Source organism: Camelus ferus, chromosome 13 (assembly GCF_009834535.1).
Source record: "Camelus ferus isolate YT-003-E chromosome 13, BCGSAC_Cfer_1.0, whole genome shotgun sequence".
NCBI lineage: Eukaryota > Metazoa > Chordata > Mammalia > Artiodactyla > Camelidae > Camelus > Camelus ferus.
Window position 1 is genome coordinate 17,750,115 of NC_045708.1, and position 232,230 is coordinate 17,982,344.

General features: G+C 48.3%; 6 protein-coding genes, 1 long non-coding RNA gene and 1 other non-coding gene across 19 annotated transcripts; 5 read left to right on the plus strand and 3 right to left on the minus strand.

The window, feature by feature from the left end:
• The first annotated feature begins 4,967 nt into the window (after nucleotides 1–4,967).
• MAN1C1 (mannosidase alpha class 1C member 1) lies at nucleotides 4,968–127,462 on the plus strand. Of its 2 annotated transcripts, XM_014563337.2 has the most exons (12): nucleotides 4,970–6,583; nucleotides 49,517–49,613; nucleotides 94,408–94,523; nucleotides 96,922–97,002; nucleotides 101,501–101,595; nucleotides 107,944–108,070; nucleotides 110,935–111,028; nucleotides 115,838–115,953; nucleotides 121,506–121,725; nucleotides 124,310–124,482; nucleotides 125,630–125,745; nucleotides 126,724–127,462. In XM_014563337.2, exons 1-12 carry the CDS (start codon nucleotides 6,044–6,046, stop codon nucleotides 126,842–126,844), a joined length of 1,896 nt encoding a protein of 631 aa, XP_014418823.2. In that variant the 5' UTR covers nucleotides 4,970–6,043; the 3' UTR covers nucleotides 126,845–127,462. The 2 variants fall into 2 exon arrangements, with proteins under 2 accessions (XP_032351413.1, XP_014418823.2); XM_032495522.1 differs by lacking the exon at nucleotides 125,630–125,745 and having other exon boundaries at nucleotides 4,968–6,583.
• A 12,301-nt stretch (nucleotides 127,463–139,763) lies between these two features.
• On the plus strand, nucleotides 139,764–156,232 carry SELENON (selenoprotein N). Of its 3 annotated transcripts, XM_032495524.1 has the most exons (13): nucleotides 139,987–140,169; nucleotides 140,843–140,960; nucleotides 144,221–144,354; nucleotides 147,003–147,215; nucleotides 147,412–147,536; nucleotides 148,080–148,217; nucleotides 148,527–148,646; nucleotides 149,856–149,937; nucleotides 150,379–150,567; nucleotides 150,952–151,057; nucleotides 152,127–152,239; nucleotides 152,333–152,434; nucleotides 153,769–156,232. In XM_032495524.1, exons 1-13 carry the CDS (start codon nucleotides 139,987–139,989, stop codon nucleotides 153,937–153,939), a joined length of 1,794 nt encoding a protein of 597 aa, XP_032351415.1. In that variant the 3' UTR covers nucleotides 153,940–156,232. The 3 variants fall into 3 exon arrangements, with proteins under 3 accessions (XP_032351414.1, XP_032351415.1, XP_032351416.1); XM_032495523.1 differs by lacking the exon at nucleotides 148,527–148,646 and having other exon boundaries at nucleotides 139,764–140,210; XM_032495525.1 differs by lacking the exon at nucleotides 148,527–148,646.
• Nucleotides 156,233–157,825: 1,593 nt separating this feature from the next.
• On the plus strand, nucleotides 157,826–169,599 carry MTFR1L (mitochondrial fission regulator 1 like). 3 transcript variants are annotated; one of them, XM_032495532.1, is made up of 7 exons: nucleotides 157,826–157,975; nucleotides 160,666–160,809; nucleotides 161,236–161,340; nucleotides 164,005–164,114; nucleotides 164,346–164,557; nucleotides 165,859–166,144; nucleotides 168,172–169,590. In XM_032495532.1, the coding sequence occupies exons 2-7, from the start codon at nucleotides 160,786–160,788 to the stop codon at nucleotides 168,275–168,277; spliced, it is 843 nt and encodes a 280-aa protein (XP_032351423.1). In that variant the 5' UTR covers nucleotides 157,826–157,975; nucleotides 160,666–160,785; the 3' UTR covers nucleotides 168,278–169,590. The 3 variants fall into 3 exon arrangements, with proteins under 3 accessions (XP_032351423.1, XP_014418818.1, XP_032351422.1); XM_014563332.2 differs by having other exon boundaries at nucleotides 157,827–157,975; nucleotides 165,823–166,144; nucleotides 168,172–169,599; XM_032495531.1 differs by lacking the exon at nucleotides 157,826–157,975 and adding an exon at nucleotides 158,614–159,400 and having other exon boundaries at nucleotides 165,823–166,144.
• On the minus strand, nucleotides 169,585–193,889 carry AUNIP (aurora kinase A and ninein interacting protein). 3 transcript variants are annotated; one of them, XM_032495528.1, is made up of 4 exons: nucleotides 193,814–193,889; nucleotides 181,674–181,756; nucleotides 172,024–172,165; nucleotides 169,585–171,169 (listed from the first exon to the last, which is right to left on the minus strand). In XM_032495528.1, exons 2-4 carry the CDS (start codon nucleotides 181,749–181,751, stop codon nucleotides 170,322–170,324), a joined length of 1,068 nt encoding a protein of 355 aa, XP_032351419.1. In that variant the 5' UTR covers nucleotides 181,752–181,756; nucleotides 193,814–193,889; the 3' UTR covers nucleotides 169,585–170,321. The 3 variants fall into 3 exon arrangements, with proteins under 3 accessions (XP_032351419.1, XP_032351421.1, XP_032351420.1); XM_032495530.1 differs by lacking the exons at nucleotides 181,674–181,756; nucleotides 193,814–193,889 and adding an exon at nucleotides 181,307–181,602; XM_032495529.1 differs by lacking the exons at nucleotides 181,674–181,756; nucleotides 193,814–193,889 and adding an exon at nucleotides 181,221–181,347.
• On the plus strand, nucleotides 170,778–172,276 carry LOC116668307. Its single transcript, XR_004325436.1, has 2 exons — nucleotides 170,778–170,878; nucleotides 172,010–172,276. It is a non-coding gene; the product is annotated as an uncharacterized LOC116668307 (long non-coding RNA).
• On the minus strand, nucleotides 183,072–210,352 carry PAQR7 (progestin and adipoQ receptor family member 7). Of its 4 annotated transcripts, XM_032495526.1 has the most exons (3): nucleotides 210,147–210,352; nucleotides 193,814–194,257; nucleotides 183,072–185,164 (listed from the first exon to the last, which is right to left on the minus strand). In XM_032495526.1, the coding sequence occupies exons 1-3, from the start codon at nucleotides 210,168–210,170 to the stop codon at nucleotides 184,091–184,093; spliced, it is 1,542 nt and encodes a 513-aa protein (XP_032351417.1). In that variant the 5' UTR covers nucleotides 210,171–210,352; the 3' UTR covers nucleotides 183,072–184,090. The 4 variants fall into 4 exon arrangements, 3 of the variants coding, with proteins under 3 accessions (XP_032351417.1, XP_014418817.1, XP_032351418.1); XM_014563331.2 differs by lacking the exons at nucleotides 193,814–194,257; nucleotides 210,147–210,352 and adding an exon at nucleotides 190,671–190,798; XM_032495527.1 differs by lacking the exons at nucleotides 193,814–194,257; nucleotides 210,147–210,352 and adding an exon at nucleotides 185,444–185,529.
• Nucleotides 210,353–215,321: 4,969 nt separating this feature from the next.
• On the plus strand, nucleotides 215,322–215,393 carry TRNAS-AGA. Its single transcript has one exon. It is a non-coding gene; the product is annotated as a tRNA-Ser (tRNA).
• Nucleotides 215,394–217,026: 1,633 nt separating this feature from the next.
• On the minus strand, nucleotides 217,027–222,613 carry STMN1 (stathmin 1). Of its 2 annotated transcripts, none has more exons than XM_032495547.1 (5): nucleotides 222,529–222,613; nucleotides 220,799–220,871; nucleotides 220,126–220,298; nucleotides 217,978–218,169; nucleotides 217,027–217,549 (listed from the first exon to the last, which is right to left on the minus strand). In XM_032495547.1, exons 2-5 carry the CDS (start codon nucleotides 220,809–220,811, stop codon nucleotides 217,478–217,480), a joined length of 450 nt encoding a protein of 149 aa, XP_032351438.1. In that variant the 5' UTR covers nucleotides 220,812–220,871; nucleotides 222,529–222,613; the 3' UTR covers nucleotides 217,027–217,477. The 2 variants fall into 2 exon arrangements, with proteins under 2 accessions (XP_032351438.1, XP_006189563.1); XM_006189501.2 differs by lacking the exon at nucleotides 222,529–222,613 and adding an exon at nucleotides 221,537–221,622.
• Nucleotides 222,614–232,230: the final 9,617 nt, after the last annotated feature.

Below are 232,230 nucleotides of genomic sequence, written 5' to 3' on the forward strand. Positions count from 1 at the left end.
ACCAGCGAATGTGTGGCAAAGCCAGGATTCAAACCCAGGCCTCTCTGACTTCAAAGTTTTGGCTTTAAGTTAGGGTTTCTCATCCTTGGCTTTGCTGACATTAGGGGCTGGACAGTTCTTTGTTGTGGGGCAGGGGCTATCCTGTGCACTGGAAGATGTTTGATAGCATTCTTGACTTCTATCCACTAGATGCCAATAGCACTCCTCCCTCAATTGTGACAACCAGAATTATCTCTAGATATTGTCAAGTGTTCCGTGGGTGAAAAATTGCTCAATCAAGGACTCTTGCTTCTGGCTGGCTGACTGGGCCACTTCAGGACTGGGGACTGAGGTAAGAAGAGTTGAAGGGAAACTTTCATGATCTTCTTATAAGAATCTGAGGTCAGGTGTTCCAGCTCTGTGACTCTGAAATTGGCCACGCTCTGCACAATGGGGTATAGACTGGACCCTGCAGCCTGCTGGAGAGAGCCCAGGACTGCTGCAGGAACTTTTATCTCTGGACTAACCTGGTGTGCTCTCACCTAGTAGGCCCCCAGTCATCAGTGTCTCTCTTGCCAGGGTAGAATTTGTCTGGAGGCCGTTAAGGAAGCTGCATGATGATTATCTCTTGGCTTAACTTGGTTTTATCTCTAGTCTTTGATTCTAAATCAGACTAATGACCATTCAGCTTCCAACTGCTCAGAATCTTCTGGATGAGCAGCCAGGAAGCACCTTACAGCCTAATTCAATTCTCCCATCTCAACAAATGCCCCTGACCCCAGGCAAGTTAGAGACCTGGGAATCATCGCAGACAATTATCAATGTCCAATCTCAAGCCCTCACCAAGTCCTCTCAATTTTGGAGTCTAATTTTATGATTTGGATCTAGTGGTCCTGTCCATCTCCCACTTTCCCTAATCCAAGCCACCAGAGACTACTGAAATAGCCTCTGAAAGGCACCCACTTCATTCCTGCCTTCTATTCTGTTTTCCACACTAGCTAGAGTAGCCTTTTTAAAATGTTAATCTGAATCCACCCACCCACCTACCCTTACACACACATTCCCACTCCTGCTCTAAATCATTCAGTGATGCTTCCTATATTTCCCAATCACTCTCTCTACTCCAGAAGCACCATCTTCCCTCTACCCCAGGGCTTTTGCATATGCTGTCCCTTCAGCCTGGATGTTCTCACTATCCCTCCCTCTTTGCTTAGGTAACTCCACTCATCTTTAGGGAAAGTCTTTCCTGGCCATTTCTCACTCAACCTGAGTCTGATCCACTATTACATGTTCTTAGGGCATGTTCTTATCTCTCCTTCCTTTTATCTCAGTTTTCAGGCTTATTTGGGGGTTGCAATATTTGTTTAAACTCCTCTTCCCCATAAGACTGTAAGCTCCACAATGGGAACAATGTGTCTATTTTTGTTCATCATTATATCGCTAAAGCCTAGTATAGTGCCTGGGACATAACAGGTGCGCTATACATATTTATTGAAGGGCTGAATGAACTCATAGAATCCTCCCAACAAACCTACGAAAATTTCGCCTGAGGCCAGTGCTCTTCCCTGTTCTGAGTTCCTACAGCACCTACACTGCTGGCATTATCTGATGGGGAGCAATAGACTCTGAAAGACATAAAGGGCTCTGGAGCCTGACCAACTGGTTCAAATCCCCTCTCTGCCACTTCCCAGCTGTGTGACAGTGAGTAAGTTCCCTAATATCTCTGTGCTTTAGTTTCCTCTCATGTGAAATGCCAGTAATAAGAGTACCTGCCTCATGCGATGGTTGTAAGGATCAAATTAAGTGAGCTTCTATAAAATACTACTATAAGGGCTTGCCCCATTAATCATAATCACTATTAATATTATTAACAGAAAGAGCATAGATTCTGGGATTAGATGAGTCTGGTTTTCTTTCATATTTGCAAATTATTCCCTGTGTGACTTTGGACAAGTCATATCACATCCCTGAGCCTGTGTTTCCCCATCTGTTAAGTTGGTACGGCAAAGCCTGCTTCAGAGAGGGCCATTGTGAGGGTCAGATAGGGTGACAGCAAAGCACTCGGCACAGTGCCCAGTGTGTGGTGGTTTCCTTCGTGATGTGCTGAATTGAAATGGTCCCTGCTGCCTCTTAGACAAGAAGCTCCCTTCACATCTGCCTTATTTAGGGCTGTTATCCCAAGCTCCTCTGTACCTGGCACATAGTAGGTGTTCAATAAGTAGTTCTTTACTGAATGAATGAATCAGTCATGATAAGGACCATGTTTTGCTCATTCCTGTGTCCAACTCAAGACTAGTGTAATATCTAGCATCTAATTTCAGTGATCCCAGTCCCTGAACTAAGCTGAGAAAGTTCTGAATTAAGCTGAGAAAGTTCTGAATTAAGTGGAGAAAGATACTTGTTAACTTATCCTAAATCTCTCTAACCTTAGTATTCTTAACTGTAAAATGAGTCTATTAATAACACCTACCTTATCAGAGTGTTCTGAAAAGCAAATGAAGCAATATTTATTCAGCACAGAGAAAATGTTGGTTTATTATTATTCCCTTCCCTGAGCCTCACTTTCCTCATCTGTGAAATGGGCATCTACTCACTCATTTATTCATTCATTACTCAAAAAACACAGCACCCATGTGCAAGCCATTGTAGTTAAGACCTAGGGCAGATAGAGAAATGAACAAGCCATGGTCCCTGCTGTGAGGAACTAAGTCTGCTGTGGGACAGCATATGGATAGAAAAATCCAGTGAGAGAAGAGCCACAGTGTCTGTGAGGTCTATGGAGGGGAGGGGTGTGGGAGTAGGACCCTCCAGAGTTTCAGTGAGCTTGTTAGGGAGATTGTAAAAGGCTATGGTATCACCAACTTGGTTTAATCACCAACATGACATCAGTTTGAAATGCAGCTGTCCCTCTGGGCTCTGCTGTTCATAGCCTGAGTCTGTGGAATCCTGGTGCAACCTCAATTTCTCCCCTGGCTCACCAGCATGCCAGACACTGGTCTAGGTATGACTATCAGGATCCAGTTCAGACACATATAGCCTTCTGAGACTCAGCCTTGCCCTCCTCCCTTTCTCCTGAGTCCTACCTTCTCAGGGGACTTAACAGTGATTCCCCCACACTCTCAGTGTGAAACAATGTGGGGTGCCTCCTATGAATGCTAGGTTCCTGCCTGTTTCTCCAAATACAAGCCTACCCCTTCCCAAAGGGGGGACTGGTAGGGAGATGCTTGGGCCATGGAGATAGGAAGAGGCCAGGTCAGGTCTCTGGGTTCCTGCCTCCAAGTGGATCATGTGCTTGTCTCTGATGTTCGCAGCTGGTTCCAGGGAACTGACTCCTGCCAATCAAACTCATGAGAGACAAACATCTCAATTAGAATTTTACATTTCAGCTGGGTGTACTTGTGGGGTTAGGAGGGACTGTTCATCTCCAGTGACCAAAAATATTTGCACGGAACAATATATTATTTTCAATTGAAAGAAATTTACAGGCCAAGGGTATTTAAATATCAAGGGGGGGGGGGGAGTCTACTGTCAGTGGCCTGGCCAGAGGTAGAAGAATATCTGAATCTCAGTGGCCCATCAGTAACAGACCTCAGGGAAGAAGCAAGATTTACGAGGTGAAAGCCAGCCTGGGCTGCTTCCTCTGTCGGAAAGGCCTCCCTGCAGTATTTTCTCTCATCAACACTGCATTTCATTTTAAATTGCAGCTGAAAGCAGATATTTTCCCTCTTGCCTATTACACCTCTTAATTTGTCTCTCCCTCTGCTGTTATTTGTCTCTATAAAGTGTTTTGCATGAAAGACCCACACAGCACAATGTTTCTTTGCCTTGGGTTAGGTTTAACAGGAGAAGACACAGAGAGACTTGAGTCCAAGGAGGAGGGTGTGAGGACCTTGGGGTGAAGACACACCTGTGTCTGGGACTATATGCCTGGCAGTGTGTACGTGTGCATGTTTTGGGACTTACCTGTTGTGTGTCTGTGGGCATGTGTGTACAGTCAATATTTGTACTAATACATATATATATGTCTCCATAGATTTGATGTAATCACTTGGCGTCCATCCCTAAACTAAATGTATGCGTGCAGGTACGTACCCACATTCAATCTCTGAGTGCATCAGTATCTACTGCATAGGAGCACACGTGCACATAAACACATGCAGGCATCTGAGTACGCATGTCACATTATGTGTGTGGTCTTCTATGCACATGATCAGGGTTCTTTCTCCTTCCTTGTCCTGGCACTGCTGCGGTTAGCATCTCTCCCTGCCCCATCCAGGGGCCCCGTCCTGTTTGGGGGTTGTGGGAAAAGGAAGGCAGAGCTGTGGTCTGCGGTGGAGGCGCGGGCGGTGTCCAGTGGAAACACTGCCTTAGCCTGGCCCAACCACGGCCACAGCTCCCTGGCTTGGCTCCAGCCAGCCCTTCCTCACAGACTGCCACAACAGCACTACCGCGGCTCCCGCGTAAGCTCTAGGGACCGCTGGGCAGGCCCCCAACTCCCTGCCAATCCTGGGCTGGCACTGAGTGGTGAATGAGGTTACCCAACGACCACCAAAGCCCTCCAGACTGGTTGGGTCTCCTGCGCCCTCCGGGGTACTAACAACCGGAGCCGCAAGGGAGAGGGCAAGAGGGAGTGTCTCGGTCGCTCCCAGTCGAGCGAATGCTGGGCACCAACCAATGGACGACTGCGGCCCAACGGGGATCCCTCCAAGGCAGCCAATGACCTGGCTCTGCTCTCCACCCCCGCCCTCGCCAACCCCGCGCAGCTGGACCATTGGTGCTGGTGGGATGGAGGGGAGTGTGCGCGGCGCTGGCCCTTTGAGGGAGGGGGCGTGGCTTGGAGTCCTGTCTCCTCACCCCACCCGCGCTTAGGCCCCGCGCTCTCTGCTCCAGTCGCGAGACCATTGGCCTGCTGAGGCGCCGCGGCGGAGGTGGACCGCGGGGCGCGCGCAGGGGGCGTGGCCCGAGGGCGTGGCCCGGCGGGAGGCGGGGCCGCGGGCGCTGTCTCAGTGAAAGCCCGAGCTGCTGCTGCGGCGGCGGCGGTGGGGGCGTCCGGCCGGTGTGCGCGCTTGTGGGGCGCAGGCTCGGCAACGGCGGCAACGTCTCAGCCTGCGGCGGCAGCGGCCCGTCTGGAGCGGCCGCTGCGAGGACGCCAGCTGCAGCGGGGGAGGCGCAGCAGGGACTGCGTGCTCTGCTAAGCCGGCGGGGACCGGGAACAGGTGATCCCAGCAGAAACCCGGAGCCCTACTGAGTTGGCGGGGCGGGAGCCCGCACTCCCCAGCGCAGCTGCAGCCGCCCCACCGCGGCTGGTCGCGGTCGGCGCCCGGCTCCGGACCGGGTCTCGGGTATCCCTCCTCTGTCAGGGGCCCGGGAAGCCCCCTACCCCCGCAGGTTGAGAAGTACCTGCCCCCGCTCCCCGACGCCTGCTCCGTGGCTGAGCAAAGTTGTGGACGTGTGCCGATAGCCGAGCCCTGGCGCTGTCGCGACCTGGCCCGGCCGGCGCGCTCTCGGAGCGGCGCTGACACGCCGGCCCTACCGCCGCCTTGCCCCCCGAGCCGGCCCTCTCTGGAAACTGCTTCTGAGGCTGAAACTTTGGAAAGAGGGGCTGAGGGCGGTTCAACGCGGGGACAAGGCCTGTGGGCGTCCCTCCGCGTTGACAGCCTGGGCGCCGCGGACGGCATGTGACGGCCTCCGCGGCGGCCGCAGCGCGGGAAGGCGCGGGCCCCGCGGGCTCCGGCCGCTGCGACGAGGGGCTGCGCGGCCGCCTCAGGGAAGGCTGCGGCCCGCGGCCGACCCTTGCGGGCCCGGGCCCAGAGCTGTGCCGCCTCGCTCGCCCGGGCCCCGCCGAGGCCACTGCGACCCCGCCTCAGCGCGGGCGGACTCTCTCTAAACTCCCTGAACTCCAGGAGCGGTCCCCCAAGCGCGAGACTCTCAGGGACCCCGACCCTGGGCGACGCCCCTCAACGACCTCCCCTCGCAGGGTCGCCTGCTGACAAGTGCCTGGACTCCGAGGGCCTCAGGGGCCTGGCTGGAGCTGACTGTCCCGGACCTGTCTTGCCCGGCCACGATGCTCATGAGGAAAGTGCCCGGCTTCGTTCCGGCCTCCCCGTGGGGGCTGCGGCTCCCGCACAAGTTTCTCTTCCTTCTCTTCCTCTCCGGCCTCGTCACCCTGTGCTTCGGGGCCCTGTTCCTGCTGCCCAACTCTTCTCGCCTCAAGCGCCTCTTCCTGGCCCCGCGGACTCAGCAGCCCGGCCTGGAGGTAGTGGCCCAAGTCGCCGGCCACCCCCTGACCCGCGAGCAGGAGTCGCCGCCCAACCCGGCCCCCGCGGCTCCAGCCCCGGGCGAGGACGACCCCAGCAGTCAAGCCAGTCCTCACCGCAGGAAAGGGTGGCCGCGGCGCACCCGTCCCACCGGGTCACGGGAGGAGGCCACGGTGGCCCGGGGCAGCGGCGTCGTGGTCCTCAGACCCCAGGAGGAGAGCATCCGATCTAGCTTTGACTTCAACGCGTTCCGGAGCCGCCTTCGCCACCCAGTCCTGGGGACTAGGGGGGATGAGAGTATGGAGCCCCAGAGCCTAGTTCGGACCCAGCGGGAGAAAATCAAGGAGGTAAGGATCCTCCTCCCTCCAGAAAAAAAAGATTCTTTTGTGTTTCCATCCATTTGCCGTGGTCCCAGTTACTCCAGGGCTCCCTAATTTACTCTCTGCGCTGCCAGGCACACTCTCCTCTCTCCTCCCTCCTCCCGAACTTCCCACCTTCACTCCTTCCTTCACAGTTTTCCACTGCTGGGTTCAGTTTATCATCCACCCCTGATGGATGGTAGCTGAATGGCTGGACTAACTTAACCCCATCCCCAGACTCTAGTCTTTCTGTCCAGCCATCAGCCCAGGTGGCCCCTGCTCCCTCCCTTTGTGGAGTAGCTAATAAGATTTTTGTGGAGTTGCTAGTAAGGTTCATTAATGGACATCTTTTCTGTTTGAAGAGACCAAGGGCCACATTCTTTCTCACTGTGTGTCCTTAAGTCATGACTTCTCCCAAACCCCTGTAGGATCTGGTAACTGGAAATCCAGTATTTGGAGGGTATTTGGTGTCCTGGAAGTATTTTGTAATCTAGCCAGCAACCTACAAACCAGAGGATGTTGTGCATTCTTGCTAACTATTTCTATCGAGCTTTGGAACAATTGTACATAATTGCATGTGATGCAAGGAGCAGTGATCAATAAGGCAGTGGTAATGTTACAGAAGCTCTGAGGTTATTGGCTTAATGAAGCAGGTCTTGGACTTGTCCCCTGTAGGGGTTGTACCAGATGGGGGTTAGAAGGATCACTTGGAGTCTGAATCTTAGTCTTAGTTTAAGAAGTCAAAAGCAAATGCAGCCTCCCCATGGCTTGAAGACTGTTGCCAAGCCACCACTTGATAACTAAATGTTCTACTAGACTATTGTTGGAGCTGCCTGCGTGAGGTTTTTGCCCAGCACTGCAGAGGGGGCTGCAGTGACACCCTGGGCCACGAGGGGGCTGCGGGCAAGCAGTGGACCAGGGTCTTCTCCTTAGAGATGAAAGGATGCTCCCCCGTCCTCGTGGATCCAGAAGGAAAGGACTGCTTCTATCTGGACTTCTTGGTTTGCTGCAGAGCAGACAGCAGGTCTGCCCTGATTTCCAGGGGGAGCAGACAGTAAGGGTCAGGACCTGCCCTGCCAGGACCTACTCAGAGCCAGTGGAGCTTAGCTGTCCCCCTCTTCTTGTCCAATCTGTCCCCGCTCAACTCCCACCTCTCCCTCACTTATGATTGCTGTTGTTGCTCAGTCTTCTATGCTAAGCCCTGTGGAGACTATCTTAACTAGTAATCACTGGACATTTGGTGATATCAAGATAGGAAATCACAAAGATCAGTCCTTGTTTCATGTGTGCATACTCTGTTTTCAAATTCTTGTTGAAATCCCAAAGGTTAATTGATGCCTGGAACTTGCAGCAGCTAAGGAAGGGACATCATTCCTCACAGTTGGTTAAGGAGCTGTTGTTGAATACTCACCTGAACCACCCAAGCCCCTTTCCCAAAGCTGCCTCTGATCATGTTACCCTTTCAGACCTCCTTGGAGGGCAGTAACCTCTCAATGGAATTACATATAAACTGCATGCATGTGGTTTTTCATGGAGTGTAGAGCTGCCGTCAGATTTTCAAAAGGACCCCCCACAAAGGATTAATAATTAACTACGGTCCTTTTCAGAGGAAGTACTTTCTGCATTAGCATCTAGGTATGTGACCCATTTCTGACAGTCTGTGGTTGGGAGCCATGGTAGGAAGGACAGGCAGGCTAGTGGGGAGCCTGGTTCTGCTCCTTTATACAAAGAGAACCTCCCTTGCTGGCAGAGGCTCTGGGCAGTGACTTGCTGCAGTGGCTGTGGGATGGTGGGAGGTGTGGAGACTCTGCTTTGCAGGTGGGGGTAAAATAACACAATGGGTGGAAGTCTGTATTGGTTGCCAGATGTCTGGATCTTTCTGTCTGGCATCTTCGTACACCCCTGTTAGTAGCTGGAGGCCTGCTTGTCTACACCTACAGCTGGTGTTCAGCAAGCCCTCTCACTATTTTGAAGACCTTAAGCTCTGGCAGAATGGAGGGGATTGGACTCTATACACTGTTATATTTTGTAGCCTATTGTCTCTTCAGGCTTCTTGAGTTTGGACCCCCCACAACTCACCACCCCTGTCCCACATCTCCGCCTTCCAAACAACCTGAAAAAATGTGGGACTGAGTTCTGAGTTTTTGGTTTAGCTGTTAACATGGAGTTAACTTCCCTGGTGTCCCACCTGATGAGGAATGCGTATGACCATTTCTGGAGGATGTCTTGATTTCTTTCTCATTTGAATTTCTCTCTGTGCCGTGCCCAGGGATAGACAATTTTAGAAAGGTGCCTGCTTTCATAAAAGGGACTGTTACTTTCCTCTCTGGCTTGTTTATTTCCAGACATGGATTGATTAGACCCCAGGAGCAGAGGGGGAGCTAGCGTCAGATAAAAAGGGCTCTGTTCTTTTAAGATGAGTTTTTTTAAAGTGAAAGTAATCATCAAGAAAGATTCAGAGAGGGTGAAAATGAGCTCGAATGAAGACTGGACACTCAGGCTGTAGATCAATGAAGGTTATTTATGAACATTCCAGTTTGAGAGATAGACCTGGGCACAAGGTCTGTGCTGATAAGATGGGTTGAAGCTGCATATTCTGGATGTACATACATCAGGAAACAGTCTGTCACTAGAAGCAACAATTTCTCATCACTTTGCCATTTGGGAACCTTGGACAAGGCAGTGTGGTGGCAAGGGGAGGCCCAGAGAACATGGGTTCGAGTCTCAGCTCAATGATCAACTGTCTGACTTTGGATGAGCCACCTCCTCTCCTTCCTGGGCCTTATTTTCCCTGCTGTCAAATGGAATGAGGGAGGGGAGAATGGGCTGGTCACACAAACTTGCTTCCAGACATGTCCCCTAAGTAGACTGCCAGTCTGGTTGAGGACTCTTTAGCAGCTGGGTTTTTCCCAGCTCTGTTTTCAACATGTCTTAGTTCCATGAAGTCAGGGACAATGTTGTGTTGTAGTTGATGATGGTGATGGTGTTCAGGACTGCATCCCTAGCACCTAGTCAGGAGTGGATATTCATATAGGTGAATAAGTTAATTATTCCTATCACCCATATTGAACTTTAGAGATGAGGTTGAACAGTGACACATCCTCATCTTGGGATCATGAAGAGTAAAGGGGTTGATGAGAATGTGAAATGGCTGGCTAGTTGCCTTCTCTCTCAGAGATGATAATATAGGAAATCATTGTTATAATTATTACAGGGAATCTTGGCCATAGGTGGGTTTCTATTCAAGTTCAACAGACTTTTCTCACATGTGACAGGAGTTGGGAGTGACTAGCTTATCAGGTTTACATCCCAATGAAAGATTTCAAACTATTTTGAGTCCTACTAATGATGATTGGTTGCTGATCTGGAGAACCTCAGACGTCCCTTCCATGAAGGGGGCTTTGGTTAAAGGAATTAGGCAGTCTAGGGCAGCGAGAACATAACACTGGAGTGGGGCTGTCCCTGGCCCATGTGAAGAATGTGGGTTGAATTTCACTCTCATCTCCATCCCCTCTGCCCAGTGCTCTTATGCACTGCTGTATATGACAGTTCCCTTGAGAGTCCAACCTGGGTTCAAGCCCTAGCCATGCCATTATCCCTGACCTCAAGGGACAATTCCTGTTTATCACTGGGCCTCAGTTTTCACTGTAAAATGAAGAGACTGGCATTTAGGAGACTCCTCTCTCCCTTGCCCCCAGCTGTTTACTGTTCTGTTTATGGATCTGCCTGAGCACCTAGAATAGGGTCTGACACTTAGTTGGAACTCAGCTACTTGAATGAGCAGCTACAGTAAAGATCTATAAGCTAACAGTTAAGGTTACTGATGGCAGAGGCTGTATCTTCTTCCTGAGGGTACTGGAATTCTATGAGTCACAGAGTAGGGGCCACAGCAAGGTTTGGGAGCTTAGCTTTATGACCCAAGAAGCCTTTTAGAAGTTGCAGTGATTTTCCAAGTGCAGGTCTAACTTGAAGGGGATGGGGAGGTGGCAGCCATGAGTAAAGTCTTTCATGTCTGGATAGCAGGCATCTGAAGGATGCCCGAGTCACCCTGGAGTCCTTAAGACTTGGCAGGGAGTGCCTCAGCTCTTGCCTTCCATGTCCGCTGTGTTAAGCCTACAGGATATTGCTGGTTATGATATGTGACCATGTCTGAATAAGTCATCTTGGCAAGTGATCTTTGCTCCCCATTAATGGGCTGGTTCGTTAGTCATATGTGGTTTCTCTGTATATCTGATTTATCACCACTAGTCCCAGGGACAGGTAGGAAAATTAAAAGGCTTTGTGTTCTTTGTAGCATGTGAATCTGAGCCGGTGAGATGCTCAGGATAATTAATATTAGGAACACTCAGATTTAAATAGCTTTCCTTCCAAGAGCCCTGTTTAGGTTTAAAATCCACTGAGGATTTTTTCCCCCTTGTCCTTCAGTTTCTTTCTTGTCCTGCCCTATGATATATTTAATATAGACAGGAAGACTTGCCTATAATAACCAGACAGGTCCCTGGGGAGACACTTACATCATAAGCCCAGCCACACACCTTATCCTTCTTCCTTAGAACTGAGCACTTCAAGCAGAACAAAGCTTAGAACTTGTCCGCATCAGGTGTATGACTTAACACCCACAGGTTGGATGGATCTCTTCTTTGATTTTGAGCAGCACCATTATTTTAGGGACTTGGTACAGGCATTCCAGGAGCAGTTGCTCCTCAGGCCTCACATCCTTAACTCTGTCTTTTGTGCTAGGTTTAGAAACAAAGAGTACAATGATTTCTAAAAGTCAGCTGCTTATTTCACACTGTATTTAGCGGAAGGGTAAGAATATAGATTCTCCTGCAGTTTTCAGAGTGACTGATTTACATCCAAGCTCAAGAAATGCCTTTTCTCTAGCTTTCCCCAAAGACTGATCCATTACTCCACCAAAAATAAATATTGTGATATATATCAGACATACTTTGCTCAAAGGGACTTACATCTTTTTTCTTATTGAAAAAGATAAATCAGGCTTGCAGATTGGAAAGCCCCATGCAGGGAAGCTGTTTGGTAATCTAGGTGGGCACCCAGCCTGTGGGTACTGTCTCTGGCATGGGGAAGATGCCTGCCTCTGCATCCTAAGTTGAGTCTGCACTAAGGGAGGTGGTGGGAGCTTCAGGAAATTCTTTCCCTGCCTTGCTTTCATTCGCCAGGTCAAGAAAGTCTTCACAAGGGAATGATGGACAGGATTCAGGAGAGTAGTTACTGCAGGTGAATTCCCAGGCATTTATTACATTAACTTTCAAAGAGGGGCCATGCTTGAAGCAGAGTTGAGTGTCATGAACCAAGGATTATTATTATTCCAGTTCTTGCAACTGCAGTCCCAAAAGACCAGTCTCATTCAAACAAGTTCTGATTCTTAATTTCCCACTACTCCAGGGCCAAGGCCTTAGGCACAAGTGTTTGCATAATTTGGGGAAAACAACAGACTTTTTTAAGCTCTGTATTCTCATGACAGATGATGGTAAGAAACAAGTGGAGATTCCTCAAGGATTTCTGAGGATTCAAGGACCTAGGTCCCCCTCCTCTTCCCTCCTTCATCCCCACTCGGCCATGTGGGCTAGTTAATAGCTGAGGCAGTATAACTTTGGTTCTCTTAAATGCAGGGTGTGGTGCAGCCGAGATGGCTGTGTATAAGTCAGACCTGCTTTTTGGTGTCTCCATTCCCAAAGAGAAAAGAAGCCACGGAGACCGTAGCTGCAGGCTGTGGCCTCAGTGTGGTGGCCCAGTTGTAGGTGTTTCCTCCCCTGAGAAGACAGTTTTCTAAGATTTGGGTTGAAAGCACCCCAAACTTGGCAGGCAGGTGGTCCGAACAGCTCTTACTCACAAGGGGGTCTGAGTATGTCTCTTAACTCTGAATTTTCATTAGTTAAATGCTAAGACCAGGGCAGTTGTCCATCTGTTTTGATGTAGTACCATTAGTGGTAACTTTTACAGAAGAAACTTGCACATACAGATTACTGTCCTCCCATATTTCTTCAATATTTTTTCTACACCAATCCATCTTTTCTTTTAGAACTCTAGTTATATATAAGTTAAATTGCTTGATATTTTCCTAGAGGTCATTGAGTTTCTGTTCATTTTCTTTTCAGTCTCTCTTTCTCTCTGTGCTTTGGTGTGGATAATTTATATTAACCTATCTTCAAGTTCACTGAACTTTTCTATAATGCATAATTTGTTGTTGAGACCATCCAGTGAATTTTTTATTTTCAAGTATATTTTTTACTTCTAGAATTTCCATGTAGATCTTTTTCGTTGTTTTTTGTTTCTCCAACATTTCCCATCTGTTCACTTATTGTTTTCATGTTTTCCTTGAATCCTATGGATACTTACAGCTTTGCAAAAAGTTTTGTTTGCTGTTTCCAACATCTTTATCATCATTGGCTCTGTCCCTGTTGACTTTTATCTCCTGATTAGGGTCACATTTTCCTACATCTTTATGTATCTACTAGTTTTTTAAATTTTATGCCCAAAATTATGAATGCTACCTTTTTGAGATTCTAGATTCATCTGCTTTTAAGCAGTTTTTCTCCCTTCTTTCTGTTAGGCTGTCAGTTGTCACTTCTTTCAGCTGTCAAGATACCTGCCTCTGGCTGCTTTATTCTCTACTTTCGCTATTTTCTAACTTGCAGTTGGCTAGGGAACCATTCAGTCTAGCCTTGCTAGCATTATATGTAAAGTACAAATAAGTAGACCTTGAGTAGATCTCTAAAGACTTCTGAATCAAATGCACAAACATTAATGTACATATTTTAGTGTAGTTTAGATATTTAAAGATTCTTATTTATTTTTGGTAGTTGATATTGGATCCATGATATATAGTTTTGTTAGAAAACTATATCCTCAATAGTTCTCAAAGGGTTTCTAATTTCTGATTGAAGTCATCTTAAATTATTTGTACATTTTCTGCTCATCTGCTTTTAGGTGTTAGAAAAAATATTTGTTGGTATCTGTGATGTTCCAGCAGCCTCCATTAGTGTGACTTTCCTCTCAGGATTTTTGAACCTGTCATTTATTTTCTCTGGTCTCTCTACCTTAAGTCTAATGATGATTTTAAAAACTTTTTGTAAGTCCCCACATTAAAAAAAAAAAAACTATATAGGCCAAATTGCTGATTACTGGTCAGAAGTAAGCTAAATATACATGGCTGAAGGATTTCCAAGGAATATTCTATGGGATCTAATCTTTTATCTCCCCTTATTCAGGGAAGTTCAATACGAAGTAAATGTAGTATCTTATGGCAAAGACTACCTTTAATTTCATTTATCTCATTTGGGGTGGTTGGGAGTGTTGAATAAAAGTTACAAGTCTCTTATTTAAGATCCTCTCCCCCATTTTCACTCCTAGAATGAGGTTTTCAGGGGTTAAACCTAAACTTTGCCAAGTAAATACTGATCTCCTGGAAAGACATTTTGGCACCGTTTTTGTTTTTCTGTACTTGTGTTCTTGACCTAAATCCTCCTCCTTTCCACCTCTCCTAGAGCCATTCTCCATGTCTGTCACATACCTTACAGCTCTGGAGTAGTCTTGGTTTTTAATTTTAAGAATCAGTGGGAAAAGAAGACTTGAGTTTCTTGCTTTCAAAACTGTACCTTTTAGAAAACAACTTATAAATATAATCAATTTTGCTACTTTAGAGTATAAGGAAACCCTTTATAGAGAAAGAGAAAGGTTCATGCTGGTACAGGAAAATAGCAACTCGGTCTAGAGATTTTTCTAGCAGTTTCAGATACAGGCCTTTTTGGGTCTACAATTATGAAAGGGCAGAGACGTCACGGTGCTGTAGTCTCAGAGGTGGTCTTGTGTAACAGCCTCCCTATAATCACAATAGGAGCTCTGTGTCTGATTATTGATCCTTGAGTAACTAAGAGTGGTACCAGAGTGGTGTCAATCCAGATGGAGCTGAGGGAGACAAACAACATTAGACATTTGCTGTGATTAGGCACCAGATTAGATTAAAGCACGCTAGGTCTCTGTGCTCTGAGTAAAGTGCTCTTAATCTTGGTGCCAGTGGGAGCAGAATTCTAGTTTGTTAGCCCTGGAATTTGAAGTTTTCTTACAGGAGTTTCTGACTGGCCTCTCTATCATCCATTGTCTTTTAAATCTCTAGGGAGAATTTCCAGGGGGTCTGTTTTGGAGGGGAGTGGGAGCTGGCGGGGCTGATGCCCACCCCCTCGTGGACAGATCAGATCAAAGATTCTTTGTGTGTGTGGTATTTTTAATAGAGCCCTTGCATCCCATTAAGAGTTTAGCTGATCCCCACAGCAGCCTTGTGGCATACAGGGCATGAACAGTAATCCCATTTTATAGCTGAGAGAATGAACACCCTGCAAAAGCAGTGCCCAATTCTAGGCCCCACCAGTTTAAATTGTGATGCACTGACTCAGACCTCCTCTCCTGATTCTTTGGTTGAAATTCTTTCTGTTACATTATCTGAAGGCTCAAGGGTGATAATTTAGAGGAAGAGTTTTTGCTTTGGGATGAAATAAAGTAGAAATTGTCATGGTCTTGGTAGACATTCAAGAGAACTGGTCTCATGAATCTTTAAAACAGGGAATCTAACCTTGATTGCAGCCTGGAGTCTCCTGGGGGATTTTAGTAAATACTGATGCCCGAGTTCTTACCCCAGAGGTTCTGATTTAATTGGTCTGGAGTACAGCCTGAGCATTGGGATTTTTAAGCACTTCCCAGATGGTTCTAATGTGCAGCTATGTTTTAGAACTCACCTATGGTAGGTTTGTCTTCACCTAGGCTATATCTTCTTTCTGGCTGTATTTCCCTTTTACCTGCTTATTTAAGAGGTGGGGAATTTTCTATATTTATTAAGACCAGGATCAGGTAAGGAAAAAAAATGACATGGAAAAAAGACTCGATTAAAATGGAGTTTTCCAGCATTAAGAACATATACTGTTAACATCAAGAGAAGAGAAGCCATAAATTTATTAAAATTTTATTGGAAACACTGTCTGTTGAGCCTCAGTTATATGCTGAAGGCTATATGAGCTAAAGGTAAAGGTGAATCTCTGGCTTTAAGAAATTTTGCAGTGTAGTATTTTCATGTGTCTAAGTCACTTCCCACTACATACAGACACGTAGAGGGAGGGAAACATTGGTTAGCTGCATAAATATTTGCCTATCCCCACATAAATCTACTTTTGGGAAGCAGACAGAACATAAACATCTAGAATGAAAATATTTGCTTGTCCAGAAGTAAATTTCCCCAAAGGCCATCACCCTCCCTCCTATAGTTGCCTCTACCCCTTTCCATTTGGCAGAGCAGCCTTTCACTTTGCTGCTTGGGCCTTAAAATTGAGTAACAAATGCTCAGGAAAAAAAATAGATATTGAAGAAAAGAAATTGCTGAACCCATCACAGGTGTTCAGACTCACAGCCGCAGTCTCTGCAATTTCATAGTATCACTGCCTTGCCAGGAGCTGCATGTGACTTAACCTGAGAATTGCTGTCCTGGGTTGATCAGATCAAATCTGTCCAGGCCACCTCTGCATGGAAACTGCAGGAGGTGAGAATATGCTACCGATGAGTGTGAGCATCCTTCCCACGGCTTAGTGACGGTCCCCTCGAGAGCTCTGTTTCCATGTAAGAAAAACCTTTGAATTCTCAACCTGTGCCAAGTTGCAATCTTTCTTCAATCTGTCCCAACTATTTCTAGCAAATTCTTTGGCTGACGTGGCATATAGAACAAGTCCTATTAATGCCAAACTTATTTCATTCCAGCTTCAAGGGGTGGACATTTAGCGTAGGAGCATTAATGGAGAGCCAGACTTCAGAGAAGAAATTTCCTTCTGTTGTTAAATCTTCTATTAAACTGTGCTTACTCAGAGGCCTCTGGCTGCAGGAAGCAGTGACGAGGATGGAACTTGGCAGATGGCTGTAGCTGTGGCTTCCTGGAGGCCTGTACGGGGAGATGATTGTTTGTATATTGGTTTTCATTTATGTATTGGTCTTATTTTCATCTTCCCGAGGTGCCCAGATGCTATGGTGATAGATTGGTTGGAAACGACTCATTTGTCAGGGTTCCATGGGGGGTGTAGGTTTCCTTCTCTTGTGCAGTGGAGCCTAAAATGTTTAATTAGATGCTGAGGCATTTCTGCATAGGTCCTTCTCTGCCAGTCCCCCCGGGTGGATGCCATTCCTTAGTTTGGAGGGCCAGGTGCTTTTTTGGGTCCTCATTTTCTCTTGACACAATCCTCAGTCCTTCCTCCTTTTCGCTGCTGTTTTCTCTCCCTGTCATTTTTGTTCTAGAAACCGCTTTTGTGTGACTGCCGGAATCTGCAGAGCTGATTCGTTTTGGAAATCTAGCTGTCAGACAGGTCCAAACCAGACTTTATGAAATAATGTCATTGAACTGATATGCAGTGAGAGGAATATTAATTACCTGCTGCTTATCTGTTTTGTTCTAGTTTAACTTTTCTAGAGAACTTACCTTATTCTCACCACCTGCCAGGCAATGCCCTAGATGCTGAGGATGCAAAGGTGAGACTTCCGCCCGTGGGTACCACATCTAGGCAAGGCACGATAGACTTGTGTGTACACAACTGTAACACCATGGAGGTGCCCACATCGGAGGGTGAACAAGGGACCAGGAGTCCATCAACTTGATTTGAGTTCAGGGGGTAGGTCGGTGTTTCAGGCAAATGTGGGGGATATCAGGCATAGTGGGCTTGTAGGATAGCAAGAGGGTCCGTGTGCTGGAATTGGGCAGGTGATGTAGGTGTGGATGTGGGAGGTTTGGAATGACCAAGGTTTCTACCTGGGGTAGATGGGTACACCAGGAATTGGGGACAGAGAGAAATCCTGAAAGGGGGAAATGAATTGAATTCTAGACATAATAAAAATTATATGCTTGTGAAATCTAGGTGGTTGGAACTATGGGTTTCAGGCTGATTTAGGTGATGGCACAGGAGATGTGGATTTAGAAGGATGGCGTGCCAGGGGGTTGAAGACTTGAGCATACAACCGTTCATGGAAAACCTGGGCTGAAAGGCACAGAGGTCACAGCCTTTAGGAGTGTAAGTGTTTTAAAGAAGGAACAGAAATTTGAGGAGAAGGTAGATGCAGGTGGATGAGGGACCAAGAGAGCCATGTCCAGCCTCCTTTTTCCTTTTGCTGACTGGTCCTGCCAGACCTGGCTGCCCATTGAGCCCTGTGCACAGCTCTCCAGCTCACGAAGGCTTGCAGCCCAGTGTCCTCTCCTGAGGGGCTGCCCTTAGTCCCTCTTTTCCTCAATCACCTCCCAACTTCAGATTACTATCTTCACCAGCCACAGACCCACTGACTTTCCTTAGAGTCTGTTTTACCCCTTGTTTTCTGATGGTATAGGAGGACCTCTGCTAAAAAGAGCCAAGTGCTCTGAGCTGTCTGCTTTTTGTTTTCCAAATGAGAGCCCAAGAGCCAACCTGAGGGCAGTGTGTCTCTTCTCCCAGCCAGATGCTGAGTGAGCTCAGCCTTTTAGCATAACACAGGGAACGATTCCTCCACCTCCTTTCTGGAAATAGGATGTGTGCATCCTCTGGCCTGACCACTCACCAAAGATTCACAAGCCTTCTCCTTCCTCCGTGAAAGAGGAGGCCACGTGTCAGGGGAGGAGGCACAATTTAATCTTCGTTGCTGTTGTGGAGTGTTGAAGATGCACTTTGTCTTTTTCCTGTGACCGCAGGTGGTGGCCAGATAGATACCACCATGTTCTTCTCAGCTTGTGGCCAGCATCCTCTGCTTCAATGGGAGTGTTCTTTCAAAACCAAGCCTCTGACCACTGAAGGGAGGGTCATTTGGCAAAGTCCCTGCTGAAATTGCCATCTAAGGAATGTTTAAGTGACATGAGAGGTGCAGAAAGCTAACATGAGTTCCGGTTCCTTTGTCCATGCCTGTCCTCATAGGATTTATTTATGTTGGCAGAGGACCTCTTAGCAGCCCCACCAGCTAAGTTGAAGGTGTCCAATTTCCTGACTCTGTGCACACTTGCAGTACTACCCCCTGCTGGGCCCGGAGCTTCTACCCCAAGCCAGCACCCCACCCACCTCCAGTCCTGGGGCTCCAAGACCCCCAAAGTCTCCCATTAGCTGCTGGGGGGCACCAAGGAACTGCACAGACCACTCTGGGAGGTGGTGACTTTTTTTTAATTGCTGGTAAAATATACATTGGTTGTATCATTTTAACCATTTTAAAGTGTACAATTCAAAGTGTGCATTAAGTACATGCACAACATTATGTGATCATCACCACAGTCTCATTCCAGAACTTTTTTGTCTCCCCAAATGGAAACCCTGGGCCCGGTAAGAAGCCACTCCCTACCCCTACCTCTAACCTCAGCCCCTGGCAATCACTGATCTGCTTTTTGTCTCTATGCATTTTTTCCGTTCTGGATATTTTACATAAATGGAATCATACAATATGTGGCCTTTATGATGTTGTAGCACGTGTCAGTTTCATTTCTTATGTCTGAATAATATTCCATTGTACAGATGTACCACATTTTGTTTATCCATTCACCTGTTGATGGACATTTGGAGTATTTCTACTTTTTGGCTATTATAAATAAGCTGCTATGAACATTTGTGTACTCATTTTTGGGTGGACATATGTTTTCAGTTTTGGGGGTACCTATTTAGGAATGGAATTGCTGGGTCATATGGTAATTCTATGTTTAACTTATTGAGGAATCACCAAATAGTTTTCCACGGCAGCTACACCATCTTATATTTTCATCAGCAGTATGAAGGGAGGTAGTGACTTTTGGAGCCAAGTATGCCAGCCCCTCTGGCATAAACCAAAGGAGTTACCTGGGGTAAGCCTCTGCAGGGTGGTTGGACCAGTGGCATCCGGAGTAAGCAGGGAGGGGAGGACGCAGGGCCTGGGGAACTTGGATGGAGTTCACAAGTGCAGCTGGGCAGTACAGAGCCCAGCCCTCAGGGGTGGTTGAGCCTCTCCAGTTTGGTGGGCATGTGTGATGGGAAGTGTACAGGCCAGTGACTTGGGCAGGGGAGGAGGCACACAGTGAGCTTGGGAGGGCTGATCCAGGTGGTTGTGAATTGTTAGACCCTGAGCCTGGGATGGTGGCAGAGTGTGGCCTCACCCCAGGGAAGAGAAATCCAAGCCCAGCCCACAGATTAGGCTAATGGGGGGTGGGCAGGAGAGGAGTGTGGTGATAGGGGGTTGGGGGCATCTCACTGGGCTTTAGTGTGCACGTGCCATCTCTTACCTGAAGCAGTGCCCTCCTCCTGAGGCAGAGGCATCTGGGTTAAGTTCTGAATCAAGCATGTGGGGTGAATCATAGGTAGTCAAAACTGTTCTTGAAAACCTCTCGCTGCCAGGATCCAGGCCCTTGGAAACTCAAAATCCAAAATTTATCTTCTTTTGTTTGCTTTCCAGTGGTGGCTTTTCTGTCCTTAAAGCAGTGGAGGCCAAGTTCTAGTTTGGGAAGGATTAATAGGGAGAATAAAGACATTGGGGGAGGTGACAGGTAGGTAGAATTGAATATGTGGGGCCTTCTGGCTGCCGTATCTACTGGCTTAGGACCTAGGGTAGATGTGGTGCCAGGGAGGACAAGAAAGGGAGACATCAGAGCCTCTGGGGCTGGCCAGGTGCTGCAGGGCTATACCCTCACCTATGCTGTACCAGCTCCTGTAGAAATGTGGAGTCAGGCCACCAGAGACCCACAGCAGCCCCAGTGTGCACAGAGTTGGGGTGGCCCCTTTGCCATTCCCACGCTCTGGGAGCCCAGCTTGCATGTGGGCCAAGCTAGTGCCACCCTGTAAGCAGTGTCATAGTTCAGAAGCATTGCAATTTAATAGTGATGCTTCTACATTCTTGCCTCCTTGAAGCATCTGGTAATCAGGAAGCATATTCCCAGTTTACAGATTGAGGCTTAGAAAAAGAATGGCTTTCGAATTGCCATGATTAGGAAGAGACAGAACTAGGACACACACCTGGGACTTCTGGCTCCAGATTCAGCATTCTTTTTATTTTGTTCTACTTCTTGGGGAAGCTATCTGATATTGGTGCTAATCTTTTCCTACATTCTTCTTTGTTAGAACAGTTGATGGTTTTGGGGTCACGAGGTGCTAAGGACCTGGGGAAGGCTCAGGTCATGTCTGATTCTTATGCAGGTGGCTTTCTCATTCCCCAGGCTCTGGTGGAATGTGAGATGGATCTGTTTTGCCTGGATGCCAAGGCCATCCTGGCCCCCAAATATGCCCCACTCTGTCTATACCCCTTTCTGGGCAGCAGCCTCCCAAAGAGACGCCCTTGTCAGAAGTCGGCTGAGATTTTTGGGTGAAGCCTCGATTCTGACGAGGCAGCGTTAGCATCTCCAGCTGCAGCCTCAGCTTTCAGCAAATGGTAAACTCTACTTGAGGGCAGCATTCAATTATGAAAATCTATTTCTCTCGCTACATTCAAAAAGTCTCCTAATGTGCCTTTGTGCACTCACAAATTTAGTGACACATCACTAAATGTGTATGTGGTTGCCATGGAAATGCCTCTCTTCTAACATGGCATTCCAAGAGCAAAGAGAAGGGAAGTTTTCTTTGTAAAGAGAAGCAGAGCAAAACTTGGCTAATTGTCATCACACAAATCCCCAAACTGTCATTCTTCCCTGACTACCTGTCTCCTACTTCCTGTCAACGACATAATGGTGGAAGCCAAATCAGCCTGCTGCATTTCCTTAGGAATTTCACAAACATTGTTCTTAACGTTTATGCCAGACACGTACCAGGAAAGACCCCAAGACTCTTGCTTTGAGTTTTCACCTAGCTCAGAAATGGTACCTTCCCGGACCATCTAATACTCGCTACTCATAAGCACTTGAGTCTCAGAAGAACTCTTGGCACCAGTTTCTTTGCAGAACGTGCAGGCTGAGCAAGTCTTCTGAAGATGCTTTGTGTTTTCCACCAGAGACTCTGAGCTTCAGTTTTTGTCGTTGTGACAAAAGCACCATATGAAGACATAAAACGCATGCAAATACTAAGGCATCTTTTGAATGTCAGAAATCCCAAGTATTTTCCTGGTAGTGGTGTGAATCCACAGAGTGTGGGGAGAGATGGAGAAGGACCTGAGACCGCAGTCTGGCTGATGCCTTCCTGTCTCTCTGGCTCATCCTGGTTCAGTTTTCACCTCTGTCCTTTTGACTTTCCTGACCAAGCCTCTCTATGGGCAAAGAAGTCCTTGTATTTCTGGACTTTACTGATGTCTGAGGGGATCCTTGATTCATACTGCCTTGACCCTTTGATTGCACCTGCTTTCCCAGTCTTGGGGCTGGATAGCTGTTCTTAATGTTTCTGAAGTTCAAACTGATGGATCTTTTTGATATTATACTTTACCAGTGGTGAGCTCTGGTGGTGAGATGGGAACCTTAGCCTCTTGCCCTGAATACCTGCCTGAGAACTTGTCACTCCATTCTCAGGTGCTCTGCACTCCTCTATGGGCCTCTTTGCCCTGTGAGGCTCTGCTGTCATTTCACAGGTTAGAGGTGGTTTCGGGGCTTCAGAGGCCATCTGTCTGTACACGTGTTTCTGTTCCTGCTGGGATCCAGTACACATGTGGCTTCTGGGCTGGAGGGTCCCAGAATGCTGAACTCCCTGCCTCCAAGGGACCTCGTGGTTCCTAGGGTTCTGAGAGCCTGCCTGCTGCTCTATTCCAGCTGTCCTGCCTCTGATGGAAGGATCTGGCTCCTGTCCACTGTCACAGGGTGAACCCAGAGATTGGGCATATTCTGGCCTCATTGCTTTTAATGTTGAAAACCCTAGGGTATTCCATCTCACCCATAGCTGTACTGGCTCCCAAGAAGACCTTTAGCCACTGGCCATGCCGTTGCCAAAGTGGTGAGACTAAACCAGCTTTTGACTCAAAAAGCAGAGGGTATAAATGCTCTCAGCCCCCATGCGCAACAATCTGCATCCCCAATGCAGTCGGGGTCCTGCAGGTCTCCACTTACCCTGGGCATGAGGCAGATCTTTTCTGCCACAAGATAGATTGTCCTTCTTGCTTTTATAAATCAGGTCCTCAGCATTGTTTCTTACCCAACATTTATTTCTCCTGCCCTCAAAGGGTGGATAGAAAGGCATCTGGTTCATTGTTGGGCTGTGACCTTGATGAGCACGTGTAATTTTGACCAAGAGCTAAAGGATCTAGTGAGAAACTCTGTAGGAGTTTGGAGCCTTTTGTTGCCAAATCAGTGCCGATGCTTACATCGCTGAGGTCTCTAAGAGACCTGTCCGGCTCTGTGGCAAACCCTGCTCTAGGCTACTTCCATGTAGTTGCTTCTGTTTGGGGGCTGTGTTGGGAAGAGACCAGATCAGACATTGCACTTGACTCGGTGGCCTCTCTGTGGCCTAACCAAATCTCCCATCTAGCAAGGGACAGGGGCTTCCAACAATAGAACACTCTCTTTGGGACAATATAGAACTCGTCTCTGATGTATCACGTCCTGAATTCTCTTCCTGCCATTTTAGACTCTGGTATCAATCTACCACACTTGGATGTATAAATGACTGTTAGGAGAGCTGGTTACCCTTTTTTGCTCTTGGCTTGTGCAAGTAAATATCAATTTAGTCCTTATAGAAGAAAAATTAAGGAAGCTTGATTGTCTCCCTAATCCACAAACCCTGTAATTCTCACCTGGAGAACCTGGCTCTCCTATTTCAAAGCAGTTTTATGGCAAAGGCTAAAAGAAGGCTTCATTGCTTTTATCTGAGCTTATTTTTAAACTTATTTTTTCACTTGTCCATTTAGTAAATAGGAACCCCTCAAAGGGGAGATGGAGGGGATTGACTTGGGAGAAAGGGAGTTAATAACCCAGAAAGAGTTGGGGAGGGAAGCTTGGTTCTGGAGAGATTCCCACCTGCTGGACACACAGAATGGGGTCCCCTGACTAATGAGCAAACATCCTAGAAATCAGCGGATGCCAAGAATCAGGGGCCAGCCACTGCTGAGTTCTAGACTGCCAGTTGGAAACCCTCTCCAGTTCTCTCTGCTGTCTCACCCTTGGAGGGGAGGTGCAGACCCACCCTTGCCGAGACTCTTGATGCAACTGGACCCAGCTGGCCAGAAAGACAAACTGCCCATCTTGAGAGGCAAGAGAGTTCTTGGTTTTTCTGGGCTTGGACCCTAAGCTTGCCTGGCTCTTCAGCTGTACTCTAAGCCTCATTCTGGGGCCAGGAGGGTTGCTCCTGACTGCTGGTTACCCTACAGGTAGTTTGGGTGGGACAGTTTCCTGTCCTCACTGCCCTTGTTGGTTGTGATGGGCTCTCTGCAGGTGGGAGGGACAGCCCACGCCCAGCCCTGTGGCCAAGACTCCATTTTTTTGAGGAAGATGCTCTCTGCAGGGAGAGATGAACATGTGAGCCTCTGACTTTTCATCACTGAGCAGGTGGAACAGAATTTACATGCTTATCCTTTAACCACAGATGGATCCTTTTGGACTGTTAGAAGGCATTCTAATCCCCACCTTGGCTGGGGCCTGAGGTCAGCTGTCAGAAATAAGGACGGATATTCCCCATGGGGAAAATATGTGCTTTAGGGGGCTATAGGAGGCTTATCTCACGTATCCTCCCACTCCTGGGTTGTGGGATTTAGAAAAGCGATTAAGTCCTGTTCCATCTGAGGCATCTTAGCAACAGGCCCCTATCAGGGCTATGGTGGGTACTGTAGGGGAGGGAGGCCTTGCTGCCTGCAGCAATTGCTGAGTGCTTTGGGGACCCAGAGGTCCTGTCTTGCTTCCCAGTAATGGCCACCCAAAGCCAAGTGCGTTATCTTCCCAGTGTGCTCCTTCATAGCAGCTCCTGACTCCCAGTAGTCTGCCTGGCTGACCCCAAGGCCTCCAGCCACTTCCTGAGGACCCTGGTGGACACTCTGCTCCTGGCTCCTCCTGTGTCAGGGCTGGGAGGCCGTGTGGTTCCCGGCAGAGGCCTCCCGAGCAGAGGTTCAGGCAGCTCCAGGGACTGCTGCCGCCTTCCAGGTGGCTGTTGGGAAACAAAGGGCTTCTCTGAGTGACACTGGGACTCTTGCAAGTACTCCTTGCTGCCAAAGAAGTCTGCTCAGTGCGGCGGAATCGCGTTCTCCTAGGAAGTGAGACTCTGCTAATGTGTTCTCAAGTTCTGTTCCAGCTGGCATCAGCCGTTCCCTCTCTGCAGGCTGGAAGGCCCCCAGCACCCGCTCAGGCACGGGGCTGAGCTGCTGGCAGCACTTGGCACGGGACTGTTTAACAGAGACCAAAGCCTGCTGCTGACCTCAAGTCAGGCCATCTTTTCCTTTGGCTCGATGGGTCTTGTGAGCTGGGACCAGAGCCTCTTAAGGCACTGTCCTGAGGTTGCATTGGCTTGAGCAGAGCTTGGGTGCCCTCCCACCAACTTGCAGGATGAACAGGGGGCCTCAAGCAAAGTACTTAACTGCTGCCTCAGTTTCCTTTTATGCACAGTGGGACCATCCTCAGGGTTGGAGTCTGCAGCCAGTGCTTAGCAGAGTACCTGGCACATATTAGATGTTTAATGAGTATTAGCTTCTATTGTCATGTCACTGCTGGGACTCCTGAAAACGTCCCAGCACTGCTGGTCATGGCCCAGCTCTCCAAGGGCTTTTAGGAAACCATCCTTCTGTGTTGTAATGTGACTGCTATGTGCCATTCATTCAGATGCCTTCTAATTAGATGTCCTGTCGCCCTGCCCTGGATGAGGTCCTGGGCCTTCTCAGGTAGGGAGCTCCACAGACACCCTGATTTTCCCGAACTCTCTTGGATCCAGCAGGTGCAATGTCCTGAGCTGAGAGACCTTGTCAGAGTGGGTATTGGTCTTAAGCTGCTTTCCCCAGAACTAGGCTGCTGTGGCTGGACTCAGCTTCCCTCTAGTCTGGCTCCTGTGGGAAATTTGCTAAGTGGCCCAGCTCTTTTCTAGGGAATAGCAGTGAGGCATATTTGGGAGAACAGTATGGGGGACTGCTCTCTCTCTCTCTCTGAAACTTGCAATCCATCTATTCCACTGGTTCTCAACTTGGTTCTCTAATTTTTCCCCTGACTGCCTCTGAATGTTTGGCAATGTCGAGATATTTTGAGATGTCACAACTGAGGATGCTAGTGGGTAGAGGCCAGGGATGCTGCTAAACATTGACATTGTACAGGAAAGCTTCCCACAACAAAGAATTATCCTGCTCAAAATGTCAGTAGCACCAAGGTTGAGAAACCTTGATCTATTTCTGGCCGGACAGAGAGAAGTTTGGGGAACTCTAAGGATTGTGGAGCAGCATTGTCCAGATAGATCAGCCCGAGTCCTTCATTCCTTCCCCTCCCCCAGCCCAGGAACCTAGAAACACTTTTCTCTTACTGATGTGCTTTGCAGCTGTGGACAAATTAACCCCTCTGAGCCTTAGTTTTTTATTCCTGTCCATAGGGATGCTGGGGGTTGCCTTTCCAGATGAGAATCTGTCAAAAACTTCAAGTCTGATGTAGACATTGTTGTCTTAGGGGACCCCAGGCTGCTATACTGATTCATGAAGCACCTGCTTCCTTCCAGAGGGCAAGGCTTTGTAGAAGGAAAGCAGTTCTCATTGTTATTTTGGGGGGACTGTTGAGCTGGATCCAGGCTCTGAGTTAAGTGCCATCCCATGGAGTGGGTTGGTGCTCACCCCTGAACCCTCCCAGGTGTCAGACTGTGCCGTTGCCAAAGCAGATTTTCTCTCCTCCAGATAATTGTCCTTTCTTTATGCTTAGTGAGCTTTTGCCTTAATCTGTGTGTGGCCGCATTGGGAAGCCTGACTTCACCATGGATGCCGAACGTAATCTGCTCACGTTTAGGCTGTAAATTTTCTGTGGTTCCAAAGTGCTGTGGAGTTCACTGGAGCACATGCTGTCCTCTGATAATTGAAGTGGCTTAAAACAAAGCAAGGCCTTATTGGTTTGAAATAAACCATCTTGTGAGGTAGGCTATTTTAAAACAAAAGCAAAACTTGGGGCACATCTCTGGTTGAGGTCTGCAACCTATTTCATCCCCAAAGGTCATGGATTAAGGAATTAATTTACTACATGATCTTGGGCAAGTCTTTTAACTTCTCCAGATTCAAGTTTCATCTGTAAAATATGGGCCCAAACTAGATATCCAAGTCCCCTTCCAACCACAGCTTCTTGCTCAGCTCCTAGATTTCATGGAGCTTAGGGAGGGAACGCGTGGTTGATGACCGCTCTTCCACGGCTAAAATCGCCCCTGCTGAAAGGTGAGGACCAGTTGGAGAAACGACCCTCTCTCCTCGCCTCGTAATTATGATTCTCAGATGCTCTCAAAATACCAGATGACTGGCTTAGTTACTTGGAACTGGCTGACACGCGTGGTTTAAATCTCTTTTCTTGGCTTCAAGAGAGTGAGCCAAGTTTGAAAAATACAAATGGAAAACTTCCCTGGCTCTTTCCCACTGCCCTTGGGGACAGAAGATGATCGATGTGTCGGGGAGCAGAGTGTAGATGGTTAGAAGGCAGCCTCTTCCTCCCACATCCCTCTTTAGTTCCTAGCTTCTCTCCTCGGCTCTATTGTCGGCATTGGATCGGGGCTACTGACTTCACCGTCTATTGCTTGAAATCTCTTCCTTTTTAAAACCCTCTGGAAAATGCCAATTTTCCCTAGGGGACCTGTGCCAGGGTTTAATAGGACAACATAAAGAACGTAAAGAAATTTACTCTTAACCTTGAAACCTCAATTCTCCTGTTGCAGCTTAACTTAAAAAATTCTTATCCTTGAGCCTGACAGTGTGAAATAGCTCCCCTGGGGGTAGAAGAGCAAGCCCAGGGCCTGGACCGGGGTTCCCCAGGAGCTGCTTCCTCATCTGGGGACGGGAGGGGGTGTGTGTGCCTCCAGTGGACTGTCTGTAAAGATGATATGGTTGGGATTATCACGTCCTTTTAAAAGACATCATTTCATAATAAGCTACAGGCACATCTGACAGCTTCTCCAGGGCAAGCGATTTGTTGATTTTAGTAGTACTTTGCTGAAGTGTTGGCGGAAAGTTTCCTCAGTTTTATAGGGTCAGCTTCATATTTGGAGTAAATAAGCCCGTGTGTAAAATTCCTTCTGAGTCTCTACCTCGTGCAGGTATTTCCAGGTGTGTTTCTCTGCTGTATGTCAAGCAGTGCCTATGTTTGCTTCATTGTAGTGGTTCATTTGAAGGTGCTGTTAGAAGTAGACAACGGAAGAAGACACTCGTTTGTTCATGCCTGTGCTATTTAGGTTCATTGATCGGGGGTAGTCAGAGGAGAGAGAGAAGGATTGATAGACAGACCAACGTGGATCATAACCAGGCAGAGGAAAGGTCTTGTGTGTGGGATCCAGTCAGAAAATGGATCCCAGGGCCTTCGACCTTCAAAACAAGTGCCTGCATGGCCACCATTGCCCTGTGGACAGTCCTGTGTCCTGACACCCTTGTCTAGGAGTGAAGGAACTTTCTGACAGAGAAAGCCTCCCTCAACATGTGCCTTTTTCCAGAGGATGGGGAGGAGGGGCGAGGGTTATGAGGACGGGGGCTGCTTCAAGTGTAAGAACAAGGCCATGAAGCAAGGCCCTGAGGCTTAAAATGGTGGCACCTTCCTTTTCCAGTCGGAGAGGCTCACCTTCTAGTGAATCATCCATGTACACAGCAATTTATGGTCTTCATTATTCTTTAGCAAGAAATAATTTCCTGCTCATCTGTCACTTGAAGACTAAGGGCCTTCCACTCCCTGTGCTGGGAATATAGTAGCTTTTTGTACATCCGTTCTATTTATGTCCCATGTGGGAGCTTTGGGGGCTGCCCTTTGACAAACACACACAAAAAAGATATTGATACAGAAAGAGCCATAGAAAAAGGAAAAGGCAGGACCGGGGAGCTCGGTGACCTCAGGTTAGACCCTGTTACCCACAGGGACTTGGCCTCAGTAAGTCATTAGTGGCTACCACTATCCTCCCTTCATGTCACCCTTACTAGAATAAAAACACCCATGTAGCATGCACAGTGAGTCACCCCCCCCCCCCAGAGTGTGGTCAGTAGAAATGAACTCTAGGCTGTGGCCTGCCTCTGGATGAAAGGAAGGACATAGATGACCACACACAGAGCCTGGCCCACCACCCAGACACCTGCCCACTTGGACAGCTCACCCACTTAAGGAGCACTTACAGCCAGGCCCCTGTTGTGTTCCTCACTGTTCTCCATCTCTCCTTCCCTTCCCCCCAGGCCTTGGACGGTCTAAACAAGACCACATCCCCTGCTCCCTAAGAACACCTGGTCTCACTCTGGGTGGCCTAGCAGATGTCAGTCATTCAAAGCCAAAACTCAATAACCACTACCAGGGAGTGGGCCTTTCCCATACATTATTAATCTTCACGATGGTTCTAGCTGACAGAGATGGCTCGCTTTGTGTTACAGTTGAGGAAGCTGAAGCTCAGAGATGTTAAGCAACGTGCCCAGAGTCACACAGCTAGAAGGTGGCAGAGCCAGAGTGGGAGCCTTGGTCACCCCATTCTGCCTTTGAGCACAAGATACACCAACTAGACTCTAAGAGCTGGCACGAGTAGGGCGGGGCTGGAGGCTTCCTGGGAACTAAGGGCAGTGATCCAGGGATTAGAATGTGTCTAGTAAGGAGACAGCCTACTGTTCCTCCAAACCTGCTTCCAGATATTCTTTCCCTTCTCTGAGGTTTCTCCCATCTGCTTTGCCCGTTATATAGCCTTTCTTCATTCTCTCTTTTGGTCTTTAAAATAGTCCTCACAAGCGGCCTTCTTTCCAAATGAGGAAACTGAGGCTCACGGAGAGGGTCTTGTCCAAGATGGTGTAGCAGACAGTAGAGTTAGCAGGACCTTTGGGTCCTGAGTCATGTTCTCTCCATTTTTTGTACCCCCACCCAACCCCTACCCCAGTCCCCCCAGCTCCACCCCTGCCATGCTGCTGTTTCCTGTATCTCCTAAATCTTACCTTGACTGTTGTTTGGGAGGGACCCTGGGCTGGGTCCTGGAGTAACCAAGACTCACTCAGCCTATCTCTTGTTTCCACCCCCAGGCCCTCTGAGGCCCTTCCCAAAGCACCTCTCAGCCTCACTCGTTTCCCTGGGTCTCCTCAATCTATTGAACAGAATCTGCACGTGCTGTGAAGATGCTGAGAGAGGTGGTCCTCTTCCTGGTGTTAACCTCCATTTTTCAGTCCTGGCCAGCAGCAGCATCCACAGTGCTGGTACTACCTGCCTCTGCCCAGCCTGCCTACCTCATTCCTGAGGCCTTGGCTTGGGGAGAAGCATAGGAAAGATCGCAAGAGCCGTCACAGGCTGAGGGTATTCATTCTCAGCACCTGACTGAGGACCAAGCTGTGCAGTCCCCTGATTGCCGGGATGTTCCAGGCATCACCACAGCTGCACCCGGCTGGGACTCACACATGATACAGGGAGCCTCACAATCTGCAGGGCTTGGGGGTTTGTCTTATTGCTGAGATGGCACCACGGGCAGCCTGCAAGGTCAGGGCCGTTTTGTTCTAGCTCACTGTCTCCTGGGCTGTTTTCCCACTCCCTGTGCCCCATGGAGTCTGTACAGCTTACAGAGGCTCTATCTCTGGAGCTCCCCAGCTCTGTCCTCACACCCCCGCCTCCAACCTAGAATTACCTCTCACTTGGCTGATTCACGGAAGCTTCTGATTTGGCCCTCAGGCTATAATTTTCCACAAGATGTGCATCATGACCTAAAAAGCACAGTGCTGGCTACGTCTTTCTCCAGCCCTCCCAGAGGCAGCACCAGCCCCTCTAGAGAACACCCTGGCATACCCTTCCTCCAGGGAACTGAGCAGGCCCAGGGTGGAGCTGGGGCATGGCTTTTAAAAACCCTAAATCCCAAAATGTAATTCGTAACAAATCCTTTTCTTTAATGACAAAAGTTATGTGTTGTACACACATTGATACAGCCGCTTTCTAGCTTTTCTGATTGCATGGTTCTGGGTGAGTCCATTGACTCTGCATCTCCTGTGATCCCAAAGCAGGGCTTGGTCTGCCTGTGGGATGTGCCGAGTGACGTACATACTCGAGCTGGGTCGTGAGAGCCGTTGTTAAATTTTCAGAAATTCTGCGAGCTGATTATTAAAACAGCCGTCATTTTTAAATTAATTATATAAATTTACAATTAAATAAATCATACTAAAAGCAAACGTAGCTGATACTCAAATCTCATTACTTCCTAATTCACTGACTACACTTTATTATTTATCTGTGCTCCTGAGGTTACATACATCTATTGTATCCATATGTAATCGTGTACTACTGTACATCTCTACCCAGTGAGGCATTGGTAGCTTGAAATAGACTGGTGGGAATATTTACACCACAGAAGTTGGCCAACACTATAAATCAGGATTTTATTTATTGTTTTGATGATTATCTGGACTTAGGAAAGTGGTGGAAAAAATGTTACTGGTGCAGAGTAAACTTAAAATGTTATCATTGTAAAAAGCACAAAAAATTGAAAATAAGATTCTTCCAGTTTTCAAAAACTACCATCCAATTCAGCAAAGAATCTGCTCACATCATTGGCAAACAAATGAAATTCTTGTGTGTTTTTGTTATGTCATCTATGTCTTCTTGAAGTAAATGAAAATATCGACCAGGGCTCATGTGGGAACCACACATCTGTCAGCACATTGGAGGGTACAGCTTTGGGCAGGTCCCATGTCGTCTACCAGCTCCATGACTTTGACTGGCATGCCCGAGTCCCCTTTCATTTACCGACTCATTTATTTAACAAATACATATTGAGTGTGTACTATGTGCCAGGCACCAGAGACACAGAAGTGAACAGAGACAATACACAGAATAAACACGTCAACTCCATTTTCAAAGCCTTCCTTCCTTCAAGGCACAAGTTCTCCCTGTGTGTCTTCATCTCCCCGACCGAGGGTGAGCTCTGCCTCCATCATGATCTCATCTTTCAACTCTGCGCCGATGAGGACACAAGCCTCAGTTCGAGGACAGAGTCTGAGCAGAGTCATGTGTGAATGGCTTGGAACCTGAGAGAGGGCCCACGATGGAATATAGAAGCGGCTTTGTGGGACAAAGCCAGTAAGAGGAAAGCAAAATCAGTTTCTTTAGAGTTTGTGAAAATGGGATGCATCCTCCCAATCTAAAGAATTGTTAGCTGTTCTCTGTGCTGTGGGGCTGAAAGAGATCTAAAACGAGACCTCTGCACCTGAAAGGGCTTAAAAATATTTAATATAAGAAATATCACAGGATAGCCTGCTGATTCACTCATCTGTTTGTTCAGCAAATACAAGCGCCTACCCAGCCAGGTGCTTGCAAGCTCTGTGAGCTGCCATGCCAGATGATCTGCAGTCTCTCCCGTTGAGGGATTTTCAAACTAGTGGGGCAGTTTATAATCCAGATTGCTGGTCAGTGAGGGCAGGGGGTCAGAATGCCCCGGAAGCCTTCCCCCTCTCTCTGGAATCAGGCCCCCTCGGGCAGCCATTCTCCTCTTTCCCTGTCCTCCCCCTACTTAGCATCGGTCTCAGTGTGTAGTAGTTGTACGTCTGAGTGTGTGTTTGATGGATGTCTGCCCGTCTTAGAAGAAGGTCATCTCCAGGAGGGCAGACAGGGACCCATGTCTGTCTTGTTCACAGGGCCCAGCATCAGCAGGTAATCAGGAAAAACTTGTTGAATAAGTGAATGAAGGATGAAAGAAGCTTGGAGGAGGGAGATTGATGTCGGTGAGAGGCCCAGAGGGCATCTGGAGGGAGCGGCTTGAGCCTGAAGAATGGAGCCTTCATTCTTTCACTTCCAGCAGGTGAAGCCAAACTCTAGCATTTGTCAAGGTCCTACCCAAGCCTCACCTCCATTTCATAGCTTTTCTTACACCTTCTCTCTGGAGAGAGATCTGTGACAGAACACAGCAATTTGCATTATAGCTCTTAGGCAATTCTTAACCTTTCTTAAGTCACATACCTCTATGCTAATCTGATAAAAATTATAAACCTTCCTCCCCAGAATAATGCTCATGGTATGCATATGTGCACAGACACAAACATGCAATTTTTCTGTTCAGTTTCAAGGGTTTCACAGGCTTCCACTCCATCCATAAACCCCAAATCAAGAACCCTGCTTTAAAAAATGTGATTCCCCACAACAGGCACAAACTGTCCCTCTGTAGTCCCAATATCTAGCACGGTTCTCGGCATATAGGCAGTACCTAATATGGAATATTGGGCGGATGAATAGAAGGATTGAATGGGTAGATGGGTACGTTAAAAAGTGTCCTGATTTGCCATGACCTGTGTAGAGCTGAGCTCAAAATTCCACTGACGTCATCAGGGGAGAGGGTCAGCTTGAGTAGAAAATAGGAGTGTGGTTCTGCCCACACCTGAGAGTCCCATCAACTACATAAGACCATTTTCCAAATAAAAACTTAGAACATAGTATCTAACACATTGCCTGATAATGCAGTGGAATATTTGAAATTGGACTTACCTCAGAAAATCAGGGATTGTGTGATTTTAAGGGAACATAACTTAGTCCTGAGGCTGATTGGGTTGTTCTGGAGTTTCTTTAAACTCCCAGAAGGGGATGATCAAGGTCTAGGCTCCCCACAGAGACTAGGTTAGTCTTCCAAGTTTGGGTAGAGGGGCCCAGCAGGGCAGCCCATCTGTCCTTCACATTCTTCTCTATGGTCACCTGTGTAGCTAATTCCTAGTGTGACACCACGAAATTCTGTCCATCATCTGCTCATTACCACCCCCACTGCACCACCAAAAAAAGGGTGGTGTGTGTGAATTCCTACCTTTTAAGATGTTCAACTCTGGAATCTTAAAATTTTTTTTTTTGCTTCTATTTAAGTCCTTCTTTTTCACATTAGGGCATTTGACAATGTTGGTTTTTAGACACCAGAGTAGTTCAAAACCATGGGGGAAAAACCCTACAGTACTAGCTTTTGCTTGGAAAACAGTTGTCAAGGAAATAGATTTTGCAAACATTTCCTCCCAGGAGAGCTCTCCCTTTCCATGTATCCCCACGCTGAACATTATTCTCCTGGGCAATGGCGGTAGGCAAAGGTACAACTGGCAGGTAATTTGTCTGGCCAACATCTAATAATGAATTAAAGCCCTTGCTGGCACGTTCTCAGGTCAGCAGTTGACAGTGGACGAAGTTCAAGTTCAGTTTATAGTGCATCTTAAATGTTCTTGGACTTACAGGAATGACGGAAGATTTCTTGGCCCTGGCTATAGACCAGGGAATAGGATTCTGTAAATTCTATTAGCAGACAATGGAAGCTCCTGATAGATGGAGCTGAAATTGCAAAACGTTGTTCGATTAAAAGAAAAGGTGAAGGCTCATGGGGCAGAGGCTGTGACTCAAAGCACTCACACGAGGAGATACTTATCTCATGATGAGAGTGCTGGCGGCCCAGGCACCAGCCAGTGGTACTTGGAGAATCCATCACTGTTAGCCATGCCAATGTATACATGAACTGCTCAGTTGTGAGCAGACCTCACAAGCGAGGCTGGTGGATTTAATTATCACTTGTGAGAACTTAGTCAAGAAAGTGCTGGCCCCATTAGAGTTATGGCCAGCAACACTGGCAGGTGGTTAATTACAGACTTCTCCAGTCCGTGGATGTGCAGGTCTATGTGTAGACAGGAGGAAAGCTGCCGACAGAGGCAGAGAGATGATGTGTCTCCATTATTCCCATTTGTGTTGGGATCTATTGTGCTTGCAGCAATCTTTAATCATAAAAGCTATTACTATGGGATGATTATCAATGTTATTCATTTTTGTCATGTTGCCTGGTAATGTCTCTTTGTGCCCAAGACATGCATGTTTCTGTAGTTACAGGCTAAAGAAGTGAAACCTTCCTCACTCTTAGCCATTTTATCATCACAATAGTCTAAAAAGCTATTTTGAGAGATAGTCGAGCCCAGCCTGTGGGGTGAAAAATGGACCCAGTGTGACGAGAGCCTGAGTCTTTGAAAAGACTTCATTTTAACCAGAGTAGTTCACAATGCAACGTTACCCAGTAGCAAGACAGAAAAACGCTCCTAAATGGTTAACTGCATTCTCCTCTCCTCTTTTGGGTAACGTTCTGTCCCATTACAGACCAATCTCTACTGCAGGACCCACTTTGCACGTCCATACAGACTGCACAAGAACCCAGAAGTTGTGAATTTTTAGGTTTTTGATGATTTCCAACCTAAGAAGTGATCACTGATGGAGAAAATGGTGCATTAGATCATGCAGGTAAAGTCTGTTTGTACCTCTGTGAAGTCAGGTTATCTCCATCACCCTGCTGGTTTTGAAAATGCCCCATTAGTGGGAGAAATAGTGGCAGAGTTATCACTTAAAGTACTCAAAATCATTCTCTTTAAAGGTCACACTGGCAGAATTTTCAGATAACACTTGGCATTGCAATTTTTTTTTCAAGTGGGAAAGCAGCTGCTCTGGGCATGGGGAGAGGTCATCTATTGGGTTTCAGATCTCTAGTTAAGGCTATAACCCCACCAAAGTGGTTATCGCTTAAAGATAATTACATTCCACATTGTTCGTGCTAAACTCTTGAGATGGACTGATTGACATATTTAAATCTCATCTCCCAGGCATTTGCTAATTATCATAGCCTAGCTGGAAAAAAAAAACCTAATCAAATCGCTGTTTAGAGATGCTTTGCATTTTAAAATTGTGCTGGATTTATCCTAGGAAGAGAGGAAATGTACCTCTGATTCTCCACTAGTTTTTTCCCTGACCTCAAGAGGGTTTAAACTTTTAATGGTTTAAATAGCCATAGCTAATCACTCAGGAAATTCGGTGCATTTGCAGTTTCTTTTCTGCATCCTTTCCATCCCTGACCCCCTTTTCATCACCATCGAATGAAGCTTTCCCACTTAGTGACTTCACATCTATAAGGGGGGCCATTGAATTCCAGCTAATGAGGCTCATCCCTTTTATTCATTTTAAATCGTACCAGCCGGGCCTGGAGTCAGATCTGAGAGTGAATGGTTATCACATCTTTCTCCGGTCCATAAATGGAAAAAAAACAGAAAAATAAAGACAAAAAGAGCAGCTTCTTGGGTCAGCAGTTTGAATAGAAGCCATCCTCCTTAGGAAAGGCACCCAAGACTGGGTGTTATTTTAATAACAGCAGCTAGAGTAAACCCTCACCTTGGTCCCCCCGCCTGCCAGCTGAACTCAGATCTTTTTATGCAATGTTTTTTTCAGCCACCATGCTCAAAATTGGGAAAACATGACGGTTTTCTCCTTTATTCAGAATATACGGCTGTTGGTGACAGAAATCTCACCAAGCCCTTTCTTTTGTAGGGAAAGTCTGAAAGGGCTTGTCTTTGAGATTTATGAAAGAGCCCCCTGGGAGCCACCATCACCCAGAGTTGTATCTCAAAAGCAAATACAGGGAAGAAGAATTTTATGAAGGTTTTATCGAATCACCCGTCACTGGCTGTCAGTCCATTTGTCTCCCTTCTGTGAAAGGGTCTGTTTTGCCAGCTCCGCAGGAGCTGCCCCCTTCCTGCAGCAGGTTTACAGGCCCCAGCAGGAAGCCCAGATCTGTAGGCAGCCGAGAAAGAGAAAATTCTGCTTTTATTAGAAGCCAGAGCAGCAGAGCTGGGGCAGGTGCCTCAGGTTACTTGGGAGTAGGGTGTGTGGATTTGAGGGAGGTGGGAGGAGAAGGCTCAAAGTCAAGCCAGCTGAAGGCCTGCATGAGCTTTGATTCTGATCATTCCAACAATTCAAAAACCTGTGAAACTTGAGGATCTGAGTTTTCTCTCTCTTTCCTAGTGTGTCCCATTAGTTCATCAAGATTAGAGCCGGTTGGTTTTCATAGTTAATTATTCTTTGGTATTCTGTTCCAGGGTTTTGAAATCAAATTTCTTGATGTTTTACTCTCTCCTGTGTGATTAGGTTATCTTTTATAGTCCTTTCAAGAACACAGCACTTGAGCTCAGCACTGTCAAGGAAGATGTCCTAAAGGTCCCATGAAATTTAGTCTTGTAGGAGTGAGAAAACACCACCAACCCCTTATTATGAATCCAGAAGTGCCACCGCACATCAGCCATCATCGCAGACCTAGAAAAATGAAAAGAAATGAGCTGTCTGATTAATGCAAATCCAAGGAATGCTTATGGGGTGGCAGCTCCTTGGCTTTGTAGGATGAATGAGCTCCAGGACCTGAGTCATTTTATACGGTGTTTGTAAGGCTGAGCAGGTCTGTTTACTGCTTTGAAATTCTCTCTCCTGGTGTGAACGGGTAACCTTATCAGTAGGTTTTGCAAGCCTTTCTTGCCAAAAAACAAAATATGTACTTTGGAACCTCAGCTGATGGGGGCCTAGGAGGAATAAAGAGAAAAGTCAAATGCATTTCTTGGGCTACACGTGGGAAACAGAAGGAGATTTTTTTTTTTCTTCACATACTAATTAAGATCTCAGTTCAATTATCATCTTGGAGGCCTTCCTTGGCCACCTCTACCCACTCAGCCATCTTCTTCCCCCTTACCTTCCTTGGTTTTTCTTCATAGTGCTTATCACTATTTGAAATTACCCTGCATATTTGTTTCTTTATCATCCATCTCCCCACACTAGGGTACAGGAGCAGTGAGGGCAGGAACCTTGCCTTCTTGTCTACTACTGCATGTACCAGGACAGGGGGTACCTAGTAGATACTCAATTCATATTTTTTAAATGGATGTCAGGTGACGGGAGGTTGAGAAAAGAACAAAGAGAGGCAAAGGTTGGAATCAGACCTAGGTTTGAACCCAAACCCTCTACTTATTGGCTGTGTGTCCTTGGAATAATTACTGAACCTTTCTGAGCCTGTTTTCTCAGCTATAAAATGGGCATAACACCTGCTTCCTGGAGCAGCAGTGGAGGATTAAATGAGGTAAAGTGTAAGATAATATCTGGCACAGGAGCTGGTACATGGAGGTGCTCAAGAAATACTGGCTCATTCTCTAAGCCTTGTGGCCAAGAGCATAGACTGCCTGGGTTCAAATCCTGGCTCTGCCCCTTACCTGCTGTGACATTTGGGTATGTGCCTCAGCTTCTTCATATGAGAATTAGAGTAGTGATACACTAATCTTATAAAATTATTGTGAAAATGAAAGAGTTAATATATATGTAAAGTACTGATGACCCATGGAAAACACTGGATAAGCATAATAAAACAGTATTGTTATTTTTAAACAAATTAGATAATCGAGGCACAGAAAGGTTAAGTATCTTGTCTAAGGACACACAACTGGGGAGAGCTGGTATCCAAAGCCAGGCTCTTAACTACTAAGCCTTACTTCCTCCTCGAGAGGGCTTCCCAGAGCTGAGGTAAATACTATATGTTCTGTAAACGTATGCATTTTCCTGTAAAATGGGGGTGATGATGGCACCGTGCCCCACTTACAGGTGACCACAGGCTCTAGTCAGGAAGGAAAAGCACTTTGGAAATGATAGAGCTACCTGCATATAGGTGGGTGGTTTTTACTCTAAATTTCTTCAAAATGGCCTTGTTGAACCATTTTCCCTTGAAATTTCACTCAGATGCACTGAGATCTTCCCTACTGTTATTCATCTTTGTCCCAAACTCCCCGTCTCCCTGCCCCTACTCCGATGTCCTGTCTATGATAGAATAGATGAGTAGGGAAGATCCTTTGCAATCAGGGAACCAATCTCAGTGCAGTGCAGAGCTCAGATTTACTTGTGACCTACTCCATCAGCAGACTCTGCACCAAGATAAAAAAGGTATCCAATGGAAAAGTATCTCACCCATTCTTGCTATCCTTTATGGCTTCATAGTTGGAGCTGTTCCCTTGTTGAGTCTTTGTATATCCTTGTTGAGGCAAAATAACCAGGCAGTAGGTGTTTCTGTTCCACACATCCTCCTTTCCCATGGTCCTCACAACACGAGCAGCCCAGGGGAGCCCCTGCTGTGTTGTCATCATCCTTAGATATTTATTCAGCATACATTTATGGAGGACCTCTGTGTGCTGGGCACTCTTCTAGGTGCTGGGGAGCACTAGTGAGCAAATGGAGCCTGCGTTCTGGTGGGCAGGGGGAAGAGATATTAATCAACCAATCACACAATGAATGTAAAGTTCTGATTTTAATAGTCTTCTATAATAGGAGGATTCAACATGATCCTGACTGGGTGGTCAGGCTTCACTGGGACATGGCAACTAAGCTGCGATCTGAAAGATGCATGGAGTTTATCAAGCAAAAAGTGGAGGGAGGAGTGACCCAAGGAGCGAGATTATCATGTGCAAAGGCCCTGTGGCAGGAGGAGGCACAGTTCTTTGAGGAACTGAGAAAGAAAGCTCGTATGGCTGGGCAGAGACTGGTAAGATAATCTGAAGCTGGAGGCATAAGTATGTGGGACTCTACAGGGCTTGATGGGCCTTATTGAGTTTGATCTTTATACCTGATGGAAGTGTTTGTGTGTGTTGAGGGTAGGGCAGAGATATGAATAAATTTGCACTTTGGATAATCCCCCTGGCTACATATGGAGAACAGTGTACGAGGCCAGAGAGGACTCCTCTAGGCCAGTCAGGAGGCTACTGCAAGAGTCCCATGGAGAGATGGGAGGGGTGTGGGTTAGAGTGGTGGTGCAGAGAGAAGTGGATGGAGAGACATTTAGTAGGTAAATTAACAGGGTAGCAATCATTCTGTGGCTGCTTTTTATTGGGCACACATTATGTACCAGCTGCTGTGCTAAGTACCCTACGTGTGTTATCTTACTTACTCTCAGGGTTATTATAAGGATTAAATACTCATATCCGTTTACAGATGAGGAAACTGAGACTCAGAGAGGTTAAGTCACTCACTCAAGGCCACACAGCCAGCAGGTGGCAGAGCCCTGTAGCAGCATCTCAAACTTTACTGTATATTTGGATCATCTGGGGATTTTGTTAAAATACTGGCTATGATTTGGCAGGTCTGGGGTGGGGCCCAGGATGCTACATTCTTAACATGCTCCCTGCATGCATATGCCAATGGCTGGTCCCTGGACCACACTTTGAATAGCAAGGGTCTGTCTGCCTCCAGGACCCGCAGCTACAGTGCCTTAGAAGAGCTACAGATGGAGTGAGATTTCTGAGACTGCTCAAACCTGGGTCCTGTGGGCAGGGTGTGGGATTGCTGTCTGGACCTCAGATAGGTAGGAAGTCATATCACATTTTCGCTTCCTACATTTGCCCTTCAATAGCTCAAGCAAACCCAGAAGTGAGAGGGTTGGAGACAGCATGTCTCCATCTACTCCCAACCCACCCTCCAACCCCTCAACGCAACCAAATCCCATCCTGCATCCAGCTTTTGAACTATAGACCAGGGATTATATGTTCACAGATGTCTCATCAGCAATTGCCAATCAGATCATTTTGTGGGGCACCAAAAGATGGGGTGGATTGAGAAATCTAACATGGATGGTTTCTAGGTAATGAGCTGTCAGCTGTTTATCTGGGCTGTGCTGAACGTGAAGGGAAAAGAAATCAACCCAACATTCTAATCTCTTAATCTGTGTGGTTATTAGATCCAGGTATCATTAGAGACCAAGCCCTTTCCCGTTTAGCCCCTGCAGATGGGACAGGTGTCGCCACTGGGAGATGCCACTAAGGCTGCAAGTCACAGTGTGAGTGCTTGTCTTTAATGACTGGGAAAATCCATTTCCCTTCTTGGCAGTTTTGAGATGTTGCAAATGTGGTTCTGGGTCATTGCCAGACCTGATCCTGTCTGTGTGCATATTTTATTTAAAAAGGCAGGGAGAATGTCTCCCTGTTTCAGTGATCGCTCCTTCCTCCCCAGTTGCTGCCCAAGAACTTTCCAAGGCAAACTTTCTATTCAGTTTCCCACTCTTGAGGCAGTGTGCTGGCATTCCCATTTCCTTCTCTCCCCAAATGTCTCCTTTCTCTCTTGGTTCCATCGCTCTGGGGCTCCTTAGCCTGGGGTGGGCATCTGTGCCTGGGTGATGCAGTGGATTTTAGTTGCTTTTCTGCAGGAGAGGATTCTAGCTCTAGGAGAGCTCTGAGACAGGTAGAAGGAACATCTTAAACAAAATAATAATGTTTGCCTCAAACTGGTAAATATTTTTCATTTTAAGATTTCATGTCACTGTAATTTGTTCAGGTGGACAAGAACAGCTTTTGTTTGCGAAAGAACTAAAGAGGTGTCTTAGGATTCATCTCCGATTGCTTTGCCTGTCTCTCTTTCACTGGGGCTTTGTTTCCTGCCTCTGCAGAACTCGGCGAAGGGAAGGCTTTGTGGTCTATTATTAGGTGTTCTTTGAATCTATAAATCATAGACTGCTGGAAGGGAGGGGCTTCCAGAGACCATCCAGAACTCCTTCTGTCTCTAGCATGGACATGCATGCATACACATGCACACACACACACACACACAAACACATACAAATAATCATGGCTTGGTGTGTATTTCTAGAACCCAGTGAGGGCAGAGGTATAATTTCTTTTGGTGTTTATTTCTCATAGCTCTTGATTCTTAACAGCCACATTCTTGAGTCTGTCCCAGATTTCTCTTGCCATATCTCAGGCTGCCCCTACCCCCATCTGCGGCTTCACTGTCCTGGCCCATGTTTTTGGAAGCACTACCATCCCTGTGCTAACTTTTGCATCCAGACGATGGCAAATCATTTCCCCTGTCTGGTCTCACACAGTTCTTGTAAAAAGTGGCTTTGGAAATAGATAATGTCTCTGGTGCTAAATCATGTTTGACTCTGAGATTCTGGCTCTCTGCTTCTATTTATGTTGTTTCTCTTGCTGGTTGGCCTCCTCTCTGACTCCCAGCTGTGAAGGCCTCCTCTATCAAAACCCGCTCCTTCCTTCCAACCCACGGCCAACCACCCACATGCTCCCTTTTGACTTACGCGTAGCACCATATCATTTGGTCCTTATGTTTTTCATTTTAACAATCTCCAATTTTCACCTTACAAACTTTCTAGATATTCATTACAGAAAATCCAGAAAATATAGGTCAATAATAAGAGAAAAATAACCACTAAGCTTCTCACTATCCAACATAACCATTGTCAGCATTTTTGTGTTTTTCCTTCCAGTCTTTTTTTTTCCTTTTAAAATACTCATACATAGTCCAATATCTTCATAGTATACAATTTGGTATCATGCTTTTCCAATTAATATTATATAATGAGCATTTTTGTATCTCATATAGTGATATTTAGTTTATATTACTGAACATTTGGAAACACAATTTTTAATATCTGTTTCATACTTTACATCTCATACTTTAGCATGATTATTTCTAAAGGGGAACAACATCTATGAGAGAAAGTGTGCAAAGAGTTGTACAAATGTGAGCAGTGATCGTTCATGATGTTAGTTTTATCTTCTCAAGTGAACTACTTTATGTGTTGTCATAAATTGTTATATACTTTACTAGTCACCAAGTTTTGCACAGTGGTGGGCAAAACAAAGTGTCTGTGGGTTTGGACAGATGTACAATGACATGTGTCCACCATCACAGCATCATACAGAGTAGTCTATCTTAGTGACCCTAAAAATGCTCCTTGCTGCACCTCATTCATTGCTCCTTCCCCTCTAACCTCTGACAGCCAATGATCTTTTAGTCTCTGTAGTTTTGCCTTTCCCAGAACACCGTACAGTTGGAATCAGACAGTTGCAGAACCTTCCCAGATTGGCTTCTTTCACTTCGTAACATGAATTTAATCTTTTAAAGGAAACATACCCATTAATAACATTTACTTTATTCCTAGAAATTTCTTAGAGGCACTGGCCTCAGGAACTTACTTGAAATATAGAAAAAGAGTGTGCACAAAGATGTTCATTATGGCATTATTTACAGCAGCCCTCAAATAGAAATCACTGACATGTTCAATTATACGGGAGGCAGATTAAGTGAATGATGCTGAACCTACTTGCCAGGCTATGATATAGCTATCTAAAATGATGTTTACAAAGCCTTTGTAATAAAATGGAAAATGTTTATATCATCATCACTGGGAGAAGCAAAGATAAATGAAAAAAATGGGAAGAGAGACACCAAAGTGGGAATGGTAGTTATTATATATGAATGATGGGTGATTGTTTTCTTTCTCTCTGCTTTTCTGCAGTGAGATTCTATACCTTGGATACATTAAAAGAAAGAAAGAAAGATAGGTAAATCGATCCATCCATCCATGCATCGAACAACCTTACTTTTTAAAACTATTGGAAAGGATGTGGGCAGAAGAGGGAAGTAGGGGTACAGAACTGAGCTCAAGTAAAAGGAGTGACCCAGAGGTGTGAGAAAAGGGCTTAGGCTTAAGTCTGGATTGAGCTGGGACTTCTGGAAAATGTTTAGAACCACAAAAGGTGCCTTTTATTTTATTTCTGGAGCAGGAAGAACAGAGTAAGGATGGGCACTTCATTTGAACATGGTAATATAAATATAAAAAGAGAAACCCAAATTGCTAGTTCCTCATTTGCTCCATCCTCTGACCAGAGTGGGTGGGACAGGCTTGGTGAGGGGATGAAAGCCCAGGAGGGCTTTTGAGGCACTGAGGGGTAAGAGGAGCCACACGGGGACTGGCAACAAGTACATTCTGTCATAACTTATAAAAGTGGAGGAAAGCAGAATTCTTTCATGTATAAATCTGGGTGAAAAGACATCAACCTCCAGCAAAGTTCCTTAATACTTTTTTTTTTCTAAAGAATTTCAGGCTTGTATAAAAGTTGCAAAAAATACTACAAAGATTCAAATTTACTCTTCACCCAGATTCCTCAAATGTTAGCGTTTTACCCTGTTTACTTTGTGCATTCTCTCTCTTTCTCTCTCTCTCTCCGCCCCCCAACCCCACACATTGGTTTCTGAACCATTTGAGAGTAAAGTTGTAAACATAATGCCCCTTACTCCTAAACATTTCATTGTGTATTTCCAAAAGGTTGGTTCTACTTTTCTGCATAACCACAGTAAAACCAGAAAATTAAGGTTGATACAGTACTATATGATCCCTATACCTCACTCACATCTTGTCAGTTATGTTGACAATTATCTTTTATAGTAGTAGTAATAATAATGAGTAATTGTTGTTGTTATTTCTGCTCCAGGAGCACGTCCGGATCCTGTATTGCATTTAGTTCGTGTCTCTGTAGTCTCCTTCATTCTGTAGCAGTTCCTCAGTCTTTCCTTTTCTTTAACAACCTTAATGTTTTTGAAGAGTAAAGTAGCTTGTTCTTCAATTTGGGTTTGTCTGATCTTTCCTCATGATTTGGTTCAGGTTTGCATTTTTGGCAGGAATACTACTGAAATGATGGTGTGTCCTTCTCAGTGTGTTATTTCAAAAGGCATAGGGTATCCATTTGTCCCCATTAATAGTTTTAAAAAATATAAATTAATAATAGCTTCATTGAGTTATAATTCACATATGATAAAATTCACCTTTTTAAAGTATAAAATCTAGTGGTCTTTTGTATAGACCCAGAGTTGTACAGTTATCATCACAATCAATTTTAGAACATTTGCATCACCCTCAAAAGGCCCCATACCCATTAGCATTCTCCATGTCCTTTTCCCCAGACCCTGGTGATCACTAATCTACTTTCTGCCAGCATGAATTTGCCTATTCTGGACATTTCATACAAATAGCATCACATGCTATGTAGCCTCTTGTATCTGGCTTCTTTCACTAAGCACAGCGTTTTCAAAGTTCATCCAGGTTGTAGTGTGTATCAGCACTGCATTCTTTTTTATAGCTGAATGATACTCCATTGTACATATTTACCACTTTTTGTTGATTCCTTCATTAGTCAATGGACATTTGGGTGGTTTCCACCTTTTGGCTATTGCAAATAGTGCTGCTTTGCACATTCATGTGCAACTTTTTGTGTAGACATATGTTTTTAACTTTCTTGGGTATGTGCTGGGGTGCCACCACTAGGTTCAGTGATTCACTGGGAGGGCTCACAGGGCTCAGCACATAGTCCTGCTCCTGGCTATGATTTACCACAGTGACAGGACACAAAATAAAATCACTAAAGGGGGAAAGTGCATACAGAGAAGCCCAGAGGAAACCAGGTGCAGCTTCTAAGAGTCCTCTCCCAATGGAGTCACACAGGACACACTAAATTCCTCCAGCACTGAGTTGTGATGACACATGTGAGACATTGTCCACCAGGGAAGCTCATTAGAGACTCAGTGCCCAAGGTTTTATTGGGGGCTGGTCATGTGAGTACCCTCTGGTTAACATGAACCAAAATTCCAGACTGCCAGAAGGAAAGCAGGTGTTCAGCATATGCCACATTGTTTGTACAAACAGTCTCAGTACAGTTAACGACCCTTACCAGCCAGAGAATGGTGAGAACACTCACTAAATCCAAGTTCCCAGACGCCAGCCAAGGGCCAAACTTGCAAGCAGAGCCCTTCTAAGCATAGAAGTCTCAGGCCTGCTATGTTAACTCTTTTCAGCACAGGTGTACACCTACGAGTGGAATTGCTGGGTCACATGGCAACTCCATATTTAACTTTTTATGCCAAACTGTTTTCCAAAGCAAATGCACCATCTTTATTTCCACCAGCAATTGATGACGCTTCCAATTTCTCCACATCTTGGCCAACACTTGTTATTGTCCATCTTTTTTATTACAGCCATCCTAGTGGGACTGATTGGTTTCTAAGTTAATAATTTGCAAGCATTTAGAACCGAAAATGATGATCCATAGGAGCCAAAATCGGTTCTCTAAGAACAAATCATGCCAGTCTAACCCCTGATTTTTCTTTAAAAAAGAAAAGAAAAGAAAAAAGAAAAAAGCAGTCTATTTCCTCTGTACTAGCTTTATTGGGGCAGAGTGTTCTTGTATTTCAGTCCTATCCTTTACAATATCTTTATATACAAAAATGGAGACTCGGGGCTTGGACTGATTGGCAGATTCCTCACTTGCTAACAGATGACACTCAGAGCAGTGCTGGATCCAGCAGAGGGGTTCCTGCTGCTATATCTCCAGCTCTGTTCCCAGCCCAGCTATTTAATGTTTCTGTCCAAAACTTGGGAGGGAGACACAGATGGCGGTCCCATCAAAGCAGGCAGAATACCCAAAACAGGCAGACACACACACATTGAATGATAAGATCTGGTTCCAGAAAGATCCTGACAGCATGAAATGGTATCCATGTCCAAGGAGAAGGAATTATTAGGGACAAATGGCAAGTCCACACCCACAGAATCTGGTTCAGATGTAACTGAACCGCTTTGGTTCCACTTTGCATTTTGGTTTCTTCTAGTTACCAAAAGTACAGCCAACCATAATAAATGGGTGAAAACCATGATGATGTGCACCTGCAGTTTCGAGGAACTCAGAGCTCTGCCACTGGGGGAACATTGAAGGCTCTGGGCTGTTCAGCCAGCCAACAGGCAGCCGAAGGTGACTTGAGAGTGGGCTCCCCTGCGTGAAGATCTCTGGTGGAAGCACATGAGCTGTCTTCCCCACAGCCCGTAGGGAAAAGCAGATTTGGGTTGAGTAAGGCAGAACTTTGTGGAACACCACAATTGAATGGGCTGTCATCACTGAGGGTATTCAAAGAGAGGTTACTTAGTCTTTTATTAAGGAACTTGCGTGGGGCAGGAGGTGACCTGGGTGACCTCTGAGGTCTTAGAACTGCCTAAGCATGAAGCCAGGGACTCTGCGTCTCTAAAGCCAAATCCAGGGGTTGCCCAAGACATGTAGAGTGAGATTAGCCTTTCTGTTTGTCGGCCTCTTTTTGTGTCTCTCATAGTCCTACCTGTCCATCAGGACACTTGGTGCCCATGAAATGTCCCTTGAGACACTCGTTTACCTTTGTCTGAGCACCTACGTTGCTCAGAAGCCCCCCTCCCCCCACCCATTGCCTATTTTACCTGTGACATATATGGCTCCCATGAGTCTCCCAGGGTTGTGCTAAGCTCCAGAGCCAATTTTCTTATTTGTTCTTACATTCATTCAGCAGATATTTAATGAGCACCTATTATTTGCCAGTCCGTGGTTGAGTTGCAGGGCATGCAGCAGTGAATGGGGGTGGGGGCACTAACCAAATAGATGCATAATAAAAGCATAACTGCAGGCTGATGTGGGACTTGACATCAGGAATGCAGGATCGGAGTAGGGGCCTGACTTAGGCTTAGCTGGGGAGGAGGCCTCCCTGCAAAAGTGCCTTTTCAGCTGGGATCTGAAGGCAGATAAGCAGCTGGCAGGGAAGTGGAGGGTGTGGGCCGAAGGAGCACTCCCACCATGGCTGTAGCCCAAACTGCGGCTGAGCGCTGGACAGGACACCCAGTACATTAGGATTAGGAAGAGAAGTAAGGACTGCCTGGCTGGGGCCTTTCCGCATCACCCCTGTTCATCCAGCACCTGGGCTTGTGACCAAGGTGGAGACATAAGAACTAGCGTTTGAGGGCCTGTGTATCTTTGTGCTCGTGTGTGTGTGTGTTTTGAAAGTAGCTCTGGTTGCCTTCTGAATCCTTTCCCAAGTGACACAGGGATTATTTGTGCCTGCATTTCCCTCCATTGATGTGGATGACGGTGAGAATGGGCTGTGTTCCAAATACCCCCACGCCCCTGCCGTGACAGTTCCTTTGAGAACATGTAGATACCTATGATTCTCTTAATTACTCCTGTACACCCACTTCTCTCCCCTCTCTCTCTCTCTCAAGCAGGAGGGACTAGAGGGTAGGGTGCAGTCCTCCCCCTCCAGACCTCTGCTTCTGCTTTCCTGCTGCCATTTGTGTTTTAACAGCCTCCTGCTGCTCTTCTACCCAGCCACCTCCCTCACATTGACTTAATCAAGGGGGCCCCCAGATAAGAGAGACCCAGGGAAGAGGCCAGTCTCCCTTAAGTGCTCACACCCGGCAATTAGTTTCTGTTATTGCCAATTCAAGATAAGTAGAAAATAACAGAGGAATGGAACCAGGACTCGAAGCCTGTGCCAAGTGCTTGGCATGCATTACCATGACATTTGCACGTGTGTCTCATGGGAAGCCACACATCAAGCCTAGCGTGGAGGAGGGGTCTGCTAGCCTGGGAGTTGAAAGGGCTGTATTCCAGCCCTGCTGGCTGTGCCACTCTGACCACTGTCCATCTCTGAGCCTCAGTTTCATCATCTGTGAAATGGAGAGATGGTACTAGATTATTCTGCCATTTCATGGAGAGCCCAGGCCGTAGACCTGTAGGTCTGCCCTCCTGGTCTGTGCATTTGGGCTGCAGTGGTGAACATGGCAGTAGTTACTGTCCAGATGTGCCTGGAAGAGATGGCTTCTCGGCCTTGGCACCAGGAGTGGCAGGGCATGGAGAACGCAGATGGCAGTGTCCAGAAAGATGGAGCTGAGGCAGGAAGGTGGGCTGGGAGATGGAAGGAGAAAAGCAAAGGGATTCCAGACAGTGTCTGGAAGTGAGATGACAGAAAGAAACACTTCTGATAGATGAGTGTTTCTCAGATGTGGCCCATGGACCACGTGGGAACCCGTTAGAAAGGCAAATTCTCAGGCCCCAGCCCACACCTGCTGAATCAGAAACTCAAAGGGCCCAACGGTGTTTTAAAAAGCTCTCCAGATGATTCTGATGCATGCCAAAGTCTGAGAACTAATAAGATGGATGAAAGGAGGGGTGAACAGATGAGGCTCAGAGAACTAGACTTTAAAGGCCGAGGAGGGAAGAAGACTAGCGTTTGTCAATCACTGCTGTGTCAGGTCGGAAACTTGGCATTTCCAGCTACTTTCTCTCATTTAAACTTTTTAGGGCTGTGGCAAAGCAAGCCTTGTTATTCCCATCTCAAAGAGGAAGCATCTCAGAGATATTTAGTCACTTGCTAAAGTCAAAGAGACAGTGGTGGAGGTAGGATTAGAACCCAGGCCTCTCTGGCACCGAAGCCCGAGTTCTTTCCACTACCGCAGGCTGCCTCCCACTTCCCTGTCCCTCAGCTGCGCCTCCACTGCCTGGGCTGGCTCCTGCCTCTGCCCCAGGGTCACCCCACAGCCTTGCTCTGCTGTCCTCCTTTTGCACCCTGCCATCAAAGGCAAAAGAGAAACCCTGGCAGGGCGAGGAAACAGGACTAAGGACGGATTATTACCGCATTCCTCCAGCCTTCAGTGCTCAGTGCAGCAGGGGACCAAGGTGCTTGCATGATGCTCCTAAGGGGCTGACATAGTTGCCTTAATGTAATAAGAACTCATGCATGCACTCATGACAGAGCCCCCAAATACTCTTTGCTAAGCCCTATGCTGGGAGCTTTGGGGAAACTGAGGCAAGGAAAGTGTAGTTTCTGGCTTCAAGGAGCTTATGGTCCAGAGCCAGGGAAACAAAAACTGACAGTGACCAACTGGGGTGCTAGGAGGCCTGGGAAAGCCAGGGTAGGTCAAGCCAAGTGTTGGAGGAGTTCAGAGAGACTCATGCAGTGACTTTGTGGGACAGACCTAAGGCTTTGGAGCCAGAGGGCATGTGTTCAATTCCCAACATTCTCACTGACTCACTGGGTAACCCTGAGCAAGTTACCTTATGTCTTGACTTGTCTCCTTATCTATAAAATTGAGTTAACAATCCCTAGCTCAGGGGGATTATTCTATCAGATTCTAACAGGCCTCACTCGGTGAAGTCCATTTCCTTCCCTTCAGAGGGTCCCTGGAGGTCCAGTCACTGGAAGGCTTCCTGAAAGAGGTGGCTTTTCACTTTGGCACTGACCGATGGCTGGAATATATTTAGTGCTTTTTGTGTCTTCTCTAAGGAATCTATGGGTAGGCACTGGATGTGTGGGCTTGTCTGAGGAGAATGGCCTTCCAGGCAGCTGTAATTATGAGTGAAATTATGGTGAGAGGAAGCCATCTTTCTTAATGTGGAAGATTGTTTTCTAAACGTGGTCTCAAGTCCTGTCGCAAAGAGCGTTGCTGGGAGTCACCGTGCTCAGGTTTGCTGTTTCCCATTATCTCGCAGATGATGCAGTTTGCCTGGCAGAGCTACAAGCGTTACGCGATGGGGAAGAACGAGCTCCGGCCCCTCACAAAAGACGGCTACGAGGGCAGCATGTTCGGTGAGTGGATGTCGGGGAGACCTCTGCCCTGGGGGCCGAGCAGGGGATTTTAGTTTTGGCTTTTCACCTCCTGAGCTGTCTCCCTATTTCTCCAGACCTGGGGGTCCCAAGCTTGAGTTCCTGTGGGGCTGTGTAGGCTTCTGAGCCTTCTAGATTTGGGGGGAACCCACACACTTCCCCCTTACTTTATGCGCTTGTCTGTATGCACCTTTTGTTCATTTTCAGAGCAAAAAATCTTGGAAATGTGAGGGGGGATGGTAAGTGATGGACACTTGTTTCCACAGAGGTTTATAGTTTTGAAGGACACAGAGGATTGGGCTTAAATCCACTCTTCCAAGTGCCTGTAAAGTGATCTTAGCTGTTTCCCTAGAGAAACCAAACACATTTTTAACGAGGTGGGCACACACAGTGCATTTAGGGTCTTGGGAGGGTATCTCCCGCTGACTGGCTTGTAGACAGACATTCGCACATTAGGGAGCAACACGGGTGCTGCTGCGTTTTGGCAGCTCAAGTTTTATCTGCAGCCTCGCTTGCTGACATCTCTGCCCTTTGCAGCTGTGAGATCCTCCTAAGCCAGAGCCTCCAAAGCCCCTCTTAGCTGGAGAGGCTGCAAAGTACCTTATTGTGGGCACAGCTTCAGATTTCAAATGTAACTCCTGAACAAATGGCTAGCTCCCCTCTCTGCAGGCCTTTCCTATGAAAAGATGCTGGAGGCACCTGGCTTCCTTCTTCTCTGAGAGACAGGGGGGTCTGGAGATGGAAATACATCACCTATATTCCCCACCACTTAGAGACACAGACTCCTGACAGTAAGAACCCAAGAACTAAGTCAGATGAAAATTCCTTGCAAAATTTCGAAAGCAGGTTTACAAGGGACGTCCCCCTACACATATGGCCCTGTAAGAATATTTGTGTTATGGGAAAAGGGACACAGGACCTACCTTCCTCCCTCTAACCAGGCAGCATCATAACCTTTCTGGCTGTTCAGACAGTTCACTCTTCTTGAGTGGGGGGTTGTGATTTGAGGTAGCTGCTGCTGCTGCTTTTTCTTTTCCTGGCTATCATAGGCACGTAGAGGAAAAGAGGAAGTATCAAAAAGTGTAAAGCAGACAAAAAAATAACTCGTTTTAGCACGTAGATGCAGCCTCTGTTGACATCTTGGCTCATTTCCTTTTAATCTTCTGTATGCTTTCCCCTCCCTCCTTTATATACAATATTATATTGTTTCTTTTTTAAATTAATTGTTATAAGTGTTTCCCTAGCTCACGTAAATTTTTTCATGAAGAATATTTTTAATGGTTGCAATTATTGCATGGATATGTCATAATTCATTTAGCCATGCCACTAATGTTGGACAAAGGTCATTTGTAAATTTTTGCTATTAAAAATAATGCAGCAGTTATCATCTTTGTTCATAAAGTGTTGTCTTAGGATAGGTTCCGAGAGAGGGAACAGAAGGCAGGAAGATAGATACTCCTTTAGCTTCAAATATGAAATGGGTGGATTCCAATTTCGGAGGCTCACTGCCTTACCTGCCTAGAACATAGACCTTCTCCAACACCCACATCAGCCCTGGGGAGAGATGGCTGGTGTGGCTCTCATCAGAGTTGTTGGAGCTTTGGCTACTAGTGTCAATGAGGGACATAATCAAGGAAGCTTCTCTCCTTCTCTCTATACAGTTTGCAAATATTCAGGGAATTGTTGGAGGTTGGGGGGAGGCTGTTGATTTCTGAAACTGCCCAGCGTAGGCATAGCTGTTGGTTGGACCATCCGAGGGCCATTCATGGGGCGCACTAATGGGAGGAACTGGGCTGAACCAAGTCCCATTTTGTGAAATTCCTCAGGGGCTCTGATTTAAATCTCAACCTTTTGGTCTTATTCCCATCACTAAGCCTGACAGAGAGTGGGCAGCTTGGAATGATGGTAAGAAACCTGGACCTTGAGCCATAAGACCTGGGCCCAAGTCCTCATTCTGCCCTGAACTACATGTGTGGCCAAGTTCAAGTTGCTTGACCTCTCTGGGCCCCTGTTGCTTCTTTTTTCACACTCAGGCTGCTATGAGAGCATGCAGAACAAGTATATATGCGTGATTTAGGATTTCCATTGTAATAAATGTGGTTGGCAGTTGCCCAGGTGAGCCCATGGAGGATTCTGAGGTGCCTTGGGTTGTCTGTCTCCCAAAAGCAGCCTTGGCAAGGCCCTGGATGCCTCATCACCCCGTGCCTACATCAGTCCTGGCAGTGAGGCCTTCCTTCTGCAGCCAGCAAATGAGCCACAGTGGGCGGCTGGCTCCTGGGAAAAGAGAGTGTGTAGGGACTCAGGCACTGGGCAGGGAAAAGCTGCTCTTGATTTTCTCACTCTTTCACTCAACGGATGCTTGTCTAGTGCGATGCTCAGTGCTGACTGCTGGGGATACAGGGATAAGTGGCACAGCAAAACCACCAGCTCTACCGAAACATACACTGTCAACCCTTCCTCGGGGCCTCTCTGGGGTCTGTCTAGGTGCTGTCAGAGAGAGGGACAAGTGGAAGGGGTCATAATCAGTGATGTGAACAGTGCTTCACTGACTGTGGTTCTGGTCCCCTGGAGCCCAACAAGTTCAAATTCAGACTTCACTGCTTCCTGATTGAGTGACCTTGGGCAAGGCATTTCTCTCTGAGCCTGAGTTTTCTATAAAGTGGAACTAATGAAAACATCAGTCCCCCAGCCCAGGGCCTGTCTGACACACAGAACCTTCTCATAGATGGTGGCTATGCTTATTGTTGCCGCAAACGGGTCTGATGATACAGAGGCTTATGGGAACATCCCCAGAGGAGGGTTTAAGGACATTCTAGGAGACTGGAGGAGGTTCTAGTTTGGGGTGGAACCATGAGGGGCTTGGAATCCAGACTGTTCTTGAAGATAGGAGATGAACTGGCCTGAATTGAGCTGCTTGTCACACCATCCTTTTGCTGCACTCACGTGGGCTGTTGGGCGGCATCACTCCTGGGCTCTGGCAGCTGCTGTCATCAATGACCTCACTGTAAGCTGGGCCCTGCAGGGCATGGTCAGGTGGCAGCTGTCCCTACCCTGTCCCACATGGCTGAGTCAATGTACGAGGGACCCTGCGCTGCTTCCTGCATCCTGGTGCATATCAGTTTGACATGGGCTCTTGCAGCCTCCTCCCTGGGCCTGCGGGGCCAAGAGGGCTGTGTATGGGGAAGAGAAACGAGTTCATGCTGGTTCCGGGCTTTGCAGGATATACAGGAGCTGCAGCAAAGATGTTGGATGCAAATCCTGGTCTCCCTGTTTAGCATTTCACCAAATTGAATTTCCCCTCCCAGCCACTTGTGTGCCCCTCCCTGAATCTGTCCTCACTTTGAAAGTAAGACCTCTAGGTGAGGCACCTCTCAAGCCAGTTTTGGTGTCCTGAGAAATTTGGTGTTAAAGTGGCTTCCTGTTTACCACAATCTGACTCAGCAGGTCCTGTCCAGAAATGCCCCCAAGACCCTAGCAGCTGTGAGCAGAGAGGACACAGCCTGTTCACTGGCACAAGGCTGGCCCTCAATGGCGATGCTCTTATCATATTCAGTCACAGAGGCAAGTCTGCCACTTGCAGAGGACATTTGAGGAGGGGAGGGCAGAGGAACCAGCCATAGAACGGCAGCCAGCAATACCGTAAAGCACAGGGGTTCAGTGCACAGAGGCCCAGCTTCCTTCCCCGTACAAGGTGCTGCTGCTAGGGCCTGAGAGACACTGAGTAAGCCAGCTGAAAAGCATGGAGTCTGAGGCAGGATGGCTTGGATTTGCATGCTCCTCTGCCACTTCCTAGCTGTGTGACCTTAGGCAAGTTTCTTACCCTTTCTGGGCCTGTTTCCCAGCTATGAAGTGGGGACAACCATGGTACCTACTCACAGGACTGTTCTGAGAACAAAATGAGGTAATCCATGAGAAGTGCTTATATTCATGCCCAGCACACAGGAAGAATTCTTCAAGTTCAGCTGCTATGAGGATGACATCAGGCCCTTGGGACAGTGTGTGCTTCTCCCATTTTGACTGGGGTGTGACCAAGTCTCCTGGATCCAGGGACCCACATGAGGGCTCCAGGGTTCACTCAGCCCTGATCCCTCCTGCCCTGCTCTCCTCAGCCCTCAAGCACCTGTGGCAGACATCATGGGTGGGCAGCCCACTGCTAGGCAGTGCACCTCTCGCCCTTTCATTTAAGCAGCTTACAGTGGAATTGTAAGCAAGGAAGAGTCAGGGGAAGGTTAGGGTTCAAGACTGTGGAATAAATTGGCCCCCTGCCAGCAGGAGGGTTTCCAGGAGAGCAGTGAGACAGATCTCGCACTGAGTGCCAGCTGCCGGCCTTGAAGCATTTAATGAGCATTAATCCTTCCAAGAAGTCAGAGCAATTGTAAGAACTTCATTCTCCCTTGGCAGTGGGGGAGATCAGTAGGTAACGGGCACAAAGTCTTGGGAGACTGCCACCAGAGAGGCCCTTTGATGGCAAATCTAACTCCCTCATCTTAGAGTTGGGGAAACCAAGATCAGAGAGGGGAAGGGACTCGCCCGAGGTGACACTGTTGTTAATTGTAGGTCTAGGACTTGAACTCTGATATCCTGAGTCCCAGCCCAGGGCTCTTTGCACCACCCACTCTGAGATTAGCCAAACTGTGCAAGGCCAGATTGTCAAAACACAGGCCTACAGACAGATCACCACCAGGAACTAGACATTCTCAGAACTGTAACAAGAGCGAATTGCCTTTCAGGATGTGTATGCTTCGAGAGCCAAGAGCCCACCTGCTTCCTGTGCATGCATCCCACTGGGCACTGTTGCTGCCAGACACTGTAGCTACATTCTGTGTGTCCTCCTCACAGCCCAGTGAAGGTGTAAATTACCCACTTATCCCCATTTTGTGGGTAAGGAAACTGAGACTTTGAGTTCCAGGACTTGCTTAGTCACACAGTTATCAAGCAGAGACTTGATCGCAGGTCTGTTGGACTCTAAAACCCAATCTATAAACCAGCATGCTGCCCTGTGCCCCAGTGACCACATTGATGGCTGCAGAGAAGGGAATGGGGACAGAGGGATGGTCTCAGGGTTGGCGGTGTTGCATCTTCTATTCCACTGCCCTCAAAGCCTAGAAATACATGTACCACAGACCAGGGTCTACAGCCACCCATCGATAGACAGAATTATTTATTGGACATCAGCTGAGTATTCAGGGCCTGATGAAAAGATTCAGATTTACCACTTTTCTCCCACCATAAGAAAATATTTATCCCTGCCCCATAATCTGCAAATATTTAATTACAAAACATGCCATTGACTGTTAGCGTGACGAGCTGAGTGGAGCATGGATGTGAGAACCAAACCAGTATGAGTTTGAATCCCAGCTCTGTCACTTACTAGTCATGTGACCTTGGGTGAGTTTCTTAACCTCTCTGTACCTCAGATTCTCCATCTGTACAATGACGATAATACCTACTTCACCCAACAGTTGTGAGGACTAGATAAAGCTGATGTGTGTAAAACACCCAGCAGAGTACCTGCCCATGTGCTTAAACATACTTGACCATATGCACTCATTAACTGTAAACTGCTGCCATTATTACTACATTGTTATAAAAATAGTTGTGAGAATAATTATATTCCAAGGGGAAAACCAGTGCCTGGCACATAGTAGGCGCTCAGTAAATATTGTTGAATGAATGAATTGCCCCCTGTGGTCTGCCTGCCCCCTCCCTTAACACCCTTTATCCTGGTCCTGCTGTGCTCAATTCCTCTCATTCTCTGCAGTTGCCTTGATCTCCTCCGTCACAAAGTGCATTAGGAATCAACAAACTGACCCTGAAAGAGCAGCAGTCCTGCTTAGTCAGTGGATCTGATCTCGGGCATTTTCTTGGTGGAGGATGGAGGTGCTTGCATGGGCAGAAGCTGGCCCAGGGTGACCGTAAGAGCCCCAACTTGGATTCTGCCTCTGCCTGGTGAATCCCTGCTAGAACTGCCCAACCAGATCCCCATTTCAAGGGATTGATTTATGGCCTTGGGTGAGTTAAGAGGAAAAATGAACACAGCATGATTTTCAGATCACAGGCTGGGAAAGTTCGGCCTTGGCAGAGAGAAAAATCATCTTTGCCTTGTAAACAGAGCAAATATGATGTTGAAGAGGGAATAAATCTAGGCCCCAAGATGTAATTTTTACAATTTCGTTTTGGCGTGTGACTTAGCAGTGCCTTCCACAAAATGTTCAGTCTCCTACACATACCTCCTACACACACACACACACACACACACACACACACACACACACACACACACACCAGTCTTACATGAGAGCTACTCTGCAGTGTGGCTGCCTGGGGAAACCACCTGCTTCCCAGTTTTCCACTATCTCCACACTGTTTCCATGATCTCTGAATTTGTTTCTGGGTGGCAGCAGTTTTGACTTTGGAAATGTGCTCAGGTTCAAATCCCTGGCATTTACCAGCTAAATTAAATTGGGCAAGTCACAGAGTTCTCTGAACCTTAGTTTACTCACATGAAAGTGGGGAGGGCAGGGTTAGGCAGCCCCAGTACAGTGCCTGGCACCTAGTAAGTCCTGGTAAGTTTTTTCTTCCCCGAGTGTAGATACACCCTTCCTAGTCCCTTTCCTGTCTCCTCTTTTATTGGATAACAGAGCACTTGGACTTATCTGGCTGAAAATACCATATCTGCTTTTATAAGTTTTGTTTTCTGGAGTTTTTTTTTTTTTTTCCCCTGGAAAACAAAAACAAAAGCAAAACACCCAGTATCCATAGTTCTTGGGAAATCGATGTTAGACCGTTTGCTCCCTGACTCTGGCAGGCCATGGTGCACATTCCAGGCTTTGAGTTTGTTTTGAGAAAGAGCTGTCATCAGCCTGAGAAGTGGTGATGTTGCAATTCCTTGAGCAGAATGGGTCAGGCTTAAGGGCAGCAAGCAAACCTTCCCGGCAGTCACATGTTTCGGGAGCCCGGGGTTGTTCCTTCCGGAGGCCAGAGGCTGTCAAAGCACAGAGGAAATGGATTAGAAGCACCAGTCACTGGTGAATGGCCTTTAGCACAAGGAGGGAAATAGTATGAAAATATTAATGCCACATGTGTGAAGGATAGGCAGGACTGGCAGTTGCTGGTCAGATGCTGCAGCCCCGTGGTGACCTTCTCATGGCCTTGAGTGACACATCCACCATGATCCTTCTGACGACCAGAATGTCCCTCAGGTCACACTGGGTGATTATCACAGCAGAGCGCTCACCTCTAAATGAGCCTGCTGGATTTTCACGCTCTCACGCTGCTGACCATTCAGTGCGTGCTGCTCTGCACCCTCCTCCCACAAAGATTTTTTTTCCCAAGTAGTTCCTAATTAAGATGCATCTTGGCTGTTTTCTTTTTCTTTTTGTTTAAAAGGCTTCCCACCAACACAGAGCATAATTTATTTCTCTAGAAAATATAACAGCAGGTTGTTGTAAAAAGAAAACTCGAGGTTTGGAGCCTTGGGTCCCCATCCCAGCCCTGGCGCCAGAAGCCATGTGAGCCGGCCACCTCCTCTGGGCCTCTTCTGGGCTTCAGTACAAAGAGGTTTGCACCCTGGGCCCTCGCTGTCGTCTCTGTAATTCTTGGTTAGTTACTGGGCTGATTTCTTCTTTCACCTCTGAGAGGCTATTGGACTATACCAGTTCTCTTAAAATCTGAAATTTTAGTAGCAAGTCTTGCTCCTGTTGGGGAAGAGTGATTCAGGATGTCTATTCCCAGAGCACGTTGCTGGGGATGCATAGGATGATTCATATTGAAACTGACATTCCCTCCTGGGGGTGACGTGTTCCTACCCAGTTCCTAAAGGCCTTTCCTTCCTTGGAAACAAGGCAGAGCCCACAGCAGACAGCCAGCCTTCTTTTCTTCACGCCACATTGATGGCAAGCACTTGCCAAATTTCCCAGAAAACTCAGTGACAAATAGGTATGTGAATTCGCAGAATCTGAGACTGTCCGTGCCAGCTGGGTTCTTTGATACCATCTGGTCCATTGTCTAAGGATGGGGAAAGAGGCACGAGAGGAACAGGGACTTGGGGAGGTCTGATAGCCAGGGCATGAACCCTGCTCCTTTAACTTGAGCCTCTATCTTTTTTTTCCTTTTTAATTACTTTTTAAAAGTTAAGATGTAACTTATAACTTATGTACAATACAATGCACAAATTTGAAGTGCCCAGTCCAGTGAATTTTACATGTGGATACACCCCTGTAACCACACCACAGATCAAGATAGAGAGCATTTCTGTTATCTCCAGAGGTTCCCTCCGACCCTTCCTGGTCAGTAGTCCCTAAGGGCCACGACTATTCTGACTTCTGTCACCTCAGAGTCTCTTTGTCTGCTTTAAATTTTCCTATCATACTGTATGTATTTTTAGGGTTTACTTTTTCCACTAATAATTATATCATGAAGGGTTCATTCTTTTTCAAGTTTACCCATTCTACTGTTGCTGGACGTTTTTGCTTCCCATATTTGGTAATTATAAGTAAATCTGCTACAAATACTTTTTATTTGTTTAAAATTTAGTAACTTTGATTATATTTGCAATCATCACCACAATCAATTTTAAAACATTTTCATCATCCCCCAAAGAAACCCTATACTCATCAGCTGTCACTCCTCATTTCTCCCCAATGCTCCCTCCCCTACCAGCCCTAGGCCTCCACTGATCTACTTTGCATCTCTTTATAGATTTGTCTGTTCTGAACATTTCATATAAAAGGAATCATACAATACTGACCTTTTGTGACTGACTTCTTTCATTGAGCATAATGTTTCAAGGTTCATCCACAATGTAGCAGGTGTCAGTAATTCATTCCTTTGTATTGCCAAATAATATTCCATTGCAAGGGCATACCATATTTTATTTATCCATTCAACCATCGATGGACATTTGGATTGTGTCTTTTTTAGCTATTATGAATGATGCTGCTATGAACATTCATGTAGAAATTTTTGTGTGGATGTAGGTTCTCATTTCTCTTGGGTGTATGCCTAGGAGTGGAACTGCTGGATTGTATGGTAGCTCTACGTACAACCTTTTGAGGAACTACAAGACTGTTTTCCACAGTGGCTGCACCATTTACATTCCCATGAAGAGTGTTTGAGGTTAATGAACACCTTGGTACGTGCTTTTGGTGGAAACAAGCAGTCATCTGTGTTGAGATCTACCCAGGATTTGAATTGCTGGGTTCTTCTGTATGTTGAGCTTTAGTTAAATGCTACCAGTTTTCCGAAATGGATAAACCAGTAGTACCACCAGCTGTGTATGAGAGTTCTAGTTCCATTATCCTCATGAATGCTTACTGTTGCCAGCATGCTTAATATTAGCCTCCTGCTGAATGCTACCTCCTTCCTAATCAAGCCCCCACCCTCACCCCCTGTTCAAAGCCTCAGCTTCCCGGGCCTGTGCTCCCAAAGGCAGAGCTGCCCTGCACTACCTGCTCAGCCCTAGTCTGGAGAGGGTCCCTGCCTTAACTTATGGGTGAATCAGGGCTCTCAGGCCAGCTGTCTTGAGTGCTCCCTGGAGCAGAAGGAACAGTCAGCAGAGCCCCCCTTCACTACCCACTCCCCAGTGCCATGGGATGGGCTACTTCCCATGCCCACCTGGCTGTGATGCACGGACTGAGATGGCATGAACTAAAGTTTCTGTATTTCAGTTACTGGGCCAGAAAAGGGAGAAAATAGAGAAAATGTTGATCTGGGAGTCAGAAGATGTGAGTTGTCCAAATCCTGGCTCCACCACTAAGTCCTGAAGCATGAATGAAGAAGCACAAGAGAGGGTTCAGGGGCACAGAAACACACTTGCAAAGGCCTACAGGGAGACTGAGCAAGACCATGGCCTCTTGGGGTCTAAAAGGTGTTCAGTGTGGCTGAAGAGGGTGAAGGCATGATAAGAGACCATCTGTGACCAACTGGCACTTTAATAGGGTCCCATTAATGCTCCCTAGTATTTTCTCCCCACCCCAAGCCCCAGGAGCATGGAAACCTGGCTTCTAATAGCTTCTCAGCCACCAGTCTGCTCTGTGACCCAAACAAGTCCTGTCCCCTCTCTGGGCTCATTTCTCCACTATACAGTGGGGGCGTCTGGCATATGGTCTGTCATGTTACTTCTAGGCCCTAAAATAGTAGGTGATGGGGCCCCTTCTGGGTGTGTTTCACCCTGGCTGATGAAATCCTGGTGCAGCCCAGCGGGCAGCGGGCTCAGCACCAGAAGCAGAGGTGCTGCACTGTCAGGGTGGCCACTTCCCTGAAAGGTAGAAGCCAGGACTTCACTTCCCCCACCAGGGCCTCCGAGGCCGGCAGATCAGTCCCCTGCTCCAGAGACGGCTGCTCTCCCGAGCATAAACAGTTGGCATGAGAACCACGCGGGGATCAATAGGAATTGTTGAAAAATTCTGAAGAGAGCCTGGAAGAAGACAAAGAGACCCGGAAATGTGTTGTCAGCACAATTTGGGGCTAATACTCAAGTTTGGTTTTCTTTTCATCAAGTCTGAAAGGCAGTTGGAAATCCACTGCTCTTGTTTTGTTTTCTTTTTTAATGACTGGATAAAGCACAATTGCATTTTCTCCCCCAATAACTTTGAATTCTGGGAATAAACCATGTGGCGATAATTGCTGTTGTCTAATCCCACCAATGGCCAAGCAAATGATTAGGACAAGGAGGAAGGGAGCCGCCGTGCCAGGGGCCTTCTGCCTGCTTCTTACTTCCAGCAGGCAGGGCTCGGCTCCCCAAATAACCCTGTTCCCGAAATAGCAGTCACCCAGAAATGCATCTGGATGTTGTTTTGCAACAAGTAACTGATAGCACGTGGGGACACAGAGAGTTTTCATTCAATTCTGCAACTTTGCATTGAGAACCTACTATGTGCCAGGCTATGAGCTGGGTATGAAGCAGGGAAGAGGGTGCCAAAAGATCAAGACATGATGAGCTCACTGGAGAGGAGACAAGTGACATCTGCCTGTGAGGCCAGACAGAACATGTGCCTGAGCAGCACGGCCATGAGAGAGAATGTCAGGATGTAGGGAGAGCAGTTGAGCATGTTCCTGAGACGATTTTGAAAGTTTTCATCAAGTTCCCCACATTTCATCCCCACATTCACAAGGATGGTGGCACTTGAGACGAGTCATATGGGAGGGGGCAGATCCTACCCCAGAGTTGCTTAGCGGGTAGGTTTTGACAAACATCCATGAAGTCTCTGTTACAGTTAGGGGAACAGCACAGGCCAAGCTTAGGAGGTCCTGCTGGGAAGAATGTTGGTGCTCAGACAGATCGGGGTGGGTAGGTGGCGGGGAGGATGGGGCTGCAGACTTGAAGGGAAGAGAACTAGTCTGAGCACCCAGCACCAGCCAGGCATTCCCTGCACAGGCCCGACCTTCTCTGCTACACACAGTGCCTCGGGATCACGAAAGTATTTTAATTTTAATTTCTTCTAAAATCAGGAAAAAAATATGAATATAACAAATTAAAATAATGAACCCAACTTCTTTATACCAATGCAGTTGTGAAAGATTGTTTTTAGCCTTTTTTATGGAGGTAGGGCCCGTGAAAGTCATCGTGCAGCCCTGTTCCTGCATCCTTGTCTTCCTCGCCTGCAACTGCTCAGACTTGATGGCAAGGATTCCCTTCCTTCTCACCTTTGTCATGAAAGCTGGCAGTAAACCTACTGACAACTCGAGGATTTTTGTCTCTGTTAGTGCTGGTAGGGCCTTGCTGCAGGTGCCCACCTGCCAGCACAGGCACCTTCTCATGAGTTTTATTTCCTCCTTTCAGTGTCTCTTTGAGGTACCATCTGGGTGACAAGGAAACTGAGACTGAGAGGAGTAAGGAGCCCACGCCTGCAAAGAGGCTGAACAGCAATTACAAACTAGGCTTGTCTGCCTCCAAAGCCCCAACATCCTGTTTCCTCTGTCTCAGGGACTGAGAAGCCCCCATAGGCCAGGACTCCTGTGTAACCTGCCTGGTGCAGTACCAGCGTGGCATCAGGCCCAGACGGTGCTTTGGGATGTCCAGAGGTAATAGTGAATGGCAAAGAAGGGTCTGTGTGTGTTTACTGATTAAAAGGAGGTTGTGACATTCTCTTGACACGGCTCAGCCTTGGTCAGTTATGTCCCTCTTCCCTGTATTAGGCTATAGATGTGAAGCCAAAGTATTACTTATCTTCCCCAAACCAAGGAGGACAAAATCCCAAACAGCCCAGGCTATTGCATGACACTCACTGCCATCTGAGAGCATGTCACAGGGGCTGCCCTGGGGAAAGCCACCTTGCCCAAATCCAATAGTGGGATCCTTCTTTCTACTTGGGATATGGCTCAGGTTGGGAGCCTAGGCTTTGGCACCAGGCTGCCTGGTCACCATTTTCACCATTTTCTGGCTTTGTGACCTTGGGTGATTGAATTAACCTCTCTGTGCCATGGTTTTCTCGTCTGGCACTCTGACCTGGCCCCTTACCCCTTCGACATAACTCTATTTCCTTCTCTGATCATAGGAACCAGACAGGAAAGGAGGAAACCTTGGCCCTTTTCTCTCTCCCAAGGCTGAGGGGCAAGATAGCCTCTCTCTCTCCATCCATCCCCTTCATCTTCCTTCCTGCCTCCAGTCCCCGATGTTCCCTTTGTGAGGTAAATCAGACTTGTGTTTTTCTCTTTGAAGCATACACTCTACAAGATAACCTGCTTCCTGAGGGCTGGCACAGCTTCTGAATTATCCTGCCATCCAGTGCTGGCCCCGGCAGCAGTCCAGATCTGGAAATGGGCAGGTGAATTAACCAATTGCTCCTGTCCTGAGATCCAATCCCAGGGCAGAGGGGCTGTGCAGCACCCAGCGTGGGGACCAGAGGCAAGCAGGCTGCTGGGACAAGCTTGTGAAAGAAGCTCAGTAGTTTTTTACAAATTACCCATTTAACCACTTCAATTTGGCATATGACTTGAGGTGCTGGGTAGGCATCTTATCGACTGCAACACAGCTGACAAAGTTATGACACGAAGAATGTTTAGACTTTGCAGTTTCCCCGACCTCCAGCTGATACTGTGAAAATGTCTCCTCCTTCCGGAGAGCTGATTTGTGCCCCACGTTTTCCCATCTCAGCAGGAAGGGTCTCTTTGCAAGGTAAAGTAGAAATTCGTTGTCATTCTGATACTCTGATTTCGTGTTCCCAACAAGGAAGGCACATTCGTGTCTGATTTGTTGCTGACTTTCAAGGTTGGTGTCCTGCGGGATGGAGTGATAGAGAAGGATGTATAAAGGTGGCTGGAGATACTCTCATTTTTAAATTACTCTCCTCAGACACTAAACCTTGAAACATGGGATTTTCTCTCTGAAGGCTGCCATTCTTCATGCCTCTTCTCAGTTGGGGAGTGATGAAGTTTGAACAAATCCCTTTATCTGTGTTGAAATTTTCTGAGTGTGAAAATCCTTTTCTACCCTTAAGACTACTCCACCTCTTTCTTCATTAAAAAAAAAAAATCAATGTAGTATATGCCCATTGTAGAGAAATTAGAAATTCCAAATAAGAACCAGAAAGAAAAGCTCCTAAACTCCCACCACCCAGAGGTGACCTGTGGTGTGTGTATCTCTCCAGGTATGTCCCCATGATAATGAATAGATATAAATATGTATTTTTACATAAACGGAATCGTATCATAAATACTGTCTTATGATCAGCTCTTTCATTTAACAGAATTTTGTGATCAACTTTTCAAGCTGTTAAACACTAAACAACTGTATTGTCATATTTAATGGCTTCATGGTAGTCTGTTATATGAACAGATTATATGTGTGTATGTGTATACATGTATACACACATATATATAAAATGTGTATACTTACACAGATTATATGTATATGCAAATAACATTTTATATTTTATTCTTTCCTATTACTGGACATTTAGGTTATTTCTGATTTTTTGCCATTCTAAGATGAATTTTCTAATTCAATTCACTAATCTTTGCATACTTGTCTTAATGTTTTCTTAGGATAAGTTTTAGAATAGGGCTAGCTAACATGTTCAAGCATTTACCACATGCTGCTCTACTGAGTGCTTAAAATACATTATTTATTGAATCCTACAAATGATTCTATACAGAAATATCTGAATTTTACAGATGAAGACACTAAGACCCAGAGAGGTTATGTGCCTTGACCAGTGTTGCACAGCTGGCAAACTGCAGAGCCAGGATTAGAATCAAAGCTCTTTGACCCTAGAAGCTTTGGTAGAAAAGGTTAAGTCTATAAAGCCTTCCACTGAGTGGCTTAAGGGTGCCTGTGCCCTACTTCGTCTCCTGCAGCTCTTTGCTCTGTGACTGCCCTGCCTGACGCCTGGCCTCTTGGAGTACCGTCACACCCACAACCGCATAACAAGAACAGGAAAGGAAGACTTGGTGGTGTTTGTGCTGTGCCACTATGACCTAGACGTGGTTCCCAGTCCCTTCTCGGGAACTATCCAGAGTGAGGAACATGGGGTGGCTGGAGACCCACATTAGGGGAGCTGGGAGGTCTCTTCACAACTCAGCAGGGTCGGCTGGCCTCCAGGCCTGGGCTGAGGCACGGCTGGGCTGAGCGAGCGCTGTGCTTAGAGAATCTATGCTCTTCCTAGAGCAGGTTCCTTACAGGAACTGGGCTCTGGCTGGGAGAATCCTTGCTGATCACTCAGAGAGTCAGGCGTGCACACTGGCTGTGGAGATTTGCTTGGTGAGAATGCTGCTGGACTGGGCAAATCCAAGGCTGGAGCCTAGAAGGTAAGGCATGTTTTGCAGGGATTCACCAGTGAGCACTAGGAGGACAGGCTTGTGGCCCTGGGGTGAGACCTGGGCTCTATTCTCATAATCACCACTGGGCCTGACTCACTGTCAGAGGCTCTGCCCTTTGGGAATAACCAGATGCCTCAGACCTTGAAGCACTGTTGTGGAGCTGGAGCTCGGGGTGGAGCTGGTCCTAGTACATAAACAGAATAAAGCAAAGCATCTCTAAGGAGCAGAGGCTCAAGTATTCTTACCTTGGCCACCTTGCAGGGAACGTGTGTCTTAGGCAAGCACAAGAAACTAATGGGGAGGGCTTGCCCTCCGCTTGGCCTAGTTGTCTCTTCCTGATTTATCCATAGATTGAGCTTGATGATCTGACTCATATTCATTCAACTAATCACGTGAGTTATTTCTGCAATTTAGGTCTTCGAATAAGTACATTTGGTTGCTGAATATGTGATCAGCCACAGATTCCTCATTCTTTAAAATCCAGAGAATGGAAGTGCCAACCTAGAAAGCCATCACATACAGCAGAGATTTCCAAAGCACTAAAATCAGGCTGTTCAAAAGCTCTGGCCTCTGGACCTCCCATCATGCGGCCACTTGGCCTATCAGTGCTCCATGCAGAGCCCAGGTAGGGGGTCTTTTTATCCATGAAACCTGGGAGGATGACAATCAATAGATAATCTGCTCACATCCTTTTTACTTAACCAGCGATTTGGTTTGCCTCTGCAGTAACTTGATCTGGGGGAGAAAATGCATTTGAGGGCTTCAAAAGGATTGTAGGCCAGCTGGGAAAAGCTACTGCAGGCTTTGAGGTTGGGAGGGTCGGTGTCTGTTCTCCCTGCCAGAACTTTGCTGTAACCTTGAATTACTTCACCACTTCATCCTTATCGTTGTCATCGCAATCATCACCACCAGCCAGGCCCCTGGTACAAGGAAGCAGTCCCCAGACAAGACTTATCATTCATTCACTCGTTTGTTTATCCAACAAACCATTGTTGAACTCCTACAGAGTTTCAAGTATTAGATTAGACACTGGAGATTTCAGAGAGAAACCAGCCCCAGGCCCTGGCCTGATATTGTGCATATCTCACTGGGGAGACAGCTGCAAATGGTTAAGATGCAGATGTCAGGAAACCAGTGCTGGGAGCAAAAAGGAAGAGGCCTCCAGCCCCTGCCTCGGTGCAAGTGCTCAGCTTCCGCTTCCTATCTGCAGGTGACTGGGATGGGCCACGTCAGAGGTCTCGAACTGACTATTGAGGAGAAGCTGTTTTTGTTCCTTTCTCTGTGAAGCATTCAGATGTTGCAAACTGGGGTGGGTCAGAGCTTGGTTGATGGAAAAAGTGTCCCAGGAGTTGGTGACAGCTATGCTGCAGGTCTCAGTTAGATTCTTCCTGTTTCCCAGGGCCAGTAACACTAATTTGCAGCCCCAGAGTACAGAGAAGGTGAAGGTCTCCAGCTGAAATAAGTATTTTGAGGCAGAAACCAAAGAGCATGGCCTGAGATAACAAGACACACTGGAGCCATAATTCCAGAACAGACTTTCATCCTTCCAGACTGACAATCTCATTTTATTTGACCTCAAAACTTATGTTTTTCTGAAATAAACCTACTAGAATAGCATAAGTGACTCATTTCTTTCAAGGTGATTCCTTTCAAAGGCTGGCTCACATTCTCTGACACCATCCAGCCTCAAGCAGCTCTAGCCTCCCACCTAAGAGCTGCTTTTAGGAGTCAGTGATGACACACAAAACACCTAACTTAGTGCCAGGAGTGCTATAGTACTAACTCCTCTCTCCCCATCTCTCTGCTCCCCACCCCACCCTGTTTACAAGTTATACAGTAGAAAGAGCACTGGATTGAGTCAGACAGGAAGCTTGTGTGATCCTAGGCCAGAAATTCACCTCTCAGACCTCAGTTTCCTCATCTGTAAAATGCGGAGACCATTTCCTAACTCTGGCCGGCCTCAACCCAGGGTCAGGGTTAGAAGGATTAAACAAGAAAAATCATATGACAGTATATTTTTTAAATATTTTTTTTATTGGCGGGGAGGTCATTAGGTCTATTTATTTGTAATCAGCTTGTTTTTTTTTTTAATGAGGGACCAGGAATTGAACGCAGGACCTCGTGCATGCTAAGCATGCACTCTACTATTTGAGCTATACCCTCCCCCAACATAACAGTGTTTTTTAAATATAAAATGTTGGACAACTACATATATGATCTTAGAACCTGAGGTGGTGGGGAGTTCAATCCCCAGACAGTACCAGACAGCCACTGTCTTAGAAAGCATGTGAAAAAGTCTCTTACTCATTCAGCATCACTTGGGGCTTGGGCACTGGCATTTTCTGAGCCCAGGAACATAGGAACCCACAGATCTGCCCAGATGAAACATTGCCAATGTTCACTGCCGTGCAGAAGTCCAGGACCTACTGGTCTGAGTAACCCCAGGGCACTAAGCAAGGGAGAACTGGTGGAGGAGGAAGATCATATTGCCCCACAAAATAGCACCTGTCTTGGTCAGCTGTAATAAAAATGTTCTTTAAGTGGATGGCTTAAAGAACAAACATTTATTTTTCACAGTTCTGGAGGCTGGAAAGTCCAAGATCAAGGTGGCAGCAGATTTTTTGTCTACTTGAGGGTTGGCTTCCTGGTTCATAAATGACCATCTTCTCACTGTGTCTTCACATGGCAAAGGGGTCAAGAAAGCTCTCTGGGGTCCCTTTCACAAGGGTACCAATCCCATTCGTGATGGCTTCACCCTCATGACCTAATCACCTCCCAAAAGCGTCACTCCTAATACCATCCCATTGGGAGTTGGGATTACAACATACAAAATTTGGTGAGACACAAACATCCAGTCCATTGCAGCACCCTTGAACAGGAAAAATCCTTAGGCTTCCACATTCCAAGGAGGGTACAGATTGAGAAATGAAAGGCAGGTATGGATGGCAGTCCCTCCTGCTTTGGTTATTTCTAAGATGAGGAGGCTTGAATTGTAAGTGACACTTCCTGCTCTCAAAGAGAAAGGACACTCAGAGACCTGATGCAGCCTCGTAGAGGAGGTAACCAAAGACCAAGCAGGCTGGTTGAGTTTAGAAAAGTCCAATAGGACCACTTACTTATATTGCAGTTATAGCAGTAGCAGCTCCAGGGTCGCCATGTTGGCACATAGTAGGTGCTCGATGAAGTGTGTAGAAGCAACGAAGTGAGTCCTGTGGAAAGGAACAGCACTGGATCAAACTGGCACTGTAGAGGTTCATAGATAGTGCTTGTCCATTCTGCCCACCCAGCTCTAAAGCCCATGCTCTTAACTGCAGCTCTGTAAGGCCTCTTTAATTGAGTTAATCAGACATGGGTTGCTGCCCTGCCTTCTTGGTTACAGTAAATGTCCTTTCAAGTACGAGAGCCTGGGATCTGGTGGAGGGGTAGAGGGTGAGACAGTGTACAAGAGTTCCAGTTGCTCCACATCCTCGCCAGTGCTTAATATTGTCAGTCTTTTAAAATTTAAGCCCTTCCTAGGGCAGGCAAGGGGAGACACTATTTTCTTTGACCTTCTTGAAATTAATTTATTCATTCTGTGCTTTTGTTCAGTGCCCACTCTTGGTTAAGCACGAGAGAGAACAGAGACGAATAATCATGACACATCCTCGGGCTTGCGTCAGACTGATGGGGTATGAGTCTCTCTGCTTCCCAGCTTTACTAACCTGGGGCACATTCATCTCACTGAGCCTTGATTTTCTCATCTGTAAGAGGGGGTTGGTACCGCAAAGAAATGTGGAGATTCACTGCAATGATGTATATGCAAAAGGCCTAGCCTGCACAGGCACCCAGTGAATGTTAGCTGTGACTGTCATTATCTATTCATTTTGCCTGCTGGCTAACATACAGTAGCAGGCACCAAAGGTTTAAGAAAAAAATTGTGAGAGGAGACTTTAACAATAATAATAGCTAATACTTATTGAAAATTGACTGTGTACCAATCACTGTTCTAAGTGCCTTTTATAAATTACTACTAATATTAAAAATCCTACCTAAAAACTTCTGTAACTTTTTACAAATTGGGAAAAGGTCACTGTGGCTTGATTTTCATGGCAGAACACATGTTAATAATGTGTGGGATGGTTTCCTAGGAACATGATTCTAGAACCTCCGAGGTAGCAAGCTGGAAATTAATGACATGTACTTTGTCTCTTTATGGCTACTCAGTGACCTTCGTGTACCTACTCTTGCCCTTTGTTCAGAACCTGAGGGCTGATGACTTAGAAATATTAAAAACAAAAAAGGGTTCTTGAAGAAAGATCAGTGTTTGGTTTAGTTGAAAGGGCTCTGAATGAGTAGTTCCCATATGTGGATACTTGTCACTGGCAGATGTGGTTTCGGGAAAGTTCTCTCCTCTCTCTGGGTACCCACTTGTTTGGAATACTGTAACTCCATGTATCAGTTAGCTATTGCTGCATAACAAACCATCCTGAAACTTAGTGACTTGAAACCATTTGTTATTCTTATGAATCTGTGGGTCTTGGCTGGGCTAACTCATGCATCTGTAGTCAGCTGGTAAGTCACCTGGGGGCCGTTTGTCTAGGGTGGCCTTGGCTGGATGACCTAACCTTGCTACCAGTGGACTCAGACTTCTTCTCATGGCAGAGACAAGGGTCCAAAAGAATAGGTGGAAGCATGCATATCCTCTTAAGACCCAGGCTCAGAAGGCACACCATCACCTCCTTCCCATTCTGTTGGTCCAGCAAGCTGAAAAGCCAACCTAGACACAAGGGGTAGGGAGATGGACTCCATCTCTTAATGGAAGCAGCTGCTAAATCACATTGCCAAAGGCATGGATACAGGGAAGGGTGGAGAATCGGGAATGTTTTTGCAATCCACCACATTCAGATTCCTCCCTGCCCTGCCATCTCTAAAATTAAATAACTCATTGATCAGAGTGAGAGAAGGAAGTTGAATTCCCATCATCTCAGGCCAAGGCTAGATAGGCTTTTCCTGGATTTGGGATAAATTGACTAGGTATCCGGTCAATATTGGTGCTGAGCTCAGCTCCAAATGGACAGAACTAAAGGGCATGCTTTTTTTATTCAGTCACTCACTCTGCATTTATTGAGCACCACTGTGTGCCAGGTCCCGAGCTAATCCCAGAGGAGGTAGACTAGCCCCGCCTCTCAAGGCACCCTTAGTTCTTTAGGATAACAGACACATAAAGTATTATAATGCAGCACACAGGTGTTTTGGGGTCATGGAAAAGGCACCCATGGGGCTTGTTTTAACACAGCACCAGAGACCTCCCTACAGTTTGGGCTTCATTCAGCCCAGTGCTAAGGCACATCCACGGGCCTCCTTTTAGACCACATATGGATCTGGAAGCCTTAGAGTCTGACAGTTCCATTTAAACTCCATGGCTCCAGAGTTAGACAGCCCCATCCAAACCCCTCTGGCACTGGGCAGCCGAGAAATGGAAAATAGAACAAGGTGTCCAGAACCAGCATGTGAATGTGATTAGTCTCCTCCTGTGCTGTAGGACTGTCTCTGTCAGCTATTTGCAGCCACAAACCAAAGCTATGGGTTATCCATGAACCTGCAAGCAACTGGGGTTTTGGAGGGAGTTATATAAACCTTCGCATTTCTTGCAGCCCCTCCTCAAACAGATACCCAGCTGGCATTTTTCCTTAAATATCACTCATTTTAAAAGGAGGGGAAATGTCGGTGGCACTGAAATAGATCACACTTTAAAATGCAGAATAGCAGAGAGACTACTCAAATTATTCTGTTAATAGAGTTCTTCAGAGTGAGGAAGTGACGAGGGAACATAATCGCTTCTTTTGTCATTTGAGCAAAATCTAAGGACTTCAGTCCATTTGTCTGCACATGTGTCTCTTCGGTACAAACTGCAGCAAGCAATCCATTCCCAGGGTAAGTGGTCTTTAATTAAAGTCAGTCATGGTGGATGTGGGGAGGTGAAGGTTGTTTGAAGCCCGAACTAATATAAATTCTCCTCCCCTTCAAAAATTAAAAAAAGAATATATTTTTAAATTACATTTTTTTTCCTTGATTTGATAATTAGGGGAAAGCTTTGTCTATAAGTGAGAATATTCTGGCTCTTATTCACAAATAAAAATTTTGGTAGTGAGGCCTCTGAAAAGCAATAGAAGAATTTCCATAGCAATCCCTGGTGAACACATCCTCAGGCATTGATTTTTGAAGCTGAAGTGCATTATGCGTCTTGCATAAGCTTTTGAAAGCTTAGATAAATGAGGTGGTTCAGAAAGCAGATAAAAAAATGGAAGGAAATTATACTGATCCAGAAGAAGATAAATGTCCACTAATTCCCAGATTAGCATTTTAGACTCCTGTGTTTTTCTAGGAGAATTTTTGCAATGCTGATAATGTGAGATTGGTTTACAATGTCTCATACCAGGTAGAATCAACAAGGCCTTGCTTGAGTTCTCAGAGGTAGCCTCACTTGAAAGGAAGCGAAGTTAATGCAACAACCTAGTAATGCCCTGGTCCCTGTATTAGATGGCAGCACTGCTCCCAAAATGACATATTTTAAGGGTGACATTGACCCTTAAGGTCCATTGTGTTATTGTGCACTCTGTAGGTTGCACAAAGACCCATTTGGTTTAAGCCCCAAAGGAATTTACTAGATCACTTATTGAAATCACTAGGATTAGACTTCAGGCACAGCTGGATCCAGGCATCAAATGAAGTCACCAAGCTGAAGTGCATTATGTGTGAAGTGCATTCCTCCTTCTCCATCTCTTTGCTCTACTTTCTCTCAGTTAACTTCATTCTCAGATTGGCTGTTCCTTGATTATAGCAATTTGGTTACAGCTACATTATCTTCCATCCACTCAATTTGTGTGTGGTATAAAAGAGCTAATGCTACTTTCTTGATTATTCCGCTGAAGTCCTAAGATTAGCTCTGACAAGCTTTAATTGGGCCTGTGGCTCCGTCTGTCCCTAACATATCCTTATGTCCAGAGGGATGAAAGGTATGGATGGGCTTAGGTCTAGATCCCTCATCCCCATTGCTGAGGGTCTAGACAGTCCCACCCCAAGAAGGACATAGACTAGGAGTGAGGGAGGAGAGGAAGTACCCAGAAAGCAATTTGGGGACCTGTTAGCTGAAAGGATGGACAGATGTGAAACCTCAGATCTCTGCTACATCAGCCTTTCATTCTTTCCTTCAGCAAATCCTCTGGAGCCTTCTGGAGTGAGGGATGAGGGTTACGGGGGTGAACAGGAGGGCTCAGGCCCTGCCCTCAGAGAACAAACACATAGTCTGCCTTGTGTGTGTTAGTCTTTGGAGGTGCCATAACAAAACACCATAGGCTGGGTGGCTTAAACAACAGGAATTTATTTTTCACAGTTCTGGAGGCTGGGAAGTCCTAGATCAAGGTGCTGGCAAGGTGGGTTTCATTCTGAGTCCTCTTCTCTTGGTTTGTAGACAGCTTCCATCTTGCCATATGCTCACATCTCATATTACTTCTTTGTGTACTTGTGGGGGCAGGGGGGCAGGCAGGGGAGGGGAGGAGAATACACAAGCTCTCTTCTTACAAGGATACTAATCCCATCAGAGGCCCCACCCTCACAAACTCATCTATCCCTAATTACTTCCTAAAGGCCTCATCTCCAAATAACCATTACACTGGGGGTTAGGTTTTTGACATATGAGTTTCGGGGACACATAAGCATTCAGTCCCTAACATCATGATGGGGCTTGAGCCATGCTGTGGTTTTCCAGCCAACTTGATGTTTTTCCTGAGCCCCTGCTGCGTGCCAAGCCCTGGAAACAGAAAAATGAGGAACAGCTGGGCTCCGCCCTCAAGCAGTACAGTCAAACCATGATGGTGGTGTCCAAGAGTCTATGGCACTGGAGACATGTTCACTTCACCTCTCTTTGCCTTTCCTCATTTTATTCCTTGGGATTGGATTCTAATGGAACTAACAGAAAACTCAAAATAGCAGTAGCTTAAACAAAAGAGAAGTTTATTTGTCTGTCATTTACAAATCCAGGTGGTCAGTCTAGGAATGTGATAACTCCACTTTATTAGGGACTCAGACTCCACCATTCATCCTCAGTAGTGGCTTCTACCTTGTGGTCCAAGATGGCTGCTCTGGCTCCAGTCATCATGTCCACATTTCAGCCAGCAGGAAGGAAAAAAAGGGGGAAGAGAAGGAACACCCCTTCCCTTTAAACATACTCTTTGGAAGATGCACACTCCTCTTCTACTTATATCCCCTTGGCTGGAATTTGTGCACATGCCTACACCTAGCTGCAAGGGAGGCTGGGAGATGTAGTCTTTATTCTCACGGCCATGTGCTCAGATAAAATTGTAGCTTCTGTTTCTACAGACATCAAGGGAGAATGGATATTAGAGAGCAACTAGCAGTCTCGGTCATACTTACTTGACATACTGCTTGACAGGTCCCTGCCCTTTCTTGGATATGTCTCTCAAAGTCATTTTAAAAACCAAGCTTACACACTGCCTGCCTCATGAAATCTACTTAGTTTTAACCCCAATTGAATCAATTGCTCTGTCTTCTTTTTTTTTCCACTTTCAAATCAACTATACTGATGTATAATTTCATACAATAAAATGCACCCATTTTTAAGTATACAGTGCAATGCATTTTTGACAGATGCTTTTAACCACCACCAAAATCAACATATAGAACATTTTTACCTCTGAAAGTTTCCTCATGCCCCTTTGCAGTTTGTCCTTTCTCAGCTTCTGGCCCAGGCAATCACTGATCTGCTTCCTGTCACCCTAGATTAGTTTGAACCTTCTAGAGTCTCTTATAAATAGAATCATACAGTATTTACTCTTGTGTCAGGTTCTTTCACTTAACATGATGTTTTTAAAGTTCATCCACATTGTTGTATGTATCAGTAGTTTGCTCCTTTTAATTCCATTGTATGACTATTCCACAGTTGTTTTTTCCATTCACCAGCTGATGGATATTTGGGTTGTTTCCAGTTTGGAGCTGTTACAAATAATGTTGCTTTGCATATCATATACAAGTTTTTGTGTGGATGTATGTTTTCATCTCTCTTGTTTATATACCCAGGAGTGGCATTGTTGGGACACATGTTAAGTATATGGTTAACTATGTAAGAAACTGCCTTTGAACTGTCTTGTTCAAAGTGGATGGGCCATTTTCCATCCCCCCTAGCTGTGTCTGAGAGTTCCAGTTGCTTCACATACTCACCAACACTTGGTATAATCCATCTTTTAAAAAAAAAATGTTAGCTACTCTAGTGGATATGTATTGATATCTCATTGTAGCTTTACTCACACACACACACACACACACACACTCCTCTCTCTGGTTCTACTCTGGGAAGCTTCCTCCAGTTTATCATCTAACTCTTCTGTAGAATTTTTCATTTCTTCTGTCAGACTGTGTATTAATTTCCAAGAGTTCTGTTTCATTTTGTGAATCTTTCTTTTTGAGCATCCCATTCTTACCTCACGGTTGCCACATTTTCTTTCGTCTCTCTGAGGATATTATTCTTTTGTAGCTCCTTCTTCCTCCAGAGCCTGTGTCCCCTAAATATACTTTCCCTGTTTGTGTGTATGTATGTCTATCTCACTTGTGAGTTTCCCCCCAAATGTTTGGGGATCCTTGGCTGTATGTTTGTTAAATGGCGGGAGGCAAAGCAGAAAAGATGATTGTGGCTCTGGTGTGGTGAGTGGACTCTGTTAGCTGATGCCTCACTGTAGGGTGGTGCGACAGGGAACTCTCGATATAGGATTTTGCTTTCTAGGGCTGGTCAGATTCTGCATAGAAGATGTTTCCGTTCTCCTATCTGAGAGTGGACTCCTGGCTTCCTGCTTGCTGAGAGCCAGGTGAGCAGAAGGGCAGGGGGCAAAGCAGGACAGTCCAAAAATGTCCCCATAATCCCCATGCTCTCTGGATGGTTCTCCGCCTCTGCTGGGTCTCCCATAGTCCAGAGGCCCTCTGTCTTAACCTCTCCCAAGATTCAACCCTAGTTTTCTGCTTGATGACAGGGAGACATTGTCTTGGCTGGGTAGATGTAGGAGATCTTGGGGGTCTTACTGCCTAAATTTAAGCTAACTTGCAATGAATCCTTCCAGAGATGCCTGGTGTTGCACCGGTTCCAGACCCTATGAAGTTCTCTGGTGTAGACCCAAGTGCACATGCTTTCAGCATCATGGCTTAAGATTCTGCTTTCCTGGCTTTGCTAAGTCAGTGCTACACGTCTCTCTTCTTAACAGAGGCCAAGACTTTGTTGCTGTTGCCTTCTGTGTTTGTTTTGTCCTTGTGAATTGATGCCTTTTAAAAAAAAATCTCATACTGTTGTTTAGTGGAGTTTCTGGGAGGTTAGGAATAAAGGCTAATACATTCACCTAACACACTGTCCTTAAACCATAATCTCTAGCTCTTCCAATTGCTTGGTTCCCCAAGCCTTAACATTGTCATCTATAAAATAAGGCAAATTATCCCTGTTCTGACAACTGCTCAGGAGCCTTTTTGAGGATCAGATGAGTTTTTGTGTAAATGTTTACTGTTCAAATCAGGGTTATGAGTGATACCTGATGGTAGAAGTTACCTTCTAGAGGCCAGGACTGGAGAATAGGTCAACCCAGGCTGAGGGAAACCTTATTAGCTATCTATCACCGCAATGATGTTGCATAACACACATACAAACCTCACTGGCATGTAACACTTAAGTTTTTATTTAGCCTGGGAGTCTAGGGTTTAGCAGCTCCAGGCTGGGTCAGCTAAGTGACTCTGCTGATCTTGAATGAGGGAGGCTGACTGCGGGCTGACCTAGGAGACCCTTGGCTGCGACAGCTGGTCAACTCAGCTCTGTTCCACATGTCTCTCACTGTTAGCAGTCTAGTCCCAGGATGTTCTCATGGTGATGGCAAAGGGGCAAGAAGGCAAGTGGAAACATGTGTTTCTTCAAGCCTCTGCTTAATTAGATTTGCTATCATAGCCTAAGTTAGCCACGTAGCTATGCCTAGAGTAAGAGGACAGGGCAGGAAACCCTCCTCAGTGGGGCAGAAGGCATGGACACAGGGAGGGGTGAGGAGCTAGGGCCGTCAATGCAACCTCAGTGCCATGCGTGTCCAGGTATGGCTCTGAAACAGAGCACCCCGCATTGAGCTTTCTTCTACTAAACCCAGAATACTTTGCCTAAACCAGAAAGCTAGGGTCCTGCCATCCTGATTTGTATTCAGTTGAAAGAGACATTTCTTCACTTACTACTCAGAAGAAATGCTCTCCACCTCTAAAACGATCAGAAATGATCTCTCCGATAGAGAAATGCACTCCCCAGGCTTGGGCTGGGCTGTAGATCACAGGCAACCGATTTAATCTGCTTAATTATATGATTCAATCAGAAGTTAGCTTAATTATTTTCTTGCTTCTCACCTCTTTTGAATCCATTCTGGAAACTGATTATGTCTTTAACACCAGCCCAGAGATAAGCATTTCAATTGGGAAATGTAATTAGCCAAGGAAAATGAATGTGGGCTCTGCCTTTTGTCAGAGCACCATTAAAACCCAACTCTGGTCAATACCAGTGTGCTGTGAAGACAAAGGGCACAATTTGCTTCTCTCGTGACTGGAGAGGAAGGCCCGGCAGGAAGTGAGGAATTTGGCATCTTGGGATCTTAGAGAAAGAGGCTCATTCATTCATTCATCCATGAGGCATTTCCAAGACAGTTCTAGGCTGATGCCAGAGATGCAAAGGTAAATTGGCCATGTCCCTTGACCCCGAAGAGTCCTCCTCCTAAAGGAAAAGACTCATGTGCGACTGTGAGACACAAAGTGCTGGAAATACAGAGGAACAAGCCGCAGACTCTCCCTCTTGACCTTCACAGAGCAGGTGACATCCAGCTGGGCCTTGAAGGATGAGCCGGAGCTCCTTGGGCAGAGAAGAGCAGAATCACATTCTAGGTGGAGAGCACAGCACGTGCAAGGGTGTGGTGGTGTGAGAGCATCGGAGCCGTTGTAGAGGCAGGTTAGAGCGAGGCTGCCCAGGGCCTCCTAGGCCATCCTTCCGCCTCCCAGAGCACAGGTGAGCAGTGTGTCCTTGGACCATCCCACCTTACCTTCCAGTACCCCTCTCTCCCTCCTGATCCTCCTTCTCCACCCCACTTTGCCTCTTAGAAAGAGTTCTAGGAGGACTCTCCTAAAGTGTTTAACAGAAGTTTAAGATCTATGACTTTTGAGGGAGACTGAAAGCTGGAGGCTGGATTCATGGCCATTAGGAACAACAGACGTGTCCTCTGGAGCTGAAGAAGAGGTGGGTGGGGAAGGGAGGACATTCTGGGCAGAAGGTACAGCCTAGGCAAAGGTTTGGCGGGACAATGTGCTGAATTGAGTGTGGCTATAGCATGAAAGGAAGGGTGGGTAATGAACTGCCCAGGTGGGCAGGGGCTACATCGCAAAGGGCCTTTTGAAGAGTAGTTGGAGACCAACTCCTAGGCCTTGGCGTCTATGATGTGGGGACTGCAGACATGGGGGCATCGCTAACACTGCTTGGGCTGTAGCTGCTGCTTCAGCCCCACTCTCACAAGCCTTCACTATTTCAAAAACTGTACATACTCAGAGCAGTGGTCACTGGTTTGCTTGGGTCTCTGCCTGAAACTGAAGGCTGTCTGGAATGCAGTGAGATGGAGTGGTTACCTGACCAGGTGGCTCCTGCACCTGGGAGAGGGAGAGAGGACCCCCTGCTGTCAGGGCCAAGGAAAGAGGAGCCACCACAGCTTTGCCCACCTGGCTCCTATTCACCTTAACCCTCAGCCATCCTTACAAAGAAGAATCCAGCTAAGTGAGACCATGAACTAACAGAAGTTGCAGGCCCCACCTCACTCTGATATCCACACCCAGCTGTCTACCAGGTCCCACCCCATCTGATCCATGCACACTCAAGTTTTTAATGAAGTGATGACCAGCATGTGTGCAATTTTATATGCTGCTCTTTTGCTTGATAGGATCTGGTAACCTCTTTCCCTGCTCAGGTGGCACCTTTCTTGCCAGTGAGGCAACTGGTGTAGGGAGAGCAATTACCAACACTGTAGACATTAAGGCTATGGTTATTGCTTACTTGCTGTGTGACCTTGGACAAGTTGCTTAACCTCTCTGAGCCTCCATTATGTTACCTGGAAATGTAGATAATATAGCCTCTGCTGAGAGTTGACAAAATGCTTGGTTTAATGCTTGGTATGTAGGGCCTACTAAACAATTATTATGGGATGTTTATAGGATGCAGCTCATATTACTGCCTAGTGCACTAGCTGAGTGACCTTGATGACCAATCATTTAATCTCCAGGAGCCTCAGTGGAATGAGGGTATTGGCACTCCTTGGGGTGGGTGTAAGGATCAAACAGGTTCATTATTGTGTGAAAAGACCATGGAAATCATTGCTTTTTCTCCTTCTTGTTGTTGTGTCTTCTCTCTCTCCACAGAGCCTTGTTCAGGGTGCTGATGGTTTTTACTCTGTCAGGTGATTTGAGAGCTCATTACACACCCCTAAAGCTGGCAAGTGGGCAGTGGGCAGCAGTGAGAGAGTGGGAAGTGGAGAAATCCAGTGTCTACACCAGCCTGCCTGAGAACGAGGCTGCAGGGCCATGTGTACAGGATGAGGAGGCCCTGCCCCTGACTCCAGGCTCCAGAGGCAGGGGGCTGGGACATTCTCCATCCCTACTCCAAGCTATGGGAGAGGAAACCCCTCAGTGAAAGGGGTCCTCTTAAAGTTGTCATTGGCCAGATCCAGCTCAGGACATCACATACTGCTCAGGCCTTCCTCCTGTCTTCCTTTGGGGTCTCAGCATCATTCCTGGGCTGGGAGTGCAGGATTGCTTAGGAGTTGGGTGCAGGGTGAGCCTCGGCCACCAGTGCGATTCCTCATCCTGAGTCACTGCTCCATGCTGACTGGCTGGCAGAACGCTCAACCGCACAAGGCTTTCAAATCTCCAAAAACAGCAAGTGTGTCTGAGCACAGAGCCTGGCTGGAGGCCCCCAGAGCAGGAGGGTGTGGGCTGTGCAGAGACATGACAAGTTTTTGATAACAGTGTCTACCTGACATGTCTGAAAAACCAGACGTGCATCTTCCTGGCAGGGCATGCAATTTCCTGTTAATGAGTTGTGAGAGTTGGAACAAGTTATCAGGGAGGCTGGGCCAACTCCTTCCCAGGAGGAGCCACCAGGAGACTGAAGCCAGGCCCCAGCCCCCACCCCTAGGGGAGTCAGCTGTGTGGGGAACATTTCTGCCGAAGGGAAGAACTAAAGCCTGGAGTGAGGGTCTCCATCCTGGGTCAGGATCTGCTGGTATATCTTGACCCCTTGCCTGGAGCTTCTCCAAGCCCTTGGCCGCACTCCCCCTGCCTCAGCAGGGACTGTACAAGGTCTTCTCTTCTTCAGGCTCTCAGAAAGGCTGAAGCCATAACGCCAGCAATGAATGGCATCTCTGTAGCACTTCCCTGCTTACAAAGCATCACTCATATTTGTCGTCTTACTAGCCCTTCACAACAATCTGCATTAGAGAAACTGAGACTCAGAAAGGCAAAATAACTTGCCCAAGGTCATTCTGTGTAATGGGTGTATTTATTTAAGGCAATCCTAGCTGCTGTAACAGATAAACCCAGAGATCTCAGTGGATTGAGAATAGACATTTGTTTCTTGCTCATGTAAAGTCAAATTGATGGGAGTGGGAGGAAGCTCTGCTGGTCATGGTCACTCAGGGACCCAGGGTGATGGAGGCTCCATCCTCTTCAGATTGTGACTCCCAAGGTTGCCTCAGCCTTGGAGGATCCCATGGAGGGGTTTCATGAGCCAGGCCTCAATTTGGTGTATGTAACATGCCCACATTCCACTGGCTAGAACTTGGTCAACAGGCCCCACCTAAATGCAAGGGGGTGAGAAATACAGTTCCCACAACTGACTGGGCAGTAGTTTCCCCACAGTGGCTCTACCCTAAGAAAGGGGAGCATGACCTTTGCTGGGCATAGTAGAGAGTGTTTTCCTTAAACAAAGACTGGGGACCCTGGATCAGAGTTTGATGGGAGGTAGCCACTTAGGAGTCAAGTGGCCAACATGGACTGAGACCCAGAAGAAGACGCAGGATGTTCCTGACCCTTTGAAGAGCCTGGATCACACAAACTGTCCTAGTCTTCTCCACCACCACTCCACTGCCCCTTAGTTAACTTCTAATCCACACAGCTGCTCACAGGCCTGGCCCGGCTAACATACCTCCATGGCTCCCCCTGGCCCTCTCAGTAAAGTCCAGGCTCCTCAGCCTGGCATTCACTGACCTTCACAGGAGAACCCCCAACTTAGCTTGCAGTGTGCCTCCTCTATTCCCCTCCCCACATACCCTGTGCTCCTTCCTGACCAACCTCTCACCTCCAGGCCTTTGCACGTGCCATATTCTGCCTGGAATGTCCTTCCTCCAACTCTCCACCCTGTAGACTCCTCCTTGTCCTTCCTGATCCAAATCAGAGGTCATCTGTGAGGCTTCCTTCAGCAGAGTTAGCTGCTTAGCAAGCACTGACTGAGAGCTCAGTGTATACCAGGCACTATGTGAAAGGCTTTAAGGAATGAACTCATTCATAACCTCCCGAGCCTATGAGCATCCCATTTTATAGATGAGGAACCCAAGTCTCTGAGAGATTCAGAAACTTGTGTGAGGTCACACAGTTAGTGGGGGCAAAGACAAATTCCAAACCCAGGTCTGTATGCTCACAGCTGAGACTTAACCCCTGGGTAAACTTCACCTTTTATTAGCACCTGTCACATTTCATCATAATTATTCGCTTACTTAATAGTTTGCTCTGAATTTTCTGTCTTTCTGAAAAAGCCGCTGCAGGCTCCCTGAGGGCAGAAGTCATGGCTGATCCATCCTGGAACTTCCCTCACCATTGTCCCCACTGTGCCACCACTCCAAGGCCTGGGTGGTGACTTTCTCTCAAATAAACCCCTTGCACCCTCCAAGAACCAGAACCAGAAATTCCTCAGATTATCATCTGTCATAATCCTCTCCCTGCTTGCCTGTCAGTTTTTGAAAGTTAACCTGAAACCATTTGAAAATGATCTGAGAGGCATAGCCCAGCCTTCTCCATGCATGATTAAGTACGATGGCTTTTTAATGATTTGAGCTGTGCCTTCTGTGGATTGACAAAAATGGATTACCATATATTTCTGAAAACTGTGCCACTGAAGTCAGATTTTTTTTTTCATATTCTCCAGCATCCTTGCAAACCTTTGCTGAGAATGACAGATACTCGGCTTTAATTGTTTAGTGAGGGTGGCGCCTCCCAGGTTCCGAGAACTGCTCTCGCCGGGAAAGCCTTGAAAGGCTCCTGGGGTTCGATCTTTAGGAAATTGAACTGTGTGTTTTCTCTGAAGCAGAGAGAGCTGTCTTCTGGGCCGTGGCACGTTTGCTGCATTTGTGAATTGCTTTGGCCCTCAGATCTAAAACAGAGGCAGTTCTCACCCAGGAACCATACTCAGGGCTATCACGCCAAGGATGAGGAATGGGTGGACATGGGCAACTGGGGTGAGGGGCCTCTCCCTGTTCAACCCATGTGCAGAATCTTTCCCTCCTGATCCCTCTTTCTGCCAGACTCTGTGCCTCATCCAAGCTGCCTACACCTTCAAAGGCGATGTTATTAGTCCCTTTTGACAGATGCAGACTCATGGCTCAGAGAGGTTAAGTAATTTGGTTGTAGTCACACAGCTAGCGTGCAGAGCCAAAGCTCAAACATGTTGGCTAGAAGCCTATGCTTTTTCCACTGTCACTGCTGCCTCTAAAAAAGAAAAAAAATCAAATGAAAATAAATGAAAAGCAACCCAGAGGCACTTCCTGCAGTCCATCTACATTTAAAGGGGAAAAAACCCTCCCTGTACACACTAGTGCCGTTTCTCTAGTGATATGCATTGTCTGACACTATCCCCATTTCACAGATAAGGATGTTGAGGCTTACATGGTAACCAGAGGTAACCAAAGGTCACCCAGCTAGGAATAACAAGGTAGGATTTGATTCTACATCTATCTGACTTCAAAAATAAATTCCTCAGTCCATCCTTTGTAGGAAATAAAAATCTGCCCAGAGACCCTCCATCTCAGTTAGATGGTCAACACAGGTAGGTCTGCCAATGGGAATCCTGCATTATTTTCTGTGTAAAATGCATGCAAGTGTCCTTTCAGTTAAGGAGAGGGCTGTGGGGTTGCTGGAAGGGGCCTTTGGATTAAAGAAAGGAAAGATCCCTGGTCTGTAGAGGAGAGTGAGCTGGCCCACTCCTCTTCCCTGGATACTGAGAGTGAATCAGGTGGGGAGATAGGGGGAGGGCCAGCTGGTTTGGCCTCTCCTCATGCTTGCTCTGGCTCCTTCCTCCTTCTCGCAGCTCTGTCTCCAGGTTAATTCTGTATATATTTACTCAGACTTTACTCAGCAGCCAACATCATAGATGGTTCCAAGATGAATGTGGCAGAGTATCTGCCTTCCAGAGCTCCTGCCTGTCAGAGAGACAGACCAACAGGGACCTCCTGTGAGTCAGCCTGGCCAGGTTATCATCAGTGAGACCCAGAATGGTGCAGGGAGGAAGCATCACTCCCTTGAGGGGATCCAGAAAGGTTTCGTGGAGGCTGAGCATCATGGGCGGGGCTCCCGCAAGAAGAGGCACCAGCTCCTCTCACACTAGCAATACCTGCTACAGAGGGGCACTGCTCCAGCCCCCAGGTGGGAGGTGCTGCCAGGCCCTAAGGAAATGGCTGGGGGTCTTGTGGTTGTGGGCACCTTCCTGAAACCCTCTTGGATCCTTTGAACCTGGCCAAGTTCCCAGAAATTGCATAGGAACAAAATGGCACAGCAGTGAAATGCAGAGCCTCTGAAGAAGCCAACCTGAGTCAAATCCTGGTTCACCCATCCATCAACCTTGGGAGATTTATATGACCTCTCAGCCTTATTTTCCTCATCTGGAAAACAGCAACACAAGTTGCACCTTCTGCATAGGGCTGTTGGGAGGTTTTTTAAAGACGTGCCTCCATCTGCCTCCACACAGACTCAACTGAGACTGGCCGTGCAGCAGCTGCTGCATCCGCTATGTGATCTCTAACCCTCAGGATGGTTCTGCAGGGCGGAGGCATGGCTGTCGGCATTGTACAGATGAGGAAACTGAGGCAGCTAGTGTGTGTGGCTCCAGGGCTCAGCCCTTTCTGCTGGCCCATTCCCTGAAACTCAGCCATCCGTGATGGAAGGACCCTGTGCTGGAGTGCAGCTCTGTACCAGGCTCTCCCAGCACTGTCTCTGCCATCTCTTTCTGTTTCTTGGGGTGAATAGGGCCTCTTTGATTTCCTTTCTTTTCCCCTTTCTAATAATCATCATTCATCTTGTTACCAGAGCCACGCATCTGCTCCTCTTGGCTCTGGTCCACAGGCTGTGTTTGCCATGATCAATGCATAGCTCTGTGTGGCCACCGTGCATGCCCAAGATGACATTGTGACCCTGCATCCATGGGCCTGGGCAGCCCTGGCGCCTGCAGAGAGCAGCTGGAGGCTCCTCCAACAGGGCTGAAGTGAGGAGACTGGCTGATATTGCCCTGTGCTCCACGTTAGTTCTTCTTGCCCCTGGACTGGTAAACAGTTGCCTCCCTGCAAGGTGGAGCGTCTCCAGCTGCCTTCAAAGGATCTTAAAGCTCAGGTCCAGGTGCTCCCTGCTTCCCTCCTACCCATCCTAAGTGACTAGTGGGCACTCACCAACCAGGATGGATAGCTCCCTGAGTTACTCTACATGGGGTGCCGACTAGGTCCGCCTCCAGACCACTCTTCACACAGCAGCTAGAGTATCACTTTATGTATTTTTTTATTTTATTTATTTGTTGTGGGGGGAGGTAATTAGGTCTATTTATGTGTTTATTTTTAGAGGAGGTACTGGGGATTGAACCCAGGACCTTGTGCATGCTAAACATGTGCTCTAGTGCTTAAACTATCTCCTCACCCCACTAGAGTGTCACTTTAACACGCCAGGCAGATTGGGTCCCTAAGTCATTTACACGAGCCTCCCTGAGCCCCCAAGGCCCTATGTGGTCTGGCCACCCACCTCACCACCCACTATGTTCCCTTTCTCACCACCCCACACTTCCCCTCTGCTCCACAAACATGCCTCAGCACAAATGCTGCCCCCTCCTGACCACGCTTCTGCTCTTGTTCCCTTTATCACACACATTCCCTTGTAACTAGACATCATCTGTGCGATACCTGGTTGGTGTCTTTCTCTCCCACCAGATCTTCAGCTCATTGAGGATGGGGACCAGGACTGTCCGTTCCCCACTGTGCAGAACCAGGCACATCCTGAGCACTCAGAAAAATGTTTTTGGGTGAAGGAATAAATCTTGAGCAAGTAACTTAATGCCTTGAAGTTTCCATCTTCATCTGTAAAGAGGGACGACGATAGAGTCGTCATGAGGTTCAAAAAAGTTACGTGTACACATATAAGACAGCGCCCGGCACAAAGCAAGTGCTCAGTCAGCACTATCTACAATTGTTCTTGCTAACCTCTGTGGTTGGCATTTAGGAGAATTCCACGTTCCACTGGTGAACCTTGGTGGAGTATCTGCTCTGGGCCAGGATCTCAGACCATCATGCAGTTGGTCTTTGTCCCCTCACTCCTCACACTGCATAGAAACAGCCTCTGGAGAGGGCTACTGGCTCTCAGGAGGCTTCCTCGTCTAGGTAGGAGGCAGTGGGTGCACAGCATCATTCAGTAGATCCTGACAGTGCCTTGATTTTGCAGGGCCTAAGCCCGCTTCAATTAACCAGGCTTAGATTCAGCCCTGAAGACACTTACTGCCTGGGAGGGGCTTGAGAAAAAGACACAGATGACACAGATTACTATAATGAAAGTTGAAAAGCAATTCTTTTTTTTTCTTTTAATCGAAGTATAGTCAATTGTGTTAATTTCTGGTCTACAGCATAGTAATTCATTTATATATGTATAAATATGAATATTAAATATAAAAATATATTTCTTTTCATATTCTTTTTTATTATAGGCCAATACAAGGTATTGAATATAGTTCCCTGTGCTATACAGTAGGGCCTTGTTGTTTACCTATTTTATATATAGTAGTTAGTATCTACAAACCCCAAACTCCCAATTTATCCCTCCCCATCTCTCTTCTCCCCTGGTAGCAATAAGTTTGTTTTCTGTATCTGTCTCTATTTTGTAAATAAGTTCATTTGTGTCTTTTTTTTCTTTTTTAGATTCCACATATAAGTGATAGCATATGCTATTTGTCTTTCTCTGTCTGACTTACTTGACTTAGAATGATGATCTCTAGGTCTTCCCGTGTTGCTGCAAATGGCATTATGTTATTCTTTTTTTTATAGCTAAGCAGTATTCCATTGTATGTATATATACCACAACTGGAAAAGCATTTCTTTTAATAAAAGTTCAGAGGAGGAAGACCTCAGGTCCAGGTGGGCAATCAGGGATGTCTTCATGGAGGAAGCAGCATTTTCTCCAGGACTTAAAGTAGACATTAGGTTTGGACATTTGTGAGACATTTTGGGTTAGAGCAGAGCCTTCTAAGCAGAGGGAACAGCTTAAGTAAAGGCCTGGAAGGTAAGAAAAAATGGACCTCATAGACTCCATGGTCTAGCTAGAGAATGGAGACCATGATTAGACTATTAAGAAATAGCACTGGAAGGGCATTAATCAGTCATCTATTTTCAAAATAATGCTATGTAACAAATCACTCCACAGTGAGTGGCAGACAACAGTGGACATTTGTTTCTTGTTCATGTGGCTGCAGATAGGCTGGGATTTGGTTTATCTAGGCTGTGCCCAGCTGGTCCAGGTCTGCTCCACTGTCTCTCATCCTCCATGCACCACTGGCTGTTTGAGATTTGTTCTTCTCATGGTGAAAGGTGGGCAAGCAGGAGGGAAAACCCAACTATGCAAGCTTATTTCAAACCTTTGTTCAAGTCACATCCACTAATCTCATTGGCCAGTGTTGTGGCCAAGCCTAAAGTCAGAGCCAAGTTTAATTCCCTACCCACCATGAGGCCAAAGCAAGTTACATAGACAAGACCAAGGTTGATGGGAAAGGGATGTTTACCCCTCCCATGAAGGTGGAGGGACAGTGCTGAGCAATCATCTAATTTGCAGGTAGAAGCCAGAGTACAGAGGGACTCTGGGTCCGCCCTCAGGAGCTGCCCAGAGCAGCAGTGGGGCTTAGTTCTCTTGAGGTGAGCAGCCAGGGCTCCAACTTTTACTCTTCTTCCTGTTGAGGCAAGAAGTGTGTTAAAAATGCCACAGTGCCCACCCAGCTCGGTCCTGCCTTCCTAAGAGCTTAACCTCCTGCCTGCCTGGCACAAAGGCCAGGCCATGGAGATGCAAGGCATCCTAGTTTTGCCTTCCTTTGCTGGAACTGAGCCTTATGATAACAGCCCCGTGCATTGAGCACCTCCTGTGTGCTGGGTGTATCAAATTCTCTTGTACTGAGTGCCTGCTGAGTACCCTTTGTATACATTCATCTGAACTGGCCATACCATTCTAAAAAGGAGACCCCGTTGTCCCATTTTTCTGAGGCCCAGAGAGGTCAATTCAGTTGCCCAAGATCACATAGCTGGGAACGGACGAAGCTGGGATAAAACGAAGCCTCCAAGGTTACATGGTCTGGAAGGTGGTGTCTGGTTACAGCTCTGCCCTGAGCCACTGAGCCACTGTGACTTTGGAGCATCCTGGGCTCAAATTTCTGCACCTGCCTTTTCTTCTCTTAGAGATGTTCTGAGATAAAAGCAGTTCAGAGCTCGCTCCATAGCACTGATGGAGGGAATTTTTTGAATACGTTTCCAGGTCAGACAACACCCCCAGCTCTTATTTAAAAACAAACAAACATTAACATTTTTAAGTGTACCTGTTTTCCAATGAGGAACGCTGTACAGTGTACAGTAGACTGCTTCAGTGAAATGCGTCTGGCTGTTCGTCGCAGTGAACCTCATCCAGCGGTCGGCCATGGCAAGCACTCTCCAGCCAAGCATGGCATCTGGGAAGGGTGGAGGAAGCCGTTAGTTCCACCAGGGCCCTGATGTCTGCCACTGGCCATCATGCCCCCTCTGACAGTGTTTTCCTTGGGTAGCTGGCTGCTGCTCTGAGTGGTGTGTTTTCTCCAAGGCCAAGAGGGCTTGTAAAATGTTTGGAGATTCCTCAGAAAGCACTGTGGGCATTTCTACCTGCTGTTTATTCACTCAACAGCCATTTGTTCTTGCCTTCTCAGTGCCTGGCCGAGAGATGGATGCTGGGTCTCCTGAGAAGAGTCAGGTCCAGCCGCTGCCCTCTGGGATTCACAGGCAAAAATATATGAGATAGTGTGAATAGCACTGTGATGGAGGCACCTGCAGCAGAGCAGAGCAGGCTTGCAAAGGAGGGAGTGGTCAGGGCTGCTTGATGGCTCTGAAACATCTTGAGAGAAGACACCATGCTCTTGTGTCAGCAGACACCCCAGGGTGTTTGGCAAGCTGCTAGTGACCTGCTCTGGGTAGAGCATCACAGGCAAAGAGAGCAGGAGAGAAGTGAGGCTGAAGAGGTTGCCAAGGCCTGGACCACAGCTACCTTGCATGCTGTGCCCAGGACTTGAACTTGGAGAACAGGGGACATTGAGAGCTTATTTAAAGGGCAGTGACATGGTCATATCTGATCATCTTTTATTTATCAACCTCCAGTAAGAGCATTTTGTTCAGTTCCAGGAATAGTTCCTAAAAAATATTGTTAGTCCTTCAGAGGCTCCAAGAAACCTTTGTCTGGAAACAGCCTCTGAACACAACTTTATGTGACCCAGGAAATAACTATCATGGGAAGATTCAAGGAAAATATTCCTACTGGAGAAAACAAACAAACAAACAAACAAAACCCAGACCTGATAGAAATGGAGAGGTCCTAATCCCTAAAAAGATTTCATGCAGCCAGAAGACCTCACCAGGCAAGATGATGTGGTTTTAAACAATGTACTTTGGGGTGGTGGGTATATCACTTTAATTAATCTTCATAGAAATCCATGTGGCAGAACATCCCAGCTGCTACTGCTGCATAACAAATTACTCCAAAACCGAATGGCTTAAAACAATTATTTTATTATGCTCACATATCCAGTGGGCTAGGAATTTAGAATGGGCACAGTGGGGACAGCCTATCTATCTCCTAGCACAGTGTATGGGCTCTCAGCTAAGAAGGCTGAAGACTAAGGGTAACTTAACAGCTGGACCCATCCAGAAACTTTTTCATTTACATGTCTGGAATTGATGCTGACTATTGGCTGGAACCTCAGATGGGCTGTCAGTCAGAAAACATATGTATGGATTCTCCATGTGTTCTCTCCATTACCTTAGGCTTCCCCACAGTATGGTGGCTGGCCCAAAGAGCCGGCATTCCAAGAGACAAGAGGTGAAGACAAAGGGGGAGGGCATAGCTCAAGTGGTAGAGTGCGTGCTTGGCATGCACAAGGTCCTGGGTTCAATCCCCAGTACCTAACTCCTCTAAAAATAATAATTACCTTCCCCTTCCAAAAAACAAAAGAAAGTAGAAACTGACAGTTTCTTAAGTCTAGACTTGGAAACTAGCACATCATCCTTTCTGCTCTATTCTGTTGTTCCAGGTAGTCAGAAATTTCCACCCTGGTTCAAGGAGAGGACCTGTGGAAAGAGGTCCTCTTGTGGGATGGGATATCCTGTGGCACTCATCTTTGGGAACTGTAATTTGCCACACAGCCATATTGGTTTCTTTGGGAACTGAGAAAACATTTGTGTTGTTTCTTTACAGATTAAAAAAAGTCTCTGTGGATTATATCATCAGATTAAATGCAACCATTAGTACATGGCTCTGAGGATACTTCAGTAATAGGCCACACCTTGGGTGATTATTCTCCTTCTAAATATTCTTCCCGGAGTTGATGTTGCCCAGCCCGATCCATTTCTCTTTGCTAATATAATGTCATATAAAAACCTCATCATCATTAATACGGCAGAGTCAGGAAAGGGGATACAAACCACAGTCCAGCAGGGCAGGGTGGTTCCTGGCCTGGCAGCCCCCAGGGGAAGCGGTTATGAGAGCCCAGGGTCTGTTCACCCTGTAGAGACCAACAGATAGCTCTGTGCAGGGCAGTGGTGTGGACACACTCAGCCTACCCTGGCCAGTCTGGCCGCAGCCTGGTGAGAGGGTGTCTCTGTCTATTAGCACCAGCCCCTGGAGCAGACAGTTAAGCTGCCTTGGACGTGGTCACTGCAGAGGCCTGTGTGGTAGATTTAGTCTGTTCAACTAAAACACTGACCTTTATTGCTTCTGGGTGCCAGACTGGAGCCAGGCCCTGAAAAATGTAAATGAGCCACAGCCCCCTCGAAGCCCTCTCCATCCAGGAAGACGGGGCCCTTTACTCCCAAATACTTATCAAGCACCTGTGATGGGCAGGAGGGTGTTCGAGGCAGTGGAGGATAGAGGACAGCAGTACACAGAACAGAGTTCACCCTCCAGGAGGTTATGCTCCATCAGGGGAGGACAATAAACAGAAGCAGATCCATGTGTGACATTGCGAGGGATAAAGGTGCTGAGGAAATAAAGAGGGAAAGGGACGAGTGATGGGGATGCTCTTACAGCAGAGCAAGCACAAGTGCCAAGGCCAAGGCTCTAAGGCTTGAAGGGCTCCAGGAGCATGGAGCAGCAGGAATGGAGGGAGAGCAGCTGGGCAAGGGGAAAGGAAGCCAAGGCCAGATCACAGCCTCTGAGTGAGAGAGGAGCCCTGGAGGGTTTTGAGCAGAGGAGTGGCATGATATGACTCCCATTTCTGAAGGTGGTAACCTGGAGGAGGTGATGAGTGGGCGGAGGCTGGAACTGTTGTGCAGATAGAGCCAGCAGGATTTGCTTCGGGACCAGATGTGGGGGTGAGAGATGGCAGAGTCAAGGGCTTGGGGCCGCAGCTCCTGGGAGGAGGAGGTTGGCATTAACCAAGGAGAGAAGACTGTGGGAGAACACGTTTGGAGGAAAGAACAGGATTTGCTTTCAGACATGTTAAAGGTGAGATTCCTGTGGGCCTCCAAGTGGAAATATGAGTAGGGGGTTGTTGGATAATGAGTCTGGGCTTTGAGGTCAAGGCTCTGGCTGGAAATTTAAATCTGGGAATCGTTGGCATGTGGATGGTAGGTGAGCTGGGAGAACAGATTGAATCATGAAGGGAAGGAAGGAGGACACAGAAGAGTAGAGGCCCAAGGACAGAGTCTTCCAAGGCCTGGGGATGAGGAAGAACCGGTTAAGGAGACTTTGAAGAAACAACCACAGAGTGAGAAGGAGAATCAAGAGCAAGTGACGTCCTAAAGGCCAAGACCCAGCACAGAGCAAGTGTGATGCCAGGGAGTCAGTGCAGGCTCTGGAGACGGGCCAGTCTGGTTTCCTGCCCTCCTGCCTGCCCACCCTCACTTGGCTGCTGTCTCTTGAGCATGGAGATGACTGTGCTGCAGACTGAGCCCCTGCTGTTACAGAGGGCAGGGACAGCACTATTAAGATGAGGTGCACGGGGTAGAAGCACAGAGGGCAGGCCCTGAGGGGCTGGGGAAGATTTCTCAGGGGAGGGTGAGACTTCATGCAGACTGTGGGGTGAGGATCACAATGGCTTCCTGGGCGAGGAGACACTGGGGCGGGCTCTAGACCCCACAGGAGAAGATAGAATGGGGAAGGCGAATCCTAGCAGAGTCAGGGCATATGCTGAGGCTGCAGGGAATGGTGAGTGGCCCATTGGGTTTGGGCGCTCTGGCCTTTGTGGCTGCCTGGAGACAAGGCAGGGAAGGGGTGTGAGAGGAGATGGGAACCTTGGATCTCAAGGAGCTCACAGTCTAATTAGGGGGCAAAACAGCCCCCCAGTACAGGGCAGGAATGGAGGTCACCTAAGTGGGAAGCCCAAGAAAGTGCCCTGGGAGCTCTCTGAGCAGGAGGAGGTTGGCTGGGTGCAATTAGGGAAGGCTGCCAGTGGGAGGTGACCTTGAAGAAGTTGTAGGCTTTGCATATGCCCACATACACAGAGAAGCTTTCTTGGCCGAGGAAACCACATGTGCAAAGGTTGGGAAGCTGCAGTAGCAGCCCATGTCCAGGAAGCAGAGCTAGATGGGTGATGAGGTTAGCCAGATCCTTTGGAATCAGACCCAAAAGACTTTACTGCCCCCACTTATTGCATGAGTACTGCAAAACCACTGCAGATTCCTGAGCTGAGGAGGGACACAGTGGATCTGGTTTTAGGAAGACTGGTCAAGTGACAATGTACAGGGTGAGTTGCAGGGAAAGGGAGGGGTCCTGGTAGTAGGTAGACCCTTCTGGACACAAACACTCAGGTCAGGGGTGAGAAGGCCTCAGCAGCAGCAGACACAGGTGGGACCCATGTGACTCTTGTCCTTTAAGTTGGGCCAAGGTTTTTTGCAAGCTGTGTCTCGTGCCCACGCTGCCCTGCAGGGTGGTGAGAGGCCAGTAATGCAGGAACATCACAAGGCCTCAGTGACCCCAGAAGACTTCATAGAGGGGCTGCCCAGGGCCAGTCAGGGACAAGGAGGGCCACACTTCTGTTTACTGGGGAAGCTCACATGTACCCAGCATCATACCAGCTCCTTTCCATCTGCTCCATGTAACCCTCCCAACAGCCTTATGAGGTAAGTCCTCCCCATTTTGCAGATGAGAAAAATGAGGCTTAGGGAGGTACAGTGTCTGCCTTGGCACACAACTAGTACATAATGGAGCTAGGATTTGAACCTGCATCTCCCCGGCCAGGCCAGTGTTTCAAGGTGAGCTAAGGGCCCCAGAAATAAGAACAATAAACTGATTTGTCCAGCACTTACTCTGTGCCAGGCATGTACAGATATCTTTATCAGATATATTTAGACTGGGCATTATGATACCTTTATCCTAGCTCAAGAACCTTCAGTAGCTCCTCAGTACCCCAGCCCGTTCATCTATACCTCATTTTACAGATGAGAACTTTGACACTTACAGCAGTTGTGTTGCTGGCCCAAGCTTGGATTTGAACCCAGAGCTGTGTTCTTTTAACACACCTCACTGCCTCCTGCCCTGGCTGGAAGGGGAACGGGGCTGGAGTCCTTTCTGAACAGCTAGGATTCAGAGCAAGAGCTGGGAGAGTGGGCCACCAGGGAATCTGCCCCAGGTCCAGGTCCAGGGAAGCTTCCAAGCTGGCTGCCTGACTATTTGTGCCCCACCAGCTCTTTACATATAAATCATCGTGGGCCTGTTTACTGAATGGGCAGGTGTCTTGTCCCCTGGGGAGCCACCCAGGCCGGCTGCAGGTGCAGACAGAACTGAATTTGGGATAGGGCCTTCTCTCCTGCCCAGCTTGGCCGTTGGGCAACCTCTGGCCTGAAATGAGAAGTGTTCCAATAAGTGCCTTGCTGGCCTGCAGCCCAGCTGTGCAGTAGGTGGGGGCGGGGGTGAGAGAGCAACAGAGAGGAGGACTCAGGAACCTGAGAGCAAGGGAAGAACCTTGCCAACAGATCTCTTAGTGAGCTGCCTTCTCAGCTGGCTGCCTCGGGAGTGTTTGGGAAGGACAGCTGGTCACAAGAAGCCCTGGCTGCCCTCCAAGCAGCCCAGGCCCTGGGGCCTCTGGGCTCAGGGTCGGCCCAGGAGAAGGAGTGCCCATGGGGTGAAAACACCAGTCAGCCCAGGGCAGGATTCAGAAGTCACGTACTCTGGGCCGTCTCTCCCTTGGCCTTGAAGGACACACAGTTGGGCTTCCCTTCTCTTCACTGGTCAGAGCGGTCTCCCGCCCCCGTCGGGGAGGGGGCTTAGCAGGCCGACTGGAAAATGTTTCACAGGGGACTGAGAGGCCCCTCTCCTTGTGGAAAACACATCACACCAGGCCCAGCCTGGGGCTCCACTCTTCCCTTGGTCTAATCTTGGGTAGGACCTCTCTGGGAGGGAAATCTCTCAAATTTAGGGGTGAGGCAGTGGGATCTCAAAAACCCCTCCAGGCCCTTAAGAAGTCAGTTTTGAGGCCCTGTGGTTAACAGGAAGGGGCCCATTCTTCAGATCCAGGAGTGTGGACACTGGGCCAGCGCCTTTTGGCCTGGGCATGTCTCAATACCTCTCTGTCCACCTGTGGCCCGTCAGTGTCCCTGGGCCTGAGCACCTCAGGAGGTTGAGTTCCCAGGAGCCGTGTTCAGCCTTGGACACCTACAGGGGAAGCAGCCAGGATAAACCAGGAAAAGTTCAACTTTGTTTGGCTTTGAGTATATTTTCCTACCAATCCTTAAGTGTAGGAGGGGTTGACATTCTGGAAATTCACTTCAACCCGAATGTCCAAGCCATCTTGCGACATGTGACTCTAGATTGGGAAGCCAATGTCCCCTTGCCTTCCCCTCCTTCCACTCTTCCTTACAAACCCTCCCTTCTGGAAATGGTTCTTTAACCCTTTGCCAGACCTTGCTCAGCCTGGAGAAGTGGTTAAGTCTTTGAGTTTCACAAGGATTCTCTGCCTGCAAAGTAAACATAAGTGGGCAGTTAGGGAAGCACTTATTAAGGAGATTAGACGCTGACTCTGAATGCAGGAGTGCCCGCAAAGCCGTGCTTCAGACTCAAGTGGGGCTCAGCACTTGTCAGCCAGCTCTAGCTTTCCACTAGGGGAGGGCAGAGCCTACAAGTCTCAATGCTTTGAGCCTCTGCAAGAAGCACACTGAAGGAAGCATTATTCCTCTTAAGCTACCCTCTGATCCCTAAAGGAAATTGCTGCTGCCGGCAATGACTATAGTTGTAAGGAGTTATGAGAGGCATTCATACCTCTTCCAGGAAGCCCTCCAGGTAGCACCAGGCTCATCTCTTTCTTCCCTCTTTCCTCCTTCACAGTCCTCTATATGCCAGGCTCTGGTTGTCCCATGTAGGCAGGTCTTCTTCATTACTCACCCATTCAGCTTGTGGTGTGAAAAACTGCACAATTTGCTCAGCCTTTATTCTCAAGACGAGAGTCTAAGGCCCAGCGGCAGGGGCCAGGCCTTGTTGCTTGTGCTTTTTGTGCTCATTGGCTTAGAGCAAGAGTGACCACAGAATCTTTGGTATGTACATTTATTTGGTTTCTCTGCCCAAAATGTCTTTCCTTTTTTTTTTAAACACAAATACATCTCTGGTTATAAAAATAATCCATGAGTGAAAGAAATCAAAAAATACCTATAATCCCAGCACTCAGAGATAACCACTGAATCATGCCTCGCCAGACCTAGTTCTGTGCAGGCTCATTCACATGGTGTACAGGTGAGAAATTATGCTGTGGGGCTTTGGGTTTTTTTTTTTTTTTTCCTTGCAATCTACTTTTTTTTTTTTAAGCTTAACAGATCCCATGGATAACTCCCCAGTTAACACAGGTCTTCCTCACCCATGTGAATGTCTGCATAGTGCATAGTGTCCTATTTTATATTTGAGCCACAATTTGTATAACTAATCCCCTATTGTTGGACTTGGAGGGTTTTTTCCCCAACTTTTACTCATTATATACAACACTGCAATAAATACCTTCCTGGAATAAATATTTATGACATCTTTTCTCCTCTCTTAGAATAAAATAATGAATGGAATTGAAGAGTCAGAGGACTGGTACATTTGTTAAGATTTGTAGACCAAATGCCAGTTCACTCGCCTGCCCCCCCTCCCCAGCACCACAGAAAAGTGGTGAGTGCCTGGCTTGTACTGGTGGTTGACTTGTAGGCAGATATAAGAGCAGATCAAGATCTGGGAAGCAGCTCAGCCCTTGAACTTGGTCTCCCCAATCTGACACCCATTCTTTGCTGCCCTGAGGAGGAAGCAGCCCATGGCAGGATGCTGGGTCCTAGACGTGCCTTCAAAGGCTGGTAGACCTGGAGTCTTCGTGGATCATGCCTGGGCCAACCTTAGCCTCAGAGCCTGCCCAGGCGTCTAGAGGGCCTGGGGAATGGTGGCTTGTGTGGTTGGGGTGGAAAGGATAAGAATGACCCTCGGTCACACCTTCGATCCTCTGTGCCTGCAGGAGGCCTCAGCGGGGCAACCATCATCGACTCCCTCGACACCCTCCACCTCATGGAGCTGAAGGAGGAGTTCCAGGAGGCCAAGGCCTGGGTAGAAGAGAGCTTCCACCTGAACGTGGTGAGTCAGACGCCCTGGGTATTAGGACCAGAAAGGGCCCAAGAGGTCATTGACCAACTCCTCCATTGTCTCTAAGACCAGCTACACAGCAGAGCATTCTCGGAACCAGGGCTCCATGCACTCCATGCTGAGGCCCCTTCGCTGAGACCAGCTTTAAGATGGGGGATGTCCCCCCTACCCTAGCCAGCCCATGAGTATTTGCCAGCCTGGTCTCCCTGGGATGGAAGACAGCCACAGGTGTTCCCTCCTTTCCTTGGGGTGCCAGGCACATTGTGCACACCCAGGAAGCTACTTCTGAGACTGAATCTGTCAGACAGAACAGCAGCATCAGAGAAAGTGATTCTGTGAAGGGGGAAGTGGTTATCTGCTTGGAGCTGCTCTAACCTGGACCTCCCGTTCACCGCCATACTGCCATCATGAGATAGGTGAGAGGGGCTGGGGGCCCTCTGGTTTGAGGCCCATGGCCAGGTCTGGGACCCTCTTGGTTTCCAGGCTTGCAGGGATCCCTGATCAGGGACACTAATGTGTATGGATGGTACAAAAGCCTTAAATACCAGATGCCACTCCCACTGATTTCCCAGCCCAGGCTGAAGTAATAGGCCCATCCTGGAGGTCTCAGCTAACCATGGAGAGAGACTGTTTAGATGGTTTGGGGAAGCAAGACGTGGAGACAGATGGGAGCTGGGAGGGGTCACATTAAAATGCACTATAGGGCTCCACCAGTGACAGATCCTGCTGTGAACTGGGACAGCTCCTGCAGCTCATGGCAGAGTTGAGGCCTCTGCCCCTGGAGAGGCCCATGTCAGCACAGAGCAGGGCAGACAGAGAGAGTGGGGAAAGTCTGGAAGAGCAGTGCTCCAGGAGAGCCTCTGGGGAAGTCATTTCACCTTCCTGAACTTGAGTTTCTCCAACCAAAGCACGGAACAGTGGTAGTGCCTAATTCACAGGCTTGTGAGGCTTGACTACTGCAGTGGGTTGTAAAAAAGCATTTTATAACACAATAAAGTCCGATACAGATGTAAAGTGGTGCTATCATCATTGTGATGATTTTGAGGCTTGTTATGATTTCTGCTAGTCTGTACAGGGTGAGGAAGTTCAGAATCCTCCTGTTTCCTCCTGTATCCAATGGGAGAAAGGCAGAGGCAGGAGAAAAAAGGAGTGTCTTCATAGCCCGCCTTGTCCTCTATACAGATGGTAGGTAGAGAGGGTCCCAGGCAACAGCCTGAAGGGCCAGGTGGTGGCAGGGCTGGAGAGTTTAGGGACGTTCAGGCGGGGGGGGGGGGGCAAATTAGGAAGAAAGCAAGATTGGGGGGTCTCCACCTCCCTGAGCCTTAACTTTCTCATCTGAAAAATGGGAGTGACGACTTCGCCAAGTACCATGCAGCGTAAGAGAGAATAGCTTTGCAAGTGCTCTGTTAATGGAAGATCTCTCCGAGATAAAAGGATGATCATTGTTGTTATTAATAATAAAAGACCATGATGTGGGAAGTGTGCCAAGGGGAGCCCTCATGGGCAGAGGGGTAATAACAGGTACCTTTATGAAGCCATGCCCAGCTGGGCAGGTCCTGGGCAGGCATCTCACCTGCCCACTCAGCATCTCATATCTACCCTGCTCCGGATGAAGAAATTCTGGCAGGGAAAAGCTAAATATCTTGCCCTAAGTCCAAAAACCAACTGAGTGGCTCAGGTGGGAAGTTTACCCAGATCTGGTCCTTGACGTGATGCACTAATACCCCTGATTTGCAGTCCAGACTTCAGAAAGAAAACAGTAATAATTAAGGCAAGTGTGACTGTACTCTAAGGGCTACAGAGCTGAGGTTGAGAAACTGCTGGTTTCCTACCAGTAACTGCCTGGCACCCCTCCCTCCCAGCCTTGGCCCTGCCCTTTCTGCCCCAGAACCTCTTCTGAGAAGCTTCCACTTTCCTGTCACCCCAAAGAAAGGTGCCATCATCCTTACTAGGCCGAGGGGCTCCCTTGAGGGGGGGAGGTGACCAGACAGGAGGAGAATTTGCCTCTCCTCAGGCTAAGCTTCAGCAAGCAGCTCCCCACATGAGTTCTTGAGCTCCTTGGAGAGCAGCCAGGCATAACTTTGCTCCGATGGCCTCTGGCAAGGGCTGGGGAAGAAAGCCAAACCCAGTGTTTATTTGGAACTCTGTAAATGTGCAGTAGCTGCCTGCCAGGCAGGTGCTGATCCCTCTCTCCTTTTGCTCTGAAAACTACCACCAAGGGTAGCCTGGCCCACTGGGCAAGAGCTTGGAGCCTGGTCCAGGTGTGGCCAGGTCAGCGGGGCAGGGGCAGTGGCAGGTGTGACCTGTCTCAAGGGCCTGGATGCCTCAGGGAGCCCTATAGTCATCTCACCAATGTTCCCCCTGCCCTCCCTGTCTTTCTGCCCCACAGAGCGGAGAAGCATCCTTGTTCGAAGTGAATATCCGGTACATCGGAGGACTCCTCTCAGCCTTCTACCTGACGGGAGAGGAGGTGAGTTTGCCATTTGAGGCCCCTGGAACATCCAGGCTGGAAAGGGCTTGGGAGAACATCCAACCCCACCCCTTCATTTTATCTATAAAGAAACAGGGGTTCAAGAGGATTTGAATCCCACTGCCATGGTACCACCTGCAGATTCTTCCCCTTCTTGTGTCCGATATTTTAATTCTGCTGCCCAGGGGAGCCCACTTGGCTCCCACAGTTGGTAGTTAATTCTCTAAGGTCTACCCACCATCTGCACAGCTTCCCATCCTGCCCAGCACCCATGATACCTGGGCTCTGTCCCGGCTTGTGTTGCTGCTGGACTGGTTTTCAGAGATGTTGGTTCTCAGGACTGATAAAGCCAAGACCGTTGTTTCACTATCTCCACCCCAGGGCCCCTTGGCCTTGGCCTGCTCCACAGCCATCCCTTGCCCTCCACTCTGGGCCAGCCACCAGCAAACACCAGCGCCAGGTCTCAAGAGGGCGACAGGGGAGGTGGGCAGCCACTGCTGGCCACTCAGTCCAGGCGAGCCACGTTGGCTTCCAGAAGGAGGGCTGTGAAATGTGGCAAGAAGGCAGAGCCCTGGACACCAAGTCAAAAAACCTGTGTCTTGTCCCCATACCACGCCTGCCTGTGGCCTTGAGCAGGTCCCTTCCCCCACATCTGGGCCTCAGGTCTCCCCCAAGGGGTGGTCCTAATCCCCCCGGGGTCAAAGGGCTCTTGTGAAATGGAGCGGGAGGGAAAGGGTTTGGCCCCAGAGCTGGAGGGCTCCAAAGCCCATGTTTTCCGCACTGCAAGAGAATCTTGAGAACCACAGAAACAGGAGACTCTCCATCCCCTTGTGAGCACAGCCTGAGGGTCTGGGGGGAGTCCCCATTACCCGAGGGGCTGCACTGCTCAGCATGATGGCTGCTCTCTCCTCCCAGAGACAAATAGTTATCGTGCCCCATGCTGGTGAGGGAGCTGTGCAGGTGAGGCAAGCAAGTGTCAGAGAAGACCCTCTTCACCTCCCCCGGCCCTTCTCAGGAGAGAGCCACTCTGCTTCCCTTCAACAGAAAGCAGCCAGGCTGAAGCCAGGAGTGTGGAGGCAACAGGCATGGACTTTATCTCCAGAGCTCAGGGCCCATCTCCATCTAGCCTACTCTCCTCGGCAGAGATTACTGCTTGTACCAGTTTGTCCCTAAATAACTGTCACTGGGACCCTGTGAGCCACCCGAGGCCTGAATTTCATTTGAAAACCCCATCACAGGAAGATGACATGGAGCAAAAGAAGGCACTTGCCAGCCTCCCGTCCAGGTGATGGGAGGTAGACCTGGGACATGGGAGTGGGGGTGGGGTGGTGCAGCTCAGAGCTGGCAGGTTTGGGTGTGGGGGCCAGCGATCCTGGAAGGAGCTGGGGACTCCTCAGATCTGACACTTCCTGTCCCTTCCTCCCTCCTCTGAGGGTGCCTGTGATTCTGAGGACTTGTTTTAAGGCTCCCTAGAAGAGACCATCACCCTGGCTTCCCAGGGGGCAGAACAGATGGTGGGGTGTGGTAGGAGCACCTTGTCCAGAGGGCCCAAGGGGAGGCTTACGTGGCTCAGAATCCCCAACCAGCCCTGTCCTCCAGTCACACCTCCCTGACCCCTCTGCCCCAGCGCCACCACATGACTAGAGACCCCCGGCCACACCGACAACTGCAGAAAAGAGACTTTGAAAAGTGACCAGTGAGGCTTGCACGGTCTCTGAGGGCTGTGTTGGTCCAGTCCTGATCCTGTGGCCTTTCCACCGTGAGCCTGGCTTCTCGCCCTTGTTCAGCCTGGCCCAGCGTCACTGCTTGTCACCAGGACTCAGCCACACCAGATGGAGGCCTCCTCCTCTCTGTCCTCCATCTCACACGTGGTGGGTGCCTGTGGAGTGGGTCTTTCCCACAAGTGTTTGTGGAATGGATGGTGAAGGAGAGCCTCCACCCCTTACTAGGCTGAGGCCTTTCTTTGCTTCAGAGGGAAACTGCAGGAGGTGAATCCCCTGCTGGCTAGGGCAGCCCTACAGAGACTCAGCTCCCATGAGAATAAGTACCACCACAGCCGCACTGGGTGGCATTTGCACATTTACAGTTACAGTTTACAAAGCACATTTATTTATGTACATCCTCTCATTTGACTTCTAGAAGGCCACTTTGAAGCAGCCACGGCACATGTCACTATTCCTTTGTGCAGATGAGGCTCAGAGACAGCACATGGCTCACCCAAGTTTGCCCAGCGGCTAAGTGGGGAGATCTGAACCCGGGCTCTGACCCCTAGTCCAGTGCCCTTCCCGTGCCACAGAACGTAATGTTTGCTGTTGTCTCTTGCTGTCGTTTGTTCTCTCTCACCTCTGTTTTGGAACCACTAGGCCATTGCCTATTGTTTGCTGTGGCTGTCTGAGGCTACATCTCTCTGTGTTGGTGAGGCTGCTTGGTGTCCTGGAAGAGGGCCACTTAATAGTTCCACGACCCTGGGCAAATTGCTTCTCTGAGATTCAGTTTTGTCTTCCTCCAGTAGGGTCGACACCTTCCCCACAAAGCTGCTACAAGGATTGAAGGTCATGTGGATAAGACGCTGGGCACACATACCCACTTCCAAATGATGAGGAGGACGGGTGTGCCACTCCTGTCCACATACTCACTCAGCATCCTCCCTGGGATGGTTGAGACCCTGCCGTGCCAGCCAGCAGCAGGGCCTTCCAAAGAAGGAAACGTGGTTTGCTGACGGAGAGGAGCACTTCAGAAGGGTTAGCTTTGAGTCCTCGGGCAGAGGGCAGCCTGGAGCCCCAGACTTGGTTTCACGTTTCCATGGGTTCCTTTGCTCCTTTGCTCCTTTGTGCCTCTGTGCTCAGCCTGCCCGGGGGTCAAATAAAGATATAAGGAACTTCAAATGAGAGCCTCTTATTGCTAAGCCAGCAGCTTCTAGGGTGATTCAAAGCTTTAGAATCTGAATTCTAGACAACCCCCACCAGGACTCTCCTGTGGCTGCCCCAGGCCCACTTCTGGGACCCACTGTCTAGCACTGGACATCATCCCCGGTGTGATTTCTCCCTTCCTTCTCCCTCCCTCCATCCTTCCTAAATAAGAATCACACCGCCCCACAGAGGCCTCTAACCCACATCCCACATAGTGCCCACAAACTCATCCCCCACTGCAGTCCCCGACAGCTGCCTCAGCGTCTTTAAATTGCACATGTTGGAGGAGAGACCTCACGGTGACTTTGTTTGCAACAACATGCAGGGAGTCAGCACACTTGGTCCCCCTTGAGCCCCAGAAGTGAAAGGAAACGCTTGTTACCCCACCAGGAGTGGTTGCGTGGGGACTTGCATCTCATCTTTTAAAAAACAAATAGTTATTGTGGGTTTGTTGTATTATAAAAATAGCACAGAAAATAGAGATAAGCCAAAAGAAGAAAATCCTCCAAGAACCTAGTCCTCCAAGGAGACCATTTTAAATATTTCAGTGTATTCCCAGCCTTTCTTCACACATCCATGTGTATATAATTCTTGAGAAAGTAGAATTACACTATTTTGAAATATTTTCTCTTAATAGATTATAAACCCTTTCTTTGATATGAAATCATCTTCTCCAACATCACTTCAGTGGCTGCATGGTATTCCATTACATAGATAAGCCGTAATTTCACCATTTCCCTGTTGCTTGATAATATAATCATATTTCCAGTTTTTCTACTATTCTAAACAACGCTAGAATAACTAGCCATAAAGTTAAGTCTTTACAACATCCTTGATGATTTATTTTCTTAGAATAAATTCCTAGTGGGGAACCCACTGAGACAGAAGGTCACAAGTGCTTTTGGATTAATCAGAAGAACAGTTTGAAGGATCAGAGCCTCTGGCAAGGGCCCTGACTCCTGGTACCTCCTTGTGGTTCCCTGACCATCATATCAGCGGTTTAGCCATTCACCTTCGCCACTCATTCCCGTATTTGAAATAAGAACAGTGGGCAGAATCAGAATGTCAAAGGGGAAAGGCCCTTCCCCTGGGTTTACAAGTGGGGAAACAGGTTTGCTGAGCAGCATATGGAAGCCAAGTTGGGAAGCAAGGCCTGGAGCTCCCCATCCAGTGCTCTTTATGCGTGTCCAAGGGTCTTTCCCATGTGCTCAGCCTGGGGCGCGCTGGTCCCGCACTGGAGTGCAGGCAGGCAGGCACTGACAACAGGTGACCCACTGCCCTGACTGCTCCAGCTTCCCAGCGGTCACCCTGATCCCAGCATGATCACTAAGCCTTCCTCATAGCCCTGACACTGTCCCAAGTACTTTACAACTGGTATCTAATTTTCATTCCTCCAACAACCCTCTGAGGGAGGCAATATTCTCCTTGATTTCTAAATAAGGGAGGAAACTGATCCAGGAATTCGTGGAGTCAGGTTCACGTCCAGGCTTGTCTGACCCCAGAACCTAATGCACCTCCCACTCTGGGCCCAGTAGCCTTGGCAGGTTTATCCATCAGGATTCACAATGCCTTTGACCCTTCCTTTACAGGTGTTCCGAATAAAGGCCATCCAGCTGGGGGAGAAACTCCTGCCAGCCTTCAACACCCCCACAGGAATCCCAAAAGGCGTGGTGAACTTCAAAAGGTAGGATGCCTTCTGATACCGCACTTGTGGCCTCGGCTGCATCTTTGTGGAAACAGGCACAGGGAGGGGACAGTGCCACCGTGGTCATGGGAATCATGGGGAGTCAGTGGCACAGAGAAAACTGGCCTTAGCCAAGGACTCAACCTGAGCTGGTGTTTGTCACACAAGTGCCAGCTTCTTGGGTGTAGGTCGCTCAAGGTCTGATCTTCCTGGCCTAGAGAGGGGCCGCTGTGCCTCTGCGATCATACACTAACACTGCCCTGACTCACAGCCCTGCAGCTGTGCCCCTGCCACCCTCCCTCCCAGCTAGAGTCCCAGGCCAGTAGGCACACCACACCCTCCCACCATGAGCAGGAACCCAAAGCTGCTGGGAGGTCAGTGCCCTGGGTAGAGGGACCCCTGGGTCCTGCACCCTCAGTCCCCGTCAGCGCTGGGTCTCAGGAGCCCAGTATCAGAACCCAGAGGGGCTTCTGGGAACATCAAGCCACAGAGGCTCAAACTCTGAGGAGAAAAGACCCTGGCCGAGGTCACATAAGTCAGTAATGAACTATCCAGGACATGAACCCAGTATTTCCAACTCCATTTTCAATAACATTTATTATAATTCCCCCATAATAATAATAAATTCTCACTGCAAAAAAAATGTGGATTATACCAAAACTGTTGGATAAGACCAAAAAAAAAAAAAAAAATCACACGTGGTTCCACTAATCAAGAAACCACTGGTATATTTCTTTCCACTGGCTGTTTTAAAACATTGATCTTTATTGGTCACTTCCATCATTTACCCTCCTGAACGGTTGCTTAATTTGGTGTGTGAACTAGTGTCTTTCTGGGTGTGCACTAAGTCAAAGAGCTGGCTTAGAGTGTAGAAGGGACCCAGCTAGAGCAGGGTGGGCCAGGGCTGCAGCTCAGTCCAGCTCCAAAGCCTTCAGGGCACTTAGCTGCCCCGGACTGCCCCTGTTGCTTCCCTCTAGTGAGAGTGGGAGTGTATTTATATCCACTCGTTTTCCAGATGTAGTGACTGAGACCTGGGGGAGGAGAAGGGACAAGGCCAAAGTGAAGGAAACAGTGGCCAGCCAGCTTTAAGATGCACTGAGGAGCATGACTCTTGCTCCTGGAGACCCCAGTGTGCCCCACTGTCTTGCCTGCCCTTGCTCTGTTTCTCCCTGGATTGCTGTCTCTCGCAGTCCCCTAGGCCTTCCAAGCCCAGCCTCTCCATCAGCCAGAAGCGTCTTGGCCTCTCCTGGCCTCCAGGCACTTTATTTGCTTCCCTGTGGCCCTTGTCACCCTCATCTTCACATTCCCCCACCTGCCAGCGAGCTTCCTGAGGGCAGGATCCATATCTAGTTCTTTGTTCATTCCTTCATCAAACATTCATGTGAGACACTGCATGCAGGAGGAAAGACTGATAGTGATGAAAACTGATCCTACCATGTATCGAGCAGGGACTCAGTGCCTGGCGTGATGCTCAGGGTTTCGCTTTCTGACTCACCAAAGTACTCCTCACAGCAGTGCTTCGAGGGTAGGTTTTTATATTATCCCCACTGCCCACTGTCTTCTAGCTCACAGGCATTTGGGCCAAGTTTTAACCCATTTTGTTACAGAATCAAAAGCTCTGCTCCTAATGCCGGCCGGGCCTCCCCTCAGACAGGAACCCTGCCACTTGTGATGCATGGAGCAGACCTAGGAAGTGAAGGCACCCGGGGAGTTCTGGGGCCGTCCTCGAGGCCCTCCTACAACCTGGGCCTGGAGGAAGGCTGTAATATTTCCATCACACTGAACTCCCCTTTGGTCTCCTGAAGTGATTTCTTACCTCAGGGATCGAGGTCCGACAGTTACTTCCCCAGGGAAGGGAAGGAGAACCTGGAGGGGAGGTGGGGGCCATGGGCTTTGGGTAGAGTGCCCGCGGCCCCCTGTCTGTCCTGGGGAGGTCCCCCCTCTAGGGCCTTGAGAAGAAAGGAGGACCCGGCCTGCTCAGCATCTTCACCTCCCACTTCTGTGGTTGGAAAGCACTCCTGGAGTGTGACGTCACTTAAACCTCACAGTAGGCCAGGGAGGGGCCCTCAGGGCCCATCAAATCCCCAACTCGGTGCCAAAGTTGACTCTTCAGAGCTGGACACTTGGATCTCTGCTCAGATTGCTTTCCCACAAACATTGATCTTGGAGAAACACGGCCAGATGTCTTGAAGCCAAGACACAAACACCCTGTCTTTATAGCTGTCCAGGGTCCAGCTTCTTGGGCCTTACCCCCCCCAGTGTCCAGGATAAGCCCTTAGCTCAGACACACCTCACTGCTCCATGCATGGCACTCCCTGCCCCCAAGGAAGCCCCACAAACCACGACCCTGGCTGTCAGCTTTACCTGTGTCCCTCAGAGCCCAGACCTGATGCCACACAGATCCTGACATTTCTGATTAAGAAAGTACATTTATTTTTAGGCTGTTTGCATGCTGCCGGTGCTGTATACATATGTATGTATATGCTTATTTCCTGGCAACACCTCCCTCTCATTTTCTGGGTAAAAGTCTGTTGCTAAAAATGCCTCCCCGTTCCACCAGGGAAAACGTCAGGGGTGTACGCAGCCTGCATGGCGCTGAGTGTGCTCTTTGGAGAGGGCCTGCTGTGGGAGCTGAGTCCACACTGCTGCCCCTGCTCAGAGCAGGGCTGGCTTTGGGCAGCTCTGACCTGGCCCCAGCAGGAGGGGCAGTAACTAGGCCTCATCCCCAAACTGCCAGGTGAGGAGGGCCCTGAGAGAAGGTGGTCCCCGGGTGAGTGTGACTGCTCCTGCTCCCTGGTGGCAGGCCTGGAGGCAGAGGCAGCCATGATCTGTGACCTACAGGGACCACTAGACTCTGGGAGAGGGGCAGTGGCCAGTCCAAGGGCCTCTGCGGCTGAATCAATCTAACTCATTCTCTGACACCCACAGCCTCACACACACGTAGACACTCTACTGCCACCCACCCAAATTGTAAAGGCTCAGAAACAAAGGGTTCCTTTGTCACACACACTCTCGCATCTCTACGGTTTTGCACAGATTCACACACAAATATGCATGTACAGGCACATGCTCCTGTCACACACAGACACACACATTGTAATAATTGCTTGCATTTATTGAATGTTTACTGTGTCCCAGGCATGATGACACAGATTCTCTTTTCACCTCACAACAACCACATGGGCCACATTTTAACAGTGAAGAAACTGAGACTCAGAGAGATGAGGTAACTTACCCAAGGTCACATAGCAGCAAAGCAGAGTTAGAATTAGAATCCAAATCTGTCTGGCTCCAGAGTTAATGATTACACCATACACGTGTGTGCATGCATACATAGGTGCGCACATACTCAGAAGCTTCCACCAGGCTGGGGAGGGGCACTGTGGAGCAGCCCCTCCCCCAGGGGAGAGAACACGGGCTGCAGGCCCACTTGCAGACTTCAAAGGCAGGTTGGGGAGCAGGGGGCAGAGCTTCCCATTGCTTCACAGGGCTGATCAGAAGACCTGGTCTCTGGATGCTGACCAGAACAGATACATTTGGGGCACAAGTACCTAGAATTTGTATTTGGATACAATTCTTCCAGCTCTATCACTTACTGTGTGACCTTGGAAAACTGTCTTCCCCTCTCTGAGTCTGAGTATCCTAACCTATGAAATAAGAATCATGGTATCTACCTATGAAGTTGGATGTGAAGGTAAAAATAAGATACCACAGCTGTCTGGCACATACCAGGAACTTAACTCTAACAAACAATGTGTAATTTAGGTGTTCGTAATTACATAATGGTAACAATGACAGTAATTACACACATAATCTATACCTCAAATTGACTCTATGAGGGGTGTGTACCGTTATTTAACTGATGAGGTCTAGAGAAAGTCACCGACCTGCCTAAGTCCCCTAGCTGGGAACTGGGGGAGTCAGTGTTTGAAGCCCGGCAGGAGAGAAGGAAGGCGGCCGGCCCACTGTCCGCCTCTGCTCAGGCAGCCCCACTACAGAAGGCCCACTTGGGAGGGTAAGCTTTGGGAGAGAGGAAAGAGGAAGGAGAGGCTCATGAAGAGGGAAATGAGAACAAAAGATGGTTGGGTGGCTGGTGGCTTTTTTTAACCTTGAGTTCCTCTGTGAGGGCAGGAAACATCAATTATTCAGGAAACCCTCTGTGGGTACCTGTGGCTCTCACTGAGATCACAAACTGGAGAAGAAGTCTCTTGGCCTGGGGGGAGGGGAAGAGGGACAGAGAGGGGTCAGCTCCCCCTTCATTATAGGGGGATATGGGGCTGTCTCAGGGAGACCCCTGAGAGAAGTGACCTCTAAGGCTGAGGCTGGCAGATCTCAGTTTGTATCCTGCCTCCACTACCTACCAGCTCTGACCTCTGCAACTCACTTCCCTCTCTGAGCCTCAGTTTCCTCAGGGATTAATGATGCTTTCCCTTGTGGGCTTTAAATGAAGTCGTGATGCAAACAGCTTGCCCCAGTGCCTGCATCTGGAAAGGCTCAATAAACAGAAGGTGTTTTATTTACTATACAGGAGTCAGGTTTCCCCTCTTTGTGTAACCTGTCCCTCCCCACCTGCCCCCAAGTCAGGAAAACACCTAAGGAAGTGGGTATGTTTATCCAAGTCACCTGCTCCAAAAGAGCCAAAAACTCGATTCTATTATTTCTGGAAGCTGGAAGACTGGTGAGTTTCCTGAGTTCCCTGGAAACCACATCAGAGAGAAGGGCAGCCTCCTGGGAGCCCCAGCCCACCTCAGATAAAGCAGTGCCCCTCAGCTGGCACACTATGACCTGCCAGACCCATGCCTGCCTTCCTCAGTCCTGTCCCTGAAAGACAGAGGGATGACATGGGCCAGAGCTTCCACAGCAAGGAAGCTGAGGGGCTTCCAGAGGCCCAGGCTGAGCCAGCCCCCTAGCCTGCCACACACTGGCTGCACCTTGGAGCCCCTACAGATAGGGGGCACTCACTCCACCCCACTGTGTCCTCACCCCCAGACCCCCACAACCCTGCAGAGGGAGGTTGACCCTCTTGTCCCCGATTATCCTAAACATCCCATAGGTAAGAACATCATGATGCATGAGCGGAAGCTGAGGTCAGGGAGAGGAAACAGCTTGTCCAAGGCCACCCCCCATCTGCACCTTCCTCTTCTCTCCAAATCCCCACAAAGTCCTAGGCACAGAAATGGAGATGAATTATCATACCCAGTTTGATGAATGCAGAAACTAAGGTACACAAGGAGGAAATGGTTTGACCAAGGCCTCACTGCTCACAATCTTGACTCTGCGCCTCCTGATTGCAGGTCTAAGGGAGAGTTTAAGTGACAGCTCCTAGAAAGGCAGCGTCCTTGCCTCTTATTATATAATGAAAGAAGATGCCGCCGCATGGTGGTTGGGACAAGCTCCGGCATTAGACCAGCCTTGGGTCTGTTCCACCTACTGTGTGATCACTGTCCTGTGCCTTGGTTTCCTCATCTATGAGAGGGGCAGATGGGAGGACTACCCGAGGCCCTGCCTCTTCACTCTGCTGCCTTAAAAGCACTCAGTACCAGGAAGCGGTTAGTTGACAGGCTTCTCCAGCAAGGTCACAGGGTCATTTTGGCAACCATCTAAGGTGTTCATGAGACCTGTGTGGTTAGAGTGTGCAGAAATCTTTGCTCTGAGAGCCCCTGCTGCTTTCATTCGTAACCTCGGGCTTCCCCAGGGTCCAGCAACCCCAGTTGTGTGCTCTTAGCAGAACCACCCCCTCTTCAGGTGTGGGTTCCATGAAGTTCCAGGTGGGGGCCATTGTGTGTCCATAGGCAGCACTGACTGTAGGAGGAGGGAAAGGGCCAAGTCGGGTCCCTGCTCCTCATCTGCCCTCTTCAGACCCCAGACATGCACTGTTTACCCTCCACACACAGCAGCAATGATTGTGAGCCATTGGGTTGCCTTCAGCCAGTGGACGGAAATGAAGTGTTCCATGGGGTCTTTGTGGTCCCCAACAGCATTATCAATCTCAGCTGTAAATTTAGCATCACGTGTGTATCAGGTCTTGGCCACCAAGGCAGCTCTGCTAATGTCCCTCCGGAACCCACACGTCTTACAGAAGCTGCTTGACAATAAAAGCACAGAATATTGCATGTCAGACTGGCCTGGGTTCAAATGACCTTCAGCAAGTTACATCCTCTCACCGACCTCAGTGTCCTCATCAGCTGAATGGGGGTATGAATAGTACTGACAGCCAGGGAGGATTAACTGGGATTATATGGCAAAGCTCCTAGTCCAGTGCCTGGCACATAGTAGGTGCTCCCCCACGAAGCAGAGGCGCCAGTCCTGCCGGCAGAAGGGTGACTGTGGCTGCTTCTGTCTTTTCAGCGGCTCCAACAGGAGCTGGGGCTGGGCCATGGCAGGGAGCAGCAGCATCCTGGCAGAGTTTGGATCCCTGCACTTAGAGTTCTTACACCTCACCGAGCTCTCTGGCAACCAGGTCTTCGCAGAAAAGGCAAGTCTTCTCCCCTGCCCTCTCCCTTCCCCACAGAGAGCAGAGGGTGAGCACCCAGCCTGTGGCAGGGAGATGGACTATGAGCCGGCTGGAGGGTGGGTGGGGAGCCCCCAGGCCTCTAGACGCCACCAGTGTAGCAAGTGATTGTTCCTGATGCCAGGTGGCAGGGATCGTGAGTGCAGGGAGTAACCAGGATTCCTCAAAGGGCAGGGAAGAGACAAAGCTGCCGGCAAGAAGGTTTTCCCTGGTATGTGTGAGCTCGGTGGCAGCCACACGTATGTGAAATCTGGAGAACGTGCAACAACTGAAAACTAGGCATCAGCTTGTGTTGGCAGGAATTGGCCACACAGCGCAGAGTCCCCTTTCCAGAGACATTTAACTTTTTCGTGTGAGATCTGCCTGCTTTTTCCTCCCAGATGCCTGTCTAGCTCGTGCTGTCAGCAGGCTGGCAAAGTAATTTCACTCCACAGTAGAGGCACACGTCTGTTCCTTCTTATTGTTACTGGGCTGGCTATGGCCACAAGGGGTGCAGAGAGCTGGCATCCAGGCCTTCGTCCATCCTGACAGCTGGCCATTCCTGCCCCCCTGTGATACCCTCCAGGAGCAGTTCCTCAGTGTCACAGCCCTTGGCAGTCCCACTATCTGGAAGTGTCTCCATAGGTCTAACCCTAAACGCAAAAAAGGGAAATGTACACACACCACCCTCAGATACCACTTGTCCCTTCCTGAGTCCTGCCCTCCAAGAAGAAGGAGGCCCCCACTCCCCAGCCCTTCACTTTCCCCCAAATGTTAGTCTCTTAGAATGCCAAGGGAGCTGGGAGATCAGAGTCACACCTCTGCCCAGTGGCTCCCAGTTTTGTGTCAGCCAACCAGCCTGAAAGCATCACCTAGCGCACAGGTGAAGATTTCTGAATGTCGCCCAGGCCCAGGAATCTGCATTTTAAATAAGCATCCATGTGCTTTTTAGGACCACTGCTTATTCAGTGTGGGAATCCACCCAAGTGTTCTTAAGGTCGCTTCTCTGTGCTGGGGCTCACTACCACCCTTGAACAGCCCCTCATGTTGTCAGACCTCCCTTCAGAAGCTTTTCCTTATATTGAGGGGACTCTGCCTTCCTGGGATGCCCCAGCTCAACAGCTCATGCAATAAATTCAGTCCCACTTCTAATGGGTCTTATTTTCTGATCCTTTTTCCCGCCTCCAGGCCCTCCCTCCCCACAGCCTCCCTATTTCCACTGCTCTTGAGCCAGGCTCCTCTAGGAATGTCATGGCCGTGATGTTGGAGTGACACAAGGGCTCAGTCTAGTCCCTACTAGTCTGGAGATACCACTGCCTGGGCACCTACTATGTGTAGGGTACCAAATAGTAGCTCTCATTCTCCCATCAACCCTATGAGGTGTGTGTCTTCTGTTATCCCCATTTTACAGAAGAGGAAACTGAGACTCAGAGAGGTTCAATCACTTGTCCTGGGTCATCCAGCTGGTAAGTGATAAAGTAGAGACTGAAACCCAAGATTTTCCAGCTCTGAAGCCCACATACTTTCAAGACCAGATCAGTGTAACAGGCTTCAGGCTTTATCTCAAGAGTCCATCCACCTCTCTGTCTGTCTCTCTCTACATTTACATTCTCCAGATACTTTCATCCCCCATCATGCCTCCCACAGAGGCGATTATTGGCAGTCAACAAATTGGCCCAAATTCTAGAAGCGCTCGCACCCTCTGGGGGAGCTAATTTAGCCTGCTTCACTGCTCACCACCAAAACAGTTGAGAATAACTCAGGTACAAGCACACTCCTGTCCCTGATAATGGACTCCGTTAACATAAATGGATATGAGATCTGATGTGGCAAAGCAAAGTGCCGTCCCCTGGAAAGAAAGGTCTGACAGCTGAAAGGCTGCTTTTCCTGCTCCTCGCCTTGTAGATAAATCTGCGAGCATGATACAGTTCAGTCCCCGAGGGCCCTTCTGTCCTGCAGAGTCTGTACTGGGAGAATTTCGTGTACTGCCAGACAGCACACGCCGATGGATAATGCCTTCCTCCATCCCGCCTCTCGCCCTTCCTACCCCCAGAGGTTGCAAATCCAGCCTCTTGCTCCAGATGTGGTGACCTCTGCTACGCATTGCTGCATGGTCCCTGCCCTGATGCGTGTCAGACCTAGGGGCTGCTCTGAGTGATCAGACACACCTGACTCAAGTCCTGGCTCTGCCACTTAAAACCTCGTGACCATGGGCAAGTGACTGAACCTCTCTGAGATCTGGTGTCTTGTCTGTTAAACTGAGATAATAGTACTGTATAGGTAGTTATGAGGGTTGGAGATCATATATGGCTCAGAGGAACTGAGACATGTTAACAGCTGTTGTTATTGTTATTAAAACCCTGAGATACCTGTTAGGGAAACAGGAATGTTGAGGAGCCCAGGCTTCTCTGGAAAGTTTCCTACGGTGTCAGATAAAATAACGTATTACCAGGCTGAACCATATGAAATTGCCAGAGTTTAACCATTTCTGACCTATTAAAAAGGCAGTTTTGTCTAGCACTTACAAATGAGTTACTATCACTTATACCAGCCCAATCCTAAAAAGACTCGTCCCCAGAAGGGACACACAATGAGGAAGGGGTGAGGGGTGGGGACCGGCAGGGCCCCAGGCAGAGCAGTCAGTGCAGAGGTGGGGGTCATGCCCCACCTGGTACTTGAGCAACAGGGCAGGGCCAGCTCACACCTCCGGGTGGAACCAGCTGTTGGTTACTCCACTCTCCCTTCCTGCCTCTCTGGACCCAAACCAGCTGCCTCCATCCTCAGTGAGCTGGGAGTTGGCAGGCTTCCCAGGGAAAGTGAAGATGTGCCTGGTGTCCATCTCTCGGCAGGTCAGGAATATCCGAAAGGTCCTTAGGAAGATTGACAAGCCCTTCGGCCTCTACCCCAACTTCCTCAGCCCAGTGAGTGGGAACTGGATGCAACGTGAGTACCAGGCCGCTGCTGCCCCCTCCTTCAGCGGACTCCTGCCAAGCTTCCCAGCCCCACTGTGCGAGGCACCCTGGGCAGAGTGAGGAGCGATGCATTTATCAGAGCCACCTACCAGCGAGGCATTTGCTCGAGGCTCCTGGATACCACCTGCCTGCCAGACATCGGGGGGAGTATTCACTGCTCTCATCGCCCTTGTGACAGATGTGATGGCTGCCATATAGGAAGGCCCTTCCCTGTGCATCCCCTGCATGCTGGCTGTCTCCAGCCTTCCATCAAGGCTACAGCCTTCCACTTCTTACCATGCCCACTGCAGCCTCCTTCATCATCCCCCAAACTTGCAGGAGTGTTCCAGATAGATGTTTACTACAAAGGGGGCTCCGAGAAAAGCCATGCATCTTCTCCCAGCCCCTTTGATCTGGTTCCCCACCTCCAACTTTAACTTTTTAAAAAATATTTAATCAGATCCTAACTATACAGCAATTATAAAAATCATGAACTCATCACTGGTATCTTCCACCTGTAAGAATCAATCCCAGGATTTCCTGCTGTTCTATGTTCAGAGGCTTTTTTTCAACCAGACAATTGTGGGTCACCTGTGGATTCTCATTCACAGCCCCTAGTTCCACCCACTGAAACAGAAAGGGGCTAGGGGCCCCCAGGATAGCACCCTTGATAAGAAGCAAATCTCTGCCTTGGCCTCCTGACCACAGCCCTGGTCGTGTGGTCACAGCAGAAATTGGTGGTGGCGGGTTCTGTGGGTCCTGCCTCTAGGAACTTCCCAACACTTGCACAGAGCCCCACCTCCACTGCCTCTACCCAAACAAGGGCCAGTCTCCCTTTCCCTGCCTCCAACCCCATTTATGGCATCAGCAAGGGCTCAGGAGAAAGTAGACATTAGTCTAATCATTGCACAGCTGGGGAATTCACTTTATCTCTTTGAGCCTTAGTTTCCTCTCCTGCAAAATGGGAGAAGAGCAGATTCTTAATGTTCTTAATGTACCTTAGAGAGATGTGGGAATGATGATCAGAAGCTTGCAGGAAGCAGATTTCACTTGTCTTCCAAAGATGACGTGGGGCTGTCCCAAAAGGTAATGAGCGCCCATCACTAAAAGTATGCCCATGGGGCCTGGAGGGCCAGCTGGCCAGCCTGCAAATATACTGTGAGGAAGCTACAAAGGCCCGTCCTTCTAACCCAGAGCTTCCATGATCCACAGGTCCAGGAAGCCCAGAAAATTAGACCCAGGAATTTTCCTTGGTAATGACCTCACTCTTAAGGAGCCTCCTGTAAAAACTGCTTATAGAAATACAAAGTATTTTCAACCAAAACAGAGTGCCAAATTCCAAAGTGCTGGGAGAAAATGAAGGTTTGAATTACAGATTATGGCCACAGGAAGAGACAGTTCAATAACTGTTAACTGCCTTTAATTGCAAGGCCAGACTGGGTAAAGAGATAAACTGCCAGCGTTAGCTGCTCCAGGACAATGCAGCAAAACCCATAAAAAGAAAGAAAGGGGCGTGGCTTCCCAGCCTGAACAGCTACCTTGGCAAATTATAGGGGAGGCCCCCCAACCCGCTGACAAGCATAATTTTCTTTTCAGGCTGCACCAGGGGTCACAGAGTCAGTCACATATCGAAAATTGATTCATATTAATAAAATATGAATCTGAGGCCTGCTGAATTGCAGAGGGAAGGTTATAAAGAGCCCTGCTCATCTGGGCATCTGCCTTCCTCCTCCTCTGACTTTGGCACCGGGGGTCATCTCAGGTTTTCTGTGGTTTTCATTTCTTTTTACAGTGATTGTGTATTTTTTCAATAGATGATAACATTCCCAACTTGTATAAGCTAAGTTTGTGTTCTTTTCTCCCCTTAAGTCCTCTGTGTAGCCCATTTGCAACCACAGAAATTGCAACTTGGAGAGTCAAGGGACAACCAGGGCTGCATCCCAGCCCCAGGCCTCTGCTCTTGCCTGCTCCCCACTCCTGCCTGAAGCTGCACTTTAGGGTAACGGGAGGCCAGACCAGCCCGCCGCTAGGATTTCACAGCCAGGATTAGTCCACCAGGCTCCTGCTGGCACCACACACAGATGAGAGCAACCCCAGCAGAGCTGCCGAGAGCTCACAGAGCCACCAGCCCCTCATCTTGGCCCCTGGAGTGGCCCGTCCTCCTTGTCCACTGCCCGAATCCCACATCCTTGGCGAGAGAGAAGCGGCAAGTGCATTTTCTCCCCTGGAGCAGGAGCGTGAGCTGCCCATCAGCTCCAGCCTGGCGGCCTCCCCCAGCTTGATGCTGCTTTTCTGCCGGCAGATTCCCAGGCTTGTAGGGTGGCTGCCTTCTGCTGCCGAGTGTGATGGGAGTTGTTGACTTGGACAGAAAGAGCAGAACACACCTCTGCTCTAGGGCTCAGCACACCAACTGTGTGCCTTTCACATTTACGGATCAGGAGACTGAGGCCCAGGGAGTACTGGCTGGCCCTGAGCCAGTGGCAGATCCATGTCTCTGATTCCCATTTCTGCTCTTCTCCCCGTGTGCCCCATGTTGCCAGGGAAGACACTACACACACAATGGCTAGACGGCAGTGGGACCTCCAGCCGAGGCCCTGGGAGACTATACACATATCCCCAAGAGGCTGTCATGTCTCAGTCGCCTGTGGAACTCCTGCGTCCTGCCTACCCTCTCCTGCACACACCTGCCAGGTGAAGCCCTCAATCTTGTCACTCACACAGTGTGCAGTCACATGATGAAGTCCAGGTTTTTTGGCTTGGCATTCAAGGCCCTTCCATGCCTGCCTTCTGCTCATTCAGGGCTCGCTGGGCACCTGCTGTGTGCCTCACATGTGTTGGGCATGAATGTGAGTCATACGTGGTCCCTCCCCACAGCCCTTGTTGGGGACAGACTCACTAACAGGTGCTGAGAACACAGTGCTGGGAGCAGCCAAGGGCAAGGCTCATGCCCAGCAACGTGGGCCAGCTGCTGCTGGAAACCTCAGTGTTGTGGGACATGGAGGAAAGCCTTCCTGAGCTGAGGTGAAGCAGCAAGGAGGCATTAGCCACGCAAGGTGGGGAGGGGTGTCCCTGGCAGAGGATCATCACAGGTGAGCTCAAGCATGGAAGGCAGCAGGGAGGGAGATGCTAGCAGTATCTGGGGTGGAGGAAAAACAGTGAGAGGAGGCAGGCCCGGGAGGTGAGTGTGGTGACCATGCCCCCGGCTGTATGCCCAGCCAGGGCCCCTTCTGTGGAGGTTGACCCGCTCTGACCTCCAGCTCCCCCCGACCCTCCTCTGCACAGACCTCCTGCCCCAGCCGTGGACACACCATCCACATCCCGAGCCTGGCACAGGTCCGCCCCATCTCTGTGCTTGCCTCAGCTGTGTCCTCCCCCTAGGAACGGGGTTGCCAGGGCAGAGGAAGGGGGAGAGGATGCTGTGCTGGTTCCATCTTCTCTTGTCACTTAACGAAGTCCAGCCATACTCACCCCCTCCCGCGTCTCCCCAAGCTTTATCTGATCTGTTCCCATTTTTATAAGTGCTTGTTCCGTTCCTGAACCCCTGCTTGGCCAGGATTTGTTTATGGAGGGGCTGGCAGGGGCCCTGAAGGGCTGGTTTACTGAGGCGGCCTCCTGTCACCCCCTTTCCTGGTTCCCATCTGTCTTTACCCTCCGACTCTTGGTCCTTCTTTCTTCACACCTATCCTTTCTTTCTATCTGTTTTCATTCTCTGATTGACTGTGTAAAGATGCAGAAAGTGAGAGCATTACCAGCTTGGTGGCTTTGGCCGAGCGGTTTAGGCTCAACTTTCACTCTCCTCTTCTGGGAAATAGGGTTCATAGTGCTTACCTTACAGGATTCTTGGGAAGATTGTTAGAAATAATCCAGTAAAGTTCCCGGCCTCAGCAAATGGTAACTGTTGCTGTATTCTCAATATCTTTCTCTCTTCCCCCACCCCACTTTCCCTCTCCTCTCTCTTTCTACCCACTCTTTCTCCAGAGGAGCTGAAAATCCTCTTCCCATTCCCCCAACTCTGCCTTAATCCACCCCCTTCCCTTCCTCTCTCTGTTTCTCTGCTTAACAGGGAACTGCAGTTTGCTTTTTGTTGTGTCTATTAAACGCCTTTATGTTTCACTGCTGTTAATTGTTAGAGTCAGTGAGTGAAGTGTTTCCTTGTCTTCTGCAATTAAGTGCTCCTCTGTCAGCCCTCTCTCCTCAGACAGCCCTGGGTGGGGACACCTGTTCACTCCTGGAGGTCCTGCCCCACCAGGGCAGAGGGAGGCGTCCTCAACCTGGTTTTCCCTCCCCCCTCTCCCCCTGCTCCTTTGAACTCCCTTTGTCCCAATTTGCTAAATTTAAACTCGGCTTTTTCAGAAGGGCTCTGTGCTCTGACCAACTAAATTAAGCCTCTCAGTGCTCCTTTCCATGGCCTTTTATGAACCTGCCCAGCATTAATTACCATGTTTGTCACCAGGTAATAAAAATCTCTGAACTTCCTGCTACCGGATTATCTTTTTAAAGAAATGCAACTCACTTACAGTTGATAACCAGAGGCCCTGCCGTCCTCAGCCTACTAAAGCCATGTGATTTATTGCAGCTGGATAAGCCTCTGCACTTTTGTGCAGGACAAGCGTGCTCAAGTCAGCCCTGGTTTCCCCAGTCGGAGGCTATGCCTCCCTCATCCCCTGTTCTGCTGAGGGCTTACAGGCTGAGGATTAAATGCTCGCTCCCCACCAAAGCTGGCGGGCAAGTCGAGCAGGGTTAGTCCCACCGGTGGCCTCAGCAAGTGGAGATCATGTTCCTGTCCTCTCTCCCCTCATAGACCACGTCTCGGTTGGAGGACTCGGGGACAGTTTTTATGAATATTTGATCAAATCCTGGCTGATGTCGGCCAAGACAGATACGGAGGCTAAAGATATGTACTACGAAGCTTTGGAGGTAAGAGGGCACCTGATTCTTCATGGGTGGTTGGTCATTGGCTCCTGGCTCTCACGTGGCCCCTGAGAGACCCCCACCCCCCACCCTCACTCCGGGTTAGCTGGCTAGAGGAACAGCCAGACAGTCCCCTCCCCAGCCTGGCACTTTGTACGCCCTATCTTGTGACTCTTCTCAAACACCTTGAAAGTAGGGCCCTGTGAGCGGCCTCATTTTACACATGCAAAACCAAGCTCTAGGAGGTGAAGTCATTTGTCTGAGGTCTCACAGGAAGCAGCAGGCAGTCTGATTCAGAAACCACAGCGTCTGTGCTTCAGGTGATGTGTCAGAGCCCAGAGCACAGCCAGACGGTAGGCTAGGAGCCCCCAAGTGAGGCTGCCAAAGTAAGACCTTCAGTTATCTTCCTGCTGAACCAGAGGTGACATAATTAGCACATCCAAGCTGGGAGGGGCCTCCAGTTCTGTGCCTTCTCATTATGTGGGTGGAAACCAAGGCCCAGAGAGGGGAAGCCACACAGGGCAGAACTGGAGGAGCTGGAGCTAGAGCCATGTCTCCTAAGCCAGCCCCCAGGCTCTCCCCCCGTCCCTCAGCAACCCTGGTCCGTCCATGGAGTGTGGGATGAACAAGGATGCTAGGCTCAGATGAGTCCCTCCAAGGAGGCAGGGGCTGTAGAACAGATGGGGAGTTGGTTAGCCTGGGCTGTTGGGAAGGGGCCTATGGAATCCCATCTGCCCATTAATAGATACCTTTGAGCCCAACTGAACAAAAGGCACTGGGCAGGCTCCAGGCCTTAGTTTCCTCAAAAAGTACATTGATCAAGTTGGATGCTGCCACCTTGGTCTAAGCCACTACCTTATGTCCCCTAAACTGGACTCCTTGCTTCCCCTCACCCTCCCTCTAAGTCAGTTCTTCCACAGCAGCCAGAGGAGCTGGAAATGCATGTCCCTCCCTTCGTGGCTCCCTTAGCTCTGGGAATAAACCAAGCTCCTCACCTCTGCCCACCGTCCTTAATCTGGGCCTGCCAGTCACCTGAACTCTCTCCCCTTTACTTTCTGAGCTCTGGTCCCTGCCTTCCCCAGACACATCAGACTCATTCCCACCTCAGGGCTTTTGTACTTGCTCTACCTGGAATATTAACTCAAATGGCTGCGTCCTGCTCATTGGTCAACTCAAGTGCCATTGAAATTAGCCTCTCCCGGCTTCTCGCTTTCACATACTTTAGGCTTATTATTATTAGTCGTCTTCACCCTTATCAGCATCTAAAATGATCATGTGTGCATATTTGTTTCTTGTTTATTGTCTATCTTCTTGAGCTGTCTAGAGCAAGGATCTTGTCTAGTCATTCACCCTGAATGCTCCACTCCCAAAACAATGCGTGGTACCTGCCTAGTACCTAGGAGTCATACAATCACTATTTTGTGAACAAACGGATGGATGGATGGATGGAAGGAGGGAGGGAGAGAAGGAATGAAGGCAAGAAGGATATAGATGGGTGGGTGGGTGGGTGGGCAGATAGATGATTGGATGGATGAGTGAGTGGATGGATGGATAAATGGATGAGTGAATGGATGGATAGGTGGACATGGGTGGATGGGTGGTTAGACATGGGTGTGGGCAGTTGATTGGATGGATGAATGATATACAACTACAGTCTGATCACATGAATCCTGCCAGGAATGGTAGTCTTTAAAAGAAGCACATTGGAACAGGCCTCCCAGGCCGTACACCCTTTAAACTGTGGGCTTGCTGATAAATTTTCCCTGCCCAGCTCCCTGGCACCAAGACCTCAGTCATGAAGCAGCTTCTGGGACCCCAGTCCCAGCTCAGTCCGGCTCAGCCCCATTCACTCTGAGCTTCTGCGGTTGAGCTTCAACTGCAGCCAGCACTTCCTGTCAGGGATTAGCGTTCAGGTTCAGCCAGTGGCAGGGTGTGCTGCCTGGAGAGGCCCTTTCTGCCCTTTCTGCCCTTTCTGCCTTCCTTGCAGAGTAAACATAAAGTTAACGAGCAGCCCGGTTTCTAGCCCTCAGGGCACACTGTAGTTGAGGCTTCAAGGGAAGAAATGGCCATGAATTATTTAAGGAAACGGGGAGCTTTATAGAAGCACTTGATTGAACAGGAGAGAACTCAGCTTTGCTCCTGCATTTGATCTCCCCAGTGAAGAGCCTGCAGTGTCTCTGACCCTGGATAAAGGCTGGGCCTCTGGCGAGTCTGGGGCTTTGAAGAATGTTCTGGTGGTTGTCAACCTTGTTGCCATGTTAAAAATCACCTGGGGAGCTATAAAATCCCAATGCCCAGGCTGCACCCCAACAAGGTTACTTCAGAACCTCTGGGCTGGGGCCCAAGCAACAGCCTTGAGAGCTGCCCCAGGGGCTCCTGTGTGCTGGTTAGAGCAATGCCCAGCTAGGATGGGCGTGGGGGGTTCAGACAGGCTGGCCGAGCACACCCTTGGGGGTCATGGGAGAGGGGGCAACGAGAAGAACAGGGAGCTCTTGTCCCCACAGGCTCCTCTGGGCAGGTATGCTGGGTGCCTGGTCTTATTTACCCGCTTCTTGCAGATAATGAAACCGAGACTCAGAAACACCCAACATCACATAGCAACAAGTGTCAGAGCCAGGGCGCAAACACGAGTCTCACTGACTCCAGATGCAGGGCTCCTGCCTCCGCTTACCAGCTGCCAGATCACAGAGGAGCTTGCTTGGCCTGAGGGCCCTCTCAGGAGTGTGCAGGTGGAGAGCCCTCCAGGAGGCAGTGGAAGGAACAGTCAGTGCCAGGTGCTGAGCCAGTCTTTGAATAGCCAGCCTCATGACCATCCCAGGAGTTATTATTCCCATTTTACAGATGAAGAAATGGAGTTTTCAGAAAAGTGAAATAACTTGCTCAAAGGCACCCAACTCTCAGACTGCAGAACTGAGATTCAAACTCAACTCTTTGCTATGCCTCTTGCTATGACTTTAGCCTTTTTACCAGTCAGTTGCCAGCCTGTTCTGTCTTGTGTTTTGCTTAGGGTTTTAGAAAGCCTTGGTTTTTTGTTTTGTTTTTAACCTTTGCATTTGCTTGTCTCATTTGTAACCTCAAAGAGAGACTGTCCTATCATTTCCTCTTTACTACAATTATTTAGCTTGAGGTTAACCCCAAATAGAAAGAACTGGTGGGAGACAGTCTTGAAGGTGCAGATTTCTAGCTGCAGTAGGGAGGCCTCCTGGGATCTCCCCGGGTGTCTGTGTTCTCTCTTAAGTGTTGACAACGAGTAACTAAACCAGGTTTCCGCACCCGGGGTTAGCCCTGCCACCCCTTCCCACACCAGCATGCTTAGCAATGCAGAGCAGCTGCAGTGGACTCAACTCTGCCCGGGAACCATGGCCCAGCCTAGAGGTGGCAGCTCTCTTGGCCTCCCCAGTGCTTCTCCCCATGGGGAGCAGGTGCCCTGACACGTTAACATGATCAGAGCTTCCCCATCTGCCACTCAGCGAGGGTCCTGCAGCCAGCCCACCAGCCTGGGCCTTACAGAGGGAAAAGGGAAAAACATATCAAGGAGCAAATGTTTGAGCATCTCCCACATGCCAGGCATTGGCTGGAGCTTGGTGGTGGTGGCTTCTGCCATCACCCAGCACTCAGAGTCCTGGGAGAGAGACAGATGTTCCACAGAAACACATAAAAATGGGTGCACACACGTCAGAAGAGCACCATGTAGAAAGATAACAGGGTAGTAGAGTAACGGGGCTGCAGTGGGATAGATTGGGTTGTCCTTGCCAAGGAAGTGGCATCCTGGAGGGACCTGAAGGCAGAGCTGGAGGTAGAGTTGGGACAGAAGCTTGCAGGAGAAGCAGTGGTTGTGGCAAAGCCCTGAGACAGGTGGAAAATGGTCTTCGTGGCGGTCATGGGGCAGAGAACTTCTGTGGCCTCACTCTGCAAAGTAGGACCCCTCCCCAAGCTTCTGTCTGGCCCCTCAATTTGTTTCATCCAAAGAACTGATCACAAATCATGATTCTTGCTTCTATTTGATTTTGTTGGAAAGTCTCTGCACTTACAGGTGAGCTCCCTGAGGCTAGGTCCAGGCCGGTCTTCAGGGCTGTGTCCCCTGCCTAGAACACAGCGCTCCGAAAATTTCACTGAGGGAGAAGGGTGGGGGTGTGGGTGGCACATGAATGAAAAGAGGCCGATGTGGTTGGGGCAGGGGCAGAAGGAGAGAGGGCCAGGGGCAGACTGGAGAGGAATTATAATAGCCAGCATTTATTAAAGATTCCCTGTGCTGAGAAACATGCTAAGCTCTGCAGACACATCCAGTTTAACCCTCACAATCCTATGAAGCGGTTCATGCTCTTATCCCCATTTTATACATGAGGAAATTGAGGCACAGAGAGAACATAGAACCTGCCCAATGTCACACAGCTTGGATCTGGTAGAAATGGGGTTTGAACCAGAGGAGTGGGCTCCTGGGCGTCATGTTTGAGGCATTAGGCTAAACCTCAATATACAGATCAAGGAGTGCTGGACTTTTGTCTGAGAGCCCTGGGAAACCGTGGGAGTTGTTAAACAGGCAGGAGATGCAGTCTGGTCTGCTGTTTACAGAGTGCGGAGACCACGCACCCCCCCCCAACCCGGAGAACAGCTTGGAGGGGCAAGAGTAGAGTCGGAGGACCAGTCCGGGGCCCCAGAGGCTCTGCCCTAGATGAGGACCCACAGGCTCATCGAGTCCAGCCTTGTGACTGTGTGGGTGGCTCCCAGGGACTAATGGCAGGGAGTTGGGGACACAATGGCCTGACACCTACACCCCCCAACATCCCGGGGGCCTTTTCCAACAGCATCACCTCTTGTGGGAGCAGCAGAGTGTTCTCAAAGCCCCTTGCCACCGAAAGGAGCAGCCGTCGGGTAGTGAAAGGACTGTGCTTGGGCATCTGGGGGTCCTTGTCCTGAGCCTGGTGTGTTGGGCGGCCTGGAGCAAGCCACTTGACCCCTTTGTCCATACCGGCCACTACAGCCCATGTACCTGACTTGTGGGCCTTGAATGAGGAAGCATGTGATAAGGAAGGGCCTGTAAGAGCAGCTCTTATTTTCTGCGGGTCCTTTTTGAGAAGCTGATCAAATATATGGACCTTTTTCCCATGAAAATACCTTCAAAGTGTCTCCTACAAATTTGAGGGTACTCTGGATCACCTCAAGCTCATCCATCCACAGGCCAACTGGGCTTCAGGTTCAGATTCCCTATCAGAGAATATAATGGAGAATGATAATGATTTTTTAAAGATTTTTTTCCTAAAAATATTTTGAATGTGGAAGATTTAAAAGTCTGTGTAAGAGACTTGCCCTGGGGAGCTGTCTGTGTCTAAGCCCCCAGCAGGCGCCAGGCCTCAGCTGGGTGAGTGGCAGAACCTCCCGCCAGCCCCATCAAGAACAGCCCCCAACCGAGGTCAGCAGGCCTTCTTTGCCTGGGATGGAGGGCTCAACAGAGCTGCACTCGCTGCTGTCTCCAGAATGTTCATTTTCCATCCTCTCCCTTCCCTTCTCTGTACCCTCCCACACCCTTCCTCCCTGCCCAATTCCCACCTTGCTCCCAGGCAATAGAGACCCACTTGCTGAATGTCTCTCCCGGGGGGCTGACCTACATTGCTGAGTGGCGTGGGGGGATTCTGGACCACAAGATGGGGCACCTGGCCTGTTTCTCCGGGGGCATGATCGCCCTCGGCGCTGAGGATGCCAAGGAAGAAAAGAGGGCCCACTACCGAGAGCTCGCAGCCCAGATCACCAAGACGTGCCACGAATCGTACGCCCGCTCAGGTAACCCTGCAAGGGGAAGGGGCAGCAGGAAAGACTGAGGCTAGACACCGGAAAGAACTGGAAAGACCTGCAGAGTGGCAGTGAGTGAAAGTCACTGGCCTTAGGGAAGCCTCACCTGGGACTTGACGCAGAATTTGAATGAGGAGTGTGTTATCCCCACACTGAGATTGTCACAATTAAAGGGAACACAGTTATGATTTAGAACTTTGGGTGTGCCAGGTGTCATTCACACCTGACACACATCATCACTGAACCTTGAAACACAGATGAGGAAACTGAGGCTCAGAGATGACAGGGCCAAGGTCCTATGTGAGAGGCACAGAGCAGAGGGCCCTCCAGGCCCTGAGGCAGAAATGCTGACCTCCTGAGCCTAACAAATTCCTTCTCCCTGAGCTCCTACCGCCAAATGTATCTCTGCCTTTCCTCCCTGGATCCCTCCCATTTAGGGGATCTCACCACCATCTGGCACCACCCTGTCATCATCCTTTGATCTAAGACCCCCAGAGAGCTTGAGAGCTTCTGGGTCATCCCCACCTGCACTCACAGCAGAACTGTCAAATGCAGGACTCAGAAGCCACATTAAAGAACATGAGCCCAACCCTGCATGTTACATGTGGGGAAACTGAGTCAACCCAGAGCAGGGTGGTGACTCAGCCAAAGCCACACTGCACCTGAGTAGCTAAGCTGGGGCTAGAACCCAGGTCTTCTGATGCCCAGCCCCACCTTGTGTGCTGCCTCTCTAAACGGTGCCCCTCAGAAAAAGCCCTAGCACCCGTGACCCCATAAGGGGCCCACTGCTCTGAGTTGTAATCTGAGCCTTGGTTGGAGGAGAGGACCCAAGTTTTGCAGTAAAAATTCCTGGCTCCAGTGCCACTCTGCCACTCACCAGGTGGTGGCCTCCGTTTTCTCATCTGTTCAATGGGGACCGTAACATGAGTCTCCCAGGTGAGGCAGAGGGTCCCACAGGAAGTACCTGGCCAGCCACCTTCAGCCCACAGCGTGGGAGGCGTTTCTTCACAGTCCAGTGAAAGCGTGACCGTGAGCGCTGGTGGAATCCGGAGCTCCTGGAGCTTTGCGCAGGAAGCCAGCCGTTTGCAATGGGTCCTTACAACTGGTCTTCAATTTCCTTCAAAGAGCTGTCTCTGCCAGCACCATAAACAAACAGGAAATCTCAGGAATAATAAAAAGCTTTCTATTTGTTGAGGACAATCAACCCAGACCATAAAAGACAGTCCACTTAATAGAGCGTGTTGTTCCAGCCAGCCTGGCTCGCCCACGGATGGCTGCAGCAGGCGCTCTTGCCCTCACCCCATTAGCAGCCTGGCAAAACGACTGCTCCCTGATGGCCAGGAGCAGCTGCACCCTTTGAGAGGATCAGAGGGGCTAAGGTCTGCCTAATTCCGCTTCAGGAAGCCCTCCATAAGAGAATAGGATGTCCTGCAAAGCTCCAATCTGAATCTTGAGGAAAAGCAGCCCAGGATCTCTAGGGGTCCTGAATCCTGATGGGTGGTGGGGGGCACGAATGAGGACCAGGGCTGGGCCCTCAGCTGACCTGTAGGATGTGAAGGCATTAGAGAAAGAACGATCGGACCCACATACCCTAAATTTGGGGCCTAGTGAGTCAGACCCAGAAGAGAAACAGAGGACAGCCTGGGGGAAGGGCATCAGACAGATCCCAGGTCACATCCCAGCTCAGCCACAACTTGCTGTGTTACCTTGGACAAATTACATAGCCTCTCTGACTCTCAGTTTCCACATGTGTGAGAGGGAGATAACATCTGCCTTACCAAAATAACATTTTTAAAGTTTTGATATAGTGTACGTAAAACACCCAGCACAGCCCTTGAAACCATAAATGGTGGCTGCGGTGGCGGTGATTGTGGTGGTCATTCCAGAAAACAGGAACAGCAGCAAATTGTCCAAAAACAAACAGTGACAACAACAAAGCCCAGACCTCATCAAGGCCTTTTTTATTCAGCTCCCTCTGCCCGAATATGTCCCTTCTGGGCAAATCTTCCCTCATCTTCACCTCAGCAGTCTCCCAAACTGTCAGCTCTGGAACGCTGGTTCTGGGAAGTGTCAGAAGCAGTTCCCAGAGAAAGGGGATCAGTTGAGAAGTTGCAAGTTAGCAAATTAAAGGGTCTGATAAGTCCTGCAGGCAGGAGACCTTCACTTTGTATAACCCACTGCTCCCCAAGTGTGTTTAAACCTGCAACCCTTTCCTGGCTGAGCTCTGGTTAACATCTTGCAGAGCTAATGTCTCAATACACAGTTGGGAGAACCCCACCCAAACCTTTGTCTCCCTGGACTGCTGGGAAGTTCATTTGGATTCTTGGGTTCTAAAACTATGAAAGTTTTGAGGCCTCAGGGTCTTGCTTTGGCCAGCCTGGACCAAGAGGGGAGCTGTGCAACTGCCAGGCTCGGCCTCATTGGGCAAACCACGCAGGCCCACCCCATGCCAGTCCATCATCAACCAGCACCCCAGCCAGGTCTCCCAGACAACGTCCATCTCTCCTGGGACAGTGGATCCTGAGGAGCAGGAGGTGGGAGTTCTGACCCAGGCTCCGGATTGGTCTTTCCACAGATACCAAACTGGGGCCTGAGGCCTTCTGGTTCAACTCTGGCAGAGAGGCTGTGGCCACGCAGATGAGTGAGAGCTACTACATCCTGCGGCCCGAGGTGGTGGAGAGCTACATGTACCTGTGGCGGCAGACCCACAACCCCATCTACAGGGAGTGGGGCTGGGAAGTGGTCATGGTGAGTGGCAGGGGGAGGTGCGTAAACTGGTGGCAGAATTCACAGTCGGTCAAGCCAGGCTGGCATCTGGCTAAGATTCAGAGTGCAGAGGGTCAAAGTTTGGTTGCAGAGCCAAGAGTCCCCAGCTGCGCAGAAGCAGGCCAGGAACTTGTGAAGAGTGTTCTGAGTGCCCAGTAGCTTTTGGTGCCTGTGCCAGTGTCAGAAAACTTAGAGGGGCAAACTCAGGGTGACAGCCAGAGGCAGCCCAGCACACACGTGGTCACTGCTTTTTGACCCTGGAGCCTGGACAGATGACTTTAGATTTTCCCTCTCAAACAGGAAAGGGCTGCTGGCTCACCTCCCTCTTCCCAAAGCCAGACCATCCCTGGGCAGCCCCATCCATCTCTGTGCTCTGCCCCCACCCCCATCCACTCTCCCCTTTGGTGTAGATGTCAAAGCCAGGTGTGGGGACTTCAGAAGGTTCTTTGATGGATGCTGAGCCTTCTTTGTTGTTCTCCCCTGGCCCACTGCTCTTGGAGGAACAGACTGTCCTGGGGAGAGCCCCACACCCAGAGCACCGTACTCAGCTGGGCATGGGCCTGCTCAGGTTCACTGACATGTTCATTGGCCAGGGTCCCCCTGCTTTCCTGAAGACCCTGTTTCTTGATTGAAGGCCGAGCATTTTGTGCTCCTGGGCCCCACCTACAGACCCTCTGTGCGTAAAAACTGAATTTCTATACAAAAGGCAGACACAGCCTCTGGCCCAGGGACTACATCTCTACAGGGAATCCCTAGGACGTGCCAAGTCCAGTCCCCAAATCCCAGCCCACGAACATCACCAGTGCCTTCCCTGACCTCTGTCCACCACTGTGGGTGAGTCTGCCAGGTCAGTCTAGTCTCCCGAGAGGCAGAGAAGCTTCCTCTAAGTTCACACCAGGTGAAGAGCTCAGGGCAGGCGGGGACTGAGTTCTCGGTGTGGATCCAGGGAGCATGGCTCCTCCAGCTCCGGGCAGGGCAGATGAACCCTGAAAGAGTAATTCAACCTGCTGCTTTCACAAGTGCCGGATCCCCAGCCAAGGGTGGGGGGGCCTGCCTGCCCAAGAGCTGGGCAGGCACAGGTCTTGGGGAGCCTCTCTCCTGACACCAAAGCTGCCTTCCTTTCCTTCAGGCCTTAGAGAAATACTGTCGGACAGAAGCCGGGTTCTCCGGGATCCAAGATGTATACAGTAAGGTTCCCAACCACGACAACAAGCAGCAGACTTTCTTTCTAGCAGAGACACTAAAGTGAGTTGGGGCTTGGCCGGTGTCCTTCCAAGAGGGCAACTCAGGCTCTTCTTGGGTAGGGGGCAGTCAGCAGTCCCCCCTTCACCAGCAGTTAGAGTCTGTTGTCCCAGGAGGAGCCCCAGAGGGATGGGGGTTAGGATCCAGAGGGTTATACCATCAGGGGTAGGCCTTGGGCCAGGCCAGTCTCTCCACTCAGAGAGTGAGACCAGGTTGGACCCAAGGCCCCTAAGCATTTGCTGTGTGATAAGCTAACTTCTTTAACCTGTCTCTTCAGGTTACTTAAATTCCCTGTAACTCTTTCCTCATCTGCAAAATGGGTAGAATAATAACCACGATGGTGTCAATACTAGTCACTGCTGCTGCCTGTCCCTCGGCAGTTCTGCCGCTGCACGGGGCCCTCACTTCCTTGTGATGGAAGTTGGCCTCCTCATTTCCTCGCTGTTCCCCCAAGCAATCCCCTTGTGCTTAAGTCCTTGAGAATGGATTGGAATGGTCTGTTCTTTCCATTAAAAAACCCAATGGCTGGGAAAGCTGGAGGTCTGGAGTCACAACTCCCTGTTCGTTTTAGAGCCCGAAAGTCCACTTGAGTGTCGAGGCTCCTGGAACGTGAGCAGGCAGCCCAAATACCGGTGCAGTACTCAGGCTCCCCCTGCAAATAAAAGAGAGCCCAGGCCGTAAGGGGTCCTAACAGGTGGGGAAAGTACCAGAATGAAGCTGGTTGGGCGGGAGGTACAGAGTAGAGGCTGCGGGCAAGGCCAGGATTAAGCCGGGTCTTTCTGCCCAAAGCTCAGTGCTCCCCTCGGTGCCCACAGCTCCTTCCCAGAGACCTCTTGCAGGCAGATTTGGGATCTCTGACCTCCCTGCACCCTTGAGAATGGGCCTGTCCCAGGGGCCCCCAAAATTCATTCCCACCAGGTACCCCCTTCCCTGGAGTGCTGACAGGCTGTGTCTTGCTCCCCACCCTCTACCGGGGCACAGGTACCTCTATCTTCTGTTCTCTGAAGATGACATGCTCTCCCTGGAAGACTGGGTGTTCAACACAGAGGCCCACCCACTCCCTGTGAACCACTCAGACAGCTCTGGCAGGGGTGGGGGCTGACCCGACTCCCTGCTGCTCCCTGAGATGCCTTTTCGGGATTTGGGGCTGTTCTCAAAGGGACTGGGAATGTGGTCCCTGCCTGGCCATCCCAGCAGATGTATTGGACAAGCAACTTCTTTTCCTCTGTGAGGAGACAGGACTTGGAGATGCAGCAAGGCCACGCCAGGCCCAAACATTCCTTTCCACAGAGAATTTCTGTGAAGCCCGATCACTTGCCATTCCAGGGCCACAGCACCAGAGGTTTGTATTGCAACCTTGTGTATTTGATCCACTTCCTTTCGTTTTGAGGGTTTTTTTGGTTTTTGCTTGATTTGCCTTTTCTCTATGGTTATGTTTTATCACAGATTAAAAATATAGTTTTCAAAATCATGCGTTTTCAAAAACAGTATCATCCCAATAAACTAAACCTTAATGTGTTTGCATACTCACACAAAATTTTGACCCCATTTTCTATATTTGAAATTCCTTTTGCCCAACATTTGTGTCATTTACCTTATAATTTGAGGAGGGGGTCCCCTTTGATTTGGGCCGAAGTATTAACGAATCACTAGTGCTGTTTTCATTACTGTAATGGAAAAATCTGTAAACTTACAATAAAAGAGTTTATTGAATAAGAAATACAATTTGGTTCATTGCAGATCAGTGACTCCTGGGGAAATCATCGCAATATTATCATCAGAATAATCAACCAGCAGTTGATTTAAGGTATAATTTGGTAAAGATGCCAACTTCTATCACTTTCCCTTAAATTGGTCCTAATATATTTAGGAGGGATAAAGCCAATCCTTAAATAGAGTTGGATATTTATACTTACATCAAGGCTTGGAAGAAGCCCAGAAAAGGGCAGCAACTTGCCTGAGGTCACACAGCCAGTTAAGGCAGAGGTGAACCGAGCCCCTGTTGTTTGTGCACCACCCCAGTCCTGTGTTCATCTATTCCATCATTCAGCAGATACGTCGTGAGTGCCTGCAGGGGCACAGACACAAGGCTAGATGCCAGGGACACAGCTGTGAGCAGGACAGTCATAAGCCTCGCCCTCAGGGAGCATACAGTCAAGCAGGGAGAGACAGACCTTAAAGTAAAATGACTGCAAGTTACATGAAATGCTCCACAGGGGACAAGCGGGGCTGAGGTACTAATGCCTGGACCTACCTTAGGGGGTCAAGGAGAGCCTCTCTGAGCAGATGACCTTTAAGCTGAGACCTGGAAGGTAAGAAGGAACAGCAGGAAGAGTATCCCCCAAACCCACTCCCCGGCCCCCAACCATCACCCCAGGAGGAGGCCGTTCTGCAAAGCAAGGAGTTCAGGCCCCAACAGTGAGGGGAGAGCTTCCTCTCCGTCACCCTCACTCCTTTGCAGCATGTACATGTGGCTGACTTCACAGGGCAATTCCGAGTCCCTCCTCAGACTCAGCTGCTTCATTTTTGCGTGTTAGTAAACTTAAGGAGCCCCGGGGATGCTGGAACCCTGGGCCAGGTGACCTGGCTTTAAGCCTCCACTGTGGGAACCTGGGCGAGTCACTTGTCTCTCTGGGCCACTCCTTTCCATCAAGTAGAGGGCAGGCCCTCCACCTCACAACGAGAAGCTGCCGGTGCCCTGGGGTGTGAGAAGTGCTGCGGCCTTGTTCTGGAGACTCTGCGCGCTTCCAGCCTCCTCTTAAGCAGCAGTCAGAGCTACAGGTGAGCTGTCCACGTAGCAGGAGCCCTGGTGTTTGGTCAGTAAGTTGCTACCTGAACCCAGCAAATCACTTCAATCTTAACAGGCACCAAGAAAGTGGCTCCAGTGACCTGCTTGGGCCCATTTAAAAAAAAAAAAAAAAGGCAAAACAAACAAATTAATTACACAAACATTATAGAGAGATGAGGAGTATCTTTATGATAAGCAGAAAGAAAAAACATTCACCTTCCTACCCTCCAGAATGGATACTGTTACGTTTTCTTCTAGATCTTTTTCTATGAATGTTCAGAATATATTTTTGCAAACATGATATTATCCCTGGCAACCTGTTTTCTTATAATCTGTTCTCCACTAAACTATGTATTGTGAACGTCTCTCCTTGTCAACATACATTAATCTCACTGCTGTCCCTGGCTGTGTCATACTCCATCATGTGCTGTACCATGCTTTCTGGATCTAAGCCCCTCCTGCTGGGCATTTGGGTTTGTGTCCATTTGGGTTCTTAGTTACAAATAATAGATGACAATTCTGCCTAACTTAAGCAAAAAAAAAAAAAGGATATATTAAAATGCCTTGGAGTGGAATGCCATGGAATCTCAGGAGAGTGAACAGTCAGACCTCTGGAAGGACTAGGAAGATGACTTGGTCAGGGACCCAGGCTACCAAACTCAGTGGGCAGCCTCCCAGGTACCACCACCAGGACAGGTGAATCCAAATGTTTGCTCCAGATCCTACTGTCTCCATTCAAGGACATGAGCTTCCAAATGACTTGGTCTGAGTCATGTGTACCCAGCCAAGAGTGGGGCGAGGCATCCTGACTGACAGACCCACCAAGACACCATGCAATGGACAACAGGCTGTTTCCTGGAGGAATAAAGGGATTTGCTACCAAAGTAACAGGCCTGCCTGCTGGCTCGGCAGAAACAGCACGACTGTTCTCATGCATGGCTTTAATTTTTTCGGCATCATAAAAAGAGTTATGAAAGCAAGCTGGACCCTCCCCCTTTTCCCTGGTACCATTCCTTGGAGTCAACTCCTGGAACTGACTCTCCAGGCAAAGCCACTTTGCATTTCCCCAAGGCCCCAGGCTCCCCCTTGGGCCCATGTCGCTGTTCCCCTCTCCTCCCCACAGCATTCTTGTCTTCTGCATTATCGCTGGGAGCAAGTTGTAAAAATGATTATTTTAAAATTCATCCTCCAGGAGGGCGCTTGCAGGTGGAGAAATACCATCCTTTTGGCAACTTAACTCCTTTCGGGGATAAAAATAAGTTAAGACCCAAGGTAGGCTGAGAGGAGAGGGGAATTAAGGGATGAGTCATCCTCATTAAAGGAGGAGCTGCAGAATCCAAGCTCTGGAACCACTCCCTCCTTCCCCAGCCGGGGGCCAGCAAGCATGCTGCCAGTCTCATTTTAAGCCTCCTCTTTGCCCTCACTGTGCAGATAGAACCACATTTTTCACTTGTTTTTTCATGGATGGGCTCGATGCTGGTTCCTTCTCAGAAAGCTTCATTAGCACCTGGCTCTAGGGACTGGGGCCCGCAGGGCATCATGTCCCTGGGAAGGGGAGACACAGTCCTTTGCCAGATACCACCTTTTAAAGACTGTGTTTGTTCAGACTGGCTTCATACACTGCATTGTGTCTTCAGCAATTTGCAAAGTTCAAAAGCCAAACACATGGGAAAGAAAGGCAAAAAATAGAAAATCTGATTTAAAGGCAGCATCGCTGAGATCCAGGATGTGATGCTCTGTTCTGCTCTGTTTGCTTTGTGGAGGTGACCCCATCGTGGTTAGAGAAGGTGCTGGAGATGGGGAATGGGCCAGCTCCCCCCAGCTCCTCCCTGGGGGGCTCTCCTTGGGGATATACTGATTGATCATGTGGCGCAGAGATGCTCAGCCCTCTGTGACTCATGCTTAATCACACACTACTCGGGGGACGGGGCGCTGATGCTATTTTTTGGTATCCAAAAATATCTAATCGGTTTCCTATATTTGGGACAATATTTTGATCCAGCTCAGCCTGCCTCTTAAGCCAGGGCTTCTCAAACTTGAATGTGCACCTGAATCACCTGGGGATCTTGTTAAAATGCAGTTTCATACTCAGTGGGTCTGACACAGAGCCCGAGAGTCTGCATTTCTAACAAGCTCCCTGAAGATGCTGATACTGTTGGTCTTGGACCACACTTTGAGTAGCATGGCCTCAGCTAATGGTCACTCTTTTGGTTTCTGCCCTTTATTTGCACCCCTGGAGTTGTGGCCTCTCCAGAGTAATGTAGAGGGGTTTGGGTGTGGGGATGACATCTATAGGTACCTTGGCTGCAGAGGGACCTACCTCAAAACAGGTGTCTATCACCTGGACCAGTGGCGCCCCCTCCCCAGGACAGTCAGAGATAAGACAGGAGCAGCCTCGTTGGTGGCTTAGAAGAATGTTGTCCAGTAGAACTTTCTGTGATGACGGAAATCTTCTAATCCCTGCTGGCCAACAGGATGGCCACATGTGAATACTGAGCACTTAAAATGTGGTTAAGTGCAACTGAAGAACTAAATTTTTTATTTTATTTCATTTTCATTAAATTTAAATAGCCATGTGTGGCTGCTGGCCACTGTTCGAACATTGTAGTCTTAGAACTTAGAAAGCCAGTCCTCCACATGCTGACTCCCCACCAGACCCTCCGCCACCTGCATCATCACAGAAAGAATCTTAGCACAAAATATATTGTTTGGAGACCCGAGGATTTGCTTGAACGTACATGGTTATTTTTATGCACATTCTAACCTCTGTTTTCTGCAAAATCCCCTCGTTCTTGTTTTGTTTTATTTCTCACTAACTTTATCTGCAGATGGGCGTGCATTTGGCCAGGTTGAAGATAAGAAAGACAGGATGGCAGGACACAGAGGAGAAGCACAAGCTGAACCCAAGTGGACCCGGGTTCAGGTCCACCCTGCCCTTTCCCCGGGCTGTGTGACCTTGGGCCTGCCCCTCATCTCTCTGAGCTTCTGCTTCGCCACATGTGGAACAGGAGGGTGGTTTCAAGGGTTAATTGAGCCCCCAGTGAAGGACCTCAACACACAGAGTGATGATCATTATTACTAGTTTGTGAATGTTCTTCGTAAACTATAAAACTTGCGTAAATGTGAGGCAAAACACGGCTGTCAAAAATTCTTTTTTTTAAACAAAATGCTATGAAACTTGGAGGAAACTGCATCAACCAGGCCCAAGAGACAGACGAAACTCTCAAAGCAATAAATCTGAACATTTTCTGCTTTTCGCATAGAACAAGCAGATTGCCATTAGCCTTGAATCTGCGAAACTGGAAAATTGGGATGAAGATTTGTTGGCCATCCAAGGGCTTCCAGGGGCTGGCATGGTTTGGAAGGATGCTCAGGGCTAGAGGTCTGAAGGAAGATGCTGAGAGCTTGTCCAGGAAGCTGGCAAAGAGGCATCTCTGCTTTGAGGTCCTAGTCATCTCTCCTCTTCATGGAGACCCTGAATCCTTCCTAGGATGCAAGGGAGGTGAGGCCGGCAGCTATTTACAGGAAAGGAAACTGATTTGATTAGTCCACCCCTGGTCCCGTGGAGAGAGTGAGGAGCCAGGCCAGACCTGTTTATCACTCTCCATGCGGGATGCCCCTCATGTTGGGGCTGAGATCAGAGCTTGCTGAGAAGACAAAAAGGTTTCACACATACACACACATGCACTCACATGCACACACTTGCACACGCACACACACACACGCACACACGCACGTACATACACCCCTTGATTTCCCTCTCCTAAGCCTTTGGATTTATTGGCCAACCTTGCAGTCATCAGGGGTGTGGCTGTCTCCCTGAGGGTAGCGGGGTGGGACCACACCCAGGCCATCCCCAGTCCCTATTCCTTCGGGAGTTCCCTGAGAACTGGGAGACAGGGAGGAGCTCTGCATTAAGCCACAGGATGATTCAGAACTGGACAATCATTAGATCAGTGGCTCCCAGGGTACAGAACCAGGCCTGCAGCAACAGCAGCATCTGGGAGCTTGTGGGAAACGCAAATTCTCAGGCCCCACCCCAGACCGACTGAATCGGCAGCTCTGGGGGGCACCCAGCAGTCTGCGTTTTTAACAAGCCCTCAGGTGACTCTGATGCAGGCAGAGGTGGGAGAAGCAATGCTGGCTGATCCCCAAGGCCACCAAACACCCAAGAGCAAAACCTATGCCTGGACCGTCTCCATCTCATATCAGTCCTGCGTCAACTCCGTGCGGCTCATCACATAAACCCAATAAGAAGAAAACTGCCCCCTTCTTTGAACAATAGGAACACCCTCCAATCACTTAAGCCTCTTTTCAAAAAAATTAGTAAAATAAAATTCACAGTGAAATCTCCTTCATCATAAAAGCTGAAAGCCAAAGACATTGAAATCCAAACTCTTCCTTCTCCAGTTTTTATTCTGCTCAGTCTTGACCAAAATAAAAATTCTGCTCTCAATATTTTTCCTTAGATGTCAGGGCCTCTCAGATGTTGGGGTTCCTCTGGCTCCAGTTGCCTCCTGGGCCATCTCCTCCATTACTGGGGGTGGCCCTGTCACCTCCTCCAATGCTGAATTAACCTGACCCCGATTTTCTGGAGCATCTTGATTTTCTGGAGTCAGACTCCATAGGACGTGAGAATCCCAGCACCAGGAGAGGTTAGATACCAGCAAACTTCCTTCCCTCTGGCCATTATCCCAGCAAAATGATGCTCCAGAGCCCTGCTATTCCTGACCCATGATGCCTGCATCATGCAGGGCCCAGAGCAGCGCCAGAGAGTCACGGGTGGCCTCAGCCCTCCCAGGGCCCGGGTGGTGAGCATCCAGGGGCCACTTCCTCTAACCTGGGGGAAAACCCCCATAGATGCTCAGGCTCCTTACGAGGAGGGAGGTATTAAGGATACTTCCATCTTCTGGCACAATTTAGAGAATTTCAACTGTGGCAGTCCTAGGTCTTAGGACCTGCATGGGACCCTCTCCAGGCACCAATTCTGCATATTTTTAATGTTTAGGTCCCTTTGCTTCTCTTCCTGGCACCCAGTGCTAATTGGAGTGTGGGCTCTGTCTAGGGTCACAGCTTCCATTCCTCTCTGAGCAGGGAACCCCACATTTGTAATGGGTCCATTCCCTACCAGGCTGTCTGAGCTTTTCTCTCTGCATTTCTCCATACAGTAAGTTCTTGAGGTTGGGTTATGGGGCTCACTGGTGCTGCCCCAGACACTATTCCAGAATTCTCCAGGCTTTGTAATTTGACAAGTAACCATTAACCATGTCTGCCAGGCAAAGAGCAAGGTACTAAAACTGCAGCTGTGAACAAGGCAGGCAAGGCTGCTATTCCCATGGGTTTCCAGGCTGGTGACAGAAATGCAGGCATATCTGTAAGGTGAGTACAGGAGGAGGCCACAGACAGGGGACATGTAAGAGAAACTGGGGGAGGACATGAGATGGGGAGGTCGGGGACAGCCCCATTGAGGGAGGAGGAGGGCACTGGCACTTGTGACAGAGCATTCCCAGGCAGAGGGAAAAGCCAGTGCAAAGGCTCAGGGGTAGGAGGCACTGGTCCGTTTAAGGACCGTGAAGGCAGTAAGCCGGGGGAGGGGGGCGCTGTCGTCTGGGCTGGAGGAGGTCAGATAGACCAGCCCCACCTTGCAGGACCTTTGGAACCACGGCAGAGTTTGATTTTAATCTGAGAGCAGCAAGACACTAGGAAGGGTTTAAAGCAGGGGCATGAGATGACCTACTTTATATTTTTGAAAGTTTCCTCTTACTTCTGAGTGGAGAGGCTTAGGAATTCTCTTTTTCCCCCTACATCTGTCTCAGTGGAAAACCATTCTCAGGCTCCTAAGCAGAAGCTTCTGGAACCGGTGCCCACAGAAGCGCAGAGAGAACCCAGGTCCCTCTGCCATGTGTTCCCACAGCACGGCCTCTCCTTGGCCTCTGGACTCGTCCAGTCTCGGGCCTGGGAGACGTCAAGCCTCCAGAGCCGTCCTCGGACCTTTGTTCCTGCAGCTTCCACGTCCCTCTGTTTCCCCCACGCCTTTCAAGCAAGCCTGGCTGTGTTTTTTAAGAACTGAGGCCACTTCCTAAGGGAGCTCTTCTCCTTCTCCAGCACATGGGGAACCAAGGCTGTTTGTGGGGTTAAGGGCCCTTCTCTTTTCTCTTTGGAACCTTCTGGATTTGTGGCAGATAAGAAATCAGTGAGTTCTGGGTCTAAGAAATAATACTGCGTCCACCTTCACCCCGGCCCCACCAGGAACCCCAGCCAGGAGCCCACCTTCCATGAGTGTCTCACCCAGGCTGGGATTCCACCCATGTGCCTGCCGCACCCCCTGGGCTCTGTCAGCCTCCCAGCACTTCCTGGGGGTCCCAACACCACACATTTTCAAGGCTGTTCCCTCTGGCATGTGGCTCCTCCTACCATCACCACATGGCCTCCACAATGCCCAGTCCCCCACCCCCTCCCCCAGAGCTGCCCTGATCCGATTCCCTGGAGAAAACATCCGACCTACCCTCTGAAATCCTGCCTATGTCTCTGTTAAACCTTTCTGGGATCCCTCCTGTTAAGGAACAATGCCAATATCTCCAACCCCCTGCTCCCACCTTGCCGGCCTGTCAGCTGCTTCTTCCCTTTCATCTTTGTCTCTGCTCAGCCTTCCCTTAAGGAAATCTCTCCCTTCCTCCACCTCAATCACCATGCCTTCCCTCACTTTACTTTCATTTTTCCATGTTTTTAATTAGTCCTGTCTCTTGAGTTTTTAATGAAACTTAAAAAAAATTTTTTTTAATTGAAGTGTAATGTAGATCCAGTAACACGTGTAAAGGACAATGCACAGCTCAAGAAAAGTTGACCCGTGTACAGCCCTTATGACCACCTCCCCCATCAAGACAGAACATTCCCAGCATCCAGAAGACTCCCTCCTGCTGCTTCCTGTCAACACCTGCCATCCCAGAGTGAACCCTATGCTGACCTCTGCCACCCCTAATTTCAGCACAAAATTTTTAAATTCCCTTCTTAATCTTTAAATGATAAAAAACTCCACTGAATTTTCCTCTGTCTCAATTTATAAGAGACAACTTATAACAACTTATCTCCTATATAACAAGGGCCCTTATGCAGTTTTGTCTGGCCATCATAAAGCCCTTTTCTACCCTTTGTGGTTAAAACTTCTGAAGTGCACAACTAAGATCAGAGCTTATGAAATAAAGCATCCTGGAGGCACCTGAGACATGTCCCTCCCTTGTAGGGCAGCTAGCTCATCCCAGCTCACCCTGGGCTTTGCAGCTTTTCATACCAGTGGCTCACATCCTTGGAACCCCTCAGTCCCGTGCAAACCGGGAGGTTGATCATCCCAACCCCTGTTCTCTCCTTCAGACAGACACAAGGAGCAGAATGTGGGGCTGTGAATCCCACACCATCTTCCTGTGCTGGATATTGACTGTTTAAAGGCCTCCAGGCGTCCGATTCATTTTTTGTAGCTTGTATGGAATTTGGCTGTCTTTGCACTTGAAACTCTCAGCCTCCAATCCTGAATGAGCAACAAGATTGCGGGAAGGTGATTTTATAAAGAGGAAAAATTCTTCTGGATTTGGCATTCAATGCTTAGCTCTCCAAAAATCCCACATAGGAAAATTCAGCTAGTGCTCACTCCAGCCTAGTGATTCTCAACACTCACTGTGCATCAGAATTGCTGGTAAAAATGCTTCCCACTTCCTCAGACCAACGGGGCTGCGTCTGGGGCTTTGGTCTCTGTTCAAAGGCCCCAGGCGACACTGGTGGCAGCCAGGCTAGATAACCCAGGGCCCCTTAGCCCGTGATGCTGAGAATTAAGCAGTCCTTGTGGGCAGAGTCCCAGGGGCCTTCCTGACACCAGGAAACAAATCTCTCTCCCTGCCTGGACAGCACGAGAGTCTAGCCAAAGGCTGTTGTGACCCCTACAATTAATCTATTTTCTGGCTAATCACAGCTCCAGCACAGTGCCTGTGAGTCTGGCCAAAGCCACTCAGCACTCCAAGGCATGGCCACATCTGTGGCCATGCACAGCTGCTGTGGCCACACAGGCCAAAGGCCTCTTCTCTCCCCTTTGAGAGCTCACTGAATCTGGTGGCTTTAGATGTCATCTGGTGGCTTTAGATGTCATCTAAGTCTGAGGCTAGTGACTCCCAAGTCTATAGTTCATGCATTGCCTTCCCACAGCTCGCAGCTCCAGACTCCTGCACATGCCGCGCCCCCTGACAGCTTCACGCTTTGCTCCACGTGGGCGGGCGGCTGGGGCTCAACTCCCCACGGCAGACCTGACCAGGGACCCCCAGCCCGGGCCTCCCAGGCTTCCCCGCCACAGGAACAGCACCGCCATCTACCCTAATTTGGTCTTACTCCCTGAAGAGTGGCAGAGCTCCTTGTGGGAGAAAGGCCCTTTCCTGGCGAGTCTACCCCCGAGAGACAGGAAGCAGAAGAAAAGAGGATGCTTCCAGAAGGCAGGCAGGTGTGGGTGGGTGCGTGTCAGTGAGAGAGAACCACAGCCAGGTCTGAGGCCGTGACCCTGCTACCAAGGCAGCAGCACCGGGCGGAGCACTGGGAGTGTTTACACCAACACCCCGAGTGTGGAAACTGGAAACCGGAACTCCTCTGCATCCAGGTGGAAGCAAGGACTCAGAGCACAGGGGCCCTTCCCTCAGCAGTTTGAAGGATGCCTCAGTGGCTGAATGTCCTTCCCTTCTGATGGCTGCATTGTCTTGAAGATGAAGGCCAAGCTTTTCACAAGCTGGTCTGGGCCCAGCCCGTCTTTCCTGATTCCTCCCCGTTTATACTCCCACCTCCAATCTTTCTGCTCAGACCCACTGCACTATGTCCTCACAAAGCCATAGACAGGCCATGCAGTTTCATGCCTCCGGGCCTTTGCCTCTGTTCTTCCTGCCCCTGGAATACTTTTCCCAGTGCTCAGGCTGGTGACCTGACCTCAGGCCGGGCTGGGCTTATGCTCTGTGAAGACTCTGATTCCTCCTGACAGCCAGGGGCCTATACTGTCTGAGTGCTCACCTTCGGGGAGTCAGCGCATCTCTTGTCCCGGGAGTCAGAGATTCTTGACTCGTCTAGAAGACTAGCGACTCCATTTCTTCTGTGATGGACCCCCAGTGCCCAGAACAGAGCACAGAAGACCCTCGGTGAATATTTGCTGAATGGGCGAATGAATGATCTCCCTGCTAACTGGTGAGCTCCTCAAGGGTGTGGCCAGCATGCCACTTAGCTTGGTGCAGTTTCTACTCGCTGCCACTACCAATTACCACCCGTGCGCCCGCCGGGGCCAGAGACCAGCTGCCAAAGAGCTCCTGCAGGGCTGCGTCTGGCCACAACTGCCCGGCTGGCCCAATCTCTCAAGGCTCTGCCCTGCTTTGCTCCCATCCTTGGTTTGGAGACAAGCCCTTCTGGGAAGGGTGCCCACTGGCGGGACACCCAGCCTTGCTCCATTGCTAAGGCCGAGAGCTGACTTCTCCCCAGAGCTGGGTCCCAAGATTGATCCTTTTCACTGACCTGAGTCAAATCCTGTAAGCCCATCCCTCCCCTAGAACCCTCCTGAGCTTTGACAGACACGCTCCTCACAGTCCCAGCTGATTCTATCCAGCCCTCCACCGCAGAGATCAGTGGGGTGTCTGTGTCTTTAACAAGAGTAATAAATAAAAGTAATCTGGCAAAGAAAACTTTCCTCATTTATTTTCCAGGGAACTTAGCTCATCAGTCTTCCCCCCTAACCTGCTTTGTGCTCTGTTAGCTTTGCTTCCTGGCGGAACGGAATTTGGTTTTCCAATAGCATCTGTCGTATACAGGGTGTCCCCAAACATTAGCGGTAATGAGTTGGAAGTGGCACAATTGGAAGCCTTCGGAAGCCAACACCAGATGTCAGGCCCTCAGTGGGTCCCTCTGAGGATGTGGGACCAGAACGCTAGACGAGGGCTGGGTAAGCGGTCCACGACTCTTGGTGCCTGGGAGTCATTCGTCCAAAAGACATGGGAGTGCTTTCCATGTGCCAGGCCATGCATGGGCACTGGGAAGTCAGGGCCCTGCCCACATGGTGCTGTCATGGATGGTTACACATGACGGACAGAAGTGATGGTAGAGGCCAGGCCCCAACCCAAGTCAGTCAGCTGGACCATCCCCTGGGAGGCAGCATGGTGAGAGATTTGGACTCAGACCAGGGTGTCAGGGCTCAGGCTCTTTAATTTAGAAATGAGGAAAACAATCCTCACTTCACTGAGTGACTTGAGAACAAAATGAGACCCCAGCACCAAGTCCAGCACATGGTGGGTGCTCCGTCCCTGTTAAATCCCTCTGACATCCCAGATCTGACAGGTGCAAATGCCCAGAGGTTGGCAGTGATCTCCAAGGGCAGCACAGCTGCTCCTCTGGGCTCCGGGTTCTTGTCTGGAGGCTTTGGCAGCTGCTGCCCTCTCGTGGGAACATGTAGGCAGAGCCATCCCCCGGCTGCCCCTGGCCTTCATATAACGGAAGAGAGGCCCAGCGGAACCAAACTTTCTGGGGACTTGACAGACGTGAAAGTACTTCCCCAAATCCACCTGCTTCTATTCCCAAGGCCCTCCTCCAAGCACTCGAAGTGTTGTTCCCCGCGAAAACCACTCCTGTGGCCAGGCCAGGTCCAGGAGGGGAGGGGGACAGGGGTGTAACTCAGAGCCCAAACTTGCCTTGGGCAGGGGGCTGCCTACCGCCAGCCTGGGTATTTCCTCCTCACCACAACCCACAGAAGGGCCTCTTTTGATTCCTCCTTATAGGTGAGGAAATTTTGGCCCCTTAGGTGAGGATCAGAGCTGCACCACCTGTGTGTGGCCTTGAAAAGGTGGTTCCCATCCCTTAACGAATTTGGAGAGGTGGCCTTCCAGCCGGGCCTTGACAGGAAAAGGAAAGGTTGGCCTTGGTAGCGTTTCTTTTTCTATTTGACTGCAGATGTGCAATAGAAAGCAAGTAGGATAAAGGTGGAGCAGGGGTGCCCGTGGTCGGTTGCAGGAGGACGCGCAGTGCCCTCCTGCCGCCTCCTTCACATCTGCCAACACAGGTGGACACTGGCCTGGCAGCCCCTGCGCCCCCACCGGGGTAAGCTTCAGATGTGCGGGTCCTCCCCACCCCGTCCGGCTCCTTCCATCTCCCAGTCCTCGGCCTGGAATCGCTTCCCGGCTCCGCCAAGCAAGATGGGACGCGGAAGCCTGGTTTCGTTTTGGGAGAACGAAGTGAGAGGAGACACCGAATGGCAGGAAAGGGCCTGTGGAGGCCGGGGGCCCTGCGTCCCTTTATTGACTCGTGCACCCACGGACACCGCTGCCCGCGGGACCCCGCGCCCCCGACCGCCCCGCCCCGGCCCGCGGGGACCTCCGGGCCCGCCCCCGGCCCCGCCCGCGCCCGCGCCGCCTCCAGTCCGCGTCGGTGGCCACCCGGAGCCGCCGCGAGCCGCCGCCATGGGCCGGGCCCGGCCGGGAGAGCGCGGGCCGCCCAGCCCCGGCCCCGCCGCGCCGCCCGCACCCCCGCCGCGCCGCGCCCGCACCCTGGCCCTGCTCGGAGCGCTGCTCGCCGCCGCCGCGGCGGCCGCCGCAGCCCGGGCCTTCGCCCGACACGCCGAGGCCCAGGCGGCCGCGCGACAGGTCGGGGCCGGCGGGGAGGGAGCGGCGACCGGGAGACTAGGGTGGGCCCCGGGCGGCGGCGGTGGCGGGGCTCGCGAAAGGGCCGAGAACGGGGTTGGCGCGCGGGAGTGGAAAGGCTGCCGGACCTGAGGGGGACAGGGCCGGAGGGCCGGGAGGGCAGCCTGGAGGGGATAGGAAAACGGGGATCCAGGGATCGGGCAGACTTGGGAGGACTGATGGGAGAGACTCAAGGACTGGCCCAGTGTGCAGCAGGAGCTGGGACAGGCTGCAGGGGTACAGTGCAGATGGCTGACTAGGACAGTGGACTGCAGACAAAGCATAGAGCGAAGCTAGGACCCGAGCATCTGGATGGGGACCGGGAGCGCTGGGACAGTGGGGAGGGGAGACAAAAGAGGACAGTGGGTGAACCAAGAAGGTGACTCCAAGATTGGTCCAGATAGAAAGGGGCCACTTAGAGAGTGGATCGTGTATGAATGTACAGAGTGAAGCAGGGACCAGGAGGGTTGGGACCAGGGACCTGGGGCTCCGGGGTGTTCAATGGTGGCATTTGAACAGATGGACTGGGAAGTTCTGAGAGCTCTCAGGAAGATAGCGGTAAGAGCTTCTCCCTCCACCTGTTTGGGATACCAGCTGGGTATCCAGCTCCTCAGCCCAGCCCCCTCCTCCCAAGCAGGATTCAGCACTGAAAGCCCTGGGGACGGAAGGCCTCTTTCTCTTTTCCTCCTTGGACACTGACCGGGATATGTACATCAGCCCGGAGGAGTTCAAGCCCATCGCTGAGAAGCTGACAGGTACCAGCAGAGACTGGGGATTAGGAAAGTGGGAGCCCAGGCACCGCCCTCAGTGTCTTGCTCTGTGTCTGCTGTGTCTGCTCTGAGCAGGAGGGCTGCCTGGAGTAGGGGGAGGATGGTGGGTCCTGGCAGCCCTGGGCACCTCCCAGCTCTGACACTTTCTAACTGGTGGTTTGGGCAAGCTGTTTCAACACGGGCACACATATAGACTCACACACACCCCCTAGCCTGTTCTCTTCTCATGTGAATAGTACTAGTTAACATTCCCTGACCACCTCCTCAGGACCAAACATCAGTGAAGCACCTCCTGTGAGTTAGCTCTTTCATCTTCGCAGTGCCCTGTGAGATGGATGTTGGCCTGATCCTCACGTTTATAGTTTGGGAGACTGGGGTCCCCAGGGAGGCTCACCAGCTTGCCCAGTCTGGAATGGTGCAGAGCCAGGATTTGTCCTGCACCAGGTCCTTTGAGGATTAGAGAAAATAGGTGAAAAGTGAACCACATGCAGTAGCTATTCAACAGACAGGCGCTGTTACTACTACCACTAAATATTAAACTCTGCCCAGGAGCTGTCAGATTCTTTTCCCACCTTGTTTTCCATTTTTGTCTGGTTACTATCAGTGATTTTTTTGTTGTAAAGATGAGGGGCTGAAGCATTCTAATGGGTTATAAAATGCCTCTCTCACCACTCCATCACCACCATAACCTCTGTGTCCATCTCTTGTGATGTTTCCTGAACTTGTGATCTTGGGCATCTACTTGTTACCCTAATTGCCTGCTGTAAGTAGGTCAATAGATGGGAAAGACAAGACAGAGATGCCAACTGCTCTCAGGTGAGTAAGCACCAAAGGACTATGATGGGCTTTCTGTGTCTCATGATGGGTCTGGTAGGTCAGACTACTTGGTGACCTGTGGTCGCTGTCAGAGGAGGAGGGTCAGATGAAAAATGCTAATGTACTGGAGCAGATGCAGACGTGTCAGTGCCTCCCGGCGGAGGGGTGGGGGGCAGCCAGTTCTATCATGAAAGCAGCTGGGGAGGTATAGAGGTCCGCCCAGTTTGGGTTTGCATTGACTTCTTATTTTGCACACACTTCTCCCTGAGCATCCACACAGCCACCTCCTTGTCCTTTTTTATGATCAGAGAACAAGAGTTCCCTCCTAATGACTTGTTGGCCAAGCTTGCTGGGCTTGGGGGCACTTTTAATTTTTTCATATAAATCTTTTTCTCCATCAGGGGAAAAGAATCTCTCCTTCCATTCCCTCCTAGGCCACTGGGAATGCAAAACTGGACCAAGTTGTTGAGAGAACAAAAAAACCAAAGCAAAACCAAAAGACACCAAATCTAAGCAGGAAATAGAGGCAAACAGTCCTTTCTAGATGGGGCAGTTACATGTGTTTAATTTTCTGCTTTGCACCTTAAAAGTTTTATAAATGAGCAAATGTTACTTATGTCAGGAAATAAAACTTTTTATTTAAAAAAGAGCCATAAAATGCTGGACATTATGATTAATAATTATCTGTGATAACAGTAAAATAATTGGATAAGAAGGCAGACCAATAACCCTGCACACTCCTTTTATTCCCTTCCTCTGAGGTTTCCAGATTGCTGTTTTGAAATTTTCTGCATTGACTTACAAATGCAGAAGTAACAATGATTCTTTAGAACAGGGGTTTGCATCAGGAGCCACTGGGGGGCACTAACTGAAAGCACATTTTCCTGATTCTAGCCCCCCTCCCCCAAGACTGACTCAGTAGGTCTGAGGGAGGTTCTGGGCATTCGTGGTTTACAAAGGCATCCTGGGCGATTCTGATGAGTTCTGGTTAAGAACTGCTTTTAATGCACCTATTCTGTCTGTCAGTCAGTCAGTCCATCTTGGTGTTGTGGGTTCCCACCTGTTATTAGCCAGCTCTGCTTAAATAGGCTTCATTCCTCCATTAAGCCATCATGGTGACTCCCTCCACTCTGGAGTCACTACAGCCTTGGCAGGTCTCTGGGCAGGAAGAGATCTGGCAAATAGAGTTGAGACACTGCCAGTTCAGCCCCTCCCTGTACAGATGGGGAAACGGGCCACCCAGGAAATCACAGCAAAGCAGGTCTCCTCACTTCCAGACCAGGGCTCTTTCTGAGACACCAAAATCTCCTGATTCTGTTTCTTGCTGTTGCTCATTGTTCCGCGTCCCTTGACCAAGTGCCTCTCCGAGCAGCCTGTTTCTTCCTGAGACCCCAGGACAGGGTCTCCAGTAGCGTGGTCTCCATCTCTCATGTAGGAAAACCGGAGAGGCTGAGTGATTTGCCCCAAATCGTCCAGGAAATGGAATCGCCCTTGCATCGGAGCTGGGCTGACGATGCCTAGCCCAATGCGTTCTCCTCTCCAAGCCCCAGAAAGTAGCTTCTCTCTTTGGTGCGGGGGATCCCGAGTCCTGGGAGAGGCAGCTCCCTGCCCAGATGCCACCTTTGGCGGGCACAGCACCAAATTTGTCTCGGATGCAGTTTGGAGGACAAAGAGAGGGGAAGCAGTGAGAGTGGCCTTTCTGCAGCCTGGCCTGGTGGGAAGAGGCAGAATTAGGTTTGAGCCTCAGCTCTGTGGATCCCCAACCCTGAAATACAGCAATACAGCTTAAGTTTATTATGGGTTTACTCTATACCAGGCCTGGTGCTAACACTATGTGGATTATCTCACTTAATCCTGAGAACAAGACACTGGGCCAGCCACCACCAGCTGGTGAGGGGTGGGGCCAGGATTTGAACCCAGTTCATCTGGTTCCTGAGCCTTTGAGGAAACTTTTGAGATCTTAATGCCCCCCAAAGAGGGCTGTGGTTGCTTATGGGTTTAGAGTAAAACAGGCCTGGATTTGGATCCTGATCCCCCAACTACTTAGCTGCGTGACCTTGGGGAAGTGACTTCACCTCTCTGAGCCTCCAAGTTCTCATTTGTAAAATGGAATTGATAACACTGCTTCACAGGGCTTCTGTGAAACTGAACCGTGATATACATTGGAGAAAATGTCTATGTGTGATCCACCATGTCGTTATGCATTATATATCCACAATGTATATCAGACATACGTGATTTGTTTCTATGTGTTCGATAAACAATGTGATCTACGTTGTTACCTTGGTAATCGGTACCTGCTACAATGCCCCCACCCCCCACCCCTCCCCAGCCTGGCTGCCCTAATTACTGGCCGTGTGGTCATCCTGAGAGAAGTGACGCCCTGCTGTCTAAGGCAGGGCCCCTCTCCAGTGACCTGTGTCTCATAGGGTCAACTCCTACGGCCAGCTATGAGGAGGAGGAGCTGCCCCCTGACCCCAGCGAGGAGACACTCACCATAGAAGCCCGATTCCAGCCTCTGCTACCAGAGTCCATGACCAAGAGCAAAGACGGGTTCCTAGGGGTAAGTTGGGGTAGGGGCAGCAGGGGGCCCCCACGGGCGGGCCCAGAGCCAGGGGATCATCTGTGTGTGCTCACCTCTTGAGAATGGGTCTGTGCTCTGCTCATCTTTCCTTCTTTCTTTCTTTCCTTCCTTTACAAGCTGCCCTCTGTGCACCCGGTGTACCCAGGGGTCCTGAAGTAGGTGTGATGCTGTCCCCACTGTCCAGGCGCACAGTCTGGTGGGGGAGGTAGAGGGATAAGCGTGAGCCTCTGACCCAGCTGGGGGCCCTGGATGGCTTCCTGTGGGGAATGACGTCTGACAGTGACTGCAGGGGGAAGAGCGCTCAGCCAGGTGTCAGCAGGGGTAGGAAGGATCCAGCTGCAGGAAACAGCAAGACACTCTGTTGATTTAGCTGCCTTGTTTATAATCATTACTTTCTGTAAGTTAGTTCCCCCACCACCACCGGGGTTTGTAACTCACCCATGTGTACCTCTAGGGCCCTAGCGCTATGCCTGGCGCCCAACAGGAGCTCTGTTGAGCTCCAGTGAACTGGATCTGAGGTTCAGCTTCCAGCAGGGGCTGTGGGGTGGGGATGACGCTGACAAGTGCCATCCTAACCAGCCCCATCCCAACCTGAGGCCCGGTGGACAAAGTCTCAGGCCCTCACAGGACCTAGGCACCCCAGGCCCTGCCTGCCTTCCCCACGCTCTCCCCTGCCCTCTCCTCAGCTTTCCACTACTATGGCTATCTGAGCTTCCTTGCAGCTGTGCACCTTCTCACACACGGTCCCCTCAGCCAGGAACAACTTTTCTCCTTACCTAGCCCACACCTGCTCAGCCTCCACATCTCAGCTGAACTGTCACTTCAGGGTGAACAAAGACCTGAAGGCAGGAAGTGCCAGGCGGGCCAACCAAGGGCAGAGAGAGAGGATGGCTGGACCTAGGGCCCGGGGGCACAAGCAGGGGCATCCTGGTCAGTGGGACCAGAAGAGAAGTTGTCAGACAGCAAAGGGCCTCAACTGCCTAACTTTGGCCTTCGTTCTGCAGCAGCAAAATACTGTAGCAGATTTTGAAATAGGAGGATTCCCTCATCAGATCAAAGCTTTCCAGGCTGGCAGCTGGGGAGAAATGGGAGGCAAGAAGACTAGTTCCCAGGAGGGAAGGGGAGGCAGATGGGGGAGGCCGTGGTGATGGAGGGGAAGGACAGCCTGGAGGATGCCAGGAAAAGAAGAAAGGCAGGGCATGGCTATTAATGGAAAGTGTTCGGTGGTGTAGGGGTGAGGATAGTTGGGGTGACTCAGGCTTCTGGCTGGTGTCCATGTGCATGGTCGGCCCATTGCCTGATGGGGGCTGGAGGAGGGGAGTGGGTCTGATAAGGGAGGGTATGAAGTCAGTTTGGGCTGTTGAAGTTGAGGTCCTTGGGGGATGAAGAGCCCAGTAAGATCGGTGTGAATGGTTTGGCTTTGCTGGGCTGGTGGTTGAGGCTGTCCGAGCAGATGAGCCCCTCCTCAGGAGCAGTGAGAACAGGATGGGGCAGGTGGAGGGGGCACACCTGCACTCACAGGGGAGAACGGTATGGAGCAGGCCTGTAGCTCAGCCCCCCTTTGCAGTCTGCTCCCCTTAGGGCTCCCTAGCCTATGAGCAGGACCCAGTGAGTGGACAGCCTCTGCCTGGCTCTGTGCAGCCAGCCCTGCTTGGAGAACCCTCAAAACCCCTCTCCTGCACCCTCTCCTCCGAGCTTGGCCTCCCACTGACCACAGGTCCCGCTGACCAGGGAGGTGGGGGAGGGGACCTGCTACTATCAAAGGTGGGGCAGCTCCCTGGTAGCTGAGACCCCTGAGGGGGACCAGGCACTCACTGTCATGGTGGCCACTGATGGTGGCCCCGAAGCACGGGGAGGAGCTACTGAAGGTGGAGCTTTTACCAGGGGACCTGCACGTGCCAGGGTCCTGCCTCTGCTCCAGGCAGATGTGCAGACAGGCCTCATTCTCTCCTGCCCATCAGCTCATCAGACAGCAGCGCGGGGGATTACTGAGGAGGAAACAGCTCAGGGAAGGCCTTTCAGCCCCAGGTGCCCAGCCAGCGTGGTGCAGGCTAACTTGAAGCAGGGCGCTCTGCAGGGTGTCCTTCCTTCCCCTTCTCTGTGGTCTCATCTTGCTCTTAACCCTAGAGATTTCACCCAAAGGTGGTTACCACCTCCCTCCACAGACTTAGCTCCAAATCCAGACTCTGACTGTCAGTGGGGAAGGAGACTTGGAGGGGGGATTAGGGAGCAGAAAGCAAGGCGGGTGGAGGGGGTGAGGAAGCTCAGGGCAGGGCGCTGGCCACCAGGGTGGGTCTGCTGGCTTATGTAAAAGAAGGAGGCAAGACCATGTGAGGCCTGGGACCTGGGCTTGGAGAGGAAGGGAGGAGGCAATCAGAACCCCCCGCAAAGAGCCCCCATTCCTGTCCTGGGCAGCCCCTCCAGCTACCTTGGCTTCCCTGCCCTCCAGCAAGCTGTTCTGGCCTGGGCTGGGTGTGAGGGGCCACAGAGGGGCCGCTTCTTGGCTGGGGACCGAGGATGTCCCTCTGCTCCCTGGGCTTGTGGGCTGGCTCAGGGCTCGAGGGAGACCTCCATGCATGCATGGCAGGTGCTCAGTGCCCCAGAGCGTTGGCCTTCCCCCGCCCTAGGTCTCCCGCCTGGCCCTGTCCGGCCTCCGCAACTGGACGACCGCAGCCTCACCAAGTGCAGTGTTTGCCGCCCGCCACTTCCGGCCCTTCCTTCCCCCTCGGGGCCACATGGAGCTGGGTGAGCCCTGGTGGATCATCCCCAGTGAGCTGAGTGTCTTCACTGGCTATCTGTCCAACAACCGCTTCTACCCACCACCACCCAAGGGCAAGGAGGTGAGGGCAGCCCCAGCCGTGGCACAGCCCCTCCCCATCTGCGCCTGGACTGCAGGGCCAGGCCTGCCCCACCCATTCTCCTGCCTCCCTCTGGCCCCACCTGACCTGGGCCCCTGGGGCTGCAGGTCCAGAGCTGAACATCCCCCTGGGAAACAGGGCTCAGCAAACCAGCCCGCGCCCCACTGCCCTCCCCCAGGTCATCATTCACCGGCTCCTGAGCATGTTCCACCCTCGGCCCTTCGTGAAGACCCGCTTTGCCCCTCAGGGGGCTGTCGCCTGCCTGACCGCCATCAGCGACTTCTACTACACTGTGATTTTCCGGTGAGTTGTCCTCGCAACCCTGTCCTTGCCTCCCACCCAGGCCTGGGGCTCCAGGGCAGCACAGAAGATCCAGCACCGGGAGGGCAGGGCCAGACTCAAAGGCCCCAGCTCCACACTTACCACCCTTTGGTCCTGGGCAAGCAGCTTTGACTGTCTGAGCCTCAGTTTCCTCTTTGTGTATCAAGGTGGTGACTTCCTCCTTAGGAGGAAGAGAAAAGGCATCAAACATGCTTAGCGTGGGCTTGGTGGCCATGATTGCCATCCACACAGAAGGGGGTGCATGAGAGCTGTGACACCAGGTCACACACACCCTGGAGAGGCTGTGAGAGCCCAGAGGAGAGTCAGGCAAGACTTCTGGGGAAGGCAGCATGTGAGCTTGGAGGGCCTCCCTTCTGCCTGCCCCACACACTCCTTCCTCCCCTGCCCAGCCCTCTGCCCCACACAGAGTCTGGCCAGGGGTTCCCAGGCTTGGGGACAGAAGTGGGAGGGCAGGTGGGCTCTGCTTAGCAAGGGGCCTGCTCCCAGCCAAGCTCTTTCCTCCAGGATCCACGCAGAGTTCCAGCTCAGCGAGCCACCCGATTTCCCCTTCTGGTTCTCACCCGGCCAGTTCACTGGCCACATCATCCTCTCCAAAGATGCCACCCATGTCCGTGACTTCCGGCTCTTCGTGCCCAACCACAGGTGAGAGCCTTGGCCAGGCCCAGCCCCATCATCCTGCTATTGTTTGCCCCCCACCAACTCGAGGAACTCAGATGCAGGGGCCCAGAGCTCCCTCAGTCTCTCCCCAGAGCCACTTCTCTTGGGAGGGGCTTGGAGCTGACCCAGGAGGAAGCAGCTTGAGGTGGGCTGGGGGGGGTCATTCTGTCATCCAACAAGCATGTCCCAGGTTCTGGCTGGGCCTGGCCATCCAACTCTGTGCCTGGGACCCAATGCAGCAGCCAACAGACCCTCCCTGAAGCTGCGGCCTCCCCTCCCTCATCCTGCCGACAGACCTCCCACACACCCAGAGCTACAGCCTGCCCGTGCCACCCCACAGGAAGGCCATCAGGTGGGCAGGGACCTGGCTAGTTGGGGTCCAGGAAGGCTTCCCGGAGGACGCGGGGGGCTGAGGTGAGTTTAGCCAGGCAGAGGAAACAGCACATACAAAGGCCTGAGGGCAGGCCAGCTTCGCCTGCCTTTGCTACCTAAGACCCTGGGGGACAGGGGGAGGGGGCTTCTGGGAGGGCTCCATGCCAGTCACCTGCCTGCCAACCCCCCTGCTCAGGGTCAGCCTTTTGTCAGGGGAGCAGGGGACCCAAAGGCCCTGGCTTCCGTCTTTCCAGATTCCTTCCCGATAGCAAGTCATCACTTAGTGGGCCTGAGTGACTCTGTACAGGGACAGGACCTGGGCTGGGAGCCAAGGGGCCCATTGCTAAGTCTCAGCTGTGGCCCCTGTGGGCAACGTGGCTGTGGGCAAGGCTCTGGCCCCCTTTGGGCCTCAGTTTCCTCATCTGCTAGATGGCACACTGGCTCCTGGGCAGGAGTGAAGAGGTCACTGGGATAGCCTGGGAAGAGTAAGTTGCTCCCAGGAGCAGGAGCGGTTTCCTCTCAGTCCCCAGAGGGAGGGAGCACCCCAGTTCCCAGGGAAAATGAGGAGGAAGGATGAGCTCTCTTCCTCCCTCAGCAAGCAAGCCTTGGTGCCACAGGGGCTCAGCCCAGGGCACGTCTGCTCCCAGTTGGATGTGGGAGTCCTGGACTGGATGAAACAGAAGGCGATGGGCAACTGCTTCTGGGCCTGGGTTTCAAGACCAGGCTACCAGACCACTGACCATCTCTGAGGGCACCCAACTCACCCCACCTGCTTCACCTGCCCAAGGTGGTTGGTTGTCGGTCCTGGGGCGCCCTCGTGTGGCAGATATGCAGGTTGCACATGATCAGGCCAGACTCCCCCTGGAGAGGGAGCAGAAGCCAATGCAGGGAGGACAGTGCCAGCTTTTCGCTTCTGCCCTACTCTGTGTCCTCTGGGAGACACTGATGATCCCTGCCTCAGAGTCATGGGTCATGGGCAGTGCGTGAGACATGGATGAGGAAGCCCTTGGTGAACTGTAAAGGGCTGGGCCAGTTGAGGGTGGTGTGATTGCAGTGCCTGCACAAGAAACAGCCTGGGGAGAGAAAAGGGCCAGTGGTTCTGTGACCTTGGGTTCACCTTGCCAAGCCTCGGTGTCCTCATCTGTAAAATGGGGTCAGTTGCATGCTTTCAGTGAGATAAAGTCTGATGTATGGTTAGTGGGCCTTGATGATGGTGGTGTTCCGCCCTGGCCACCCTCTCATCTGCTCCAGGTCTCTGAATGTGGACATGGAGTGGCTGTACGGGGCCAGTGAGAGCAGCAACATGGAGGTGGATATCGGCTACGTACCCCAGGTGAGTGCATAGGTGGTCCCTATCCAGGTAGGAAGGTGGGGCTGAGCTGCAGGGCCCTTCCTCAGGGCCTCTCAGCCTGGCAGCAGGGAGGGCCCAGCTGGCTAGGAACCTCAGGGTGTCCAGGGTGAAGGACAGAGCTCCTGGAAGGCTGAAGCCACTGTCCCCAAAGCAGGATTCTGAAAAGTCATCTGTTTCTGTACACAGATCCCAACATCTGCCATAGGCTCTCAGACAGCTTCACGTGGTAGAACCCTGGCTGCACACTGGCTCTGTCCCAGGCTCACTGCACTGCCTTGACCAGGCCCTGCCTTTCCCTGGGCCTGTCTCTGACCTCTGCCATGAGTGGGGCATCTTTGAGGGTCTCTCAGGGCCCCTGGAGGACTCTTGCCCATCACTGAGACATCCCTCATTGATGTCATCCCTCACTGACCTCTGGCCCAGATGGAGCTGGAGGCCACGGGCCCCTCAGTGCCCTCCGTGATCCTGGACGAGGATGGCAACATGATTGACAGCCGCCTGCCCTCGGGGGAGCCCCTCCAGTTTGTGTTTGAGGAGATCAAGTGGCAACAGGAGCTGAGCTGGGAGGAGGCCGCCCGGCGCCTGGAGGTGGCCATGTACCCCTTCAAGAAGGTGAGGCTGGCAGGGGTGAGGGCCAGGGTCAGGCTCCCTGGGGCTGGGGCCAGAACCGTGGGAGCAGCAGGTGGACACGGGGCTCAGCAGGCTGCACAGGGCTGGCTGCTGAGGCTGCCCCACTGTGGGGCCCAGCCTGCTGGGGGGGCTTTCCCTCTGCCATTCAGATTATGGGTGAGGCATCCCCGGGCTCATCAGCACCCCTTCACCCAGACACACACACATATAAACATACATGCACATGTACGCACGCATACGTACATATACCACACACACACATACACATATATACAAACACACACCTTCGTACACATTACACACTCAGGCCCTGAACGGGACCCTGGCCGCACACAATGGCTTCTCTCTGTCTCAACTTGGCTTCAGGTCACCTACTTGCCATTCACGGAGGCCTTTGACCAAGCCAAGGCCAAGAACAAGCTGGTGCACTCAATCCTGCTGTGGGGGGCCCTGGACGACCAGTCCTGCTGAGGTGAGGGACAGCCTACCAGTCTGAGGGGAGAATGGGGGGAGATTTCATATCTTGTGGGTGCAAAAGGCTCTGAGATCTACGGGATGCTTCTCTCGGAGCATGAGGGACTCCAGGATGGCATGGGACAGGGCTTTGGGGTGAGGACTCGGGGGTTTTCTGTGCTGAGCTCAGAGGAAGCTGCTGGACACAGTAGAAAGAGCCCACTCAGCCATTTTCAGCTTGGAGACCTTGGCCAAGTGACTTTCCCTTCCTGAGCCTCAGTTTTCTCAGCAGTAAGAGAGTAACACACTTACCTCCCAGAGTTGTGAAAATGGATATGAAAGTGCCCGTGCTCTGTCAAGTGTCAGAGAAAATACTGCTAGAGGCTGGGCTGCATTAGCTTATTCAGAAAATTCAACAAAGACCTGCTGGGTGCAAAGTTCTTTGGGTGCCTGATAGTGGCTACAGAGATGGGCAAACAATGCGCCTGCCATCAGCAAATGTCCTGGGCACGTCCTGTGCCAAGCATAGGCCCGGTGTTGGGCATCTTGCCTTGAGGAAGTCAGAAGCGGTCCTTGTCCTCAGGGAACACACAGGGTGTGCAGAAGGCAGACTTTGAATGAATAAGTGAAGTGTGATGAGTTTACACAAGGCAAGGTCCAGAGTGGAACAAGAGTGTGTAACTGAGGAGTCAGGGAATGCTTCTTAGAGAAAGTGACATTTAAGCTAAGACTTTAAAGGATGAGTAAGAGTTTGCCACAAGACAGGAGGAAGTGTTTTAGATAGAAGAATAGTCAGAGCAAAGGCCCTGGGACACAAAGTTTAGTGGATTTAAGAAGCTGCTACTGAATGCAAGCCCCTGGGCCAGGCAGACGCCCCACCCCAAGTCGCAGCCCAGGATGCCAGTATGTTATTGGTGTTAATTATAGCTACCATTTATTCAGTACCTCCCCTGTGGCAGACTCTTTGAACCTGTCATTTCACCTGGGTGCCCAGACCATTCTACAGTCCATGAGGTTTATTGCTGATAGAAAACCCAGGAAGACACGTGAGCTGCCTCACCCGCCCAGTCTTGTCTCTCCCTGAACAGGTTCAGGGCGAACTCTCCGGGAGACCGTCCTGGAAAGTTCGCCCATCCTTGCCCTCCTCAATGAGAGCTTCATCAGCACCTGGTCCCTAGTGAAGGAGCTGGAGGACCTGCAGGTGAGTGGCAGGTGGGTGGGAGGAGCCCCATGGGAGCCCCTGGGACACTGCTGAGGGCTGAAGCATCAGGAGTGTGCCCAACTGTCCCCGTAGAATAACCAGGAGAACCCTTCCCACAAGAAGCTGGCTGGCCTGCACCTGGAGAAGTACAGCTTCCCCGTGGAGATGATGATCTGCCTCCCCAATGGCACTGTGGTAGGTCCTCCGCCACCTGTGCCCAGCCCTGGGCCAGGCACCGGAGGGCAGAGGAAACCAACCGCAAGCAAGGCGCGTGGGCTTGCGGACCTCCTCAGGCTTCGGGGCTGGCTCTGCTGCTTCCTGGCTGGTCTCTCGGCCCGCCTGACCCTCAGTTATACCCTGATGTCCACTCTGCCTGCCTCGTGCAGGGGTCAGGACACTCCCTCAGAAAGGGGGACCTCAGCGGCACTTTGGGGACCTGGCAGCAGTGGGCAGAGTCTAGCAGCAGCAGAGTGGACAGGAACGCAGCCTGGAAGGGAAGGCTCACCTCACACCATTTTGGCCAACCCTGTGGTGGGAGGGAAGGAGGGAGGGGGCAGGCCTTGTGACAGGCAGAGGGGACCAGGGGACGCCCCAGGCCAGCCAAGCTTCAAGACTCTACCTCTCCCTCAGGGTCCCTTATAGGGCACTCACGTCCTCTCGTGAGTCTCACAGAAGCTTTGAGAGATAGAGGGTCACAAATGCCGATTTTACAAATGAGGTAACTGAGACTCAAAAAGGTTGGCAATTAAGAGTGTAGCTGCTTTTGAAAACAAGCGCCCGTCTGTGAGCCTCAGCATCCCTGCTCTTCTGACCAGGACTGCCCCTTACCCTTTAGGTCCTGAGGGATGGCCGGTCTGGGACTGAGGGATATAGGAACAGGGAGAGCCATGCAGGAGCTGTGCTGGCCTGGAACTGGGGTCCAGTGAGGGCTTGGTGGTGAGGAAGAGGGTGCCAGCCAGAAGGCTTCTGTCCCAAGCTCAGGGGAGGAAAAGCCTGGGGAGCCAGCCAGCTCGCACTGTCCACGGGCGCCCACTGTGGTGGACCTGGCCCTGGCAGGGCCCCAGGGGTTTGGAGCTGGCAGGCAGGACTCTGCCTGGGCTGCGGGTGCTGCGTGCATTCCCACTTGCTTGTTGATTTGTTTGTGCCCATTTGCTCGTTACCAGGCACCTGCCCTGTAGGTGCTTAGTAGCTGGAGTGGGAGGCTGATGGGGACGCAGGCCTGGGTGTCTGGGAATTTTGACAGATGTGAACGTGGAGTTCAGGGATCCCAGGAACAGAGGAGAGAGGGTCATGGGACAGGGAGGCGGGGGAGGGAAAGCTGATATTGAAAGGCGTTAGGTTTTCACCTGGTGGCAAGGGTGGGGCCCTGGACTCAGAGGGCCCTGTGAAGAGGAGGAGAGGGGCTGGGTTCTGGCAGGTGCTCACAGCTGCCCTCCCTGTCTGCTGTCTGCCTCAGGGAGGGCAATCGAGGCCGCAGGGGACACTGAGCCCGGGTGGCCCCCTCGCTCCTCACCTAGCCCTTCTCCCAGGTCCACCACATCAACGCCAACTACTTCTTGGACATCACCTCCATGAAGCCTGAGGATATTGAGAACAATGTCTTCAGCTTCTCATCAACTTTTGAAGACCCATCCACGGCCACCTACATGCAGTTCCTGAAGGAGGGCCTTCGGCGTGGCCTGCCCCTCCTCCAGCCCTAGTGTGCCTGCCGGGCGGGGAGACGCCAGGCTGGATGGGGAGCTGGACAGGCCCCTCCACCCGAAGCCAGAGTGGTCTTTGCACATTTCACACGTCAGGCCCTCCCACTCCCCAACTCAGGCTGCCTGGGGGTCCGAAGTCAACTAAGGGTGGCCATCTTAGCTTTGTCTCAGTGATGGGGGTGGGGTACAAGGGGGTCCCTGGCTGACCAGGTGGATGAACCTTTAGCTCTGGGCTGCTGCCATCAGCCTTTTACTACCTACTTGGCTCCGGAAGTGGCTTGGAACCCTCAGAACAGGGCCTGGGGTCATCTCCCTGGACCTCACCCACTCAGACACATATAGTCCAGACCCTTGAGGGGTGAACAGTGGGGAGGAGTGGGTGCTAGAAAGACTGGGCTGCCCTCCCTCCTTTCTTTCACCCGCTCCCAAGAGCCCTGGCCTGGGGGTGGGGGGAGGCTACCAGGGAAGCACTTCTGTTTGTCTGCAGCCTTCTTCCTGGCCATAGCCCTGGCTGCCCTCCTGTGCCTAGTGTCCCCAGTAGGTTCCATCTCAGCTGGAGACAGATTTCTGGAAGTTCTGAGCAGAACCCTCCTTCAGAAGGGGAAATCATACTGTAGCCCGCTGCTCCCCAGACCACTCAATCCGACCTAATGATGGGACCCCAGATCCTCCTTCAGGACTTACTGGGGGCCAGCTCTTGGGGAGGTTTATTGTGAAGTAGGCTGCTGTGCTTGACATGGAGTCGCTGAGGCCCAGGGCCAGGGTGCCCCTACCACCTACCCCAGGTCATAGCAGGATTGCTGGAGTCAGTGTTCCCATGACACCTGCTCCTCAGACCTCAGCTCCGCAGAAGTGTAGCCCAGCCAAGGAACACAGCCTTCCCCAGAGCTGTCGCTGTTCCAGCTGTCAGGCAGCCCAGACCAGCTTGTCTGCCGTTGGGTGGCCTCTTTTGACTCTCCTTGGCCCCTCTTAGGGCTTTGGTCCACATCCCAAGCCACTGACCATGGCCAGTCTCTTTTTTATACCTGCAGAAAGAATGTTTTTATGTGAACTTTCTCACAGTTTATATGTATTTTTGATAGCCCCAGCACTGAGGAGAAAGAAGGGAGTGGTGGTGCCCCCCAGCAGCCGCCCCGTGACAGCCGGACCTGAAAGCCTAGGTGGGTCCAGCTTGATGTCTTTGCAGTTGCTCCTGTGGGAAGAAACATCCCTCTCTTCTTCTCCTCGTCCAGCTTTTTAAAAATAGTCCCAAGAGGGTCAGGATACCCCAACTCTATCCTTGTCCTCCAGCCAGGCCTACGAGGGGCCCTTGGGCTGTCATCAACCTGGAAGTGACCCGGCCCTCACTTATGCCCTCCCCCGCCCCACTGGGGGCTCCTCTGAAACCTGGAAGAGGAAGGCAGGCAAACGTTTCCTCAGATGCACTCCCAGGCCTCCCACCTGCTGAGTTCCCCTGCCTGCCAGGGGAGTTGCCACACCAGTCTTCCTCGTGGACTGTCTTGTTCTCAGTGTTGTATCAAGTATCATAATAATAGCCATTTACCAAGAGCTTTCCCTATCTGAGGCACTTCGGTAAGATTACATGTATTTTCTCATTTAAACCTCACAATGAACATGAGGCAGATATTAATCGTTCCCATTTTGCAGATGAAGAAACTGGGTCTTAGGAAAGTGAAGTGACTCGCCCAGGGTCACTCAGTGAGTTAGAGTAAGCCTGTAGAATTAAAAGTCAGCCTGTGTCTTGATGTCAGAGTGTTTTGTCTTGCACTGTGCCCCTACCTCTGTCTCATGCCTGTTTTCACTGAGTTAAAAAGAAAGCCTTTCAAACCAAAAAGTCTCATCCCCTCTGTCCTCCAGAGCAAATGAGGTATGAGCCAGCTCAGCTACGTTCCTTGTGTCCCTTTTGGAAAGCAGTGCTTCCATACTGCTTACAGAGGGAAGGACACTAGACCTGTCTCAGTACTTCCAGGCATAGGTGGCTGGAGTCCATGCCATGAGCCACCCAGTGTCAGCAGAGGCTCAGCCCTCCCACCCAGTAGGCTCTTCCCCTTACGCTGGTCTGGGAGGGCTGGTGCCACGTTAAGCGAACCTTGTCCCGTGGAAGGCGCCCATTGCTTGGGCTCATTGCATCCTCATCTGACGCCTCTGCCTGACACCCGTCCCCTACACTGTGCCTCAAGGCTCATGGTGGGGGAGGGCCCCCAGCTGCCCTCTTGTACCCCTCTGCCACTTCCCTTCCCTAACCCCAACATGTCCTATAATAAAATTGGAGAGATTAGGGTGGTCCTAATGAGCCAGATGTTGTTCAGTTCTGTCCTTGGTCTCACTCCTCTGCTAGGATTGGCCCAGCAGATGGGCAAGGGAACAAGGCTGGAATGCCTTTGGGGACTACTTTATCTGTCAACAGAATGCTTGAGTGATGTGCTTAAAATAAGTTTGTGATAGTCATAGTCGTAGAACTTACTATTTTTAGAATCTCGTGCTTTGTGTTGAGAAAGATTCTGAAATTAAACCCATCACCTTAGAAACAAAGCCTAGGACAGTCATTAGGTAATTTTTGTGATGGTGTGAACTTAAGGAAAACCCTGTAAAAGAAAAATTGAAGCAGAATGGGGAAAGGAAAAACTTTGAGCAGAGGAGTCTCAAAGCCAAGCCTTGGCCAGATCATAGGAGCAGGGTTTTGGAGCAGAAACCACACCGCCAAGTTGAACTGGCCTCTTCTAACCTGTATCACTCATTGGCTTGGGGGTAGAGTAACTTCCAATGTTAGGGCCTCCATTCTCCCTCCGGCAAGGTCAATTTTCTGGAGAATGGAGCAGCTGTGAGCAGTCTGCTGGGAGATGGATTCACTGGTTGGGTAAAAGGGACCTTCACGGAGAACCAAGATAGCATCTACCACACCAAGGAAAGACAACTAGATGGATCTGCAAGATCTGCCATTGCCCAGGATGGGACAGCAATGATTAAAGTGATAATTTGCCATCCTGTAAGGACAGCTGGACCTGGAAGTCAAATTTCATCAATTGAAATATGGGCAGGATGGACACGGTCTCTGACCAGCACCAGATACATAATTTGCAGGATCCAGTGCAAAATGAAAGTGCAGAATCCTGTGAAAAAAAGGTTTTGTTGTTAATTTCAAGAGGGCCACAGCAGGGCATTAAAGCAAGCACAAGAGTGGTCCTCCTCCCATGAAGCCTGCCTGTCCCTGGCAGCTAGGACTTGCAAACTTTGAGACGAAAGAACTGCAGCCTGGGATCCAGGCAGAGCCACATGCTGAGGTCAGAGGAGGGCATGTCATCCAGGCCCTGATGCCATGGAGACCAGGACCTTGAGGGTTTCAGCACAAAGAGAGAGTGGGTGAGTGAGCCTGGGAGTAATATGGGTCTCTTTACCAATGCCTCTGGTGTCTTACCGGTCAATCTACCCATCTGATCAACCAAACTGAAATATACTGTGTGTGTGTGTGTGTGTGTGTGTGTGTGTGTGTAGCGCTGGAGGGCAGAAGTCCTCTTGCTGGAAAGTATGAACTGTGAAGCCACAAGAGGCGAGATGAGGCAAGGCAAGCACTAAGTCTGGGTCCTTGAACGCCACAGTGAGAATTCTGAAGTTTGCGGTAAGTGTGGGGACAGCAGACACCGATCAGTTTGGGGGCCAAGCAGCAACATAGACTCCATCTAGAGGAAGGATCGGGACTAAGCGTGGACAGCGGCAAGGAGGCCGAGACCAGTGCAGGATGCCACTGGGAAGGCATCAGGGATCTCCAAGCTCAGCCAATTTTCCCCGAGTTTCGTCGGGGGCGTGGCCTCGGGTGGGCGTGTCAGCACGTGCCCCCGCCCCCGCCCCCGCAGAAGGCTCTTTCGCTCCGCCCCCAACGGGGCCGACCTTCCGAGGGCGCGCGGGGCCGCGACTCGGTGCGCAGCTGCAAAGGATCGCTTCCGGGGGCGGGTCAGCGGAAGTGAGGGCTGTTGAGGCTGGGCCGCCTGCTGTGGTAGGAGGGGTCTTGAGGTGGGTGAGTCCGGAGTCAGAGTCTGAGGTGAGTCTAGGTCTGAGTGCGGTTCGGGAGCGGGAGCGCGGTCTTCCGGCCCGGCCGTCGACGCGACTTTGTGCGGTGCCCGCGGCTCCTGTGCCCGCGCCAATTCTCGCAGGAGCCAGTGTTGTCCGCCTTACTTGGCGGTGAGGGGGAAACTGAGTCCCCAGGGGGCACCAACTGCACCGGAGCCTTCTCGTTTCGGCCCCCTCCTCGCTCCCTCCGGGGCCCGGCCCCGGCCTGTAGGTCCAAGGGCCGCTTGAGCCGGCGGCGAGAACTTGGCCGACCTTGGCCCTGTCGGGTCGGGCTGTTACGGGGGAGGGGAGGCGTGTCCCGGGCGAGGTCCCCGCGGCTGCCCCCCCGGCGCAGCGGACTGTCGGCGCTGCAGAGTTTCGCTGAGCGTGGCGGCCTCGGCGGGGACCAGGGATGATGGGACCAGGCCCCGCTCGGGAGGCGCTGCGTTTCCTGCGGGCGACCGTGTGTAAACACAGCAACAACAGCCTCGGAAGGGGCTGTCGGGGCGCAGGGGTGGTCGGAACCAGAGGATGCGGCCTGCGGGCAGCGGGGGCTGGAGGGGGGCGGAGGGAGAGTCTTCTTGCCAGACCCTTGGGGGTGGGGTGGAGGGTTGAAGGTTAATTCGGTGTTCTTGTTCGTCCGTTTCTTAATTGAACAAATGCTCAAGTGCCCACCGTGTTCTGAGCGGGCTGTACGCTGCCTGGTAAGTCCCCGCCCTTCTGACAAACTGCGGATCACACCGTTACCTATTTACTGCTGAGAGGACTCCGAACAAAGAACGAAACGCAGAGTGGCGCGGGGTGACTGTCAGGGAAGGGGAGGTGATGCTTGAGCTGAGCTCGAAGAATACTTAAGGATGAGCTTGATGATGGGGGGTGCTGGTGTTTCAGGCAGAGGGAATAGTGTGGGCAAAGCCATCAAGGGCCATTGTGCCTGGAGGGCAATGGGAAAGCAGGTGTGGCTCTGAAGTGTGCGGGGACCAAATGGACAAGCCTTGTAGGCTGCAGTGAGTTGGGTAGACAGGGCAGAGAAAGATGAGGTTGGACCTGACTGGGGAGGGCCTGCAGGTCATGGTGAGAAACTAATGCTGTTCTCTTGGCTCCAGCAAGCATAGTGGGTTTTAAGCATGGACGGGAGATGATTAGCAATGTGTTGTAGAAAAATGCCTCTGGCTGTTATGTGAGAGTTAGGCCCAACTGAATTTGGACATAAGTTTGGAGAGGAAGTGGCTACAGTGACTAAAGTAAGAAACACACGGAAGCACTGTTACGTGAAACTTGGAGCAGGCACTGACTGACATTCCGCACAGAGCCTGGCACACGGGACTTTGATTAAAAGTCTGGGGCTTCGCTGAGAAGATGGAGACCGTGCAGGAGGCAGCAAGATCTGGACCAGACTTAGATATGCTTTCTACTGGTATGACTGCCGAGTGAACTTAGGCCAGTCCCTTCCTCCCTGCAGCTTCTTTTCCCCACGTATCATGAAGTGAGTGGTACCTCCTCTTCTAGAGGTGGAAGAGAGGTTTCCAAAAAGAGCCGCTTTGGTCAGTCCAGCCCATCCACTCTTCAGAGTCTGCCCTTGGCCCCCCAGTGACTTCTCACCCTGGGACATTCCCAGCCCTCATGACTTGACCCCCAGTCTACCTTTGTGGCCTTATCATACTCTGCTTTTTACATATCTGTCACCTTCCTGTCCTAGACCTGTGCTGTTGTTGCTGCTTTGCTCCTCTTCTTACCCCCTCTGAACTCACCTTGGGACCAGGGGACTGACCTCACCTGGCCACCTGCCCAGTGCCTTTCTTAAGCAGTGATATTCAGTCTCTGCTAGAATTATGTATTCAGGTCCTATCTCTCTTCTAGGCTGTGAGTTCTTTTATTAGAGCATGGCTGTGTCTTACTCCTTCCACAGTCCCTGCAGTGCCCAGCACAGGGCTTGGCACATAGTATTGTTAGTGTTTGATGAATAAGGGACTGAATGAGCTCATTGACTTCTGCTCACCATGCAAGGGCAACTTTGAGGAATCCAGTCAGAGTGCCTCCGCCCGTCTGTGTCTTGTTTTAACAGTTCATTAAGCACTTAAAAATCCCGTTTTGCTGATTGACCATTAAGTTAACCTAGAGTGGCTGCTCTTCCTGTCATCTTTTTACAGATGGAGAAACCAGTATTCAGAAAGTTTAAGTGACTTGCTTAAAACTACTAACCCAGTAGACGGCTGAACCAGGATAAAAACTTTTGGCTCTTTTCCCTGTTCCCACTATGAGATTGGCTACCACTGGCTGGCTATTCTTTCTCCCCTTGTTGAGGCCCAGCAGCACTAGACTGGGTGGCACATGCTGGGCTTTTACATCTCAGCTTTAGAAATAAATGTTGGGCTTGGATGGTATCTACACTCTGGCTTTCCTGTGAGCTTTTTAACCACCTAAGTGTTCTATTTACATCTTTAGACATTTTGGCTCAGGAAGGCTTCCAGGGTTGGCCAAGCTCACAAAGCAAATCTGGAATAGAACTTTTAAGGTTCTGGGTTTGGAGAGGCCGTTGTTTTGGGTGAGCGTAGCCTCTTGGGCTGGTTTTCTCCCTGTGAAACATCAGAGAAGTCTTGGTGTTTGGCATAGCTCTGCAGGACCTGGTTTTGTGGGGTTTGTGTGGTGGCCACTGAGTCTGCTGTGGGGGTTGTTTCACAGGAAGAGACGTCTGGTGTTCCTTCAGATGGCCTGATATGAAGGAGTCACGCCTCCCACCTCCCCAAGCCCGCAGAGCTGCTCTGTGGCTGCCTTGTCCTTCAAGTGCAGGAGCCAGCTGAAATGTCGGGAATGGAAGCCAGTGTGGTAAGGGGCATTCCCAGGGCAGGGGTGTGGTGGGGAAGGTTGAGCACTGGACCTGCTGAAGTTCTGTAGGAAGTTCTGAGATTCTCAAGTTAATTCTTCCCTCACTGAGACCTAGAATTGAAGGGTCTTCCCATCCCCTCCCCAGAGGCAGAACCAACTATGACCTCAGGACAGTAAAGGAGTCAATGTGTTTATATCCTGTGCTGAGGAAAGGGAGGGCAGCCTGGATGATCCCTACACCCAGCTAATCCCTCACCCGTTCACTGGACCCTCCCAGCACTAACTGTGCCTCGGCGGCAGCAGGTGTCCCCTTAGGTGGCTGTCCAAGGTGAAGGTTGGCTCCTGCTAAAGGGAAGAGGGGGAGAAGATGGGGGCAGTAGTTGGACTTTCTCTGAGGTTGTGGCTGTCCCTCTCTCTCTGCTCTAGACCATCCCAATCTGGCAAAACAAGCCTCATGGGGCTGCTCGAAGTGTGGTGAGAAGAATTGGGACCAACCTGCCCCTGAAACCATGTCCCCGGGCGTCCTTTGAGGTAAGTGTGCTGGAAGGGCAGGGAGAGTAGAGGCTCCGTGTGTGTGGGAGAATGGTGCTGCTTCTGTGCCCCAGACTCCTTGGCGTTCCCAGGGCAGGTTGCTCTCCTAGTCTCTTCATTTTTTCAAGAAATATTTATTAACTGCCTTTAATGGATCCTGGTCACTGTGGCTTCCTGATCACACACAAACCTGTGCCCCAACAGCCAGGCTTCCAATTTGCTCATAAATTAATTGTCTTGCATCTTTGGTGCCTCTGCTTAGTGACTCAGATTTCATCGCCTCCAGCAACCCAGCTTACTAGAGTAGGCCAAAGACCCATGCTGAACTAGATCTCCACACTAGCCATGTCTGTGCTCTGAGGTATGTGCCGATAACCCTGGCAGGGCCCCATGCAGGACACTGAGTGCTGAATGTGATTTTGAGTTGAACTCTGCTTTTCTTCACCAGCCCTAAGACTTGCCTGCTTAGCTACCTATTTTCACTGTTTCCCTGAGACCATTACTCCCCATCCTCTTCTTTCTGGCCAAATCTAGCCATTCTTCTACTGGGCTACTTCAATCTTACCTCTCTGCCTAGGAGGGCCTTTAGCACCCCTTCTGTAGCACAGATTCTTACCTGATCCAGGTGTCCGAGACTCTCTTCTGCAGTGGAAAGCTAAGTGGCATTTAATAGTCCTAGCTGCCTCCCTCTAAGAACTAATGGTTAAGTATCAGCTCCAGGCTAGGTGCTTAAGGTGTATGCGTTTGGGGAGCTGGGACACAAAAGAAATACTTCAGCTTTCTGCCTACACAAAGGAGACAGAAATACATGCCTGAAAAGATGTGGGCCCGGGGGAGACAGAAATGAAAGAGCTGAGTTTGTGTATTAGATGCAGAGCTGCACAGTCTGTGTAGGAGCTAGGTCTGGAGCCTGACGTCAGGGGTGGTGGTAGAATCATGGGTCTGGAGGGGTACTGTCCCATGACCCAGACTGCCTGTTGTTTCCCAGGGCAGAATGTGGCCTCAAGCATCAGGAACAAAGGGAAGGACAGCTAGGGAGCATGAGGGACTCAGTCAGGATTGCCCCCACACTTGGCTATAACCTCTCCAGTCCTTTGGCTTAATGCTGCTAGGCGGAGACAATCAAGGGCCTAGGCTCCAAGAGCAGGAGTAGATGTGAGTAGTAGTAGTAATACTACTGAACATTTATTGAGCCCATGCTATATACCAGGCACTGTGCTAAGTACTCTGTATATGTTAACTCATTTCATTGCCAAGAGCAGAGCACTCTGGCTAATCCCTAAATGGCCCATCTGAGCATTAGCTCCTGGGTCAGTGGAAGTCCTCCTCTGTGTAACCTTGGAGTATCACTTCACTCCTGTGAGACCCAGCTTCCCTATCGAAAAGCCAGAGCTGTCAACTCCTGATCTACCTACCAGTCTGTAGCAGAAACATCTGAATTTAACTCATGTAGGGGGGTTTTTGAAAAATTATCCCTAGATTTGTTGTAAGTTGATTACCTTAAATATTTTTTCAAGGAAATCTTGATTTATTATTTTTTAATTTACCCATATAAAAATATTAAATTATGAAAAGGAAAACAAATTTCCTATAATCACACAGTCATGACACAATAACTGTTAATGTTTTGGTGTAGTTCTTTTCCATATTTTTCTAAATGTATGTTTTTTACTTTGTTGTAATCAATCAGTATATAATTGAACCTTTCTAATTTTTCATTTAACATAGTGTCACTCAGTCTCTCTGTTCCCTAGTTGTTCATTTGGGTGGAGGAGCAATTTTGAAAAGTCATATTATGATTCCTTTTGTATAATTAATCATGTCTTTTTATTTAAATCAATAGTCAGATTATCAGGTGTGCTTCTAACAGTGTTGCTATAACAGTGTAGATCCCAGTAGCTACAAAAGGTGTTGTAAAGAGTGTGCCAGGAGAAATTTCCTGTTGCTGTAACAGATGTCAATGTCCTCGTACCTATATTCTTACAACCAGAAGGCAAGACACTCTTAGACAGTGGCCATCTCTGTTAAAAAGTAACTCTGGCCAGTCCCACTGAAGACCCCTCTGCTCTAGCCAGGGGTCAGCAAAGGGCTAGACCTAAATATTTCAGGCTGTGGGCCATGTCAGTCTCTTACAACTACTTACTTTGGTAGTTGTAGCTTAAAAGCCACCATAGATAATGCTTAAATGGGTGTCACCATTTCTCCAGTAAAGCTTTATATATAAGAACAGGTCCCATCCCTGCTCTAGACCACCACATTTTGCTTGGAGGATACAGAAGGCTCATGACTGGTCTCTTTGCTTTCCCATCTGTGCTCTACACAGTAGCCAGAGCAATCTTTTAAAACCGCAGATCTGATCCTTACGTAAAACCTTCCAGTGGTTCATTATTGGTCTTAGAATCAAAGCTCCTAATTCACTTTCCAATCTCTCCCAGCTCCCCACTCCCCTAATCCTATGTTCCAGCCATGCTAAATTATTTGTAATTTCACAGAGTCTCTTGCTTCTGGCCTCGTATTCAAGCTGTTTCCAACTGGGACCTCCTCTAGGAAGCCTTCCTGACACCCAGGCTGGGTTAGGTGTCCCTCATATGTATTTTGCCCCGTCTCCAGTTGTCTCATCATGGTTTCAGTAAATGTTTGTTGATGAATTTTGCTTCCCTACAGACCCTGCCCAACGTCTCTGACTTGTGTCTAAAGGATGTGCCCCCAGTCCCAACTCTGGCTGACATCGCCTGGATTGCTGCAGATGAAGAAGAGACTTATGCCCGGGTCAGGTAGCTGAGGCAATAGCCTGCCAGCTGGGGAATGGGAATTCTTCCCAGATGAGGTGGTAGGTAGGCAGCAGGAAGAATGCTTGTGAGAGGCAGAGGCAATAGGAATGAGAGCTGTGGTCTCAGAGTAGGAGCAGAACCCTGTTGTGTTTGTCTTGTAGGAGTGGGTGAAGGAATTTTAGAAAGGATGCAGTGACCCTCTGTCTCTGATATGCCTGTCTTTCCCTGGTCCAGGAGCGATACACGCCCCCTGCGGCACACCTGGAAGCCCAGCCCTCTGATTGTCATGCAGCGAAATGCCTCAGTGCCCAATCTGCGTGGGTCCGAGGAGAGGCTCCTGGCCCTGAAGAAGCCAGCCCTGCCAGCCCTGAGCCGCACCACAGAGCTGCAGGATGAGCTGAGCCACCTGCGCAGCCAGATTGCTAAGATAGTGGCAGGCGATGCAGGTAGGAGCCCCTGACGCCAGGGCCAAGCAATAGCAGGCTGTTCCTTTTTGCCTGGCTTTTGGACAGGATAGGGATAAGGATGGTCCCTGGTTCAGGGGGACCCGGGCCCAGGGTTCTGGCTGAGGTTGCCCTGAGGCCTGGCTAACCAGTATAATCCTTGGATGGTTTCTGTCAGCCATTTTGGGCTGACTGGTTGGGTTAGAACAAAATCTTCACTTAACCTGGGGCCCCAGATTCCCTCCCTTGGCTACAAAAAACTCCCTCTTTCGAGTGTCTTTAAGACATATCTTCCATGAGTGCTCAGTGGCTTTCCTTTTCAATATAAGAAATAAGCATTCCCTGCCACTAACAGACATAACCCTTTTTAAGCAACCTTCTTCCCTTTCCCTGTCCTCTCTACCAGAGACCACCTCTCCATCCCTCCACCTTTCTGTCTGTAGTTAAGGCAGAACCACTGGAAATGGATGGGAGTCTGCCTTGTCTAGAGGCATGAAATACCAGCAGGTGGATCCTCTCCCAGGATGCTCAGAGTTTAACCTCATATTCCTCCCATTCCCTGTTTTGTTTCTTCCCTGTTCTTCATTGACGAAGTCGTAGCTCCCAAACCTTGTTAGTTGGTAGAACATAAAAGTCATAGTATTCTCTTTGAAATCTTCTTGTATTTAATTCTCTTATATGGCAGTCTCATAGAAGAACTGGACTTAAATTTATATTTGTCAACTACTTTTTTTGTCTTCTAAGACACAAGCTGAAGTAGTTTAGGAAAAATCAGAGTGTTCCCTAGAAACTTAAAAATGGAGGAAATTCTCTCCATTAAAATTTAGGAACTAGGAGGACTGTCACCACTCTGGGGTTTTTTGTTTGTTTGTTTTGCTGCAGAACAATTCTTCCAGTCACAGATAGCTGGAGTCAAAGGAGCATAGTCAGAAGCACTGGCCTAGTTAGAGAAAAGGACAAAGTCAGGCCTTGGTTCTGCACTGTTGCTTCAGTATAGACAGTGCTGTCACTCCACAGCCCACAGCGGAATGGGAGCTTTTAGGAGGGAAGGCCTTTATGAGGTGGGTTTTTCTGCTCTCCTGGAGCACTGTAAGAGCCCAGTGCTTTTTACATCTTCTTGACATCCTGAGAGGGGAAAGTAGTGGAGGAACCCAGGATGTCATGGTATCAGCCCAGGAAGTGTTTGGTGAGCGGTGCTTGTAGGGAGAAGATATTACTGCTGTATTGTAGCCCCAATGTCCATCCATGCCTATTGTTTTCTCTTTCAGCTTCGGCTTCATTAACGCCAGATTTCTTATCTCCAGGAAGTTCAAATGTCTCTTCTCCCTTACCTTGTTTTGGATCCTCATTCCACTCTACAACTTCCTTTGTCATTAGTGACATCACCGAGGAGACCGAGGTAGAGGTCCCTGAGCTTCCATCAGTCCCCCTGCTTTGTTCTGCCAGCCCTGAATGTTGCAAACCAGGACACAAAGCTACCTGCAGCTCATCTGAAGAGGATGACTGCGTGTCTCTGTCCAAGGCCAGCAGCTTTGCAGATATGATGGGTATCCTAAAGGACTTTCACCGGATGAAGCAGAGCCAAGACCTGTAAGCATTATAAAGAGCTATGATGGTCTGTTTACTGTTTTAAATTGCCTGTGGCCAATTATCTAATAGAAGGTACTTACATAGTAAGTCCTCGGTGGCAGCCATGTGTGACTTTGTTCACAGGGCTTGCTTGCCTGCTTGCTAATGCCTGGGGCTCCAGTTTGAGGAAAGAGCAACACTTTACATTTGGTTGGCGTGAGCTAACCCAACCAAATGTCATTAGCCTAATAGGGATTTTACAAGAAGGCTCATCTAATCCAAGTTCTGTCCCCCAGAGGGGTTTCACCCCTTCAGTTTTCATAATGCTAGTGACAAGTGTCACCATGCCCCACCCTTCAAAGTACAGTTGCATAATTATCTTTAAAAAGTAGACTTATTTGGTAGAAGGAGCATTTCCTTTAATCACAGTGATCCATTATTCAAACCAACTCTGCAAATTCAGATTTACAAAGCTTTTGAGACTCCTAGATAGTTCCTAAACCTGGCTTCCTATCAGAATTGCTCAAAATATACCTTAAACATACCAAAGTTGAACCCCCAAGGAGTAGAGCTCTAGTTGTTTTTGATGGGCCTGTGAAGGAATTTGGGAAATAACCACTGTGAGAAACTCATCTAGTCAAGAAGCCCTAGAGCTCCAGCCTGAGGGATTCAGCACCTTGCAGTGTTTCTCCACTGCACGGGACATACTAGAAGAGCTTATTTAAAAGAAGGCTCGTGGGCAATGAACTATCTCACATCCGGACCTCAAAGTCCAGAGGCCAGGTGTGCAGCTGTGTTAGTTAATGCAATTAAAAAACTGTTTTGGGGGCTAGGGAAGTGAGGGCTGTCTCCTGAGTTGATGAAGTTCCTCTTGAAGGGGCAGTTACCTCACACAAGGATCGCTTTGTGTTTCTGGCCCCATTTCCTTCTGAAAACTGGACAAGGGTCCTGGTAGTCAATCCTGTAGGAAAGTTACTTTTATGTTCCTTCTGTGGCCCTAGCCAGGCTGGTCATACTGACCTGAAGTTCTTTGGTCTCCTGTATTCCTAAATTCAGCTGCTGCTGCTTCTGGACCACCCTGAGCCTTCTTCATCTGGTCAGTGTTTACTAGATTGACTCTCAAACCATCTTATACCTGCCTCTTGTACCATATTAGATCTCTTACCCCTGTGCCAAGCCCCTCCTCTCATTCTTGTCATGGGATCTTTTCTCCTTTGTTGATAGAAGGAACTGGGTTGATGACTAACAGTGGGAAAGTAGCCTCATCATCAAGGTTCAGAAATGTGACAGACTGAGGGCAGTTCCTCTTGTCTTTAAGGTTTAATAATCAATCCTGGCCCTTGTATCTAGCATAATGACCAATAAAATGTCTTCATGAGGACATATGTAAGTTCACTAGAATTTCAGGCAACCATTTTCCAGGTATCTAGGAACCTCTTTTTTGATGTTAACAGGTAGTGTGAACCTACCCTAATCTGGAACTGGTTTTGTTCCCATGGGTCCTTTATCATGTGAACATTTTACGATAAATTCTGGATCACTTATAAAAAAACACCTTTCAGCCCCCCTGATGGGGAGACAAGGTGGTAGTATATCCTCAGCACACCTTTCCCCTAGAATAAATGAAGGTCAGAAAAGCTAAGAGTCATCAGTCACTTCCCCTACTGACCTGGGGAAATGCTGCTAAGAAAAGATAAGGCCAGAGGTAGAAGCAGAAGCTTAGCCACCACAGGCCAGTGCTAACAGGATGGTGGTCCTTTACTTTGTCAACATTTTACAGCCATTTCAGGAAATAGTAAAGCCATGTCTAGTTAAGGGATGAGATCTGTAACCAGCTAGCTTGGTTTTGAACTCTGGATTCATCACTTACTGGCTGAGTGACTAATGATTTCAGGCAAATTCATAACCTTTCTGTGCTTCAGCTTCCGCTTCTGTAAAAGAGGATTGTAATAGCACCTACCTCATAAGAGTGTTGTGAGGATTAAATTACAACACTGCCTAGGACAGAATAAGTATTCAATAAATAGAAGCTATTATTGTGTCTCTAGGAACCGGAGTTTATTGAAGGAGGAAGACCCTGCTGTCCTTATCTCTGAGGTCCTGAGGAGGAAGTTTGCTCTGAAGGAAGAAGATATCAGTAGAAAAGGAAACTGATAGCACTCAGCTCTGCAAACTCAGTCTCACGCTCCTGGAATTCCTTCAATAGCTGCCTTCCTCACTGCAGATGTTTCTGCCTCTCAATTACAAATCTTCTGCAACAGTCTTGCCGAAAGCCAGAGCTCAGACTAAGAGAAGAGCCGCACTATGTTTTCTATACTTAAAACCTTAGCAGAAGCTAAGGCCTGTTTTGAGCTGAGACACTTTACAGGTAACTGTAGGTTGGAATGTCCCAGGTTAAAAGGTGAGATAGAAGTTTCTGGTTTTTCCTTGCCCCTGTGTGAAAATAGGTCCTAAATGAAAGACTTCACAGCATTAGACCACATAATTGGTCTCACCGAGCACTTTGTGTCCAGCTGTCACTCTCAGCCGCTTCCTTGCAGCAGAGCAGGGCTGAGGGGGCTATAAATGTTTATCTACATGTTCACAGGGTAGGGAAAATCTTACGCTGCTCCGTCATGAACTGATGCCAGTGCCCAGCAATCACTTTCCCCCTTCCCTGTCCAACACTTACATGTAGAGGTCAGGCCGCTGGATCAGCTGATACTTGGGCTGCTGCCAGGAGGCCTGGGCTGTTTTTTTCTTACATATATTTTGTAATACTGTACAACCAAATCTACCCTCCAAGGCCCTGGGGCCTCATTGGTTCCACTGATTTAAAGCTTTCTCTCTCATGGACTTTAGTTTAAGCCCAGTAGAAAAGAGAAATGGGGAGGGGGAAGAGTACCATCCTTCTTCCAGGCCCTTGACTGCTCCTTTGTGTTGGGCCAAGGTTTGTACCTACCACACCATGCATGACTCAGATGCCCTCGGGTCCCTTTCTCTACAGTATGTATCCTGTGTGTTCGGGCTGAAGCACTACCTGACATTAAAGGAAGGATTTAGACAGATACTGCATTTGCTGAGTTGTGATCACCCAGTATCCCCCACAGGTATAGAATTCCTATTAATTTTAAGGTATATGAACTTTTGTAAACAATCTCCTGGCTACCCCTTTCCTTATATATATTCCTACCTTTATAAGAGAAAACGTCCCTAGGGAGCTTCTTGTCACTTTCAGTAGAGATTTTGTCCTAAGCTCTTAAAGTAGTTCCATCTTATAACTTGCAAGCTTGCCCCCTAGAGGCTTATTTTTAAGCCTGTTACCACACCTGCAACATGGGAAACTGCTATCTGGTGGATGTCTTGTGTAGAACACAAGTCAAATTAGACTTGTGTTCAGATCAGACCCATGGCAATGATTGATAGAGCATATACTATTAAAAAGTTGCTTTTTTCCAAAAATAAAATTGGTAATGTTTTAATTACCATCAGAGCCAGCTTTGTACACAGTCATTTATTTGGCTTCATAGTTTTACAAAGGGGTTCTCTCCCACCTTGTAGTAGAGTGATATAGTCACATTTAGATTGTTATACAGTTCAGCCTTTTTAGGGAGATTTTTAAACAGAGTATATAACTTTAAAATGCTGTAAAGTTATCACAAAAATAAAACAACAAAACTACCATCATTCTACCTCTCTCTATCCTCCCTGCCCCTTGCACACCTGGGTCTGGGAGATCTGCCTTGTCACTCAGTGTCAGGAGTAATGGTCCGCGCTTAGGTTGAGTGGGTAAGATTACAACAACCAGAGATTCAAAGAACATACATCCATAAGAAGCAATGTGCCAGTCAGGCATCTGAAAGGACAAAGAAGTGGCTCTGTGCAGGCTGAGTAGCAGGCTCTTTAGTGGAGGGATGAGTGCCTGCCCTTCCCTCTCAATGCTCACCATAGATTCATGCAGGGAATTTACCAGCCACTTCTTCAGGGGAACGGCACAACGCCAACCACAGTATCTCAAGTGGCACCACCTGCTGTATTTACACAAAGAAAATGCTTAATAACAACTTCATCCCATGCCTGCCTCCCACCCAAGATTATTGTCCTGAATGATCTTTCTAAAACATCACCTTACATTCCCCTATTCAAACATACCTCACTGAAGATACTTTCTCACATGTCATTTCAAGGTACTTTTAGAACCAAACCCTCACAAAGACATTTAGACTTGGTGCCTGATAACTTGATTACCTTCAGAGTCCTGGGTAAAGAGCAAATCAGGCTGCGGATTTAACTGAGTGGGCCTATCCTGGCACTGAGCCCAAGGGCTGTTGGGAAACTGCCCTAAGCCCTGATTCTGGTCATTGGTTACATCTCGGAAAGGAGCTCTAGAGTTGTGGGCAATGACCCGCTGGCCTTGAGAATCCTCAGTGAAAAGCTGACTCCAGGAGTCCTTGTCATTCTTTTCGCTGTCCCAGGAAAACACAGGAATAGGACAAGGGCTTTGTTTCACTGATGTATTTGCTCCACTCCAAGAATCCTTGTGTGTATGAAGGGCAGGGGCCTGCCTGTTTCTTTTGGCTGACACCTCTTCCAAGTTAGTCTTGTCCAAGAGCTGATAGCCCTTGCTTTCAGGTGTTTTACTGTGTCTCTGCACACTCTGATAGTTCTTTTTCTTAGATCCATGAAGCCATTCCCTTTTCCAGGAAGAATCCTTCTCTCCCTTCTTTTGGTCCAGCAAGCAAGAATTCTCCAGCTCTTGGGTGAAGGAATGGGCAGGTGAGGCTTTTCTCTCTCCAGCACAGATTAAGGTATCAGTCTGGAACAAAGACAACACAGACAAGCATGGGGTTCCTATTTCACGGTGGCAAGAAGCCTGGAGAGACTGAGGAGAAAGTCTAGCTTCCTGGATGTCTGCAGGGGTTGAAGTGGCTAAAGGGGGTGCCACACAATCATCCCCCAAGCCCTCGATCAGATGGTGTAGCTGGGTTGCATCTTCCTTAGATTCCTTGTAGGTCTGACTTTCTATATGAGATGAAACACCCCTCTGGTCACCACCATTTGTCTTTCCTAGTAAAATAGACATGAACAAACATTATTCTGTAGGAAAACACCTGAGCAGGATTTTGGTGGCTTTTTCTGAAATCAGTATCAGCCACCATAACTACCTAGTGCAGGAGTCTTAGGACTCTTCACAGACCTTTGAAGCTGATCTTCCTGCTTTCAAACTCTATTCTCTCCTGAACGATCTTTCTAAAACACAGCTTCCATTCCCCTACTCAAATATATGGATAGATATAGTCAAAAAGGGTATACAATCAGACCATAGCCCACTTTACCAGCTTGAGTTTTCATGTTTTGTGAGGTTGGTTTAACATAGGGTACGTAAGTTTTGCTTTTTTTCTTTAATTTAATGTAATTTCTGCTAAATAATGAACCTGGCCAAATATTACTCCTAGATATTATCCTTTGAGAAACCTGTTCAATATACACCATTTTTATAAAGTCTTCAGAAGATAACATTAACCAGCCAACTAAGAAACCTTCTGATGACATTGTGAATATGTGGGTCTCCCACTGCCCAGACATTTCATGGGAAAGGGGGTAAAGATACAGAACCGTAAGTCAATCAGTAGAAAAGGACAATACAAAAGTGTCCAGCCTGTCCATTTTATCAGGTGTGGAATGGTCCTGTCTGCGTTAAGGATAAATGACATGGAATTCCTGCTCCCCACCCCAAAATTATACCAAAATTTAATTACACACAAAGCTGAATGACTGATTTCTTCTTTCCTTCTCCAAGAATTGTACTGCAGAAACTGTTTTATAAGAGTTCTCAACTTTGCCTAAGATTTTAATACAGAGTACACAGAAAATACCAGAATTTCTTTGCTCCCTGGTTGCTTCCAGGTGGGTCACCATACCTGGCTGCAAGGTGAAGAAGGAAGCAATGCTGGTTTGCCGAGTGCCTGCAGGTGGATGACTTCTTTGAGTAAAAGAAATCTTGGCCTTTCTCTCTTCAGGAAAGAGTGTTAGCATTTTGCTGCTTGACTTGGTTAAATGTGTCTGAGAAGAGGGAGAAAAATAATAGAACCTATTAACATCAAAACAGCTGCCAGATGACACAACATTGTAAAATGACTATAACTCAATAAAAAAAATGTTTAAAAAAAAAAACCAGCTGTCAGATAGGAGAGATTCAATAAACACCAGTGACTGCTGGAACCACACTGGACCTTTTGGACTCCACTCATATCCTGTTCTCTAGGTAGTTTTTGCTGTACATCATCTCCCACCACCTTCTGCCATACTGATGGTGTTTGTTTTTCCTCAAGAATCACGCATTCCAACTATAGCCTACTCCTGCTTCCCCGTGGAAATCAGTCAGGCTGACTAAATAAATAGGATTTGTTGAAGGGATTCCAGGGATGATGTTCTTGCCTTTATAGTTAATGATTCTACATCAGCAGCAGTTGATACATTCTCAGTAGTTTTCAAATAGTCACATAGTGGTTAATAGCTTGGCTCCCTAGTCACACAGCCTCTGTTCAAATCAATACCAATTCTGCCACTGCCGATTATTAGCTGCGTAACCCTCTGCAAGATGTTTAATCTCTGTCTCACTCTCATGTGTGAAATGAGGACAATCATTGTACCTAGCCCACAGGGCAGTTATGAGGATTTGGTGAGTTAATTCACGTAAAAGGCTCACACAGTTCTGGCACACAGATAATACTCAATAATGGTTGGCTATTATTAAGAGGAAGAGCAATGAAACAGCTCCGGCCGTACTAAACTTTCATCTGAGGCCCCTTTATACTTTAGAAATTGAATTAGTAGATGGGCCAGAGAGGTCTGGGATATGTCAACTTTTATGCCTCATCCTTATTTAAGTGTGATTTGGTTTTGTTCCCATTTGCTTGTTATGAAATGCCTGAGAAGTAAGGAGAATAGGATTATATCAATTTGGCTGTGAAAGCCACAGAAGAAAAACGGATTTGCCAATATCTATGCACCAAGTTGGAAGTAGGCCTGAAACTTGAACCCAAATTATTAATTTTAGCCCAAAGTTGACTTCATTTAATTTTTACATATGGAAACTAAAATGCACTTTAAGTGGTTAAAAGACAAAAGAAATCCTGGACATAAAATTCATGCTTTGACTTGTAGTACTGATATGGAACATTCCCTTCCACCATACAAAACTAGAAAACTGGGTAAGAATTACATGAAACAACTGATTTTAGACAAAGGATAATAGGCAGTGCAGGATCACAGAGAGCAGGATAACAAATGAGGTGAACCCTGGGATCACCTTAGCTTTCTGCTTGCAAACACGTGTCAGACTGCAATGCATAGAGTACCCAGGCAGAACAATGCAGTCTTGATGAACTGAGCAGACGGAGGCTGGAATTTGGAGAAGAAAAGGTGGCCTGGGATTTGCAGCACAGAGAAATACATCCAGAAATCTACATAGAGATCCCTTCAGTTCATTACTGAATATTAACCTAGACATGTGTCAGACAAAACCCCATGAGGCCAAAGAAATGCCAGGAACTGCAAGACGAACAATTCCCAGAACTCACACAGGGCTTCCCACTAACCAGAGCAGAAAGACCTTTTCAATACCAGTGGCATTCAACAGAATTCACAGAAGGATCACCCCTTAGCAGTAGAGCTAAACTAGCCCCAGAGCAAAACTTACTCCAAATCTGTCCTAACAAAACTTAAAAGCAAGCTAATGAACACTACCTGCCAAAACAAATTTCAATATTCTTTGAAGACCAAAAAAAAAAAAAAAAAAAAAACAGCATGAGAGCAATGTAGCACTCATGGCCTAGCATGCAACAGACAATTGCTAGATAAGGTGAAGCAATAAGGAAACAATCCATAATGGGGGGTGGGGGGATGGAGTGGGGGGTCAGTTAATGGAAACAGACTCAGAAATGTCAGAGATGACAGAATTAGCAGACAAACTTTGAAACAGTTACTACAAATATTTTCAAGGATTTAAAGGAAAATGGGAAAATAATGAGAGAAATAGAAGATACGAAAATTTCACTAGGTGGGCTTAAGAACAGATTAGAGACTATGGAAAAAAATAACTGTAGACCTGAAGACACAGCAATACAAACTATCCAAAATGAAGCAGAGAGAGAAACAAACTGGAAAGAATAGTCTTAATGGTCTGTGGGATATCAAGCATATATACAATGAGAATTTCAAAAAAACAATGTGAAAGGGCAGAGAATATACTTAAATAGCCAAAATCTTTCCAAATTCGATGAAAACTACAACAACTGAGTCTCTTTTTCAAAGATGGCAAATACAAAATCTCCCATTTCACAGGCTCTTATAATTTGACCTTGCTACTCTTCCCATCAAGTGGTGAGAGCCATATTCCCTCACCATTAACTAGTGAAGAACTTTGCGACTGCCTGACTGATAAAGTATGACAGAAGTAACATTACATGATTTCTAAAACTGGGTCATAAAAATGCCATGTACTTCTGCCTTGCTTTCTTGAGATGCTCACTCTTGGAACCTGGCCACCATGCTACAAGGAAGCCCAAGCAGGCAAATGGCTCTCTAAATTATAAGGGAAACACATCCAAGATATGTGAAATAACGTGAGTTAGTACGCCAACAAGTATTTGAGCACCTATATGCTAGGTACTCGGGAAATAGTGATGAACAAAAGTGTTTCTGCCCTGGTAAAGCTTACAGCTTAAAGGGGAAAACAGACAAACTAGTAAAGAGTTATTTAAAATGCTGCAAGTATGCTAAATCTTATAAAGATGACTTAGAGAAAACTGCAGCTTATCAGAAAACAGTAAGACCTCAATTAGCAAAACATCTGGGAATAAGCTTTTCACCAAATTGGCTATACTTATTAGCAGGATTAGAAAGATTCCTTCCTTAGGTCAGAGCAATGTCAGGAGTAATACCGTCCCAGTTACAGACCTCTCAGAAAACCCATGGCTTCAAGGATTTACATTTCTCTCAACTAAGACCCCACGTGAGAACAGGTCATCTGGAACTGAAGAGGGCCCAGGTACAAAGTCCTTCAGCTGATTACCCTACCTCAAAACAAAGACAGCCCCTGTATGTACATTACATAGCATAAGAAAGCATACTAAAAGGCACAGGGTTCCTACAGGACCTCCCCTTAGTAAGCCACAGCCTAGGTATTGACAATCTTACCCTGTAAGAATGCCAAGAAGAACATAACTTCAAGAAACACATTCCCTCCAAAACCAAAGAATGTCTAGTCTTTTGGTATAGCACATTAATGGTCCAATCAAGCTGTCTTCTTTCAGAGAGGTAGAAGGAAAAATTGACTTCCTATATCTATGGAGCTCATGCTATTCTTGCTATTACAAGGACCCCCTATGACATGTTCTCTTAGAGAGTGATACTTTTCTTTTTTGGGGCAGGGGGGTGACGTGCTGTAAGTCACACCAAGAGTAACCCACTCTTAATACTCACAACTCTGGTATCAAAGCAAATCTGAGATCATATACATTACTTCACTATTAGAAAATGTTTCCATGCTTCCACAGCATTTAAATTCTATTTAGCCCTCATTCTATCTTTATCTCTCTGATAATTAATCTGCAAGTTTGTCTCAAAATTCTACTTTTAAAGCAATTTAATCTCCCCCCTTTTTTAATTCATATTGTCTTCAAGCCTAGTACATAATTTGATCCAACTTCCTTTTTTCATAATGGTTACTCTGATCTTCAATTTGTGTATGACGTATCAATTTCCATATAAAGTGACAGCTTTGAAATACATGAATTTGTGTTTTTTTGTTTGTTTGTTTGTTTGTTTTTGCGGTGGGAGAGGGTAGAATTAGGTGTGTGTTTGTTTGTTTGTTTGTTTGAAGAAGCAGTACTGGGGATTGAACCCAGGACCTTGTGCTTGCTAAGCATGCACTCTGCAGCTTGAGCTGTACCCCCCCCCCCCCCCCGTTATTTAGTTCTTTTTGCCATGCGACTTATTCCTTTGCTTCCCAGGGTCCATACTCATCTTTTCCCATTTCTAGAGTCTCTGACAGCATCATCTTCAAGTCCCCCCTTCCTCTTTAGTCTTTCATAGCACTAATTTGATGAAGTTTTGGATGAAAACCTTTCCCCATCAATCACTATCATGCTTCATTCAAGTCAAGATGAAAGGATAATGCTACCTAATATAAGTCACCCCAAGGAGGATTGTTTAAGGAGTCTAACCAAGAAATTCTCATCATCTCCCAAAAAAATAAATCAGCTCTGTTGAATTACTAACAAAGCATTAATTCAGAACTTGCTTCAAACTCTACAAACCCACAAAACAAATAACATACCATCCTAGTTCAGGATTTCATAAGTGCTTGGCCCCCATTTACTACCTGTTTCAATAGTCCCATATCCAACATCTAGATTAACCTTAAAGCACAACTGTGATCATACCATCTTGTTCTGGCAAGAACCTATAGCATAAAATGTAGACTCTCAGACTGCACACGTTGATATTATTCCCATTTCCTTTTTCTCTATTACCAAAAACCCCTTATGCACACTGTAACATAATACTCAGCTAGATGCCAGTCCCTGTTATGGCCTCCACCTTCCTCACTTCTGTTTTTCACATAAAAGGGCCTGTTTCACACCCAATTCTGAAATGTTACGCATTATTCAACTTAGCGCCAAGCATTCCTGATTCCCACAGGCAGATGTGACCTCTTCCTCTTCTGAACTTGACATTTATCACATGGTATTTCTTGAGTTATACTACAAAATCCTGAGGTCAACATTTGAATCACAAACTTTGCTTTCTATCCTCCACAAAAACAGCTTAATACACACAGTAGGTACTCAATTCAATAAATATTTTAGGAAGAAAGTGGATATACAGGAAGGATACATTCAAGTTTTCTATTTTATATATACCTACTCATTACATTTTCAACATCACCAAAGCTTTCAGAAAAAACTTAAGGCTTTTCTAATACTGTGACCAAGGCTAAGATGAGCTCCTGTCACTGTAAGTTGATGTCACACATGTCAACGAAAAAACAATGCATAAAGCTGCAAATAAGAGTTGGGGAGGGGTGGTCTTAAGAATTGCAATTTGGTAGACACCGATTCTGGTAAAATTGGAATAGTGTTTCAGAGAAGAGAAAGAGTCAGGGGCTTATAAAGACAAAAAGCCATGAGGTTGTTCAAAGTTGCCTGGCAAGAGCTATGTTTGACTCTGATGTGAGTCATGAAATATTTGTCCTTAAGGAATCACAAGTTATTTTAGGGTAGGGTTCCAGTAACTGTAAGAGAAAGGAACAAATCTGACTCCATCTTAGATCTGTTACTTTGACTTTAACCCTGTGCTCTGCTTCCTGTGCTGAGTCATGCTGGTCCTGTACCTTTTGTTAAAGAATGATGCCTACAGCCTGAAATATACAGGATAGCCCATTCTCAAGACCCTGACCTTTAAAAGTATAACACTTTCCCATTCATATAATGAAAAAAAGTTGCAGAATAGAAAATAACATTTGTCTTGTTGGAGGTTTGCAGGAACACCACGACCTGACCTGACCCTATGTAGACAGCTGCAAGAACAAAGGACTCCAACACCAGGAAATTTGCAACAACCAACCACACACTCTCCCCTTTTTAGAATGAAAGGAGCTTGAATTCTAACTTGTGGGAAAATGGTTCTCCAGGACATTAGTCTACCATCTTCTCAGTCTGCCAGCTTTCCGAATAAAGTCGTTATTCCTTGCCCCAACACTTCATCTCCCAATTTACTGGCCTGTCATGCATCAAGCAGAACCAGTTTGGACTCAGTAACGTAAGTAGATAGGCTGTCACGAGTTATTTTAGGGTAAGGGTCCGCTAAGTATCTTGAATTTCTGGCAGATGTTCTGGATGTCTTCGTTAGGACAACAGGTGGTCAAAAGGTCAGATTCCATCCAGGCTGATATGTGCATTAAGTCACATTTCCTTAATGGCCTCCAGCTCCATTTTAGAAAGCTCTCTTAGCAGTACTGACTCCATTTTAACTTTCCTTTCTTATACATAAGGTCTAGAACACAGATAGGAGGGTATACCCACTGAAAACTGAAGATTTTCCTCCTAAAGTAATCTAGTAATAGAAAACTATTTCAAGAATCTTCTCTAGAACCACCTGGCACTGGTTTTTCATCTAAACTTAATGAAAATTCACAAGGATAAATGAACAGCAATTTCTTCTAAGTATCACAACTCCTAAACTAGAGACCTGATTTGACTATATCCACTAACAATACTCTTACAAAGGTGATTCTCACTAATGAGATTTGTCTCACTTAAAGGATGTCATGCATGTCAGAATTAATTGCAGTACAATATTTTAGTACATTTATCATCAGTTTTGCCCTAATAAAGACTATTTATTGAAGATCTGTTTAAACATCCTGCTTGAACTATTTCCAATACAGGAATGGCCACATGTAACCCTCCCAATAGCAGAGATCCATCCCATTAAAGAAAGAGCACCGTGCTCATTTAAATGGTAATGTAGGTGCCTCAACTGAAATGCAATGGAGGGGGAGTCCCCGCTCTGGGACAAATCCCTGAATCCACCTAGTAGATGTCAACTCTGTGAATAAAAGCATTAGATGTGTGTATTTTATACATACACACACACACACACACACACACACACACACACACACACACACTCTGAAGGGGAGCAGGATTTGTCACCCCAAAATAGGCCTGCTTCTTTGACATAAGGATTATTTTAGGCTGATTATTTTTAAGAAACAGCAGACATAGGAAAAGCTCTAAAAACTGCATAATTACCCTTTTATAAGAGACATTTATATTCATAAGGGAAATCTCCATTTGTAAGGAAGTCTTCCTCTCTGTACCAGGAAGAGAAGGATGACTCAGTATCTAGAAACTCTCATCAGTGGAGAAGACAACAACTTAAATCTGCATAACAATTTTACCCTTGTTTACTGTGTTTTTTCCTGGTAACCTCCCGTAACTGACTCCCCACCCTCAACATCTTCTTTTGTCTTTAGCTGAAGATGGTATTTAAGGTGATAATTTTGGCCATATCTGAGAGTTACTGTTTTCCTGGGTCTCTCTCATGTATACAGGAAGTATACATGCTATTAAACTTTTGTTTGATTTTTCTCCTTTTAGTCTGTCTTATATCAACTTAATTGTTAGACAAGCCAAAGGCCCTAGAAAGGAACAAGGGAAATTTTTTCTGCCCCTACAATATACATACACAAAATCAGCCTATACTGTATCTCTTCTCCCAATTTCCAAGCACTATTTCAAGTTATATTTTTAATTTTTTTCTCTATAACCAGCCTCTATTTACTCAGGTACAAATTTCTGGCTCCTAGATGTAAACAGAAATGAAAGGAAGATGCACCTTTAAAGAGTGAGAGACACTGAGGGCTGCAGATAACTGGATCAAACTCACAGCTTTAAAAACATATTTAAGCAACACCTCCCTCCCCCCATGCAAGCCCACATGTAGGTCCTTTATGAGCATAAATATACTTCAGATATATACTTATAAAACCAAGGGCAGTCATCAGTTAGATCCCATGAACTATAACTTGCTTAATAAATAATATCCTATTACCTGAAATAACATACTATAACCTGCCTTCACTGACCAAATTTGCTTTAATTGTACTTACAAACTGAATACCCTCCAAGCCTCACATAGCTTAGACAGTGTATCACAAGATTCCTTTAACCACGCCCTATAGATAACACCTCTGACTTATGGGTCATTATAGTGATGGTTGCTTAAATTGTTTTTCTAGAACATGCAGCTAGTCTTGCCCAGTTCAAACCAGTTGTGACCACCAACCATTCAACTGGGCTGCGAGTGTCAGATAGGTGACATTTTATTGTAAAAGGGCCAAAAACTCCACCCTCAGATCATGCTAACACTGCCATTTTCTGAACATGCGTCCCATGATAAAAGCATGTAACTCAGATATGCCTGCACAGAACACCAATTACTTTACCTTTTTCTTGCTGCCAATCATCCTTCCCCACACCTGAGACCACCCTGCCTCTTTATCTCATAAATATCCCAGGCCCCTTAGTTTCTGGGAGGCAGATGTGAGATTTGTTCTCCCCTCTTTTCACTTAGTTACCTTGTGAATAAACCCCTTCTCTGCAGCAAACCTCAGCATCTTAGCATTTGGCCTACTGTGCATCGGGCAGACAAACCAGGTTTAGTAACACTTACAGAGACCAATGATCCACCAAATATAAATAACTTCAATTTCTACCATCCTGGGTTAGGCCCTTGTTATTTCTTGCCTAAACTTCTGCATTATCCTCCAAATTCCTCCAGCCTACCTTTCAGTGTACCACTTGCTTTCATATAACCACTGTTGGGTTTATCTTCCTAGAGACACCTCCCATTATGTCAGATGCCTTCCATGAATTTCCAACATGGCAAGAGTTTACTCTCCTAATCTCACCTTCTCAATTCCCCTACATATACCCTACACTTTAGCCAAACTAAATTACTCCGTGTGTGTGAAGGAAAAGCCGGGCTGGTCTAACAAGATAACTCACAAGTCTAGGAATGTGAAGGAGAGGCTGGGCTGGTCTAACAAGATAACTCACAAATCTAAGTATCAGAATACTGATCTGAGTTCTACTGGACTAACTTGTAAATCTAAGTTAATTAGTGTTGGTTTGCTGTTCATGTTTTTTTGCTAGCCAGCTGGATTTTCAAAGATATATATCTGGCTTTGGAATGTTGGTTTGCTGCCTCCCTGCCTCCACTTTTGTGATAATGATGCTGCTAAAGCTGTTCCATGCCTATTGGCCGGATACCCCAAGCTTGTACTTTACCCTATAAAACCTCATGCGCACATCTTGGAGGTGCTCAGAGCTTCGGAGCAGAAGCCCCTCTGAGCCCGCCGGCGTAATACATCTGAGTACTCCTACCCTCCGAGTGGTGCTTGTTTCTTGGCTGGCCTGTCGTTTCCGTAACAATACATATAATACATATTAAATACTTAATACAGTATGTGACACCCAGTGGATGCTCAACAAGTATTAGGTCAGATCCCCTTCTCGTCTCGTCTATTTTTTTCCCCTAAAGTTACCTGTTCTGTAGATAGCCGGCAACCTGGCAAGTTGGAAAGAGCGGACCCTCAGGGCGAGAACTTTCCGAGTTTACATACGCACCCACCTTTCCGTATTTCAGCCTCTGCTACCGTCCGGCAGGGACTCTGAGCTCTTGAGGAGTCTGCTCCATTACACTCCTCTGAGCAAATTTTGTCTCCACCCTCTCCCCTCACCTCCAAACATTGCTGCCCAGTCTCTCCATATCCCTCCACAGCCTGCCTGCCTTCCGCCATTTTTTCTTCACACTTCCCAAACCCCATTTTTCAACTTTCTTCAGACTCCAATCTTTCTCTCTCCTGAACTCCCAAAGCTGTTTCGCTCTCGGTCCCGGACTTTACCTCCACCACCTCCAATTCCCCCCAAACTCCTCCCTTCTCATGCCGCCGGGTCCCTAGCCCCTCCCCCCGCCCTCTCTCGCTCCAACGCCCCACCTGCGCTTTTCGCCTCTTCAGCGCCGCCGCGTCCAGCCACACGCCGCAGGCCTCCTCCTCCGGGCCTCTGCGCTTCATGGCCGCTGAGGAGAACAAGCCAACGGGAAACTCTGCTAGCACTCGGGCCTCCTCAGGGAGCCGCCACAACAGACTCCTCAGGAGTTCAGATCTCGCGCCAACGCTGGGGGCGGAGCTACGCCGCGGCCGCCGGGGAGCAGGCACCGCCCCCAACGTCAGCTCCGCCCAGGCCCAAGCTCCGCCCCTTCCCTAAATCCTACGCGACTCCTTAACTACCACCTCAACAGATCTTTTGATGCGTGGAGCGCCTTTACCGTTAGCAGGACCACGTTCTTTCTGGTCTTCTCATTCCGGAATTGTATTCCGGAACTGTGCTGTTTGGATGCGTTCGCGACATTGCACAAGGAATGTGCATTTTCATTTTGCTGAGTTAGTTGCATTTTCTTACTCATAACTACCCTAGCTTCGGGGTTTTCTTCTCTTCGCTGAATCCTCACAAACATCGCAAAAAGAAGGAGAGAAGCCGAGACTCTGGTCCGCCAACTCTAAAGCTGGGGTCCTTAACACTGCCCTAAATGGTTACAGTACACTCGAGTTTATGAATTACTTTTGTAATTCAAAACAAAAAGCTAAGCATAACTATGAAACCACATGGGAGAAGATTTAGAAACGCGTTAAGTAGAATGAAAACTAAAAAGTTGGAGTCAAGAACTAGATTTCAGTCCTGCTTTCAGTGTTTACTGTATGGCCTTGGATTTTAAAGAGGATTATGTAAGATATGTGAAATCTTTGTAAATTCTGAAAGTCCTTCAGAAATGCAAAAATGCTGGCAACCCACCCGTCCTTCTTCCATCCCTAACCACAATCTCCATAGATGTCATACATAAATAACAGAATATTTTAGCAGTGGAGTGACATTTCTTACTCATTCGGAGTTTTTTTTTTCTTCTTATCTGTACTTCCTAATTTTCCCTCACTATTTATATTGCCGTATGCTTGTATGCTATGGAAAAGGTAATGCTACAAACGTTAACGTATAATAGTATTATAAAAGTTAACATATAAGATTCTCCTTGATTGAAAGACAAAAAATGTGATCTTTGTCAAATTATGTATTTTAAATGTATTCTTTTAACTTCTAAAACTTATTTAGTAATAAAACTGACTTCACCTTTCCTACCAAAAAAGAAAAAGTTCACATATATAGTGAATAAGGCCCCAACCCCACCCCCAGGCAAAGAGAAAACAGAAACTGCTCCTTCCTCCCTGTGCCCACCCCCAGCTTCCCCCTGAAAACCTCCTCCAACACCAGGAGCAGGCCCAGGGAGGGCACCAGGGCTCCTTCTCAAGGACAGGAGACGTAAAACAAAGAGGCAGCTGTTATCACAGTTACTTTATTACATCCAGGATATATCAGAGTCCATATCACCCCTAACTCCAGCCCCAGTAAAATCCTCCTTCCATACCTCTTAGCCTTTGGACAGGTTTTTCCCTCTGCCTGGAATGCCCCTCCTCTTCTCCATCTGCAAACTCCTATTCACCCTTGGCAACCCAAGACCCTAAGGGTCCCAAGTAGTGCTAATTATTCCCTCCTCAGTGCTTCCTGAGTTCATTCCGATATTAAAGCCTTTACCATCCTGCATTGATCCACAGGGCCCAGTCAATGATCTGCCTCTGAGCAGAGGCGCAAGACACATTGAATGGATACACACTGAATGTGAACAAGGGAATGAGGAAAGACACTGGGAACAGAATGTGTGGGACATAGAAGCCAGAGCTAGGAGGGTTGGGGCTCACCATCTGGGACAGTGACTGAAGAAGTATGGGACACTGGGTGGGATCCATTTCTATCTGGCACAATCTTCTACCTTGGCGGGGGCTCTCTGGAGCTCCAAAACTCCAGGCTGGGGTTCAAGGAACAGTAAGGTTCTGCACACATTTGGGGTCTGTCCTTTCCCTATGCACCAGTGACATGTGGGTAGAGGGGGGTTGCTGATGCTTCCCCTGTCTCTCAGCTCAGATCTGACTCTGACCTAAATCCCAGCTTCACCCCCTCCCAAATAATCTGGAAGCCCCAAACCAAGGTCTTGGCCCCAGCCAATCTCCCATTCTCACCCCTAGTGAGAGGCAATGAGGGGAGGCAAACCAGAGTAGCCCACATCTTTCTCTTTCTCTCTCTCAGGGCAGGGAGCTGGAGCAGGCCCAGAAGTACACCCCAGCGGCTCCAGCCAATACTCAAATCCAAGGACTGGCCAGTGCCACCTTTGGCAGCTGAGGCATGCACAGAGAGTCACCACAGGCTAGACACAAACAACTTTACCAGGCTTCATTCCCATCTGGAGCCAAGCCCGGACCCTGGCCCCCACTCTACCTCCCTCCCTACCAGCTGCCACCAGCCTTCACTGAGTCTTCTGATCCAGATCGAGTTTGCGCCGTACCAGCTGGCTCAGGAGGAACGCGGTGAGGATGCTGCTGCCTACAGTGAGCAAAAAGAGGCCAGAGAAGTTGTGGGGCCAGCGGGTGTGCAGAGGCTCATAGATGGGTCGCCGGGCCTCGTAGTCCAGTGCCACAGCCTCCAGCTGAGCCAGTGTGCACAGAACCAAGAAGACATGGAAGAGCTGATGGCCCTGCCCAAAGACGTGGCAGCTGCCAGGGAACCAGCGCTCAGGCATGAAGGCCGAGAAGAAAGCAGCAGCTAGCAGAAAAAAGACCACCTGGCATTTGTGGTAGAGAAGAGCTGGGTCGTCCACGGCAGGGTTAGGGGACACGAGGATGCGGTGCGCCACAGGGCTGATGTCCAATGCGTAGGCCAGTGCCGAGGGCACCTCCTGGCAAGTGCGGCCCAACAGGCCGGGCTTCTGGATGTACTTGTTATAGCAGGAGCCAGTGCAGGAAAGCCAGGCAAGAAAGGCGGCCATGGGCAAGAAAATGGCCTGCACTTGGGCATGCCAGGCGGGCTCAATGGCATAGTAAAAGTGTGCCAGGGCGCTGCCAAACTGGTACACAGCCACACCCACATAGTCCAGGAAGAAGAAGCTATAATGCCAGAACTCGGACTTGGCCTGCAGGAGGTGAGCCAAGGCACTGAGGGAGAGGTAGGTGAAGGAGGCGAGGACAATGATAAAGAGAGGCAGGGCGTGCGGGTCTCCCCAGAAGTCCACAGTCCCCACAAAGACGGCCAGCCGCAGCAGCAGCACCAGGGCCGCCAGCAGGTGGGTCCAGACGTTCACCGCCTCATTGTGCTGCTGGAAAAGCGTGCGGAAATAGAAGCGCCAGGTCTGATGCAGCGGCCGGTAGCCCACATAGATGTATGGCTTCCAGAAGAGGGGTGGTACTTCGGCTCGGTCCACCGTGAATACAGGCTCTGGCTGCACAGACGGCTGAGGCTTCTGGTAGTCCTGCCGCAAACTGGTTAGGAGGTGGCTGAGCTTCTGGGCCACCATTGTGGCCATGGCTGTGACCCAGGCAGGGAGCTGGGAAAGGCCAGAGAAAAATCAGGGGGCTGGTGTCCTCACCCTCTTGCCCCAAAAGCAGCAACTAGGGGCTGCACTTCCCAGTTCTTCCTCCCTCTTCCCTACCCCCTTCTCCCTACACTGACTTTAAGAGGAGAGGAGTCATTCTAAGGGAGCCCTCAGCTCTAATTCATGATTGTTTTGCTCCCTGATGTGTCCCAGGTGCCTAGAATGGTGCCTGGCACATGATAGGTGCTCAATAAATGTGTGAGGCATGCGTTATGTAATGAGGCTCACTACCTCAGCCAACTCCATTCCAGTCCAGGCTCCACACAGCAGCCCCCATTGTTTTCTCCTGTGTTCATGCTGCCATCAGTGTTCACCTGGTGGCAACAATGACCTTGGTAAGACACCTGCTGCCTCTACCTTTAGCTCCTTCAGAGTGGCCAGAGTCTCCCACTGACCCTCCATTACCCTACGTGATCTGGTCCCTACTACCTTTTCAAGCCAGATTCCTCAACCATAATGCACTTCATATCCAGCCACAGCCTCAACAAATCCCTGGGTCTGCTGTTTCACAAGCTGATAGCTTTGCACAAGCTGTTCCCTCTACCTGAGACATTTATGTCACCTTGCCTATCTGGCAAACTTCTATACATTTTGTCTGTGATACTTGCCCTGGTTTCCCTGGTCCACCAAACCTCTGGTGATGACCTTCTACTTGAATGCCTACCATCCTTTGACCATTATAACACATCTCATGGGCATTAAATTGTTAATGCAAGCTCCTCCAGGGTCAGCACTTTCTCTTATTATTTTGTGAACCCCTGGTGATTTGCAGGTAGCTGGTGCTCAATGTTGGCTGAGTTAAAAAACAACATAACAGCATTCTGATAATACTTCATACCCTTCAAGGCCCAACTCAAAAAGCCACTTTTCCCCTGAAAGTCCCTAGTAACAACTGATCCTATAAGAACAGCCCTTTCCCTTAGCCACACCCCCACTAAAAAGTTCCCCGCTCCAGCGCTTCCATACTTGCTAACTGCAAATAAATTCAATCTAATGCCTCACTCTGGCATTCAAGACCCATGACCTGCTCCTACCCTCATTTCCCACCTAACCCAAATGTCACACCCTGTGCCAACTTCCTTTCCCTCTACTGAAATCCTTTAATACCAGTATAAGCTGCCATCTCCAGGGGACCTTCTTATTGCCCCCCTCACTTTCCTCTCTGGGAAATCTATAATGGGTTATACAATTTAGCATGTAAATATACTCATTCACTCATTTAGCACATACTTCTGATCCCTTGCTCTGCCTCAGATCCTGTGCTGGGTCCGGGGGAGAACAGAGTGGAAAAGAATTTCATCCCTGCCCTCAGAAACTTCATGATATGAGAGAGGTTATAGAGAGGAAAACAAAGCATAGTAAATGCTTATACAGCACATGTTATTTGCCAGACACTGTCTTAAGCACTTTTGTGCGTGTTTGACTCATTTAAACATCATAATACCCTGTGAGATAGGTATTATCATTAAGCCCATTTTTCAGATAAGGAAACTGAGGCACAGAGAAGTTAAGTACACTGCCTAGGAAGCAACAGAGGTTCGTTCTAAACTCAATTTACAATCTTAACCACTGCCTTAAACTGCCCTTTGCAAGACAAGGTGGCAAGTACTATTAATCATTTCATAATTATATACTGTTCTGCCTGGTACCATTTGCCTAATTCAGGCTTATCATTATTCACTGTATCATTCATTAGGTCAACTATCTATTGAAAAACTAGCAGCTGCCAGACAACTCTCCTCCCTCAAATTCTCCCCAGCAAGCTTATTGGACTCAGCAACCAGATGTAGTCTGTCCATCATTCATCAGATATTTATTGCACCAGTCACTCTAAGAGGCAAGGAGATTGGGGCTGGATAAACCAGTCAAGTTCTCTGCCACCAGCAGGACTATGATCACCCTCAACGCCACCCAATAATTTGCACACAGTCCAGGTAAATGCATAGTGATTGCTATGGAAAGGCAACATCAAGACAAGCCCCCAGCCCTCACTCCTCCCCACCCCCAGCCAGATTTGCATCCCTAAGCTCCTTCTGCATGACAGTTCTGGAGTCATCTCTAGTCTCTGGCCTTTCCTAGTCTAGGAGGGAGGGAGGAGTTAAGTAAGTCATTACACCACTGCATGAGGGATGCTATGACAGGCAGTACAAGACTCTTTTACTTTCTATTCCCAAAGAGCCTGGCAGGTTTAGGAAGCAGACCTTGCTTATAAACTAATTAGTGGGGCCATTTCCATCCAGAGCACAAGAACCCCCCGGCCCACTTGCTGGTTGGGAAGCCAGCACCGGGCTTCTCCTCCCCAAAAGACAAGGCTTCAGCCTCAACGAGGCCTCCGCCCTTGTCTACAGCTTTGTCTTCCCAACTCAGAACCTCAGAGGGCCAGAAAAGACCTCTGAAAACATCTCATGCAGGTCTTTTGTTTTACACTGAGGAAGCAAGAGCCCAGAGGCTGGAAGGCCTTTCCCAGAGTTGCCCAGTGCAGCCAGATTTCCATTCCACCACGTGGGAAAAGACCAGGGACTGATGACATGTGATGGTGCCCTAGTTGCTGAGCCCCTGTGATCTGTTCAGTCTAATACTCCATATCCTACTCTTAGAACTTCGCAAGTCCTAACAGCATGTTAAAGGCTCTGAGAAGTACTGTACCAAAGAAACCTGCTTCACTTTGTTAAACCTACATTTGCTGAGCTTACGTGACCAAGGATTCCTTTCCCAGTAATAATTATATTTTAAAGCTAGCTGAAATGCAGTAAGTATTTACTATATGCTCACTCTTCATAGCCTTGCTGCAATTAATTCTCATAACTAGCCTGTGAGGTAGGTACTATTATGCCCGTTTTGTTGTTGAGGATAGTGAAACTCAGATTAGGAGCTCCTTACCCAAAGTGATACCTACAGAGGGAGAGAGAAGGGGCGGGGGAGGGGAGGGAGAGAGAGATGGAGGCAGGATTTGGCCCCAGCTCTTTGACTGCAGAGCACAGATACTCTCTTGCTGCCCCACCTCCTGTCATACCTATCTGCATCCCAAAGAACTACTTTGGAAAACACTGGTCTAAAGCAGGCAACCAGGTCCTTTCCCATAAATTATTTCCTGAGGCTTCTGACAAGTGACTTGCATCCAGGGACCTCAGTCTCCCCCAGTTACAGCTACCCACTCATGTTGCACCAGTGAAGCTCACAGCTCCTCCTCAGGTGGTCGATAGCTCACTCCCCCAGGGGAGCCCTTCACCTCCCCCAGACACAGTGGGCCCTAAGCGCAGAACCCAGAGACCACATACTGGGATGGCAGCAGTCAAGCCACCCTATTTACTTTCGACCTCAGCCAGCGGCCCTGTTCAATTTGAATAGGTCTATTTTCAGAATTAGTTCCCATCTCCTGACTCCATGGAAAGGGGCCCTGGATCCAGGGGAAAGGAGCAAGGGCAGGGGTCTAGCATGAGCTGGAAGGATGAGAGTGGGTATCCAGAGGGCACCCTCGGGGCATACTCTGAGTAGTCTGCCTCGAGGCTGCCAGAACCAGGCATCCCACCCAAGTCCAGGACACTTCCATGGCCCCCCTCCAAGCCTCCTTAATTGCACTGGTTACCTAGGGGTTTCTCTTGAACCTGGGGGCTGATGACCTGCTGTGGAAGAGGGCAAATTCGCCAGATGCCAAGCACTGGGTGGCACTTCCACAGGTGAGGGTCACTAGGGGCGGGGCTTCCAGGGACTGTAGGTGTCTTGTGTGATGTCACCAGAGGGTGGAGCTAAAGACAACCTCCACCCTCTCCCCTCTCCTCTAACACCACTCCCACATTGGTCAAATCCAGGTTAAACTCTGCCCCTCTAGCCAGGCCTCAGCTGCAGAAGGAAGTTCATAGTTAACCTCTGCATGAAACATGTCGGGAACCCGAGGGCTGGCTGAAAAGCCGTGACTTACCCAAGATCACACAGTAAGGTGGGCAAAGCTGGGCTAAGATCAGGTGTCTAGAGCCTGGTTGATGAATGTCAGGCAAACCTGACTGACTTCTGTCCCCTACTCAGGGGGAATCAGAATGGAAAGAAGTTAAGAATCAAGGAGAAAATAAACACTATAAAGGCTCATGAAGGAGATGGACTTCAGATTCAGACAAGCCAGGTTTGACTCCTGATTCCATAACATACTACCTGTGTGACCGAAGACAAGTGACTCACCTTCTCTGATCCTTGCCTCCCTTGTGAGAATTGTAATATTACCTACCTCATACATTGCTGCAAAGATTAAATTTATTAGAAAAAAGTTTCAGCACAGTTTGGTGACTCAATAAATAATTGCTATCATTAGTATAGATTATTAACAGTAGTAATAATTAATTATTACTATTAAAAGCAGTAGTATTTGAAGTGTCTCCAGTCTGAGCATTAGTATTTAAAATATCTCCATTTTTTGGAGAGGCTGTGGAGAAAAGGGAACCCTCCTACACTGCTGGGTGAGAATGCAGTTTGGTGCAGCCACTGTGGAAAACAGTATGGAGATTCCTCAAAAGACTAGGAATAGACTTACCATATGACCCAGGAATCCCAGTCCTGGGCATATATCCAGAAGAAACCCTACTTCAAAAAGACACCTGCACCCCAATGTTCATAGCAGCACTATCTACAATAGCCAAGACAAGGAAACAGCCTAAATGTCCATCAACAGATGACAGGATAAAGAAGATGTGGTATATTTATACAGTGGAATACTATTCAGCCATAAAAACTGACAACACAATGCCATTTGCAACAAAATGGATGTTCCTGGAGAATGTCATTCTAAGTGAAGTAAGCCAGAAAGAGAAAGAAAAATACCATATGAGATCTCTCATATGTGGAATCTAAAAAAAAAAAAAAAACATAAATACAAAACAGAAAGACTCATATACATAGAATACGAACTTTTGGTTGCCAAGGGGGCGGGGTGTGGGAAGGGACAGAATAGGATTTCAAAATTTGTAGATACTGAGAGGCATATGTAGAATAGGTAAACAAGATTATACTGTATAGCACAGGGAAATATATACAAGATCTTATGGTAGCTCACAGCGAAAAACAAGTGACAATGAATATATATATGTTCATGTATAACTGAAAAATTGTGCTCTACACTGGAATCTGACACAACATTGTAAAATGACTATAACTCAATAAAAAAAGTTAAAAAAAAAAAAAAGAAGCCTGTAACTCTTCAGCACCTGGTTTTACAACAACAACAATAATAATGATGCTCCTCTGTATTTGCATAATAAAAAATAAATTTAAAAAAATACATCTCCAGCTTGAATAATTTGCTTGGGGTTCTTTAATAAACTCAGTCCTCTTCTAGCCCTCAGTAGCTGATTCCACGGGGTTTGGGGGTCTTAGAAAGTATTCTGTGTCTCTTTAAACATTTACCTTTCTCTGAGGGTTTATTTAGGGACCAGAGAATGTGGCTGGAATTTGGACTTCTGCGGATACTGACCTTACTTAATTAAAGTGTTCTTGGCAAAGATCATTCAGAGTAACCTCTCTGGATTCACAGAGCTCTGAAGATTTGCACTTGCCCTTTGACCTAAGAGAAGTGGATGAGAAGTGAAATCCCCAGGGAAAAGGGCCTCCACCCCAGCAGCCCCAAGAGCCAGATCCCTGAGCGGGAGAGTAAAGGGGGTAGATTGTACTAGCAGGTAATCCAAAAGGCATGTGGCCTGGTTGGGGCACATCTGGAAGGTTTGGGAGGTTCTGGGTTGGCTGAACTTCAGAACTGAGATCTCCAGGGCCCACGTGGGAGTTCCTCTGTCAGTCTGAGCAGTGCCTTCCTTGTCTCCCCTCTCACCTCCCCAGCCCTCCCAATTCACATCCCCTTTTCTAAACTCAGGGTCAATTTCCTCACCTCCTTCCTCAGCCAAAGCTTGCCACCCCCTAGTTCCTCCTGGTCTCCACCTGATACACACTGTCAGAGAGTCCCCTGATATCTCTGAGGGCAAAACAGCAGACCAGGTTGTGGGGATGGGGTAGTAAGTGGGCTCTGGAGCAAGAAAGCCCTGAGTTATACTCATCCCACAGATTTTACTCAGGGCCTACTATATGCCAGCCACAAGGCTACAAGGCTGGGGCACACAGTGACTGAGGCAGACAGGCTCCCTGCCCTTCCAGGTCACACCCACATAAATGAAATGCCCGTGGGCCCAGAAAAATCCAGCCCAGAGAGAAGCCACTCATGTGGTAACCATGGAGAACTAGAGACAGTTGCCCAGGGAGGCCAACTACCACTCACTTCGGGCAGATATTTCAGGAGAAGCCAGGTCTGCATTCTTGTGTGAGGATGGGATTTCAGGTCTGTGTCTGGAACTTGCCAGCTGTGTGACTTTACTAAAGTCCCTTCACCCCTCTGAGCCTGTTTCTTCATTTATAATCAGAGGATGATAATAGCTACCTCTTGGGCTCTTGCAAAAGCAAAACAAAGTCACGGATACTAGGTGTTGGCTCTGGCACCACATCAGCTCCACTATTTTTGTTGGATTCTAGTCCTGGCTCAGCCACCCAGACCCTGCATGACACCTGGACAAGTCCGTTCTGCTCTTGGTCCTGTTTCTCCAAATGTTGAAAGAGAGTGAATTCACCAGTGACTTCAATGGGCCCTTTAGGCCCTGAGACATTCCAACAGTATTTGTTTTAGGTTTACTACATGTCAGGAGCTGAAGCTTCAGCAGTGAACTAAGCAGTTAAAACACTGCTCTTATAGAACTAAGAGCCCAGCTAATTAACAGCTGCGGGTAACACCTAAGGGTATTAATACCCTGCCCTCTTAGAGTTTAATAGCCTAACTAAATAGCACCTAACTATTCTAAATACTATTGATTATAATTCCACTTCTTCTTTTGCCTCCTTCCTGCCATGCAAAATATTCATTGTTGCTTCTCTGGGCCCTGATGGTTCAGCAAAACAACTTTATCTTGCCGTCGAAGGCAGAGTTTAACCTCATTAGATAAAAATAATAAGGCCAGACCAGTGCTAACAAGGGGGCTGTCAGAGGCAAACCCTCTTGAGAGGTTCTGACAAGAATGACACAATATAGCAGAGCCTGAGATATTATTCATAAGACTGGCACTAGCATTAATAATTTACAGTGGCTTGCTGTTTACAAAGAAGTTTCATACTCACTTCACCTCTCCCTTGAAGCAACTCATTGAACCTACGGCTAAGCTGGTGTCACGGCAGCGGAGGCAGGGTGGCAGAGCACATCTATCTAACTCCAAAACCAGTGCCCTTGCCCTTTATCCACTGTGGTCAGTTCCCAAGCCCCCAGTGGGTGGCCACAGATTATACAAGCAAAGTTTTCATCCCTGGCTGACCTCCTGATATCTCAGCAACTGGGTTACCTCCCTCAATGCAAACCAGTTCCCCAGTTCAGCCCAATGTGGTTAAACAAAAAGTCCCTCCATGTCTTCCAAAACTGAACAGAAACAGTTTTTGTTTTTTTGTAACTGCTCTGGGCCTCTATTTGCACTGAAAAGTGTGATCAGATTGAAATAAATAACTCTTAAAGGAATTCCTGTGCATCTCAGGCTCACAACTGTGAGGACAAGGAAGAACCTGGTGGATGCAAACAGACCCAAAGAGGTTGGGTGAGCTAGCTACAGGTGCCTAGCACAGGGGGACAGAAAAGGGACCTGGGTTTCATCACTGACCTGCAAGGGCTCCTCTTGGCAGGGGAACTAAGGCTGGGGAAAGGCAGCCTCTCACCAAGGGGCCCCGAAGTGACACAAGCCCCATGATGGGAGGCTGGGGCCCTCTCCAATGTGACACCCACCTAGAAGCAGCCAGGCTCTGAGAATAAATCAAACTCTTAAACTCCCCAGCCCTGGCCTGACTTGACCTGACCTTTCACTCCCAGCAGGCCTTGGGGACAGTGGGAGCCCCCAGGGAAACTTCTGGAAGTCCTCAATGCCTAGTCTTGAGCCAAGTGCTTCCCTCGCTGGGTGGGGGAACCCCCATTCTCTCCTGACACCAAGAAAGTCTTCCCCATCCCAAAGGGCCTCAGCTCCTTGGAGGAAGAGCCCCTCTCCGCCCCCAACAGTGCTCTTACCGTTGTTTCCCGTCTCCCAACTGGGAGCCCCCCACATCACCCAGTTCCATATATTCACACCCCTTTTCTCCCCCGAATCTCCCTAGAGTCCTCCTTCAGTGCAAGGGGCGTGCTCGGTGCCTATCCTCCTCCAGGACACCATGGCCTTCCCAGGGCACATAGCCCTTCCGCCCACTCCTTCAATGAAGTGCTCCTGTTCCAGCTCTGATGGCCCCTCTGCTCCTGCCTCCTCCTACTCCTCCCTGGGATGCTCCCCTTCTAGCTCTGCTTCTCCTTCCTGCACCCGCCCCTCCGCAGTGGCGCACCCCCACCACCAGCTGATTCCCCCTGGCATCCTCCCACTCTCCACAGGAGCCGCTTCCTCTCCAGCTACGCAGTCCTGCGTGTCCTCACTCGCTCCTCACGTACGGTTCCCCCCGCCCCGCCACACACAGACACATCCCTGAGCTTCCGCGGCGCACAGCTCCCCGCGCTCCTACGGGAGCGCCCCCTCTGCCCGCCGCCCGCCCTGCCCCGCCCACTCTCCCCCAGCCCGGTACCTGCGGAGCTACGAGAGGCCGTCGACGTCTGGGCAGTGAGCCGGCAGTTAACGGGGCAGCCGGGCGGAGGCCCCGCCCGGAGCCGGGGAAAGGCGGAGCGGCGGCGGGCGGGAGTGGGCTCGCTCGGGACTCGGTGCTCAGGGCCGGGCTGCCTCCCGCCCCGACGAGGGCAATCTCACTCGCCCACAGCTCCCGCCTGGCTGGGCGCCAGCAGCCTCTCCCACACCGCGTCCACATGTGGCACGCGGAGGCGACAGGCTCACGCGGAGGCGACAGGCTCACCCACACCGGCGACAACAGTCTTGAGAGTTCCTGTGGTCCTCGTACAGATGGAGACTCGGAGGCCCAGAGGGCAGAAGTGGCTGTCCAGCAGAGGCTCCAGCTGAGCGGTTCCGATTTCCGGTCGACTTGAACCGCAAGCTCCCGAGTCTGGACCCGACTGACCTGAGGGGAAGAGAGCAAGTTGTAGCAGGAGCATCCAAATTTCCCAGCTAGAGCCCGCAGCCCAGGCTTGAAGCCACTTAAACCCACATACCTCACCTCACTAGGGTACTTTTGGTCGAAATACGCCCGACCTTCCCCATCCTCATCTCTGCGCGCCCGTCTTATTCAGGGTCCCACCTAAAGCCCTCTCCTTGGGCAGCTTCCCCTGATCCGCCCAGCCAAGGCAGTTTGTTTGGACTTCTATTAAAACACCCACTTTCTACTCAGTGTAACATCTCCCCTCATGAGAGGGAGCACCTGAAGGATGAGGAATCCTATCACATAGAAGGCCCTCAGTAAATAATGGACCAACAATGGCGGGGGTTGTCTGCTCCTCAGATGCGTGAAGATCTGGACCAGGCAGAGAGGGGAGATACCCCCACCTCATCTTGCTTGCACCCAGCCTGATGGATGGAATGCCAAGAGGAGCCAGTTTAGCAGGGACACTGCTCTGCCCTCAGGGAACTTTGAGAGACAGTTGTGGGTTGCAGAAATGATGACAGGACCCAAGTCCTGGTGCTACCCCCAACTCATCCTGTGACCTTGGGCAAGTCTCCTTGTTCTCGCTGGGCCTGTTTTATTACCAGTAAATTGGAGATAATAATATCAACCTGACAGTGTTGTTAAGAGAATTAAATAAAGCAATGGATATTAAGATTCTTTGTCAACTGCAGTGTACTAGAGGAATGTATATTTCTTCATTATAACAAAACATATATGATCATGAGGTAATAGAATGTTCAATTTACTTCAACAATTTCAATCACACAAGAATTACTTAAATGTCCATTACCCCTGTGGATAGAAAAAGTGGCATAGAAAATCCAATCATTTAGAACAGGTAGGATATAGGAAATGAAAACAAATAAGGACATTATTGAGATTATATTCTATCACAGTGAATAAAAACTTGGAAGGTGACTTGGACTCAGCTTCCATTTTTGAAACACCTGCCCTGTCCTGGACTTGTTTTTGAAGTTATAATTTATTAAGCTCTTGCCATGCTCAGAGCGGTGCACTACACAGTTGCCATGACTACCTCCTTTGGTCTGAACAACCCTATTAACCCATTTTACAAATTGGGAAACTGAGGCTCAGAAAGGGGACACAAGACTGTTATATTATCTCATTTGGCCTCATTGCTTCCTGCATGGTGAGTGTGATGACCCCCATTTTAGAGATAGAAAAACTGAGGCCCAGGGGGGAGAAAGAATTTATTTCAGGTCACATAGCTCCCATTGTATTCAGGCTCTGGGAAATGGACCTGAAGTTGTTCCTGGGGGAGAAAAACCACTTAACTGTGAAACTTGGCTGTGGATATTTGAGAGCTGAATGATAAAAGTAATAAAAGTAAGGAGAGTGGTCAGTTATGAAGCACTTGCCATGTGCAAAGCCCATTAGATGCACTGTAGGCCCAGGATGTGGTTCTGTCATTATCTCAGTTTGTGGATGAGGAAACAGGCTCAGGAGGATGCTACTTGCCCAAGGCCATCCAGTTGGCTAGTGGCAGGCCTGGATCCAAGTCCAACTCTTATCTGCTGCACAGTGCTGGTATCAAAGAGTGAAGCTGTGGGGCTGGGACGCTTCCTTCCCTACCCTGTTCTGCTCCAACTCCTTTCCCAGCCCAGGCAGGGTGGGAGCAGGGCAGCCAAGGGCATCCCTTCCCTTCCCTCCCCCAAATCAGGCCAGCTGGGTGAGGCCCAGAGATTCCACTGCTCCAGGATCCCAAAGCCCTGTAATCTTTTGAGTCCAGACCTTGGAAGGGGGACCAATCTGGTAAACTGTGCATCATCCAGCTGCGCTCTGAGGGCCAGGCTCAGCCCTTGGAGGAACAAGGTCTCCTGGGAGACTGGATTCCTGGGCAGGCCTAAGGAGCCAAAAGCCTCAGAAGTCAAGCTCTGAACTGGGAGACCATCAGGACAGGCTTCAGTGGACTCAGAGTAGGAGAAAGGACAAGTCAGGTAGCCTGAGCTGTCTGGAACACATTCTAGTCTTTTCCCCAAAATAGGTTCAGCCATTCATTGGAGGCAGCAAAGTAGTAAAGCACATGAGTGCATTCTGCCTGTGTTCACATCTTAGCTCTACTACTTAACCAGCTGTGTTACCCTGGGCAAGTTATGTAACCTCTCTGGACATCTACCTCCTCCACTCTAAAACAAGTTAATACTACTTACCATATGGTGTTGTCATGAGGAGTGAATGAAACAATACATGTGATGAGCTCACAGTGCCTGGCATAGAATGACTGCTTGGTAAATGCCAGCAATCACTCTATTTCAATTCTTTACCACTTCCCTTTGCCAATAATTGAGAAAAATAAGGACTTGCTGTAAGCCCCCAGATTTCCAGGTGGCTTGTTACACAGCATCATTGAAGCAATCCTTGACTCATACGCATAGCAACCAGGATTCAAACCCACAATCTCAACCATGCCTGGTGCATTGGGAGTGCAATGCAGGAGGGACCAATTTCCTCCAGAGACTCACTGCCTAAAGACCACTTGGGGTGAGTCTTACAGGACAAGGAGGAAGTTACCAAGCCATGAGGAGGGGAAAGAACTTCTCAGGCAGAGGGAACAGCATGTGCAAAGGGGCAGAGGTATGAGTGGTGGGGTAAATTTAGGGAATGAACCATCACGTCGTGGTGCTGGAGCATAGGGGACCTGGTGGCAGCAGATGACATTAGAAAGGTAGGGAGGGGTGAAAATGTAGAGGGCCTCACCATGGTGGGAGGGCTATCTCCTGAAGGTGATGCATAGCCTGGAGTTAGAGATTAGAGAGAAGGTTTTCTCTGGATAGAGTGGGGTGGAGTGGGGTGGCTTTCCTCTCACTTCAAGCCTAGTGAGGGGGCATCAGGAGATCCATCAGAGAGATGGTGAGCATCCCCTGGAACTCCATAGTCTGGTATCTGACTCCTGCTTGAGAATCACAAAGGAATTAGTAGCAGCAGAGTAGAGGGCAGTGGTGGAAGGATCTGTACTCCCACGTAAGCAGGCTGTGGGTCTGTGCTGCCCCCAGGCCAGAAATGGTCCATAGGAGAGAGTCAGCCTGAGGCAGCCTTGGATCCAGCCCAGAGAGGTCTCTGGACCCCTCAAGCTGCAACCTCGTAGACAAACCCTCATTTGTACTCTACCTCCTTCCTTGTCTCACTCTGCCCACTCCCCCTCCTTTGCTTCCTGGAATCACCTCCCAAATAAACTATTTGCACCTAAGTTTCTGTCTCAGTTTCTGATCTGGGGGGAAACCAGAAAAGTGCCCCCATCTACAACAAGAAAGAGTCAACTTTAAATCCCTGCCAAGCCTGGAAATCATGAACACTAGCTCGAGATAGTGCCGTTAAGTCAGACCTTCCTGATCCTATAACATGCCCCCCTCATTCCTCCCATGGCAGTCCTGGGGGTGAGGGGGTCAGAAATACAGTGGGCAGTAGTGGAAGGGGAAGGGTTCAGGTTCAAAGGACAGAAATAGAGATGCCAACCATGGCTCCACTGTGGCTCTGTTCCTACTCCGAACTCAAGCTGCCAGAACATTCCCATCTCTTGACCTTCGCACTTGATATTCCTTCTGCCTGGAACTCACTTTGCCCAGACAGGACCAGCTACATAATTTCTAGCACCTTGTATAAAATGAAAATGCAGGGCTTTGTTTAAAAATTAAAAATTTCAAGATAACAACAGCAGAATGTTAAACCAAGTGTGGGACCCCCTCTGAGTGCACGGTGACACCGAGCCCAGTGTGACAGCATGGGCCCCATGGTCATGAAGCTGGGCCTGGCTCCAAACAGCTGAACTTCTGGCTGCCCCTTCCTGCAGATCTCTGTTTAAATGTCACCGTATCAGAGAGGCTTCCCCTGACCATCTGTATAAACTGGCACCTGACCTCCATCCACACCCCCATCCTACCGGTACCTGTGATAACTCTTCCCAGCCTCCTTCTCCTTCCAAGTCCTCAGCACCCCTGCCATATCGATGACCCCAGAGGCCATCATTCCTGTCTGGTCACTGCTATTTTCCCAGGACTAGAACAGTTCTGGACACACAGTATGTGCTCAACAGAGATGGATGGAATGGAGGCAGGGAGGGAAAGGGGGAGGGAGGGGAAAGGAAAGAAGATATCTTCACCCACGGAGAAAGCCTAGCTGGGGGAGAGGGAATCTTGGAATGGTCTGAGGTTGTGACTCTTACTCTCTCAAATTACTGAAACTCTTTCATGACTTACTGTGATTAGAAACTTTTTTTTTAATCAGAGAGTGTCCAGTGAGGTCATGGAATCTGCTCTCAGTTTCAACCAAGGGACAAGAAGACCCAACCTACAAAAAGTGTCTAAATAGGTAGTGGAGGTGAAAAACAAAGCTGTTTTATTTGGTACATCATTGGCCTGTGTGCAAGGATCTCTGTATGATAAAGTCCTAGAAGCAAAATTATCAGGTCAAAGGGGATTTTGATAAATATTGCTAAGTGCTCTTATTCACATTGGGCTAATTTACATTCCCAAGAACTGGGTGTGGTATCAAACCATGGATCTTTGCCAATCTGCCATGTGAAAAATGGAATTTTGGTTTTCTCTTACTTCACATTTCTCCTATTACAAGTGAGGCTGAATATCCATCAAAACACACTGTGATACTGTGATTTATTACAAGAAATATATGTTTGGTCTTTGACACCGTTTCTGGCACACAGCTCTTGAAATCCTTGTAATTTCCTAAGTGATAATATTTGTTTTTGACCCTGTTCCTGACAGGGGGTCCCTAAAATTCTTGTAAATTCCTAAGTGATAAGAACACTAGGACATCTTTTTTTTCTTTTGAAGCAACTCTGGGTGGGCTCCTGCATGGCTCCTGGATGGGGGCTTATAATCAGAAAGACTGAGCCGTGATTACTTTATTACATTTTCAGGGAGGTGGGTAATTAGGCTTATTTATTTATCTTTTGATGAAGGTACTTGGGATTGAACCCAGGACCTCAGGCATGCTAAGAATGCACTCTACCACTGAGCTATACCGTCCCCTTTATTTGGAATCTAAAAAAACCCAACCCCCTAAATGAGCTCATAGATACAGAGAACAGATTGATGGTTGCCAGAAGCCAGGGAATGGATGAAATGGGTGGAGGGAGTCAAAAGATACAAACCCCCAGGTATAAAATAAAAAAGTCATGGGGATGTAATGCATAGCATGGTAACTATAGTTAATAATAATGTATTGCCTATTTGAAAGTTGCTAAGAGAATAAATCTTAAAAAGTTCTTATCACAAGAAAAAAAATGTTGTAACTATGTATGGTGACAGATGTTAACTAGACTTGTTGTGGTGATCATTTCAAAATATATACAGATATCAAATCATTATGCTGTATGCCTGAAATTAATATAATGTTAGATGTCAATTATACCCCAATAAAAAAATAAATAAAATAAAATAACATTGCACATAATCACATCAAAAAGAAGTAAATATTGAGGAATAAAAAGAGTGCAAGACTTGTAAATAAAATCTACAAAATTTGCTGAAAGAAAATTTAAAATGTAAAATATATGAAGAGACAAGTCTATGTTCTTGGATTGGGAGACTCAATATTGTTAAAATAGCTGTTCTCCCCAAATTGATCTATACATTCAATTCAATCCCTATCAAACTTTCAGCAGACATCTTTTTGCAGAAATTGGCAAGCTGATCTTGATCCAAAATATGAAAGCTGATCCAAAAATATGAAAATGCTTTGAAAACAAAATAAGTAAAACAATTCTGAAAAAAAAAAAAAAGAACAAAATGAAGGGTTTATACTTCATGATTTCAAAATATACTATCAACCATGTAACCAAAACACTGTGGTACTGGCATAAGAATAGATATATAGGTTAATGGAATCGAATTTAGAGCCCAGAAATAAACCCTTAACATTTATGATAAATTGACTGAAAAAAGAAGATAAGTCAGATTGGGAGAAAAATATTCCCAAATATCACAAATCTGCAAGAGAACTTGTATCCAGGATAGTTAAAGAACTCTTTCAACCCAATAAAAAGATAATTCAATTTTTAAATGGGCAAAGTATTTGAATAGACATTTCACCAAAGAGGATTTATGGATGGCCAATGAGCATATGAGAAGATGCTCAGGATCATTAGCCACTGTAGGAATACAAGCCCAAACCACGGTGAGTTACCACTTCACACCCACTAGAATGGCTATAATTCAAAAGAAAAGGAATAAGTGTCAAAGATGTGAAGAAATTGGAATGCTGCGCACACACTGCTAATGGGAATACAAAAATGGTGCAGCCACTTTGGAAAACAATATGGCAGGTCCTCAAAGAGGTAAATATAGAGTTACCATATGACCTAGCAATTCTACTTCTAGGAATCTACCCAGGAGAACTGAAAACATATGTCCACACAAAGACTTATATACAAATGTTCAAAGAAGCATTATTTATAATAGCCCCAAAAGTAGAAACATCTATTAATAAAGAAAAGATAAATAAAATGTAGTATATCCAAACAATGGAATATAGTTTGGCCATAAAAGAGAATTAAGTACTGTTACATGGTACAACACAGATGAACCTCAGAAACACTGTGCTCAGTGAAAGAAGCCAGATGCAAAAAGCACAAAATACATGATTCCATTTATGTGAAATGTCCAGAAAAGGAAAATCTATAAGACAGAAAATAGATTCATGGTTGTCAGGGCTGGAGGTGGGGACAGGCATGTGTGATCTCTTTGGGATGATTGAATATTCTGAAGTTAGACTGTGGTGATGGTTGTACAACTCTGTAAACTCACTAAAAGTTATTGCATTATACACTTAAAAGAAGTAAATTTTATGGCCCGTAAGTTATATCTCAATGAAACTGCTAAAAAATTTTGCAATTAACATCTAAACAATAAATTAAAACTTTTAAATTTCTTCACTATCAGAGAAGATCGTTTTTCAGCTTGCTGCTTGAATTTCTGAGGCCGATCCGAGTTTGTTTTGGACTTTGGGCTCAGGATACATTTAATTTTCCTCCAAAGAGACCTCAAGTCTTTTTTACAGACTGGCAAAGTCTGGCAGGGCCCTTTGAAAACTGAGGTGTTTCACTGCTAGAGAAATAAAGGACCTTGACAAGGCAGCACAGACATTTTGAGACAGGAAGGAAGGGGGCAGGGCACAGCCATTCAAGGAATGAACAGCAATTAGCACCAAGATGGCAGAAAATTCAACTCCCAGTAGACCTTGAGGCCCAAAATGGTGGGGGATTTGATTTCCAGTAGACCTTGAGCTTCATTATATGCTCAATGTAATACATTAGCATACTAAATGGCCCTCCCGTGGGTTCTGTGACAGTTCTGAGGCTGACTTTAAAAGGTAAAAAAGCCAGCTGTGGCCCAATTCGTGAGAATCCCTGCCCCTTCTCCAAAGTGGTTGGAATAATCCTCCCGCTTGTTAGCATTTGAAGCTACTGAGTCCCTAAAAACTAACACGGTGACTCACGGCCTCTTGTTCCCTCACCTTCAGAGACGGACTGCACTCTGTCTATGGAGTGTGTATCTACTTTTACTTTATTTTATTTATTTATTTATGGGGGTGGTGGGGAGGTAATTAGATTAATTTTAAGTGGTGGTACTGGGGCTTGAACCCAGGACCTTGTGCATGCTAAGCATGCGCTCTACCACTAAGCTGTCTCCTGTCCCCCTACTTTTACTTTAAACTAAGCACCCAACCCCACATGACCTTTTTCTCGCCTTCTGAGATGGCCCGCACTGTCTCTGTCTATGGAGTGTGCATCTCTTTGAATGAATCTACTTTTCCTCAACCGTGTCTCGCTCTTTAATCCTTTCCTGCATAAAGCCAAGGACCCTCACTTGGCAGAGCGAGTCCCAGGGACTCATCTGAGACCTGGGACGTTGCCATCCTCTTGCACCCCATTTTCCTGTATCAATTTGACAGCTGTCCTATTGATGCCCAGTACAGCCTGGCTGCATAATACAAACACCAGGGGAACCAGTAACTGGCCAAGTGGGAACCCGGCCTGGCACAGGTGGCCCCTTGGTTCTTTTCTTGCCAGAGCCCCTTTAACTTCTCTGAGGACCCTTGCTCCTGCTTGAGATGCTCCTGCAGACTTTCCTCTCTAGTGTACAAGCACAGTCTCCTCTTTTGGGTCTCAAAAAGTTCAGTTCTGTTTTCCATTAAAATTCTCTTGTTCTATTCAGTCTGAAGCTTTTCCTCTCTGATGGCTCAGAGGAAAGAGAGAGAAGTAGGAAAGGTATTCTTTGTCCGGCGTGGTTGTAATTGGGCTTTGGGGCCTCTGGGCACAGAAGGTACCCAAATGTTCATTCATGAGACTCTTTTTTGGGTTCCCAAGAGAAAGCCCCACCAGGGACTTCACACTGCTCATCCTGGGCCAGGTGATGATACTCTCCAGCTGATCCCTTATGACCCCCACCCCTGTGCTTCTGCACCCGCCATGCACCCCTTCACTGCAGGTGCCCTACCCTGGGAGGCAGCCCTCTCAGGCAGGGTTCTTGTCAGAAGGCTCACAGCCACCTTCCTTCCCAAGGCTACACTTCCCACCCATAGAAATAGCTGCTATTTCCTAAGATCTGGGCAAGAGCAGCCTGTTCCCAGAGAAACTGGTTGGTGAGTTGCTGGCCCTCTACATCTGTTAAGTAATATCTATGAAGTTTACAGCAAACTACAAAGTAGGCATTTCACCCCTCACTCCACCCCCTGTCACGGCAGAGTAAACTAAGACCTTGATGCTGAGGATCCTCCTGGCCAGACTGAGGTCATTGCCATCATTAACAGCAAATATTTGTCAATGACCTGTTGGTGGTGAGGCAGGTGAGACACACAATCTAGTCAGACTGGAAGCCCAGAGTTGGGCAAAGGGCAGAAGCAGGAGAGAGATTTGCTCAGCAAGGTCTGGTCTGAAGCCCAGGCCCATGTGTCTAGAAAGCTGATCTGGACGAAAAAAAAAATCACCAGATAATATGCCAAGGGGGTCAAGGGACAGGAGGTGGAAATGACATTAATCAAGTCCAAATTGTGGTTTCCAAACTTTGCAATGGAATCACTCAGGGATCTTTTAAAAATATGGCTGCCTGGACCCCGCCCCCAGACATTCCTATCTGATTGATATGGGAAGTGACCAGGCATAAGGATATTTAAATGTGTAGCAGAGATGGTGGCAGGGACAGCGTGTGGGGAGGAGGGGCAGGGAGCACTGAAGGTCTCATAGAAGGAAGTGGCAATGACACAGCCTTAAGGCCTGAGGTTGCACAATGGGGAGCTCAGGGCTCAGGGCACTGGGCTGGCCCAAAGTGGCCCCTGGGAAAAATTAGCTGGAGGACTATGGGAGAGAAGGGCAGGAGAGAGGGAAGGAATAAAGAGATGAGAAGCAAAAACCCAGGCAGTGCAGTGAGTGTGAGTCTATTGTCTCACTAATTTTCTGTGTGACCTGAGACAAATTGCTTCCCCTCTCTGGGCCTCAGTTTCTCCATCTTGGAAAGGAAGGGATTGAACTTGATGATGGCCAAAGATCCCTCTGGCTCCAGGGTTGGAGGACACCCCGGGCTCTGCAGACTGGGCCTTCTAGCGAGATAAGCCCACATGGAGTTCCTGATCTGCAGATCTGTAAACCATGCTGCACTCCAGCCTGGGCCGGGGCCAGGAGCAGAGGTCCAGGAGCACCCCTGGCCCCTCCCCAGACTCCCCAGCCACTCCCCAGACTCCCCAGCCACTCTGTCAAGTTGCCAGAAATGGTTCATGGAAATTTCCTCTCAGCCCCTCTAGCTCAGCTCAGGGAACGTGGCAGTCCTTCCTGCTTCAAGTGGAAATTTCCACTCTCCCTCTGACAGCTGGTGGGAGACACGGTGCCGCAGAGCTGGAGACAGAGGTTGTGGCAATGGCGGGGAGCAGGGAACACTCCTGGTTACAGGCCACACTGTAAGTGGTCCAAGTGTTTTCCTTCAACAAGTATTTATGGAGTACCTCGCCTGCTGTGTGCTGGGCTCTATTCCAGGTGCCAGGGACTCAGGACAGGACAGACACCTGTCTCCTAATGGGGGGAAAAGAACATACATGGATACTCTGAATACAATGAGGTACAGTAAGGAGGAGGGTGTGACACTGGGGGCAGGGAAGTTGCTGTTTTAGGGAGGGTGACCAGGGAATGCCTTGCTGTGGGTAAGGCGACATTTGTGTAATTATCAGGGGAACAGCAAGTATAATAGTTGCCCCTCATCTGTGGTGTCCTATTCCTCGGTTTCAGGTACCCACATCAACTGCAGTGGGAAAATATTAAATGGAAATTTACATAAGTAAACAATTCATAAGTTTTAAATTGTGTGCCATTCTGAGTCACATGATGAAATCTCCTTCAGGCCCACTCCATCCTGCCCAGGCCAAGAATCATCCCTTTATCCAGAGCATCCCATCTGTTACTCACTCAGTAGCCACCTGCGTTCTCAGAAGGACTGTCGAGGGGTCTCGGTGCTGTGTTCAAGCAACCATTATTTTACTTAATAGTGGCCCCAAAGCGTAAGAGTAGTGATGCTGGTTCTTTGGATGTGCCCAAGAGAAGTGCAAAGTGCTTCCTTTAAGTGCAAGGGTGAAAGTGGTGGGCTTAATAAAGAAAGAAGAAAAATCCTATGCTGAGGTTGACCAACACTTCTCTCCATGAAATTGTGAAGACAGTAAAGAAATTCGTCCTAGTTTTGCCATTGCACCTCAGACTACAAAAGTTACAGCCACTGTGCGTGATAAGCGCTTAGTTAAGATGGAAAAGGCATTCAATCTGTACAATAAGATATTTTAGAGAGACCGATACAGAGAGACCACGTTCACAAAACTTTTATTACAGTATATTTTCATAATTGTTTTTTATTTTATTTTATTTTATTTTATTTTATTTTATTTTATTTTATTTTATTTTATTTTATTTTATTTTATTTAGTTCTTGTTGTTAATCTCTTACTGTGCCTAATTTATAAATTAAACTTTATGATAGGTATGTTTGTAGAGGAAAAAACATCATATATATAGACAGGGTTTGGTAGTAGCCACAGTTTCAGGCATCCACCGGGGATCTTGGAACATACCCCCCACAGGTAAGGGGGCACTGCCGTACAAAAGCCCTGAAGCAGGGCCTTGGTTGGCTCGGTGAGGGTGGCAGGGGAAGAGTACAAGGTGAATGAGATCAGATAGTTTCTTGGGCATCTGGATCTCTCATTGCCAGGGGCAACCGCCTGGCCTTCAGAAGCTCACAGCTCTTCTCAGGGAAGGAGAGGGACACAGCAGGGCCGTCTCCTGCTCTGGGTCCAGGGTGACGTAGCACAGCATCCCCCCAGGTCAAGCACCAGTTCCCTTCCAGATGTGGGAGTGAAGCCGGAACCTCTTTTTGCCAGAATCTCCATGAGGTAGGTAGTCTTCTCTCAAACCCAGATGCTGGTGCAGGGCAGGGCTAGCCCTCACTAACAGGCACTGTGAGGGGGCAGCGCTCTGGAGTCCACAACCATCCCAGAGGTGTGAACAGAGGCTCACAGAGAGGGTGCCGCCTGGGCAGCAGCACACGTGGCAGATGTCGGAGGTCTCACACCTGACCTGGCGCATCCTCTCTCTTGGTTTTGGGTTTTGGGGGAGTTTTGGTGAAGAGAACGGGGTGTTCCTCAGCCTCGGGCCAACATGAAGCCGTGGGAGGGGCTGTGATGCTGGATCTTCCTCCACGTTGGCTCAGGTCAGGGGGCCCTGCAGGGTCAGGATGCTGCTCTTGCTCTGAGTTCACCACTCACCTGTCTGTCCTGTCCCATGTTCACCATGACACTCTGGGGGCATCGTTCCCACTAAAACCAACTTTGCATGTGCAGAGCCGTCAGGGGTGAGGAGTGCAGATGAGCATGGCAGTTACTTGGTCCAGGCTGATGCAGCTGAGGTGGCAAAGGCATCAGGCAGAAGCACTGGGGTGGAGAACACAGAGCTACCTTAGAGGATGCACTGTAGAGGGGCCAGGGTGGCAGTGGAGGACTAGTTTAGAGGCCCCCTAAGTATCTCAGCGAGTGACGGAGCTGGCCCAGGCAGGAGAATCGTGGAGGAGGAGGTGAGAGAAATGGTTGTCTTGCATCCAGTGTCTGCCTGGCTTGTCCTTCCACTGTCAGACCATTTAACCACCCACCTCCTTCCCTGCATGGAACCCCAGTTACCATTCCTTTTTCCCTGCATTCATTCCATCAACAGGTAGTTACGGGGTGCTCAGACAAATCTGACCTGGACCCACGCTACTCACCACCAATCAGTGGCTCCCCAGTGCCTACCAAGTCAAGCCCAAACTCCTTGTCCTGGCTGACAAGACCTTGCCTCGTCTCGCAGCCTCATGTCCCCCTACTCCCCCTCCATCCGTAGTCCAGTCACCCCCACTTGTTGCCACCTCACCTCTCAGCCGTCTATGTGCTGCTCCTTTGTCTGACACCCACCACTGCTTTTTTCACCTGCTCAACTCCTGCTTCTCCTTTGGGACTCAGCTCAGAAGTGAACTCCTCCAGGAAGCCCCCCTTGACTGGTCCCCACTACCCAAGTCTGACTTGCTGGCCCTTTTCTGTGCTTCTATTGATTTCTCTGATACCAACACTCATCACACTGTGACCCCTGTTAATTGCCTGTCCCTCCCCTGGACTGAATGTGTTATCCTGTGACTCATCCTGCATTCCTAGCACTCAGTGCAAAGAAACCTTCTTGAAAAATGAGTAAGGTGCCTGGGGTAGACAGATGAGCAAGAGACACAGTCCCTGTCCAAAGCAAGGAGAAAGGGGAAATCAGGAAATGGTTTGTCAATGACTAAAAGGGGTGTGGGAAAAGGGGGCCAGGAGGTTGCCCAGGGGGACAGTGAGTGCAGTGGAGTTTCTGGAGTCAGAAAGCCCTGGGTTCAAATCCTAGCACAGCCACCTATTAGCTGTTTGACTGGGGGTGATTTCTCAACCTTCCTGCAAAATGGGGATGGTAACAAAAGACCTCCCTCATAGAGAATGCAGCTCAGTGTTTGGCTCATAGAGAAACATGTTAATCATTTTGATTTGTGAACATAATGGGTGGGTGAGGAAGGTGGTGAGAGCAGACATGCCACACTCCACCCCCATCACCTGTCTGTACTTCAAATCTGACCAAACCTTTGGATCAAATGAGAATGCCTAGCCCAGAACACAGGTCTGGCTTCCAGATTATACCAGAGAGTAAACTCTTCAAGGGCAGGCATTTTTGCCTGTTTTATTCACTGCTGAATTCTCAGCACCTAGAATAGTGCCTGGTATGTAATAGGTCCTCAATAAACATTTCTTGAATGAATGAATTCCAGTGAGGAGTTCCAGAATTCCTCAAATCTCAAACTCAACAGGGCTCCATTAGCTATAACAGCATTCAGCAGCACACAATGAAAAAACACAAAACAGTGGCTTAAACAAGTAAAAGGATTAATTTGCCTCCCATAACTAGAACCTGGGGGTAGGCAGTCCAAGACTGGGACATCAGCTCGTTGGTATTACCCAGGACCCAGGTTCCATCTGTCTCCCTGACCAGTCATCTTATCATGTGGCTTTTAGCCTCATGGTCACAAGGTAGGGGCTGTACCCATAGTATCGTGTCTCCATTCCAGGCAGGAAAGAGGATGAGAAAAGGGCAAAAGGAAGAGGAGGGACCAGAGAAGTTGATACTTGAAGAAAAACCTGTCAGGCTTCTGTTACAAGGAAGGGGAGAATGGGTACCGACTGGGAGGGGAGCCAGCAAAGTCTGCCATGATGGCCAAATGGAACCATTGCTTCTCTCCCCTCACCAACTCCCACATCTGTTCCCTTCTCCAGGCTTCTCCAGCAAATGACATCTCCACTTAGCTGCCCAAGTGAAAAACCCAGGGGCCCACATCCTCACCCCACAGCCCACATCCAGCCCTGTTGGCTCCACTGTGACAGAGATCCTGAATCCTTGTCTCTCCACCCCGTCGACCCCACTTTAGTCCAAACCACCCTCATCTCTCCTTCCTGCTCCCTTTATATCCATTCTCCTCACAGTGGCTGTCACAGTGGCTGACGGATCGTTTACAAACTTAATTACATCACCTCACTCCTAGGGCCTTCACATCACACACAGAATATAATGCAACCCCTTGTTCAGGCCCTACCAGCCTGCATGTCCCGGCCCTGACCACCTTCCTCCCTCCAGACCCCCTTGCTCACCTTATCCAGCCACGCGGGCCTTGTATGTGCCCCTTCCTCACACCCGCTGGCTCCTGCCTTTGGGCCTTTGCACTAGCTGTTTCCTCTGCCAGGAATGCATTACCTCCTGCCTGTCTATCTGTGGAGACCCCTCATTCCCTGCCACGGACACTGTCTGTTACATCACCCCTTTCATTTTCTCCATGCACACCTCATAATCTTTCTTTTTTAAATTGAAGTATAATCAGTTTACAATGTTGTGTCAGTTTCTGGCATATAGCATAATGTTTCAGTCATACATATACATGCAAATATTCCTTTTCATGTTTTTTTCGTTATAGGTTACTACAAGATATTGAATATAGTTCCCTGTGCTATATAGAAGAAACTTGTTGTTTATCTATTCATATGTAGTAGTGTGTATCTGCAAATCTCGAACTCCCAGTTTACCCCTTCCCCCTCACCCCATAATCTTTCTGTTGTCTTTCTCCTCCACCAGAATGTAAGCTCATGAGAGCAGGGACCTTGAATGCCTTGTGCATAGTCATATCCGCAGAGCTTAAAACTGTGCCCGGCATGTAGGAGGATTCAGTATTTGTTCAGTAATAAATGAATGAATGGGGAGGGTTGTTTTGGGTGTTCCCTTAGGGGACCTTCCAGCTCTTGGACATCTAAAGAGAAAAGGGAGGAAGGAGATTAGGGGTAGGGGACATAATGCCTCAGATACAAGTCAGAAACTGGAGCCAGTAAGTGATCATCTTTCCACCAGCATCCAGACACTCCTCCCTGACTGTCCAAGCAATCCTGCCAGGCACAGTGTCTCCGGGGTGGGAGTGAGAGCCCATTTGGGGAAAACAGGAGGGAGAATGTGAGCTCAGGGCTGCACCATATTTAAACCTGCTCTATTCAGGCCAGAGCATGACCTGGCCAACTGGGGAATGATGTTGAGAGCACCCCCTGCTGACTCCACTGCTGACTAGCTACGGGTCAGTAATTGCAACCTCTCTGAACCTCAGTGTTCTCACCTGGAAATGGAATAAGAATAATATTAATTCACAAGAATGTTCAATAAGATGGAATATGTAAAATGCTTATATGATGCATGGCAAACAGTAAGTATTCGAAACATCTTAGGCATAAAAGAAAGAAAAGAGAAACAGGAAAGAGAAAGTGAGTTCAGAGGCAACAACAGAGAGGCAGGTGGCTGGTAACCCAGGGGCAACCCAGTCTAACCTGTTAGGAGTTTGACTCTCCAAGAAAAGATGCAGAAATTTAAAGCTTCCAAACTTCAGCACCCACTCCCTCAAATGGACTTGAGTTCTTCTGGTTCAACTCCCTCATTTTTCAAATGCTCTGAGTCCCAGAAAAGACATAAATTTCTCTAAGATGCCCAGATTGTTGGCAGAAGAGCCAAGCACAGAGCAATGGCCCACAGGGAAGGAAGCCTCGCAGATGGCCAGTGCGGGAGACTATGAGTTTCCTGCTCGCCTTAGTCCAGAGGGAGAGGGTCAGCCTTCCTCTGTCCCCTCAACCACAGAGAGGGTAAATGGCAGACTGAGAAGAGGAACACTGGGCAAGGAGGGGCAGGGGACTGACTTGTCCTGCCATTCCCCTAATTCCAGGCCCTGTGCTAGGCATTCCATTAAACCCAGCACAGACTCAATACTCACCCAGCCTGTGAGGGATTGTCCCATTTCGCAGGTGAAGGTACAGATGCCTGAGGCCCTTGAAGAGCTAACAGAGCTAGAACTTGAACTGCATTCTGTGTGATTCCAAAAAGCTCTGCCCTGCTTCTGCCTGGGAATTGAAACAAAACTGGATTTGGGACCAATTCTAACTGGCTGTAACTTTGGGCAATCCTTTTTCTGTGGCCTCAAGCTTTTCGTGTAAACAAGGAGGGTAGACACTGGTAACTAAGGGCCCGTCCAGCTGGAGCTGATGTTCTTGGAATTCTAAACAAACACCACCCTACAGCTGAGTCAGGAGGAAAACCTGCCAGAAATCCCACAATCTTTCAACAGGCCTTCTTGCTCAGGGCAGCCCTGCCCAGGAAGGGCCCTTTGTCCTGCCCAGCCCCAGGCAGCACAAAGCCTCCTCCCCTCCCTTCAAGGATGGTGCCCATCTCTCCAGCCTCTAGCCCAAGGAGCCTGGGTCTCAGCCCACACCATTCTCTGGGGCAAATCTCAACAGTTTGGGGAAATGAAACTAAACAATGAATCAAGCTCTTCAATCAGGTGCCTATTTGCCCCCCGACCTTGGGGACCTTCCAGGTCAAGGTTTAGGCCAGTGCTTCTCAAACTGAAAAAATTGTTTCTTAATCTGCTAAGAACTTAGACTTTTGCAAAATTAAATAAATATACTAGATAGTGGTAATGGTTACACAATATTGTGACTGTACTTAATGCCACTGAATTATGCACTTAAAAGTGGTTAATACGGTACACTTTATGTTATGTATATCTTACAATAAATTTTCTTTGATAAAATGAGATGGAAAAAAAGATGCAAAATACTAGCCTCAGTCTAAATGGTATTCAACAGACCTTGTAAGATTGTTATGAAAGTTTCCTAAATGCTTAGTTTCAATTTCTGTACTGATTTCATTGCAGAGCAGTAACATTTTGTGGACTGGCAGCTGTCCGAGGACCGCTCTTTGACAGTACTGATTCAGGCTGCTGAGTAGTGGACTCTGGCTTTGCAGAGCCTCTCAGGAGACCTACCATAAGGAATAAGGTTTCTGCACCCCTGCTCCCCAAGCAGACACTTCTGGATACCAAGTCAGTCGACCTCAAGCTGCTCCCTGTCAGGCACATTGATCTGATTTATGCCTGGACCCCTCCTTCCACCCTAATCTGTCTCCCAGTGCTTTCTTGATGTGCATTACTAATAAAGTGTCCCTGTTGGTGGCCCCTGATAAGCAGAGAAAGTTGTGGGGTGAGGGACAGAGTGGGGTGAACTGAGAAGTACAAGGTAGAGTTGTGCCTTCTGTGTTTTTAACTCCGGTACCAAACTTGGTCCACACATCACCTCCTACAGGAAGCCATCCTGGGTCTGCAACAGAACTGAGGGGCCCCTGTCTGTGCCCCCACATCATAGCACAGGTCCTCCTGTATTCTCATTGAATGGTTGACACGGAAAATTCCAAAGTGGTGCCTATTCCTCTGGGGTGGAGGGGCCTTGATTTGAGGGTATGGCTGGATTTCAGGCCTTGGCTGGATGCTCCTGTGAAGGGTATAGTCTGCACAACTCTGAGCAGCAGCCTCGATGGTGGGAGCTCCAGGTCCCTCTCCCCTACACTGTAGGGGACTGGAGAGCGGGGCCTGTGGTTGGGATGTTGCATCTGAGTATAGTCATCTCTGCTTGGCTGACCAACAGAAAACACTGTGGGTTTTGAAAAATCTGGACACCTGGGCTCCAATTTTAGAAATTCTATCTCTAAAGGTCTGTTGAGGGTCCTGAGTCTCTATTTTGAAAAAGTGCCATGTGACTCTGATGCTCAGCTGATATCTGGCCCATAAGAGGTGCCCGTGAGTGTTTGGTGACTGTGATCATAGAGGTACAGCGTGTCTGTGGAAGGAGACACTGTGGCCTCCAAAGAGGGGAGCTGAGGGACGTCAGAAGGAGAGAGTCACTTTCATATATCCTTTTGTACTGATTGGACTTTTGATCTAAGAAAAAGTGTCTGACTGTTGATGTGGCTGTCATCTATGTCAGGGACTGCAAACTCCAGGCCTGTATTTATACCTGAGACCTGTGATCCTTAAGGACAGAGGAATGAAGAGCTGTAGAGCGCATGACCCACCTCAAGGGGGCAGCAGCTGTCCAGAGCCTGCTGATTACTTCTGGGTGGGGCTGTGAGCCCAGGGTTGCCAGAGCTTTGGTTTTTCAAGATAAGCCTGAAATCATATTTTCAAGTAGAATTGTCAACTGATTCAAAAATTTAAAGCACAGCATGGAGTGATGACAACATGCCTGAGGACCGACCCTGGCTGTAGGCCACCAGTTGGTGCCTTCAGATCTAGGAGGATACCATGAAGGACTAGGCACTTCCAAAGCCAGTCTGCAAAGCCAGAGCAGAGCCAGCTTTGCTTCTAGAAAATCAGGTTGACTCCCCATGGAGTCCACACAGGACAAGAACAAAGCAGGTGCCCAGAGGAGTCACCACCTACTCATAATAATTTAATTCAGCACATATTAACCCCTCACCATATGCCAGGCTCAGTGCTGGAGATCCAGTGGTGAATGTGACAAGGCACTGTCCCTGCTCTGGAGGACCCTTCCTTCTAACTAGGGAGACACACTTGAAACAAATGATTGCATAGTAATGAATTCATTTGTGAAACATGAGGAGCTGCAGTATAGTGTGAGGGTTTCATTCCAGACTCCGCCCCTGCCCAGTTTTATCACTTTGGGCAAATACCCTAATCTGTCTCAGCTACCTCATTTCTTGCCTGTGAAATGGGCATGATGATGTCATAGGATTGTTCTGGGGATCCATTGAGATCACTCAAGTAATCATTAGCTGCTGGCATGATGTACAGGATACTGAGAGGTCATGTAAGAGGCTTAGCAGAGAACCCTACCAAGGCCCCCCCATCCCAGGGATACTGGAGCTTCTTGCCAGAGAGGGGAGTGGGAGGCCACAGGTTGGATGCCTGGGCCCAAGGGCCACAGCTCTCACAGAGGCTTAGTCCCCCTTTACATCCATTATTCTGCTGTGGCAGCCACAGGCATCTGGCTAATCTCCTGCCTCTGTTTCTTCTTCCCTTGGATCCATTCCACAGCCCACTTGTCTCTAGTAGGATTTGGTGCCCAAGGACTGAGAAGGTACTGCTCTGGACCACACTGGGAGAAGGCTAGGCCTTTCTCGCTAAGGGACAGAGCCCCTCTACTGAGGCTGCTGCGTTTCAAAGCTCATCAAACTCTCCAAGTTTTATGAATCTGGGTGCCTGTATAAAACAAGTCAGAAAACTTTCCTTGTGCTGCTTAAGTGTGGAATACCAGCTTCCACTGGCAGAGGCCTCAGTCATAGGGATGCTGTGTACCTGCTATTTGACCTGCGCAAAGAGGGAGGCAGATGGCAAGAGACTTAAGTGCCAGCAATGTTTCCAGGGCCATGAAGTTCAGCTCAGTGGAGAAATCCTCAGTACCCAAGACATGGTCCCTGATTTCAGGGGTCTGCAGTCTAACCAGATAGAGAAGACCCAAAACTAGTCTTGAATTTGGAAGGAAATTTCCAGGACACCTAATCCATCCTCCCATTCAAAGGGGTAAGCTCCTCTATAAGGAGCCTGGCCTTACCTTCTTATTGTTCCCAACAAATCACTTTTAACAGTGATTCAGACAACCAAACTAACAGTGAGGTGGCCAGACCATTCTCTGACAGGACTGAGTTACATGAGGTCCTAAAACCTCACTGGAATTCCGAGGTCTCCACTGGGAGAAAAACACACACAGTAAAATGGAAGATCTTTACAAAGGGCTGGTGGGTGAGGAATGAAACCTCTCTTCCCCAGAATAACAGGAGATGGTCACTAATTGCCTTTTAGAAGGTGGTGGCATTGGCTGAATCTGGAGCAGAGAATTGTTCAGGACAACAGAGGGGACACCGAGTTGCCAGAGCGGACAGCTCCCCAAGCAGCGCCTTGAGTCATGACTGCCAGAGTTAGAACTTTACCAGCTTAGGACCTTGGGCAAGTTCCTTTACCTTCCTAAACCTGCTTGCTTCTCTGTACTGTGCAGACAGTAACAGAACCTACCTCGCAGGGCTGGAGCTGAGGAGACAACACAGCAGTGCCTGAAAGTACTGCTCAACCAGCAGTAGCTTATGGCCAGCACCACCATGTCCCACTCGGCAGTGGAGTGGTTGGTTTCTCCTACCATCGTCCACGGTCAGCGGTAAGTTTCCCAGTGCCTCGGTGTGGTGTCTGCAGAGCCCAGCGGCCCCCTCTAGCTCAGACACCCAGCACTTCATTCCCAGGCTGCTCTGACAGCCTCCCACTCTGGTCTCCATCGTCTTCTCTCCAATTCATCCCACCCACCTCCATTTTCTCTCCCTCGAAATGGCTTTGTTCACTCAACACTACCATTTCTGTGTTCTAAAGCCTTCATAGGATCTCCACTGCTTAGGATAAAGGGAAGGGAGAAGGGATCTTGATGAACAGCTGCCACTAGCCAGTAACCACGGCAGGTTCTCCACGCACGATGCAATTACATGCTTACCGTGTTACTAAGGGCGTGCTCGGGCCCATAACTGACTTCTCCAAGGACTGGCTCAAGTCTTTCCTCCTCTATTAAGCTTCCCAGACCACTGAAGCCTGTGGTTATGCCCTCCACCAAACCAGCAAAGCAACTTGGCCAGTACAAGCACGTGGTTGAGACTGTATTCTCAGCAAAGTGTTCCACACCCTCCTGCCCACTTCATGCATAAGCACAAGATCCCCATTTCATCTTTTCATCGCTAGCACATTGCTCAACATGGGGCACAGTCTAGCTGCTTGTTAAATGTAGATTTAAGGGGTTTCCTCTTACCCCTCAAGTCTCTCTTTTCTGCTGAGGCCAATCAATCACCATGTCCAAGTACAAGAGCCTCAGGAACACACCTCATTTTCCACTCAAGCCAGAGAATGGAGTTTGCACCATGGTGACAGCCCCCAGACTGCAGTCAAGGCACTCTGGCCTTACAAGACTAACCTACGACATAAGTGCTGCCCGGAGTAGCTGGCCCGGCTCCTACCTAAGACAGGATTGAGTGCCCAGGCCCTGGAAAGCACACAGACACTCCCTGGATGCTCCTGGGCACCCACCACTCCTCCTTCCCTCCAAAATTATATGCAAAGGAGTGGGAGGGTATAGCTCAGTGGTAGAGCACATGCTTAGAATGCACAGGGTCCTGGGTTCAATACCCAGTACCTCCATTAAAAATAAAAACAAAAGTTGTATGTAAAGAATCTGAGTGGAAATTATTTAACCTAGCTCAACCTCATTTTATCCTGGAGAAAACTGAGGTTCAGCACTAGTACTACTCCAAAGGTCAGAGGTGAAGTAGAAAGCCAGGGCTTCTGACTTTGTGGCTAAGTGGCATCCCCTTTGGTTCCCTGTGACAATGGCTGTCACAAGGTAGATCAGGACCACTTTTGGGTATGAAGTCAGGGCCACCATGGGGTTGGCTGTAACTAACTGGAGGATTCCTCCTCATACCCATCTTGACCTTCTTCTTGCTTTATGCTGAGCTCTGTTCCCTTCCCTACATGTCCCATTAAAACAAAAACTTACTGCCACTCAAGGACATCTAGTATCATTACTCCAAGTTTCTATCTTTAGGCGGTATCTATATCCCGGCTGCTCAGAACTGGTGTTTCAAAGATTCCCATAGGCACCATCTCACCCATGCAAACCTCTGATCCTGCCACGAGCCACAGACCAAGCATAGACAATGCTGAAATCCTGCACACAAGCCTCACCTGGGCGTTTGTTTAGATACTACCATCACTATACTGATCTATACTTGATCTTGTTCGTTTGCCCTAATGGCCACAACTCTAAATTCAGCCTTTTCAGAACCCCTACAATTGATCATCTTGAACAGTCAATTCAACGCACACAAAAGCTGCCCAGTATAAACTTAGCTTACTCACTAGCCTCTGGTTGAAAATAGTTGTCATTATTTATACATAGTGCTAAGTGCATATTAAATACAGTTCTAAGTGTGTGCTCTCTACACACACACACTCATTTAATCCTAACATAGGAGGAAGGTTGAGATAAACTATTGTTTTGCTCATAAGTTTGGTAAATCCCAAATCAAGAGCTGCATTAGCAGTCATCCTACAAACTCCTTCACTACAGGCGAGTGGCTTCCAAGAGCTTTTCCACAAATGTCTGAGACGCAAATAATCATATGTAATTAAGGCTATTTCCCAAATAGCCTAGGAAAGCTGCCAAAGGCTTTCCCGGAATTGAGAGGCAATCCTGTGACAACTGTGAATCCTGTAGCCTCTGGATATAAGAAGAATCAACTGCCAACCTAACCACCTGAGTCATGCCGCTCTGGAAAACGAGGTTCCCTTTATCAGTTCACAGGAGTTGTGATAGTGGCACAGAAAGTTTTACTAATCTTCTGATTCTTAAGTCACAGCTCCTGTGGCAGGAATGCACCCCCACCCCGAGCTGTAACATAAAGCAAATAAATCATCAAATGGCTCTAACTAGGATCTTAAGATTTCTCTAAACTGTTCTTTAGAAACACTATTTGCCCCTTTAATCTGACTTTTTAACAGGGACACAGAAACAAAAAATGCTTGTTTGCAAATACACATCTGAAAAACTATCATAACAGCTGATCTGGGCCCAGGCATCACAACAAAGTGACGATTGTGGAAGAAGACAATGCAAACAACTCTGGAGCAAGAAACTCCAGGGCAGAGAACTCACAGTGAGTGATGTGTGTGCTGGGTATTTCCACCAACCTAAAGGCCCCATCTGGAACAAATATAAACCAGGAGGGCCTCTATCGCTTGACAGTTTATAACCTGAATAGAAAGAAGTCACTGCCACCAACAGCACTGTGCAGTTTTATTAACCATTCAAGTACAGTAGCATCTGGTAAGATCGGGACAGTATTGGGATTGAAAAGTGAACAGATATTCAGCATCTAACAGTTTGAAAGAAGCCACTACATACTCTTTTCACAAACATGTTTTCACAGAGCCAATACAGTACTAGCCATTAACCCAGTACACCGAGTGTACTGAAGTGGGAAAGATGCAACAAGAAAAATAGCTACATTAGAAAGACTTCAACACTTTAGAAAAAGAGTAAAACACTTTTAGTTTCTCCCCTTTAGCCCCTAAAACAACATCTTACGTCTGGGTCTACCTATACAGTCCTACATCAGCATCTAGAGTATTTGTCAGGAGGGTGAAAATAAAATGACACTGGCCAGTACAGTCTTTGGATATTTAGGAAGGGGATGGGGAGAAAAGTCAGTTCCCAGAACAAATTAGTCAGCTTCAGTCTCATCAGCAGGATCTTTGGATTCTTTGTTCTTCCGCACTTCCTCAATGTGCTTGTCCTGTAAAGAAATAACACATATCATAAGGAAAAAAGTCCACCACGTCATGCCCCCAAGAAGCTCAACTCAGCATCAGTTCAAACATCACAGAATGTAATAGTGCACTATTACTACATATATAATTATATACCATGGGAATCACATAATTAGAGTTCTAAGACATCATCTTCGAACTTCCTGGATCACTCATGGAACCTAATGACTGAGCCTCCTTCTGCTCTTCCAATGAATGTGCAATTGTGCTGGAAATTACTGAATATTCCATCTTATTTTAAAATAAGATGCCTCTGATTTAAAGTGTTAGGCCCCAAAATTGATGACAAAGACACCAAAGCACATGTGATCGAGGCCAAGAGTTCATTCAAGCCACCTCATTGGTACATCAAACTTCAAGCTCTTAACCCCCTCAGAGCCTGGAAGAGACCAACCTTCTCTCGCAAACGCTCCAGCTTGGCAGCCATCTGCGCCTCACGGTTCTCTTTGTTGGCTTCCATCTTGTGGGTCAGCTTCTCTTCCGCCATTTTACTGAAGTTGTTGTTCTCTTCGATTGCTTTCTGAAGCACTTCCTTCTCGTGCTCTCGTTTCTCAGCAAGCTGCTTCAAGACCTCAGCTTCATGGGACTGGAAGAAAGTTTAACAGGCTAGGTTCTCTAAAGTGTTATTTGGTATTAGTTAAAATCACAAAAGAAATTAGTTGAGAGGATTGAAGACAGAAAATTAGATCTCTTTAAATAATACTGAAGTCAGGACACGAATTATTAACATCAAAATATTGTGAAAATCATATTCTTTTTCTAGTGTTTGTATTTACTTTGGAAAACTGCCCATGTTTGTTCAGATATTCTTCCCCAATTAGTCCTTAAGAAAATCCTTGTAAGATTTACTGCTTAATGGTATCAAGATGACTTGAATGATATGCACTAAGGAATGAACTTTATTGTAAAGAATTTTCCTTTTTTAACTTCAAAGGAAACAAAGAAAATCAGCAACATAAAAAATATAACCATATTGATAAAAAGAAAATACATGGAAATGATAAAAAAAAATTTAACACTAAGCCTCCAGATTACTATTTAAGCCAGGGGATTTGTTTCAAGGAAAAGCTTATTAGCTTTCCTCTGTGGAAGCTTGCATTAACTTCCAGACCACCGCAACTCTGTTACCACGGTGTGCCTCCTTCAACAGACTCAGAATAGCCTGTTACCAAACAGATTTCAATGTGTTTGGAAGCATCAACTTGTAGGAAAACTTCAGAGCATCTGCCACTGATTCTGTTCATTCTCTTCTGCAAAATCCCAGTGATGATAAGAGTTTCACTATATTTATCCAGTTACTATGTAAAGCACAGACTAATGACTACAGGGCCAGGGCTGATTCCTAAAAAACATCAATGTCCAGCTTTTGGCTGAATCTCTTCCATGAACTCAAACTACATCACCTCCATCAAATTCCATCAACTCAGACTAAATAGAAGCGTAAGTAGGAGATGAGACTCCATTGCAAACAGTCACTTTTCTTGGGGAAGTAATTCACAGTGTTGACAATAGGTCAGCATACATACACAAAACACGTGGCACTGAAAGGGGCATGGCACGAGCTACCACAGCTTAAAAGGGGTCCCAAATGTGTACACGTGTGGTTCAATGTGCCAGATTTCAAAGCACTGTGTTGGTCACAGGCAGGTTACTACTTCACCTTTTTGTGCCTTCATTTCCCTAATGTTAAAAGTAAACCTACTCAACCCAATTAGGGCTGTTGAAAGGGGGACTAAATGAGAATTTAAGTTCTTAATGAATAGAGTAACACTGAATAGAGAGAAATACACCAAAACGTTAACAACAGTTATTTCTGCAAAGTAGGATGATGAATATTTCAAATTTCCTATTTATAAAACTTCTGTGGTTCTCAATTTTTCTATAATTAGTATATTAATATTTGTTGACTTTTCTGATTCATTCTTTCCAAAGATGGCTACTTTATAATAGAACTGCTTAGACAGAAGAGCCACCACAATACCAGTATGCCAGCCAAGTAACACAATCACATTACTAACATTTTAAAATGTTTTTATTGTACAGCTCTCAAAAAACAAAACCAAAAAAAAAAAAAAAAAAAACCACACAGACACAAACTGAAACCAAAAAAAACAAAAAACCCTCAAACTTAAAGAGACAAAAGAAAAATCATCCACCAACAAATCGGTTTTTCAATGAGAAAGAATGAGAAGCATGAACTTTGGTTTTAGACAGACCTGGGCTTAAATTCTGGCTCCAATACTCACTAGTTATATGACTTGGGAAAATGACTTGACATTCCCCAAACCATTTTCTAATCTAGTGTCTCAGACAACACCTACCCTCTAGGGTCACTGTAGAAAAGGAGAACAATACAAGTAAAGGAGATGGTACATAAGAGATCAATAAATGATGGCTGGTATTTTCTTCCCACCATTGGCATACGTAATTTTCACACAGTTATAGTCACCATCTAGCTACAATTCTGTTTTCCTCTTGTTACAGAAATAGAACAGATTTGCCACATTAATAAATATCCTATTCTCTGTGGATTGATGTGTACCTTGCGTCTTTCTTCTGCAGCTTCTAGTTTCTTCTGAATTTCCTCCAGGGAAAGGTCCTTCTTCTTTGGAGGGGAAAGGGGAAATTCTGGGACGGATTCTTTTGATCGAGGGCTAAGAATCAGCTCAAAAGCCTGGCCTGAGGCACGCTTCTCCAGTTCCTTCACCTGGATATCTGGATTTCATCATATTTATAATACATTCAGAAAAATGGAGTTTTCTATTCTAATAAACTGTTCTATCGTTTTCTAAAAATCAAATCAATTTAATGAATAGAACTAGGGCTGCTGAAGCAGCTGTGTTTATAGGCAAGAAATTATCTAAATACTTTCTCCCAGAAAAACAAAGCTCAACATTTATGGATTAATAAACACTATTCTGAGACATCAGTACTTGACAATCATGTTCATGAACAAAAGAAAGACTTGTGCAAAACTCCACATTTTGCTTTAAGACCAAGCCAAATCATCTAATAATGAAACAATTAATTATGAGCTCTCAGTACATTCAAGTGATAATAATTTTTTCCTTAATTATTTTCCGATTTACAAAATAGAATTTTTTTTTGTAAAAACAAAACACAAGTGCCAGGTTAAAGACTTAAGACCTTACCCATCTCCTATTCTAAAATTAGAAGCCCATCACAATTTCAGCTTTTTCAAATAGATTACCTACCAGAAGAAGCCATGGTGAACAGAAGACAAGAGACTGGCAGTGTATTCTACACAATCCACTGGCAAGGAGAACCCTGAAAACGATTTTCAAAAGCATGCAATCAATTTCTTTGCATTTCTGTTATGTCATTGATCCAAAGGGACCTCAAATCACATACGTATAAATCAATGTCAGAAAAATCACTACCGCGGAATTAAGTAAGACATCATCCACCAGAAAATTATAAAAATCTATAAAATACTCAAACACTGGGAAATGTGAATTGAACAGAATGTTGGTTGCAAAAGACCGCGTTAACTAAGCTTCCCGTTAAAAAAAATACTTAGATTTTAAAAATCAGACGGGGTTTAAATCACAAGATTAATTTTTCCCCCGGAAATAAACTCTAATAAATTTTCCCCCTGGTGAGAAGATATTCCAGATTCAACTCAACAGTGAGACCGGAGCCATCTTAACACTGCCTACAACTCATTGTGCAAACGAAACATCCACCCCTGCTTTGTCTGTCTGCCATGGTGGAAAACAAAACGCCCAAGCTTATATTAACCAATAATGTCGAACATCCTATTGTTCCTGAGGTTTAACCTCCTTGTCCAACACCGCGTAATATTAATTATTAGTTTCATGAATCTCTAGGTTTCAGGTTATAGTATTTGCTGCCTTGTATAATTTTTGCATAAAAATTCCACCTCTCTTAATTTTTTAAAGGTCATTATTCTTGTAGACACCCGCTAGTACCAACAACGTAGGCACACAGGTTATCAAAAGCTAGAAATTAAACTCCGAAGCCGTGAAACGTTCTAACACCGGCGGAGCATTAGACTCAGCACTGGACCCAGGATAGGCGTGGCCCTGGTCCAGGCGAGGAAAAGCGGCAGGCCGCCCCCGGCCAATCAGAGCACGCCCTACACTCCGGCTCCTGGCCCCTCCCCCTTCCTCCCCGCGCCTTTTCGAATCTCCCCCAACTCACAACACCCCGGAGCCCGCGCGCGTGGGAAGGGGAGGGATAGGCGGGGCTAACGGTCCTATCCGGGTAACTCCGCCCTTCCCGGGGTTGCCCGCGCGGACGCCCCCCCAACTCCCGCCAAAAACACCTTGAGGCGGCCCCCACCCCTACCGCAGCTCAGCAGGTGGGGCAGTCCTGGGAAAGAGGCCATGGGGAAGCCCCACCGTCGGCTCGCCATCTCTTTCCTTCGCTCCCAACCAACCTGCCAACACCCAAGCAGTCCACCCCCCACGCCGCGAGGACTGGAGAGCTCTCGTGGGGTATCAGCCTCTCGGGCGCAACCACACAGTCGCTGGACGAGGACGCGGCCCTGGCAGCCAGCAGTCTGCCCCAAAGGCTGCTGCCCCACTGGGGGCGCCGCCCCGCCCCTTCAGACAATGGGGACCCCAGAGGAGCCCCGCCTGCAGGAGGAGAATGGGGGTCAAACAAGGGCCTACGCCCCCTATTGTCTCCTCGACAGCACCCCGGGGCGAACGCCCGGGGCTCGCGTAGCTGACCGCGCCCCTTCCCCACAACGGCCGCGCCCCCAGGGAGCGGGAACAAAGCCGAGGCTCCGCCCGAGCCACACACAAAGCGGAGCGACCCCCGCCCGCCAGCCCCTCTGTGGCCCGAGGCCCCGCCCGCCGCCCTCCAGCCGGGGGCCGCTGCCAATGCCCCTCCGGCCGGCCGCGTCCCTCTCGCAGCCCCAACCTGCCACCTCCTCGTCCTAGAGCCCCACACCCACCTGCTCGGTCCGAGCCGCCTGGCCACACTCTGAGCACCAACAGACCCGGGAGCGCACAAAAGCGCCAAACAGCGGCACGTGACCTCCCCGCAGGGCGCGGCATTGGCTGAGAGCGGCGGCACGTGCCGGCCCCTCCCCACACACAGCCCGAATGGGCCCCGCCCCTGGGGACCCCGGAGCAGCTCGGGAAGTGTAGTTCAGGCTGGCGGGACAAGAGGACAATGCGAAGGGTGAGGGACCCTTGGGTGTGTCCCCAGGTGTGAGCCGGGGGCCGGGGCGGTCGTCTGGTAGCGGAAGACGGCGATGCGGTGACCCACTGCCTGACTCTGAACCACTTCTCCCATCCTTAGAGAAAAGGGCGGGGGCGGGGTCCCTTTCTACCTCTCAGACGGTGACCGCCTGGACTCCGCCTCAGTTGAGCCACTTGCCCTGCATCGCCCCGAGGGCAGCACTCGAACAGCGCAGTGCCGCCACTCAAGACTCCCAAGCCTTGGGACAGGACATACCACTCTATGCCCCTGCCAGACCCCCTGTACCCGTCTCCCTACCTCGACACCAGCCTGACACCTGTACTGTGACATCATCATAATCCCTAACCCACTCAGCCCTAACAGGTCACGGGCGTGGCCCTTAACTCACTGTGTGCGTTCTCGCTACTATATTAGGGTCCCTGAGATGGTGACCAGGGACCTGTTGGGGGAAAGCAAGAGGCTCTGGAATTTGATCTTTTAATAACAAAGTCACTTGGCTTAAAAGCAGACTCCATCTGTTCTGTCAAGTCTTTTGCCGGATGATAGGGAAGGAAGAGCAATAGCAGTTCTAGGCTATACAGACTGCAGTTAAGTGTTGCTTTTGTTCTTGAAGCACGTGCTCCCGGATTAGTGCTGGGTCCTTTTAAAGAATCAAAACAAAAGAAGCCATAGAGTCAAGGTTCCCCCTGCCCCTGGATAGATCAGAAGCACAAAGGAAATTGGTCCAACCCTAGCTATCTTAGAATGATTGGCTTCCTTCTTACCAGGAAAAGGCCAGAGGAAAAATAAATGAACCTGGTTCTGAAGCTTCTCCCATCCCTCCCACCCCACCTCCACCAAGACCGTGTCCTGGGTGGTGGTCATTACACCAAGGCACCTGCTTTGAGATCATGACCAGGCAGAAGGACATCTTCATTTTATTGATCAATGGGCTCCACCTCCCCAAACCGAGAAACAAACATGACCCACTTTTGAAACAAGAGTCCTAATTTAAAGACTCCCCATGTCCAGCTAGTTTGTAAGGATATGCTGGAGTTAAATACAATTTGTAGGTGCCTGAGACAAGGAAAACTGGATCATACAGGCAGCAGACATACCACACAAAGCAAACAATTAGCAATGCAGTGTTGCCTGGAATATGCTTGTTGCGGCATTTTCTCCAACAATTGCCCTTGTGTGGGGTTGGCCTCTCCTCCACCCTCAATCTAAGTGGTTTTCCCTTAGCATGTGAGCAGGACCAGGAAAATTCAGATTCTAAGCCCTGAGAGGCTTCTCCTTCTCAGACCAAACTTAGCCACCAAACAGCCAGGTGTTTCCATCTGTCAGTTTTCTGAGCGAAATCTCAGAAATCGTTAGGGAGTCTGGAGAGGGATGTGGATAAGACCTCGAGGAAAAGTGACAGATTGGCAGGCAACACACACAAGCAAGAAACCCAAGGCCAAGAGGTCTGTTAGCCCCTGAACCAGCCTTTATCTTGAAGTCTTTGTACTTGATCTGGAGGTTTGCAGAGGAAGGTCCCACCCATTTGAAGCATATTTTTTTAAAATACAAGTAATTGTCACGCAAAAATCTCACATTTCTGACGATTAATGTTGTGACAGGGAAAAAAATAAATCTTTCAAAACACTGATTATTTTAAAGCACTTATACCGCTTCCCCCACCTTTTCTTTCTCCCTAGAGCAGATGTCTATTTCCATGGAAACCACAGCTAGGAACGAAGATGTTAGAACTTATGTAGATTTTTAATCTTTTTTAATGATGCTACTTGGCTTCTGGGTTTGTTGTTAGATGCCTGGTCCTGCCAGTCAAGGATTTCCTGAGATCCTCACTGCTGCTTGAGGATTGATGGGGCTGGGGTAAGGTTTCCATTAGAATGATTCTGTGAATAAAAAAGTGTTTGATGGCATGATCCCTATTCTTTAGAGTGGGGCTGCTTTTCTAAGAGCCAGACCATAGCTATTTATCGTCAACTCTTAGGATCCTTGGGATAGGAAGGGCTTTCAACTGTTAGGAGAGAAAACATCTTTGCCATTTCACTTTGGAGAGGCGTGGAATCTTTCCTCTTGGAAGCTTCCTAAAACTAACTTCAAAATCCACTCCCTCCTGAGGTGGCAGCAAGGAATTAATGATCACATCTTGGAATTGTCTATCTTTGCCCATGAGAATTATTTTTGCCTCCGCTCAGATGGTTTGGTCGAATTGCTGTGGCGCTGGCTGTGACCATGGATTAACACAAAGTGCAGTCAAGATATGGCAGTCATCCAGCTTCTTTGATCTGTGTAGACAGCTAAAGGAGAGCACCTCAGGCTTCAAAGACCAGAAGGGATGTCTACACTGATCAAACAAGTCAGGCTGTTGTCAGATCTCCTCTGTTCTTATAGAGCACCCGCAGCCTTTGTTCATTGTTGGTTCTGAGGCTGAAGGGTTGTCTCCCACATAGACGCCGCTGAGTTCCACTGCTGCTTACAGAGCCTGTCCTTGGCAAAAGGGTGTTGTGGGAGAGGATTTCTCCTTGTCCCCAGCCTCGTTATTCCCTTTGTCCCCTAGTCATTAAACATTGTGCTCTGACACTCCCTTCCCTGTTCAAAACCTGTCTGTGAATCTCCTATTCTACTTGCCTGTCTTCCTCACTAGACAGCTAAGTCCCCGAGGGCAGGGGTTGTGTCTTTGTCTCTGTATCCTTAGTGCCCGCCCAGTACCAGGTCTGGCCCAGGATGGTGGGGTCTGGGTATTTGCAGTTGACTTCAGGCAAGAACAACCTCTCTCATCCTCAGCTTCTTCTTCTGTAATGCTGGACGCCTGCACCATAGCAAGGTGGTGAGGATTAAATGAAGTCATGTAATGGGGGAGGGTATAGCTCAAGTGGTAAAGCACATTCTTGGCATACACAGGTCCCGAGTTCAATCCCTAGTACCTCCTCTAAAAATAAGTAAATAAACCTAACTACCCCCCCCCACAAAAAAATAAAACTAATTTTTAACTCATTTTTAAAAAATGAGACAATGTATACGAAATTCCCTTTTGGTGGGAATCATAGTCACTGGGTTAACTCTTTCCATGGGGTATTTTTATAAATTCAATTAATTTAACATTTTGAATAGATAACACACATAGTTTAGAAATAAAGTATAAAAAGTCCTCCTCCCTTCTCTATCCCCATCTGCCAAATTCTCTACTTACCCCTCCCCCACCATAACCATTGTTACCGGTTTCCTGTGTATCCTAGAGTTTCTCCATGCATATATAAGTAAATTTGTAGATATGTGTTCTTATTCCCTAACTTCAAAATAAAATGGTAGTCTACTGTAACTGTTCTGCACTTAGCATTTTTTTTCCACTTAACAATATATATCAGGGATCTTTTCCCTGTTCATACATTAAGCATTTCCTAGATCTGGGATCCAAGTATGAATGTTCCATAATCTAGTTAACCAGTGCCCTGTCCATGGCTCTTAGGTTATTCCCAAAAATGATTTGCTATTCCAAACAATGCTGTAACAAATAAGCTTGTGTTTATGGCACTTTCCATATGAATAACTACATCTGTAAGATATATTCTTAGCCTAGTACTGCTAGGTCAACAGGCAGCTGCATTTGTAATTTGGATAGTGCTAAACTGCTTTTCATAGGAGTGGTACCACTTCAACACCCACCATGTGGTGTTTTAATTCATTGCCTCGATTCATTCAAAAATGGTTTGAAAGGCTTTGTCCTTAGAAATTTCAGGCATCAGGGAAAAGGTGGGGGAGCCAAGAAAGACATGTCTGTTAGTTCTGTCTATATTAATAATGCCTATAAATACTTGACACGCAGCAGCTGATCTCAGAACAACTCTGGTGCCTGCACTGTATCATGGACTGTCAGTCTTGTAAAAGAATCTGCAGGTGTTGCCATGAGATTGGAAGCTTTTTGAAGGCAGGGTCTTTTTCATAGCTGTATCCCACTCCCCTCCCCATGATGCCTGTCACACTGGCTGGCATATTTCTTATTTAATTAATTCTGAGGTGTTTGCCCTCCGCATTTTTGTATCTTTGAAATCAGTATGCTCATAGTCAATAAATACCATGTCATAATTACTGACAGCATATTTGCTTGGCGGCACATAAAATAATGATGCCTTAAAAATCAATGGTATTTGTGAGGCAACAAAATATGGTGAAGTGCACACATGTTAATGTGTGAGTGGAATGGGGCCAAGATGTCACTGCCCCCGCCATCTTCTCACTCTGTGTTCTAACCTTCATCCCTCTTATCTAAGTCCATGCTTTCCTCTAATGATTCCTTTTTTGGGAAATAACTCCCTATTTGCCTCTTGAGTGCCTATCGCTTTCCTGAACTCTAAAACAACATTTCCAACTGTCTAAAGGACATCTCTTTATGGATGCCCCATAAGACCTTCAAATTCTATATGACCCACATTGAACTAACATATAACACCAACCACATCTGGCTTCCCCATTCTACCAGAGGCTTTGCTAGACTCTTGCCCTCCATGTCTAAAACTTCCATCAGACTCAACTCTTCTCTCTTTCTCACCCAAGTTTCCACTTACAGAAACTTAGCATTTTCTAGCAGAATGGAACCTTTAAAATGATAGCAGTTATAAGAACAAAGCTGGAGGACTCACACTTCCTGATTTCAAAACTTGCTACAAAGTTACAGGAATCAAAACAGTGTGGTACTGGTATAAAGACAGATAAATAGATCAATGAAATAGAATAGAGAGCCCAGAAATAAAGCCTTGCATGCATGGTCAAACGATTTTTGACAGACGTGCTAAGACCTATTCAATGGGGGAAAGGACAGTCTTTTCAACAAATAGTTTTGGGAAAACTGGATAGCCACATGCCAAGAAATGAAGTTGGACTCTTACATCACACCATATACAAAAATTAACTCAAAATGGATCAAAGATCTAGATATAAGACCTAAAACTATAAAACTCTTAGAAGAAAATGTAGGGCAAAAGCTTCAGGACATTGGATTTGGCAATGATTTCTTAGATGTGACACCAGACAACAAAAGAAAAACTAGACAAATTAGACATCATGAAAACAATTTTGTGTATCAAAAGACAGTATCAACAGAGTATAAAAGGGCGACCCACAGAATGTAAGAAAATATTTGCAAATTATATATCTGATAAGGGATTAATGCCCTAAAACTCAACAAAAAACAAAACAACCCTATTCAAAACGGGCCATGGGATAGACATTGGGGGCATTACACAAAATGAAATGTCAGACAGAGAAAGACAAATTCTGCGTGATCTCACTTATATGTAGACTCTAAAACAAAACAAAATAAAACAACAAAACAAGCTCACAGATACAGGGAAAAGATTGGTGGTTGCCAGAGTGGAGGGTCAGGGTGGAAATGGGTGAAGGGGGTCAAAAGGTATAAACTTCCAGTTATAAAATAAATAAGTCATGGGGATGTGATGTACAGCGTGGTGCCTATAGTCAATAATACTGCATTGCATATTTGAAAGTTGCCAAGAAAATAGATCTTAAAAAGTCCTCATCACAAGGAAAAAGGTTTATGTATAGTAATAGATGTTAATGAGATGTTACTGTGGTATTCATCTTGCTATATACAAATATCAAATTATTATGTTGTATACCTAAAACTAACATAATATTATATATCAATTGTACCTCAATAAAATGTTTTTTAAAAAAAGAAAAAAAGAAAGAAAATGGGCAAAGTACTTGAAAAAACATTCCTCCAAAAAAGATATACAAATGGCAAATAAGCACTTAAAAAGATACTCAGCATCACTCATCATTAGATAAATGCAAATCAGAACCACAATGAGATATCACCTTATTAATACCACCCATTAGGATGGCTACTATCAAAAAAACAGAAAATAGTAAGTATTGACGAGAATGTGGAGAAATTGGAACCACTGTGCACTGCTGGTGAGAATGTAAGATGATACAACCACTATGGAAAACAGTATGGAGGTTCACCAAATTATTAAAAATAGAATTGCCATATGATCCAGCAGGTACATTTCTGGGTATAAATCCCAAATAACTGAAAACAGGGTCTTGAAGAGATATTTATACATCCACGTTCATAGCAGCATTACTCACAATAGCCAAAACATGGAAGCATGGCTGAGTAGTATTGCATTCTTTTTTAATGAGATGGGAAAGTCTTGTGATATTAAGCTAATGAAGCAAGCAAACAAACAAAGGCTACCTAACTGTGTGTGGAATATGAGCTCAACTACAAGGAACAAAATATAATGAAGGAACTGCACCAACATATTTGTTCTAGAGGGCAAAATAATAATTAAGTTACCTTTCTTCTTTGCACTATTCTAGATTTTCCAAACTTCTTGAAGTGAGCATATATTCCTTTTATTACTGATAAAACAATTATATTCTTAAAATGGAAAAAAAAAATGTATGCACTGGAATACTACTCAGCCATAAAAAAGAATAAAAATAGTGCCATTTGCAGCAACATGGATGGACTTGGAAATCATCATTCAAAGTGAAGTAAGCCAGAAAGAGAAAGAAAAATACCATATGAATGAGTTTATTTACAAAACAGAAACACTCAAAGACATAGAAAACAAAGTTACAGTCACCATGGGGAAGGGATAAATTGGGAGTTCAAGACTTGCAGACATGACTACTATATATAAAATAAACAACAAGTTTCTTTATTATCCAGTCTGCCACTCTGTGTCTTTTGACTGGAGCATTTAGTCCATTAACATTTACAGTAATTAATGATAGATGTGTGTTTATTGCCATTTTGAACTTATCTTTGCAGTTGAATTGGTATATCCTCTTTGTTCCTTTCTTCTTCCTTTTGTGGTTTGGTAATTTTCCTTTGTATTATCATGGATTTTGTTTAATTTTTGTGACTCCTTTGTAAATTTTTGGCTTGTGGTTACCCTTTTTTGTAAATCTATCAACCCATTACTATAACTGTTTTTATTAAACTGATAGTAACATGATCTCAAACCCATCCTACTGTTAAATTTAAAAAAGAAAGAAAAAAATATTCTATATTTCCCTGCCTCCCTCTCCCACTCTCAGTGATTTGTATGTCTTCTTTTATAATTTCATGTTTACTTTATTTGTAATTCATGAGTTATCACCTTTCCAGTTGTGTGTTTCTCATTTCTGTAGCATCCTGCTGCTTTTCTATTTAGAATAGCCCTTTCAATATTTCTTTTAGCATGGGTGTAGTGTTGCTAAACTCCTGCAGCTTTTTTTTGTCTGTGAAACTCTTTATTTCTCTTTCTATCCTCAAGGATAGCCTTGCTGGATAAAGGATCCTAGGCTGCATCTTTTTTTCATTCAGGGCTTTGAATATATCTTGCCACTCCCTTCTGGCCTGTAGTGTTTGTGTAGAGAAATCAGCTGAGAGCCTTATGGGGGTTCCCTTGTAGCTTACACTTTGCTTTTCTTTTGCTGCCTTTAGAATCCTTTCTTTGTCCTTGACTCTGGCCATCTTGACTATGATATGTCTTGGTGTGGGTCTATTTGGGTTCTTCCTGTTTGGGACCCTCTGAGCTTCCTGTACTTGGATATCTGATTCCTTCTTTAAGTTTGGGAAGTTCTCAGTCATGATTTCTTCAAAAACCTTTTCAATCCCCTTTGATCTTTCTTCTCCTTCTGGGACCCCTATTATGCGAAGATTGGGACGCTTTATATTATCCCATAGGTCCCTTATGCTATTTTCATTATTTTTTATTTGCTTCTCTTGTAGTTCTTCTGAATGGGTGCTTTCTATATTGCCCTGTCTTCTAGATCACTAATTCGTTCCTCTGCATTATCTAGTCGGCTTTGCACAGCTATTAGATCATTCCTCATCTCTGTCAATGAGTTTACCCATTCTACTTGGCTCTTCTTTATAGCTTCAATTTCATTTTTGACATATTTTATATCTCTAAACACTATCTCTTTTAAATTCCTTCAGCAATTCGATCACTCCTTTTTTGAAATCTTGATCTAGTAGGCTATCGATGTCTATTTCGTTGATCTTTCTTTCAGGGGATTTCTCTTGTTCTTTTAATTGGGAAAGGTTTTTCTGCTTCTTCATCTTGCTCATACCTCTTTGGCACTGTGGTTTATGGAGTATCAGTTGTTTATTTTGGTCCTTAAGGATTTTATCTATCTGATGCCTATTTAGGAATAGAACTTAGGAAAAAAAGAAAAAAAAAATAAGAGAGAGAGAGAAAGAATTTTAAAAGAAGGGAGAAAGAGGGTTTGAAAACAGTGTATAATGAATAATAGAAGAGTGAGTTGAAGCAGAGTATTAATCGGGTTGAGACGTCCTTTTGAAACCTTTACAAAAAAGGGGGGGGGGGATGAATAGATGTATTTGAAACCTGTGTCTAATCAATAGCAGGACATCAAAACCCAAGAGAAATAGAAATGAATTAAGAAGTCAAGATTAAGACAACAAGTTTCTACTATATAGCACAGGTAACTGTATTCAATATCTTTTAGTAACCTATAATGAAAAAAATATGAAAAGGAATATATGAATGTATATGTACTACTGAAACATTATGCTGTACACCAGAAATTGACACAACATTGTAAACTGACTATACTTCAATTAAAAAATAAAATAAAATAAAAATAAATAAAAATAGAAGAGTTTTGTCCTCCTCACTGATCTTAGGTCCTCCTACATCTCTAAGACTTCTATCTCCACTTCCCCATCACCCCTCCCTTGTGTCAGTCCCAGCTCCCTAAAAAGTCACACACTTATATGTTTTGCTGACACCAACCCTCAGCCTTGAGTTCTTGGCTTTTGTCTCTCTTGAAATTCTCTCCACTTTCATGGTCTTGATCAATCTCTCTGATCCCCACACATTGCCCTGATATCATAGCTATCCATACATGTGTTTGTCCCCCTTGCTTACAGAGTGAGCACCTGCAGGGCAGGATTCTGTATGATTTTGTCTTAGTATCCCTGCAGTGCCAAGAAGAGACACTTGGCCAGTGTCCAATCATTTGGTTGATGTCTTTTTGGCCATTAAACAACAGTTACGGCTGAGAGTCAGCATAACATAATATACGTACAGTATATTCTGGAGTCAGTACTATCCCAGAGATATTTAAAAAAACAACATATAATATACATGACTTGTTTTTAAGTTTGAGGTTATTTTAGATTTCCAAAGAGTTGCAAAGGTAGTATACAGGGTTCCCAGAGACCCTTCAGCCAGCCTCCTCTCACATCTTATATACTCATGGTATTTTTATTTAAACTAAAACAGTAACACGGATACAACACTATTAACTAAATGGCCACTTAAATTGGATTCCCCATTTTTCCACTGGGGTCCTTTCTGTGTTCCAGGATCCTATTAAGGACACTGCCTTGCAGGTAGCATCGTATCTCCTTAGCCAGTGACATTTCTTTTGGTGGGGAGGCTGGGGTGGGGGTTGTTTTCTATTGTTTCTTCCA

Excerpts from the sequence above, each read along its gene's own strand:
- MAN1C1 (XM_014563337.2), top strand. The coding sequence starts at position 6,044 with ATGCTCATGAGGAAAGTGCCCGGCTTCGTTCCGGCCTCCCCGTGGGGG. Across the intron at positions 49,614-94,407 it reads CTACGAGGGCAGCATGTTCG|GAGGCCTCAGCGGGGCAACC; the intron begins GTGAGTGGATGT and ends CTGTGCCTGCAG. Across the intron at positions 124,483-125,629 it reads GGGGCTGGGAAGTGGTCATG|GCCTTAGAGAAATACTGTCG; the intron begins GTGAGTGGCAGG and ends CCTTTCCTTCAG.
- MTFR1L (XM_014563332.2), top strand. The coding sequence starts at position 160,786 with ATGTCGGGAATGGAAGCCAGTGTG. Across the intron at positions 160,810-161,235 it reads CGGGAATGGAAGCCAGTGTG|ACCATCCCAATCTGGCAAAA; the intron begins GTAAGGGGCATT and ends TCTCTGCTCTAG. Across the intron at positions 164,558-165,822 it reads GATAGTGGCAGGCGATGCAG|CTTCGGCTTCATTAACGCCA; the intron begins GTAGGAGCCCCT and ends TTTCTCTTTCAG.
- AUNIP (XM_032495528.1), bottom strand. The coding sequence starts at position 181,751 with ATGAAGCGCAGAGGCCCGGAGGAGGAGGCCTGCGGCGTGTGGCTGGAC. Across the intron at positions 172,166-181,673 it reads TGAAGAGGCGAAAAGCGCAG|ACACATTTAACCAAGTCAAG; the intron begins GTGGGGCGTTGG and ends CCCTCTTCTCAG. Across the intron at positions 171,170-172,023 it reads CTTCTTCACCTTGCAGCCAG|GAAAGACAAATGGTGGTGAC; the intron begins GTATGGTGACCC and ends CTATTTTACTAG.
- PAQR7 (XM_032495526.1), bottom strand. The coding sequence starts at position 210,170 with ATGGGACAATCCCTCACAGGCTGG. Across the intron at positions 194,258-210,146 it reads GACAATCCCTCACAGGCTGG|GTCAGTCGGGTCCAGACTCG; the intron begins GTGAGTATTGAG and ends TCTTCCCCTCAG. Across the intron at positions 185,165-193,813 it reads GGCCTCTCGTAGCTCCGCAG|CTCCCTGCCTGGGTCACAGC; the intron begins GTACCGGGCTGG and ends GGCCTTTCCCAG.
- STMN1 (XM_032495547.1), bottom strand. Across the intron at positions 218,170-220,125 it reads CTGCAGAAGAAAGACGCAAG|TCCCATGAAGCTGAGGTCTT; the intron begins GTACACATCAAT and ends ACTTTCTTCCAG. Across the intron at positions 217,550-217,977 it reads TGGAGCGTTTGCGAGAGAAG|GACAAGCACATTGAGGAAGT; the intron begins GTTGGTCTCTTC and ends ATTTCTTTACAG.